Raw genomic sequence first — 288358 nt, 5'->3', positions numbered from 1 at the left:
AGCAAACAGTATAGGGCTGCTGTATTTATTTCAAAATGCAGCTTCTGCAGGGGTATTCTTTTCCCATTAGCTTTGTCTAAGAAGAACTTACAAAGCTTTTTAAAATTTACACATACACAGTCACATGCCTGACACTTTGGATGTAAGCAGAGAAAACAGAAATGAGAGGGGTATGGATAGCAATGAGTGCTTAGAACAGACCTGTCTGAAACACCAATTCTCCCTGGTGCAGAACAAGAACAGAAAGACACCAAAAATCATGACAAGAAAATTGCCCTACTTCTGCTCTCAGTTTTTACTAGCATCTGATAATAACTGAGAAGTAAACGGAGATGCTCTGGATATTAATGTGGGTTAATGGAATTAAAGTAGCACAAAGGAAATATCTTGTTGCCTTTTATAATTAACCTGGAGATCCACTGCTGCCACAGGTCACAGAGTGACGAAGCCCTGAAGGAAGAGATTGAGACACTTGATACACACATGGTTGTGAGTGGGTTTGCAGGCTCAGGTTAGGTCAGGCAGAATGGTGAGCTGGCATGAAATCAGTCTGAGTTATCAGCCAGATTTACCTGAGAGAGACTGACAGTAGTCTCTGACACAACTGATATGGGGAAGGAAAGGAGGGGATCTGCCTTCCTGTGGGAATTGGCTGCTCTTGAAAACAGGATGTTAGACCATCAGTCTGCCCCTGGAAATTTCTACATTCCTGCCTTTTAGAGAAACATTTACCCAATGATTAATGTAGTAACACAAGATCCAATCCTCCTCCCTCTACAATCAATAGCCAAATTCCCAGTAATTTCTACTTCTGTAGAACGGAGGCTATAATATATTAATAGCATGCACTGGATACATTGAAAACACCTGATGGTTGTTCATTTTCTAGCTTGTTTTTAATAAACCATTTGGAGTAACAAACACCTTCAAAATCTTAATCCACTGCCCTATGACAGTGTACTTTTGCTAGAGGATTAAAATGAAAAGTACACCAAAATATTCTGACAGCAGACAGGTTAGCAAGTTCTTATTGAGACATTTGGTTTCCCACTTCTCATATGACTGGAGTTACAGCATCTCTATGAATTTGGGGGTTGTCCTCTGTTAATACACATTTAGTATCTTGATGGATTAACAAGAGAAGAGAACACAGACAAAAAGATCCTATAGAATTTAACACTGGACAAAAAATGTTAAAGTGCCCTCCATAATTGTATTCCTGCTGAACATTTCCGTAGATTTCTCAATAGAATATTGTTTTCCTCTCTTTGGCTTATGCAAAGGACAGTGCCCAACGTGGGTGTAAATTGCAAAGGAAGATGAGTATAACTAGAACACCTTCTGCATCCTACCCATACAAACAAACCTTCCTGTTTAATAGGATGCCTTTTCTGCATAAATCTCCTGTAACCACAATTAGTATTTCATCATCATTTGGAATAATTCCAGTTTAAAGGTGATTTTCTGACAACAATGGAAGCATCCATAAAAACAATGACTTAAAACATATTTGACTGAAATTTTGACCCTGATGGGAACCTGACATAAACTTCCTCATGTTTATCATGCTGGATATCTGCAGTGCAGGAAAGGCACACCAGCACACGTACAGATGGTATGGTTAGACTGATCTTTGTCTGGCATAACTCCAGTCATCATGTTTCCATGAATGGGTGTTCTTACTAGCTGTGAACTTCTGGTTTTTGAAATTATCACCATCAACACCAGTGTGTCTAATCATGCTGTATTTAAAAAAAAAAAAAAAAAAAAAAAAAAAAAAAAAAAAAAAAAAAAAAAGAAGTACCAATTTTTATTTTCCTTGCTCTGTTCTGGAGACTGCCACCTTGTTACAGTGTCACTGAACAGTCAAGACTAGATACTCTGAGCTTTTTCTATCCTTCATAAATTAATTTCTTCAGACTCAGAACCACTCATTTTTCTGTTTTCTTGCAGAGTCATGCAATAGTATCTGAGTACTTACAGCACCAACATTTTTATAGGAAAGCACCATCCTCCTGCTCACATCAGTCACTCCATGCACCTTAACATCTTGAATGCTACTCTGACTGTGGTTCTACACTGAACAGGATTTTTGTGGAGCAGCATGTCACCTTCTGAGCAGACCACTTCCCGAAGGGAAACCTGGCTGTTCTGTCTTGTATTTCCACAGAGAATGGATTTCCACGGAGGGGGCACCGGGGATGCCCCGCACCGCTCGGGCCGCGGGGCTGCCCCGCTCTGCTGCCCCCTGCGGGCCGCGCTCCCCCGCCGCCTATCCGAGACATCCCTGTCTCCACCGCAGTCCCCAAGTTTAAGGTTTCCAAAAGTTTTCAGTCGAAAACCAATATTTTGTTCCTCAAAAGCCAGAAATGCCAAGCTCTGCTAAGCACAAAATAGTTTCAGAGAAGCAGCAAAGTTAATTGGGTGCTAATGCCCCATTTACCCCCTACATTACTTCTAATTTGTAAAAATAGTAAAGGTGGTAAGAAAAATTGCACTGACAAGATAAAGTGCCAATCAAAGTTAAAGCGTGTTGCTTTTATCTGACTCAATCTCCACTGAACTCATACTCAGAGCATCCTCTCAGGGCTCACAGCTGGATGGGCACACTCACAACTGTGGTAAGAGGCACAGTTCCTCCGAGCCTGGCTGGTATTTTTATATACTTGAGAAGAAAAGCTAACATGACAAGACTTTACAAAAGTTTGTGGAATCAGAGCTCAATTACCTGATATCTAGTGCTCTAGGCTCGGCAGGCACGGGAGGTACAGGACTGTTTAATCACTCAGTGCAGGAATTACGCTGTGCACTGGTGCTGACACCCCACAGAACAGACCTGAGCTGCTGCATCACCAACTGAGCTTCCCAGTATGGAGTTTCCTCCCTGCACCTGCACCGCCCTTCAGCTGCTGATGTCATTTAATGGCAGAGTGACGAGAGGGATGCTGCAGTTTAGACACAGCCCCCTGAGGCTTGGGCAAACCGCCTTTGAGCCAGAAGCACCTGCATTCCCTGGAAAAGCAGTGAGGCTCTACAGTAAAGAGCCACCAGGTGAACACAAACATGCACCAAGAGGCGAGGTAAGCAGCTATTGCACAAGTAAAAAAAGCTTATTTTACTCAAATAAAGCTGAAAGACAGGTGTTTAATGTCATGGCCACAGCGTGTCCTGACATTTCCTGTGCTACCACCCTGGCAATGCCATCACAGCAGACTGCAGCTACTGCCTGCCTCTCCCTGTACCTCTGGATACAAGGTGTACCTGTGGTCAGCAGGAAGTGAAGTAAAATAAAATCCCAGGGATATAGTACAGATTTCACTCACAAGAAAGAGAAGACCCAGCAGACACCCAGAGAGTACCACCAGGACAGGGGTGTTTTTTTCTTTTCTGTCCTCTGACCAAAACACTGCAAAACTCGTAAGTTTGCCAAAAAAAGCAGAAGGTCCCAATAGCCACACCTTTCTGTCAGCCTGGGAACCTGTAATTGCTGTGAATAAGCAAATGTTAACTCTGTTTCCCAGACATCTGGTGGTCAGGCCTCTTCACTTCCTCGCTGGCCTGATGCACCTAAGCCACGCATTTGGGTCTTCCAACAGAGTCTGCATTTGTCACTGATGAAGAACCACAACTGGGAAGGGCGAGAGACCATCAGCCTGGTCTGGGTTAGAAAGCACACCTCAGCACAGCACAGACTGGCAGTCCTGAGACACTTACCTGCACCTCCACAGGGCTGCTGTGTTGTAAGCAGCTGGCCCAGCAGGGTCTCTAAATGGAACCTGTTTCCTTTAGAAAACTAAGATTCCAAGTTTGTGAGCATTTTGAGTTGGTTTGTTATGTCCACACAGATCATAGTTTTCCATTGTGACTCGGTAATGCTTAAGAAGTTCACATTTGTGAGGGACATTTTTATCTAAATTACAAATTTGATCTTATCTTTAAAATAGCTGGACACCATGCACAATATGTACTGAAATAGCAAGGCACAGTGGGCTGTGTTTAAAGTACACATAGCCTAATTCAGGAAGCTTCCTTTCTTTGGTTGGCTGATTTACTGCTTTTACATAGTTTTATTGGACTCTATTCTCCTTTCCTTTCCACTTTTCATAGCCATCGTACCTGTTACACAATAAACCATTTTCTTGTTTGAAGAAAACCAAATTTGAAACTCTCATAAAGCAAGGAAATCTATACTTAAGACTGTTGACAGAAAAGACACTCCACAGAGCCTGCTGGTTACTGCAGAGGCAGACCTTCAATCTCAGATGTGTGCCAGGATCCTTAAGAATGAAGGGAAGGTCAAAATCAAATTAATCAGAACTGGATCCTGAGTTGAATCTTTCCTGCTGTCTGTATTTCTTCTTTATTTCCCATTATGCCTTTTGGTAGGGTCCATCCTAGCCAGCCTGCATGCAACCAAGATGAAAGGAGTCCTTGAAACTAGTGAAAATAGCTTTGTAACCTAACACACAAAGCATTGTCCAGAAAGCCCATTCTGCTGCTGAAGTAGAAGCACACAGAAGGCAAAGCAAAACTCAGGTTACCTGTGGTAGTAGAGCAGTTCCTCCTCTGCACTCACATTAAAGTGTTCCTATAGTTTTCTTACTGACAACTTGGAGAGCTTAAACTTTCATCCTCCACCTGTGCTCTGAATTTATGTAATTTTTTTAATTGCCTGTTCTTCTGCTAATGAATCTTCAGGATCTAAATAAAGCAGTAAATTGTTATTAGAAGTGGAGAAAAGATCAAATTGTTCCAGCTTAGATAAAACAGTTCCTGCTGACCTCACATAATGTTCACTGGTACCAACCATTAAAGGGCTGTCATGCTGCCACTGAGGTAGGTGAGGCAAACTCACTACTGCACTTGGCCTTGCCTGCTGAGCTTCACTCCCCTTCTTCTGAAGTCTTTCCTTTCTTACATGTTAAAAAGAAAAACCTGTAATACAAAAAACCCTTTCTATTAATTTCTGTACTTTTTTCTCAATAACCCAGAGCTCATGAGTAAATTTTGAGATGACAGTGAAATTTCCCTCAGTATAACACAGTAGGATCAGGGGGTTAAACATGTGACCTAGTCATAACCTTATGCAAAAAAAGAAGAAATTAAATGTGTTAGAAACACTGGCAATTTCTAAAGAATGTTGCTCTTTCAGCAAAGTCTTTGAACATTTTGCAATGTTACTTGATAAGTGCAGTTGGTAGAAATTAAGCAGCTGAAATGTGTAGCTCTACTCACAGGATATGAAGCTCCAGCAAGCTAAAAGAATCAACATTTAATTACTAAAATATGCTGTGTGATCCAGAAAAGGCTTAAAAGCTGAAGCTATTGCACTGTGTAGCTCACTCAGCAAAGCACACAGCTGGTCTGTAAAAAATGAGAAAAACACATGGCTTCTGGAACAGTTTAGAAAACCATTTATAAATCAGAACAGATTATTTAATCAGGAAAAGGGAATTAAGTTGAGAAGAAAGAGGATAAATCAGAGGAATACACAAATTAATCAACAAGTTACAGTCTCATCACCAGGAGCTGTGGGGGGAAAACGTGCCTGGTGATTGAACAGTAAAAGGCACAGTGACAAATTAAAGTGTTTGCATAGTACAGGAGCTTCCTTAAATAAAGTGCAGTGCAGGGAAACAGGTACAGGGGACAGCAAGAAGATGACAACTTCTCCTTTTTATTTCTTCAGGCACTAACAAAAGATAGGATGTCTGAAAGATCTTAATGCTTTTGTGAAAAGGGATGCCTTCCAAACTCAAAGGCATTAAAATACATTACTGTGACAAATATCTTTAATTTCATTACTTAGTAAGGAGTCTATGGACAATAGGAGGATTTTCTTCACTTGTTTAACATTTCCATATTTTGCACTGTATAGAAGCTGCCATGTAAAGATCTTGGAGCATTTGCCAAGTGTTGGTGATTTAACACATAAAAAACCTCTTGTAGATGTAATTTGTCTTCTCCTATCTACAAAAACAGACTCAGAAAACCAAGGCCATTAATCCCAGAAAGGACAAGAAGTTCACTGTTCACTACAGATTACTTACACCAAGAGACAAGCATCCACTATAAAAGTCATCAGTTTAGGCTTAGAGAAAACATGATTTAGCTTGGGTCTGTTTGTTTAGGAGATATTATAGTACCTTGGAAGAAAACTGAAGGTCTCTACAGCTCAGAATTCAAGCCATGTCTCTGTAATACTCCAGAAACTCTGATGTTTATGCAAACTTCTAGGCACCGAATGTCTTGTAACCATGTTTCTTTACATACACCCCCCTCATGTTTCTTTTTATGGGGCAAGAGCTTCTTCTGAAATTCATTTAAAAATAGATTACATTAAAAAAACCAGGAAAATTTTTCTAAACTAAACTTTGACTTAAGATGAGCTTTGATCAGAGCAAACAGGAGGTGGAGTGAACAAATAAGATAATTGTAAACTATAAATTTTGTTTGAGGCAATGAAGATGATTCTACCTTCACTATAGTTAGCATGTATCAAGAAACAGAGCTACCAACCACTAGGTGAATGAACTGAAATATCCTTTTCAGTGTCTTAAGACTTTTAGTCATATTATTTGTAAACTCGAAAGAGGAAATGCCACTGGCAAGTCAAATGAACAAACTAAAGACAAGTCCCATTTTTGAAAACACAAGTGGAGAGGGAGGTTTACTAAGAAGGACTGCTGCCAGTAGGAGTCTGCATCAATATTGTCTTCCTCCTTCTAAGATCAAATGAGGAGTCCTCTAGATGTTACCACTCCACCTGATTTACAAGTTACAAAGAAAGTAGCTATCCAAAGAGAAGAAAACGCAGAAATTTGTTTACAGCATCAGTATTTCCCAGATAATTATTTTCTTGTTATGTTTTAAACATGTCTTCTATATGAAATTCAATTGTTATATCAAGCTATATGCACAAAGTAGAACTGAGAGCACTGACTTTATTTTAAGTGATTTTTTCTTTTACAGTTTAGTGTAACTGGAGGTAGATGCAATCTTAAGTGATTTTTTTCCAGTGGTTTGAAATAAGTCATCTAGGAACATTATAAGATAGAGTACTGGGCATTGGAATCAGTTGCTTGAAGTTAAGTCTACATAAACATGCAAATGAAACAACAAACAAATTACAGCAGTTTCTGTGATGATTGTCAGTACAGTGTAGCACAGGTCTTCTTGGATGAAAGGCTGCTTCTGTGATGTCAAAATAGTAATTTGTCAATACTGCAAAAAATTCCATGTGTATGCTACTGGAAAAGATACAAGATTCAAGAGACAAAATATTACAACTATGCCATTCCTATTATTTCCCATATAACTCAAATGATCAAAAGCAAGTTGAAGGGAATTACATGGCAAAGAGTCTGTGATCTGCTAGGCAGGAATGTATCTCTGACCTCGCAGGCAGGAGTTTCATTTCATGTAACTGTATGAAAATGGATACTGCCATTGTCAGGGCTTTTGCCTAAATCACATCTGCCAGCCTCACTGTCAGAGCTGTTAAATCTGTTCTCTGCAGCAGATTCCTCTGTGGGAATAATGGAAGCTCCCAGCAACTTCGGTTCAAATTCCATGATTACTTGATCAAATCAATGAACAAGTGCTCGCTAACCTGTAACTGAGGACAAATACTGATAAATAGACAGGACCTAACTATGGTTTATTAACAACATTTTGTAGTAATGCCCTTTCCTTAGAATTCTAGATTTGCAAAGGAGCAAAACCAGTCTGGTGTAATATAAATGGCAAAAAAATATTTCTAACAACAAAATAGAAAATGCTTTTAAAATAAAATCTTCATTGTTTTCTTTTAAATTTCCCACAATGTTTGTTGAATAGATGGATAACCCAAAATACAGATACTTCTGTAAACTGAAATACTAATATATGTCTGCAGATATGAGCATGCACTGCAATATATCACAAGCAGATAGTCAAGAAGGACTTAGAAAGAAAAATCAGATTACATGCTTTCTGCTTCCCTGGTGCAATTTCTCGCCAGCAGCATAAAATTTTCATATCAATTAACAGATTTAAGCACGTGCTTAATTAAAAAAAAACACAAGTAATTTCACTGGAACAAATGGGACTCTTCAGAAACTTGCAAGGTAAGACTGTCCCAATATCCTCAAATCAGCAGGCCTGTAACATTCTGCCTCTGGCAGAACTGAATTCCTTTCAGGAAATGAAAGATACCAAGTAATAACTGACATCACTCTCACCCTTCCCTGCTAAGAACAGAAAGCTTCTCAAATGAAGTTTACAAGAAGTTGAAGCCAAGACTCTCTCATCATGCAGATGTGATGGTCCTTTAAAGTCAACAGGCAGGATTAACATTTGACCTCTAATATACAGAACACATACAATAAAACCTACACTGGTTTTAAAATGTATTTCCTGGCTCAGGAACTATGAATCTGCTCTGTAATGCATGAAAGGTATCCATTTTCATTTGTTTTCTTCTTAGTGAAAAGCCAAACATAGCATTCAATATAAACTTAAAGATTTTACATATCAAACTGATTTATATAATATTTGAAACTTTACAAAATAGTACTAAAGTAGTTAATAAAAAGATCAAATTTAAAATATTTACATTTTATACATAATTTCCCCTTAGTTACAATTATTAAATAATCCTCCATAGTTTCCTAAATTTTAGGGAAAAGCTTTTAATAACTAAAAACTAATTTTGAATTACTATCTGATGGCTTTTTACTTGAACAGAATTTTAACAAAACCCCATTTCCAATGTGAAACCCTATCCTCACATTTTCAGTAGCAGTTATATATATATACACATATATTCATATAGTTTTATAGCTGTTTTATAATGAAATCCTGTTTTCTATAATAAACAGTAGAGATGTAAGTAAGAAAATGGCACAGTGTGGATGGAAACATTATATTCCCAACTCTTAAATCCCTTTATGTCATTTGGCTTCTAGAATATCCAGTTTCTTGATAATTTATGTTATTCTTCCAGTACTTTCAAGGAATTGCATCCCTACTTATTTAGATTTTTGTATCATCATCTTTTGAGAAATTATTTCCTGGAGGTACTTCACAGAGACTGTCACCATCCGTGCTGAAATCATCATCGTCGTCGTCATCATCATCAGAATCAGCCAAGACTTTACTTGGTGACTTCTTCAGTCTACTAAAACAAAAACACACAGATTTGCTATCAAAGCAGCACATCTACACACAGAACACTCACATAAGGCTTTAAACATTGACAGGCAGGATGCACTTTTTGAAGGCTGTCGGCAGGGGTAGTTTATCATAGACTGCACCTTACGTGCAGGAAGCATGCACAAGATAGAACAATCACATTGTCAAGCACCTCTGATTAAAGTGGCAGAGAGAGGAAACTGTAAACTTTGCACACCAGAAGGAAAACTGACACAGGATGACTGTACCTCTCAGCCATTAGGGAAATTTTTACAGCTACAAATGGTAAGAGTGTCAAGTCCTAGCACTTTTTTCCATTTTATGGAAGCCTCAATGACTTTATTCAGTAGGGAGATCTTGGAAAGAATGCTGGGACACCTAGAGAGTTTCACAGGTCTGTGGCAAATGGTGTGCGCTGATGACAAACTTGTGGAGGAAGCATTCAGCTCATAGACTACAGGAGCAAGCGGTCAAATGTGTGAGGAGCAGTGTGATACAGAACTGGAAGGCCTGACAACTCATCCTACCTCAATTCTTTTTTTGCAGTGTTAAGCTGTCCTTGCAATTGTTCATTTATGTCTAGTTGCTCTTCAAGTTCTCTCTGAAGTTTCTTTTTAGCATTTTCCAGTCTGTCTATTTCTTCTTCAGCTTCTTCAACTTGACGTTTCATTGCTTTCAAACGCAAACTCAACTGCAATATTTACATGTCATCTGATTAGAGGACTATTTTAATAAAGGAATTTTATTCTTCCAGTATCTATGAGAGGGAGAATAAAGACAAAACTTTGCCAGTGTAGTGACACTGTAATCCTCTATTTCAGAAATATCTGAAAGTCGGCATTAGACTTTAAGAAAAAAATTTTGATATGATTTTTTAACAAACAAAAACCAGCAACAAGCAAAGAGAGCTTTGGTAGACTAAGACAGTATTATGTGACAGCAAGAGCTGGTTATCAGTCACAATAGAGTAGAGTTATAAATGTGTCTAACTTAAGCAACTTCAACAGACAGACAAAATACTATAAAATACATTTCAAGAACCATTCCTGTAATGGATGTCTCCAACCTGACACACACTGTTCATTCTCCAGGCAGAATATTAACTGTTGGCTCACGTGCTGAAACAAATCATGTTTTAATCAACACAGACCACAATAATGGTAGAGCACATTGCTATTAGAACATCAGTGTGTGTTTAGACTTACAGCCTATATTTAATAGTAAAGAGCTTTTTTCTTTACGCAAAATTTTATGGTGGCAGAACAGAATATATTACTTGTTGGTGTATTTATAGGATCAGTTACTGTCTGTTATTTGCTTTATTTCTTAAATTAGAAGTGCTTTATTTTCATAATTTTCAAATTTAATAACAATTTAGTACTAGACAAAAGGACATGATGGAACGGCAGCTGCAAATATCACTAAATGGGAGTTAATAAACAACAGAGTAATCAGAATCCACCTCTATTCATCTTGTATCTTTTATACATGATAGTTTATGCTAGCAGGATTAATATCAGATATTTGCATGTTAGTCTTTCCCCCTACCTGGTCCTTCTGATCAGTCAGTGACAGATGTTCATCATCTACTTGCAACATTAACTCCTTCACTTTTCTCTCAAGTCTGCGGTTACTTAGTTGCAAATTGGCTCTATCCCTAGGAAAAAAAAAACAAAACCAACAAAAGACAGGTTTGTAAGAAAGAAACTGAAATACTCCCAATCCTGATAATTTAATTCCTTAACAATCTCCTAAGAATTAAATAAATACTTAGGCTCCCTGCTTGGATTTACTGATTCCATGCAACACATCGAGAAATTTGTTCATAAGCAGAAATGACTAAGGAGAATTTCTTCTGTCACTACAGTAACATTTAGCAACAAAAATACACTCCTCCAAGATTCAACAAAAAGCAAACATGAAAGTGAATGTCTCATAGTACAATTAATATTTCTAAGCCTGTTCCTGATATTAGACTTTTGTAAAATAAGGAGCTATGGAATCATGTTAGCATTGTGCCCAGTTTTAAATTTTAAGACAAACTTCTACTGTGCTTGCAGTCAAAAGGAAAATTTGAAATACTTGTATGAAACAGTAACCATTTTAATTGGGGGAAAAAAAACCCATGTTAATTGTAATAGAGATTCAATAATAGCAAGAGGCCATAATTACAAACATACACATGCATGTTTTGATCTTGACAGGACTGGTTTTACCTTTCTTCATTTGCCAGTCGTTCTTCCAGCTCTGTGATCCTTGCCTCCATCTGAGCAACAAGTCCCTCCTTGCTGGATCGGTAGGAACCCTCCAGGTGAAGGATTCGGCTCTTCAAGTCCTTGTTCTGCAGTTGGAACACACTTGGGTAATGCACACTTACTCAGACTGACAGATACCACCTTAACACCAAATTCATGCCTCCAGGAAAACGTACATCAGTATGTACAGTGATCAGTATAGTATTTAGTGAATATGGAAAGTCATTGAGATTTTACAGTTTACTACAAACAAATTTTCTACTACTGTGACTTATTGAAAAGGATTTACTGCTTAGCTCCAGTTAAAAATTCTAGGATTAAATGGACCCTTAAACCTCAGATAGTTGCAAGCTCCTTCCAGCAGTACTTTTTAATATGTCAATTTTTTTCCAAATACTCTGTCAGATCTGTCTCATGCACCACTCAATTCTTTAGTGAAATTCTGTGTTCTTGCCCTGTAAATCACTGGTGTATAGCTAGAACAAGTAGACAAAGAGATTATTTACATCCAATACCACTTTATTAAAGCTATTTCTGGGGTGTCCCCCTGCCTTTCTTAACTCTCCAATGCTACTCCTACTAGAAAAAAAGTTGAAAAAAGATTTGTAAAAGGAGACTTTTTGCTAAGATTTACACTTACATTTTTCTGAGGTTAGGTTTTTAATGGGGACCTAGTCAAAGAGTTGACAGAAAAAAAAACCCCAACAAATAAAGAGTTACATGATGAACAGAAAAATAAAGCTCTTTGTTACAGAAATTCAAAGCATGATCTCAGGTCTCAAACACAGAAAAAAGGTCTGTGACAGGAAGATCAGAACTAAAGTGCAAGAATGTACATAGTCTGTACCAGTAGGTGGCATTCTTTTTTTCAAACAATTAAGATGAGATCAATGTCACATAATTGAATGCACCTAATTCGGTGTGTTGTACTAACATGCTCTCTAAATTCTCATTACAAGCTGTTTTGTGTCCTTGAGTTTTAAATAATACCATGACTTGTTGAGATAGCTTTCCTCTGGATCTCACCTAAGGGCTATGATACGTAATCTAGCTTTCAAAGACCACTGAACTGCGGGAGAATTGTTTACTGCTACTGAAGAAAACACTCATCTAAAATCACAATTACTTGAAATGATATCTTCACCAGTGTTCCTGAGGTACTGCTAAGCCTTGGCAGAACAGCTCCTCCCAAAGTGGAATTTACAACCAGACATGATTACCTGTCTTTCCAATGAAATTTTGTCACACTCCAAGTCTTGCTTTAGAGCTCTTTCCTGAAGTAGCTCTGTCCTCATTTGTTCAATCTATTAGAGAAAGAAGACAGGAAGTTTAATAAGAGACTTAAATAACATTTATCTATATGATACTGTGTGTATGTATATATATATAAACTACATATACCTATGCAATAAGCAATCTGCTCTTTCTCAGAACTCAAGACATACACATGATTTCAGATGAGCTTTACAGCTACAATCTTGGACAGAAATTTCTGCTTCAGGAAGTCCATGTTATTCCCATGACTCATTCTAGGCATTCCATACCCACACTGGATATTGCTGATGTTTACCATATACTTTCTGCAGCAAGGAACTGAACTCTAAGCTGTTGTAGGGGAGACACATCATGTAGCAGGACACTGAGTTCTGGAACATCACACCCATCTTCAAACATCTTTTCCAGTTGTTTTCTTCATACTTAAATCTGAACAGCACCTTACTTTTAAGCTGCTGACTAGTCTAAGTAAAGTTTCTCTTTATTACAAACAAGCTGGTACCTGCAGATAAATGCCAGGAACTCAGTGAAAGACGCCATGGAGAATTGCAGTTTTCTGTATGTATGGGAGTAGTAAAAGCTCCTTTTCAACAGGCTCTGCTGCATGATGGATATAAACATTGCTCCCCTCCTGCAGTCAATTTTATGTCTACTGCACTGGAGGGGCACTAACTTCTACACTTGGACAGGGGGTGGGTTCTGCTTGTTTTGTTAGAAGACAACTTTTTCTACAGTTTCTGTTAATATTTCTGCTCCATATTCAACAACCACAAGGAATATATATTCTCCATATGTAAAGATGTTAAAAAGCTACCTAATCAATATAGACTCAAGATAAGAATGCAGAATTAGTTTGTTTTACCTCACTATTGGACTTGTTTGGAAAAAGAATTGAGCTCAAAGAAAAACTCTAAGCTGCCTAACAGCTGCTACTGAAACTTTGGTGCTAAAGAACAAAGTTTGTAGGGCTATTGAAAGACTTATCTTGCTCCAGTCTTTCTGAGACTCCCTGCAAATCTCTAAAAATGCTTTTACAGGCACAGCCTTTGTGGTTTACACTGCACAGGACTTATTATGATAGATATCATCTGAGGAACACAGTGAATAAATATCTGTATCAATTACTGTACCTGCAAAAAAGAGACTGCTAAAGATTTCAGTGGCCACAGCATTCTTCCCTGCTTTGCATCAGTTACATAAGGACTTGCATAAACACACCACCCCAGTTAAGCAACTCTCAGTTACAGATTTATCTCAGTAGAGGTCTTTCAAAAGTCCTTGGAAATTCTTGCATAAAAAAATTCAAAAGCAATGCTAAGAATGTGAAGGTTAAACAAGTACAGCAGATGAAAACTTACCCTAGGCCTTATTTTTTAACCACATCATAATATTAAAAAATACATTTTTAATTAATCATGGTTAAAGGGAGTAATTTGCACTGTTTTTGCAGCTTGGAAATTGATATATGAATACAAATAATGGCAGCAACACATGCAGTTGCATATGTTATGTCACAGGATGGGGACAGAGGAGTAGATGACATTCCTGAAAACTAAGGTCATAACAGCTCCTAGAATACCAATGGCAGCACGTGGCTGTGTTCTCAACAGCTGGGTAATTTCTTAAAAGCTCTCATTGTCACATGGAAGCCCAATAATAATAATGTTTTATATGTTATATAGTAAAATATTATATAGCAAAGAATTATTTTATAGACACAAATTGGAATCATATGTGTACCATAGCTGTATTTATTAACGAAATATATGAAAAAAAGTTATAATGTGAGGGATTACATAGAATATATTCTGCTGTAATTGCTTTAGCAAGACAGACACAGGAAAAAATGCAGCTAAATTTGTGGTAAAATGAATGACTAATTAAAAACATAGCTGTTAACTGAAGAAAGGCGTTTTGTTTTATGTAGGAACTTGCTTAATGGACCACTCTGAGGTTCCACTGTGCTCTTACTGTGCTCAGAGGCTGTAACAAATTTGTGCAGCCTTCCCAAGATTCAAATTAAGGAATTATTTAGAGGACAATTAGTATATTTCTAAGATGACTGCTACAGTTGTTGGACACCTCTTGGTAAAAGCAAGCTCACAGAAAGGTAGTGGGAGAGAGAAAAAGAGCTGTATCTGATTAGGATCAGAAAGCTACATGCAAATATATACAAGAGCTTGTTAAAAGAAAAGGGCAGCAGAAACAATTCTTGCTGGGGGAGATATAAACTGTTTTATCTTCTTATATTTTTCAACAGTAAATACATAATTAACATGCACAAAGGAGAAAAACAGTTGGCTGCCAAAATGTGCTTGAAGCTCCACTTATTTCAGAGCAGTAAGAGGTACCAGTTTCATGGCCATACTCTGTGTATGTACCATGTGCGGCTTCATGTTCCAAGCTCTACCTTTCCTATGTCTAATACATTATAATTCTGTTAAAAGAACAAACTACTTCTGCAGCTTAAGGCAACACTTATCACAGCTGGATTTGAAGAATGCTAACAACAAAGAATTGAGAAAAGCAACTGTATCAAATTTCACAAAGCTTTATCATTTTGTGCCAGCTTTAGGATTAAAAGCAGCTGTTGAGTTCATTACAGTGAAAACAATTTGATTTTTAATAATAATTTAGATGCCATCAGTATTGTTCACTATCTCACAGGTTTGCAGCCTATGTTGCTTGTTAATTCCCAAGTAATGTGTGTGTGTGTGTGTGTATATATATATATATATGCCTTAGACAATTTCCAAGTATGTGACCTAAAAACCCAATGATTAATCAAGAAGAAAGCTAAAGCTAAACAAAATTGAGAAACAACCTTCACATCCAGATTTTCATTTGCTTCCTACAGCCAGTGCCAGCTAAATAGCAGGTATACAGCTCTTCACAGGGAACACTTTACTAAAAGGAAGCCAATTGTGCAGGTCAGTGCAAATTTATCCTTATCTATTTATTCTAAAATGGTCATGAAAACTAATAAATCCATTTTTCACACTTATTGGAAACAAATCTGAAGTCAATAGACTCTTGCTCACATTTTCACAGAACACAAGAATTGATGAGGGCATCATGAGGATTTTTCAATTAAGTTTGCAAAGTCAATATGGCAAGAGATGCATCATTGCACTTGTTCATAGAAAAAAATAATTTATTAAAATATAACCTGTCCCTGCTCACTCAAAGAGCAGCTGAGTGCTCTTTGAGTGCTCTTTGAGTGCTCTTTCCATGTGTGTCTGTGTTAGTGTGGGTTGAGCATTTTTGTCTTTCTAGAGATCATTTTTTTTCTTACTAATACATTGTCATATAAAAACTAATAGGATACGACCCGTTTTCCCCAAATTCTTTTTCTGTTTCCACTCTGCTGTGATACTTCTTGAGAACAAGGCAAGAGGAGATGAGAACAGTGTGTCATGCAGCCATTCAGATTCAAAAGGGTGTTTAAATTTAAAAAGACTAACATTTCATGGTAAGTGACATGTGAACCATTAGTCTTGCCAATGTTTATTCAAACATTCAGCTTTATGTAAATTAGAACCAGTTGTATAAATTTGTTTTTACTGGAAATTTCAGTATTATAGTTCATTATCAGTATGTTAAAATAACATATTTATAATAAGAGTATTAAAAATATAGAGGAATACAGATATTACCAAAATAAATCCATTATAATTTCTCATGTCATTATAAATGCTTAGCAGACCCTGAAATACTCTTTAGTAATTTGACTACTTAGTCATTCTGGCATAAAATCAAAACAAAGCAACCTTTATAACTCATGTGTGAAATGAGAAATTCCAGACCTCAAAATAAACACGTCTTTCACCCATTATGTAACATTTTAGTCACCAAACTGTATTTTAGGTTTCCATTCAGTTTGCAAATTAACTTCCATAGCAGCTATGACTGAAGTACTTTTATCCCAGATTTACAACACAGGCACAGACTCAGTATTAAAGGCTTCCTGATTTGACAGCAGCATGACTCCACATTTTTATAGGTGCTTTACATTGTATTTCTAGGAATCTGTACAATATCAATGGAACAATAGCAGAAAGTCTTTATTACAATCAAACAGAATCTCAGTAACCTGAGTTCAAACAAAGTACTAATGGTGCCTTGGTGCCTCAAGGATGCGTGAGAGAAAGCTGAGCTCTCCCTCACTTTAAACTCTCCAGCTGTCTCAGTAAAACACACCATTTCATTGAAAAGACACAGAAACTAAGGTTTTACTTTCTGTTCTCCCTCTGAATCTGCAACCATTCAAAAGAATGTCAGTAGTTCTTTTTTTTTTCTGGAGAAAGTGAAATGAAAATGGAACAGATTGAGGGGGGTACCTCAATGCTAATTGTCCCCTGGGCTTCTAGGAAATTACTATGAGCTGTGGTACTTCATGCAGAGTTACAGCAGCAGATGTGCTGTAATGAGTTATGAATCAGTTTCACATCTTTCAGAAAGCAAAAATAAGGCAAAGAACATTATCTAGGCCATGATATTCCAAGACAGCCACAACACTGTATTTCTTTGCATGAACTACTATAACATTTGCATGATCCTGATTACTCAGCCATGGATGTCTGGCTACTTTTGCTGTAATCAGGCCCTATACTCTACTTTACTGGTCTATTCTAGAACTTTGTTATCAGAACTATAATTTCTTATGTCAGTTTTTCAGAAATTGTGAATAATATTATTAAAGTCTCTGTCTTCAAACCAATGAACACCTAATTCTCCTAAGACCTGGTAATTTCCAACTCAATGGTCTCATTTCTGATTTACTCACTCCAATTCCCCCCATCTGCACATTGATGGGCTTTACTGAAGGCAGAGGCAAGATGTGCCTTTATTTGAGAGGGCATACCTGGATTACTTTTTATCTTGACTGAGGCCTCATCATACAGTCTCCACAACTTTTTCCCTCTACTTATACAGATAAAACCCTTTTTCTTACTTGTTTGAGTTACTATGATAGGTTGGTCTCAATTAGCTTGGCAAGTATTACTTTATCTTTACATTTTCTGCCCCATGAGACACAACCTCATTAATAAATCCTTCTTCCCATCTTTCTGCACTATTAACTTACATTACACCTCTGGAACAAAAGACTGATGTTTTTATGTGGAAAATACTTTCCAATTGTCTCGCCTTTGATATATCTTAATCATTTTTTACACTTGTAATGAAAATAAAGCTTCCTCTCTTTTGAAACTGGCTAGCATCCTTGCTTCAGCTGATTTCACTAAATAATTCCACAATTTCCCAAAGCTCCTCCTCTTCCTTCTTGGAAATTAACAGTCTATTATGCTGAATTACTTTTCAGTATGATTAAAATTGTGATCTTTCAATGTAAGAGACTCTTTACATCAGGCTTACTGGTCTTCAGTCTTTACATACATCCTGTGTCTATTTTCTAGTCAGAACAACAGGAAAAAATGGTCTGTGATGATGTGGAGGGAGCACATTTAATCATGTTTGTAAACCTTGGGTTTTTTGGATTTACAAACTACTGCTAATCATTCTTTAGTTGATCAATATTGATTGTGATCATAATAACACTTTTTCACAGAATCAATAAAAAAAAGCTGGAAAACTTATTCAAGTACCTGTTCTCTGCACCTGCTGATCCTCTCAGACAATAAATCTGAATTATTCTTTTCTTCATCAAGCTCAAGTTCCAGGTGAGACAACTTGTCCTAAGTGGAAGAAAGAAAAGCAGCCTCAACATACTACTTTCCATCCTCTTCAGACTGCTATCAGGGCATTCCTCTTTAAACTTCAAGGACCCAAATTGTCTGAAAGACTAAGCCTGAAATTTGAAATGCCTCTTAAAACACACAGCAAAAGAGATGGCAGATAGATAAGGCTTTAGAGTGAATTTGTTTGACAGAAGTAAAATAAACGTTTTGTTTCCTTTTTTTAATCACTTCCAACAATTTCAAGAATATAAGAGAAATTCTGTAATATTTCTGGACTTTTTTAGAGTGTCTGTATTACATTAGACATTTGGAAGACAAATTTCTTTTCATCTCAGTACAATCACATAGAGATGTTTGTTTATGAGAGTCAAATGACAGCCTAGTTGAACTGAACAGTTACGATACCCGGTAACAAGTTAAGAGTCACAATGTTATTCAGATTCCTGAAATGAACTGATATTAAAGGCTAAACACAACTTACACCTCTAAATACTTTTGAAGTTCTGAATGATGGGCCTAGAAATTAAAATCATGCAAATTTGCATGATAAGCTCTAGATAAAATTAATTAAAAATCAGTTAATTAAAATTATGAGAGAAAATACTAATTTAGAACATATCATGTTACAATAGATACGCTAACAACTCACCTTTAAAATATACCACATTAATTCCTGCAGTAATGCTACAAGGATTTTCAACAATGTGAAGCTATTTCAATTCCTTCCAAGCAGAATCCACATGAAACACCAAAATTATTTTCATCTCTTCAAAAAAGAAACAAACCCTTAAGAATGTGTCTTACCTCCATTAGTTTGATTTGTCTTGCCCGATCATCCTTTAAGTGGTTTTTGGCTTCCAGTTCGTACTCCAAGCTTTTCACAGTCTGTTCCAGTAACTGAGTTTTTGTTATTGCCTCATCCTGAGCTCTCTGGTGGTCCCTCAGGTTTTCCTCCATCAGCCGCATCTGAAGCAAGAAGATCATGGGAATACACTTGACACTGCACTTCCTATAAACAAGGGATGGCAGCAAAGGGACTCACTGCAAACACGACAGATCTGGAAGCATGACAGGAATTCCATTGAGTTACTGGCTTTTCACAGTAATTTTTGTTTTATCCACAAGATGGCACCAAGAAAATAAACTTGGATTATGACCTATAATGAGATGCTTCATGGTACACGTTTTACATTGATAATCATCCAGGTGTGGTTCTTAAAATTTGTTTCTTTTTACTAAGTCACAGTAAGACAAAATTTTGATAATTTTCTAAATGGTTTTTATCTTTGGAACTTTTCCTTTCCTTTTCAGACTCCCAATACTTTAGCTTTTAAATAACAATGTAGTTTATATGTCTGCTGCACTTTTATGACAGCATGTTACCAATGACACGATTACATATATACACACACACATATGTATATAAAACTATTAGATACTGTGGGGCTACCTGCCAAGGTCAAAAGTAACCTATTCAACAGCTGCACATCCTCAATAATGTTATCCAAAAAACCTTCATGGTACTTTAAATATATATATATAATAGGTGAAAAGGGTTTAGGAGAAATCATGACCATTCCTTGTGCGTGTAACTGAACATGTAACACATATATAATACAGGATGAGAGGTGTTTTTCTTAAACAGTTTTCCACATTCCTCCTCTGTTTCAAGTGCTTATTTTAGTAATGAAGCTCAGATAATGTATTAGTGAATGTTCACAGAGTTTGCCACCTACTGCTAAGTGCTGACACCTGCCTGACTTGGTGAACAGCTTTAAGAGCAGGGATGTGCACATTAATATCCTTCCATATGCATTTAATGTTTTAGAATGACCTTGAATTGTCAGATTTCAACACAGGTATCCTCTGTGAATCCACACAGAACCAGAAGAGATGCAGCAGTGAAGAATTCCCCCATTGCCTCGCAAGACTGTTTCATTGCTTTCCCACTGGACCAAGACAATTCTCCTGTTGCCATGATCATGACAATCCTTGGCTTTTGATGAGACCCTCAAAAAGGAAGTTTTGTGCACTGTGACACCTAGCCAGGAGAATTTTGATAGACAACAGACTTCCATGTTGAATGGAAGGACTATTTATACTTCTTGTTAAACACAAAGGAGGAAGTGGTAATAAAGACTTTCAATTGTACTGAATATTTAGTTTCCCAGAGAGTCAGCTGTTTAACTTTATTTTGTTTCCTCTTTTGCAGCTAGTTGCCACATTACATTTTAAAGCCCTAGAATATTATCTCATGGAGATGTGGAATTCCACAACTACTGCTACTTTGCCCTTTATATACTGTTTGGATTATCTTTTTGTTAAATAATGGTTTATTTTTTCTTTAATTTTTTCTCTGTATTTATTTTGTAATTGTAATAGATGACACAGTATTTTTCATAACTGCAAACACAGTGTGTTTACACTGTGTAAAGATACATTTACATATTTGATGTATGTTTTAGTGTAGATATCTACATACAATTTCATTCAACTCAAGAGCTATGTTCTCAAAATCACCATTTTTTCATTCTTCATCTGCATCTTTACAAAGGCTCTCCATTCCTGAATAAATATTATATATGGAATAAATATAGAAGGAAGACACAACAATATACAGGTACTATTCTTCCTTCTATTGCTGTTCTTATAAATGTAATTTAAAACAAGTTTTCTAAGGGGAGAGGGCAATATAAGAGTTCTAAACTGATTCTAACTGTTCTAAAAATCCCACTGTTAGAATGCTCCATACAGAGAAAATCTCTGTCACCAATGTATTCTCATATTTTTTTCAACTGGAGAGCAGGTATATGCAGATTTTTAAAAGACTGGATTGTCTTTATGGCAAAATTTATGTACTACAAGGCAGACACTCAAGACTGGTTGATTCTGGGTTGCACAGAAACCTTTGTCATTTAAAGCTGCACCTTCGCTCATACGAAAGAAGAGGAGAATGTATGTTTCTGTGTTTGTATGTTTTTCCTAAATAACTGGTAGGTTTTTTCTAATCAAAAATATTTTTAAATTCTCAATTCCTTCAATAGCAGGTATTAAAGAGCAGCAGATCATCAATGGAATCCTTGTCATACCACTTAAGGTGCAATTATTTGTCAAACACTGCATTTATCTGTGCTAAAGAGGAACCCCTATTTCCCCAGCAGAAATAGCAGGCTGATCACTACCATGAAAAATCAAACTCAAAAGCAGAGATCAGCCTCTCATGATGTACACGAGAGTACACAGAAGCATGACAGCAAGCATTCATCATCTTGAAAACCACCTGCACCTGAATTCTAGGTCAAAGTTGAGACTTTCTCACTGAGCTTATGAGTCATTACCTCATCTTGCATTCTTATGTTCATCAGGCGTGATTTCTCTACCTCAATGTTTTTCTCCTTTAATTGCCTCTGCAGATCTACAAATTCCCTGCGATTTTTCTCCTTGTATTCATCAAGCTGGCTCTGAAGCTCCAGAGTTGATGTTCTTGAGATCTCCACCATTTCAGACATCTGGGCAAAAGTACATATACAAAAGATTCTATTGTCCTTAATACAACAAAATTTTTTTTCCTCCAGCTTCAGTATTCAGTTCAGTATTTTCAAAGAGAAAATTTATCAAATGTTCCCAAGTAAATTAATTTCTATGCAAAGTGGGAAGACATAAAACAGTAAAGTTAATTTCTAATAGCACGTGTGGCAAGACGTGCACGTGTGGCAAAACTCTTTCTGTCTGTCAGCAGTTCTTCCAGCTGAGTGACACAATGAACTGCAGAGTCACACTCTGGTATGTCAGTATTAGCTGTACAGTTTACACACAGATGGCACAATAAATCTTATGCAGAAATTTTGAGAAGCAGTTTAAAACTCTGAAATATCATTGTACTGTACATGAGAACTGAACTGAGATCTGGGATCTGGTTTATACAGAACTGGTTTACAAAGCCATTTTGTGATAGTGGTGTTCCAAGCATTGTTCCAGCCCTGAAAGCTTTCAATAAGAGCCTCTAAGTTAAAGAAATTAATACTAAACTTTGCATTTTGCTTTCTTTTACACATTTAAAAATACAGAATTCTTTACAATTTGCCCGTTCATTTAGTTCTATCTGTTAAATATTCACATCCCTCCAGCCTCTTGAGGTGAACTCATACCTCCTCCTGTAACTTCTCAACAGTCTCATTCAGTTGCAATCGTTCATTCTCCATTTCATTCTTTATCTGCTTTAACTGCTCCTTCTGCTGAGTTTCATCTTTTAATTGCTGACTTAACTGCTGTCGTTCCTGTGAAATGCAACGGATGTTCTCCTGCAGTAGATTAAAAAATACACACAATAAAATGTAGACCATCATTTCTGATGCCTTAAAGGTATGTTACCTAACACAGAAATACCAGCAGCTGCTGTAAAATTAAGACAAATTGCAGGTTTTACAGTTTGCTAGCTCGTATAGGACAAACACTGATATGTCCTGCTAGAAACAACTGAATGTCCATTTATACCTCTTTCCTTAACTCAAGTATTAAAACCATGGTGCAATGGAAATGTTGCTACCAGCTAAATGCTGCCATTTCCTCAGTGTCTGCTTGTTCAGTACACTATACGGAATTTCAGTATTTGAAATCTGGATGCCCTACAGGACAGCTTCAATGGTCAGTTTAGGTATGATCTCTAATTTAAGCGCCCTTCCTGCACAAAAATCCTTGAGCACTTTTGTGTGGAATTGGCTGGCCTGTCACAGTGTAACTGCAAGTCAGGCAAACAGCCTGTCAGTTGCCAATTTAAAGCCAATCGTTAGTGGCAATTAATTACTTTGTGAAGAAGCTAAAGTGTTATTATATGAAAAGAGAACAAAATGGGGGAAATGAAAAGGAGTCATTTGTTTTCACACTAACCTAAAAGATTATTCTGATATTTCTCTATTTTTTCCAAACAATACTAGTTGAATGTTCTCTTTACAAAATGAGTCATTCATCTCAGCTGATAACTGAAAATTAAGAATGTATTTCAACTTACAATGCTCTGCAATGCTAATTCTAGATGCCTACCATTATCTACCACAACAAAAAGATAAACTTCCTATTTTTCCACCCATTGAAAGGACCCCATGTTCTGATTGTTTAATTTAAAAAGCACAGATTACTTGACACTGCCATCCATAATGTTGGTATAATTGTTCATTTTTAGGATATCACAGTACTAAATATGCTATGGTTAAAGGGCATAATAATTAGGCCATTTCCCTTCTCAATGGTACAAAAATGTTGAGATGTATTTCTTTTCCTGAAACACTGCCCTACATAGAGGTGGCTACCCTAAAACAGAGGTTAGAACACAACACTTAACTCTACAAAAATACTTTTCACTTGAGCATCCATAAACAAAATTTCAGTACAGAGGATGGCTTTAGATAAAAGCACTAACGCAAACTGTCTATTACAGTCAAGTGCATACCAGCTTTAACTTTTCTAACTAGAAATCCAGAATGGAGGAGGAATAGACTTGGCTGTTTCCAGTAACTGTTACAGTTCTATTGGTATTGTCATTGTCTTTCTTGTACTAGACCACCATTACAAGTAATTTGTGTTATGTAAAAAAGCAAGATGGGACAGTCAGGAATTACATTTCCACTGGGATACACATTATTACAGTGCCAGGGTTTGTCGTCTAAATTGTCAATGGTAACACAAGGCCAAATCAACCTACTGCACAACATTATTCATTAGAACAACTCTAAAGACAGAAAGGCTGAATTGTTCTAAACAAAAGGGCTGCTGATTGCATCCTGAGCTCTTTAGCGCTCATATCCGGTGGACAAGAGTGTAGAATCAGAAAGAGGATTAAATTTAGTGTGCCAGAATTTAGACATAAGTTGTGAATAAAATGTCAAGACAGACTCTCCTGTCACCTTCCCTAGAATGCTTTCATTTGGAGACCCTGCTTGGAGGCAGCATTATTTGGCACGATGCCCTGAAGGATGCATAAACAGAAAAAAACAACGCACTTTTCAAGCGTCTTGACCCAAAGCTAATCAAGATGCAGGAGATGTGCATGCTTGCATTGATCCATGTTACACAGCAAGGTCGAGTCAGACTGAGACAGAAGGGAGCTCTTAGGGGATTGTGCTAAATGCAAGCCAGTGATGAGAAATGTGCCCCTACAGTGCTTGTGCAGGCTATCAGTGATACAGGCAAGCAAACGAGGAGAATCAGTGAGGGACAGCAGATAAAGATTTAAAATGAGAAAAAAAAAAAAGACAACAAAAAACCAAGCCTGACCAAAAGCCTCAGATCTAACACTTATTCATAAAGTTACAAGAAATATCAGCTTAAAAACATAATTTTGTGGAAACAAAAAACTCACCCATATTGTTAAAACCTTATATTCTTGAAGCACATTCAATCTTAAAGACATAGAAGTATTTTCTTGCTGTCATTATTTTTTCTTTTTACCATAATTAACTGAACCATGAGAACATGCTGGTTAACACAGTCTTTTCTTGGCTTTTAATACACTTAGAGACAAGTTTCATTCTCAGATTTTCAGAACAGAAATATGAAATTTATGTTGAAGACAACAGGGGAAAGCATCTATTCAATTAAAAAAGTGGTACTAGCAATTTACATATACCTCACTTTTGTGCCTGACTTGTTTGATAGGATCCCTTGAAACTTTAGCTTCTAGAAGCAAAACTCTGAGAATTCTAAACTGATACTGTTGAAATCAATCCTTCTTTGGTTCATGTAAAAGGTGAGTCATAGAGAAGAAAAATTAGGTTTGTAGCTTTTGCAGACACAAAATATGAGGTCAATAAGAACAGTTTCAAGATTTATACACATTCCTCTGGTTACTAAACCGATCTGAATTTTCATGCCATCTGAACCACCCAATCTTGACTCATACACAACACTGCCAACATCTCTCTCCACTGCTCTCAAGTAGATGCATTCTCCACATGTTTAATTTCTGGGCTAATCAGAGAGAAAGCATTACTTCTACTGGACACTGGTGGACTAAGGAGCAAGGTGGAAAGAGGACTTCATTCAGAATTTAAGAGGCTGCAAATCCTAGTGATACACATTAAACATCTCTGGTTTTGTGATTAAATGTTCCAGCTCAAACTTCAAAACAAAGTGTACTTCAAAAAGAATGAGACATAACACTATAGAAAACAATAGTGACTCAGGTAAACAGAAAATTTAAAATTTAAGGTATTCAAATTCTTCCTGTTCTTACCTGCATATCTTCTAGCTGGCTTTCCAAAGCTGCTTTTAACACTAACAATTCTTTTCCCTCCTTTTCAGCATGTTTCAAAGCTTCTTCCAATTGTTGCTTCTCTTGCTGCAATGATGCAATTTGATACATTCAGAAACAGTAGCCAAGCCTTTAATCTGACAAGTAAACTGAGCTGTAAAGTCTTCTCACTCTGGCCGGTCACTGATTTCCCCAGTCCCAAGGTGTGACTCAGTTTTATCCTGGTTTTCCATGGGAAGATCTTTCCTACACGTCAGCAAACTGCATCCTGCTTCTTGGCAACCTGCTGGTTCTCCTTACCCTTTCTATGGCATTGTCCATCCCCCTCCTGGTCAGTTTTTATTGTATAATGAATACTGAAGGGGCTTGTTTTCTTAACTTACCTCATATGTCTTTAATTTTTCCTTCACTAAATTTTCTTCTCCTTTCATATTATCAATTTGTTTGTGCAGCTCCTCAATTTTTCTCTCTAGCTCAGCAAGTGTTCTCTTCAATCGTTCATTTTCCTCAATCAGCTCTTTCACTTGATTTTCTACACTATTTCGCTCTTCTTGTGCAGCATTTTTTTCACTTGCAAGGACAGCAGCATTCTAGTGAAAACAAATTATGTCATGTTAAAAAAAATAATAATTGATGCTGTTTCCAACAGGAGTTCCATAAGGCATGACAGGAAATACAGCTAGGATATAACATTAAAGTATCAACAGAGAATTTTTAGTATTTAGCATTTTGTCTCCTTGGGCATATCAACAGATAAAGTAATATATGATACCTGAACAGTCTCATGTTTATCATCTCATATTTTCTCCTTAACATCTTCCTCTTTATTGCTCTAAAATATTTCATTACCAAATCCCATTGTTAGATAATTCCAAGTAAACTAAAAAAAATAACAGATAGGAAAAGCCATATGGACCTTTAAAGAAGAAGGTATTTATGAAGAGTGTCTTCCACAGCAACAAAATTTAGGCAGCCTCGCCCCCCTGATGATTCCAAGCACTAACATGCAACTACTACATCCATGCAACTATTGCTGGGGCTGCAGGATAAATGACAGATAATATACAGAGATCTTGACACTAAAACAGTGGTGGTTCAACTTGTATTGAATACTGAGTTCAACTTATATTCAGATACTTTTTTTCTAGAAACTCAATACATAGCATAAACACAAATTATAATAATGAACAATGCATCACAACTTGTGGCACTGGATTTTTGACTTTTTTTTTTTGCAGGGCAGCTGACTGCAGCATGTCACTTTTCAGAGCTAGTCATCACCTTGCCACTGACCCTCTAAAACATGCTTCCATTTGCTGTGGAAACCATGAGTGGAAATATCTGTCTATACGGTTATACTATCTGTACTCTTGTTACACAGAGCAGGTACGCACCCATAAACATTTAATTCCATAAAGAGCAGGAAGGGTTTAATCTTTGCTCTTCATTGACTTCTCATTCAGAAACCCCTATAAAGAACATAAAAGAACTCAGGATATAATGGGTGGTTCTTGCTTCTGGGCATTCAAGGGCTGATACCAAACAATACTCTGTACAAAGATCTGGTTCTCAAGTGCAGCCTCACAGTCTTCTACACCAAGATCTTAAACAACAGCAAGAACATCAGAACCAACAGGAATCAATCTAGACCAGGATTCTCTCTCATGGCCATGGCTGATGCTTACAGGCAAAAAGAGGAAGAACTATGGGGTAAGGCTTTCACCATTATACTCTCCCAGCTCTCACTGGTTTTCTTGCATGAATGTATCATCCATTAATTTCTCTAATCCTTCTCAAATCTATTTACACTGTTGGCCTGTACATTATCTGGTAACAATAAGTAATTACACATTCATTACTGAAGCGCAACATTTTTTGCATGTGAAATTGTGTTTATCTGGGTGAAAACAAAAGAAAGCCTATCAAACTACTCAGAAACTATTTTGTGAAATATTTTATGACAGCATGAAAATCACTTTTCACTTATGCTATTTTTGATTGTTGCTCCTGATCTTCCCCTCTCCTTACCCAAAAGGAATAAGCAAAGTTATATAAAAGGGTGTTTACAAAGAGTGCCCTCACTAGACTGTTTTCTAGCAAGCAACAGCTTTAAAATCATGCAAATTAGATAAAGCGGTAACTCAGAAAACACTCAGACTGTCTACAGGGTCAATGAACTTATTATACAAAAACTGGCAGCATAAGCAGGCTGACAAGTTCTGGTCTTTTGAAAATCCTGAAAAAACTTGTTCTTCTAAGTACATGACTAGTTAAAAGCTCTGAAATAAATCTCTGTTGAGGCTTTAGGTTTTCACGTACTGAAATTTCAATAGCATTTATATATTCCTTTAATTTTTGCTTTCTGCATGCAGTAAAGTTTTACTAATTAGCAAGCACTCCACCAGTGGCTCCTTTTAGTCTCATTTCTCCTTTCTGGAGCTGAGTGAAAGCAGCTGAGGCATGCTGGGGAGTTCAGGGAAAGGAATGTTGATGTGTCTGTTCTTTTTCATCCAACTGCCTACATGGAGCTGCACAGAAAGAGAGGACTGCAGTGGACCCCCATCAGACCAGGAGATTCCACTGCACCCACCATGGTTTGCTCTACTTTCCCAACACAGGAAACAGGATTTACTTCAACATGGATGCACACGTGCACAAAAGCAAACAACCCAACAACCACCCCCTCCCCAGAGATCCATATACAGAAATAAACACAGAGTTATATCTATATATTTATATGATTTAACCAAAGAGGTTCAAAATTAAGTTCAGATTACACTGATGATGTAATATCTAGACATCTGTTCCAGCCTGCTTTTTGTTGTAAGTATCTTAGGATACAGACCCTAACATTAAAGTAAACTATCATTAGCTCTCCTTTTTCACTATATATTTCAGTATGTTAGCAAGAAGTTAGTTTAATACATGTAAAATGTAGATAAGCATAAAGGGCAAGTTGTGAGTATTGTCTTTATTAACCTAATTTGAAATCTTGGAAATAAATCAGATATATAAATAAAACCTTCCTAAAGTTTCAGCTGATTAAGTGACCAGCACATAGCCAGCAGATCTTCACAGGTCTCTAACGACCTTGGCATCATTACAAGGGTTACACTTTCTAACATGTTAAGGACAAAATTCCTTTCTTTCACACACACATACTTTTTCAAGGTGGTAGAAAACTCTCTTGGTATATATATATAGGGAGTATATAGGGATCTGCACTGTATTTTAGCTGGAGAGTGAACATTTTCCTTACTTATATTCTGGGGAGAGTACAAGGAATTTTCTTCACAATGTGGTTTCACTGTACACATTGTTTCAACATCTTTTCAACTAGTTTCAGACAAGACTGAGAAGAAACACAGGAGTGTCTACCTTATCAGTTTACACAACTAGACTACACATATAAGGCATGGAAGGCCACCCTGAGGATATTGTTCAGGGGGATACTAGACAAAACAATTCAAAAATATCTTCAATTTGATAGTGAAGTTTAAACAAAGTCAAGCCATACAAATACAGTTTAGATGTTTCTTGTGTAAGAAAACGCACACATAGCATCACTTCTCCAAGAGTCAAATTACACAGCTGGGTTTAGACAGAAAAAAAGCTTATATTTATTTTTTCCTGGAGTACTGAGAATTTCATGCAGAACTTCTTCACTGGCACAGATGAAGTTTCTGGATTACAAGAACTTTTGGCAATGTGTGCCATATCCTACAGCATATTACCACAGAAAGTTAAGGTATCAAAAGTCTCCACAGCTCTTGCCTTGTATTCTCCACTGTTGGTCCTTCCGGCACCCCACATGACCCTGTACCTCCCCTCCGGGCCTGCTCGTGGGAAGACAAGTGAACATGACAGCAAAAAGCCTGGGGACCACTGGAGAGCATACACAAAACATTCAAGCACTGAAATGCAGCTCTGACAGACCTTGTAGCAACACCATTAGGGGAGAACCTGGTGGAGAGAGAGATCCCTATCCATATATTGAACACTTACATAAGGTTCAGGCCAGCAGCTATCAGAGCACCCATGGCCACTGCTGACGCACAGGATTGCTGTGTCCTCTGCCTATGGGAGCCCTGCACAGGCAGTGCTCCAGCAGCCCCACACAGAGAGCAGGCAGATGACTCACGGACAGACCATAGGGACAATTTACCACTGTCATTAGAGATGGCTCACGACACGCTGCAGAGAATTTCCCTAACAAAACACAGAAGTAGAAGCTATGAAAACCACTGCATTGAAATGACAGTGAAGTTACTATATATGTTGATAAAGTCTGAATGGCAATTGCTGTGTTTCATAGGCTAAAAGTGAAAGTGGCACCAACAAGGACTGTTTAAACTGTTCAACAGCATTTGCCAAGAGCCAGGAGTAATCTCTGGGGTTCTGGCTGCATGAGCAGGGACACATTTTCACTGAAAATTCAGGGACTGGATTACACACTCAAAAAAGAAGTTGAAGGCTGTTTACAAAAGCATTCAATTAGAGGGTTAGAGTGATGAGGATGAAAGAAGAAGGAAAACTGAACATTGCAGGTGTAATAAGTACAAATAAGGAAAATGCCAGACAGGAAGGGATTGTCCTGTGGATCCACTTCCCTCAGTCCACAAGTGACTTGTTTGTAATGCTGCTGCACATAAACAGTGTGAGTTAACTAATGGTCCTCAAGGTTTAATGACACGACATCAATTAATGACTGCTGTTGGTGCCCATCCATAAATCCTTTAGATTTATTTATTAGGGGATGTTGGGAAAGTTTTGGCAATTATTTTACCTAAGTTTATATAATTTAACCCATGGTAACAGAACTAGGTAAAGGTCACAAAGTAATGATTTAAGCTGAATATAAAACATTAACAGACATTGTTAATAAGAGCTTTAGTTCAAAGAACTGTGGATCAGTCTCTTCAAAAACTTTAAAGGAGATTATGCATATAAACATACAGAGCACAAAACAGACAAAACTGGTTAAACAAGATTCTTGTCAACAAAACCTGGAATGAAACACTGAATATTCAGACATATCTGCCATACAAAGGAAAAATAAAACCCTAAAACACCTCTTCAAAAATTCAAGCCCAAATTCAAGAATTGAAGTGGGCTCTTTTGGATCTTAAAATTAACAGATGTCAATTCCAATTTTGCAGTTTCTTCCCTAAGATATAGAAAATGTTAATTTCTTTTTAGTCCCACTAACTAGTTGTGGGAGCAGGTTTCAATGAACCAACTTCTTACTGTTACTATTTACTGCATTGTGTTACAGAATTATATTTTTGTAAGTAAATACCCTATACCATTTTGCTTATTACACTTATGAACTTGCATTTGTTTTGTCTTTCCTTTCAACCTGCCTGTCCTCGTTCTGTCTTCCAAGGCATTCAGTGCCTTCTAGTTCCTACATTTGGACTGTTTTACATTCAGATATTCATCTCCTCAATCAATAAAGGAACAATACCTTTCTCTTAATAACCACATCATTCAAAAGACTTCTTAACCACACTCATATCACCTTCTTATTTATATGCTTTGAATCCACTGAATATTTTATTATACTTTCTCAAATTTCATCTTGTTTAAACTCCTGATTAAGACTGAGTAAGCCTTATCAGCAAAATTAAGCTACAGAGATTAGGGAAAAGAGCTGGAAATGGATTGCGAATTTCTGGAAAAAGCTGAGAATAAAGAAAGAGAAGCTTGTCTAGAAGAAAGAAAACACAGGTGTACAGAGAAGTTCCCACAATACAAAGTCTTCTATGACTGACTGAAGATAAGCTTCTGCATTCTGATGTTGTCATTGTGCCACAGTACACATGCAGTAACTTTGCTTATTAGTCCAGCAGTGGACTCAAACCAATTAAAACAAGTTATCAAATCCCAAAAGAAAGATACACTGAAAAAAATCAGTTTCTGACCACAAAAGTCGATCATATATGGCAGAAAATAATCCACAGTGTTCAATAACCACTGACTTTTTAATAGTTCTCATACATTTTAATACTAAAGCTTAAAGGATTAGTCAAATAGCTTGAGAAGTTAAGATTTTACAGCAGAAATGAGTAAGGTAATAAAGAGAAAGAACAGTTTCACAGCTAAGGTGAAACAAGCCCTACAGAATCTGGAGTCTGTTGTTGTCTCTGCCAAAGACGTCCTGAGGCAAATCACTCAGCCAAATCTTTCCAGAGGATCAATAACTACATGCTCCTTAACCTCCCTGGTGTTTGAGACACTGAGGCTTGGTTTCCCTACATTTGAGTGCATAGTTGCAATTAAAGTCAGCAAAAATTGTACTCAGTTATATCAAGGACTTTATAATGACTAACAATGTTAACCTAGGTACTTTAGTTTGGACATGCACAACTGAAGGATCTTTTCAACACTGATCTCTCTACCTCTTATTTTCCTACATTTAACACAGGGAATAACATGAATTAGAAGATGGCAGCTTTGTTGAGAAAAGGAAGTTTGTGAAAAAATGCCTACAACTCTTTCTCCAGAGGATGTTTTTAATAGTATGTACAAGCTCCATTTACCTCCTAACAGATGAGAATAAAGTGAGCAAATGCATGCACATGCACACATGTATTTACATACATGTGTGTGTATATTGTTTGGTTTGGTATGTACCCCTGGTCTATAAAGTGTTACCTAGCATAAATCTGCTATCTATGCCACAGTCACAGCTGCTGGAGTTTATATGCATGTGGCATTTGGTTTTCAGATCTCGGCCTATGGAACATAAGGGAGCATCAGCAGTAAAATACATTTCCCTCACCTTCCATCCTGCTCCTTCCAGGTGTTTTGCCAGCAAGAAATTAATCTAACAAAGCTTGGGTTTGTGTCCTTGTATATAGTTATATATGTGCCCGGAAGTATTTTTAAACATATTAAATTTAGTCACATATGTTAAAATAAAACAATAAATATCATTCCAACACCTTTGTTGCAGAAATCTTAGCAAAGCAAATATATTTATACACTATTCTACTCTGAACTTTGTTGCAAGCAGTAAACAGATAGTATAAAAGGCATCAAAATCATTCCCACCACTCATTATTGTGCAAACCCAAAGAAACTGGACAGAACACCCATCAGGTCCTTGATATGCAAATGAAATGTCCAGTTTCAACCTGAATACAGAAAAAAATACTTTTGGATAGGAATGCAGAAAATATTCTGTGCCTCCACACCTTTTTTTTTACCACACCCTCATCACTGGCAAAAACATGAGAGGAGTTGTGTAACTGATCATTAAAAAATAGTTTTGGCTGACTTCAGTGTTTTAGCTGGTGAAACTCCCCTTTGGCAGTGACTACACTCTGTGGGATCCTTAGAGTCCTTTTACAAAATAAAGGAAGACTTAAAGTATGTGGAAGTGAAGTATCTCATTTGCCACGTATTAGAATCATTAAATTTTGGCTAAATTCAATGTTTTTCACACAAAAGTCATCAAATTCTTCAAGAAACCTTTACATTTCTTCAGAATCCAGTTCAACTGAGTATCAGGAACTGCATGTCCAGTTCTGGGCTTCTCTATCCAGGAAGGACACGGAGGGGCTGGAGCAGGTCCAGAGAAGGGCAGCGGAGCTGGGGAAGGCTCTGGACCATAAATCTGATGAGGAGTGGCTGAGGGCGCTCAGCCTGGAGAGGAGCAGGCTCAGGGGTGACCTTATCACTCCCTACAGTTCCCTGACAGGAGGGTGTAGCCGGTGGGGGTCGGTCTCTTCTCCCAGAAACAGCCACTGGACAGGAGGACATGGCCTCAAGCTGTACCGGGGGAGGTTTTGGTTTGACATTAGGAAGAGTTTTTTTCACAGGAAATGTGATTAGGTGCTGGAACCAGGTGCCCAAGGAGTGGTGAAGTCACTGTCCTTGAAGGTGTTTAGGGAAGGCTGGACGTGGCCCTTGGTGCCATGGTCCAGCTGACATCGTGGTGTTTGGTCATAGGGTGGACTCAATAATCTCAGAATCCTTTTCCAACCTAATTGATTCTCTTATTCTGTGAAAACTATTTCAACCAATTAACTGTTTGTTCTTTAACAGCCATACTTGAAGAATAAATCTCCATTCCAAATGAGCTGGGGCACAAACTGGAGCTTTTTAATAGAAGCAACAGATTTTAAAATATTTTTTCATATTCATAATTGTGCAATCTAAGTAAATTACAGGATGATATTCCAAAATCTTCTGAAAAAGGGAGATGGTGTTGCTGCTCACTTCATTCCATTCCTGGTATAGAACACCTCAGATATCAAAATACTGGCTGTTGAAACCAGCTCTGAAGACTCATGGGCCACCTTTTTAAGTTGATGGTTTAACTTCTGGAATTACATGTAAGAAGTTTCATATGGCGTCAGGGATTCATATCAACCCAGCTCCCTCAGATGATCCAGAGGGGGTAGCAGTGACAGAGACATCAAATATCTTTCTCTTTTCTTCTTCTTTTTGTATATAAACAAAACAGTTTAAATAAAACTAGACACTGATTTTCTTAGGTAACATGCAGGTGATTTCCAAAGAAAGAAAAAACCCCAAACTATTCTACACCCAAAGACTGACACCAAGGGAAAAAAACACAAACATAGTGAGTCTCCACATGGGCACAACACTTTAATTGTAATCATTATTAGCTCTTCTGCAAGGGGAGCTTCTGAAATCAGTATTATTCAGCTACAGTCATCTAGTTTTCAAAGTTCATGAATGCAAATAATAGGTCTTTATTTCTGCTTGTAGTCCCGGCATTTTTACCCATTGTTTACCTTTAGGCAATTCTTCTAACCCCAGACACTATTTCTTAACGCAGTTGGAAGCCTTGGGATGAATAATAAAGTAACCATAGGATAGCACAGATAATTAAATCTCACATCTCTACAAAAGCAGTATGAAAATTCCTCTAAAAATGGAATTTTAGGCTACCAACCCACCCAATCCATCCTACCTACTCTCCAAAAAAAGGTGACAACAAAAACAACAAAACTTTGAGGGAAAAAAGCCTAAATGGTTGCACTTCCTGTATTTCTACCTGACACTGATTATATTAATTCTTCCCATCATCTCAAACTGAGGCCTTGCCAACTTTAACACATGGCTATGTCTTTGGAAGTTAACTACTTTTAGTTACCTATTAAAAGGGTCAGTGTTCTTTTCCTCTCTTAGCAAGGTACACTGCAACCAGCTTAGGTTCTCTGCTGTACTTCAGGAGATTATTCAGTAAGCAAGTGCACAAATCTACAAGCGAGTCAGACTGGTCTCTCATTTCATTTCAGCTAGAGCCACTCTACTAACTCGTTAAAAGTTCACTGGTGACAGTTTAGAGAAAAGATTTGTTTTCTTACAAGGTCATTTTCACTGCTTGAAACGGTACCATGTCCTTAATATTAGTCCCAGAACTATTTAGATTTTCATTTATGAGATGTAATGAAAGATTTAAATACTTACATTTGAAGACTGAGAATGCAGCCCTCTTTTACACACAGCAAGTTAAACAAAATTTTCCAGTTTGGGCATGACCTAACGTTTATATAAGTTATAAAATCCAGGGCCAGGAAAGTATTAACCTCTTAACCAGTACCTGCATCAATGTTATATTATCCCCCTGGCTATGTATCATGACATACTCAGATTGGCTTATGCTAACAGTCTTTTGAAGGTCAGAAGTTGCTGGATAGACTGGAGTAAAATATTAACTAACTGTGTGCTCACATTGCTCCCTCCTGTTTGACAGAGTCAAACACTTCCCATACATACACAAACAGACATACACTGTCATGAGACCAATCACCTGAACACATAAACTGGCTTCTGCTAACAAGGGTTAGAGACCCTCCTGATGGCATTAAAGAACTACCTGGCTGTACAAACCCTTGGCAAGCCTCAGAAACAAAGAAAATGAAAGATCACACAAACAACCCCCCTTCCAACCCAGACTTACTGAAATAGTCCTAGCAGAGGGAGGTCCACAATAGTTAAATGACTTTTACAGATAAACAGGATTATTTTTTTAATATCCTGTAGATCTGGTCCAAGCCAGTTCAAACACAACTCTGCAGGACAGCTTTGCTGAGAGGCTTTCTTGACTCTACATAGAGCATAAAACCCACTCAGCTGTAGTTTCATGGTACTGTCTGCACCCAAACCCACGCATGTACCCACCAAATAAATGGAGGGGTAAACTGCATGGAAATGAAGGACTAGGGGAGGTGGACCTTAAAGACACGGTCACCAAGTTACATATTCAGAGTGCTTCAGAGGCACACTTTATATTCTTGTTGACAACACTAATATTCCATAATTTGTTTGGTACTTCATTAAATGGGTCCTGAAAACATGCATGATGCTATTAACAACTTCCTTTCCACACCCAGAACAGACACGTTGGGCAAAACAAATCAAATCTACCTCCCAAATTTTTCATATACCATTCTAAAAAAGGTGTTTCCAATAATGATAAGTTGTTACTTAAGACACTTAAGGAGTGCCTGCAGCTTTCCTTCCACCATCACACTTCTGTCTGCATACCCTCCCTCTCTTTCCCCCACTCCATCTGTGTTTGTACCATACTGAAAGTCCATCAGAATCTTACCAGGCTTTTAGAAGGTTGGTAAAAGAGGGCAGAAAATGAAAGGGGGGAGGGGTTAGGTCATGAAATATGAAACACTGACTTGGACCAGTCACTCCACCATTTGACTCAGTTTAGATCAATTACCAACCAGCTTTAGTTCAGAACTGAAACAAAGTGTTATTTCAACATGGCAAAAGCTGCCTCAGGCAGGCAGAGGAAAGAAAATACCCACCAGTTGCATTTCAAATCCTAGATCACCTTCTCCAAATCTTTTTCAATTGTTGTGTATGTTGTTTGAGGTGACCATAACAGCCTCAGACACAGCATTCAGGATGCAGATTCAGATGAGTTATGGATGTATGGATAAGAGCACATAATGATGTTTTCATGCCCAAGTAATTCTTATTATTTGTTTCTTTTACTGCTATCAAGACCATGGGGTTTTAGTATGATTTATTATAGCCCTGAGATGTCACCTCAGAGCAGAACAAGGTAGCAGGATCCTATTGGATTTTGTAATTCTCCACACTTAAATCTTCACTTTTCCCTGAGTAACTTGGGCAACCACTGTTCACTGTACAGTACTATTCCAAAATAGGTTCTCAGAATATACTAGATTTCATTATGTTTCATTTTACATTTCAACTATAAATTCCAAGCCATTTCTACAAAAAGGTATACAGAGTATATCTCAGTATCATTTGGAATGCTTTAGCCAGTTTTTAAGTTTCTGCTCTATATGGGAGATTTTAATAAGCTTTGAGGAAGACACATCATATTATCAGGTTAAGTAGAAAAAGATTCAATATTTACTTTGCTTTTCAAGGGCCTTTACTGTTTGTGCTAGATTCACCTAAATTAACAAGATGGGAAAAAACCAAAACCATAGCATCTTCTCAGGTATAATATCCAGAGATTTATATTTTTTTCTTATCTTAAAGGAGGATCATTTTAGTTCAGAACATGTGCAGAAGGCAACCACTGTCTTTTGCTGCTCCTACATTTGCTGTGATAAAATTCCTTCCTCTCTTTAATCATAACATAATCATATGTAACACATACACGTGTTAATGGTAACGTGATCACCAGCTTCACTGCATTCTTAAATGTGCTGATAAATTAATCAGCTCTAAACTCGAGTGTCTGTTTTATGGAGAACAAGGTCAGACATATGACATGCCAAATAAATCAGTCAAGGTCATGCTTAGATAAGCCTCTTCCTAACATGATGATAACAGCTTTTTCTGAACAACATCATTTGTTCACACAGTTTCTCTAAATACAGATGTAAATGTGAAGTGCTGTGCAGTTTGCAACCGCCCTCCTGAGCTGATACAATTTCAGTGGAATTTGAGCAGTAGTAGTTGCAATATGCTACAACCTTTTACCTGCAGCATTACATTCTAAAAGCTATTTCCAAATTTTACTGAAACACTGGCACTTCATCTACAGTGACAGAGCACTCATTGTTAAAACAGTACAATTCTGGACTGTTGTGTTGTAGAGTCAGATTAAATAATAGAAATTTTTCTATGACATTAAAAACTGGAGTAGAACTTAGATTAATCTCTGTTTTGGCCCTTGCAGTTATGGAGAAATCTATTTTTAATCAGAAAGACATTAATTTTTAAATTTATTATTAAATTAAAAGGAATTATTGTCCTACAGAGGTATGTTATGGAAGAGTAAAATTTTCCTATCATTAAATGGAAAAGGTCTGGTCTCAGTCTCAATAAACAGGTAACAAGGTCAAAAACAGTCAGTCACAGCCATCTCAACACCACCACAAACAAAAGACATAACACAAAAATAAGTTAAAAAGGTAAACTGTAGCAAAGAAAAATATCTTAATATCAGTGATTTTATTTAAAATTCTCTATTAAAAAAAACAGAAACCAGATAATGACAACAATAAAAACCCAAACCCCCAAACTAGCACCACATTTGTGAGCATGAGAACAGAATCATAATGACAAACCCTGCTTTGCTCTATCAGACAACCTTGAGTATGTTTCTAACATTTGCAAACAGGTCTATGTGACATTCTAATCACACAGACTAAACACACTCACATCACTCGCCCACCTACCTGATGCCTCCAGCAGGTGAAAATTTTGTTGATTTAACACTGGTATAAAAACTGCTTCCTTTCTCCATGCAAAAACTCCCTTAACAGCCTATATATAACAAAAAACCTTTATTCATTGTCCCTATCTGGATGATTTAGAAGCAACATAAGTACAAATACTCTTGTACATACAGGTCCTAATACAACCTGATCTGTCAAACATATCCACATTTTTTGTATGACAAACCACTCTTACAGCATTTACACTCCTGTTCTGCTCATCAAATACAACAGAATGGCCCTTCCCACTAATATTTGATGTACGTTTCTTGTTTCCTGCCATCAGGTATGAATTTTTCCAGCTTGCAGTAATATTAAAAATTAATAGGCCAAGTAGCTACAATTGTATATGTCTCCTGGGTATTTCACATTAATTATAAACCAAATAATTAACAATATATATAAGATCACAGCAGATCAGTCAGGAAACTTCCTGCAGAGCATGGTTGTACTTTCCTGATAAATGATATATCAAACTGAACAACTGATTTCAGTCAGCAGGCATAAAGATAATGCTGTGCTTCAAGAAATAGTTGAGTTCAAATAGTAGCAAGATTAAAAAAACAAGCAACAACAAGAAAAGGGAAGAAAACACCATCTTCCAATTAAACATGTTAAGTTTTACTTCAAACAGAAACAAAAATTTCAACTCAAATGAGGAGAGAACTGGTACTTAGACCAAAGAAATAAATTTCACTTTTGAACATCTTATTAAATTTACCATTAGATAGACTATGTCATGCAAGTAAATAAATGCTATTTATAAATATCTCTAAGCCACAGCAACACAGTCATAGAGCCATTTCCCAGACTGTGTTATTGTTATGCCAAACAGACTACTCTTTCATTTCTTGTCAGTCGTAATTACAGTCCCATAATTGAAATACAGTAAATTACCATGCACTAACTTTGAAAGATGGTTCATTGAGGTTGAGCTGTCACTACAATTACTGTGTAATAAAAAAATGATAATTTAAATGTTCTACTTTTCTCTCAAAGAAAAAAATCAATTCAGTTCATGCAGCTCAGACAAGTCAAATATCTTCATGATGATGTAAAATCAAGAGAAACAACACATTTAAGCAAAGCCAAACAACCTCAAGTACAAGTCCTAGGCTGCATAAACAAATCAGCATTTATAAAATTTTCTAACCTCTGAAGAAAATTGCACATTTAAAACAAACCTTTAAAAGGATAATCTTTTATCAGAATCAATCATACAATATCTATTCAGCACCTTCCACATGAGCTCCTACTTTGCTCACAGAGCATAAAAAGCTTTGGAAACTTCTTTACAGCTTCAAGCTTAATTTTCCCTCAGTTCTGTGTTATGTTTTAGGTCACGACCATCAGGATAACTACAACCCACCTAAGACCAGTGTAGGTAACAGACATAAGTTAGCATGGATATTTCTAAGCACAAAACTGAGCCTACGGTTCTGACATATTGGTCAAGCGCAGTTTGCCTGGAGAAATTTTCTCAAACATTTGAGAAATAAAATGAGGGAATACAGAAAAGACACAAAAAGCTGTCACTGTAAAAAGAATGCTCAAAACTTTAAGAGAACTGTCCCCACACCGAAAAAAAAATCCCTCAATACATTCCTACCTGCTGTCTCTACAAAGAACATTTCACAAAGGACATCTTTTGGAAAATAATAACAAATACCCACATCTGAAACCTGTTCCATTCTCCTCTCACAAAGACTTCCTGCTGATGCTGGAAGAGGCAACTCCTTCAGTTCTGTTTTCTTCCTGTCTGATTCAAAACACCCAAACCCCTGCTGTGTCCTTGTGCTCACACTCCCTTGACCATTCAGTAAACAAGGTTAAGTTCAATAAATGAAAAGGACACAAACTAAAACACAAAACCCCGCACTTATATTGAGAAGTTGAATGAACTAGGTGGAACAATGCAACCAGGGAACAGGATATGACATAAGAAGCTGGATTAGGAACAGTGGTCTCCAAAGAACTGCAGAGAACTGCTAGCAGTCATTTCAACAGCATGACTGGCAAAGCACTCAAGGGCATCCTCAAGGTTTTGGTGATTCTATTTAACCCAGGACAAGCAAATGGTTCTCTACACTATACACCCATCTATTCTCCCTCAAAGTTTGCAAATGCAGTAAATAAGTGATGAAGAAAAGACCACAACTGCAGCTGTGACAATCAAAACTTTAGATGTGTATGACATAAAACATATTCTCAGCAGCCAAGAATCTCCTGGCCTAAATCTTTGCCTATTTGCTAAGAGAACAGTAGTATCTGAAAGCATCTGGTATACAGAAGATAGCAGTATCTGAAAGCATCTGGGAGAGGTAGGATCTTTCCTTGTAGAGGAAATTGTTGGCATTTACATACCTCTGTTGCTTTCTCGAGGCTCTGTCGTAGATCCAGCAATTCTTTATCATGTTGCTCTTTAAGTTTATCCATCTCTGTGTCATGGCTGGATACCTCTTCTTTAAGTGCTCCTTTCAAAGCTGTGAGCTCTCTCTCTCTCTTTCTCAAAATCTCTTCTTGTTGATCTTTTGCTATTAATACTTCTTGCAGATCCTGCTTCATTTGCATCAGCTCCTAAAGGCCAAAATTAAACACAGCTGTGTGTCAAATAGCTTTTGTGGATGTTCTGTTTATGTCTCACACAAAGCAAGCACATAAGCTCCCCAAAGACAACTTTGTTTCGTATCACTGACATATTTTTTACAGCTTTTATAGTAAGCTAAGAAATTGCTCAAAGTATAACATATAGGTGATGTTTTACATAATATGTCAACATATCTGATGCTGCAAAAGTATCAAAATATTTTAATGGTTTATGTTATGCCATCTGCAAATAATGCAGGAGTCACTCCTACTTTCAGTAGCAATGCTATTGAAGCTTGCTATTGAATGATTTCAACAGCAATGAGGTGGGTAAGAACAAAGACAAAGCACTTTTTCCCCAGTTGCAAGAGAAACAAACTCAGTGATAATTCTTTGCTTTCTTTTCTTCTGGAAAGAATAAATAAAGTTGCTTCTTCAAGTACTGAAGACAAAACAAGTGCTTCCCAACCAAGTCCATGTCTTCACACCCTTCCTCCTCTCACCAGGGTAACTCTAGAAGTCATTTCCCCCCTCCAAATCGCTGGGAATGAACTGGAGATTGAGTGGATCTGAAGACTAAAGATGCATACAAAAACACAGAATAACAGAGACAATCACAAATGTACTACTCCACAAATTCTCTAATTTGGTATTTCTCCAGCTGTGGATAATTGTACTTTCAAGAGAATGCAGGCTTCCCTGCACTGAAGGAGGACCAGTACACCTAAACCACTCCTGACCACATCACCTACTCTGCCATTGAAAGTCTACAATGGAAGGGATCCTACCATCCCAGACAGCACCTTCCTCTGTTTAAATATCAGTATTAATAGAAACTTTTCCTAATACTTTCTTTGAATTTCTGGAGCTAAGTCTCTCATTTCTTACTCTATCTCCACATGACATTGAAAAATTGATCACTAACACCTTTACAGCAACATTCTGTAAGATGTGGTTTTGACTCTTCCCTTACTTCTCCATTCAGATTGAAGTCCTTCTTCAAAGGTAATATTTTTCAGTACTATCATCATTTGTGATATTCCCCCACTTATGTTCAACTTCCAATTACAGTGCCTGAGATTTAAGACAGTCATTTAAGAGTAATCAAATCTCTCCCATACAAAACAAGGTAGTTATTCTACTCAGCAGATCTTGTGTGCAAACATCTTTAATATTTCTGCACTGATACTCTTACACATCCTTATCAACGAATTTAATAAGCTGTGTTCTCTATTTCATCATCAGTGTATTAGTATAACCAGGGCTACAGCTAATTCCTCTTTCATCCCAAGGTGACAGAAATCCTGTTACTCTTGTTCCTCTCCAGACTCATCCCTTCTCTCCCTGGCCCCACCAACAGAAAGAGACTTTGTTGAGTTATTTTAATTTTCTTAGCTGAATCTCATCAGGCTTTGGTAATACATACATCTTCTTTAAACTGATCTTCCCTGCTCTGACCCCAGCTCCCAATTGCCTGAGATTATTACCTGATAATAGTGGATAACTCACGTGTCTGTCACCCATTAGGATATCTGTTCTGCTCCATAGGACAATGGTACTTACACTCTGTTCCTCTTAGGGTTAATATTGCTATCATGACATGCTTTCTTAGGTCACCGAATAATGGTACATTGGTTTTGATCAACAGCAGAGGAAATGCAAAGGCATGTACTTCTTCCACCAGTATCTCAGTCTCCTCTTCTCGTGCAATTTTTCTGATCCTCCTGCTGATACTGCGTAACTAACCTCAATCAGAATCTCTTTCTCCCCTTCATCAGTGTGTTTTGCGTTATCCAGTTCATCATGCATCTCAGAGAGCTGGTCTTGAAGATCTCTGATCTCAGTCTGGTGTTTTTCCTGCTCCATCTTCACTTGAAAAAGCCTCATCAGTAAAAATCAGACAGGATTTTTTAATTTGCAGAAATACTAATTTGTTCATTCCAGTACTAAAAAGACATACATTCCATGTTGCCCACAAGAGAATGGGATATAATGAGGCAGAAAAATTAAATGTCAGGGTAAAAATGAGAAATCTTCTAACTAGGTATTTAAGTGGGGATTTGTATTTTATTTCAGACATGGTATTCTAGTCCTTTAAGTGTTTCCACATTTCAAAGACTTGTACTATATATTTTGACTGTGAAATATTAAATGCTATTTGCACTAAGAGGAAGATTATAAATTCACCAATCTTTCTCTTCCTTCCAGATATTCTAAAGACAAGACTTTTCTAAACGGTAGAATTATTTCCTACAGTAAAAAATGTCACTTGTCTGGTTCCATCAACATACTCTGGAGACACAGGTACTTTTAATCTGAAAGGTTAAAGAAAAGGTACAAATTTCAAGGATAACTTTGTTAGAATTAACTCACTCCTCCAGGTTTTGCCTGAGTTCCTTCTCGTTTTCTTCCAGCTGCTTTTTTAAGGCTTCCTTTTCACATAGACTTTGATCAAGCTGCAACTGAAGATCTTTCAGACTTGCTCGTGTAGCATCTCTCTCTTCTTTGGAATTTTGCTGATTCTGAATTTTGTACACCAAAAGTTAAGCAAAATAACAGACAGCAGCTACATGATTAAAACAATTTTTCTCTCAGGCCATGTCTGCCTCACTGCAATCAACAGATTAACATTTACCTCAGTGGATATCTAAGGAGTGCTTTGTGAATGTGAAATAAATTCACTGCTCTGAACTCCTTCTCAAATACCAAGAAGAGATTTGTTACAAAAGGCAACAATGCTATGACCAACTACCCTTTAAATAAAGTGTCAAAAAGCTCAGGTATGTCTGGATTAAGAAGAATATGAAGCAAAAGGGATTCAGCTGGAGGATCAGTTGTCAGATATGTTAAAATACACTTATTTTAAAGTGTATTTGAAATAACCAGAAGCTTTATAACAATGAAGTGCTGTACCCTAATTTCCAGATCCAGTTTTTTCTCTAACTCTTCCACTTTCCTTTCAAGTTCTGCTTTTTGTTCCACCAATGCTTTTACTTCAGCCGAAGAATCCGAAACCTGCAATTAAATAGAGACATTTATTCCCACAAAGCCAAGATGTTCTTTGAGAATAGTTTCTTTTTTTTCATCTAAAGCAAAGCTACAAGCAAGACTAACAAAGCATAGCATCAACTGCCTGAGCTCACCAGGGATTTTTCAAATGGATCAGGCCAAGCTAAGATTTTCAAAGAAACCATGATTTGGTTTTCATAAAGCTTCTTGGTAATTGCTCAAGGCACGTTGACAATAAAAGAGAAAATATACAAACATAAAGAAAAATTCAGATTAGACAACATATGAATCAAATCATGTGTACTTTGGGCCAATTTTACTGAGGTATCACTGATTATGCAAAATGCACATCAAAGGACAGCATGCCCATATGTTAAAACAGGTTTTCAAATACCCTTTTCATGTAATTTCCAAGGATATATTTTACAAATAAATAATGCCATCATCAATAACAAAAGCTACATGAGTCTCTCATGCTATGTCTGTCTCACTGCAATCAAAAAACTAACATTTATCTCTGCAGTTTAATTTTATCTTTACCCAAGAAATTTTATGTGAATGTACCTAACATTTTTCTTCATTGCTCTAAACTCCTCCTCAAATACTAAGAGACTTCTTTAAAAGATTAACTGTGCTGTGAGCAACTACACTTAAAACCTTCTGAAAAAGCACAGGTATATTTAGATTAAGAAGAATATGAAGAAAATAAAATTCCTTTTTACTAATGATAGCCAGGACAAAGTAATAAACAATAAGCATTTAATTCTTCTCATACCATCAAAATTAAGCCATATTCCTGAGGGACAACACGAATAGCCTAGTAAAAGTCAGTAAGGGAATTCAGATTCTTAAGGTCCTGTCTGAATACTGCATCACTTTGAAACAAGCCAAGACAAATTAAAAATTCTTTACCTGCGTCTTTCCAGCAGCTCTTGACTTTAAAGTCTGAATTTTCTCAAAAACCAAATTCACCTTCCTCTTTGTTGCATCGTCATTATCAGGACTTCTAAAACAGACAGTACAAATAAACAACAATATGATCCAAGTTACTATTTTGTTAATATCAAACCAAATTCAGACTGTCCAAACTAATAAAAATCTCCACAAAACCCCCCAAAATAATACAAACAAATCAGAAATTATCTTAACTATGATTTACTAAAATCTTTAAAGAGAGGAGTTAAAAATTTGTATTCCAAACGTTTTCTAAAAAGCCAACCTAACAAAAAAGACCAGTGAACTCTTGAAGTGCAAATCTCTTCTGTAATACTGTGGCTGTGGAAAGACAGTTATTCAGCATGTATATTACTCAGACATATTGAAATAAGAAGTAGTTAGTTCTAGGTTTTAGAAGTCCTGACTACTGTACTATAAAATAATACTTGAACAGGTCCCAGAACCTGCTATATCAGGAATGAAAAGAAATTTAGATGCATCATGTATTTTTAATTAATTTAACTTTCCTTTAGCTTTCAAGAAGTTATCAGTAGAAAATATCAAGAGTTAGGTGCACAAAGTATTAAAAGCACAGCAACAAGAGGGTTCTGTCAAACCTTAGGAAATAACACCTCGTTGTTGTTTTTTAAAAACCCCAAAGGCTTAAACTTCCATGAGGTATTTGAATTCTCCAAATACAATACAATATTATTGTATTCTCCAAATACAGCTCTCCAATAGACAAAGTTTAATTCCAGATGCATTTAAAAGACAAACCATATTCTGATCCACAAGTTTCAAGTGCATTTAATCATATCCTGTACAATACCTTATGTAAGTCCTAACAGCCTGGGTATTTTGAGATCAAATAACGCCTTAGAGGACACAGCTGAGATACAGAATTGTGAAAGAGATGTTTCATTTAATTATAGCTTTCACTTTACTGTTTCACATTTCAAACGTAATAGAAGACAAATACTGAGACAATACAGTATGCTATACAAAAGTTACGTATGTTTACTGACCCTTCCTTAAGGTAATTGTAAAGTATCTGCTTAGCAGTCTCTTCATTAGTTTGCTGTGCAAGATCTTGCTGGCCTTTTAAGAGATCAGGAGTTGCCTAAAAGATAAAGATAAAATGTCAAAAGATACCAATCCTGTGAGAGTTGTAAATACAACTGGATTCTTCCATTCTATTCTATTAATGAAAACTTTTATGTACCATGGACCTGAAGTTCTGAAAGATCCACTGGAGCTTTGGCTTAGTGTAATAAGAAAACATACTCCACAGCAAAAGAAAAAAGAAAACAAGTTGAATTTGCATACATGTCTTTTCACATTCTACTTTTGTGCATCTATGCATCATTTACGAGAATCTGTTTGGCCTCACCATCTTCCTTTAACTATACAAAAATCAGCTGTTTTACAAAACAGGTTTCCTATACTTACAGCAACAAACATAAACTATATTTACATTTTTCCAGAACAATCCCATTTGGAAGTATTGTGTAATGGGACTTGCTCTACTGAAGACTAGAAGAATACACAATTAACAATATGGCAGCTTTCATATGCTAGAGTGCAAAGGACAGCTTAAAGAATAAATTCAAAATTACCTGTATATTAGGGACGGATGAACATGTTTTTACAGAAATCTTCTTGGCTCCTGATTCAGGTGTAATTGTAATTCGGTTTGGTAACAGTAAAGTAGAAGTTACTGTTTTAACTTCCTCTCTCTTACTCTGTCCTGGGAGTGTAGCTGACCTACCCATCAAGCTCTCTGTATCTGTTCCATTCTGTTTATGGTGTTGCAAAGAGCTGACACTGCTGCTCTGGGGGTCTTTACTGGGCATTTGCAGTTTTCCAACACTTCGAGCAGAAATCTTCGTCTCTTTGGAAGGTGACTTTTGATCTCTGGATAACTGCTTGTGAAGGCAAACCTTAGATGGTCTCAGCAAGTGCTCAGTTGATTTACCTAAGCTTTTACTGAATTCACCTAAATAATCTGAATTTACATCAAGTCCTAATGACAAGGCACTATCAACGCTTCTTGATCTTTTACGATCATCTGGATGAATTCTGTTCCTTTTTCCTGACCTGCCTCTTCTGTAAGCATCAACTTTCTTATCAAACTTTTCAATTAGTTGATCTACTCCTGGAAGTGAACCAGTGTCGATATCACGACCAGTTCCCGGCAAGAATGGAATGTATCTCCTGTTCTCATGCCGGTTGACGTTGTCCGCGTAGATGGCGTACTCCTGGTCATCCAGTAAAAACCTGTACAAGGAATTTGCAGAAGTGGGAGTAGCTGATGAGGACGAGGATCTTCGGGAGTCATTCAATACCGGCCCGGTTGAATCCTGCCTGCGGAAGGGAAGAACATCTGGTCTGGGTTTCTTTGTCTCGGGATAAGCAGTGGGACTAACACAGGGGGATTCTTCTGCAGGTGAAAATGACTCTGAAGCACACAGGTCACTGGGGCTGATTGTGCTACTGGGACAATCCTGCAGCTGCTTATTTGGATCTTCTATTGTCCTGTTCACATGCATTTTTTTTGAATTTGCTTTGGCTTGCTCTGCAAGGTAAGTATTTGTTTTCGGTAGGGACACTACTTTAGATGAGGAAATCCAAGGCTTTGCTTCAGTGTTTTCATCTGCAAAAGACTTAGATTTACTGTACACAGAAGACTGGTAATTATCCAAGTTCAAGTTATTTTTTTCAGGATCATAAGGCTGCAAAAGTTCAGGATGTCTCTGAAAATTCAACAAATTTGAGGATTTCATAGCTTCATCTTTAAAATCTGGCATTCCACTTTCCTTTTCATTCACATTGGTTATCTTCAGTTTTTTAGACATAGAAGGTTGCATGTGCTGTGTTCCAGCAAATTTTGTATGTTCACTGATTTTGTCCTCCAGCTTCAAAGCAGTATTGGAGTCTGTGGCTGGCTTGTTTACAGTCTGAGGAGTGACCTGCTGCTCTTTTCCAGGAGGAGGAGGATTTTCTGGCAAGCATCCTTCCGTGTTGTTCAGTACTATGTAAGGATGTCCATCAATTCCTTGGACTCTAATGCTGACACCATAAGACCCCGGCCTAGAATTCTGTGCACTTTTCGTTTTTTGAGTCTCTTCACTTGCAAGTTCAAGAGTGACTTCATAGTCCTGCTGCACGTGCTTAAAACCAGCAAAATATGATTCCATGTCTATCAGAAGATTATACCTAAATAGGAGAAAAATTACAAAATAGTCATTGTTTTAAGTAAGTTAGATTATTTCATTTATTACTTTATTCCACCATTCAGTGTGACTATGAAGACTAATGGCAATACCCAGGGAAATCAATATCCAAGCTCTACCAAGCCTAAAGCGAATACATTGTGATACAAAGACAAATGTCTGACTGACACATTCTGGATCAATGTAATGTTATTTTATGAATGTTACCTTCACAGAACTGGTGCTCGTTGCTTTGGAATCAAGTGACTTCAAATATAAGCAACACTGGTACAATTTTTTGAGTCAAAGCATGACTTTTGGGTATTTCCACTATATTTACTGAAGACTGTGCCCTTCACAAACCAATAATCATTTTAAAGCCAGCATTTAGTATCAGCCATATTAACATTTAAACATAAACCCAGGAGAGCAAAACACAACCAGGCAGTTTTAGGTTTTATGAGTTTCAGGTAACTAAAGCATTGCAAGGAAGGTCAATATCCTCATTCCTTTGAGTTGTGGTTTTTACATAATTGGGTTTCAACATTTGTTGAAATGACATCTGAAAAATAAATGACCGTTTTCATTTATTATCTCATTGTCACCCCTAAGAATAAACTTTCCTACAGATTATTTTAAGAATCTCCCAAACGCAAGCTTGCTCCAAAAAACTCCAGTTGCTATTTTAAAACAAGATACTTTGCTGAGCAACAAAAATGAAAAAACACTGATAGTACTTTCAAGGCTGACAGTGCCTTTTCCAGATCCAATGGGAATGCCAACTCCAGCCGATATGTGCCAAAACTGTCTCAATCTAGAAAGCAATAAATTCAACCCTACCTCTGTTTTGAATGTTAAGTGCCATTCTTTCTTTCTCTAACAGCTGGGTCTGCAGGCAGATTTACTTTACTGTCTGTTGCAGATTATGAGCCAACTGTCTAAAGGCAGAGGCAGTGCAGTGACACTACGAGCTGTGTCTATAAAAGAATGGAACACAAGACTGAGACTGATACAAAACCTGGAGGGAATAAACTTTTGAACTGAGCTGGGGAGTTGAGTCATCACTGAGGCCTGACAAACCCAAGATCACTAAGCGATGGTAATCAGCAAGAGGAAACCAAAACAACAGGATGTCTCCTGGAAAAACAACCCTCTGCAGCCAGTTTCACTCTCCTGTCTATCTCAGCATGAACCACCTCCCTCAGATATTCTAGTCAAGAGCACAGTTCTCATTTTTTCCTGACAGTAAAGGAAAATGTATGACTCAATATTAATTGTATACTAATTTCCATCCAATTCTTCCTCCTAGCAGGAAAGCTCCTCACAAAAACCTCTTCCTCTCTAACGACCAACTCCAGCTCCTCTCAGCAGCAGGCTGGTAAGTTGACTTCACATGTTTGCATGTGAATATTTGAGGGAAATCCCTGATTTACACAGGGTTGGTAGCACTCATCTGTAGTGGATGAGTGTGTGAACACCTTCACAAAAAGCTCTCCCCTCAGCAACCCCTACCAGATTAGAAAAGTCACTAAAACAAACTAAGGAGTATATGAAACTTTATACTACACCTTCAAGATGTATTAGCAGACCTATAAAAAGTGAAAAGTTTATCTGAATTTGTCAGTAATGGTAACAACTAAAACATATAAAAAGGAGTCAATTAAAAAAACCCTAAAAGCCAAAAAATAAAAAGCATTTACATCAATCAGCATAAGGAACGGAAAAGCAATACATAACAGCATGTCTGTTTGGGGTGACTGCAAAAGCAGTGCTTTCAAACTTATTGCTGCTAAGTTACTAAAAATTTTAAATAACCCCCCAAAAAAAACAAAAACAAAAACAAAAACCCCACCAAAAAAACCCACCCCAAACAACCCTCATCCCCTCAAAAATAACCACAAAACACCAACCTCCATACAAGATAGAGGAAATAATATTTAGGTTAATAATCTACAATAAATTAATATATTTAATTTGTCTCTAAAACAAGAAAGAAGTATATTTATTTGTCTTCTTCACATGCTTTGTACTAATAACACTTAATTTTACTGTACAAAAGGATAAAACCTTGTAGAAATAAAAGAGCTAAACAAACAATTTTTTAAATAACACATCTTATCTTTCTGGAACTGTGAAAAAAATTACATTTATAAATTCCCATTACATCAAGAAGAAAACAAGACACATAACCCTACTATTCAAATATTTGAAGATTTGATGTAGGATTTCTAATTTATAGGATATCAAGCTGCATTAGGTAATACTCACATGAACTACATAATATCAAATAGTTGTTTTACAATAGACAATATTGCAATTTTGTAAGCATTTTTACATTAAAGAAGAAGCATTACTGGCTTTCATCACACACAGCCTTTCTGAGGAAAGCCTGAAACTATGCTAATTGATTAATTACATCTACAGTCATTCTCCTGCACACACACTGTACAGTCACATCTCAGGCTCTGGCAGCGTTACAGCAGCAGAGGAGGATGAGAGGACTGAAGCTGTTCCTCTCCCATCTGTCTGCCCCACTGCTCTGACAGATGTCAGCATGTCAGAAATGAGAACATCTGAAAGCTCTGCGGGCTGAGTACATAGCTCAGTCATGACAAAGTGCAGATTGGCACACTCGGGTAAATGAAATCAGCCTTGTGCTCCATGCTGTGACCGACTGAAATCCTGACATCTGATCCAGTGCAGGAGCTGACAGCTGGGGGCCCTGACAGCTACAACTGCCCGGGTTTAATCTCCATCTTCTGTAAGGCTGCTGAAGCCCTCAGTGTTATGACAAAACAGTCTGTTTACTCTTCAGCTTATGGAAAGAGGTTAGAGATTTAAATGGCAGCTGGGAAGGCAATTTCCCTGTTTGTGCGGCTCCTTGTTACACACTTGTAGTTACTTAAAAAAATAAAGAAGCTTTTTTTTTTAGTAGAGAGTGATATAATTCCTAATTCCAGGTTTTCTACCAAAGTAATTGTTTAAATATTAAACAATACAGTCTTGCTAATAATTTTATTTGCTATCTCAGAGTTTTAAAATACAAATTTCAGAAAACAGAAGCAATGACTCGATAAAAGTTTTAATTACGTGAAAGACTATCATCCTATTATAAAACCAGTTCCTATCTCCTATCTTGAAGCAAGTGTCACTACAACATCACCTACAAATTAATCAGGACATAAGAAAAGACTACCTCAATAAATTATTTTCTTTTGAAAATATTCTACTTGCTAATGCAGATAATGTAGCCAAGGACACACAGTCACGAGCATCTTGCTGTCAGGTCAGCACGTAAGGTACCCCAGAATGATGGGATCACCTATTTTGTCAGCAACATGGCCTTGGACTGCTTGAGGTGAGCAGAAAATTTCACACTGAACTTGTGTTTTAACTTAATTGTTAGGGATAGCAACCTTTATAAACGTTCTGTGAACAAATAAAACTGGCACTCAGAGCTGCTCAAGCCTTTCAGTTTTAAGATTTCTTCCTAAAATAAGACTTCATAAAGGTGTTTAAACACTCATTTTAAATACTGACTTCAGAGGGTATGGAAGTCCCACATTTTATCATTACTCAAAAACAGTTTCATTTTTTCTGAACAACCTCTTTTTGCCAAAAATAGAAATGATGACATTTTTGTTTATAAAGAGAGCTTGTCAGCAGAGGTTTTCGTATCTGAAAATCCAATAGCCTGCATGTTGTTCTGTAGCAGTTTGTTGTTCAGTGGTGATGTGATACTCTACAAAGAATCACAGGAGACAAACACGAACGGTTTACCAGGTCAAAACCTTTTTTTTTTAATTCCTTAAAAACATTTCCTTTCACAGCTATTTTATAGCTAGCTAACAGGAGCTACGTGAGCCTGCCTTACAAAAAGAAAACCTCTGTCATGTGGAACCCTGGCTGCTCTCCCTGACAGCATGAGCAGAATAGAGTGCCTTTGAGAACCACCCTCCTGTGCCAGACATCTCTTCCCTTCTTAACATTACAGCATCACAAAGGCATGGAATTGTCTCCACCACCCATTTCAATTCTTCTTCAGCCAAATCTACAAGACAGTTTTATTCAGAAAAATTGCTTTCCCAATCCTGTTAAATGCCAAACTCTGCAGGAGAAGCTTCCTCTCCTGTATCCTGCCCACACACCCTCATTACAAAGCACATCCCTTGTGTTCCACCTGTGAGCCAAGCACCAGCCCTGGACAGACAGACAGACAGGACTGCTGGGACACACAGCCCAGGCAGAGATGGTGACCAGTGTGGGGGGACACACTATCCCCCAATGGATTTGTTCCCTGGCCTCCTGCAGGAGCACACAACCTTCAAAGCTATTGCCTCACATTACACATGTGCTCCTTCTGCATACATGTGGTGAGGGAATCAGGAGGAATAAAAGAGATCTGACTTTTCCTATGGTATCAGGACTCCTCCCTGCCTCTCTTAATGTCAAAAAACCAGGAACACCCCCACATCCAATATCACAATCCTGAGTCTCCTAAGACTGGATTACCTGAAGAGTTTTTGTTAAAGGAAGATGAGGGCATACCTCGTTATCTCCTCCTTGGAGAGAACTTCAAGAATTCTGAAAATTTTCAACTATTTCAGGCTAAATTACAAATGATATTTGGTTCCATGTAATTTATTTTCAAATTTTATTACCATAAGAAAAAAAAATCCTCATGGTCCATATTATCTCATGAGTGTCTTTTTTGAAAAAGTGGGATACAACAGTTTATGGATGTTTACTTCAAATATTTCACAGCAAAATGCCAGGAAGGAACTATAAAATTTGTTCTCCAGCCTTACATAACACTGAGCTTGCTCTCCAAGCTAAATAATGGATTCTCTGTGCAGCTGACTATTCAGAAAGTATCAGCAACATCACACAAAGTGGGTGTTAGGTCAATAATAAATGACAGTGTTACGGAAAAAGGACAGGAAGTAACTTTACGAGAGAAAAGGAAGGAAAACTTACATACTGTAAGGGTAAAGAAAAGGAAGCAGACAGGATAATTCATGGAAAGACCAAAAGTGTAATGTTTTTACACTTGATGGAAAACATTCTCACAAACATGCCTTGCAAGTATGAAGGGAAACTTCATCATTGTCAATCCTACCTACAGTTTGCTTCTGCCAAAGAAAAATGGGTCTGGGTTGCTGTCCCTTTTAGTCCAGGAGGAAGACAGCTCAGAAGCAGGGTAAGTTTATTTGATCTACTGCTTACACAGAGCAGAAGGGAGAAAAGTGCAATTTAAAATTCTAGATATGGCGCTGTAAAAAAAACCTCATTTAAGAGCAAACTGACAATATCCAGCAACAGAAAGACATCTGAAACAAGTCTGCCATATTTCCAACACATTCCTTATTCCCTTTTAAGATTTTTTTCCTACCGGAAGCTTCTTGTCTGTATAAAATTATATTTATAGCACATGTGGCAGTTACTCCCCCCAATTATTAGAAAGAAAATTACGACAGTTACAGTATTCAATGAAACTGTCACCATTTGTTTTCCCCCAGCACTGTCTGTAAACTGCCACTCCCTAGTGGTCTAGTGGTCAAAATTCAAAACTTTCAAAAGGTCTATAACAAAGGATTTTCTACAATATATCGTGTCATTCTATATCTGCAGGCATCAGTGAGGGAAAAAAACCTGCTCAGATTTATTTTGTAATTGCTGTCAGCGTTTCTGATGTCAGCATCAAAGACCTACACAAAATTTCAAGAAATTAAATAATAAACAAACCACTGGGTTTTCAGATATTCATTCCCTTTTAAAACAGCCCAAAAGCTTCATGTCCCATCTCTTCTTCCTATTTTTTGGAAGGAAAGATGCTGTGACAGTTCTATACTTGAAGGCAATCAGGAGTTCCTGTGAACCTAAGCCACATAGCATGTATTTTTCAAAACTCCGTATACCAGTGTTAGACTGCAAGGGCTTAGGCTTGGTATCACAGACACAAGACCAAATCAAGGCATCTCTTCAGCATCCAAGACAGAGCTGACCTATCACTGTAGGCAGAATTAGCCTTACATATTTAATAAAAAGCTAGCAAATTATATTCTGCCAAAATCACTCCATCTAAATGCACTTAGCACTAGATGTCACGCACCACCTTAGCTCCAGGCCCCCAATGGACGGAATTTAACACATTAGTGACTGGTGCAGTGCAAAGAGGAAAGGAGCAGGTTCGAGCTGCTGCATCCCCCTCTGGTGCCAGGACTGTCTATCCAACCCTGCAGTGCTCCTGCACTGAGATTCACCCACTGCCAGTCCAAGCTGTGCACAGCGCCCACGGAGAAACACAAATGCTGGAGGACCACACACCCACACTGCAAGTGGCTCTGAGAGCAGGAACTCCAGCTCCCACACCAGTGGGGTGTAGGTCTGTGCCTACCATAAATGCAACAAGAGTTGTTTTTTTTCTCCTTTGACCAAGCTGTGGTTAAATATGGGAGTCATATAGCTTCGGGTGTTTAATGAAAAATTAAGTCCAGCCAGGAACATTGACCCAGAAAAATACTTTTTTATAGGAAGTACTTCAACATTTCTGAATTAATTGCTTTAATTTTTGTTCTGTGAAAAATACCACTCTCTTTTCTGATTTCAGACAGCAGCCTATAGATGACAAGTTAGAACTTCCTGCAGGATGAAAATTCCAAGTCATACTTTTCTTCGTAGCTGTTAGTGAAAGCCAACAGCCGTGCTTTGGTTTAGTATGCATTGCAGATATTATTTTATCAATTTCTCCCAAAATGGATTAAAGCAAAGTGAATGATCTTTGGGTGTGCTGCCTTAGAAAGGAGAATTTCAGTTTCAATTCGACCCAAGTATTAAACAACCTTGTTCAGACAGTCAGCCAACAAAACAGAATATTAGTAGCCACCTTTCAAGGAGAAGAAGAGGCTGTATTTAATAAAGACTGCCAGTAGAAGGAACAATTAAAAGCAGAGCAAAAGACACTGTTCACTTGCTTACAACTGGGTTCATACTCCCTCTGGCTGAAAAATGTTGTGTATGAGGAAGTCTCAGTGTTTGAAATGTAAACCATCTTGTTAGTCCTATGAAAGTATGTGACAGATCAGCCAAATGCTTGAGCTGTGTGACAACTAGCAGGTTTTGTTGGCTTATTTGTTGGTTGGAGGTTTTTTTCCAAATGAAAATCTGCTTCAGTGGCTGTAAGTCAACAAAAATTTTGGCAGATTCTCAGGTCTCAAAAATTTTCAGAGTTTTATTCAAAACATGGACATAATATGTATATCCAATTTTCTTTATCTGCTGTGTATGAATTCATGCAGTCATAATTTTACAAGATTTATCCCCAGAGGAAATAATACATGACCTGCTAACTTCACTTACTGAGTGCAAAGTCTTAATTTTGTTTATGATGAAAATGCTAAGAAATCTCCAAATTCCTCATATAATATTCTAAACTATTACCACGCACCATGTGCTTTGTATCATTATTTAAGAGCACTCTTTTCTTTACTGAAGTAATGTTTCCAGATTTTCCCAAATCATACACGAAAGGGAGTCAGAAACAAACTCAAACATATTAAAAGTATACTAAAACAGAAGTCAACTGGTATCTGAATACAGTTCCAAGACACTAATTTGTGTGAGCTGTAGTGAGTAGTCCCAGGTCCTGCAGACGGTGACAGCAGTTGAGTCACTGGAGGGAGATGGGGATGCATTTGTTCATTCATGGTTACTGTGGTATAAGCTCTGTGTGGACACAAACACCTGCCTGAGTGCAGTTGTGCCACTCTACTCTTTCATCTCCCATACAGGTTCAGATAAATCTCCTGAACAAGTTGGGTTTTGCCACCAACAGCATCCAATTACTGGGGTTATCTTGTGAGTATCTGACACCATTGCTCTACAATTAATATTTATAAGCTTCAAATACAAAAAGCAAGCAAACAACAAAACCTTATAAATACTTATTTCAGAGTTGACTATATATACACAATACTCAAATTTCCCTCATTTTTCTTAAAAACTTGCAAAAGAGCTTAAAACAGGAAAAAAGTAATAAAGTCACTAAGAGGAAATATTATATATACTCTCTTCTACTTTATCAAATTCTTAATGTTCACATCTGTTATGTATTGACAGAAAAGATGGCTGAGAGACACGAGGATACTCACAGATTCTACAAGAGGTTTGTGACTTCAAATACAATAGCTGGTTTGCATCCAAACACCTGACATGATTACACTTACTACACAAGAGATTCTGTGTTGTTTCATTACATTTTCCTCCAATTGTCAGTGTTAGAAACCACATTTTGTTCCAAAGGAAATTATCTTAGTACATCCCAATGATATCATTACTGTTTAAATAGAAGAGAGTATCCTGTTCATATATTTGGAGGCTTGAGGGAAAATCTCAGGTTTGTTAAGAGTCTTTTAGAAAGCTCTTCTCAAAGGAATGGACACAGCTAGGGTAACCTTTGTTAAGAAGTTTTACAAGCGTTTCAGGAACATGTTCATTTATTAAATTCTCTAATTTAATTAAATAATAAAAGGTTCCTATACTCCAAACATTTTTCCTTCACTTTAAATGTGACATTTCAGTTATCATTATTCCCATGCAAAAACCATAATCTTGTCTACAGAAACTTCTTTAACAGCAGCCCAACAGATGCAGCTTGCATGACCTTGATTATATATAACTTATTCCTGAACAAAATTAATGATGAACTGTGAGTACAGCTGCATGCAAAGACCAAGGTCTCACCTATATACAGACACACAGAGCAGGGTTAATCTCTATGGAGATGCAAGTATTTAAGTACAAAAACTACATGTAAAATAGGCTGTAGGAGTCATATTTACACAGCCAGCATAAGGCCACAGCTTCATGTGTATTCAAGCTAGTTATGCCTCCCATTTTTCTACTGTTAAACTTTGCCTTAATTACATTGTATTCTTTAAACACTTGGCCTCACACCCATCTAGTTTCTTTCAACTAACTCAGCCATGCGTTTTCAAATTTAAATATGCAGTCAGAAGTGCAGGCCCTGAGCCCAGGCCCCACCAGACAACAGGATGATATCATCACACTCTGTCTGAGAGAGAGGTTAGAAAACTCCACAGAGGAAAGGAGCTTCATGGTGAGCTGGACTGAATCACTCAGAAAGGCTCACAGAGCCTCTGCAGCCAAAGTGACCTGGGGTGGGCCCTGTGAGCACAGGTTCAACCAGCTCCCCTAAGCTGCCACACTTCTCACCTTCACACTGGAATAGCATAATTACCAGGGAAATGAGAGACGTAGGGCTGCTTCTTCATGAAGCTTGAAGTGTTTGTGGAATTATAATGTAGCATTACGTGCCAATTGTTCTTGTAAATAAAGGCTGCTACTGCTGAACATTTGCTCCCTGTATATAACAGCTAATGGTGTGCAAATAAATCTATGAAGGCATACCCCTAACCAATTTCAACAAGGCCGACAAAATATACTGAGCTGGATTTACTCACTGAAAACAGTCTCCAATCTCTATACAAAAGTTAAAATTTTACCCTATTGCATTACACATATGTTGAAGTAGAATGCAAATTACTACCCCCTTTTGCACATCTTTATGTACATGAAATACATCTCCCATTCTAAAAACTCTAATAGTTCTTAGAGATATCTTTCAACAGAATTCAAAATAGGGTTAAAACATTCCTAAAGGCTGGTAATTACTTACCAGGTTTCTGCAAGTGTGTATGTGAATTTATATATACACCCACAGAAACACACAAACACATGTCAGTATGACCATGTAAGCATGGGCAGCCTAGACAATACATCTCCCTTTCACACTGTATTTTGTTTCCACGTCCAAATTTTAGCTACTTTTAAATGGTGCATGCAATGCACATGCAACTAAAGTACTATGAACTGCTGCAAATGCCTGGAGTCAAAATATGGTCACAGTCAGACTGCTGAGAGTCAAATCTGAATGGCCCTGACTCTTGGCAGGCCTGGGGACTGCAGACAGGGGCCACTGTGGTGATCACTGAAGCCTCTTCCAGCCTTACCAACCTCCCTGGTGGCTTTTGGCAGTCTAGGAGCTTTCTGGGACATTCCTCCAATCACATTTATTCCTCATTGCTCTCTGTTTTTAACAAAATCAAGAAGAATGTGAAAAGTTATTACAGAATATTAATTTTAAATCTCATACTGTCAGCCTGGTTAATGAACTCATAAATAAAAAAGATGGGCCAATAGAAATGAAAACATTTAATTTGGCTAAAAATTTAAAGGCATTCTTGGAAAAATGTAACTATATACCTTAACCGTCTGGTTATGAATTTTGTCATCCACTTTATTTCACATAAAATGAAAGGTTATAAGCCTACATTTGGATAAAGCCCTCCAAGGAGGCTGCCAGCTCTGTTGGCAGAGATGGTACAAGAACAGAAAAAATACAGTGAGCTCTAATCCCAAACAGTGGCGACTCCATGACTACCACTCCACTAAATCTTTAGCACGTGCATTCTTAACATGTTAATTTTTGGGGGTTTAAGATTAAGTTTTCATACTTGTCTATACTGAAAAATATCACCATTTTGATTTAACACCATTCAGAGTCAAGGTCAAAGCAGTTTCTGAAATGTGTTCATGTTTCCAGATAAACACGCCTGGAATAAACACTCCAGGGACACGTGAAACACCTTCCCTCATACAATAACCTGGTAACGTAGCATTGTCAGTGAGTGGATTCTCCATTCTTCTGCCAATTAAGAGCAGAAATAGCAAAAACAACTTATTTCTTGTGGTTTTGCACATCCTTCCAACACATTATTCAAGATGCATTTAAAACAGAATTACCAAACCTAAGTTCAAGATGTGTCAATTCTGTACCACCTTCCTCTGTTCACAGTTTGTTGAGACACAGCAACAAAACCAGAGAAATTCTAACACCTTCATCTCATCCTGGCCATTCAAAACATTTGTTAATCTCAATATTGTAAGGATGTAATTCTTTACAAAGCCTGCCTCTGAATGGTATCACTGAACTGATCAGGTAGAAGATAACCACCAACTACTTCTAAAAATAAAGAAGTGGGACAGATAGAAGAAACACAAATTTCTTAAGCCTGCTTTATCTGAACACATGGGCAGTAGGTAGCTGCAACATTTCTGATGCCATTCAGAGTTACGATGGTGCAGAAGTGAAAAAAGTGCCCCATTATTTTAGTGTTCACTGCCATTTCTCAGAAATGTATTAGTACCAGTGATCTAGACCAGACTCTTGCCAGTTCCATTCTATCAACATAGCTAGATGCTGCCATAGGCTGAATGTTATTTTGCAATATCAGGCTTGTGTGCTTGGTATTAATATACAGATTTCAGGTTACCTCCATAGTAAAAAGGCTCTAATAATAATGACATCATCATCACTATGACTTCAAAAAGCAGAAATGGTAAAACAGCAGACTATAGAATAAAACTGTGATGGTCTATTTTTGTTTAAATTTTTATATCTGCAGAATTATTTGGCTTCAAAATACTTCAGTAATTATTTTTAAATAACAACCTGCCCACTATGATCCAGGCTGAATAAACTCATAGTAAATATGTTTATCTCGCACTGCTCCATGACAAAAGATTTGAAAACTCACATTTGAGGTCATGTTGTTTCACCTGCACATTTCAGATGACACTGCAGAACCCAGACAAACCAGTTTCACCAATACTCCCAGAAAGATCAACTTCCTATTACACAATGTACACCAGAAGAAGGAATTGTCACCATTTCTTTTCTGCAACTTTATCATCCTTTTATTAAGGTAAAATTCCTTATACAGAACACACCGTAGACTTTTTCTGCATAAAATGAAATTCCATAAAAGCCCTGCCAGGGGAACCCAAGTGTGTTCTCAGACATTTTAGTAATGATAGTGAGATCTAATAATGCAATTAACAGAAATTAAAATAAGCTGGTTTGCTTGGAGGCAATTCAGGCAGCCTAAGCACTCCAGATTTAAAAGCAAAATGTAACTAAGTCAGATAATGAGAATAAAATAAAAAACCCCGAAACAGTTATGTGATACACTCAGGGAGTAGACAGGCTCTTGGAAATATCACCACAAATTCAGTAATCAAGGGGGTTAGCAATACAAGGCCTTTTCAGTACTGTCACAACATTAGTTACCTTTGTAGTGTGTATTTGCATCTAGGTAGCATTTAGAAACAGTTCATGGCAGTAGCAATTCAAGGTGTATGCAAACCAACCAGGATTACTTTTCCTATGATTAACATATTTCAGAAATACCTCTAAATTGTAAACACATGCATGTAAAAATATCAGTCCCTTTATAAGACACTTCACTTGAAGCACTGCATTTTTTAGTTTATCTCAGATTATTTTAAGAGAAACATGAATATTAAACAACTGTCTGGTAAAAACAACCATCTCCTCTTACATGAAAAATTATCTTAATATCCTAAGAGAATTTTAACTAAAAACTAGAAGCATTATTTTTCTATTTTACAGAGCTTTCTGTTTTAATTGTGGCTGTGTCTCAAAATTAATAACATAAAATAAAAAGCATTTTAATTGCCTTTCATAACATGACAAACTTCTAAAACATAATGCTTACTACACTGTTAATCACAGGCTTCAATACTGCATGAAAGTTTTCATTTCAATTTATTATCTTTTTCCAAAAGAAAAGACCCAAGTTCAAACTAATTATTAAAAAAACCCAACAAAACCAAAAAACTTATAGCAACTTATTACACTTTTACATTAATCATCAGTAACCACACCTGGCTTGGAACACAGAGTGAGCATAAGCAGACTTCTCCTGGGTCTAACATGAGAAAAAAACCCAACAATTGAACGACTATGACACTTCTAGAAATTATAATTGCCAGTCAAACAAGTTCTTACAAAGCACCTTTAAAAATAAAACAGTAGCTTGGTTTTGCCATTTGAATTATATTTTTATAGAAGTTTTAAAGGTCTGTTGAAACAAGCTCTATAAAGAGGTTCATAACTACAAGACATGTGACAGTTGTCAGCACAGGCATCAGACACTGAATCTGTCCAGTTCCCACGGGAGTACCAGAAGTCAGTCAGGATACACTTAGGGGATTTCTGATTCACCTATAGGATTCACTTCTAGAAGTCTGCACAAGATAAACACAGTGTAGACGTTGAGAAAAACAGAGCAACTTGCAAGAGGTTTCCACTATTTCTATCCTGATAATCAGTCAACTGGTACTGCATTAGTTTTTTAAAAATATCTGCATGTAAAAAAAAAGGGAAAGATAAAAGCTGCAACAACTGTTCTGTCAACTGCAAATCTAATGCAAACTCACCACAGAAGTTTTATCGCAGCACTGATCTCCCCATAAAGTTGTCATCAAATTGGAAGGATATAGATTATATCAGATGCAAAGTTAATTGGAAGAAGAACAAATGGCAGAACTGCCGTTCTAAACTTTTCCCATGAAAGAGAACACACACAACGCGGACACACCCTTTCGCAAAAGTACGCTAGTTCGCGGAATAAAAGGGAGAAGAAGTGAAGAGTGCCCTCTGCCCAGGAATGCCAGGAATCCCCGGAGGAATGTGTGCGAGCAAGGGGTCTCGGCGCCCCGCGGGGGCTCCGGGCCCCGCCCGCCCACCTGGAGCCCAAGGCCGGCAGCAGCACCTCCGGCTGCGCCACCGCAGCTCGGGGCAGCCGCGGCCGGCCCCGCTCGGGGGAAAGACCCCCGCTCCTGACAGCCGCAGAGAAAACGAAGGACTCCGGGAGCCTGTTCTCCCGGCAGCTCCCTCTCCGCTCGGCCGCTGAGCTCGCCCGCCCGGGGCGGCCCCGCTCCGCTCGCCAGCGCAGCCCCGAGGAGCGCCCGGGGGAAGCGCTGCCCCACACGGCCGGCGCCCCGCCACTCCCCGCGCCTCAGCCGCCGCTCTGCGGGGCGAGCCGCCGAGTTCTCGCCTCACGCCCGGGAGGGTGCCCCGGCCCTGGGAAAGGCGTGTGTTTAACGGAGCTGAGGAAAGCAGCGACCCAGGGCGCCTCGGCGCCGTGAGCCACCGCCACAGCCGCGGGCGGCAGCGCCTGCGGCACCGCACAGCGACGGCTCCCGTGCCCGCCGCGCTCCGCTCCGGTCGCGCCACAGTCCTGTGCCCGCCCGGCCGCGGACATCGCGGCAGGGAACAGCGGGCGACGCGGTGCCCCCCTCAGCTCCCAGACCGCCCGCCGCCGTTCTCCTCACCCGTCCCGAGCCGCCTCTCTCTCGCAGGGGGATCCCCGCCAACTCCGCGCCCCTCTCTCCGCCGCCCCGCCAGCCGCGCTCGCCGCCGGAGCCGAGCGCGCACTGCCCGCCCCCTCCAGCGGGGGAGGGGGCGCCGCGGCCGGGCCGGGCCGGGCCGGGGAGGAGCCAGGCGGGGGGCGCCGCCGCAGGTGAGCCCAGGGCTTCCCGCCGCTTTCCCGCCTTCCTGCGGCCTTTGGTCTCCCTGAGGGAGCGCGCGGCGCGCCCGGGGCCCCCCGACAGACGCCTGCGGCCGCGTCCTCAGCTAGATCCTCCTCAGCTAGGGCTGCGGCGGGACGGAACGGGGTGGCCACAACAGCCCTCTGAAGAAGAAACCCAGCCCCGGGCCCGGGTACTGTCGCTCGAGGCCGCCTGACAGTCGGGTTTGTTTTCGCTCGCCGTGTGGAGGCGGCTGGCGAGCCGCCCGCCCGGCGGGAAGGGCTGAGGCAGCACAGGACGGGACGGGGCAGGGCGGGCGCGCCTCTGGACGTGAGGGGGCGGTGAGGGAAGCGCAGGGAGCGGGGCCGCAGCGCTCGAACGGGGCAGCGCCACAAGCACCTCTGGGCACACCTTGGTGCCTCGGGCGCTTTGGGTAATATCCACACTGTCTTCAGCTAGACTGGAAGTATCACAACAAGGTGATTCCAGAATACTCTATAAATACGGTGCGAACTGAAGTGTTCCCATATTGCAGCATGTCTCTTTCCCTCATCCATCAGTGAAGGAAAGGTAGGTGGTACAGACTGGGGGTTCACAGGTGTTGGCCAAATAAAACCCAAAAAGCAGTGTCCGCAACCATGTCACAAGAAATGGGCCTCAGGCCATTTTTTTCCATGCTTATAAAGTTGTTTTCGAGATTTGAACAACATAAACCAAGGAGCATTATCAGAAGAAAGGTTGTAGTGAATCTTCAGGGAGGAAAAAAACCACAATACAATGTGATGTGCCCTTGTCTACAACAGAAAAATGCTGGGTGGTGAACATGAGAAGGAAAAATTTAGTATATGAGTCATGAAAGCTATGTCAAAGTTGTTCAACAGGAGGAGCATGGATAGGAACACATCCTCTTCAAATCCAACAGTGCTGGAGGTCACTGCTCAAATTTCTGTCAGAGCTGCTCTGATATATGTCTGTAAAAATAAGCCCAATTAGCAAAGACTACTGTGTAAATACATGGAATTTTATATAATTGTATGGATTTTCTGTAGAGAATGTTTTAATTAGAATGTATGAACAGAAGAAGTTCAACTGGAAGAGGCAGTGTTCCAAATACAACATCAGTATTAACACGGCTGGGATACTGTATCCAGCTTTGAGTTTTGCATTGGGAAAAAAAGGTAAAGTTCTCATAAACCTACACCAGAAAATTAAATGCATTCAGTGTGACAGGGTCTGTAAAGACTTCTGTTGCATGTCTACATAATGCACTGAGTTGGTTCTCCTTAAAAATGGTTATTGAGAAGAAAGTCAGATCTATGGAGATTTCTGCCCTTAGTATTAACAAAAATATGTTCATGAGACAGAACAACCCAAACTTGTGCTGCCATCTTGAACTTTTACATACTTTGCCACTTAAAATTTGCTTTTCATATGCATTTTTCCACGTAACCCCATAATCTTGGAACTGTTAAAGATGCGTAGAGTTTGCTTAGCTCTTTTCCCTGTAGTTTTTGAGAAAGCACATGAAGCTTATACCTTCACCCCATCTGAAAAAACTGGGAAACAATGAATAGAAAAGAAAGTAATTAAACTATTTTTTTCTCCTCAGTTACATGAGTTGTGTGGCAACATTTCAGTTGAACTCACAGATATTATACAGACATTTATAATGGTTGTATTTTAATACAATTAGGGTGTTAGGAAACATGCTGACAGTTTGTTCAGCCTCATGCTGTAGTTTGGTAAGATGTGAAGGAATTGCACTTAAAAGGAAACAAAATGCTTAATTAAAGAGGTGTATATACCTATAATTTTCATGTTGTTAAAGGTTAATGAAGACTGTTAATCAATGATGTTGTACAATAAGACATTTCCATTGAATTTAGGTGCAAACCAGAAAAAGAAAGAAATAATAATTTCTTGCTAAAACAACCAGGCTATGATGACTACTAGTCATTACTCTATAGCTATAATTAATTTTTTCATTATATACCTCTCAGGTAACAGCTTGGGAGACAATTCAGTTGCTATCTGCCATGCTCAGCATTAAACTGCTCAGAAAACCTTTCTTTTGTTCTGTATTAAGTTTCAGAAAAATATGCCAGGGGATTTTTCTCTTTTATTTCTTTCTTTCCTTTAACTTTATTTTTCTGTGTCAAAGATGGGGGGTGTGAAAAAAAAAGAAAAGGTGGAACAAGCACAATTGCTAAATCACTTGTATTGGCTGTGAGCATCCCAGACCAGAGAGTGTTGACTGGATTTTTACAACCTCTATCCTACACTTCCTTAAAGCTCTATCCTACACTTCTTGAGCCTTTGAGGAAAGTTTATTTTGAACCGTTGAGATTTCAATATTTCATTAAAACTGTAGTTTAAGTCAAAATTTTTGTCAGACAGTTTCTTACAGATCTTTGGCGTATTCTGAACATGAGTTTTACAAGTACTTAGTTACAGTAATGCTGCAAACATGAATTGTTCAGTAAGAGCCATAGTCCAGCTGGAATACTGCAAAAGTACAAGGTTATCCAGTGAGGAAAGAATTTTTTGAAGGAATGTATACAAACCCAGCAATAAGCTAAAATTGCACTGAGTACAGACTTAGGTCATATACAGAATATCATCTCTGTGCAGGCTGCCATTTCCTTTCCCACCCCTCATCCAGCTATTTTTCTTTTCCTTGCCTTTAGGTGAAGGTTTTGGTCCTTGTTTACAAAACTGGTTCGACGCTGTGATTGATGTCTCTCTGTTCAGGCACTGTATTATCAGGCACTTGTGAAAGACAATACAAAATGGAGTTTGCAGCTAAAGCAAAAACAAACAGTAATGGCCCAGCAGCCCGTGCTGTAGATGAATTCCAGCTGCTGGCTGCTCCAGCACACCTCAGGAGCTGAGCAGCGCTCCTGCACTCAGCTCTGCTCGTGCAGTGAGGCCTTCTGTGTGCAAAGCCTGGTGTATCCGTGCTGTGCTTGGCTCCTAGCAAGATGCACCTCTGTCTCTCTGCTCTTCCCCTTCACACTTAACTGAGTTGTGGCACTTCATTATAGTCCCCAATTTCCTTTCAGGAAAGGATCTAATCCAATAATCACAGTAGAAAGTAGTGGGGAAAAAGTCTGGTATATAATTCCATTGAAGCATTGCTTCTGAATTATCTTTTACAATACGTGTTGGAAATTTTCTTTATTATCAAAGATTAGATGTCTGTTCCTTAAGAAATGACAGTTATCCTTCTTATTACTATATTCAGTAAGCTACTAAAGAGGCATTTTTATCTATTTCTTATTTCAAAAAACACAATCTTAAAAATTCAGGTCTTTACTTTCAGAGAAGATGAGGCATTTGAAGAAATGTAATTATACACTCTTATCAGATGCTTTTTAATGTATGATCTCTGTTTTTTCCTTGAATATAACTAATCAAAAAAGGAGGCCTTCCATTTTGTACCTTTCTTGTATTTCCCCCACCCCTCTTTTCACAGTGCACCTTCTCTCTCCTGTTTCTTCCTCTTCTCTGTCTCTTCTCCATTTCCCCTCCTCTCCCCCTTTTCTGTTTGGGGTCTCCCATCTTTTACATTTCTCTCTTCTCCCACGCACAGCTGTCAAACACAGGGCACTGCTGACAGAACCCAGAGCACAGCGTTCTCTCTATCTCCAACCCTGGCGCTCCATGTGCTCTCAAACAGCCTGGATAGTCCATTAGGCCTAGCCATATATTCAACAACATATTTACACTGCAGGAGAAAAAGACTTATTGATCAAAATGTATAAAATGACAGATTAAATTGTAAAACAAAATTTATATTTTCAGATCACTTCAACACTGGAAAATATATTAGCCAATGCATGGTGAGGAAAAACTTAGGAGATAATTTAAATTGTAATTTGTCTTCTGTAGAATTTAATTTCATCTTAGCTCAAGTTTACAAATACTCTTCACATTGAATATAAGACTGTACAATTATTAACCTTCATTATGTACATAGAAATCAAGAGTGAGATGAAAAAAAAATACCGTTGACTTTAAAAGCTGTTGAGGGGAAAATACTCGCAACAGAAAGTTTGATCATAAATAATATGATAGTTTCAATATTCATTTAAGAAAAGATTACATAGTCAAGTAATTAAGTAAATAATTAATACTTTAATATGAATTTAAGTTGAAGATTTTGGATACTGTTCAACATTTAGCCACAATGAGGCTTTCTGATCTCCCATTCTTCTCCTTGGACAACTTTTGGCTAAATCCATGTTTCTTCCTTCACCTAAGTGACACAGTCTTGCTCCCACTAGTCTTATTTCAGTAATCCTAGCAATGAAAGAAGGTTTTTTTTTCAGAAGGAGCCTGCAAAAAGCCTAAGTACTACCCTATGCACCTACATTAAACTTCCAGAAGCCACTGTAGTCGTTACCTGCTCAGCTGTGGTCTGTGCAGCTCTCCTTGGCCAAGCCCAGGCTGCAGGAACAAACTGATTTTTTTAAGAATAGCATAGTCTGAGCCTCTATTGCCCCAAATACATAAAGTCAGAAATTTGTTGGCATTGTCAATGTATTTATTTGAAGAAAGCTTAAAGGGTGTATTGTTCCAGTCATTGCAGATGTAAACATTGATTCATTTATCACAGAAATAGTAATGTAATAAATGAAATGGCTTCTATGCTCTTTATGCATGTAGCTCTTATTTATTTCAATAGAGAGGTGAAATGTTTAATCTAAGCATCATTATCCCAATATCCCAATAAAAATAAACTCTTTTTTTTCTTATGGGCATGCATGGGTGTCTTAGCCGTTACGGTTTGGGATGGGTTTTCTCCTTTTGGACGAAGATAAGGAAGAGTTTGTGGCAGCCTGCAGCAGTACCTGATCCCAGCCCTGTCTCCTGGATTTGGGGCACGGCCACGGGCCCTCTGTGCTGTGGGGCAATGGCACCACCTGGTGGCCTCGGCAATGGTAACAGTTCGCTCCTTCCACACGTTCCCGAGCAACTTGGAAATAAAGACCGGGAAAAAAGGATTTATCTTTAATATTTTTACAGTTGTTTTTATTTCCAGCTACTTTTCTCTGCTGGGTGAAGTAGTACCATTTAAACAGTTTCGCGAAGCAATATTTTGGAAGAGATGTAAACATTTTAGTAATGTCGAATTACTTTAAGGATCAACTTAGAGGTATTAAACCTTCTCCTTGAAAGAAAAACATCACTCCTGATTCACCTGCAGTAATTTAGCTATTGATGCACTGAAGACTTAAGAAAATAACCGTATCTTTGCGATTCTAGGAAAAACAGACAACTTAAAGGCAGGTTTTAGAGAACTGGAGTTTTCAACGCTAGATTATACATGTATATAATAAGCATTTCATGGACAATTAATTTTTTTTGACATTTTTAAGTTCTGCTTATAAACTAAATACTCAATTTTCACAACTCTTATAAAAGAGTTGAACAAATTAAATTAACTCAGGGGAACTAGTTCATCATGGCCTTTACCGTGGTTTCTTTCTCGTTCTCCTTTGGAAATAACAGTGAATTTTATGTGTTTCCATTTCAGATCCCACAGCCATCCATTGCTTTAAGAGAGGAAGCTTACAGCCTAATTATGAGTCAGCACAGAATATATAAGGTACTTGAAATTCTCAAAGATGGAGGCTTTGGTGATGCAATAGATTCTATCTTTGGCATTTATGCAAAGTCTGCTCATTTTTACCAGGAGAGATATTGTCATATAGGTCTGGCACTATGCTAATGAATTGAACTGCTCCTCCAGTTTGGTTTTCAGTTAATACTATTTTCTTTAGAAAGAAGAACTCTTCCTGGTTAGTATTTTGTGACTGTAGAGGGTGCTCTTAAAATACTGGAGATGGTAATAATATGTGGCAATCAGTTTCTCCTTCTGTAAAGCTTATCAATGTTAGGATGTTTATATTTAGCAAAGAACATTGTAGAGCTAGTGTGTTTTATTTTTGATGTGGGCAAGAGTCACTATCCATGTTTGCATCCAAAAACGTCCCTGGAAACTTTTTCTAGATTTCGTTTATTTTTGCAAGTAGGTTTCTGCCAAACCGTGATAGTATCTTCTGAGAAAACTATTGATGTGCACTAAAACAAGTTGAAAGAAATACTAAATAGAGTGTATTTTTAGTTGCAAGGCCATTGAGAGTTGAATAAGAGCTTATTGTTCCAAATAAGCCATTTAAATATTAAAAAAAAAAAAAATCCTTAGTTACATGAAGTTGACGCTTCCACATTGTGCTATCTGGTATTCTGTTGGGAAGGATTTAGCTTTATTTTACTTTCATTTGTCTGTAGTTTTATGTATTGCCTCACTATACTCCCAAGGTATCTGTTTTCTTTTTAAATTGAATCAGCAAGTGAAAAAATCCTAGGTGCAATAGACTAAATCAAAATATATCCTGCTATACTTTTCCCTCAATGATACAATATTTTTTTGAAATATAACGTTTTATGTTCTGCTCAATACAGCCAAGAAACAATGAGTTAATTTTGTGTACTTAAGAAATGTTGCTTCTTTCCAGCGAGAATGGAGTCTATAAACCTCAGAAATATAAGAATTTTGTTTTAATAATCAAAACTGCCCATTTTAAAGCAGTGTAAGGAGGATTAATATTCCCTAGGTGAAGACCTTTAGTGAGAGCAAGATGAGGCCATGGAGTTGTGGCAGGCCTGCTGTGAGTCGGGGCTGTGGGAGGTGTGATCCCTGACTGCCAAAAACCCTCTGCTGGAACTGCACTGCAACAGCACAATGCCCTTTCTCCTGAGAGGTCACTAGACTGGCAGCAGATCAAACAGATACTGCACAAGCAGAGTTTTCCCAGTTCAAACTTCTCCTAGCAGCAGCCACTCTGCTTCTTACACTGCATTTATATACCTACCCTGAGATGGTGCTCTTAGATGTGAACTCAGTCTGTTTTCTGAGACTTCACCAGTGGTCACTCACTTGAGATTCAGTGGCACAAAGACTGACTCCTCACTTCTACAGCAGCTCTGCTGTAGGCTCAGCTTAGTGCACAGAAGTCAGTGCAGCTTGTTTTGCCTGGGGAAGCCCTCTGAGCATTTTCTGGCTGAATTCAGCAGCATCTATTCTAGGGAGACTTTGCCAAGACCACTACATGGGGAAACCTTTTAAGCATAGACCAAGCTTAATAGCTGTTTGCTGGCTTCCAGTGAGATGGATTTGTCCTGTTGCAGTCTCCAGCTTCCGCATCACTAGCAGCTTGCAGGTTAGAGCATGTCCCTGGCTCATACAAAAGGGACTTCATGTTACCTAGTACTGTGACTGCAGGCTTGCCATAGTCAAATTCTTTGTGAGAGCTGGCAAAAATTAACTATCCCCACTCATCAGGCAAGTCTCTTCAACAAAAGAAATGCCTGAAATCTGATGATGGAAAATATTTCTGTTGCAAGTCATGTAATAGGGGAACGCGGTGATCATCCAGAGATAAGGGTTTTGTCTCATAGGGCTTTTCCTCCTCACGATTAAGTACAGATTTGACCAAACAAAACCTAGGCCTCTTCCAACCTTAAGTACACAAACAATTAAGACAAACAGTCATACTTAGTTCTCTTTCCGTTTACAGTATTTCTGGTGGGAAGTGTTTTCACTTCCCTAGGAGAAACTAGAAGTGTTTCCCCTAAACATCCTTTATACTGAGGTTCTTAAAATGGAAAGTTAGAAATGCAAATTTTGTGTCCACAGTCAAGACTCGACCACAGACTTCCTCTGATCATAATCTTCTCTCCACTGAGCTTCTAGATAAAACAGATAATACTTTTCCTCCCATTTTGTAAGAACAGGTTGACATAAATTCCAACCCTAGGAGAGAGTTCAAGAATGTATTTTGTAGATTTTCACACCCCTACAACTCACATTAAAGGACCAGAATATCAGAAACAGATGGAACTCAAGACCCATCATCTTTTCTTTATAATGGCCAGTCAGGATGTAACTTATCAACTTTAGTCATTCCTGTAGTGGATTCTCTTTTCCTGAAGTGTGAAAAGACCAATGCACTTCATTTGGGGTTGGAGACTCCACTACACAGCAAACATCACAGTACCTCTAAGCTTCAGCCACTTACAAAAATTACCCAACACTTTCTACATTGAGTCTGCCTTTACTGGTTCACTTTTTACTGCACATTCTACAATTCTAGAAAATCTTAAAAGCTCAGAAAAAAAAAAATCTTGCAATGTACAGTACTTGCATATTTCAAGCAGTGAAAGCTGTAAATGATGCACGTACTGGAATGACAATAAGACAAATGGAAGTTTTCATTGGGAAAATGCAAACCAGAAGACAGATAGTTTGTTTTGCTTTAGGCAAAGCATGAATGCAAACATTTAAACTGGAGAAACTCCGCTTTCCTTCTGTGGCCCCTCTGAGTCATTACATTAATTACTTGGAACTATTTACCTACTTCCCTTCATTTAGGCCCCAGGTGCAGAAACTGGGTACAGAAAATGATTTTCATTCTTTTTTCTGGAGTGAAAAAACAATATATGGAAACATTCATCATTTCCTGCCTGAAATCCATGAAGGTGAGAAGGGGTGGCATCCTAATACACATACTGTGTTTTCCTGTTGTTTAATAACACTATAGCAAAACACAAGAGTGGTAGGGAGTATCAGTGATGTTTCTTTTCTGAGGTACAGTGGAAATATTTGTTTAGTTTTGTTGCATTAGCAAGGGCAGCTGGCAGTGTTTGCACTTCTAATACTTCACTAAAGGGATACCCCTAATTCTTGAAGAAAGACAAATATCTCGTTTTACAAATGTGCTGACCTGTGCTTATGCAGTGGCTTTGACAGCCTCCTTCTGTGATCAGTGTTACACTGTCTCTGAAAGGTGTCCTTATCCAGCCACATCCAGGCATACACTTTTCCATATGTGAAACTAGAGAATTAATGGAGGCATTAAATGTTTGGAAAATAAACAATGGATCACATTAGAAAAATTAAAAAAAAAAATCATAGAAGAGCCTCAAAACCTAAATTTCTAATTTGCTCGCAAAGAGGTTCAGTTTCAATATCTACAGTTCTTTTTGGCAAGATAGCCATGTCTCAGAGCTCTTGCTTGGAGTTTCATATCTAACTTCCCTCTGGGGAAAAAATGAATTAAACCTTTTCTTGTACTCTTACTGAGATGTTCTTCTGCTCTTCATGATTTTGTAATGCAAACAGCAGACTGTAGGACATGGACTGTATAGATATCTTTAAATAATACCTAACAAAATCTATGGCTATTTTCACAAAGTGTAGTCAACTTCTCCCTTCCTAATGAAGAGTATCAGTCAATCCCAGGGTAGCCCAGGTCATCAGGGGGTGGCTACTGAGTCTGGCTCTCCCTGTCACAGCTGCCTGGCAGTGGGCCCACCCTTGGGAACAGCCAGCTGGCTCTGCTGTGCGTTTCAGCTTCCTCCAAGTTTGCATGTGGACCTGTGAAGCAGCTGAGTGTATTTTGCCTGATCGGCTTATTTGTTGTCAATCCGGAGAGTTTTCCCATTGCCATGAGTGCTGATGATGCAGTTGCTCTGCAACATGGCCCCTCTGCTCTGTCACTGCTGCTGCTCTGCACTGGCTCTTCAAAAGATCAGATCTGTTTCACAGACTTTGCTCGTTCTCAAGTCAGTTCAGCACTTCTCTCTTCTGATATGGCTTGTCCAGATGCACAAGTTTCTTTTTGCAGCCTGCCAGCTTTTGGCCCCGAGCAGACTCAGACTGTGAGGAAGACGAGTCCTTCCTCTGCTTTCTCTTACATTCCAGCTGTGTACCTGTGGAACTCCACAAGCTATAGGGTGGCCCTTCATTTACAAGATCTTGTTAGAGCGTGGATGCGCATGTTCATCATTAATGGCACATCTCAAACTTTACTCAGAAATGCAACTCCCTCATGGAGCTGTGAGCAGCAACAATGCAAACAAAAGCACCCTCTTCCACGTTCATCCTCTGATGTCAAAAGAAGGGCATAAGTAGCATCTGCCATAGAAACAGAACTTTAAATTCTAGGGTACAAATCAATGTGTTCAAGGATTTTCAGAGGCAATTTTAGGATTAATTAAGGAGAGTACCTTCAGAATAAAAAAAATATTTTCTAGAACATTTTCTTTTAATTGAAAAGATTATGTATACCAAAAGTATGCAGCAGTTTCTATTCCCAACTAATAATCAAGTCTTTTTCTGAAAAATAAAGTTACTTGACCTAGTGAACATAAGATGATATTGGAATTCATTTAACTATTTAGTCATATTTCTAATCCTATCAGATTAATGTCCTGTTGTATTTAGCTACCTAGATGAGGGAAAGCAATATTTGTAAAACCATATTTTAATATCTGATCTTTTTTATGGTATTTTGTATTCAATAGGACAGCAATGGAAACATTAGTACAGATACTCATTGGTTTACATAACCTCTTGATCTTAGTTACTTTCTGTCTCAGCACAGTAGCATGAGTATTCACAAATCTGGCATTGCAAAAGTCTCTTCAGATATTTTTTTAATCATTCTCATTATCAATCAGTCTGGACTTTTTCTGTGATTGCAATATCCTTACTGAGATGTGAATTCAAATGAGGAAAAACAGTCCATTCCCAGATTTCAATATCCAATGGAGATGAGTCAGTGGTGGCCTTTCTAAGCTGGGTTCCTGCTAAGTGCAAGACAGATCATTGCTCCAGCTTCAAAACTCCTCTCACATTTAAACAGTGGTATTCACAGGCATAGAAGGAGACAGTCAGTTGTCAGAGCAGCTACTTCTGTTCACTTCTGAAGGAAGGGTATCAGATCAGGTGCAGCCACAGCCACTTAGACACAGGAGCCAGGGCCACAATCACATCTTCACCCTGCATAATTCCAGCAGGCACCGACACATTTCATCCAGTGCTCTTCCAAGCCACACTACTTGGAGTCATCTCCTTTAGTATGAATTACTTGGTTTTCAGCTGTACTCAGATTCATCTGCTTTAATTGATTGTTCTGACCTTCCAAATCTTGTTGCAGCTTGTCAAGAACCCCCATGAGCATAGTCCATGTCAGCAAATAGAACACTCAAATTTGCTGGCAGGTAAATTTATTACAGCAGACCTAGACAGGATGGTATCTGAGCATGTATCCAACCTAGGTGGACAGAACTACCCAGATACTTGAAATTACTGATACTATTCCTGCAGAAGTACCTTCTTCAAATGGGGCTTTTATCACCATAAGGAGGGGCAGCTGCTGAGTTAAAAAAACAAACAAAAACAAAAACAAACAAAAAAAAAAAAAAAAAAAAAAAAGACCAATACCAAAACAAAACATAAAAACTCCACCAAAGCAAAACAAAAAAAAAAATTCTCTGCTATGCAAATCTGTTTTACATTCCCTTCTCAATGTCCAATACTTAACTAATTCTACCTATACTGCATTCACACATTCAGATTCCAATTCCTGTTTAGTATGATGTGTAAAAACTCAGTTAGGGTTAATATGGAAGTGTAAAAGTAAATATATCTGGGAAAGAAAATTAATTTTAAATTGTAAAGTTGTGCTTGAAAGTGTTTACACTATGCATGAAGGCTGTGATTCATGATTATTCCTGCTATTTCTGATTTTTGCTTCAAATGAAATTGGGTTGATTATGAAGAATGTTACTGAATCCTTCTGCTTATTTATAAAGGAAGTTGGAATTTTTGGAGGATGTAGAGTGCAATCACTATCATGGTATTTGAGGGCAGGGAGCTAAAGAGTCTGAGAGATCTTTCCCATAAATGCAGTGTTCTTCAGGCACAAAGGCTTGGGAAGGAAACAATTCCTTCTAATTAGGAAAGTAATTTTAAGCAGAAAAAAAGATGTAAAAGCTTAGGGGCTGTTCTTGTCAGAGAGAGATGTTTCCGAGAAGAATTAGGGCAATAGAGGATTATTGTTTTGTTAAGCCTTTGATTGAGATCTCAGACTTTCATCAGTTTTGTAGCAATGCAAGCAAAGAGATCTAAGGCTCAAATGCATCTCAGAAAAGAGATCTTGGAGAAAGAAATTAAAATAAAATAAATTTTTTTTAGAAAAACAGCTCAGACTAGGGTTTAGCTTTTGGGTATTTATAACACCCAGTTTATAGCCAAAGGGAAGTTTTTCTGTCATCACCCCGTTACTTTTAAAAACAAAGGGGGAAAAGTGTTGCTTTTGATTTCTAAAAGCATTGTGTTAGTTACTTGAAAAATTCCAGACTAGAGCATGAAAGATCCTTCGGAGGAAAACTCTGAAGTTGTTGTTTAGGAGCTGCCCTGAGTATAGTCAAGATTAAAGCTCTTAATGAAGGCAAAGCTTACTTATCTGATCAGATTTTAGCATAATGGTCAAGCATGTGATATTATTTTGTAAAAGTTACATAACTTTTTGTTTGAGAGCACACTTTACTTTCAAGCAGCACAAACAACATTTTTAACCTGTTCAGATCCTTGAGAAATACAAGCAGATTTGAAGAGAAATTTTGAGTATTTGTTAACAAAAGAAAATAATTTCTTTCTGTGACTTGGTTAAGATGAAAGCAAGACAGGAAACTAATAAAAAGGATCAGAGAACCTGGAAATAAATGTTGGCAGGCTTGTGCACTGGCAGTTTAAAATCACATATTATTAAGCATTAGCTTTCTGCAAGTGTTTGCCCACAAGATTGCCTTTCCCTAGGAAAGTCTCGAGATTACCCACAACTCATTTGTGTTTGCAGGTTTTCTGTGAGTATGTGTGGGTACATCCTACCATTTATCAGCCACAATGCACTGAGGTCACAAGTCCCCTGCCTCATTAAAAGACAGTGAGCCAATTGAAAAACAACTCTGTTCTCCCGAGGAGCATCTGGACATCTGGTGCAGGAGTAGTCTGCTTAATTTTGAAACAGACTGATCTGGGAAGAAACTAGGCAGTTAGACAAAAAATAGGTAATAAAACCTTGGACATACAGAGTTTTCCTGTTTTGACAATAGAATTTGTGGATGACGGCTTAAAGCTTTTTAGGGTTTCTCACACACTAAGAAATAAAGTTTAAAGCTTAACAATATTAAATAGTGGGACAATAAAAACAGAAGCATGACCCTACACCTCTGTGGAAATATTTCAGGTCTTCATGAAATCATCAACTGAATATTGAGCACCCTGGCTGTAGGAGCATTTATCACCAGGGTGTTTGTTACTGTCAAAAAACAAAGGCCAAGAAGGAGAGAAGGTGGCTTGGCTGCAGCCTGCCACATGAAAGAGTTGTTCATAAGCCACAACACAGGCTTGGAACAGCTGCCAGGGCACTCCTACAGGCAGTGCGAGTGTGGCTGCTGGCTGCTCTCCTGCCATCCATCTCACCTTTTGCACTGCCATGAAAATACAGTGCTAATTCCTGCACTTCAGACTGCTCTTGGCTAAAATATTGACTTCATTAAGCTTTTCACTAATCTGTTCTTCCACTGGCTCGGGGAATCTGCTCTTGTATCTTGAGAAAATTGCCATTATGTACAGCCTTTTCCACACCAAGGAACTGCTTGCTATATTTTCACTCATTTTTAAAAGGGAAATAGTCACTAAAAATATTATATTTGAATGCAAACTTCAAGAGCTTTGTTTGAAATGGTCCTCCAGGGAGCACAGTGAAAGCAGTATCTTTTGGGGAAGCAATGGAGAAGCTTTTACCAGCACTGAGAATGCAAACATTCATTGCTTCTATAGCCAAATGAGTCACTATTTTGTGACACAATACACTCAATCAAAATAAAATTACTGTTAGTTTTCTTTGTTATTCCTTTTTCCTCCTCAAGATGTCACGTTCCCTGTTGAATATTAAATTTATTCTGGCTAACCAGAAAACAGTAGAGTTACCCAGCTGGGAAAAACACAGTATTGCCAAATAAAAGGACACTGTTCTGCTGCACCATGATCTCCTACTGATGTAAATAATAGAGCAGAATGGATAGCAGCCCTCTTCTGTCAGCTTAATGCTACAAACTTCAAACTTCTGCATGAGGAAAAGGCCAAAAGAATGTTTAAACAGTTTAAACTCCTTAAAACTAACTTTCCTTTCTGTGAGATATAAACTAATTAATTTTTTGTGATATTCTTAACTAATAAGTGGGATGAGGCTTTGTAAAGCTCCTCCTACCACATTTGTACAATAACAGAATAATGCCCAACAAAAAAGTGTTTCTGCTGTTGAAAGAAGGGAGGGAAAAAACTGAAACCAACATGGAGTAGAAGAAATTAAACGCATTTTTTCCTCCTTCTTTGCCAACTGTACAGAGCTCAGTGATGGAAAGACAGTGCCACATTCAGTCACTTCCTTCTATAACACACCAAGCAGCAGAGTAGCTGATTTTGTTGTCCAGTTCCAGGAACAGATGTGGTTTGAATTTCTGTGCACATGGGCCTGAGTGCCTACGCAGACTGAGGTAACATACCCTGCTTATTTCCACATGCTCACACTTGATTGAGAAGGACTACCTGTAACTTTTTCAGTCACCCACAGCCTGTAAGCTGTTCAAGCGTAGCTCCAGAGCCAGGGTTATGCTTTGTCACCAGCAGAAAGGCTGTGATAATGCACGATTAGTCCAAATCCCTGGGAAGAAGCAAGACAGCTGGGACTACTAAACCTGGCACCGCTGGTTTGTAGTGATCACGTTGTGCACTGGAGTAGGGAGACACCTGGAAGCCATTTCCTGCTTGTGAGCTGTTCTCCCTCCCCCTTCCTCTCAAAGATAAGTGCATGCCATGTGGCTTTTGGCCACAATGAGGTTTTTTTGAATTTGTAACATCAGGAAGGTTTGCTTTAAAGGCACAAATCCAGATCTTGCCTTGCATACAAAACTTCAAAAGACTGTTTTTTCCCCATCTAATGCTTCCTCTCCTCTCCCCCCAGTCTCTTCTGACCTCAAAATTCTCCAACTCTGAAAAAGTCCTTGCAATTTCATCTTGAAACTGGCAGATGAACTTTAGCAGACTAGAGACTGCTTAGGTACTGCCCTTGGTTTTTCCAGTGCCAGACACTGATTATTGCTTTCTAACCATACTTTGCTAACGTGCAGCAGGTTAAGATCTCCACACATGCACACACTCCCACCCTTAAGGGCTTGAAGTTTCCTTGGCCTCGCAAAGTAAGCACATATTTTGTCCATGAGAATGCCTTTGAGCAGTATCTCTTGTGTCAGTTAGGCTTCTCTTGTGCATTATAAATCTTTCCAAGAGCCATCTCCTAACTTTTTTTTTCTTATTATTATTAATTTTATTTTGTCTCTGGAAATGTTTCCTTCACCAGAATTGTCTCACTGTTTTAGCCATTGTGCAATGTGTTTCCCCTGAAATCAGCAAAAGCCACCAAATTCTAAGATGCCAGAAGTTTTCACCTCTTCTCTTTAAAACCACTGAAGTCCAGAAACACGCAACACTTCACCAGTGTGAGACTGCTCCAGCCTTCTCTTGGTATTTTCTATGGAACTGTTGGTCTTAGAAAAACTAATAGCAGAGGTGGAACACTCCTGTATTTTTGACACAGCTTTATAAACAACCTCCAAATAATTAGATTTTTTTTTGTTAAAAGAAATTCTAATTTTCATAACTGAAATCTAGAAGTTTTTGAGAACAAATTCAAAAGGAGAGAAGAATTTTAGTAGGCCAATAAAAATTATTTTTGTGAAATCTTTTATGAAATGTCACTTCAAGGTTTTGAGAAAATTATACGTAAATTTGTTTCAATATATAATTCATTAATGTTATGTTACCATACTGTTGCAGTGGTTGTAAAATATTCCTAACTGAATTTCATCTTTTAACAAGTAATCTGTAGCTGCAAAGTCTGAATGCAGACTTAGCGTTCAAGTCTTGCTGGAGAAATAGGAGTTTATAGGAAAGTCACACTTTCCCTCTTAAGAAATAGAAATGGTAAGATAAAATGGTAAAGATAACAGCAGGGTCTGGCTCCCACCAAAGAAGCCAAACATGATATCACAGCCAGCATGGCAGAGGCCTTATCAACCAGAGCTCCACCCCACAACAGCACAACGAGAGGGTGGGGAAGGCAGCAGGGGTTAAGCAGTGTCCAAGAACCAGGGGAGTTCACAGGGGCAAGGCAGGTGCAGCACCAAGGCAGGCAGTCTGCAGGGAGGGCCAGCCCAGGAGCCATCAGGCAGGACTGTACATGTGAGAAGAAGCTGGGAACTCAGCCCAGCTTGTGATCTGATCAGCAGGGTCCATGGCCAAGCACAGGCTCACCTAAGGTGTAGCTTGGGCAGAGATTAACATCCATGACAGTTAAATGAAGCCCCCGAGCCCATGGACAGAGGATTGGGTAGAGGTCCCAGTGAGGCTGGTCAGGGCTGTTAAATGCTATTGGTTCACTCACTGATGTAAGTCAGTGGAACATCCAGACTCATATGTTCATGCATAAGCAAGAAAAGAGGAGAATTATGATTGTGGTTTGACCTGTGCTGCGTTTTCTGACCCCTGAGTGCCTGATTGCTCAACCACGGTATTACAGTAATGCTGTGTCTACTCATAGTTTATATAAACACAGAGTATGTTAAACAACTGACTTATGATGTGATACTTTTGTTTCCACTGAATTCTAGGCCATCTGTGTACTAAAAAATCTCTAGACTTGGAAAGAAGATCTGATCTATTCAGTTTTTTCACTAAGTAGTTACAGATACTACCAGAGTATTCTGTAAGTATACTTTGACATTTATATTTCATTCCTTTTCTCATTGCAGTTAGGCATCTCTTGGGTCCTCAGACTTGGTTGATACTTCTGTACTTTCTAAATATCTTCTTTAACCATCTTAAGTCTTTTAAATTCTTTATTCTTGTGATATTCAAATTATGAAAATGAAGACTTAGAGTTGCTAGAGTTTCAGGTCACCTGATTTCTCAGAAACAGTTTCATCCATGTCTATTGACAAGCAATGTTTTCTTTTTCATCTTTCCTATGAGATATTACTATCTCATATTGTGGGACACAAAGCAGGATGTCAGCAGCATTGCAAGATACAATTCCAACAGGGAGTCTGTACTTCTTGGAATAACTCCTGATCAGTATTTGAAATGTCCAGTTGGTAAACTGTATGCCCCACTCTATAATTTAAAAAATGCATGATTCTCCTGTTGGCAGAGAGAAGATCCAAAGCATACGAACATCTACCAACTTCTCACTTGGCAGTGAGAATTCTGGCTGAAAGGATCTATGTCAGTGCTTCACACGAAGGGTTTGATCCCAGCAGACTCTTTCAGCAGTACGGTCATTCGCTTCCCTGGTTCTGTCTGGCCAGGACTAGAAGCAAAAGAGAACAACAGGCATTGTTCCAGGTGACAGGAAGGAGTAAAAGTTAAGGGCACCAGTGCTGGCTCAGCCCAAGAGCCCATCTAGCTCAGCATCCTGTTGTGAAGAGTGCTCGAGGGTGGGTGCCTTGCAAGAGGGAAATGCTTTTCAGGTTTTCCTTACAAATACCATTTCCTTCACACCTCTTCTTCAGAGAACCACAGTGGACAAGACAGCTGCATAAAAGCTAGTAATTCATGTTTTATGCAAGATAAAAGGGATCCAGATCTTGCTGATAAAAACAGTGTGGTTTCAGTGCCTGTTATCTCTGCTGAGGATATTACCTAAAAATTTTACACAGAAGAAATAGTCTAAATGAAGACATTACTCAGTAGCCGTATCAGACTTCGTAATCTCTATATTTAATGTCTTCTAGCAGATCATAGCACTGCTCTGTTTCTAGTCTGACACATTGTTTTGATTTTAATAAACCTAATACGAATTAAAATAGCAGGTGCATAACAACACCTCTTTAGAATGAGTGTTTGATGCTAATAACCATGTTAAGTAAGACTTTGCTGAGACATGGCTTTAATCTCAGTCTGTACAATATATAGATGATGAAAAGCCACTTAACCCCTTAGCTTCTGGCTTAAGGATTGTGAAAAGCATGTATAAAATCAATAGAAAAATTATAAATCCAAGAAGCTACGGCAGAGCATTTGGAAAATAGGAAAGATTCAATATGATCAGTTGACTAATGTACACTGTACTCTGTATTTATAATAATGATGCTGCCAACACTGGAAAAGCTGGACGTGGTCTGAGAATAGACTAATGCACGTAAAAGAAACCAAACACTACAGAGAAGGATTCTTGCTCAGCATAAAAATGAAACAAGAATCTGGGCACAAACACAAGCAAACTAGTTGTATCTGGTGGAAAATTAAGGGCTCACTAAATAAAAGGGTTAAGGGAGGGATTATAAGAGCGAACTCCAGGCAGTCAATGGATTCAATTCCTCTAGATTGTTGGGAGAAGGAAAAAGCTGCATATCTTTGTCTCTTGTGATTGTTTTGCTCATTACCCTCCTAAATCCCCAAACAAACAACAAACAGTCCAAGCATTTCCTTCACACAGATAGAGATATTACAAAGGTTCCACTTGTAAGAAGCACTTTTGTCTATTTCTGTGTTTTTTTAACATTTTATCCTCTTACCAGGCTGAAGGTCAACAGAACTCACAGAGAAAATACTGTAATTTGTTTTGCTAGCAAACTAGTACTTTACTGGAGACACATGCTGTATCAGACTGTGATAGTGCAGACTTCATATTTAACCTGAGTCCAGTTTAGAATTCTGAAAAGACGGCTTGGTTGGACCAATGATCCCAAAGGTCTTTTCCAGGTTAAATGATTCTATGATTCTGTTATGGGTGTCAACTACAAAAACTTCAATATATCATTTAATTTCTCTTCCCAGCTTCTGGGGCAAACCCTATACTCTCCATTATTATCTTAGATCAAGCAACACACAATATAAATTCCCTGCATTGCCAAAGTTCCCAATTTCTCCATGACTTCAGTACATTAAATGTCTCTCACTGAATTTAATATCTTGCACCTTCTGACAGGAAACACTAGCAAAATGGCAGATATTGAAGAGAAATCCATCACACATGGTAGAATAAGAGGGATTTCTAAAAGCTGCTTATGAAATTGTGGGTGTTTTTTTTAACATTGTTGGGTCTTGGTTATGACTTTGTGTTAGAGGCATAATTGCATTAACTCTCAGCAAGGAAACAGAATTTCTTTTTTCTTTATGTAGTCTCAATTCTGCAGAAATGTCTGTGATTTCAGTGAATCCAGACACAATAAATGCATATTTTACATGGTAAACCTGACTATTTGAAGTCAGTGAGCCTAAACTGTGTGGCATAATTAGAGGAATGATAATTAGAGGAATGAGCCTCAGGTTGCTTTGTCAAAACATTCTTTAATTGCTGGGGTTTAGGATTATTGGATTAGAAGATTAGATAGAATGCCTGGAAATCTTAAATTGGAGCATCCAGTAAAGTAAGACTTCTCATGAATCTGAGTTAAGATGTATCTATAAACCTCACAATTTGTATAGGTTGTTTTAGCAATTGTTCAAAATACGTTCATGGTAGGACAATATGGGCATATTAACTGTGTTCTCTCTGACCCTTCTTTATAAATTTTCAAGGAACTTGGTAACTTTTTTTCATGACAATCGGTTGCCAGCTTCCGTGTAGCCAGGGTGCTAGAGCTCAGTCTGTGAGCCACACTGCTTCCTTGTCCATAGGATCTAAAGGAATTCTGATACCAACCAGACACTGCATGGCATCCACTTTGTGCATATCACTTAATTACATCATGATCACTAAGCACAGCTATGGCTTTTTGTGGCATTCTTACAGGACTCACTCTGTTGTCAATTCATTCTGCATCGTACAAATAAGAGTCACAATATGGTGCACTACAGGTGCTCCTCTTTTCTTCTCAGAGCAATATCAAGTGTGGAATCTTCAAACATAGCACACAGAAACTGATTCCATCACTCCAGCTTATCTAATGTCCAGGCAACTCTTCGTACTTCACTCCTTAAAGTTTCTGTCATCAAGATTTCTGCAGCTGCTGGTGCTCCCCCTGCTTAGTCCCACATGCTGCATGTATCAGCTATGAAAACCACAAGCAGTGTATGTGTGTACAAGAACAAGAGTAATGGCTCAGGGTTAAATAGATGACCAGCACTCATTGCTGTGAGACAAAGCAGCAGAACTGACCCACAAAGCTACAACACACAGCCTGTAAACAGGGACAGGGGTGGGCATGAACCACTCCCAGCCCCTGCCCACCCTGTGCCCTCACGTCAACTACAAACTGGAGACCTTGAATCCCTGGCCTCTTCTGAACTGCTCTCATGGATAATATTATCCCCAAAGAGCATGATAGCAATCACACGTGATTCGGGGGTCACTAGAAGTGCTGCTAACCTTATGTTAGCTTTTTTGGCTTCTTTGCCTCTTAAAAGACACATCAGATACAGTCCTAAAGGTTTTCATATTCTCAGAAACTTAGAGAAAGAGAGAAAAGTGCAGAAAGTTCTATAGTAAGTGTGTGAATCCTGCCATTTGGATTACAGAAATACTTTTGTAATCAAAAATATCCTTGCCAGAAACAGCTTCAGGTTTCTTTGGTATTTAGAAATCTTTTGCTAAACAAAGTAAAAATGAATGATAAACAAAATCCAGTTTTCTTTGAGCCTGATGTTCTTGCAGCTGCACTCCACTTTTAAGAGTAACCTATTAGCAATTAATTTAGAGTGACACTAGCAAGCAGTCCCCAGGCTTTAATTAATATCTCTTTGACAAGCTCATAATCTTTCTAGTTAATAAAGTCTCCCTTAAATTAGTTTAACTCTGATTTCACTTACTGTTGTAAGCAATCGGCATCAAATCTAGGGCACTTAGCAGTACTTTCTCATTTCAAATGTCTTTAGGAGGAGAATTTATAGCTAGATTTGACAGCATAGAAAGAGTATTTGATGAAGGTCACCCTCAATCCAGTGGCAGTGCTGGAAAGAAAATCTAGGTTCCTGCATGCCCTTCTGTTGTGCAATTGATTAAGCAATGGTGCTGTCTCCTGTCTCAGTATCTTGCAAAGAAAGGATTAAACTCTGATTCCAAGTTACATAATTGATTCTTTTCCTTTATGCCAATACCAAGATCTTAGAAATGCTACGCTATAGTATTGTAAATAAAATATAGTGAGTTATTGTACAAGTTACTTAAATAATAAGTATCAGTATAGGACAGCATAGTGATCAACTTATTTAATTTTAAGCTCTTAATATACTTTTGAAAACATTGCCTCTAAAATTCTGTGTCACTTTTACCCATATGTCTGAAACACAGAACCAATCCACATGAGAACCTTAAGCAGCCACATTGCCATGTCCTGTGGAACAGGAGATAATACTGTGAACTGGGAAAGATGCTGAGATAAAATCTCCTTTGACCTCTTGGTAAGTCAACAACTTATAAAAGTGTAATGAAATGTGCTCTATATATGCCTGTTGCATATGTGTGTTACAAGGAAAACAAAATCTAGCTGTAATGAGGTAATTTTTGATACATAAGATCACATCAGCCCATCTTTCTTTCTACTTTGTCTGCAAAATAAACTGAGAGGTGCACAAATTGCTGTCCGGCTTTGAGTCCAATAGGATTTTTTCAGAACTGAGAAAATTCCAGCTTCTGGATTGTAAAGATTTAAACTGATTAAATCTACAAAGAAAGCAGATATTCTCGTTTTAAAGGTAGTCAATGTTTTGTATCTAACTAACAACTGTAAGAAATATCTGTGATTTTTTTAAGCATTAATGACTCTGCTATAATGTACTGCCAAGGGAGACTGAAGTAGGATCTTTTTTGAAGGTGATTTTTGCCAGATATTACAGCCTTAATATGCTGATTCACAGGAATGTCTTGTTTTAATGTCTATTTTTCTTGTAAGATGAAGCTTGAAGTGAAAATAGGGAATGAAAAAAACTTATTAGTCTCCTTCATCTTAAATAAATGTAAAAGCTTAATTTAACGATCTGTCTCATTAGCAAGGACTAAGATAATTAGGATGGCAGAGAATGGTCAGTTATATATGCAACTTAATTGGGATCCCAAGGCCAGGAGACATCTCACCATCTCTGGAAGTCATGAGCAGTCTATGCACTCCAGAAGTATTTCTGTAGAATACATAAAACCGAAAATAACATGTCCCAAACACTCTTTAGAACAGTTTTAGTAGCAAAAGGCACAAGCCTGTACCACTGCCTTAGAATACTAACATTGTACAAAGAACTTATTTTATGTTGCATCTTTGTTTTTTCCTCTTCTTAAGTCAACAGGGGGAAAACCAAAAGAGATGAAATAGATATTAGCTAGTGAGGAAAAATGCAAAAAATGTTTTTAGTCAGTAGCATACTCTTCAGCTGAATTTCTACAATTTTTCCTTAAGCACTTGCTGCCTCTGTCAGTGTTGACACGCTGAACCAGAAGCCTTACTGCTACTCTTATGTTTCTGTGGCAATGATAATTCCATCCCTGAAGTCACAAATCAGAAAATAGTTTCTTCCAATGAAACATGACAAGATCATTCTCCTTTCTCATGCGTGTTAACTGTAAAAGTTTCTTTGCTCGGAATGTGGCTCTGATTACATTTCTCTATCCCAAAATAAACATGGTGCAAAAGAAAAGGATATGGGGGGGGAAAGCCTGTCAATGGGCCACCCTCAGGAAACCTCACAAGATCTACTCTCTGTCTGTGCAAGCCATGGAAGAGCCAAGGAAGTGATCCCAGCTTGGTGGTCTTATTCTTAATTAAAACAAATGAGGCTCTTTCAGCTGTTGCAGATAAATATTTGATGAAAAGAGACAGGAACAGATGTCGAAAAATTGTAGTAAATAAAGAATAGGAACAGAAGTGCAAATGTTACAACAGTATTTTATATTTTAAAAAATCACTTTACAGATTTTTGTCAAATGTCTAATTTTACTAAGATCATTCTATAAGTGGGAAGACTAATTCCTCTCTTTTTTTCTACAAAGTAGACTTAAAATACAAATGCATATAGATAATGAAAAAATTTTAAGTCAACGTCTTGCACATTATATGGTTAAAAGAAGGATTAGCTCTTGGGCCATTGATGAGACAGAAGACTTCAAAGTAATTTGTACTCTTCCATGAGAGCTTATGTTGATTCTAGAGTCATTAGTAGAGTTTTGCTCCAAAATTTACGTTAAGGATGCACAGTGAGAAGAAGCCTAGCAAAATATAATAGCAACATCTTTGTTGCAATAATCTGTCATAATATTTGTAAGTCCCATCCTTTATTAATAAATAATTTTGTGAGGTGAATTCAACCTTTTCATGTAGTTGCAGTTCTACTTATGAGTACACTGGGATCTTACTTTAAAGTTCACCTTGGTCTCAGTTGGGCTTTATACAGGATGACCTCAAAAGTCCCTTTCCATTTCAGTTACTCCATACCTTGAGGGCATTGGGTTCAAATTAGTTTACCTTTTAGCAAATGAATTTATAGCATCTATCAAAAAACCTGATCTAATTGAAATAACTTAAAGGTAGGCCATAAAAGAAGGCTGAGTCATGACATGATGGTGGAGGTATGAGTGACATCAAAGGAGGCTTCAAGCACCAGCACCTCGTTATGTGAAAGCCCCTCATACCTTTCCATGCAGACTCACATGGGCAGCTCCACGCAGCTCTGGCTCTCCTTCTGCAGTTCCAGCTGGCACCTTCCTGTCCCTGGCACTGCCACCTAACCCTGTGTGTCCCTTGCACAGCTCCTGTCCCTTCCTCCTCCCAGCACGGCCAGCAGCCTCCAGCTGCCTCCCTGCCAGCGAAACCACTCTTACCACACCCATGGCTGGGAGGGCACGGCTGCTCCCACTCTCTGGTAGTCAATCCAGCTGCAGTGTATGGGGGAAGGCTCCTTCAGCACTACCTCTAGCTGTCCTCCCGCAATGAAACAGAGGAAATATCTCAGTAGCTGGCTCTGTCAACATTAGCATCTTCATTGTTAGCACCATATTGGCACTGCTAGTTTAAGGTCTGGTCTTGCCATTCCTGGGTAAAAAGGATTTTTCCATTGAGTGCAATATAAATCACACATCTGAGGGTGAAAGAACTGATTTTATAAGTAGGCCTTAAAAAACTGCTGAGAGAGTGTGAACATCAAGAGTTGCAATGAAAATATTTTAGAATAGTTTGGTGATTTGGGTCACCAGAAGCTGGATAAATTGGTATCATTTGAATTCTGAAAATGTAAATACAGGAGTTAGGAGTGAATGGAGTCCTGAAATATATACCTGACTGAAGATGGGTAACAAGAAAATGTAAAAAGTTGATTGACTGCAGTGCATCAGGGTCTACATGGGATACTGCAGAGCTGAAGTCCCACAGTAGGCACAGGTGAAAGCAGAGAAACATCCAGAGACATGAAATAAAAGTTAGCAGGTTCAGATGAGAGAAAAGGAAGAAGTTTTTAAAACAGAGGGAAAGAAACCTTAGACTGCAACAAACTTTCCATGACTGGAGGAAATTAAGACAACCTAGAATGTTAATGACTGGTTAAATTTGGTAAGTATGTCCTTTATAAAAACTACAGGAGGCACTTTGAAATTTTCAGAAAATCAAAATAAATTATGATAATTGTCTCTTCTGGCCACAGCACCTGCAAATTTGTAGTGTTCAGAAGAACATTGTATCCCAGGCCTCTAGAGGTTTTCTGAGGCTGACACAAAGCTCCGAATCCACAGGTAATGCAGAACACCTGCCCTTCCCATTGTTGCGAAACTCAGACAAACCCAGGTAGTCTCAAGTGCCCTTGTTAGTCTGGAGTGCACACCAGTGAGACAGGTAGCTTTTAATTTGAGGATCAAACATAAAGAACTCAATAGCAGCCTTGCTTGGTGCCAATTTACTTGTGATCTGATGGAACCAATCTGAACCCAACAAGCTCCCAGAGATAACAGTGTGTCAATTTTCCATTTCAAAGGCAGCATGATAACTGAAAGCTCACAGATGTATCACATGGAAATCAAACTTGCAGCAAGCAGCAAACTTTCTGATAAAGGCCTAAGCCTAATTCTATTGAAGTCAATGACAAACCCCAGCGGATTTCAATAGAAGTTGAGTGAGGCTCAAGGTGAGAAACAACTCTGAGAACAGTTAAAATCAACTCAATTCCCAGTTAGGACAGAAAATATGTGAGAGGATTTTTTTTTTTGTGGGCAGTGCCTGAGTTGAGAATTCAAAGAGTGAGTTGCAAGGATCTGTGACACAGAGCATTTTAAAGGACCCTTGCAGAATCTGACAGGGTTTGGCAAAGTCAGCATGTCCCCAGTTAGCCTGGTATTACCATGCCCAGTGAGAACTTAATGGAACCTGACAGCAGGTACCCTCTTTATTTAGCCCCAAGCAATCTCCAGACTGCCAACAGAAGCTGCAGCCAAACTGTTGTACTGGAGTATGAACACACAGTGGCTGATGAAGGAATAAATAAAATGAGTGGGCAGAGCAGGGGCAACAACTTTGCCTCTTTTTTCTAAGCAAGTGTTGTAAGGACTGCAAAATGGACAACGCCACGTCTATGGCATGGCCAGTGCAAGACATGAGAGAGGCAGGGAGCTGATACACATCTGCCTCTGCGTGTCTCTGACACTGACTGCTGCCAGAATGGGATTCAGTCTCAGGTCAACCAGAGCGGCTACTCTGTATTTCCATGTACCAGCTGCAAAAAAACACTCAAAATATCTGTACACCAGTTCTCTGCTACAGGAGCAATCTCCAAGCAGCATTGTCATTCACACAGGCAGAAATTGAGCAATTTCTCTAAGGAGCTTCTGTTTTTCAGAGTGCAAAGGAAATGGACGGGAGACATGTTTGGTGTTCCTAATCATAAGTGACGTTTTATAGAGTTCTGCTTCTGTAAAGACTTCTGTGGTAGAAGAGAAAGAAGCAAAGAAAAAAATCTCCAATTTCTTGTTAAAGAAAGGTAAGGAGAAGGCTCCAGAATAATACTCACTCCTTTGTCTCCATTACAGATCAGGGTAAGACAAAAATGAAAAGACTTTCAAAGATTATGCTACGCAGTCAGGATTTAAACTCAGAACTTCTGAATACAACCCCAGTGCCTGAGCCACACATTCATTTTCTTCTCTGTATTCCCCCACAATCTTAGGCCATGTGGCCACTGTTGGTGAAATGAAAAACAGGTGCAGATCCATGAACAGATGGGAGACCAGCCCTGGCTGATCTCTGGAGGATAATACAACTTTGTTTTCCAGCAAAGAGGATTCCAAAGAACCACAGAGGCAGCACCCCTGCCCTAAAACTAAAGCTGCTCTGTCTCACACTAAATGTTATCTCCACCAGCCCAGCAAGTGGGAGTTTTGAGGAATGGTCTGTTGTCTATCAGCAAAGGACACTGCCTCACTGACCTCTTGGATTTGCAATATTGACATCTCTGTTTTTCAGGCATGCCTACAAAGATTGTAGAAGACTAATTGCAATTCCATTCTTAGCAGTAACTGCAGCCAGTGTTTCTAAGTTGCTGGAACACGAAATTTCTTCCCTTGAGTAGACATCTTTGGAATGTCTAACTCTCAAAAAATGCCATTAGCCATATGCAGCGTCTTTCTCTGGGAAAATCACTACTGGTACGGGATAAATCTCCAGGTAAAGCAAATAATATATTTCTTCTGGATCTGTAAGGAGAGATCTACTATTCATTTCTAGTTCATGGGGAGCTGGTGGTTTATTCCTCACTAAGTGGTTAAACAAAGGACTTGGACTGCTTTCTTCATGGGGGAGCGATGGTAGGTTACTAAGAGGGCAATAGCCTGGGCCTAAGCACAGGATGGAGAGCAAAGTATTCCCTGCCTTGTGTGACCCACAGTTACTGTCTCTGCAAGACACATTTCCCCTCCCTGTGACACCTGACACAGCCAGGAGTGTCAGAGAAGGCAGGACAGTCCACACTTTGCACAGAGCACAAACCAAGAGGAAAGGACCTGCCAGAGAACAGGGGGTGTTTCTTGCAATCATAGAATAATTTGGATGGGACAGGACCTTGAAGTCCAACCCTCCCAGCTGTGAGACATCTTCATCTAGATAAGGTTGCTCCGTGTCCCATCCAACCTGACCTTGAAGATTCCCAGGGATGGAGCATCTATCACCTCTCTGAGCAACCTGTTCCAGTGTTTAACCACCCTCAATGTAAAAAAACTCTTGCTCATATCTAATCTGAATCTACCCTCTTTTAGTTTAAAACCTTCCCCTTGTCCTATCACAACAGGTCCTACAAGCGTTTCAGCTTAGATACTACTGGGTCCAGCCTTCTTATTGTTTTTTGGTTTTATTTTGTACAAAAACACTCCCATGGTGCTGTGTCAGAGAAATTATTTGTGCTTGCTAAAGCTGCTTTTATAGCAAAAATGCCTGTCCACTTGGGCCAAGACATTTGAAGACAACCTGTTTCCTTAGACTCTGTTTGGGGCACAAAACCTGATTTGAAAAAGTAGGCCAAAACCACACTGCTGACATGGGTGTATTCTGCTCAGCTGTAAATCAAATTCATTGGGAAAATCTATCTTGTCCAAGTGTTAGTCAGGTTTTGAAGGGAAGCATTCTCCACTGGTGACACAAACAGAATTAAACAAAAGACCACCCAGGACACTGGGAATTTCAAACTTCTTGGCCTCAGTTTCTCAGATTTGTTCTTCTCAGATTCATGTGTGCTCTTTGAGACAGAAAAGAGCATTTCCTTCATTTTGAACCAGTATTTGTCTTCCAATGAAACATTCGTGAAAGCAGCTGGTCCCAGAGGTGGGATGTTCCAAAATCCCATTTTGGAGCCAAGTATGTATGTTATGGAGTCAGTCATGACACCACTTTATAGAGAACAGACAATGAGTTTTGGATCTTGTGAGTACCTTTTCTCACTGCAAATAAGTTCCCCCATTCTTTGGAAACATCTCAGCCTGTATTGGAAACAGAGGATGTAATTTATTTTTATCTCCTTCCCTGTCAAACTGGCCAACTGCCACAGGGCTCTGCTTTCCGAGGTAGCAGGAGGCAGGAGAATCACAATGAAGAACCATTCATTTCAGTGGCTCCTCCTCTGTTTTCTTATCTTTTTTTGAGGCTACCTACTGTGCTGTCTTATCACTCTTTCTAATCCTGCAAAACTTCTCTGCAACTTGACCCCTCTGCAGGAAGAGCTGACCTGCTTAGACCTCTGTGCTTCTCCGCTGCTGCTCCCATCCCCACAGCGCGCGTTGCTCCTTCCTTGTTACTGTCGGGCTCTTTTTCCTGCCTCTCTCAGCCCTCACTCCTCTCTTCCCTAGCTCATTACACTGCCTTACATTTATTTCCTAGCTGAATGTACATACAGCTGCGGCCTCCTTGGGCTATGCGCAATTCCTCACTGTCCAGCCTGCCCTTTGATGTCTGCTGAAGAGGGATACATCTTCTTTTCCATCTCTTCACATGTGCCTATTAATTACTCTCTTCAGAGGAACTGTTTACTGACTATCACTCTGTTTACAGTTGAATACAGCTAAACATTTGTTCTTCACAGTCCCCTCTTCTACACCACCCACCCAGTTTCTTCTCAATTGTTACGAGATAGATGTCTCCAAATCTATGTAGAAGGGCACAGATACAATGTACTTATATTCCACACCCAGCCTCCCTCTCTAAAATACTGGGTTTGCTTCACTTGTGGGCAAGCAGGGAAGCTTGCAAGAAGCTGCATTGGTGTTTTTGTCTTCAGGCCTCTAACAGAAAAGATGCAGTGAAGCTTCTGCTGCACAGATTTCCTCCTTGGGTGCTGTAGAAAACCCAGAAAGATCTGCAAGTATCAGACTTATGACCTGGGAAGAAATAATACAAACCCAGTATGAGGTACAGAAGTGTGCCCACTGAAATGAGAAGGGTTATACTATGCATAAACTGTGCATATGTATTTGTGAGATCGAGGGACCATGGGCAGAGGGAATTTTAATAGGCTAGGGAGGAAAAAATGCTCAAGCAAATGTGCAGAAGAGAAGAATTGTATGGTTGAAGTGTAGCAGTTCAGATCTAAGATGAAAATTCCTTCAGATTTCCTCCTTATTCCATATGGAATATTACTAGATAATATGAAATAAATTAAAGACAAATGTGGGATAAATTATGTTTTTTTCCAATGAACAGATTATTATCAATCTTTGAATCACAGAATGGTTTTGTTGGAAGGGACTCCAACCTCCCTGCTATGGACAGGGACACCTTCCACCAGAGCAGGTGGCTCAGAGGCCCATCCAGCCTGGCCTAGAACACTTCCATGGATGGGGCATCCACAGTTTCTCTGGGCAACCTGTGCCAGTGTCACACCACCCTCACAGGGAAGAATTTCTTCCTTATATCTGATCTAAACCTGCTCTCTATTGGTTTAAACCCATTACCCCTTGTCTCATGACTCCAAGTCCTTGAAAATGTCCCTCTGCAGCTCTCCTGGAGCCCCTTTAGGCACTGGAAGGTGCTGCAAGGTCTCCCCAGAGCCTTCTCCAGGCTGCACAGCCCCAGCTCTCTCAGCCTGCCTGCACTGGAGGGCTGCTCCAGCCCTTGCTCTCTGTGGAAGAGCAGCTGCTGCTTCCCCTGATCGAGGCCTGGAAGGAACAGAATCTTTACACTTGCTTACAGCCCATGGTTTGAGACCAAATCTCCTGCAACAGAAATCAGGGACGGGGTGAGGCAGGGAAGGGCCAAGGAAGGAAGTTCAGGAAGGCCTGTGGAAGTAGGCATAGCCAGCTCAGTTTACAGAGCCTTCCAGCTGAAACGTCAAGGGGCACAGCAACATGGGAATGAGCCTGTGTGTGGTTATTTTTCATCAGTTACCCCAGACAGGAAAAGCAGCCACACCAGAAAAACAGACGGCAAAGCCTGACGTGTCAGTTTTGGTGTCATTCACACTCCTTTCCCTGATACTCCTGTAAATGCAGAATCTGCATTTATATCCAAAACACTTTTTAATGAGCGCTTTATTGACACATTCGTTCTACTTCTGTGTAACAGGATAATGACGAACAGCTGGCTGCAGATAATGACAGGCACTAATTTATATTGGGTTACTACCTTCAGATTCTCTAGGCTGTTACCTTTTTTGCTTTTAAATTTTAGCATTCTTGCCCTGTGTTGTAGTTGCATTTTCTGATGCTCACATTTACTATTCTTGTGTGCTAGGAAAGGAAAAAGCTTTATGTTTAATTACACTTTCAGCTATTAATTAGGCACATAAACAAATTAAATGTACATTTAATTAAATGTTACCCATTTAAACGGGTAAACTGGAAGCGGAGTTCATCAACTTTAAAACCAATATTGTGTGCATTTATCTTAATTAGTCAGGTAGTGTTAGGGATTAATGAACTTTAACTGTTATATTCATAATCAGATGCATTAGCATTTGTGTGTTTGTAGCACACGGAAGATGAGTTCAGATGGGAGCTCTCTCTGCTGTGGATTGTACAAACAGAGCAGGAGGTGCCTCTGCAGGACTTTCTTTGTCACCTTGAAAAGGAAATACTGATACTCTCTTTAGCTTTTGCAGGTGTGAACTGAACATTCAAAACATCACCCAAAACTTCCCCCTACCTTATCATTTCATATTTACACCCAGGAGATTTCCCTTCCACAGAGGGGCTAATTTGTTCTTGAGGAATGGATTCTCATTCTGGCACATCCAGGTTCTCATCATGAGCAAATAAAGCTCATGAGGAAATGTTAAGCCCACAAATGTCCTAAAGAACTCAGCTGATTGTGAAAGCAGTTATTTCAGCAGTCAGAGAAATCATCTGGGAGCAGTGTGGAGCACCTGACCTGGCTGTGCAGCAAACAATTGGCTATGTGCTGTCTTCCCAGCAAACTCACAACTAGGGCTGGTGGTTAGTTCTGCTTCTGGGATAAACTAATGCTTCTGAGCATGTCTGCTCATTTATTCCTGCTGGGAAGGAAAATGTGGTGCCATAACTCCTCAGGTATTTCATTCTATAGATGAGTTTATAATTTCAATTTTGGAGAATTTATTTTTGTAATTGATACACATTCATTCAAGTTCATGAAATTTCTTTATTTGTGTTGGACCATCACAAGTATTTCTTTTTCCTTTCTGCATCATGGATAGACAGACTTCATACAATGTTGTGTCAGAACTTCCATGAGCGTAAGGAACCACTTAACTTACTGGTATATAAAGAAGTAATCCAGCAAACTGGTAAATCAGCCTGTTCTGACATTTCCAAGTCACTTCTTTTGACTTCAAGATGCAGTGAAAAAGCATCAGCACAAAAATAAAGTAGAGCAAAAAATCCACATTACTGAGTTATCAAGACACTGCTGTGTCCATTTTGTACAAGAGTTTGATTCCATGTACTTTGAGTGATTTCCTCCTGGATTCTTTTTAGGAGCTGAAATGGAGAATTTTCCAAAACAAATAAAAGCTGGTATGGTATTCAGTGCTTTGATGGAAAGAAATTGCTCCAGCTTTAGGATTTGCATTTTGTATGCTTTTCTGAAATCTAGGACTAGCAGAGCTCTACATCTAACACAGACTGAACTTTGAGTTGTATTTTAAGTTATTTTCTCATCCGTTCAATCACAGTCAGCAGCCGTTGCTGCTTGGGCTGATATAGGTTACATTTAACTCCTTTTGTCTCTATATGTTTAGGTGATACTATCAAAACAACAGTGGATCTTTCCTGAAAATGAAACAGCCTTGGTATTCCTGTTTTTCTAGTTCACCTGAAATAAGCAGAATTCCAAGTATTTAGTCCAGCCACTGACTTTCTAACAGATCTGCCCTCCAGGACCAGTTGCAGTCACTATTTTGGGAAAGATTTTTATTCAGCTGGTATCGTTTTGTGTAAGATTTAAAAAAAAGAAAAAACCGCCACGTTCTATTTAACAGATGTTATTAATTGCATAAAACATTTTAAAAGTCAGGATTAGGAGAGAATTGAAAGGGATTCTGTTTACAGCCCAGACAATTTGCTGTTTCGGAGCCTGGTCTGGACAGTTTCTGACTGACACAGACAACCTGAGGTGACTGCGGTGAGCAGCTGAAGCGCTGAACGTGCACACGCAGTGCCTGTGGCAGCAGTGGAGCAGTGTTTGCATCTTAACCAGGAAATAAACTCTCCCTGCTTTGCCAAGGCATCCAGGCTGACAGGGATTAACTTCAGTAAAACAAATGAAGGTTAAACAGTACAAAACCACCCCCAAATGGTGCCTGACCTGTGTGCTCTGCGGCAGTGCAGACCTGAGGGGAGGAGCGGGAAGGATTGCAGCAGTCTCCTCCTCGCACCCTCCTCCCCAGCCTGGGAGACTTTCCCTCCTTGCGCGGGGCAGAGGAGCAGCAGGGAGGGGCTGGGCCCTGCCCCAGGGACTGCCCTCCCCGCACTCCGGGGCTGGGATCCCCGGGGCAGGGAGCCACAGCCCCGGGCAGGAGCAGCCAGTGCCAGCCTGCTCCTTCCTCCCTGCCGGAGCCCCGCGTTTGATGCACTGCCAGGCTTTGAAGTGCTTTAAAGTTTCTTCCTTTTACAGGACATTTTAGGGTCCACAGGCGAGGGCTCTTAGGATGCAGACGTGTTACAAACAAACAGCAAACTTCAGCACCCACTTGTAATACAAATTTTGGTTGTCTTCTATAGATGGTTCCATTTTACTTTTGGTCTGCCATGATTTCCACATGCTGGGGGAAAATGTTTAATTCTTGGGGAAATGTTAATTAATGAAGGATCCAGAATCTTTTTAGCAGCAACTAATCAGTAGCTGGAGGAAAAAAAAGATGAAGTCCATTTTAAGCCTTTCTCAATGATTTAGATTTACAAGAGAGCTTTTCTACCATATTCCAGATGCTAATTCTAGAAGAACTGTATTTAACAAAGGTATCCCAAGATGCTTCTCTCACACAGAGATCAAATGGATAAAAAAGATGGACTAGTGATCAGAATGTTTGTGTGAACAGGACAGCAGAAGTGTGGTAAAAGACAAAGACACACAAATGAACATTTTTACTCTCTCTGGAAGAAGTGACGAACTTGTGAGTCTGATTCAGAAAAGGGAAGAGGAGTACTGATGGATGTTGAAAGGCTGGATTGGGAACTATCACTGGAGTAAGGTTCAGACAGGGAGTGTGTGCCGGGGAAGGCACTGGACACTGCCAGGCAGCCTGGCACGGCTGGCTCTGAGCTGCTGCTGGGCCAGGCCGTGGCAGGGCTCTGTGCCTGTGCCATCCACCGTGCCTGGATGTGCGCTGGGGCCGGAGCTCAGTGCCAGCCCAGCTGTTCTGGCGTTACCGGGGTCAGGCTCGGGGGGTGCTGAGCACAGCAGCTGGGCTGACACCCCCATGCAAACATCAGCACTGCACACACAGAGCTGCATCTGCCTCTGTCTTTGAGGTGCCTGAACTGCAGAGCCTCCCCCCCTATTTCCACAAAACCCACACAGATCAGTTCAGAAGTAACTTGGCACTGAACTCCCCTGCACAAGGGGGCTCAGATCTCAGCCCCTGATCTAACCTGTCCTCGGGACAGGCAAAGGGCAGGAGGGAGCTGTACGAGGCTGTGCCTGGGCATCAGCTGCTCCTGGGTTCTGTCTGCCTGTGCAATCCCCTTTCTGCTGTGCAGCAGCAAACGCAGCTCAGGCACTGCTGCTCCTCGGGCACTGCGCATTTCTGGCCTGGCCTCACACTTCTTGTGCCTGCAGCGTGCTCTGCTCCTTGAGAATGTGTCAGGCTTAGCTCCGGTAAAGGCAGGAGAGAGTTTTGCCACTTGTTTTTCAAGCAACACGTTGCCTATGAGGAGAGAGAAATGTAAAAAACTCACTGATTTACCATGTTAAAAAAAGATGGCACATTTATTGCTACATAAATGTTATATACATAGTGTTTTCTGTTACATTGACAGAAATTTTTTGAACTTCTTGCTGCTGGTTGGAAAGGTTTATCAGCAATACCTTGAAATTTGACACAGGGTACAAATCTGCAATAAACCAACAATGGAAACTGGAGAACAAGATGAGAAGCAATTCATCTCGGACAATTAGCTCTTACAATACTCCATAGGTACTACACGGTATGCTAGAACCCTACTATGGTCTTACAATGCTATTGTAAATTTCTGATATTAATGAACAGGTTATGGTAAATAACCCTACATTTTTACTACCTAATATAGTAAAATAAAGTAAGAAACTTTTTACTGAAAACTTTTTTTGATTTCAAAAATCTAGAAAGAGTAATATTTAGAATTCAAGAAATTTTCTTACAAGATTATTGTATAAAAGACTAGCTACAGTGAAAAATAAGCCAAATGTTTTTTTCTTTCTATTTTATGAAGGAAAGCTTCTGGGCATACTGCAAAGTCTAATATAGCCAAAAAGACAACAAGCTTAGAAGGAAAAAGGCCAGGCAGTGGCACGTGATCACTTTCACACGTCATAAGCAACAAATTCTGTTTAGCTGATAAACACTGAAATGAAGAACAAGGCCACAGATATAATCAGGTGTTATCTGATGATATATGCAAAATAAAGTAATAGAAATGAGTCCACTAATTCCACAAACTGTTTTGTTAGGAACCATCCAAAACATGAGCTTAAATGCATTAGTTTATTTTATCAATCCATCTTTTGTTCTTTCAAATTAAATGACTTCATAAAAATTATAGTTTTGTTCCTGTTTTGCGTGTGAACCAATTGCCAGTGATGAAAGATGCACTATAGAAACAATAGCTCAGACAACCTTGGCTTAGGAAATTTCCTCCCATGGTCATTGCAGTGGAAGACAGTTTCCATGGAAGTTCAAAGGGATTTTAACCATTTCAACACATCTGTGACAAAGGAATACTTATGGACACTATTCTGGTGGAGAAACATTTAAAGGTTTAATGCTAATATGGCTTGGGACAGGGTATTTGCATTTGATTCACACTATTTTTTCTCCACTGACAAGCCATACAACATGACATGATAGTTAACGTGTACAGGAAGGAAAAACTGGTGACCATTGCTCTTTAGATCCCATTACGTAATAAGCCCACCTTGCTGGCGGTTATATCATCACACTACCTGCCACGGTGAATTCAGGATTTTACCATTCACCAAAGTTACAGCCTGAAAAAAATCTCCTTTGTATTTTAATGCATTTTGTGCTTACATACAGCTAACACTTTACATGTACTATATGTAGTACTTACTGCTCGGAAAACAAAGCAACTCTAACAAAGTAGATTCTCCCCACCCAATTTACACTTCACATTACAAGCTTTACTATGAAGCCTAGAAGCCTAAAAAGGTTTTGTTTATAATTAGAAAAAAAAAATGTTTGAGGAAAGTCTGAGGGAAAATAAAAATCGCTTTTTAAATCCAAAAAATGTTATGGTCACAGTATTGCTCCAGCCTGCAGCCCTCACGACGCCTCTGAGTGGGCTTGAGGCACAGAGCTCAGTGTGGAAGGGGAACTGTGACCATAACTGTTCAGATTACCAGAGATCAAAAATAACATAAAAAAAGCTATACCAAGGAATAGTTTCCTATTGCATGGAAAACACTAGTCATATGGCAAAAGGAGAGGAAAGGACAACAAAAGACTTTTCCCTTCCTTTTTTAAGACACTAATAGGTATGCTGGGAATGCTACGGGTCGACGGTTGTCACTGCTTTGTTCTCTGAATGTGAACAGCTTTAGTAAATGCTGGCATTCAGTTGAAATTTTATCAGCTTTTAACATGTTAACTTTTCCCTTTATATGTAGACCTTAACAGTTCCATAACAATAAATAAAATTTGTAGTTACAATGCATTTGTCAATTCAGTTTAGGCACAAGGCAACTTCCACAATGAGTGGAGAGATCACAACAGTCTCTGATTGTGCAGAAGCGACACACTGCTTGCAACAATGATATGTTCAGAGTATCTCATGGGCTGAAATCCTGTCTGAAGATCTTGTATCTTCACTCCTGATGCAGGTGTTGACCAGTAGCTTTGATCATAAGATTGCATTTGGGTTTCTTGCTTCAAGTGTTTTCTCCTGTCAGGTTTGTGTCTTCATATAATGTTAGTTGTCTGTGTCCTTGTGAAGAAAGGTCACCTTCTGTGTATCCTACCAATAATTCTGGAATTCTAGAAAGAAATTCGGGAGAAGAAAGAGGTTATTAGGAAAAGAATAATTTAAAAACTTAGTATCAACACCAGAGACTGGATTTGGTGGCATTTTCAGTCATTTAGGTGCATAGGAAAATCACATTTGAGAGAGCCTGAAATCCCATTCCAGAGAGAGCCACCTTGAACATGATTTACTGAAGAGATTACTCTAAAGAACCTTCTGTTGGGCTTCTCTGGATGGGGGAGAAAAAGGGATCTGCACATCTCAGACCTTCAATCTGTGTCTGACTTTGTCTCCAAACCAAGCAGGGACAGTGCCAATTTCACTCCCTCCTGAGGCTGAATTGCCACATCCCTGCACAGCCTTGTCTGTCATCCTCACCCTTCAGTCAGCCCTCAAAGTTACTGCTATTACAAAAGCAACGACACCAAACTTTTGAAAGTGCTTCTTTATATTTGTATGGCAGGAAAAGACTGAGTTGGCTGTAAATCAAAAATTATCTGACAACTCCAAAGTAGCCAATTGCTCTTGTAGGAAATAAAACAATTTAAAGAAATTCAAAGCATTAAAAATTATAACATACACAACAAGAAACCTCCCAAAACATAAAATTTAATAAAGTTCTATATTAAAACAAGGGCACTGAACCCAGTTTTTATTCTTTTTGAAAATGGCAACAGTTCTACTGGAATACTCTTTTTTTTTCTTTCAAAATCAAGGTTTCCCAACTATTTAGAAAACCAACAACATAAATAAATCTAAAAGATTGATATTCCTGTAGGGCCTCCCCCTCAGTGTGTTTAAATGAGATGTTACATACTGGGCTACCTTGCAAAGCTTTTGCAAACATTACTTTTAAATTTGAACTATCTTCACCAATACAGACAGTGACTTGTGACAGTTCCCAGTCTCTGCTGGGCAAATGACAGGAGTTAGAACGAGTGGCCTTGAGCCAGAGAACAAAACTCTCTGGGATGAGGAGTCCCTGAAATTGTATCAGCACTGGGAAACAATACATGGATTTTTAAATGAACCAATGTGATATTTAGACCATTTAAAGATGTGTAATTCATCTCTATTAAGCTTGGCTTATCTAGCAAGCTGCTCACTGTTCCTCTGATGTCATGCCAAGAAGGCCACCTGAGCCAAGAGATGTAGCCATTGGCAACAAGGCATGAAAATAACGAGACTGACGACAATTTCTTGGGGTTTTATTATAAACCCAAACAAATCTGCAGCCGTCTGCTGAGAGAAGTGAAAGCACAGAGGAGTTTGGTGCTGCTGCAGCCCAGGTGTTCCCCCAGTTCAGCCAGCACGAGGCAGCGAGGCCGTCCCCACGTACCTGGCTGGTGTTCACATATGACCCATAGGGTTGGTAGTTTCACTCAGGCCAGGGTGGCTTCCTGGGTGTGCTGTTGGTGGCTCTGCCGATACGGCAGAAACTTTTTCTTCTTCCCTTCTCTTAAGGCAGGCTGCTTTAGGGTTTAGGTTTCGCTCTGTAACAGAAAAATCAGAGTTTTTAATATCCCACACGCCGACACCACGGGCAGTATCGATACAAACCCTGGAGTAAGAATAGCTCTGCAGCTTCCCCCTTCAGCTGCTGACACCCCTGTCCACCTGCAGGTGTCCAAACTGCAACAATCACCACTGCAAGTCCTGCACACAGCTCCTAAACTGGTATTAAAAAACAGAGACAAAAAGCCAAACCCAAACCCTTTCAGCAGCCCACATACACCTTCAGGAACTTTTAAAAAGCATCTCCTTCACCAGCATAAGACACTGAAGTGCTAAATGAGAACTTTCTGTAATTTACAATATAATAAAATGGAATTTATCCATTTTGTTGGTAGGCTGAAGTCTTACCAACCTTGCTGACATCACACCCTGAATGCACAGTTCCCATCAGCCTGCATCTGTGAAATCACCTTGTGCCCATCTTCGTTCAATCAAAAGACTGATGACAGTCACATACAGAAGGAGCATTATTTTTTTTCCAAACCCTAGTTCCTCTCACATTAAAGTCAATACTTTATAATAACCAGCTGTGGACCAGCTACCAACGTATTTTCATCAGTGTATTTCCACTTCCCCACTCAGCTTCAATAGATGTAGATTTGGATCTCATTTCCAAATAATGACAGTTTCTAAAAGTCAACTGTTTCTGTTCTTCAAATTGGCTTTTTGTGAATCAAATACAGAAAATGTAAATCACAGGGGTCCAAAAGACACAAAAAACATGCTATATATTCCACTGTGGAATTTAATCAATATTTTAAGGTATTTTCTAGCTGTCAGTGCATTCTGCTGTGCAGTTGGAGATGGCAGATACAATTATAACTGCAAAAGTTTGCCAAAACTGAACAGACAGCACAAGCCCTTCTCTTGCACTGCACAGGCACCCCTCTAGTAACTGCAGTTTACTGACCCCTGAGCATTTTAGCTCATCTGACAGAGACTATTTTGGATGGACTTGATAGTTCTGCTGTCACCAAAGTCATTATCAGCAGCCTCCTACTGCATTTCCTGAAGGATGAGCACTCCTAAAGAGTCTACTGGAAAAAAAACCCAAAACTGCTAACTTCCCATAATCACAGTTTTCTTTGTCTAAGTGTGGCTTGCCTTGAAGTTTTAAAGATTTAATTACATGGAAACTTTGAAAGGAAGTTAATTTACAGTGCTTTAGGAAATGGAGATAAAATCCCTGGCCTACACTGAGAGCTTAAATCTGAAATGGTTCATTTTGAATAGCCCCAATCACAAAATGAGAAGCCTCATTACCAGCAGCAAGAGGAAATTGTTTGTGCCATTCCATCAGCGCTGTGCAGGCTCCTGTGGGTGTCCCACAGAGCTCTGGCCACTCACTGCAGGGACAGGGGCACAGGGGACAAACGGAGCCAGGGCCTCTCCTGTGTGTGCCCCAGCGCCGGGCACGGAGCACAGGGAGGGAGGGAGGGAGGGGAGCTCTCCGTGCACTGTGCCTGTGCCATGGGGCCACTTCAGCCTTTAGCACACGGGAAAAACACATTTCTACCACAGACACCAGGGCTGGAGGCCCTCTGACCAAGGCAGAGTGGTTTTATTAACATGGAGCTTCCTGTGAATTATAGAGTCTGTGAGAGCAGGGAGATGGACTTGATGCTTTTTAAACACCAAAATCCATGCTTGATTAACGTCCCTCTGACTTCATAATACTCAACCTGATCTTCTAGACCACGGCAAGCATTGTCAGACCAGAACAGTGCCTGAGATCTAAGTCTGAGAGATGCTAAACTGGGTTTTACACTGTCCCCAGCTGCTGTCTCATCTGCAGAACAGTTGCTGTGTGCCTTGGAAGAGCTCTGGCTGCACACAGTGCATTTCTTTACTGACAACTGGATCAGTAAAAGTGCCTGAAAACACAGCATCTCATCCTTACTGCATGGAGCACACAAGTTTGTGTTCAGTTAGTTATTTAGTCACTTTCAATAAACTTCTTACTGTTGCTTGGATCTTCTGTGCAAAATGCAAGCAACAAATGAGAAAAAGCAAGTCAAACTGAGGTACATGAAAGTAAAACATTGCTGTCACCCAGTGACATCAGTGATTCAAAGATGTAGTGCACTGAGCAAATACAACCCCTGACATATCCACATCTGACTTTTCACCTGACACCTTCTGTCAGTGAGACCCTAAGGAAGAGATGGCTGCTAGTGAGTCCCAAAGAGCAAAACAGGGGGACACTCATGTGGGAAGTGCCACCTCCACAGAACGAGACTGCCTCTGTTGGAAAGGACTCCCAGACACCATCCAGTCTGACTCAGGGATGACCAAAAGTCAGAGCAAGGTGCCCCAGAACTTCAACAAGTCTTTGACAAAAGCAGACAGGTTAAAAGTCAACCATGGCTTCAGCAACTCACAGGAACAGAACGGCTGAAGAACCAAACACGGTTCCTAGAACCATCTCTCCTTTGGGAATGACTGGCACAAAGCAGGTTTCCCTTCTGCACCTACCAGCAGGCCTATTGTTTCTTGGAAAAACTTAAAGGAATCAGAGAAAGAATATTCATGTAAATACAGCTCTGATTCAATTAGAGTAAAAGTTTCCTCCCTCCCCAGGACATGTTTAATACAAAAACTTAAGAAAACACAAATAAATTCACTGCATTTTAATATTTCAATTATGTGGAGTTTGTCGTAAAACAGATCTCTTTTTGTTGCTAAAGCTTTCTACTACTGAACAAGTGCTTGTTACAATTTAAGGCAAGATGTATCACTGTATTAATTAATGAATTTACCATAAAAACTTTGGTGAAGAGATGACTAATTGACCAGGAAAAAGAAAGGTCAAAGTATAAACCTTATCCTTACTCTGTTCTCCCCCTTTTTCTTTTCCAAGTGATTCTTTGCTTTTTCTAAAGAACTTCAGCATCATTACAGAACAACAAACACACTTTAAGTAGCACATGCATCTGGCTGAGCAGGTTTTAAGAGCCCCACGCTGCTCCGTGGACAAAGCTGTCACAGGGCTGCCCCTGCCGAGGCCACAGGGCTGTCCCTGCCGAGGCCACAGGGCTGTCCCTGCCGAGGCCACAGGGCTGTCCCTGCCGAGGCCACTCTCTGCCACTGACCTCTCACTTGCTGCTCCAGGCTGAGGATCACGGCCACGGCCTGGTGGAGGATCAGCAGCTTCGTCTGCGGCTTCTCGCTCTTGAGGTGCAGCTGGCACATGCGGCCCAGCTCCTTGAACGCCTCGTTGATGTCTCGCACGCGCAAACGCTCCCGGGCGTTGTTGGCCATTCTCCTCTCCTTTTCTCTTTCTATTTTCTGCTCTGGGTTTAAATCCTCATCTTCGTTAGTACTGCTGCAAGAAAGCAAATGTAAAGGATATTGAACTATCACTGGTAATTCTAACAAGTGATCCTGGTGCTGATTCCAAATAGGTAAAAATAAAATAATTTCCAGCAAAGTTTTTGCTGTTTTCCAATACATCTTACACAAAAATGCATTCAATTTCATGTGCTTATTTAAGAGTTTTATTTTTGTTAAAGATCACACTGGCCAAGTTTAGAATGATTTTTTCTACTACTCAGTGTAGAGTTAAACAGCTACATTTGGAATTCTTGAACTGCCTCAAATGATATCGAGTTGCGTAGCCTTTTTTAATATAGATTCATCCCGTTTAGTCTAAAACTGTGGAAAACCTCAGTCTTTTGCTGCTTGTATGTGCAGGCAGACACTGGGCATGGCACTCTCACAAGGGAATGCACCCTTGCCACATGATTTCCCCAGCAAATCCTCTATCTTGTATTGAAATATATACAGATACTATCAACTTTTTCTCCCTTTCATCTGCCTGTTGGTGTGTGCATTGCAGTAACACTAAAGCCTTGCCATAAATTTATCAAACGTAAGGACAACGTGTACTGAGCACTATCAAAGCACAGATTCTGCAGGCTATGTCAGCAACGCACCTTGTTCTGCCTCTGGATGAGACCTTGATATCCTTCTGGGAGGACTCATCATCTGATTTCATGTCGTCTGATGAGGGGGGCTCGTGGATATTTTCATCCTTCTCCTTGTGTTCAGACTTGATTTCTGTTGGACCTATAGCCACAGACTGGCTCTGTAAGCCACCCGACAGTGCTGCAAGCAACCAGAGAGCAGAGTGAGTGTCCCAGCCCCAGAACAGCCAAACAACCTTGGCAGGTAACGGCAGCGAGGGCCGGAGCCCAGCACCGCTCTGGGAGACAACAGGAACAACTAACAGAAACAAGAAATCCTGCTAACACTGCTGCACTTGGACATGTGTCATGGGTTATAAAGCAATCACAGCTCACAGGGCAGCTTGATTGCTAACAGCTCAATCTAAGGAAAACACTGTTTAAGACAAAAGGACATTGAGGGAAGTACGGAAATTTGCACCTGATGTCTGGGCTGCAGATTTAAGGGCAGAGCTGCACTGACATCAAGGCTGGGGTTTAGGCTGAATGTGCAACACCTCCTAAATGGTGCTAGCATGCTAATATAGGAGCTGACTTCTGTTTTCTGCAGTTTACTTCTTCAGCTAAAAATGGAAGGAACTGTAAACATGGGTGTGGAATGACCTCCTTCCAGTGCCTGTGCTGAACTCTGCTCTCAGCCCACTCCACAGCTTTCCGGCCGACTGGGAAATGGCTGCAGCTCTGCACGTGGATCACGGCCCCTGAAGCTGGAGGGACACGGCTGTAATGCAGCCTCCTCTCGAAATTACGCTGGGATAATTGAGGGGTGCCCTCAGAATTGTTGCAGGAGTCCCTAGCAGGGGTTGTATATCAGACTGGATAATAATTTTTATTTTTCAACATTATCTGTGCCCCTATCCCTTGCACTGATGCCCTTTTACCAAAATCTACAGCCTCACAGGCTCTGAACTACTGCAGATCCTGTCCAGCATTTAAGCCTGGAAAGTTACCTCTGTAGCTGTCTTGTGTTTTATGGTTTAGTTCTGTGCTCTGAGCAGAAACTGTACTGGGAAGAACTGAATGGTTGCTGTTGAGGCTGACACCTTCTTCCCGATGAGTCCCAACCTAAAGCAAGGCAAAGCAAAGATTTCTATTAAAGATGTGATTCAAAAAATTGTCCAAAAATAGAAGTTTAAAACACTGAAAGTATTTGCCAGATGAGAGACTCAAGTTAAAATTCTCACTGAGTAAAGGAAAGATTTAGTTGATAGCTGCTGTTACACTGAAACACACGATTACACCTTACTGGACTGGGCCATGACTTAAGCAGTGACTAACCCCATTTGGAATAAAATAATCCAAGTATCTGACTATTCTTACCACCTATTTTCTCATCTATTCCTTCATAATACATCATGATTAAATTTCTAAGCAGCAAGCATTGAGATGAAGAGTCTTGAAAAATTCTAATTTTGCATAAACTTGAATTAATGATACTTATGTGAGACAGCTTTGAGTGTGCATACCTAACTTGAAGAGGCAACTTGTTAAAAAACTGCTGCTCAATACAGAATACTGTCATCAACTTCTATTAAAAAATATTTGTTTAAGAAAAAAGTGGTAAAGATACACTGCCTCTATTTAAATAGTTTGGAACACCGACCATTTAAAGCTTTTGATTTCTAAAGGCACAAAAGTCCTTAAACATTTATAATATAACCAACATAATACAATTAAATAGTTAAAAAATGAACAAAGAGGAGGGATTCTACTATTATTTGTATAGTTACAAAAACTGGCTACAGATGAAGCTTTTTATTGGAACAGTAGCAAACATGTCAACTAGAAGATTAAGCCTTTAATTAAATAGGTTTATTGCCTGGAGTTACACATGAGAACCACTGTTTTTCAATAAATCCTTCAATCCTAGTAAACTGCTGAGCTTTGAATCCCTCTTGAGTAATTAATGCAGCTTTTACCTTTCATGTCTTAGTATGGGTTTTACCCAGAGAGAGATAAATACCCTTATGCAAGTTTATCCTTTGTTTAATATACACTTGTTCCTGTAAGCTAATGCAAAGGAACAAAAAAAGAAAGGGGGAACCCCCCCTCCCCAACAACCCACAACTAATATCAGGTCATTCCGGGCTGCTATTTGTATCCATTGTTCTGCAGAAAATCTCCTCTTGTATACTGTGGAATATCTGTTGCTATTTCAAGTATATTTTATCTTGCTCTGCGTGTAATAGGCTTTGTTTGTGAGTTCTACTCTGGATAGCTCAGCCCAGCCCCTGCAAGAGTCATGAACTCGCTGGGAGGAAAGAGCTGAGCCCGGGTCTTTCAGCCTGAGAGACAAAACTCTGTACAACTGGAACATGAAGCTCATTCTCACTCTCAACTTTTCAAAACTGAGTCTTTCCCTAATTCTGCCTTGCAGGTTGTGTGTTTTCTTTTCTTCTTCTGGTCATGCTTAGTCCTAACACTTGAGGGTGCTTTTATTCAAGCTACAGACTATTAATTGTTTCAGGGCCAGGTTTGTTCCAAAATCTACTTCTTAAAAAAGGCAAAAATTTCTTAAAGCTGTGTACAAACATAGCAGCTGCTAGAACCCTGGCAACTTTAAAATCAAGAGCTAATCTAAAGGCAATAGATTAGCAAATCAGTTCTGATAAAGGCAGAGCACAGATGAGAAATAAAACCTACATTCAAGTCCACGTTCCAAACCTTTGAAACCAAGATGCACAAATTAAAAGCATACAATTTAGATTAACAGGATTTACAGAGAAATCTTAAGAGCTAAAATGTTAGAAAACTGGCCATAACACTGATTTTTATCTGTGATCTATGATATACCAGAAAATCCAGTCTGGCAAAGAAAAAAATCCCAAACAAAATTTGCTGACTGCATCCCATGCGGAGGCCAGCAGCTCTGTTTGCTACAGTTACAACTGATCGGTGGCTACTCAAGCTACCAAAGATTCAAGTATCTTAAACACTGGGTTCGGAAAGTCTGGTTTGCTCTCCTTTCCCTTGACTCGCACTGCACAGAGAAAGGGCTCTGCCCATCTGCATTTCAATGGAGCACAACCTCGGGCTGCCTTTAAGTCTTCTGAAAGGCGTCCGGGGCCATCAGCTCCGCGGCGCTCGGAACAAACGAGCTCTGGACGTGTTTTATCGCTGTTATTTAGGAGCGATTCGCAGTGAGGCTCTCCTAGCGCCAAGGGCCGGGGGGGAGTTGCCGGCGCTGCCGCGGCTCCCGAGCGCTCCCATCTCCGGCAGCGGCCCCGGCCCTCGGAGCGCGGCCTGCGCGACTCGCGGCAGCTCCAAAGCGAACTAACTCGGAGTGAATTCATTCTCTCCGGCACTAAGCCCGCCTCGTTTCCATGGCCTCTCCTCCCAGGCAAAGCTCGAAGCTTCCCAGGCACACAAAATGGGAGGCAGAGGGAAGGCCGGGTGTGCCACGCCGCAGGCAGAGCGCAGCGGTGAGGAGCGAGCAGCGCACACCGCGCCCGGCACCGCGGCGGGCACAGCACCGCCCCTCGCTCGCTCCCTCCACACCATGCCAACCCAGCACAGGGCTGGCATCCAGGGCCAGCACAAAAAATTCACCCCTCCGTAAGCCCAGGCTGACAAAAACAGCAGTCCTGTTACAAGACCGTTGTTTAATTCACCAGGTCAGCTGTACTCATTTTTATGCATTTCAAGAAACACTTGTACGCAGGACAAATTTCAAATTTTTTTAAAAAACCAAACCAAATCTGAGTGCAGAACATATTTCGGTTGATTTAAGTGGTAACATTTGGGATCTGAAACCAGAAAACCAGTTAAGTATTTTAGGCAACTAAATAAAACCTAGACAAATCATGGGCAGTGATGACACAAAACTGCATGTAGGAGAACCAAGAGTGACACGTGGCGAAAGGACATCCCTGCCTTGTTAATATTGGTTCTGCATCTCACACTTTAGTTTGATCATTCATTCTGAGCACTTAGCACTGGAAGCTTTTGAGAACTGGAAAATCAAAATACGCCCTTGGTCTGAGTGGTTGAACTTTTCAAGCCCTACTAGCTGGTCAGTTTGGCTCTGGTCATTAAAACCATTTTAGCCAAGGTGTGCACAATTAAGGCACTGATTACAAAAATCCTTTGTAATCAAGGATTTTACACTTCAGCTCGAGTTGTTCAGTGGGAGCACAATCTCTGCAGGGAACCAGCAGCCCTGGAAGGGTTTGAGCAAGGGCAGAGGTTGGTGTTGGCAAAGCTGCTCAGCTGCCCTTTCCTGCTTCTACTGGAGCAGGCACAGCACACAAAGATGGAGATCACCAGTTTTCTTAGTCCTGTTATACCTGAAAAAACCCTCTAACTTAAGGATTGAGTTTCATTCTTAACTGAGTTTCCAGGCCTTCTATTTATTTATTTATTTTTAATCAGTTCAGGCTGTTCTTTTTCCATTGTATTACAATGACAAATAAAAAGCAGCTTGAATAAGAACAAAAAGTATTACTTCTTAACTTTTCAATAATACATGAAATAAAATACAAATCAACTTCAAAGGCCAGTTAGCAAATATTTGATGAGTTTGAGATATTAAAAATCTATTTGAATAAGTCTAATGGCCAGCCCAGCTAAAAAGAAAACAAGACCATTCAGAGCAAGCAGGAAATGAAGTCAACTAGAGTTGTAAAATAAATCTGGCTCAAAAATTAAGCAAATGTTAAAATAAAACCATGCCTGGTTACACTAATTACATAAAAAGGAGTTAAATTACTCATTTCCTAGCTCCTTCTGCCAAGATCATCATCTTCAAGGGAAATTAAATTTATTTATTTTCCTTTTTTTTTTTTAAAGAGCAAAAATGTTTTGTGTAAAGATCCCACCCTCCTTCAACAAGGAAGTTTCATTTAGTGCTGAATTCCAATGAACATTTCTTGACCCTACGTCAAACAAAACCTCAAAAATAGGTAATCACCCTTATCAATGTTGACATTTCTCACTATGTTAGCCCAATATTCATTATTTTCTTAAAATTTCCTGGATGTCATCTCAAGCAAAGCAGTATTTAAATCCAGAATGAGGGCTGGATCTTACAGTTCAGGTCGTGTGTCAAATCCTCTTACTATTTAAAATGGTCGCCAACCCAATAGTAAATAATTTTGAAATTAATTAGTTATTGAAGAATTACCCCTTATACTTGGGGGCATTATTGCACTGCAGTCATCACTAACAGAGCCCTCAGCCTGCACACAGCCCCTGCTCTGTACCTGTGTCAGGGCTCCAGCCCACGCCACACCGAGCCCCTGCAATTGCAGCTGATGTCAAAGGGCGCTCTTTGGGGACTGGGCAAGGCCTCGACAGGATGCCTGCTGTTGGAGCCAATTATTCTGATGTAACAGAATTTAGGTAAGCCAAGAAATTCTTTAGCTGACTCACTTTTCAAGCCAAAACTGATCTGCAAGCTTGTTTCACCAAGTGAGGATGAAATGTGAAGTTTTTTTCTTTCTTTCTTAATTTATTTCTAACAGATAAGCATCTGTCAGTCAAGTAATTAGATGATAAATTAGGTCTGTATTACATTTAAGTTACACAACTACATTAAACTAGAGAAGATCAATGAATTTCTGTCCACTTTAGAGAGTAATTTTCCACTATCCCTTGTTTTAATAAAAAATGAATTGATAAAATATTTATGATAGCTTATTTAAAAGAGAAACTGATGTTTTTATGTACATTTTGGCACTACCTGTATTTATGCGACTGTGTCTGGCTTAGCAGTATCAGAAAGTTCCCCAAGTCACAGAAAAAATTTGTCACTACAGTTTCAGTCACTCACTTTACAATACCGGAGGGGGAAAAGTTTTCTTTTGTATGACTAAATTTCAGTCTAACCCAGAACATGGTAGAACTTTAACAACATTCTTTAAATATTAAATCTCAGTAGGTACTACAAAAAAATTCAAAAGTACTTAATGCATCACTTCTTTCTTCAGTAAAAGTAACTGTGAACTTGTATAGAAAGCTGAAGTTGGATGTGTGTTTGGAAAGTGCCCCCTCCCCAAAGCCCCCAAACACACGCAGCTTAGAGAAAGCAACCAGATCTTTTTGATGTTTACTGCAGTGGTCCTGAAATTAATATAAATGGATGTGTGATGTGCGAATGGGAGAGCCTGGAACTAATTCTGTTTTATAGAATACAAACCCTTCAGCAATTGGGGTACCTAATTATTTTGATGATAGGTGAAATTTTGCCTTGATCACATAGTACCCAGCTGTGAATCTGTTTTATAACAGAAAATTTCACAGCATGTAACTGGTCTTTAAAATTACGCTGTAAACATGCAAACACATGGCACCACTAAAACAAGCATGTTTTTAAAAGCTCTTTCTCCTTTAAGCATTTTTGAGAAGGGTGGAATGAAAAGGAAGAAAAAGGGAGGTAAGCAATGCTACAAATAGATTCGTTTACTGTGTAATGCTTTTAGCATATTTCTGATCTATAAAAAGCTCGACTACATTTTTTCAGAACAGTTCACATTTTTAAAGAAACTCAAAGAGATGGATTGAATTATTTCACCCTTCTTGGGGATTAATCTGAAAGTAGTTTCCTTTTCATTGTTACTTACACTACAGCTGTGCTCAAACTCCTTTTCGTTTAGAAAAAAAGTTTAAATTTTGAGCCTGCGCACACTATGGTTCCACATTCCAACAGCTTCCTCCCAGTCCTCTGCCAGCATCTGCTATTGAAGACTAGTTCCAATTTACAATAAACAGCTTTTCCAGACCAGAACACTTGAAATTCAGTCCTTCTCGACTGCTTTTCCCATTCAATCTCCCTATTCACCATTTCAAGGAGAAAACGGTTCTGCCAATTATTACACATCTGGAAAAAATGCATGTATAAGCTGAAACGCTCTCAGCAGAAAGTTTCAGCTTTCTGCATATGGTCACAGCAGGATTTTATGGGCCACTGACCAGGCCAAAGTCTAAGTTTTCCCATCTTTTTCCTCCCCCTCATTTCTGCCCACCCCCACCCCAACGTTCTAATTGGAAACCCATAGCAGGTGCAAGCTGTCTGCCATCTTTTCCTGCACAAGAATCTCAAGTGGTTTCTTCCTGATAAATATTAGTCCTCCAGCCCCGTTCCCCCTCAGCGGGCTCTACAGCTGCTGTGCACGAACACGGCCGTGCTGTAGGCGGCCATTACCATGGGTGCTTGTCTGCTGGCCGTCACCAGGCCGGAGGCCCCGTAGCTGGAGCCGAGGCTGCCGATGGGCCCGTTGTGGGATGGTCCCAGCAGGCTGTGGATGTCGGCGTGGCCGGCGGACAGGCTGGTGGAGGGCCCCACCGCGTGGTTCCGCAGCACGTGGATGGCATCGTCCAGCCTGTCCAGGCGATCCTCCATCCGCGACTGCTGCGGGACAGGGACAGGGACACGTCACTGAGACCCCTCACAGCACAGTCTGCCTCACAGGCACTGAACAGACAACACCAACTGTGCTATCCAACAGCACCAAAAGACACCAAAGCACCTACCAGCACTACAGACAAACAGGAAAAAGGAAATATTATCTGGAGATTCTGTTCAAGATAGCATTCATTCCACAAATAGGTGGCAGCTTTGAAAGTGAAGCTTATTATAAGGTTAATGTTACTCAGCTGCTATTATATGGCATGAAAAGAAAAAAGGAATTGCTACAAAATAAGCTAATGCAGGACAAGAAAGAATGATCATAAAATCAGCCTCACCATGCTGGAAACAATTAAGAGAGGCAGTGGTTTTTTGAGAATCTGTATTACAAAAAAACTGGACAAAACTTTAAGTTATCATTTTTTTAAATGGACCTTCAAACAGATCAGGTATTTCAGAAATAAAAGCGAGTTATTTGTGTTACTGTTGAAGTCTGTCTTAAAATTACTTTCTTTTAATCACTTTCTTTTAAACGGAATACCAAAAAAAAACCCAAAGCAAAACCAATTCTGACATTGCAGCTCTAGAAACTGAAACAGCAGGATGTTGGAGCCAAAAGTTGGGTCATACACTACACTAATTTAAGTTTTTAATGGGGAATCCGAAGGAAGCGTTAATTGAAACAAAAAAAGGCACCATCTAAAGTGAAATAGTACCTCACAGACATCCTTTAAGAAGGACATTGCATCTTGCAAATGCTCGTGAAGTTGCTGTTCAACTCGATTTTTCTGGCAAAGTCAAGACAGAACAGGAAGCAAAGCACAGGTTAAGATTAATTCAAAAAAGAGGTGAGGAAACAGCTGATGTGCATGTCAGCAATAAATTGTTAGTCAAGTTAATGCAACAGAGATCTGATAATATTAAGATAAGAAAAGGCTAATATTTACACTGCAGTTATGTTAGGATTCTAAGATGTACATAACAATTACATTTAATTGCAAAAATATCGAAGAAAAGAAATCTGATTTAACTTATAATTTATTCTTGTTAGACAGAAAAAAACCCAGAAATTACATCTGTGGAAACTAGAAATATTAAGCAAGTAATCAAAACCTTCCCTCAAATTTTCCCTGTTTCCTTCCCAATATTGTATCGGAAATGTAAGAAGGAAGTCAGTAACAGAAATCCTCTGCTGAATCCTCAAAAGAAGAAAATTTACAATGCTGTAGATTACTGCCTGTGTGTTTTTCTGTGTAATGTTTAATTAATAAATGAACATTCCCCACAACAAATAATAATTACAAATAAAATGTATTAATACTTTAATAAGAGTATAATGCAAACAAGCCCTAGAGACTGCCATTTGAGGGAGAGAGGGGGAAGGACAAGTAAATGCGGAGGCATGAAGTCTTTATCTTTCTCCAGACTGAACTTTAGATAAGAATTAGCTATGGATTTGTGAAAAGGTACCAGAATCTCATAACAGCGCTTTAGCACCAGCTGTCCTCAGCACAGAAGCCTGATGCCCAAGGAACAGATGGTGAAAGACACACCCTGCACGTCTTATATTGTTCAACTGAACAGGCCATTTGTTAGCAAAGAATTCATTTGTAATGCTATCCTACTGTTTCCTTTAATGATATGCAGGATTTATACAAAACCAAGCCTTCAGCTCCTAAGTCAAAAGTACTGTGTAGCTTTCACCGATTCTTACCAAGGAGTGTAGAGAGTTTTCATAGCTGGGAGATGAGGGAGCCTGTCCTCCACTCCTCGACCACTGACTGGCACCTGTCAAAATTGTCTAGGTTAGTGCACAGATTTACACAGCAGAAGTGGGAAGCAGAGACTGTTTCTCGACATAATTAAACGCAACATATTCTACATAAAGGTAAGCTAACATATGGGTATACAAAGGAGGACAAATTCCTTCATTCAGCCTTACTGAGGGATAATTTTCATATCCTGGCATCTGCAGGGTTAGATCACTGTCAGTGACAAAGGCAGTGACATCTCCGAAGTAGTTCAACATTAAAAAGTGAACTAAGTACACATACACCATATTTGAAATACCTGCTTCTGCCTGTGTCACCATAAAAGACCTGCTGAATTCTTCTTCAGATTCTGTTCAGTATATGAAGGTGTATTTTTAATATTGTTACAATACACAACAAAAATATTTAAAGTAATCAAATAGACACCAAGTTAAGAATAATCAGAGAACCATTTTTACGACACCCTCTACTAAACATTAAAACTTAAAACTGGATCTAAAAGCCTTAGCTTGTCTAGTTGTACAGGACACCATTTCAGATTACAATGCACTCCAAATTTAGAACAGTAAAAATCCACGTAAGTCATTCCCATTTGGTATTTCAGGGATACTTAGGGTAAACCAGCAGAAGAATCATTGCTTATGCAACAAATTGACAATTAAATTCATATTACCTATACACTGCAAATTCAAATACATAGCCATTCTAATCTGACATAAATATACCTAATTATCATGTAAATTTTAAAAATAATTAGATGTGAAATGCAATAACTAATAAAGCAGTACTTTTAACACAAAGCCTGAAGTAGTACAACATGCATTTTTCTCACCAACTAATAATGCATCTTTTATAAAGATACTACATGAAATTCTATGGCCATTAGAGACAGCTTCCTTTCAGCCATACAAATGTAATAATAAAGCAATTACATTAATAAATTATGGATATACAATCCAACGCAGCTCATTAAAGGAAGAGCCTGTGGGCTTGTTCTTTCAATAACAGCCAGAGCTGTACGTCTGGAAAACTGGGAAAAGGTTTAATAACATTACAGTTCCTTTGTTCGGAGATCTGCAAGTAGTTACCTTTTAAAGACAAGGTTTTATTTAACAAAAAGAGTACAGCTTGCATAGCCATTAAAATTATTAAAATACCTAAATATTTCCTTTCTAATTAAAAAATAATAAAAATCTCCTATTTCATGAAAGTCCAGAGCTGCCATAATTGTGCTGGAATTCTCTTTTAAAATATAAAGAATTCAGTGAGTAAGTTTATAATTAGCAATTTTCACTTCGCACAGCTATTCTGGGTCTGGACCTGTAGTCTCCGTCTGCATTGCTGTCATTCCTGAACTTGGGAATAATGCTTGGAGTCCCACTTATTTTTGCACAGCCATTAATGTAAAAACTATGGAGCATTTTGGTTGCACACAATGTTCAGACTTTTCCCTGCTCAGAACTCCGTTTGTAGAGACGGGACGGTGCCAGGAGCACTCCTGGTATCAGAGCTGGGAGCAGCAGTCCCTGCAGCACAGCACAGCTCGGGATTCAGCAGGGAGGTGCCCAGGTGAGCAGCAAACACAGTGACAGCCTGTGCCCCTCTGCTGACACGTTTGTCTGGGGGGCTCGTCTGAAGAAGGTCCTGTTTGTACAGTGTAAGCCCAGAACAAAACTGAGAGTGGACATCTCACAAAGGAGACCAAAAAGGAAAGAAGGGAGGGAATGACCAACTGCTCCTGTGCAATGCCCAGCCCAAGTGCAACCTGCAGCTTTCAGGCACAGCGCGGCCCCGCCGGGCTCCTCCCAAGTGGTGGCACTCTGCCTCCATGGCTGCAGGTTGCCAGATGGCACCGATTTCCTGCTTGCCTCATTCCACTCCCCCTCCTAGAACTTTGTGCATGAAATCCACCAATTATGTTAAAAAGCATCCTGGCACCACAAGCCCTGCAATTAACAACTGCAGCTTTTAGTGCAGCACCAACACAGCAGCATTAAAAAAACAAATAGGCCAGGCAAGTGTTAGGATTTACAGGGGTCACCGACAGCAATCACTGCAGCATTGTTCTTACCCCGAGTCTCCCCAACACTAATCCTCTGGCTCCCTTTTCAAACACACTCAGAGCTGCAGAGGGCTGGCTTTGCATCCTCAGAACCCAGCAAACCTCCTGAATGCCTCTGATCCTGCAGAAGATTCTTAAAATACCGAGGCTCCCACCATTCAGATCCCTATATAAACTTCACATGCGTGTACACAATCATTAAAACTATGCAAGATGCTCGGCTCTGGGCATGTTTGTGTAAAATTAGAAATTAAATGAGGGCAGGGCAGGCGAGACACGCACTATTGTCTCATAATACTTGGGGGTTTTCATCAAGTTGTTCTCCAAGCTTTTACTTAAGTGAATTAAAAAACGTCATTAATCCTCATTCAGCAACACAAGAGTCAGCCATGAGCTCCTGGACCCCAAGGTCTCGTGACGTTGGTATCTGCCAGTGCTTTCCTGGTAAACAGAGCACTCCTACCCGAATTCACAACTAAAGGATGGGCAAATTATGACTTCAGCAATCTGTAACATTATGAATGCTAACTAAACAAATACCTAACTGCAAAAGGGGAAAATGACAATGAAGGCTAAAATGCTCCAAAATATATTATTTCAGTATACATAAAACATTTGTTTTATCTGCAATAACTTTTTGGGTCAAGACAGAAAATGGCTACCAGGAGTATAAATAGCAATAAATGCAGTAGTAATTACTTCACATTGTGCTTCACCGTGTTCTTAGTGACTCATCTGGGAATAAAGATAAAAGTCCAGATTCATAAATGAAGGTAATTAACTACTGGAGTAATTTACCAAAGGCTTGATAAATTCTGTATCACTGAAATTAAAGGGGGTGGGAGGGTACAAATGTGAAGCAGATGCTAAGTTTGAGCCTGAAAAGGATTTCAGTATTATTTTGTTTATGTCTACTACTGTCTTAACCATCAGAATCCAGAATAAGGAACACGAAGTGCAAATTTTGTAGATTTCATACGGGTTGCAACAAGCAAAGACAACAACAGCAAAAGGAAAACACAAATTTTAGTGACCTCAAATTTGTATTCTAAACTCAGAAATTAGCTTACAAAATGAGGTGCAGTATCTCATTAGGCAACTCTTAAAAAAAACCTCTTTGGGATCTTTAAAATTTTAAATACTTTGAAATGTCAGAACTTCTTTCTTCCAGCCACAGAATATTTTCAATACTAGCTTTGATGTTAAAAAGAAAATAACAATAATTTTCTGGTCCGATCTGCCTTTTCAGTACAACAGAATACACAAAACATTTTGTATCAACTGTAATCACTAAATCAAAAATCCCATTAATCCCATCATTACTCAATTCAACATGGATTATTCAGTAATAGAAAAGAAATGCCCAAAGCAGCTGCTCAGGTAAGCCATGTCAGATATTCATTAATCCATTACATCCACAAAAAACCAGAGCAGTGTCCATTAAACAGGAGTGAAGCATGGATGATGGAGGTTTTGAGTGACACTGCATATAGAGATATGCATATTCACATCCATATGATTATGACTGAATTTTGCATGCAATACCTTTACTAATTTATTCATCTAGATTACAGAAGTGTTCAGCTAAGCTCGTTCTGTACCTTTTTCACTTTAAGGTAATTTTATTGTTTTATAAAAAGCACAACACTTACAAAAAAGTGACCAGAGGCCAGGAGCCTGCAGGGATATATTAAACAACAGAGAATAGGGAAACAGACTGTTGTATAAATGTTAAATAATTTAACAAATCGCACTATTGGAAAGAACAGGGTTAAAGTTACATCATCTTACTTGTAATTCTAGTTCTTTGTTAAACAACAAATTTAAGTCAATGGAGCTTTCACAGTCCTCTCTATATGGAGAACAGCTGTTCAACTTTTACTAGACAGCTGAGGCCACAGTGTCTGTGAAAGCTGCACTACCACTAATAGCTGCAGGCAGCTGCCCACAGTTCATCTCCACACTGGAATGCTTCTTCCCACATTCACACTGCAAACACACAAAGCACAGGTGACAGAGGTGGCTGCAATACACAGCATTGATTTTGAAAAATGCCAGAAATTCTTCTCCCATAGAATGAAAACATTTATGAAATATATGAATGAAAAGCTATCTTGTGTAAAAATTGGATAGTCTCATAGCCTACTATATTTTCATTAGAGGGAACACACATCTGCTGCATTTGTCACTGAAAGCTGCCGTAGAGCTGTAACATATAGCTTTAAAAAAACCTCAAATCAAATCCAAGCGCTCTTCTTTCTCTTAAACAGTGTAAATCTTACAGATATCTTTATAGCCCTGATAATGTATGGTCAATTAATGCTTCCAAAAATTATTTTAATTAGCTAATTTTCGATGCAAGTTGCAAGTGAATGCCCCTAACAAAATGTCTCAGAATCTGGATTTTATTCTTTGTTTTGTACAACAGAAAAACAAACAAAATGCCCAAGCAGTTATGCAAGGAAGTTAATGCTGATTTCACTGTGATTCCAAGCAGGACATTTCAAAACAAACAAGGTATTGACAAATGGCCAGTCTGTACCTGTAAGAGGCGATGGTGACCCAACTGGTGTTGATGGATTCGATGGAAAACTACTGCTGGTATGATCAGGAGAATAAATCTGAGAACAGACAAAGAGATTATATATCAATATATGTTATGATACACAGGAAGAAGAAGCTATTAGGATTCTTTTTCATGTTTTAATTGTCACTCTTGATTCTGGATTGATAAAAAATGCCATTTGATCCTCCAATCACAGCTCTGCTTTATTACACTCAAGGCTCTAAAAATGTCCAAAGAACTTTAATTTTCAAGCAGCTGTCCAAATAAGCACAGCCTGTATTTCATAGTGACACAAGTATAACTGACCTTCCTGCTCATTTAAGAGGAGCAGAAATTACAGCCTTTCTGACTCTGCAGGGGAACGATTCATGTAAGAGTTCACAGTACACAGCTAATTATATCAAATAAAACTTCAGGAAAATGCCATTGAATAATGACTTTCCAAACTTTAGAGAGGGATTTTAGCATTCAATACATGTTACCTGCTAAAAATTAATCCTTCAGAAAATACCAAGAAAGCATTCAGGCTCTCTTATTATTGGTACCTACCAAACACAAAACACTTGAAATTTTGTTCCTCATGCAATGTATTGCAGCACATAACATGTTTCTCTCTTATTTCAGTATCAATTGGCCTCTTGAGATACTGAACTTCAACTTACAACAATTCTTTCCTTGCTATTAATGAAATTAAAAACCATTGGTAAAAATAGAAGACATAATACTTAAAGCTTTAATTAAAAATTAAATCCTCAAGACACTGGGAAAATTCATTTTATGAAGGGAATTGAATAGATCTAGAGGCTGCCTATGGACTTCAGAACATATTTTTATAGGTCATCAGTTCAAGCCTGTTTTACTTGAGCAGAGACCAGGATTTGTTAGTCATCAGATGGCCGTTAAAAAAATCTTCTCTGGCAGTGTGGTTGATGTCTCTTCACACAGACAATATGACATTTCAGCATTTAGCTGACAATAACTTCATTAAATTCCATATTGTATTTTCTGAACTGACAAAACCAGGACCTGATAGACCACATGCTCCTTCCTGGTACATCATACTTTTCCATTAGAAAAGACCATCAGTTCCCTAATGGAAATGCTTCCTCCTTTTCATACATGCTAGAAAGAAAATATATTTAGAACAAACTACCTCATACTACCGCAGGAAATTCATGCATTGTACATCAGCATAAAAATAAATCTTGGCTGTCAGTATAAGAACTGTAGAGAGTTTCAGACAGATAAGATACAGAAAATTAAAATAAAGTCAAAGGCCACAAAGTTTTCTTTGAAACTGCTTGTTCTCCACAGGTCTACCTGCCAATTTTATTTTGCTGTATTTTATAACAGGGAAAAATCTACAGTACAGCAAAGCCCCAACTAAAACACGAGGTCAGAATTCATTCTGCATGCAGTCCCTGGCTGCTGTGCTGTTAAATGACCAATGATGAACAACCCTGACACCTTCTGCCAGGCTTAAACGGTAACATGACTCATTTTACTGCAACAAATGAGACTCCTCCTCCTATCAGTCATGGTCCATTCCAATCAGTGGGGTGCCAATATGCCAGGGTCTAATGAAAAGGCTCTTAGACAAAAGCTGCACAATTGAGAGCCTGCAGAGCCAAACCTCGGAGCTGTTAGTCCAATTTTTTAAACACTACAGTGTACATTTCAGTTAGGCTTTGTTATGTTAATGTTATTGAGTCTAAAGCAACAAAGAAACTTAATTCATGAATTACTTTTAGAAGTCAACTTCCCTACATTTTCTTTTCTTTTGTGAAGGGACCAGTGGCTATTTAACTACCGAGACGGTACAAAGGCCTTTACCCGAGTGCTGAGGTAGGAATCAAAACATAAGTTATCACAAAGAGGTCTGATATAATCAACAAAGTTAAACAGTCCTCCTGTTTGATCTCCTCTAAATTAAAGACCAAGTGTTTTGATTTGGCATTAGGCAATGAAATAAACCAGATGTTTCTCCTGCCACATAACCCTCCATGGGCACAATCTTAAAGGGTTATTGTTTGGCAAATGTTCAGGGAAACACATTAGAAATGGCACGAATACCCAGATTTTCTTTTCTTTCTATCTATACTAGTTCATTATCCAAACTAATGCATAATCCACAGGGCTTTGGGAACTTTGTGTAAATACTTTCATGTACAATTCTCTTTCTTGCCTACCCTGAGATTAAGACCACAATTATCCAGGCTTAAACCTAAAATAAAAGAACCTTTGCAAATGTATTATCTGGCCTTACATGTTTAATCACATACTATTCTGTATGGTCTTTAATACCTAAACTGAAGAACAAATGTCGTATCCTCTGATGTTTCACACATGAAAGGCCTATTGTGAGATGTACATCAACAGAATTTTAGAACTAGAAATTCCTCTCAACAGTTGCAGCAGCAGCATTTAAAATCAAAACAGAAAGGAATACAGTGGCATCTTAGGGAAAAAAAAAGGCACGACGATCGCAGTATTTAAAGAAAACTTTGTTCAAACAGAGAAACATTCTTGATTGCCTAGCTGTCAAAATTCATGCGTGTCAGCTTCACCTGCAGAGAGCCCAGCTCCCTCCCGGGCCGGGCGCGAGCCGCGCTCTCGCCGGAGGAGCGCAGGAGAGCGCTGGGTGCGCGTGGTGCGGGGTGCGGGGGAAGCAGATGGATGAGGCGAGGGATTTGAAGTGTGCAGACTATGGCATGCACTGATAGAGCAGATGGAATGCATCACCATCAGCTATGACAGAAATGATTTATGGAATGACCTGGCTGCTCCTGCCAAGCAACAACACGGGATGACAGAAACAAGTTTCTATGACAACCAGAGCCCACCCACCAGTTAGATTAAACATTTCTGCCCTGACTTCCACTCGCAATATATTTAGTTTTTCCTCAAAACATCAGCCTGGCTTTCTCAGCTAGTGACTTGGACAAAAATACCTGAAAGGATGAGAAAATCATTTAGAGAAAGAGAGCAGTGGAAAATGTCACGAAGTCCCGCAGGTCTAACTGGCCAGCGTGTCAGACTTAACAACGAAATTTTGTTCCGGCTGCAGAACAGCAGAACACCCAAATACATCTGCAGAGCACTGAACAGCCTGGAGGACGTGAGCACTGCTCTTTCTAGGAGCCGAAACGATCCCCCTTCTTTTCTGACAGGTCTCAAACAGACCAAAGGAGAGCGTTAACTGCCCTCTGGACTCCCAAATTGTTATCTGCTTGCTGAATCCCCGAAAGCTGCAGGGACATTTTTCTCCTTAAAGCCAGTAGGTCAGAGTTCTCCTTCCCAGTATGGACATTACAGACATTATCAGATCCGGTAATCTTTTAACATGTGACCCTCTGAGGGATGCAAGGGGAACAGCATCTGCATGAACATGCACATTTGCATTCACTGGTATGAGGTGAAGGATGCAGAACCCAACACAGGGATGGTCATTTAGGGCTGCAAAGTTTGCTCCATACAAGAAATACAAAATACTTCCCCAGACACTATTCCCAACTCTGAAATTTCTCCTGCTGTGTATCAATTACTCTTTTATAAAAAGTATATCTGATTGTACTAATGAAAAAATAAGTAATGTACTTAAAAAATGTACTAATGCATATGGAAACAGAGCTTACAGTATATTGAAGATACTTGCTGTGTTTTACATTATTCCAACAGAAGTTAAAAGTTTAAATTTATGCATATACAACATTCTAAAGGCTGTTCCATAGATTATAATTATACAACACAGCATTCAAAACCTCTCCGTTTTATAAGGCCACTGAGAAAACATTTTAAATCTTGAGATAGGATCTGCTCTAAGACTAATGTTAAAAACATTTGACTTTACCTAAAACACTACAAAAAAAATTTAAATCAATTTTAAATTATTATCTTTTACTTTATTTAACCAGCTTTTTAAACCAGATCTGCCTTAAATCTTTTGATCACCTGAAAAAAGGGAATTCAGAATGAGTCTTCTCCAAATAAAAGCATTTTTCACTTGCATTTAAAAAGGACATTTTTCTAGCATAGTAAATTGCATCATAGTACATTGTTTTGACATCATATGTGAAAATTCCCAATTTGATATTATAAAATGAATGACACATAAATAATGGATTAAAATATGTGTTTCAGATCTGAATATTCTAACTGCTACTTACAGACGCCAATGCCTTTCCAAGTGCATCACCTGTCTGTGAGCTTCCAGCACCATTTCCTCTGTTTCCTGTAATGTGGAAAGTAAACCAAACACTTATTTTTAAAGCTGAAATTTTATTTACTTTTATTATTTTATTCATCACATAGAGTTGAGCAACCACTTTTTAAATGGATTTTCTGAGGAAGTCAGTGTCAATAGAATCAGTTCTCATTAGACTTAAAAATTTAATTAAAACAATTAGATTTACATTTAGATGCTCTCCTCTTAAAAGTCAAACACAGTATCACTGTGATAACTTAAGGACCAACAAGTGAAAGTAGCTAGAAAAAGACAATTTATTTTCTAGGATCATGGTCTAATTTTAATGAAATACGAAAAGAAAAATCAAAATCAGAAAATTACATTATTGCAGCTTATTTTTAAACCACTACCACTACCATGCTGCATGTTTAATTAATTCTTAAGGCCAAATTCACAGAATAGTTCCTTGTGTGTCTCCTTGCTCCCCCTGCTCTAATTCCCTGGGCTGTACTCTCATCTTCAGTTTAAGAAGTCCCTGAAAAGCTCTGATGCACCAAGCTCTCTGTCACCCCTGCTCTCAGTTGCATGTCAGCAGCTTTGCGTGCCCTTTTGCTCCACACACCATTAAGCCAAGAGGAAGTCTGAAGCCCTGCCAATTGGAAACACAGAGAGGAACTGAATCCTCCAAAATATCTGCTCTGCTGTAGAAGACAGACCCTTTAAAAGGAATTATTCTTTCTCCAATTATCAACTTCCAAAGCCAAAAAATGTATTGAATGTGAATGTAAGTCATTCACATCAGAAATCCAAAAAATGCAACGCTCGCTGTTTCCAAGTTTGTGACAAAATTGGATTTTCCAGCCTGAATTTCCCATGCAGATTCACTAACTGGGTTCTGTTAAAAGATCTTGGTGTAAAACATGCTCCCAAATCAAAGCTAACATAGTCACCCTAACTAAATTCCACTTCCTTAAAATGAAGGTAAGTGCAAATCCTATTGAAGCGACAAGGGCATCTACAAGCATTTCATTTCTCCAGCTGTAGCTTGAGACGAGCAAATGTGTGCAAGGAACAGACGACCATCCTGGATTTCCTAGGTGAGCAGAGCAACTAAACCAGCCACCATACTGGCTGCTCTGTAATCTCTAAAACAGTTAAGAGAGGAATTTACGATGCACTTTATCAACCTCCCCTAAGAAACAGCCTTCCTGCCTTTCTCCAGAGCAGTGCTTTGGTGACACGGCAGCTCTGAAAGCTTCAGCGCCAGAACTGCCTGTATGGACAGAACATACTGAGCTACAGAGGGACAGTGGCCATTAAGTCAGACACATCGAGTCCCTGAGCACAGGCTTCACTGTGAGAGCAAGTAAACAGCTAAGTCCTGAGCTGACTGAAAAATCATTTGCCTCATCTCAGCCATACTGAGGACAGAAATGTCACAGTGGTTAATTTTTCCTGATCTACAAGCATGCTATAAATTAAATCTTATTAATTTTGTGCGTCATGCAGCCCTAAATTTCATTTTCTTGTAAAATGAAAAAAAAAAAAGGCAGGAAGGACTTTTTACCCAGAATATTATCTGATCCATTGACAGGTGGAGTGTGTGAGGCAGCTACATAAGGTGAACTGCTGGTGCTGCCACGATGGAAGCTGGACATTGGAGGAAGACTGGCATTTATATCTGTAGGTGAGACTGAATGCGGGGGATAGCTCTGGAGAGAAGAGAAGCAGACGTAAGACATTAAGTAGTCCTTAAATAAATGTTGATATTTTAAAATACTAAACACGTAACACCCAGCTCCTTATTACAGCAGAAAAGGACTCACCCATCCTCTGAACAGACCACCACAATGCCACAGGTTTTTATTTATACGACAGACATAACTAGAAGGACATAAATCTAATACACCAAGTTTGTGATTTCTAACAACTGGGTTTTTAACTGACAGACACGAGCAGCAAACGAGAAGTTAATTTTCCTAAGTTAGCTCTCCATACACGACTATAAACAGATGAACGTGTGCTGAGTCTTACCAAACGGTCGTGTGTGTGCAGGCTGCCGTAACTGCCGGACTGGGACATGTGAGAAGAGGAGCCTCCAAGCATCCCACCATAGCCAGGCTGGCTCATGCCATTGGATGAACTCCAGAGGTCAGAAGAATTGTGGGTCCCATCTTTTTTTGTAGTATTTTTTCAGTAGAAAGGAAAACAAGAAAAATACATTCAATGAAGAATATTAATTTCTCTGTTCCTTTACAAGATTATTTTAAACAAATACAGAATTCAGTTACTGAGACTAACATCAGTGGGGAAATGGTGACCAGTTTATACTGCATCTTCTATTTTCATGCCACCACACTGTTGCTATATTTATTAAAAAAAAAACCCAAAGAAACAACAGAGGCTTTATAGCTGAAATATAATCCAACCACAGCTGAGAAAATACCAAGCACTTCTGCTAATTACACAGACCTTCAGTAAGGCCAAATTTAAGTCAAGAGTGTTGATAAAAAGTCCAGACTGAAAGAAATAATAAGAAAGGAGGTGGAGGGGGAAGAAGTTTGGCCAAACAGAATTCATCACAAACATACACTGCAAAACATCTATTTACCTAAAACAAGCAATTTATAGTCTAAGAGATCCTAGCACCACAAAAATATTAAAACATTTGAAATTAGCAGATTTAAGTAGCTGAAATGACAACATTACATAAGCCTCAGCCTGTATGTCAGTGCAGTTTCCCTTCTGTAGCACAGACTGAAGTGCTCTGTGAATCCCCGTACTGAGACACTGAGCTCTCAACGTGCTCCAAACCCTCCCCAGACTGCAGCACGAGCTAATTGTGTGACGTGAGGCTGAGGAAATGGATTCTGCTCTTGTTTCGTTCAGTGCAACCCCCTTTTTTCTGGCATGCTGGATACACAAGCATTTGAGAACATAAGACTGTTAGCTGATATTGTACAGTCAAATTCCACAAGAGTCAATAAGCCCCCACCTCATTTTTCTCTATCACTCCAGTGTGCTGCTCTGAAGCCCCTACAAATCAAAGGATGGGAATTCTGTCCATCTGGCCTGGTGTGTAATCCCTTTAAATTTCAGTCAGCAATTAATGTCATGAGAAAAACTTTACATCAACAGACAGTTCCCTTCATCTAACTGTTTCAAAAGTATATAAAACTTAACCATAGGCTCTAGCACAATGTGCTCTCTTTACTTCATTCACCCAGTAAAACAGTGCCTGACTGCAGATTTCTGCCTAAAGGACAAGTGACATTTTACCCACCTTGCATAAAGAAAGTGCTAGCAAACATACTGCTTGGTGGCTTAGGAGATGGGTAACTTGGAGATTCTCTGTTGAAATCATCAGAACTCGGGGATGGTGCATACACCTACATATGGGAGAGCAATAAAAGCAGGTTAGCAATAACTGGGTGTCATGCATTAAAAAAGCCACAACAGCATACAGATACAGAGAGAACACAAATAAAAAAAGAACAGTGTAGCAAGCCGCAGCATTTGTTGCCCTTGTTTTATTTGCTTTTTAGCAAGTTGCCACAGTACAGAAGAACTACAGTAGAATGATCCTAACAACACACTTTCTGGTGTGCCAACTCAGCCAGGTGGCCTGATAAAAGCCTGAATGCTGATTTTGCTTTCTAAGTACACGACTCGCACAGACTTGTTGCTCAAGATAAAAAAGAAGATAAAACAACTGGGCCCCAAACAAATTTTATTTTAAAACAACTGTATGCCTGTTTGAATATTTAATTAGCTGGCATGCCAACAATCAGAAAGAAAAAGAACATCCAGTGACAAATGGAAAGGTTTTAATGCAACCGTTTTATCATCCATTCAGAAACTCGCACGCCTTTGGAGAGTCATCAGAAACACACGCATGCAAGTCCTCAGGAAAAATCTTAAAACTGCAACAGCGAGCACATCATTTTCACACTGGCCTAGCATTAAAGAAAAACAGTATTATTGTTTTTTCAGTGTTAACACACCAGTGGAATGTCCATTCTCAACTTGCAAGCAACAAATTTTCTTTTCAAGTTAAAAATGTAAGACACCAAATAAACATAATGACTCAAAGTCTTTCACTGCAGTAACTCTGAGAAGAAATATCAAGTGCATTCAAGAATAAGTAAAACGAACAAGGCCCAGTATTCACAGAATTGAGGACTCTGCCCATAACTAGTTGTTCTATACTGAATATTGCAATGATTACTGTATGTTAGAAAGAAGATAAATCAATTAAAAAGCAAATCAACATATACAACAGCAAAAATTATAAAAATGTAATGTTGAAACTGGAGCATCTTTTTGCTATGAAGCAAAAAATGCGTTATTTTGAACTGTTTATCTTGTTAAATACAGATGACTTCATAAATATATATATGAAGAATAATTTCACAACTTTGAAGATTATATAATGCAACTTTAAAAGTGCACTATACTCTAACATTCAAAAGTGATTATTTTGATCCCCTCCTCTGCACGTACAGTCACACACACGTTTCTACGGCATTCACAACTCTCCCTGGTCTTTCTGAGATGTTGTTTACCAAGCAAGAGAAGGGCCAGGGAAACCAAGCCAGCCAACAAAAAAGCCTAAGTTCCCCTAAAAAAGAGCCATTGTGCTCCCAGAGGGTGACTGTTCTGATAGGGACATTGAGGATGGTGAAGTGGGCAAGGCCCGCCGCATTTGCATGCCAATCCCCCTCCTCCCGCCGCCGAACGCTTTTGCAGCCCTGCTGTTGTGGGAACAAATGGCCGGGGTGTGCCGGAGCCAGCGCCTCTGACATCACCCGCACCCAGCACCGCTCCGGCTCCTCTGCAGCACCCTTCAGTAAAATCTCCGCAGTCCCCCGAGCGTGGAACCGGGACAAGGCACCGAGCACGGCCCGGGCACAGCGGCGGGATCAGCCGTGTAATGACACGGGCACACACCTGGGGACAAGGAGCCAAGCGGAAAACTCAAAACTTTAACTTACGTGCTTGTTTACCATTGGTTTTTATTGAAAACAAATGAATTTTTTTTTCAAAAGAAAGCTTTTCGGAAAGCTTCTGCTCAATATTTTACTCGAAAATTTTCAGTTTATAGAATAAATATAAAATAATAGAGATGCTTACCAGACCTGAGTGACAGAATGACAATACATTCTGAGCAATGTTCGCAGTACATATGTATTTACTCTATATGAATGCATGTATATTCCATGCCTGAGACATATTTTAACAGAAATGTCACTCTGTCAAATTGTAAATACTTGCACTCATAAGACTGCAAACATATTAGGTAAAACTGGGCTTAGTTTACAAGTTCTCTGTTGTGCAGAATAACACAGCATATGCTATAGCTGATGGATAATCTATCACTGTCACAGGACAGCAGTGGAAACAAAGCTTTATGACATTTAGCACTGCCACGGAGATGTACACTGATTAATGCAAAGTCACCTACAGTGAATTATACTTCTTTTAAACTGCAACGTTATCGATGAGATTTGTAAATACAAGCTTCAGACTGAAATTTTAGCATTTTATATAATTGGGTCACACATAAAAACTGATTAAACACTATCTCAAAAGGGGAATTAAACTCAAAAACTCACACAAATGTATAATTTACAAATACATATGTACAAGCCATTAACATAATAAAAACGTTATGAATTATATAAATGTAAAAGAGGTCTTTCCAAACAGCTACATCAAAGTCCTAGCACAGACACATAACTTCATATAGTTTCTGCTTGTTTTGGTATCTTAACTATAGCTTGCAAAAACATAGCTGCAATGTTATGAAGCTGCACTTGTGCCAGTCTAGATTTTTCAGATCAAAGGGTTCTTGCGGCAAAACACAACTGATGTGGTCTCAAAGACTTCATTAACTCCAGATGTGGGGAAATAGCCAGCCAATTCCACAAAAGGAGCGAGTCTCTTTTAGTTACAATCAGAACTACCCACAAATTAAAACCAGGCCTCTGATGTCATCTGATCACCTGCAGATGAGCGCCGGGTTTTTTCTGGTTAATGACCTAATCATAATTTTTGTGTTGCGTTACTACAAACAAAACTGAAAAGCAAAAGAGAAATTTTACTAAAATTAACCCGAAGTCTATGAGATGCAAAACGCAAAGGTTTTAAATAAGAAGTTGACAAAAAGGATGGAATTTTATTTTGAAGCGGGGAAGCAACGCACGAGGGCAAGCGGTCTGTTCACTCTGAAAGGCCCACAGGCACTGGGACCCCTGCCCAGGCAAACGTGCCCCTGTGGTGCTGGCATGGCTGCGCAGCGGCTCCCCAGCACGACTCGGTGTCCTTCTTACAGGCCTTTCTCTTCTGCAACAGCTGAGTAAGGCAGTTAAAAATATGACGTGGCTGCCCAAGACGGCCTCTTTTAGCTATTAAACTGATAACACTGACATCCAGGAGGCATCAAACCAGTTTTTCCTGGCTGACATTCCCACTAAGACAAGGAAGGAATACTGTTAAAAGGTCAGCCTGTTTGCAGTCTCCTTGAAGAGGGCTGTCTCCAGCAGGTAGAAAGAGGAGCCCATCTTTAATCCCCTCAAAATCACTGTGCCCAAAGGCACCGAACATGCCTCCATGCTGACAAGCAAAACACTCTCCCATTATGAATGGGAAATTCCCTTCCGATAAACGCAAGCCAAAATCAGGTTTTTTATATGACTTATCAAGTCTTGGACTCGACTTTTTTGGAGCTGTGCTAATATATACATCAATCCTAATGCTGCAGTGCTCCTGAAGGGTTGATAGCCTCCGCTGAGGCAAGTAGGACAAATGAGCTGCAGAAGACGTGAAGTCAGAGACCCACATCAGTCTCTCTTGCACCCTGAATTGGTTTACGTCTCTCCAGCAGGAAAGGCAGGGTGACAGCTCTGATTTCTTTCTGAGGGGTGGTGGTGGGGGCTGACTTCAGATCTGAGCAGACATTAGCTGTATGACATCAGATTTAATCAAAACAAAAGCTTCATCCCAGTTCTGAAATCTGCCTTGGTCATTACCACAGGTAATGAACACTATTGTGAAACTTATACGGACCTAATATACCTAAAACATTTCAAATATTACTCACTGTTGTTTTCTTTACTAATACAAGTGCCAATAACTTCAACAGTAATTTGAAGATCTGGGTTTACCAAATTTTATGCTACATAAAACTTCCAAGTCTCATTCTATAAATGCATTTAATAAATATAACACTTGGAGTTCTCCTGTTGGCATCCATCCTCTCAGGCAATTTTCCTGTTTCAAATTCTTAAATATTTATCAATGTTTAATATTAATGTTAAAAGCAGATTAAAAAAACAGCAGTGAAGCAACCAAACTTACTTCCGATGAGCTCATGCTATCTCAAGACCAAGGCTCCCATCACACACACTGTTTATGAAATTATGAATTATGTTACTCATTTAAGCACAGTTATTAGCAATTCTTGGAAGTTCAGGAAAATATTTGTCAAGCTGCTTGAGACAGAATTTTTTGAAGCCAGTAAAGATGAATAACCTATTCTGTAGCTTGTAAACTCTGCTAAGTAGCCTATCTGCATTCCATCAGCATCAGTCATGCAAGTGCGCACTGATGAATGATTTGTACATGTGGCAAAACTTTACAGAGTATTATCTGCAGGTTTTGTAGCAAAAGCTAATTTTGCTGAAAGGCGGTTCTAGGAAAAGGAAACTTGTTTTCATGTTTATTGTATTTCTGACAAAATCATATGCTAAAACTTCAGGAATGTAGAATATTAACTGCAGTTTTCCATACTCCTCTTTACAGCAAGACAGAAGCTTCAAAAAAAACCCCAAAACCCCACCCAACCAAATCCAAGATCCAGTCTAAATTCTTGTGTAACTGATATTTAAGCAAGATGATAAAATGAAGAGCCCTAGTGTACTAAGTCAATATAATCACATCCTCAACCATACTTTGGTTTCCAATATCAGGTGTAAAGGTTCATGTATTTAAAAAACTCTTCTCTCACCATCCAAAATGAAAACAAAAGGCTCCTTTACAAGAAAAGTCCTGCCTGCATATTGAACCATATTTTTTAAGGATGGAATAAAATTCAAACTTCTTAGAGTAGCTAAACTGAATTCCATCTTAGATAAATGTTTATGCAGTTTAGGCATGCTGTACATGCCTATTTGGGTATTTCTGAAAAGCAGAATCCCACTGTAAAGATAGATAGCACAAGTACTTCCTAGCTTCTTCCCTAGGGAATGACAATTTTAAAGTCATGTTGAAAAGAGAGAGGCAAACTTAGCAAAAATATCGAATTCAGTACAGAGAAACCTTTTGGCCTGGTTTGTTGTTTTATCATTAGTAGTAGTAGTTTTTATTTTTATTGTAGTGTGAACTATAGAGGGGAAGAAAAAGAAGCTAATGCAGCAAAATCAACATTAGAAATATCTATTTATATAATGTTTGAAGATTCTTTTTATATTTTATTTCCTAAGCAAAATCTCTTCACCACACTCTTCAAATCATGCTGTCACTAAGGGACACATGCAACTATGTCTTCAAAAATGCCTGATTAAAGTCAGATTTTCAGGAAACAAAAACCAGAAGAGTTGAAACTACTCCGCCTGTTTCTTAGCGTGTTTCCCGTACTGCGGGGGCTGCTCGAGCTGTGGGAGGAATCCCCAGCAGCAGCAGTGGACACAGGCCATCTTCTCCGTTTGTCCCTCTCTTCTCTGAAGCCACTCTCTGGTTCTGCTCCTCCAGCACAGACTGCTGTATTTCTCCAGACAGGGCTTGCAGTGCACGTGCTAACGGGAGCCAAGGCACGGAGCAAACGGGGCACGTTCCTCGCTGGTGCGCGCGTCCTGAGAAACACAGAGCTGCCCACACAGCACCTGAGCCCATCCCGGGCTGCTGCCACGGGCCAAGGAAATGGACACAACCTTCACTGTAAAGCATTCATAAAGCTTGTTGCAGACAAGACGCCCTTCTGGCAGGGGAGCACTGCTCAGCAGATTGGCACTTCAGCCCAATGGAGTGGAGCAGGGAAAACTCTCTTGGGCTGGGGCTGATGAGTCGTAACTCATCGTTTTTCAGTGTGATGGGGAGGGCAAAGAAAAGAGCGAGAAACAGAAAGAAAATAAAAATCCAGCTGACCAGTGTTTACTGCCTCTCTTTATCCGGTGTCCACAGCCGTGTACCCCTAGAGATTTCCTAGATGAGCTTATATTTGTCCTGACTCACAAATGTTAGCTTTGACCTTGTGTAAGTTGCTGTGGGCAGCATATGGTACAGAACAGCTTTAATTGTACCTTCCTCCCTGTGTAGTAGCTGGCCCAGTACTAATAAAAGCAAAATTGAATCTTAGCACCTGGTTGCTCCAAAATTTACAAACTGGAAACATTTTGCGTGGCCGTTAGAAGCCTAAGTACATTATTTATTGCATAAGAGGCACAGCCAGGCACGCTGTCGTGTCCCCTGCGCATCACGCAGGATTAGGAACGCTTCGCTCTGCTCCAGCGCTGAGTGACGCCTGCGAGACGGGCAATTGCTGCACTAAAACATGCCCCCGTCAGTCCCCAGCCCTCCCCACGCCTCGGTGGGTTTCCTCATCTACACACATGTGCTCATCAGCAACGTGTTTATAGAAAGCTTCTTACACTCCCAAAATTCTCAAGGAAAAGAGTATTTTCTCCAAAAAATCCCAACATAAGCTACTTCGCCAAAAAGCAAATCACAAAATACTACACATGTGCAAAATACCTATATCTCCTGACTTTTTTTTCATCCTTTTTAAATAGGCATTGCAGAACTCTACCGTAAAAGATGCAGCTTCTCCACCTTGGAGAAGGGCTCAATCTCAGCCTATGATGAGAAAAATCAATATTTATTCAATAATAAAATATACTTGTACACAGACTGGTACATTAAATCAACCCATAAAATGCCCAAAATAAAACAATAAAGTGAATATACTCACAAACCTATTCTCACATGAAATAGTAGTAATAGGTGATACAAATATCAAATAGGTGATACAAAATATCTTTTTTTCAAAAATTATTTTGGTGATAACTGCATTGCCATCTGTATTAAAATAATTCTACAGTACATTTAGAAAATAACTATCTTATTTACATACTTGTAGGTGACCTGAAAACAGCAGAAATCATGCAAGTCTATTTTACTTTTAAACACAAAGATGGTATCAGACTTCTATTAAATATTATTTTGGTACTGTTGCACTCCCTAAAATCTAAATGAAAAGGCCACAGTGAAGGAAGGAGTTTGCTTAATTATGCATTAATTTAAAAAATATTAAAAACCACAAAAAGGGATTATTTACATTTGTGCTATTATCTCCACCTAAACATTTCTGCAGTTTTATTTTAATGGAGATTAGGTATTTTGATGATTTGGGGGACTGAGGTCTGCAGCATGGCTCTTGAATGAAAGAGAAGATATAATTTTATTGATAGAAACAATTAAGTGTAGTTTTAAATTTTCTTCCTAAAACCTCTATAGGCAAATGTTGTAAGCTTTCCTTGAACTGAGTATTTTCTGTATGTCAACAGGTGAAGGGCAAAAAAACCACAACCAACCAACAACAAAAAACCCCAGGTTACATCTAGTGCAGTGCAAGTACTTTATTTTCTTTATGAAACAGATAAAGTCTTACTTCTTTTTGATTTGAAGGGGATTCTTGAAATACATATTTTTTCCTATAGCACCTATCACACATAACAGCAAAATTTTACTCCTCAGCAAGGGATTTGTATTAAATCACTACTTTTCACTTAGATAGGTCTTTCCTAAAACATAAAGAAAATACAAAAACTGAACTACTTCTAACAGTAAAAGCCCCTCATTTATATTTCAGGCTTTAATATATGTGTAGTCCCCACGGAATCATCTATTGGGGTGCTCATATGCATGGTTTTTAGCATACTACTAAGCTTTGTTTTGGCTTACAAATTAAAGAAATTGAAAAGAACAAAACATTTTTAACAAAAAGTTTACACATTTTCTACATGTGATTTCTCACTTGTTTTGTGATTAAATAAATCAGATTTTATATACATCAGCAGGTACTGAGGAATGCCAGCATCCAAAATCTAATACGATGATCTAAATAAAAATCTCCAACTTGAACAATGAGGTTCATGCTGACAACTACTAATTTATCAAACAATACAAATAAAAGCACTAAGACATGAAAATTAGGGTATGCACTGTTCTCTAACTGTAGAAAGGTTCATACAAAGATTTGGCATACACACCAAGAGGCGTGCTTCAAAAACTAACAAAAAAACCAAGCCCACAACTCCACATAACCTCCTTATGTATATTTAAATTAGTAATTTAGGCCAACTTGCAGTATGCCTAGGAGAAACTGTGGTAAAAGTTACTAAGATTTTTTTTTTAATTAAATAAAACCATGGGCAACATGATATAGGATGATCATATGATTTGTCATCTATTTACTAAGTTTTCAAGCTCATAAAGGTCACCTCTGACCCATAACAGGCACATGCTATCAATTTTCAAGCCATGCCCTCCTACAGTACCAGCACTTACATCTACTATATGCCTGGAAATACTTAATAAGATCAAAGCCTTTTTTCCTGCTACAAGAACAAAGAGAAATGTTGTAATAGAGTGATCTGTGCTCTAGAAAGAATAAAATCAAAACTCCATGCAAGTTATACTCCCTTTGCTTCAGGGGTATTGTATAGTTAATTTTACTTAAGTCTTATATATATCTTCACATAAAACTTCAAACAGATTGTTTTAGCCTAGGAGCAGACATGAAAGAAAAATCATTTCATATTTGAAAGACAGCTGGCATTTATACCAAAGGAAATGAAATAGAGACCAAGCGATTTTACTGATTCCCCAACCTCTCCTCCGGTGTCTTTGCTGTTATTCAAGAAGCTCCTACACAGCGTCTTTTATGAATATAAAGATCCACAATTTAATTACCATTGAACAAAAATCTTGGCAAAAAAAAAGTTTACTAATGAAAGCAAAACTCACACAGGCCCACGGGAGGAGGACCAGCAATAAAGAAACAAAACAAAACAAAAGCCACAAAAAAAGATCAGTATCAGCATCTTCCCTTTTCCTACTTAATACTATTTTTATAACAGAAGAAAGCCAAAACCACATACAATATAAACAGACTGGAAGAAACACACCGTTGTTAATTTACCATCGTATCCTAATTTTTACACACAAAAATCAGAACTGGTGTTCTAACTTAAAAATTACAAGTATCTACCACGAAACAGAAATACCCCGTTCAATTTCCACAAAGTTAAATCCACAGAGAATTTTCCCCGCTCGGGGATCTGCTTTCCCCCGGCCCCTCCCGCGTTCGCAGACATTTGATGGTTCCGAGCTCCCGCGGCGAGCGCCCGGCGCGGGCAGGGCAGCGCTGGCGGCCGGCCCGGTGCGCGGCGCTGCCCGGGGCTGGGGCCGCCGGAGCCGCGGCCGCGGAGCGCTGCACAGGGCAGCCCGGCAGCGCTCGGGGACGGCACTGCTTAAAAACAAACCGAAACAACCCCCGCCAAACCTGCAACGCCCAAGGAAAAGCCGCGGGCACGCAGGAACACAAACTTCGGTGGGTCTTGCGCGGCCGCCCGGCCCCCGTCACACAAAGCAGCCCCCCGGCCCAGCGCGGTCCCCTCAGAGCCCGCTCCCCTCAGAGCCCGACCCGCCGTGCACCCCCGGGGAGCTCCTGCCCCAGCGCAGCCGGGCTGGCGGGGCCCCGGAGCGGAGAACTTGCGTGAGCCCGGCCCGGCGGCCCCGGACAAAGGCGGCCCCTCACCGTCTTGCCGTTGTAGTAGTACATGAGGGAGCTGCTGCCCACGCCGGGCACGGGGTAGGCGCAGTACATGGCGCGGCTGGCGCGGGCCGGGCTCAGCGCGCCGCCTCCCGCTCCCCACGGCATCCACCCGCCGCCGCGCACATGGAGCGCTCAAAGGCGGCTTATGCAAAGCAGGACTGAACCATCTCCGGCCGGCGCGGGGGTTGGGCGCGGGGGGCGCGCCAGTCCCCGCTCCGCGCCCCGGCCCCGGCCCCGGCCCCGGGAGGAGGCGCGCACGGGCCCGCGGGCGCCGAGGGCTCGGCACACGCAGCCCTACGCGCCGGGAGCCGCAGGGAACCCGCACATGGGCACGTCCTGAGCCCTGAGATAATCGTCTGCTTTTTGTTTTAATTAAATTAGAGCACTTGTGGCCGTGCAGACGCTGCTCGATGCAGCTCCAGCCACACGGCCATCTGGCTCTGTCTAAAGTTGCTTCCAACTTTGGCAAACGCTTCCCAAAGGCGCGGGGAGCTGCTGGGAGCGAGCCCCGGGGGAGAGCCCGAGCACCCAGCGCTGCCGGGCAGGGAGTGACCCCGACACAGACAACACCTGCACAAGGTGCTCGGGTTTTAAATAATAATAATAAAAATCATGTAAATATTTTCACTTGGTGCAATCATCCAAAATCCATCTTTAAAGATGGGGTATACAAACTGTAAGGAAGGATTCTCTTGGAAACACAAGTCCAGGTTCCCTTTATACTGTATAATACGTTTTTGTATGAATAAGGCACACATACGTGCCCATACAAGACAGGGCAGAGGAGGGGAGACGGCCTCAGCAACTTTGTCACATCACAAAAACGTGAATTATTCAACACAGCAAGCAGTCTGCAACTTCCAGCACAGAGATCCCTCAATATTTGCACACTATCGATGCCTGGTAGGCCTTTTTGCTTTCTTCACCGAGCAGTGGCATTAACTAACATTAACTCTTAATGAGGCGTACATTTTTTTATTTTCTACAAGTGAACACAGCTGGCTATTATGAGCTTCTGCTAAGTCAGATACCAACTTCAATCCAGGGAAAAAATGGTTAACACACAGCCACGTTTCCCCACCTCTAGTTGTGTCTACTGCCAATGCTGTGAATTCTCCCTGCCTTCCTCCTGACAAAAGCAGGAAAATATTTCAGGATAAGGAAAAAAATGGGTAAAGTTCAATTCAGCCATTTACAGGGAGAGAAAGCAAGTTGCAGAAGTCTGGTTCATTCTGCCAAGCACCTCGTGTGTCAGGGAAACCCTCTGAACTAAAAAGATCCACAATGTTGATAAACTGACTGCAGCTGAATACTACAATCAGATAAAAATCTCTGCGTAATGTCCATTATCTCAGGACGTAACTACTGTAGTGTCTATAAATATACAGAATACATACACACTGACAAAAAATATTCCCATCTCAAGCTTCTAATGCTGTTTCAGTGAACTCTTCCAGTCAATTAGACTATCGTGCTCAGAGCATGTTGGCAAATACATCCTGAAGTTTCCATCTGCTGAAGAACACTTGCATTTTTACTGCAAGTCAAACTACGCATCCAGAACTGTTTAACTATGCAGCAAAGCTAATGATATCTGAACCAAACTCCTCTCCAATACAAAAGGCGTAGCAGCAGCAGCTGCAAAAAAGAACATCACTATACTGCAGACTATTAAATTGCCAGGCCTGCAGAGTGACTGGCGGCTTCCTTCTTCCCTAGGGACCACAAAGACCCATTTTAGTCCCCAGAGAGTCCGTAAGAACCTTTGATTTGCAGCTAACAATGCCATTCCTTAAAGCTTCTCGCTAATGTTCAGGACTCTACAGATGAGACATGCTAAAAGATCTTCAGATGTTTGCATGTGCTACTTCTTATAGTGCACTAGATTAAAAGCAGTACTTCAGAATAATGTACAACTTAGAAAAGTTGGAAAAGGCACTTTCAGCTTACAGACTTGAAGTAGTAAGAGAACCCTTTAAAATATATATAATTTTAGCATGCAAACTCTTGAAACATTAGAAGTATTTCCAGGGTAACCGCAATCAGTTCTTTGAAGTAAAGACTATCACCAACATAGCTGTAATTGCTACTGCACCTCCATGCACACATGCCCAATTTTCAAAATAGTTGTATTAAGAAATGAAGAGCATGATCAAACCCTCTTCAAATAATAACCATTATCCACCTATACAAGCAATTGGGAAAATGTTAAAAACATCAAGCAGAAAAACCTAACTTGACTGCGTAGCATTGGTGAGAGGCTGCTCTGTGTAGAGCTGCCCTATACTTGTACAGAGCAATGTAGCAAAAAATACATAGGTAATATTAACTAGTAATGTTTACTAACACCATTAACATTTATCAGTAGGAGTAAATCATTAACCTTGTTCACCAGCACATGGGTAAGACAAAAGCAACAATATGATCAATAAAACTGAGGAACGCCATTGCAAACGTCTGTTTGTAGACAAACTGGTCCCTCCATAATGAGTCACTAAATTAATTTGCTCCTGACTTACTTCCCCACAAATCAAAAGGATAACAATTGCATTTTACCGAAAAGGAAATTATTTGTCCTACACTCAGTTACGTCACTGAGTGCCCAACGCTTGAAACACATCACTTTATCTGCTGTACATTTACTGTACAAAGACATTGTTTCTCACATTTGGTACACTGATTCACCATACAGGATCAGGCCATAGTGCCATCAGCATATCAAAACCACGTAAGTTTACTCTCACCAGGATAAAATATGAACCTAAAATGGAAGAATTTGAAAGACTGCTGAAAAAAATGCTATGTTGTTAGCAATAACTCTGTATTTGCAGGAACTGCTACCATGTAACTATTCCAAAAGCTCCTGAAGTCCAAAGTAAGTTTTTGTTTTGTGGTTGCAATTTTTCTAATCCTCATTTAAGCCAAGCAACAGCTGCTCTGAAATTTGTTTTCTTAAGAGAGTCATGTTACAGTGAAATGAATCATAGCTGGATCAGTGATACTGTACAGGGTACAGTTGTTTACTCCATTTTTCCTTGGTGACAAGTCAAGGGTTAATCTTATGACTCAGCCTGACAAAACAAGTCAGCTGGAGACAGGGCCAATTTTTTAAACTTGATTTCAGACAGACATGCCGTCAGCAGAGGAGCACTGAACTGACATGCACTTTGTAGCTCGAATTGTTTCCACTCATGACCCTGTAGTGTGTGTCAAAAACAATAAACTGCCTGTTCCTAAAGTATGTAAAGAGATTATGAAAGCTGATGCAGAGTGAAATACTGACCTAAAAATAAACGAAGCTACCTGTAAGAGAATATTTTCAAAGATGATTTTAACACTAGATTTTGTGAATGAACCACATGTTCTCCCTGAAAACAAACTTTTATGTGAAATACATTTTTGTTCCATTTGTCATAGCCACAAAGAAAATACACAATAGAGCATATGTAATTCATCACTTGAATTTATAAAAAATAAACATAATTTCTACAGATTACTGAATGTTATACCATATGAAAGATAGTTATGTAAATATCTCAACAGAAGAACCATTCTCTAGTCAAACATATTAGACAAAACTGAAATATCAAAACACTTTAAAAAGGTTAATGCCTTTTATCAGTTTTGTTATTTTAGATACGACTGTTCTAAGACAAAAAGCACCAAATCTTTTTAAATTATGTGCTACCAGGAATTAAAGCTCCTGACAAAAACAACTGACAAAAGCAACTGTGATGTGTAAACGCAAGCATCAAGTATCTCCTTGTGGAGAGTTAGCTTCAGTCTTGTTGATAAAAACCAGTAACCGGGTGAAAGCCCAAGCCTGCTATCAATGGGGAAACCAGATCTTGTGTTCTTACCAACTTCCATTAATTTCTTAGGGACTAGGCTAACCTTCTAGCTTTGGAAATAAGGCAAAGACAACTGCCCTAGAACTCTCTCCTTTCCAGCCCACACTGTCCAAGGCTGGAACTTCTTATCAATTTCAAACACGTTCAACAGAGGAACAGAAGTTTCACAAGTGATAAAGTTCTTATCAGTTCTAAGAAAACTGGAACCTGAACAGGAGAGACAGACTCCAACTGATACACAACAACCTGTTGCTATCTAAAATATATGTAGTAATTTTGAGCTGCTTGTCCAGCAAAAATTCAGAAAAAAAAAATCTATACACCTTAGGATTCCAAATATAACTTATTTTAAAGCCCAACATTTATGATGATTAACTACAGCAATGCCAGAGTTAGGACCATTGCTGTGCCATGCGTTGAATATGCGGCATAATGCAACTGTCAGAATAAACAAGATTTCAAGCTGGTTGTTTTCAGGGGAAAACACAATGCTTATTATTCTGTCCTCTATGTAATTCATCAGCTAAGTAAATGTTAATTTATTTTAAAATCCTGGAAGGATAGCCTTCTGTGTTAACCAACCACTAAGCATGCTGCTCAGCAGAGATGGAGCAGATGAGCTGTATGGAAGGCAATTTAAAATAACCCAGTAGACTAAATTTTATAGGCAATCCCTCCTGCCAATATCCAAAGGATGATGTTTTATGCAAATTAATTTACTAATCTGCACAAGAGCTAAAATAATTTGGTGGTTTTCCTTTTCAAAGGGTTTGTCTTTAACTGTAAATTTAACAATCATGTTACTATAACTAGGGAAAAAGAAAGTTTGAATGGATATTGAACATAAATAGTAATAAATGTACATAGTACGTAATAGAATGTAAATAGTAATCAAATGGATATTAATTACTATCCACTACTTTTACCTTGCTGTATTTACAAGGTTGACGGATGGTTGTTGGGGATTTTGTTGTTGATTTGGGCTCTTTTTATTTTTTCTGCAAGAAACTCCAGTTAGCTCTGGCAGATATGGGTTTAAAAAAAAAGATTATTTTTAAATAGGAAACTGCAGCTAGGACTTTTCTGTTTCAGTAGTTCTCTGAATAATAATGGATTTATTTAATGTTCAAGTTGAATTTATCCAATTTTATGAGATATCTAAGTTGTTAAACAAATATTTTCTTGGAATGGGAAGAATGAGGAGAAAAGTGCTGTATATCCCATTCTTCAGAATCAATCACAAAATAAATTCTTAAAGGAAGTTTTAAAAATGGTTTCAAAATCATTGTTTCAAATGTAACTTTGATAGGATATTGCTCAAGTTCAGAAAGTTCTATTATTTTGCTGGAAACACAAAGCACTCACAGTTTGAAAGCTTCCATAGGAAGGTCTTAACTACCCATATCTACATTAAGAAGTAAACAAACGGGTTTATTATCCTGAGGCAATAAACGATCGTATCAGAAGCCAGCAAATCACCACAAAATGAGCTAGAAAACCTACCCAATCTAGAAACTTGTACAGACCTTAAAAGAGTTTTAAGATAGATAAACGAGAAGACTGTGACTGGAACTGGCAGAAGGCTCCCTGAAGGCCAGCTCTCCGCACATCCTCTGGAGCTGGCCGGGGCGGTGGCAGCGAGCGCTGCGCGGTGTCAATGGAGCCCTGCGCGGTGTCAAGGGAGTCCTGCGCGGTGTCAGGGAGGGAGCCCTGCGCGGTGTCAGGGAGGGAGCCCTGCGCAGTGTCGAGGGAGCCCTGCGGGGTGTCAGGGAGGGAGCCCTGCGCGGTGCCAGTGGAGCCCTGCGCGGTGTCAAGGGAGCCCTGCGCGGTGTCAGGGAGGGAGCCCTGCGCGGTGTCAGGGAGGGAGCCCTGCGCGGTGTCAGGGAGGGAGCCCTGCGCGGTGTCAGGGAGGGAGCCCTGCGCGGTGTCAGGGAGGGAGCCCTGCGCGGTGTCAGTGGAGCCCTGCGTGGTGTCAGGGAGGGAGCCCTGCGCGGTGTCAGTGGAGCCCTGCGCGGTGTCAGTGGAGGGAGCCCTGCGCGGTGTCAGTGGAGCCCTGCGCGGTGTCAGTGGAGCCCTGCGCGGTGTCAGTGGAGGGAGCCCTGCGCGGTGTCAGGGAGGGAGCCCTGCGCCGTGTCAGGGAGGGAGCCCTGCGCGGTGTCAGGGAGGGAGCCCTGCGCGGTGTCAGGGAGGGAGCCCTGCGCGGTGTCAGTGGAGCCCTGCGCGGTGTCAGTGGAGCCCTGCGCGGTGTCAAGGGAGCCCTGCGCGGTGTCAGTGGAGCCCTGCGCGGTGTCAGGGAGGGAGCCCTGCGCGGTGTCAGGGAGGGAGCCCTGCGCGGTGTCAGGGAGGGAGCCCTGCGCGGTGTCAGGGAGGGAGCCCTGCGCGGTGTCAGGGAGGGAGCGCCGCGGTGCTGCGGGGTCCCTCTGCCGGCCCGGCCCGGCTCCCCTCGCAGCCGGCGGCCTGCAGGGGGCTCCAGAGGCACGACCTGCGCCCGGCCCGGCCCGGCCCGGCTCGCACGGCCGAGATGCAGCAGAAAACGTGAGGGGAGCTCCGGAACATGGCGAGGCACAATGCTGAGAGCTAACTGTGCCTCGGCACGGAGCGCCTGGCATCCCTCCCCTCCTGTGTACTCCGGCTCGCTGCTCTGCTAAACTGCTCGGCAAACGAAGCCGAGAGCTACCGCAAGCCACGGGCAATCCCTCTGCCAGCCACAATCGGGAATCCGCCTGTACCTTACAGAAAGGAGGAACTCACAACCAATCCTAGCTGTCAGTGCAAATGGAATGAAATCCCACAACCACGTCTCCAAGACTGAACAACTTGCTTGCTTTATAAAACCTGATGTCACAAGCAATTGTGGCACTAAATGAGGAGGTAATTTAATTCAATTTCTTTGCTTCATTGTGTGAAGACACATCTACATCTGAAATTTTACTTAAGGATTACACAATGCTTTAATGTCAGTACCATTCTTTTCAAAAAACATTTGTTTTGTTTTTGCATTGCCCATTTCTGACAAATGGCCAGGTCACAGGCAAAGCAACCTGCCCCACTTCAGGGCTGAGCAGGCGAGCCAAGGAAACCACTCACTTCAACAGCCCTGCAACACAACATTCCTCACTACTTCCCAAGTATTAGGAAAATCTTCCCACCAAAGCCACAAGTATTATCAAGCAAAAGATAGTAAGAAATAGTCTTCAGAAAAGCTTGTATCCTTATCTATTGTTATAAAACATTACACCAATTTGTGGTAATGGACATATTCATCTTTGAGGAAAAGCAGAGTTGCAGAAATTCCATGTAACTTCTCCCTAAATAACATGATCTGCAATTCAGTATTTTTAATAACATTTTTTTCTAATTATGCACAAAATTTATCATTCTGTTATGCAAATCTACACTCTAATTTAAGAGCATCTAATACACTTGTTTTGATACGTTATGAAAACTTCAAAAATAAAGTATCTCCAGTAAATCCAAACACAGAGGAATTATTTGACATCTTTATATATCCATCATGGATGTGTGTATATGCAGGATTTTCAAAGATCTCTCAGTTAAGGAACCTGACATTAGTTCCCCACAGTCAGACGACAGGACAGTTAGTTTGGAAAAACGATCTGATTGCAATTTTTGAAAAAAGCTTTTAAGAGAGCCTTGCTCAAGTACCTTCAGCCTAATTCAGTGAGAACTCGAGCTGAACTCTCACAGTAGGACTTTGCAATGGGCTGCCTGGTTGTTTAATGACAGCTAAATGTTCTCATGTAGCAAAGAGCAGGTGGGATGCTATCATCTGAGGTTACTGTGGTTTTCAGATAGATTTCAAATAAAGGCCATGTTAAAAAAAAGTACAATAATCTAACCAGAAAAACAGACCTTTTCCTTCTTAAACATAAAATCTCAAACATTTTTACTTGGTTGGTAACGTGATTTTGGGGTTGGATGTTTTATACACTTGCATTTTGTTCAGGTTCATAGATGAACACAGTGCTTAAAAAGCAGTATTTAGCAAGTCCCTAAAAACTTTATCCCATAAATCAAATGACAAAGAACAAGCATAAAGCAGAAGATGGAAGACTGTGATGAGGAAAAAATCATAATTTCTGTTTTGCATTACCCATAAAGATTTATTTACTCAGTTTTGTTATTTAGAATTGCTTTCTAAAATGCAGCAGAGCAGCAGAGGAGAGGGGTCAGGAGAGTTCTGCTGTCTCTGAGAGCTCTGGCTGTTAAAGACAGGTGGCAGGTGAATGTATCATGCAAGGCGATTGAGAACAGATCTGAACAAACTAAATCCTGCTTCTCACATCTGGGGCACCATTTGTGGACAGTGGGAAAAAAATCTTGTCTCCCTAGAAAGTCAGGTTAACACAACATCACAGTTCAACATGACGCACAGCATCTACCCAGGATGCTCCAAGGTTTTGATTCAGAGCCACACACTTCATAAACTGTTCCACTGGAGTTGCTTCACACCAGGCTACCTCAATACACACGGGAATTGCTAATACTGAGAGTCCACTCTGTGTGGTGAACATTATATTATTTCTAATACAGTCTAAACTTTAATCTCTCAAAAACTGGGTTTCAGATAATCATTCAGAAGATACTTCCAGTCCCACCATTTCAAATAATCTTCTTTTATCCTTTAGGAAGGGTGGAGGAAAAAAAGAACACAGAAGGGAGTAATATCTATTATTTTTCTTCTTGTACCATTAGTCTCTTTATGAGACATGTTTTGAAACATCTCTAGAAGCTCAGTCTTAAAAGACTGGCAGGAAAGCAGAAAGAAAAGTGCCTTGAATGGGAGGTAGTTCTATGCATGCAAACCAAGTTTGTTGTGTCTTTGCACCATAAATTATTCCTGTAAGAAATTAGCACCCATGGACTATACACATATTATAGAGGGTGATGTATGAGGAACCCCTATAATAAAATGATAAATTGCCTTCCATGTACTGAAAGATATGAGTTTGAGTTTAGAAAGAAATCCCTGGTATCAGAAAATACTAATTTGACAATCTCTTATTAAATAAGTGCAGTCCAAACTTTAATATTAACTCATCATCTCATGTACAATGGAAAGCCTAAAATACTCAAAATACTTATTAGAAACTACACAGAAAACAAGCAGACATTTATGTCTGTATGTCACAGCTCATTTTCTGTAACAAAAATCAACAGATACAATGTATTCCAGTTATTTCTCTGATATGACACTAATTAAATAGCAAAAGAATGATGATAGATATTCACACTATTTTTCTTAGAATTATGACCTCATGAGAGCCGCTGATTACGGTACTGGTAATAAATGTTGGTTTGGAATTGTTCTGACTGCACGTGTAACTAGGAGGTTTCTGCTCACAGTCTGCCTGTTTTTGGGTGATCTCCCTGGGCATTTCTGTCCCCTGCTGCAGCCTGAGCAGCTCTCCAGAAGCCCTGGCACTCTGCTCCTCCTGGCCCAGCAGCTACACTGGTTTCGAGTCACATGGTGTTATTAGTGTCTGGCTTAAACTCCTACAATCACAAAAATTCTCAGAAATACAACTGTTGTCAATCTCTGAAGATAATGTAACTCACTGAACAGTATTTCCCCTCCTACAATATAAACAGAACAGCAATCTTGCTGGTCACTAACCTGGCTTGGAAAAAAATTATGGTTTTTAATTTCTATCCTCCTCGGAATGCTTTAAATTTAGAAATTGTAGTTTAAAGTAAATGCTTGCATTTCAACATTCAAAATGTTTTGGGCAGTGAGTCATCACTTAACAAATTACAACACAAAAACTTAAAAATGCATTTGCCTGGAACATTTAATTTTTACAGTAAGAGGACAAAATCATATTGAGTTGCATTCCAGAAAAAAGCCGAACAATTCACCAGCACTTTTCTCTGTAACTGTTTTTACTTTGGGTCCTGATAAGAACACATTAAAAAAGATAATGCTCAAAACAAATAATTTCAGAAAGTACCATACAAAACCAAAGAAAAAAGAAACAAACTAGAGGAAGGGTTGTTTGGGGGTTTTGAATCATTATTACTTAAAAGGCTGTTATTAAATTACAGTTATCTAGGAAATTAAATTACTGCTGAGTATCCGTTGACATGGCAGCCTTATACTAACACAAACATTGCAGAAACCAGTATTTTAGAAACTGAAAAATTAAAAAATACAGATTTGTATAATAAAATTAAGTATCATCTTTCCTCTGACTTTTCATGCTATAATTAAACTTCTCTGCACTAAAGCAACTTTTTCCCACAATACATTCTGACTTCTTACTAAGGTATATTTCAAATAAAGACTACACTTACATAATGACCTACTCAATTTAAATTTCTCATGATGCTAAGTGAAATTTAGTTTTGTGTCATCTTCCACATACGCAGGCAGTATCTCATATAATTTTTTGGATTTTTTTGTAACGTGTCATTTTACTTCAGGGCTCTATTCAGCAGTGAAAGCATTGAAACACAGAGAAATAGTGCTTAAAACTGCAGCATCACAATCATTGATTATTCACAGTAACTGCACTTAATTGCACAGATTGGTACAATGTTAATACAAATAAAATCTATCAGCATTTTATTGTCTCCACTCTTACAGAAGAAGAATTAAATGAAAACCATTTGAAAAATACTGCTTGTTAAAATTAAACCCTGGTAAGAGAAATGAGAGAAATCTTTCATTCTCCAAAATGATCTCTTTACCTGGCTGATGCTACTAAATATTAAACATGTAGCGTAAGCTCTATTACTGCCTAAAATTACTGTAATAAATTTCGTGAAAATTGCACTGCTATGTGTTTTAGCTTCTCTGACATTTAAAATATATTTTTGTTAAACTAGCAGAAATCATCTGCTAGACTGTAAAGCCACCCTACATAACACGCAACTGTTAAAATGTAAATTGCCAAACTATTTTTAGCTGCTGCTGAAGGGGAAAAAAAAAAAAAAAAAAAAAAAAAAAAGAGGGAGGGGGGGAAAGAAGAATATTCCTGGCCTCGGGAATAATGATTTGAGGCATTGTGTTCATTTTGTTTATCAAGCAGCTATTCAGCCTCTAGTGGGGCCCAAGTGCTTATGCAAGCAAAAGCCTTTAAGAGTGCCTGCAGCTGCAATCCTGGCTTCCAGGTAGGCTGCAGGTTCAGAGCACAGCTGCCCCAGGCTACCCACACTATCTCAGCTCCATCTGGAAGTACTGTTAAAATAGGATTTCAGATCCCGGCTTCTGTCTGCATCATCGCGAGCAGGGCGAGCAAGAAGGGAAAGAGAGGGAGGAGAGAACAGGGGAGCTGCGGGGACTGGAAGACACCATCCGTAGTTGAGGCTCGGTACAGAATGAAAAGCTCAGCCCCATTTTGCTCTGTATTACTGTTGCCTGTGCAGTGTGTTCTATTCAGCCTATCCGGCTTTGAGTTATGACTCATCCAAGTGCACCTGCGACCATGTGTTAAGTACTGCCAAATAAAAGCCCAACATCCATTTACACAACAAAGAGATGTATCCCGCAAGGCAGCGGAGCTTCCCCCTCCCCTCCTGTTTGTTCCGAGCAGGGGAAAAAATAATTCCGTCCTTCACTTCACTGGGGATTTTTCACTTCACGTGGATTTTTAAATGCAGATTCATTTATAAACAATTTTCTTCCTTTTAAGAATAAAGCATATTTAATACCACAAAACACCCCTATAGCATTAGATTATCACAGCCATTAATGATTTTTCCACCAAAACCCTTCCAACCTTTTTTATCAAAGCCCTTTATTCTCGAAGGATAAATTTTCAAGCAAAGAGGGATCAACAAACTAGTTGCTTGAAAGCTTTCCTGATGCTAGGCTGAAGTTAGGAAAGGCTTAATGAAGGCTTTAAAATCCACCAGGGCTTCACAATGAACATCTGACTCGGTGATTTATGCATATTAATAACCTCAGTCCTACTGAGGCAAGCTGAGCTGTACATGTCCTCCGAATCTTAATGTCTTCAGCTCCACTGGGATTATTACAAATGTAAATTTCTAAGATTCTCAGCTATTAATCTCTGTCTGTCCTCCTGTTCAGCAACATAATGACTAATTAAACATCAAAAGACCTGTACAGGAGATCTTCTTTGACAGCTCCTGGCCCAGCTCTCTTCCCAAGAGAGGAATTCAAATGACAGGGACAAGTGGGTAGGAGCATATGAGCGAGCTACAAATCACTGCTATGAAATCTAAAAATTCCACATCAAATGTGTATTTAGTCCTGCAGAACCACTCCCAATTACCTAGCCTAGCTGTTCATGTCCAGCACACAGCCCTTCTAGTGCTGAAGTTAAGTAATTTGTATGTGTGGCGGGTAAAGAGAATGCAATTTGAACCAAATTTTTATCAATACAAGTAAAAAATGTAGTACTTACAGAAGAAGGCAAACCAGGGGGCACCTTTCTTACTTTCTTTGTCTGTAGAGGATCTGTACACAGAAAAACAGCATTTAATCAAATATCTACATTATAGGTGAAAAAGAATAAACAGCTACACTGCTCATTTTTTTTCCTTCCATGATGAATTTCTTATTTTCCAATTTCATCCATTTTTTATTCCCTAGCAAAGGGATTTGTCTTTCACATCAACAGAAAAATGTAGAATACTGATGTTCTCCTCTAAAATAAAGCTTTGCTAAATAGTTACTTTCAATTTTTTTCCTAAGGAAAACAGTTATTCCTAGGAACAGTTACTCTGAAGGGTATACTGATGACCTGATACACTTGCAAGAAACAAAGTAAGGTTTTGAGACATATGAGGAGGAAGATGGGACTTACTAGCAAGAGAAATGCTTTCTTTTCTGCACATCAAAGACAGAACTCTCCAAAAGGAATTTGACATATTAAGGTAAAATTTATACCCTAAGAATACTAACACAATGTAAATTTTGTAGTTTTTAGACTCTACCAAGGTTGTAAATAAACAGCAAATTTAATGACCTAATTACTTTCCTTGAGTAATAAAGTCAATACATCTCAAATTTGAATGTAATAGTAAAGTTGGAGGTATGATGCCTGCTTTTTTTCTCTAATAGGTATTCTATTATAACAAAAGTACCCAGCAATTTCACTACCTAAATCTGAAAACTCTGCATGCAAATTCCAAATTAACAGATGTTTTGAAGATGACTATCTGGTGAGGTTACCTGTTCTACAGTTAACCAATGAAGTCTTTAATTAAACCACAAAATTCCTATTTTTTTGTTTTCATTGAGAACATTTATGATGATATGACAAGAGAAAGGTGAGATAAGGTGAAATATCTGCTGGATATCTTTAATCTCATCATTTCCCATAGGGCACACTCACAAAGAAAAGAAAAGAAAAGGACTTTTAGAAGAGATATTTACATTGGATTCAGAGTGTCACCTGGAAGAGACCACTGGTTGGTTTCAATGTAATTTAATATGGAATTTAACAAGAGCTTGTTATAATCCTGGTCAGACAACTCCTTCTCAGGGATAAAATGGGTATAATTTGACTCTGTTAGAAATTCTCAGGCAGCAGATTTGTAGTACTTAACAAGTCCATTCGAAAAAAAAAAAAAAAAAAAAAACCAAAAAAAAACCACCAAAAAACTCAGACATACTTTCTCAAGCCATTGGAAAAGACTTGAGATAAAGGTGTACTTCCTCCTCTGACATTCCTGGAAAAACATTTCCATAAATTTGTAACCACCACCTGCCACATCCCAGGTTACAAGCCCTGGATTCAACCATGACAGAAAGAGGAATATCACCAGTTTGAACACGTTTATACCCCCTGAATTTCTCTTTCAAAGAAAAAGCAAAATATACTCTGAAAATTCCACACTTCACTTCCATTTGTTTAATTTAATAATATCAGGAACCGCCCAAACTCTCCATAGTTTGCACAGGAAACAAGAATCTCAATGACTGCTGCACACAGTGACCTTCCTGCACCCTGTGCCCAGCTCCAACCCCCTGCTACTCAAACCCAGAGCAGGTTACTACTGGAAGCAGCCTCTCACTAAAACCCATTCAGTGTGGGCTAAAACACCATCATCGTCATCTTAAAACACAATTCTTTTCCACTGAAGTTCAACCACCCTTCCAAGCTGTAAAGAATTTCACTGAACTTTTGTAAGAGAGTTCCTTTTCTGAAACAGGTGTGAGGAACAGGCGTTTGTTCTGATATTCTGAGCAACAGGAATACTTAGAACAATCTTTATAAAGACAGCCAACCCCAAGTTAAGTGGCAGTTGGCTCTACAAGAAGGTAAAAAGGTTATACAAAGATGTTATTTTAAAACACATATAGACACACATACATTAGGAGAAGAGAAAATGTCCTTAAGATGCACCAAGGGAGATTTTGGTTCGATGTCAGGAAAAATTTCTTCACTGAAAAGGCTGTCAGGCATTGGAACAAACTGCCCAGGAAGTGCTGAACACCATCCCTGAAGGGACTGAAGAGAAGTGTGGATGTGGCACCTGGGGACATGGGTTGGTGGTGGACTGGGCAGTACTGGAGTAAAGGTTGGACTCAATGGTCTTAGAGGGCTTCTTCAAATTAAACGATTCCATGATATATAAGATTAAATTCCAAAGAAATATTTTTTATAAAAAAAGATTTTGAAAATACTTTCAAGCATGTTCAAGACTATTTCAGTGCCCAAGAAGTTTGCAGTTATAGTTAATATTAAAGCTACTTCACAAAGCAATTGGCACTTGAAAATTTTTTGGGGGGGTAAAGTATGGTTAGAGTTACACTGTTCCAACAAACAAGATTTTTACTATGGAATAGAGGTGCTACACAGAATGAGGGGCATTAAAAACTCAAGCATATAATTAGAGAAAGTCTAATGACCCATCATACTAATACTGAAATATATGGTAACTAGAATATAAGGTTATATAACTAGAATATAAGGGTACAGTCTCTCTTTTTATACCAAAAAGTGGGGTTTTTTTCATTTGCACACCCAATTATTCACAAGCCTTATAGCAGATATTATAGAACAGCTGGCTCATTCTTGATTCTCTGGTTCAACAGAATTAGAGAGCTATAAATATTACCACTGTCTATGACCAGGTATAAAAATTCCATTCACCTCCAACTATCCCCAGATTAAAATACTAATGCTGTCACAGAATTATAACAATTTTTAAGCAAGTTCCTGCCTGTGTATTTTGCAAGGTAGTTTGATTTTAGGATAAACTATTAGCCTCCAGTTGCTGAGATCTTTAAAGGCATGTTGAACCAATTACAATGAACTATATATTGCCCTGAATAAAGTTACTTTTAGCATATAAAAGGATAATTGTTTCCCCTTTGTGTCCTTCCCCTACTAAATAATGGTAATGACCTCGAGGTCAGGCATTTCCAGGAGTTAATGATGGCACGGGTTAAGGGCACTCAGCTGGTCATCAGCTCCTATCCATCTGTCATTATTGCTTTTGCAATTAAGGGTTTTATTAGAGTTTCTTGTTTGTTTTGTAAGCCAGACTGACCAGTGTTGAATCCAAGCTGGCACCTCAGAGAAAATGCTAATAATTCCAGCTTTTCTCTTATACAGCAGTTTGGTGTAATTTCAACTGCTCAGCACAGAGCAATCTCCCATATATTAAATTAACTGTAAAAAAAAGAAAAGTCTGCAGAGAAGCATCATGAACGAAAGTTGAAAAGTGTCTGCATTACTTACCAAGAGCTGGTGAGTCATGAAGTGGCCGTCGGCGCTGGTTTGTGCCAGAAAATGGGTAGTAGGGAGTTCCAGGCTTTCCAGAGGATGACAGCTGACCTGGACTTCCAAGGCCCATATCAGACCGAAGCAGACTAGACTGCAAAGGTACACAGAGAAAAGTCAAATTAAGCTCTATAACAATGCAGCTGTTCATATGCCAGGCTGACAAATTATTAACCATGCTTACTGCTGTTGGCATTTATAGGAATTTACTGGGATTTAGTAAAGGTTCTAGAGTTCAAAAAATGTAGACTTTTTAAAATCAGTGTTCAGAATATGTACTATAGCATAACTCAGACAGGCAGAGCAAGTTTGCCTGTGAGCTTCCAGATAGCCATAACCATTTCAGCTGAAAACATCTGAAAGAATCAATTCATATTTAAATTTTAAAGAAAAATCGTAATCTTTTGTTTAGTTTGCAATATAACACCTCTTCTATTACACAATATAAACATAATTGATAAAAACTGCTAAGAGTTTATAGTGTGACATTAAGTTTTATCACATACTTAGAAATCAAGACTTAGATTACATTCATAAAAACATGGAATAAAATGGTCCAAAAAAATCAAAGGCAGACAAGAGATAACAGAGTAGATTAATGAACAGAACATGAAAAATTGACATTTTAAAAACTTCAAACTAACAAGGTAGTTGAACTCTACCCTTTTGGTTCCCTTTTCACACAGTAAAAACAGAAACATTCAAAACACCTAACAAGTGCATTGTATATTGTTTGACCCCACATTATCTGGATTTCCTCTGTAAAACTGAAATGAATGCTGGTGATTTAGAACAACATCGCTTTTCCACGGGTGATGCTATATTTAGCTTTATTTTAGTCTGAAAATCCTGACTTGGAGTGAAACCCACAGCACTGTCTGTACAGGAAATGTGCTTGTACCGGGTGGTAAAAACTCCCTGTGTTTCTCTCTCCTGGCTGGTGCATGCAGCTTTCCTCATGGAGCAGCATCCACTCTACATGCACACAGCTAAAGACACTGCTTTTAATGTCTGCCAGTGTTTAAGGTCATGTGGAAGCAGCAGTCTCAGAAGGATTTTACTTCTTCAGTGTGGCCAGTACGTGGTGCAGCCTTGCCAGTACAAGGGGGTAAAGCACAGCTGGCAGGACAACAGCGATGTTTTGCTCAGACTCCTCTGCACTGACATTTCCTGGTCAGGTGATGCTAGGACAGAAACTGCTAACTGGAGGGCCTTTTATATCAAAACTCTGCCTGATTTCTCCTTCAGCCTTGCTGCTCCCAAGCCAGCACTCCTGGTCCCCTCCAGCTGCTCTCCAGGAGGGGCCCCGGTGCCCCCGCAGGTTCCGGAGCTTTCTCCAAACCCGCTGGTGGCTGGATCAGGCAGGAGCTGCTCCAGTGGTGCTGCCTGCTCGGGACACATCAGCCCAGAGGCCACCCACGGCTCCTGCCTCTCCTCACCTCCCCTTCTGAGCCCCAGATACCTCAATAATAAAGAAATGGATATTTGGATTATACTAGATCATCAAAACTGACTGGTCTGGTGTGAGGAGTTGTGAAAGGTGAGGTTCACTCACACAGCTCACAGTAAGGCACTAAATGCCTTCTACCTTGCAGTGCACTGGGGTTAGCAGAAAATTAAGACTTCAGACAGAGTTACAGAGCATATATATAAAATAAGCTCTTTTTTTGCATTGTATCGCCACTGAAATTTCTCTCTTTTCTTGTTTGATGACTAATTTGAGCATGAAAATCTTATATTTTAATTGAATAGAGTGGGATGTGAAAGAATCTCCCCATCAAAAACCAAAGGAAGGCCCAAAAGTGTGAAATATTTTATACAAAAGTGTGAAGATCAAAATTTCTTAAAAATATTACTGCATAGAAATAGCTTCCTCTCTTAACTTCTTCATTGTTATTCTTACAGTAGTCTTTGAAACAGAATTCTGAACATGAAACTCATTTTAAAATGAGATACTCTGACAGGGTATCTGACAAAAGTATATAGCAAATACATGCAGGGGGAAATCTGCTGGTGGGCTGTTCAAAGGTCTTCTAATTTTTACTTGGTGAAATAGCTAAGATTTTATTGTTTTGCAGACAACATGAACATCAGAATATCTGGCTTACTCAGTATAAATCTGAATTTAGCAAAAATTCTATTCTAAACATTTATTACAATTTTAGAGGTGAACACTGTGCAGGAAACCTCAGGAAAATTTTGAAGCATTGAAAAGCAGCTCCTCCAAACCAACACTGGCCAGAAGTAGAAATGAAACCAGTTCCCACTTAGGCCAACACTTGACCTTCTTGACCAGGAATACCCAGGACTGAAGGAAATTCTAGGTAGCCTGTGGGGAAGGAGGAAGCACTGTGCTGTTGTCATTTCAAGCAGCAGAGCGGGGTCCCCTCCCAGGGAGGCAGAGGCTGGCAGGAGCCCTGGAGGTCAGCGAGCGCAGCCCTGCTCGCTCAGAGCACAGCCAGGAACCACAGCCCGATCACGTTAGCGACAACCCTACCCCAGCATCCCCCCACCACTGCAGGGATCGGGAAATGCAACGGGATCCAGAGGATGCTTCAAAGAAAAAAAAAAAGGGTGGGAGGGTTCCTGGTTCCACTACTTATTAAGAGATGAGGCTGGAAAAAAAGGAAAAAATAAAACCAACCAGTAAAAAACTCTCAAATTCATTTCTACAGTGTCATTCCTAAAGGTATGAGTCTGTATCTTTTCCAGGCTTAACCTCCAACCTTTACTTTATGACATTTGCCACTCTTGCTCTTGTCCTAAGTATTCCAGTATTTGACATTTTCACCAGACCCCGAATTTCAAAGCACCCTGGCCTGTACAATAATATAGAGTGTAAGCACTAGAGTAGATACACAGTAAATCTCAAGCTGTGCAACACACTGAAGAAGTTTTCTGATCTATACTTTGTTTGGGTAAGAATATTTTATTTATAAAAAAGGATTAGAAAGCCAAAACAACACAACACCACAACCCTCTTCTAACATTGGCCCAATCAAATGAAACATCTGTTTAGAATTTTATAATTGTTCCTCAGTCTTCCAAAAGAAAATAAAAATAGATGTCATTAGTTCAGCCCATTGATTTTTCTGCCTGTTTGAACCAATTGAGAAAAAATATTGATTAGGACTGATCCTTTCCTAAGGGCATCTGATAAAGAAAGGAATACAGAAATACCACTGAGGATAGCAAAAAAGCTTTGTGTTACCAGCATCAAGCTTCTCGTGCCGAGGTGCCCGAGGTCCTGCGCAGAGGCAGATCACTCCCACACAGTGAGGGGCACAGAGAACCTGCACCCTCACTCTGAACCTCATCTGCCAAGCACGCCTCCAATTACCAAAGGATAATCAATGACTGCTGCTTCTCCTGAGTGCTCGTGCAAGGCCTTGGCTGTATTAACATTCTAAAGAAGCAGGCATCACCCCTAAAAATTTGCCTCCTTGGACTTTATAATGGAAAAGATAAAAAGATGCAAACACAACTGCTTTATTTCTGAGATTTGTCCCTTTCAGAGAAACCAAGAAACAGTTGTGACAGCCTCAGGGGAAATGGCATGGCCTGACCCAAATAGGAAAGACTTTCACAAGGGCTACTATCTCCAAAAATCCTTTAAAGGGGTCACTTTTCTAGAGTATTCTCATAAAAATAAAATGCAAGGGAGTCATCTATTCAAGCATTGCAAGGATGAGGTGGGGGAAAAAGAACCCCATCTACATGTGGATTATGCACCTTTGTCACAGGAAACAACTTTGCATTGCAGCTGCACTTTTCATGGTGCAGGCAAAGTTCGCCTCCATTCTAACTAACAATGCCAATCAATTGTATGCTTATATCAAAATGATATGCCTGAGATAAGAACAAGCTTCTTAGTCAACTTATTTTAAAATGGTTTTAAAATTGATTCTTTTCAAGAATTTAAGCATGAAAGTAAAAAAAGAGTTTGACTAATTCCTAAGTTTTCTTCTCTGCAGCCCAACTCCATGACTCTTTAGATAGAATTTGATGCCAAAACACTGCTCTGCCTTCAATGAACTTTTAGGACACCAGCCAGAAGAATTCTAATATCTTGGTTAACATTTCTTTGATTTTACTTTGATATATATTAATTAAAAAAAAAGAAAAAGAAAAAAAAGTGGACAAGTAAAGGCCTATGGATGTCCTTACATAATATTCCTTGCAGCTCTCTAATACTTGGGCTCTATGCAAACAGGAAAGCCAAGCTGTCCAGAAAAGCTCACAGTTTTAACAAACACACTCCATACACTACCTATATAAAGTTTTACCTGTTCAAAAATGTATTTACCATAGGCAGATAGCCTCGTGCTTCTTGATCTAAATCTTGTTCACATTTTTTTCTTAAATGCTAACATTGGCAAACACTCTTAAGAATTCAAATTTTTCCAGCGTAGCTATAGCCAAACTATGTGAGAGTTTCGTCCAAATACAACTGTGTGCCTTTACATTATTCATTATTTTCTATCAAAAGAATAATATGGTTGAGAATAAAAGCATTAGCCCATTATATGCAACTGATTATGACAGGCCTATTATGCTGGCATAATAAGGCAGTCTGCTTTGGCAGTGAAATGAGAGCTGCAACTCACCAACTGCAAACTTCCATCTTGAAAAGCTCCCCAACAGTCAACTAGATTTTGTTTTTCCCCTTTTTTTGCATTAGCTTTCTTTCCATAAAGCTTATGCTTTCAGTCCTAGTTGTCAGGCTGTACTTATTTAAAGCAAAAAAAATCTCTAGAAGTTAAAAAAAAAAGGCACTTGATTCTTGATTGTTTAGTTAAAAATTGGGAGCTTGGATACTTTAATTTTACAAAATAATGTAATGCAACACCATTCATCTCAGTCAAATCCCTCCATTATCCCACCACAGTCGCTGACAAACTCACTTGGCATCTCTGTATTTCTCAGAATTACACAGAGCAGATGGCAAGTGCATTCCTTGCCTTACTGTAAACTTGAAATGTTGCCCTGGGTAGAGCACAAGTTTCATGTGCATGTCCTTTTTACTCAGTGAGCTATTTGGATGACTTAGAGCATGGATATAATGTGTCTCAGTATTGCATGTCTTGCCTTACAGATAAACCTGACAATTTGCATAAGCTGGCTTAAAAGAACACAACAAACCAGAGAAGTCTAACTCTGGTAAACTTGCAAAATTCCCCAGCAAAGTTGTGTATTTTGTTATGGTGTTTCCAAAGGAAAACGCAGTACAATCCTAAAATATTAACTAATAATTGCTCTGAAATCCTAGTCCAGTTGAGAGGTTAGGGCTGCAAAAAGACCATTCCCTCGAGTTCCACGTCACGCAGTTTAAGCCAAAAATATAACTAAGATATAAAGTGTTGAATTTCACTTTACTCAAGTCTCCAGTCTTTGGAAACTGTAATGAATATGCACTCCAAAATAGGAGCTGAATTCGGAAAAAACACTGACATATGATGTAAATTCATTTTAAATTTAAATTTTAGAGATATGTTTGCAATTATCAGCATGTTGTTAAAGAATCTCATCCTGAGAATATCATCAAATAGTAATGTGAAATACAGTGTTACCATTTTGAGAACAAAGGGACTCTGAATGAGTAATCAATAGCAACTGGCAGAAAATGAGGCATTAATTATGATCCTCTCTAGTGTTTTGTCTCAAACAACGTTTCATTAAATATATTGTGCTAACCTGTACATCTTCAAGCCATTACCAATAGATTTGATCAGATACAATTTTTGGTCTGTTTCAGGAGGAGGAAAATATCAGAATTAGAAAACCAAAACATCCTCCAAAGTGTTATATGATAACTTGAGCTTTTTTTTCCTTGATCAATTTAAAGGAAATCAGGAGTTGCTAATAAAACATCTCAGGAGAGGATCCTCTAACAACACGTTGATAATTGCAAACATATTCCTCATTTTTAAAAAATACTTAGGTCTTATAATCTCAGTGTAGTCTCTTGAAAATTTAATTATCATCTCCTATACCTAAAGTATCATGCAGGTTTGAGAAGATAATGACAGTCATCCATCAACTGCATCCTGCCAATGTAATCAGGCTAATCTAGCTCACTGGATTAAAAACCAGCTACCTAGGGTACTAAATACTGAAGTGATGCAACATCATAAACAAAATTACGTTTAGCTTTACTGCCTTTCCAATTAATGTTAACACCGATGAAGAGCAGGTTATCAATACATTCTCTTTTTACACCAAAGCTTTTCCAGATCACCGTGAGCTGCTTATTCATGTGTGTACCTAAGCAGAGGCTGCTCCTGTGGCAGACTGTTCATGTGTAAATGTACTGGGACTGAGCACAGGGACAGAGGAGAGAGAAGAAAGGAGTTTATTCAGAATTACATATATGGGTTTTTTTTAGCAGTGAGAATAGCAAAGATTAAATACAAAGGGAAGGAATAATTTTGTATTATTTTGCATCTAAATGTCTTTAAAGATCCTGATTAATACAAATATTTTGAAGAGTCTCTTCCTTTTCTTTTGCAATATTGTCTTCCCTGCACTGATGCTGCATATTGGCAAGACTACAAATTCAGTTTTACGCTTCTAAAGCAGCACCCTGCTGATGTTGCTGTCCAATCCCGGAGGTTATGCTGGCTCAGCTTGTCTTCCTTCATCCCCCCGGGCAAGGTATTTCTGCCTTGCTGACTGAATTCTAGGAAGGCATTACTAAGCATTGTGATTACAGGTCAGGCACTCCTCCCTTTGCCTTTGAATCTTTTTGCTACATTATGAAAACAGTAATTTGAACAGCATCTCTACTGTGATTATACAAAAGCAACCTTCTGGAAAAATCCAAAATTTGACAAGAGACATTGCTGAGTGGTTATTCATCTATTTTTTAATTTTTATGGTACCACCCTCCTTGCTTTCCTTTATGATTACAAGACACCAGCATGAGGAGTCAATATTATACTAAAAGATTTTATGCTGAGTCTTACTTACAGAAGTCAGACTATAAAGGATACCATAAAGCTCAAACTATCTTCACATCTGTTCCTCCCTCTGCATCTTCAGCAAAATGATTTAAAAATATTTCAGACCATTAGTAGATCACTGCATGTATATAGTATGGAAGCTGTACATCTCCTCTTCCACACTAAAAATCCCTCTCGCTCTAAGCATCAAGTCAGAAAATTATTAACATGATGAGGGTACGTTAATAAAGCAACCAGTTAATTGTTAGGACTTAACATGGAGAAACCACATATTCACATATGATCAAGGGAGAGCTCAGTGCAATGCTAGGGTGCCAGGAAATATCTTAGGCTACAATCCCCTCTTCTGAATAAATGTCATCCTTCTCTCTCTCTGATCTTCAGAAACCTGTGCCAGCAGGAGCACCAGCGTTTCGAAAAGCCCTCCAGAACACAGCTGAAACCAATACAAGTTGGATGGTTTAGTTCCATGAAAAAGGAATGTAAATGACAAACCTTTTCCTTCTTTCCATCAGTGACGGAGAGCCCCAGCTCTGCTGTCCCAGCACCCCAGGGAGCAGTGCTCAGGCTGCCTGCACCCTCAGCTCCCCTGCCCCAGTCCTACTCAGGGCCTCTGCTCTTCTGGACACCAGTTATTTATGCATGTGTGAAGTTTGGGAAGGGACTTTCTCTACCTATTAATTTTAAAAGGAAGGTAAATGGGGGTTAACATACTAGAGGAATTACAGACAAAAGGAATGCACACTTCAGGAGAATCCGAAGGGCAATCCAGCTCAATCAGACAAACGGGCATGGCTGGGAACACAGAGCTGAGCTAATATTTCCCCCATCCTCCACTAATACCATAAATTTGTAACTGAGAAGCACCCAGCTCCAAGGCAGTCAGAATAGCTGGACACAAATAGTAATTCACCAAAGAGGTTTTATCTACATTTCGTGCTGTAGCATTATTTTTACTTCCTTATGTAACAATATGCAAGATAATATGTATATTAGTTTACAGAATATTCATAACCTTAAATACAATCAGAAATAAACAAAAAAATAAAGGTGGCAAGAAAATTTGCCAACCCTAAATAGTGTGAGAAAGAGAAGGGCAAAGACAAGAAACTGTTTGCCTGGTAAAGGCATTGAAAATGATTCCTTACAGAACTGCTCCCCCTTTATAAATAGCATCTCTCCTCCAACTCTAACGAATTCCTAACACCTGCTACCCACTTCATTCCAGGGGGAATGTCTTCCCTGATTAACTTCAGGTGGTCACCTCCAGCGCTGGAAAAAGAAATCCAGCCTGTGCCCCATACATTTTTACTTTCGAAAAAGGTTCTGCAGACTCCTTATCTGCTGAGTGACAGGAGATATTTTCCCACTAGCACAATAAGTAATTCACTTCTAATAAATCATGATGAAAAGAAAGTTAATATTGCTTGATTCTACTTGAGAAGTAAAATGAAGCAAAATAAACTAAAGTTCAGGCATTCCATCTGCCCTTAAACTATATATCCCTCTCCCCATCCCAATCTTTTAGGATGGTATCAGCTGGCAGAATCCAGAGTCACTGCTTCAGTTAACATCGTGTCAGCCTTTCCTTCAGCAGCTGCATTTCTTAGAGATTGATAGCTCAGCTGTAAAATTCTGCTTCAGGGAGACACCTGATATCAAAAGTGTCAGAGAAAGGGAGATTAAAAAAGAGAAAATTTACAAAATAAAATCAGTTTTCCAGCTTTAAAGTTATACTGGTATTAAAAACCCCACACATGTACAAGGCTTAAATTTTTTTATACTTCCATAACTCAGTATTACTTGGATTTAAGGAGACATCATGTTCTCTATACTGCTTCTAAAACTATGTGAGGAAGGAAGAAAGGCAACTGGTGCCTCTGCTTGTAGCCCTTCTCAGGCCCCACTCATCAGAAAGGTCCAGAAACTGATGTCATTTCCTGCCTCATTGGAAAGATCCATCTAAAGTGTCCTCAGACATCCAGCAGCAGTGAGGAGGGAGAGCTCTCTGCTCGTTTAATAGACCCTGGTCAGCAGAAAGCCTGGCAGGGCACCCAGGAGCAACTGCAGGGCCAGGATTTATCTGTGTGCCCTCACACCCATGTGAGCAACAGACACCTTGGAAAATACAATGTGCTACAAATACCTTTTTCTAGTCTAACTCTTACACTGTAAGTAACATCTCAGCTGTCAAATGCCACTAAAATCCTGCTCTACCCCACTATTCACAATCACTCATTTCTTTCACTGTTGTCACTTCTGAGATTCTGTTCTCACAAAACTTGTATTTCCAATTGTATTTTCCATTTTTGTCAGTAAATCTCATTTCTGCTTCCCACATACATTTGGCACATTCTTATCTCCTAACATTCACATTTTTGACTGTATACTTAATCTTACAGCTGTTTAATGTTACCTGATGCTTTATTAAAAACAATAAAGTCAATCTTCTCCATTACACTAAGTACACATCTTACAATTATATAGTTTAGGTTCATATTAAAAATCCTTTGTAGCTGGTGCTATTTTCTGCTGTCTATATTCTTGTTTTAACTTTTGCTTGCTTAATCCTCATCACTCAGCCAGTAATACAAAAACGTTGCCATTTTTGCTTATGCACAATACAAATGAGCTATTATGTTCTCCCTAGATAGCTCAAATTTCTGGAGTTGTACCCTTATTACACTTCCTCAGCTATTAGAGAGTGAGCTCTGAGATGCTACTTGCCCCAACATTGCAGGATTGTTCTTTAGGTTTTGCTCAAGCTGCTTTAAAGTCTCTTTAAATTTTAAAGAGGCAAATTACTGACTATGCAAAGACAAAGTAACATACACTTGCAGTCATTTCTTTTGCTGAAGTGATCATCTGTTAAATTGCCCAAGAAATTGGTGCTAAAGGCATTTTTTGGTTTATTTCAGAAGTTCTTATAGTGTTTGCTAAGAAACAAATTTTTTGTACAAAAATAAAATAAACCTTTTAATCCATTAAGGATGTAACCGCTAACAAATACAGTCTAACATGCTGCCATTTTATTCTTTAATAAATAGCTACATTTGCAGGCAACAAGATGCAAACCTTTAAACTTCCACGTTAAATTGTGAAGAAAAAAGAAATTGGTAAATTCTGAAAAGTTGTCTGAAATCATGTCTTAATATGTTTATATGACGTATATCCCCATAAGGAGCACTAAGTGTGGTGCTAATGTGCATAAAATGTTACTGTCATCCTGCAAAATTCAGGCTAATTTAATAAAGCCTGATGTGCCTTACATCATGTTGCAATGATGCAATAATATGCTGCTAAATGAGTCACCCCGCATTAGCTTCATGGCAACAGCAGAGTTGATGGCTATTGCAGGGAAAATGGGGCAGCAATGCTACTGCAAATATTGATGGGCCAGCTTTCCACTGGATTTTTTTATCCAAAAAAAAGCTGCCTTGTTTATTGTGTGTTGCCAGCATACACAAAATTTTTATAATAATAGCAGCAAAAATGAGTTAAAAATCCATCTGCCACTAAATAAAATATATGTAGTGTATGCAGTATCATATAGATTATCCATATGTTCTCTGTGTAGTGCTATATATTTCAAGCAGTACGGATACACATCATGTACTATAGTGTATATTTTATAAATTATTATATATTATTGTATATAGTCTAAGTAATTTTTTAATATTATTGCATATAGTCTAAGAAATTATTTAGTAAATCCATCCATAGCTGCTTCCAGCACTCATATATTCTAGTTTTATCAGCAGCATTTTTTTCTACATGGGTTTTATAATTTCTGAAGTGTCCCATCATCATGTAGCCCAGAGAGATTAACGAGTAACAAAAATGGAGTAAATTAAGATACAATTCTTTATAAAAGGCTACACTTTGAACCACAGGTGGTGAATGCCTCTTGAGTTCCTGCCTGGCATCCATTACATTCAGCACTGGATTCTGTCTCCTTTCCCACACAGGATACTGTGCAGACTTCAAATTATTATGAAGGGAGGATAAATGTGTTATCTCCACATGTCAAAAAATCCATCACGTCTATTTTTCATGCACGATTGTTTAGAGTGAAAATAGAACGTTAAGGGGATAGTCAGCTACAATTTACAGTCTTGAGCCCAGTGATGCCAGTGGGGAGAGGCTGTGCCAGGCACATGGAACAGGCACTGAGGCTGAAGGAGCATCCCCTGCCCATTACCCAGGGCACTCAGGGGCTCCTGGGGACAAAGTTACCTTCTGGGAAGACACACTAACAATTAGAAGAATTAGTCCAACAGCTACACAAGTACTGCACATTTATCTCAATTTCACTTTAAAAATAGTGCAGACCCCTGGCTTTATTTGAGCTCAGACCTGTCAAACCAGTGTGCAGTGACAGCTGGGCACCTTTTTGATGATACTGGAAATGGGAGTAGTGAATTCAATATCTGAAGTCTAATCTTGCTTCTTTCACATAAGCTACTGTTTTCAGTACTAAATCACACAAATGTGAAGAAACCCCTTTTTGTTACAGGAAACTTCCTGAAAATTTAACCTTCACCTGATTTATAATTTGTGAAAAGGTGCCCTTCCCAAAACTGCAATTACATGGCCAACAGGAATGGTGGAGTTCCCCACAAAAACCACAAACCACTACCCCTGCCTCCAATTCAAAGATACAAAAAGAGATTTTGTGTCAATTCATGTAGAACTGCATTTTATTCTGGCAGCAAAATAGAGGCTTTAGTATTTCTTCTAAAAGCTGTCAATTCTTCCTCCAGGTAAAAACTTCTGACATTCATATAAATCAGCTCTGCATAAGTCTCAATTTGTCATTTTACCCATCCACTTAGAGTCTAAATATTTTTGGACGCTCCTTTTTCTCTTGTTTAAAACACCTGGTGGAAAGAAAACCTGAGAACCTGCACTTCCTGCTAATAAAATATTTGTAAATTAGTCACATTTACATTCCTGTGACTAAATGTTACAGCTGAATCAGATTCTATTACCTAAGTCACTCAGGTTCTTAAGCTACATTGAAAATCAATCACACTTCAACTCCTACAGCCTAAATATAAAGCCTGTAGGTAGCAAACAGTCCCTACAAATGACTGCTTAAATTATTTTCAGTAAAAGGTGAGAATGATACGAAGAGTCTGAAACATTGCAGTTTACAGTAGTCTTGAAAATTTTCATTGCAGCCTTCTGTAAACTCAACAGAAAGTAAAAATTAAAACTCTTCACACTTCCATGCTAGGTTATTAACACCCTTTACACCAGTAACATAAGGAAAGGAGGTAGGACAAGGATGGATTCAGGAGTATTTGGAGAAGTTAGGTATTTTCATTTCATCAGTACCCAATAACAAACTCAGGAAACTGACTGGCTCTTGCCATTTTACCATTTCAGAGACCTTAGAGCCACTGTCCTTGAAGAAGTCATGGTTCAGAGCAGAGACTGGAAAAGAGTGGGGTTGGTTGGTTTCAGAGCAAGAAATGTAGTGGCTCAACAACCTCAATTTCCTTTTTTTTTTTTTTTTTTTTTTTTTTTTTTTTTAAGAATATTGGAAGAAATAGTCTGCAAATGTCAGAAGATAATGAAGAAGTGATACTGATGTAGCTGGAATACACCATATAAAATTAATTTCCTTCTCAGATTGCATAATAGATGTTTTAATAAGGCTTTTACCACTTCCACATTTCACAGGTGAACTAAGGAACCAAGGACAACTAAAACTAGTGCTGAATACAGAGCAAAGCTGAATAAAAACAGCTAAGAGTTTATGATCAACAGTGGGTGAATGTATTAACTGAGACTTTGCAGGCGTCTGTTTTGGGCATCATTCCACCTCTTAATTAGTGACTTGGATGAAAAATGAAGACTACATTTACTAAACTCACAAAGCAAATAGCCCATAAGGATCTACACATGCAAAGCAAGCCTGGAATTCAAAATTGCACTGACAAATTTAGAGATGGTAGAAGCAATGTGTTAAACAAGTAAATACATTTTTGTACATGGAACCTGTAAACTGAAAAACACGGTGCGAGGAATAGCAAGCTAGCTAGCACTACCATTAAAAGGTATTGGGAAATTTTAGATCACCACCATTTAAATACATATCAGAAACTGGGTACTTGTTAGAAAAACAGGCAGGTACCACCCAGCAAAAATTCACATTATTGTCTGAAAGATCCAGGAAATTTCTTTTTGCCATGGTGGTAAGGCCCTAGGTGAGGTACTTGACCTCATTTAAAGCACTGGAATTCACGAGGGTTGTGAACATAGTGGAGACATTCAGAGCACAGCATAAGCTTTTCTACTAATATTTCAGTCTGAGACAGATCCTGTTACACAGCCACTGTTAAAATATACCTGCACTATGCACGCCCAGGTAAAAATGAACTCCAGTTATGTCTTAACTTTTCTAAGGACTCCTCATCATCTTAATCAGCTGATGGTTTTCCAGCCTCTACAGACTTAAAAGAGAGTAGATCCTTCTCCATGTCCACTGTCTGTAAGAGTCAGCTGCTTTATTCACAATGATGTTTAGATAAGGGACCAGGGAAGCTTTCTTAATGTAATTACACTGAAGTAGCTGAAAACACAACCCGGGGTGGTCGTGCAGTCTCTTCATCTCTAGGCTTTGTTGAGAGGTGAGCACATGAAGCCTCTGTCAGGGACAGTGCAGCTGATCCTTCCTTTGGATTGCAATGACCTCTCATGATCACTTTGGGACACATTTCAAACCCTGTAGCTGCAGTGAGAGCTGCATTTCAACCACTACCATGCATTTACAAAAACCAAGCAAACAAACAGATATTTAAAAAGAATCAGAAATCCCACCACAGTCCAAGTTAAATGAATTCAAGTGCTGTCAGATTTACCTGACAAAGACCAAAACAAAGTACAAATTGTAACTTATCAAATTAATTTCAATGGACTAAAAATTTAATTGAAAGATAACTTCTTTGTTCATTTTTTATTATCCTGAATATAAAACTAATACAGAATTACCTACAGTAATGTTTTCCCCATATACTAAAAAGTTTAAGGAAAAAGAAAACTGAGAGAGATTAAGTAGTCAGAAATTTATCAAAGAGATAAACAGAACCAGAAGTGATGTTAATGGAAACAAACATGTATTAGATTGTAGGGTTAAATAGCTATATGTAAAAATTATTATTAAATGGTACTAGATAGAAACAATCTTAAATATACAGAGATAAAAGGATTCTCCTCATGGTGAAATGGAACAACAGAAATTACTCTCATTACTGCAAAGCAGAATGGAACCTTATGCAAATTTCACATAAAACCATTTTCCAATACAAAACATTAACTTAATGAAAGAGTAATGTGGAAATTAATTTGCTCCCAAACTAATGTCAAATTTAAGTTATTATATTTAAGCAGAGTACATACAGAGTTGTTTCAACAATAGTAACTACACTAATACAATGTTTTACTGTCTAGACTGGCAATAATGTGAAGCCCATAACTCTCAGGTAAGGAGCTATACTGCTTTTTGGAAGAATGTTGCTGAAAGCTCACCCATACAGCTACAAATGGGTCTTTGTTTGCCACATCTGCATTGCAGAGAAGTAGTAAAGGCTGTGAGAATGATCCTTTCTTAATAGGGGAAGCACTGCCACATGGTGCTGCCCATTCACACTTCCCAAGCTACTAGTTAAAAGACTAAAATCCAAGATGTCAAACTCATATGCTAGATGTTGTCCTTCGGAAGAAAGACACTCCTGAAAATATCAGTTCATAGGAAACAGTCAGCCTACAGTAAAATTAAAACAGATTCCTCTTTGAGAAAATAAACATAAATTAATTTCTTAGAATTATAAACATATTAGTTATTTAAATCTTTATCAACAGACACTGAATGTAATCCCATGCTAATTATACTTTTTAGACAGTCAAACTTCCTGTGCCTTCAAAACAAACTTTTAAACAATGATCAAAGTATTCTTAGTCTGGCTCATTAGAAATAACAAGAAGGAAATCATCACTCTAAAATGAAGAAACTCTGTACTTACTTGACAGCCTGGTAAGCCTGTGTCTCTACCATACAGTGGAAATGGACCTCTGTCAGAGGTTTTTCCTGTAAAAGAAAGAAATTTAAAATCTGGTTATTTTTAAAATCCCCTGGACATCCACGTCAGTTGTCTTTTTATTTGCAATTCCAAAAATCTATTAACGTCATAATAAATTTACAAACATCAATGTACACAAATAAAATCAGGTTTTTATATGTCTGTGTTCAACACACTCAAGCAACACTATGTAATGGATGGCATATTTACCTAATTAAATTCCTTTTGTAACCAGTCAGATACTATAAAATATTCCTGCTCAGTATGTTTAAATACAAAAGGCAAAAGTCCATTTTCATTTCCATCAGCAAGCAAAGGTAGAGACACTTTTAGACATTTCTCCTTCCTACATGAAACTAACACTTAGCTGGGATCCATCCTAGACAATTAATATACCAAATAATAAAATAAAACCACATGAAATGTAAACAAAAACTTCACTCAAAACAGTAAAACTCATGCCAACCTTAAACCATGGCTGATTTATTCAGCTCTTGACAGTCACCCCTAAATCCTTAAAACCCTTTTTGTTTAACGTATGGATCAGCAGGTACAAAACTCAAGCAATACAACTGGGCAAGGCAGCAAACCAGACTTTTCTGCCATAAATGCAATTTTTGCATGTAGGTAGCACATAGAGAGCACGGTGCCTTCTGATGTTGCTGCCTGAGGTCACAAGACATTAGCAATGGGTTTGCCAGCTCCAGAAAAGTGGCTTGGTGCTGTATTTGTTAGGTATGCCATCAAAATGGCATGTTTGTATATGAAAACTCAGGGTGCAAGTTCTCCAGTAGAGCTCAGAAGTTTAGCAATCAACACTTGGAAAAAAATCTTGAACAGAAGCCTGCTGAACAATGCCAAGCATCAGACACTCATCGAGTTTGTGTGTAACACAAAACACCAAGTGCATGTGCCTGCCCTAATTACAACACAGGACTCAGAAAAACCGTGTCCCACCACTCAGAATCTGACCCAAAGGCAAGCATTAATTAACCAGATCTACCCATTTGAAAATGAATGCTACCTCACCCAGCTAGGCACTCCCTTTGCAAATGATGTGTGTGTTATCCTGTCCCAAGAAGAAGAAAAAGTAGCCTTTCTTTCACATTCCCATTTCAGTGATAAACAGCTCCATGTTATTGCAATTCCACTTCAAGAACAGGACTTCCTCTGCTTTTTCTGATTTTTCTCTCTTCCAATCAAAAGGCCCTAAATATAATTTCATAAGAGGAAAATCTAAAGTATCCTTTTTGTTCATTTTAAAAGTGGATCATTGGTAAACAGGGAGGAGGAGGAAGTCTGAATCTCTTGGAACAACATCTCTGCAAGATTATCATCGTGATAACAACCAGTGCTATGGTCAACAATAGTTTGCTTGAAAAATGGCAGCTCTGCTGTAACAAAGGGAGGAAAAAAGTTAACATTTTTCTGCTGAAGCAATTTGCCTCTAACAACTATCAAGCACCAAGCAAATAAAATACCTAGCATGCAAAATTATAAGTAGTAGGATGAATCATGCTGTTCATATTAAACCAGACTCAGCATTTTCTTTCCAGAAAATGAGAATCTCATATCACATGATAAACAACTTTGACTGAAGTATGCAGTATTCCAGGCAGGCTTTAAAACAAATATTTGTACAAGAGTCAATTACAGAGGCTAGAAAAATTATGATTTAAATTATGGTTTGTGTAGCAAGCAAGAAATTGTTAGATAAGAATGCATAAAATCATGTTATTTAAATGTTATAATTTTTAAAGTATGGCAGATTCATCTTAAATGAGAAAAGCTTACTCCAACAGCCCAATCGATAGTAAATTTGGGTTCCAAGAAGTGACCAGGAAAAGCCAAAGCTTTCTGTTGCTGCAGTGCCTAAATATTTATCAAAAATTAGCTGGAGCAGATTAACATTTAACCTGTGTTCAAATGGCTCAGCTTTTCAATGACGGGCTTGGAAAACAACCAGGATCAGCTATGAGAGGGTGCCTTTCACAGTCTCCCAAACACATCCCCAGTGCAAGACAGGACTCTCAAACCTGCAATGGAGTCTCAATTTAAAGGTACACTTTTTTTAAACCCCAAACATTAACAGGCACACACTAGAGCACACCCATTGACCCCACTCAAGTCCTGCTCCTGGTTCCCTCTCAGACTGTGGAGCTGCACCCTGTGGTCCCTCGGTGGGACTGGAGCAGTGCCAGCAGCTGATCTCCACATCAGCACAGGGATGGGACAGGGCTGAGCCATCCTGGGCACCACTACAGCACTGCACTGCAGTCCAGTGAAGCCTCTGAAGCTCCAGTGAACACAGACCAAGGTTTCCCAGCATCGTTCTGCCTGGCCATGCCACGGGACAGCTTCACTACCAACACAATGCAAAGGTGACAGAGAACAGACTTCAAACTGCCCCTTGTCATCTCAACAGCTTCAGCTGCTCCAGTCTGGGCACAATGCTACTCTCACTATTTAAACCTTTCAAAGCTAATGCCACAGGTAATGTTTACTTATCAATAGAGACGGAAAATACTTAGCAGTGCTTCACAAGCACTTGAAAGATGGGTAATGTCAAGTTTGAGAAGATGACTATTCCTTGATGGTTCACAAACAGGTAGGTCTCATATTCACTCTCTGATCAATGCATGGCCGGTCTCTAGCATCCAATAAAGTTCATACATATGGCCAAATATATCAAAGCATCAAAGCATAACCCTTTGGTGGTTTTTAGCTTATGAAATACTTGTCTTATTTATTCATACTATTTACGGATTGACAGAAGAGCATAAAAATGTAGAGGTTACATTAAATCCAAAATTACTGGAGTCCTAGTGCTTAGGAGAATGCAAACTTCAAAAATACAAAGAGACTGAGAGCCAAAGCAGACCTGAAGTGACTTGCAGGCTTACCCCACAAGATCTGCAGCTGAGCCTGTTACGCCCTCTCTCAGGTCTCGTCTCAGTCAGTGCCCACTACACAGACAGCAATAGTCTCTCCTCTGCACTGCAGCTGCAAATTCAGAAATACTGATGCTCAGCATTTCGGGGACATAAGGAAACTCACTGTGGCACCCGACATTAATTAGAAGAAGGAGAGCAAAAAACACTAAATGACAAAATCCTTATTGAACACTTTCATTTGCACAGGTTTGTGTAGAGATGGAGGTCAGGCAGTGTGCAGATATGTCAGCTGGGAAGGTTAAGGAGATGCCCAGATGAAGTTTAATTCCTCTTCAGATCTGATTTTATTTTCACACAACAAAACAGTTAGATGTTGTCATTTTAGAAGCAAAATCTATGCCTTGCTTACAAAGTAGCATCATGGTAAACTCTTCTTCAGGTTGCATCCTAGTGGCTCTATATACCAGAGTTTTGAATTCCAAGCAAATTTGGAATAAAGCAATAGACATTTAAAACAACTGAGCTGGTTACATGCAAAAAATTTACATTTGCACAGGTCAATTCACAAGGCATTTGAATCTTTTAATAATTTGGAATGAACGTGTTTTATTGGGCCTTGGGGTTGGCTGTTTTGTTTTTGTTGTGGTTTTTGTTTTGTTTTGGTTTTTTGGTTTTTTTTGTTTTGTTGGTTGTTGTGGGGTTTAATTGTTTGTTTTTGTGGGTTTTTGGGGGGTTTTGGTTTGGTGGGTTTGTTTGTTCGGTTGTTGTTGTTGTTGTTTTTTATGTTTCATGTGTTTTTATCAGAAAAAATTTCAAGGACCTAGTCACTACCTAACAGGCTTAAAGTTCAGGGACTATGGAGTTAACAGAAACCCAACTAAAAAAATCCCACTAGGCATTTTGAACCACAAATATTTCCCAACTGCACACATTTAAAACCTTGACACATTCTCTACCAACTCAAACATTAGTAGGCATTTAGTAAATAATTTTTTCTCTTGCAATCACTTGTCTAAATGTAATATGCTCACAACTTAATATAGCCTTTGAATACCACATGAGGAATTGTCTTCCACAATACGTGTATACGTACAGCAGCTGTGCAGCCTAAATACTCTGAACACAGAAGGAACTGAAACAGCAAGATGCAAAGTGATAGTGAGCTGAAAACAGCACTGCATTAACTCAGCTGAGGACTACTTCAGTGAATGTGCTATAAATGCCTGCCAGTATAAAACAGCCTTTCCCCACTGCTTCCACATAATGCTTGGCTTAGGAGAAGATGACAGAACTCTCTCAAAATTATTTCGATTCCCACAGAATTAACCCTTTACAGACTGAAGATCTTTCTGCGCATTGCTCAGAATTTGTTTGGTTTGCAATATGGAAAGCAACAACATCTTTTAATGAAGCAATGTTTATCATCCAGTATGAATGCTATAGTGACCACAGCTGGCAGCTGCTCTGTTTGTCAGACATGAAGTATGTCTGCCCTACTTGTACAGAGAATCTGCTTTAAGTGAATACTGATGCGTGTTTTTACAGTTCCTAAACATCATTTCTTCAATGGTAACACTTTAAACTCGTCCCTACAGAGAACCTACCCAAAAATCAGTTTATAAACATTGTTGACCAGTCTGAGAATTTATTTTTCCTTTCAAGTTATTAAACTGGTGTTGGTACTTCAGCTAGAAATCAATTATCAGACTGCTTCCTCCCCCTCCACATCCAGCACAGTATGTGTCTTTGTTACCCACAGAATGAATACATTCAAATAATTTTTCATATGCAGATCCAATGTAACAAGAAACAAGCTGCACAAGCTACACTGACAAGAGCATACAAAAGATGCAAGAAAAGCCTTCAACAAAGTAGACATTTTTCTACTAATCAATACTGCTTTCCAAATTACCATGAGGTAGAAAGTACACAAAGTTTATAGAATAAGATTCTTGTAGGTCCACTCTTTATTTTTTAAAAATTTTGTTTGCATTAAAAATTCTTATTCAGTAATTATTCAGTACAGTCAAAAAGTATTATGCTTGATTCAAACATAAATCCATCTCTGCTCCTAGGACTTGGTGTGTTGCCTTCTTTGAGGCAAGACTGACACATGCAGCTATAAAAAATTTTACTATATAACTGTGCATTTCCCACAGCAGAAGAAAAATAAGTTCTTCCTTTTCTCTGCTATATAGCCTACTCATTAATGGAGGCTGTCACAGTTTTAGTATCTTCTCTCTAGCATTTTAAAGATCTGTAATGTGCACATGCATATATTGTGAATACGTATAAAAATACAACGTACATTTTTCCTTATGATACTTGAGACCAGAACTCTTGGAAATGAAACAGAGATCTGGAGCAACACAGTTTGAAGAAATGGCTTAAAACAAATGACCTCCTATTCTCCTCATGACAATGTTTAAGTATTATTGGCTGATGTGTGCCAAGCATGCTGCTGGCTGCACTAAGGATGTTTAACAAGCCAGTGCCAACAAGTGCAGCTGCTGGATTTGCAGCACCCTCCTCCTGTTCATTCCAAGCCAAATTACTCACTCAGCTATGAACAATGAAGCAGCAACACAGAAAAATGCCAAGTGCGAGTGAGATTAGTGATAAACTACAGGATCCCTACAGAGGTCAGTGATTAGCAGGTCCCCAGTCATAATCACTTTCCTAACCTAACCTTTATCTCATCACTGCTCCATCTTAGCTCAGTCCTCTGACTGCAAGCAGCTTCTCCAATCAATATCTCTGCAAGGCTTGCAAACTCATCCCCACTCTCACACCTTTTGATAAAGCAGTCAAACCTACGCAATATGGAATGTCTGCTAACTTGCAGGACATATTTTTAGCCTTAAATTTAATGAGTAATTAATACACAATAAAATCCTATTACTGGAAAAATTTTAATAAAGTAACAGAAGAAAAACTACAAACATACTTAGCCAGAAATGCCATGCCCAAGTGTTGATCAGCAATGCAGTCTATACAGCTCATCATTAAAATTGTATGTACAGACTGTGACTAGTGAAAAAATGTTGGGAGTTTTTTTTCCCCATACTGAGACACCTTGTAAGACCAATTTTCCCAGGCAGCAGAAGTAAATGCTTTAGCAAAACTTGGGTTTAACACTACAGATTTGCTCCCTCTTCCTTTTTTTTTTTTTTTTTTGGCCAAAATTTTGAAAGACTGGGATCCTACAAAACTAATGATTGTCAAGAAGTAAAAAACATGATTCTGAATGAGATTTATGGGATTTAACAGTCCAATCTCAGGTCTGCCAGGATCCTCATAGGATTCTCCATGCCATAAATCCTCATTTGTAAGAAGACAGCATCATACTTCTGTTATCTAGTCCAATTACTTATTTGGAGCAAGAACTGCTTTTCACATCCAAATAATCCAAAATGTGAAAATTCTGAAGATGGAATTATCTGTAATCAACTTCCCATTATAACTTTTGCAATTTAGGAACAAATACTGAATTACTGCTTTTGTTAACATTAGCACAAGGTGATCTGGAAAAAAAAAATCAGTTTGCTGTCCAAAGACTAAAAATTTTTTATACTTACAGTTGTGTCAGCATTTGCAGATGTCTTTCACTGTGAAAATTCTACTGATTGAACCAACAAGGCAATAAATCTCAGAGTATATTTATAAAGATGTTAAACACAGAAGTCAAGGGATTTCTCACAACTTCTTTAACACAATATTTTTTTAAGAAATAATGTCAGTGTGTGAAGAGGTATAAAAGAACCTGCTTCTCAAAGACATGCCTTTGACACTTCCATCCCATTGATTTGTAAGTACATCTAAGAAAAGATGGAGTATTTTGTCAGTTTGCAGATCACTGCACAGATCTTGTGCTATAAAAACAATTTATTAATGTTCTTATGTACTTCATATACACAGGAGGTAAGGGTGGACTAAATTCTGCATTATATTTGGATTGACCCTATGAACTTGTAATTTATATGCTCATGTCAAACTCAGAACATTTCTATTCCAACAGAGCTGATCCATGAGGGCTCCTTCCTCAGTACTATTCCTGTCCCTCTACTTAGCAGGCTTACACTGAGCTGAATAACAAATCAAATGTTTGCAAGGCTAAAAGGCACTGAAGTCGCTGGCAGGAAGAATGCACAGCAGTAACTGAGGGAAGAGGGAGGACAAACCTGAAGAAAGAACTTTCTTCTCTTCCTCCCCCAAGCATATGTGGGCAAGTATCTGCCAACCAAATAATTCCTGAATAGCTGGTTCATGTAGTTTCAAATCCTCCACTACTATGGCTACCCCAGGCTAACCTTACCATTAACAACCTGAACACTCTGTTAATTCATTATGTGTGCTGCACAGAGAGAACACCCGCTGGGAAACAGATTAAAAATATACTAAAAATGAGAGAAATCAGGGATATCGAATATCCAAAAAACAATAACCAAAGTGAGTTTGCGTATGAACACATAACTATTCCACACTGGTGGCATTTATCATATACATTTACCTACCTCCCCTATCCACTCCATGCTTTTCTAGAGTATCAAAATGTCTTCACTTTGTCAATTAAAATATTTCTCCTTTTGCCATCTTCCCCTCCTCATCCCCAAGGGATTTAGCTCAAATTCTTAAGTAACTAACAAAGCTGCTACTTCTGGTTAACTTGAAAAGCATCCCTTGCTCTCCTGGTGTGGAATTTGTCCCAGATCTAAGGACAAAAATTACTTTGAACATCAATTACATTCTTAAGTCTAAAGTCAAGAGGATTTTTTAATTGGAAATGAATAGAGAATCCACACTTTACAACAAAATGCTACACCTGTTTCCAATTAAAAGGTTATTTTGGTGACACTACTCACTACAAATTACTAGATTACTTCACATAGATATATATGTACACACACATATATATAAGTTCTGCAGGTATCTACAGCTTCTCTTACTATCCAAGATCTATTGATTCTCATTAAATGTGAAAAGTCAGCTTGTCAACAAAGCAAGATTCTCCCCTTGACCACCTTGTGTATAAACACACTCACAAATACAACATTTATATCCATCTTCCACAAGGCAACTGGCAAATGCACACAATGCTCCTCTGTTGTACAACACTTCTAACAGATCTTATCTGAATGACTTGCATAACTTTTTCTAACTTCACCTTTCACAGCCATCTCAATTGCAGAGACAGAGGTTTGCAAAACAGGAATTCTCAGACTGTGGGCTCCACTAGCAGTAGCTGTTAGACTGAAGGAAAAAAAAACCCAGCAACAGAAAAAAAATCCAAACAAAAAACCTGATCAAACCACCCAAAGAACCAAACAACACAGAAAAACAACATAGAAAACCAAACCCCAAACACACACTAGATGCTAAAACACATTTTGGAACAAAACAAGATGTTAAGTGTTTTCTGAGTATTCCTTCTTCTAGAAACAATTCCCACAGGTACCACACAATAATCAGGTTACCTGTTAAAACAGGAGGGGAAATCCTCAGGAGATGGTGCCTGAAAGGAGCCATCTCCTACTTAGGGGCTGCTGACTATTCACATGCATTACATGAAGGCACATCGAGCCAAAAGAATGTGAAACAAAAACCCCAGAAGGAATAATTAGATAGTCTAGATTAATGCAATGTACTTAAAGTGCTAAGAGCTTAAAATAGGTGTTCTTATTTTAGTGCAAAAGCAGCAATTACAGTAGGGGACTTTAGAATGTCCAAAGATTGAAAGCAATCCTCCCAAGCCCTGAACCACTGATGATAACTGCACAGGAGAATATCACTGTCTGCAGAAATGTAAACTGGGATTGGAGCTACACAGAGAACGAACTTTGAACTGTCCACCAAAAGAACACTCAAAAATAAAGATCCCTCTAACCATCCCTCATCTGTAGGCACCTCACATCTCCATTTATTTATGAAAACACCAATACCTTACTGCCAAGGCACCTCAAGGATGAATACTGGAGTTTTAAATCACAGAGTATTTATAAAAGATGATAACAGATGTGGGAACTGAGGAAACATTAAGAATAATAACCCAAGTCCAGACATAGCCAAGGTGATCATAGCTCTCAGGATTAAAAACATCATGGAACATGAGGAGCTGCTCAATGAACTAAAGACTAAAATTTCATATATCAATAAATACTACCTCTCTGCTTGGCTGCACGTGCTTTACAAAGGCTTTAAATGACCTAAAGCAGATAAGAAAAACACTTTTTCTCAGCATGTTAAGAACAAAAGGAACGCTCATTGCAATATTGGCAATTATTTTATAGAAATGGTGACATGAATAAGAATGATGAAATACTTTCTATTTCAACAGCAAGGAGAATGTAAAAGCAATTGGTAATGCACTGCACATCTGAATCAGCAGGTTGAGGTAACTTGACTCCAAAAAGATTAATTTTTTTTTCAAATATATGTAAACCAAGGGTTTGTCTCAGATATTAAGGCTGGTTTTTACTAAGTCTTAGCATATTTATAAAGTGCGAGATCTCTGGAAGAAAGTTCATTTTGTACAATATTTAAAATAAGTAAATAGGATTACACAAACAATTTATTCCTCTGATAGCAAATCATAAATAATGACATCACCAAAATGGATTTTTATTAATAAAGGATTAGTAGGCTAATGGTAATGTTCTTCAATCTGATTTTGTGGGAAAGGTGTACGTTTTTCACTGTAAGCTGGCACAGTACACTATCAATGTACCTGAGTTTTGTAAGCTATGTAGAATGATGATAAACTGTTTGACAATAAAAGGATACATTTTAAAAGAATTCTTAAAAGAAATAACCTTATTACTCTATTAAAATAATAATAATAATGCATTAAGGGAGTGAAAGCTCCAGAAGGCACCAGAAAAATGTTTTAAATGCAACTGGAAACATCAACATGACTCAAACCTTGCCCCTAGATTTAGGGATTTTTTGGCGCCTTTTTTTTTTTTTTTTAAGCATCAACTTGTCAATCCAAATGTGTTACTGGAAATTCAAAGCTTGTTGGCAGATTGAAACAAATGAAGACAGGTCAGTGGAGTGCTCTGAACTGCACTCAAGGAAGCAAAGTGCTTCTTATTCAGCCACGTGCAGAGGATGCCTGCAGGAGTGAGACCAGGACCCGCAGCCTGGAACGGGATTTACCCTTCAGGAAGAGGGTAGGAGCTATAGAAACTTTCCATGTTCTTCCACTATCCCAGCCTTTCCTGTTGGCCTGCCTCAGGACCTCTGCAAAAGGCATTCTGGCCCTGGCAAATCCCACAGGGAACCTCCTGACTAGAAAAGGCCAAATGTCCCCCTTGGAGTTAAGGATACGTGGTTATGGTACCTGAAAGTACTGCAGAGTGAAAATCTTCCTTCTAAGCCTAAACAATACTAATGAGTCCAAGTAAAACCACATGGGCTTTGTATCTTTTTATCTATTTTTCCTGCTTGTACTTCAACTCCCTGTGCTATAGAACCGGTACTGTGGAGCTTGCATATTATTGTGGAAGCCTTTGATACACAAACAATGATTAATTTCAAAGACATTTCCCATTTCATACCTAGCTGTTATTTCTGCTGTAAGCTTTCAACTACACATTAGCTCTTGCTATCAAACAGTCATAAACACTTATAAAACACTTTTCTTGATCCTGTTCTGAGTAACTCATCTAAGTCTTGGCATCTGAAGCACCTATTTTACTTCTCATGAAGTTTTTTCAACTTCCATTTATCTTTTTACCATTCTTCCTGCATCTGTAATTCTGTTATTACCAACTATACAGTGTATATGGAACTTTTCTTGCTTAATGTCTTTATCAGCCTGGAGGAAAACACAGAGCACATCCTAAAAGCATTTGCAGAGACCCCAATTTTGGAGTTGTGTATACTTGCATATACTTTTCATTGGTATACTTGAAGGCAGGACCACCATTCAGAGGAACAGAAACAATCTAGAGGATTGGGCCAACAGGAACCTCATAAAATTCAACCATAACAAATGTAAAGTTGTGCAGCCAGCAGGGAGCAGCCCCTTGCACCAGTGCAGGCTGGGCTCTGGAGGGGCAGCTGCAGGTGAGAGCATGGGCAGGGCAGTGCCCATCCACCTCTGCTCAGCACGCCTTACACCAGAGCAAAAATATTGCACCTAATTTCCAAACCCTCAACTAAACAAAACCAAACCCCACCAGCCCACGAACACCAACCAACTAACCCTAAGCGAAAGAGCAAGAAACAGAAAGAATCCCACTGCTTTCGCTGGATGCAAAGGTTCCTTTCTTCTAACTAGTATCACGTCCATTTCAGAGTCCTGGATTCTGAAATCCTGCAACTGGCAATTCTCCCCCAACTTCCATCAGGTCTAATTACTTCCAATTTCTTCAGTTTCCTTTTGCAATGATTTCGTATATCTACTTTTCTGTATTGTTTGTATAGGTTTCTGTTTATCTCTTACATTTACTTTTTTCTCAACACCAAAATTTAGTGAAATAAGTTTAAGCTTCCCAATTCAACTGAATTAAGTCCCTTTGTTATTTATTACATACTGGCTCTGCAAAAATGCTCATGCATTTAGAAACCCACACAACACCGTTCTGTACCTCTTTCCTTCTTTGCCCATGAGAGCACTCTCTTGGATATCTGGTCTCTGCAATGAGTTTATGATTTTCACTCTGCTGTACAAAACGGTAAATGATACTGAATGTTGACCAAAACTGTCCTTCTTTGAGCAAACCATTTGAAGAAGAGTCATAAAAAGGATTAAGACTGATATTGAAATATCTGGGTTTCTCCATTTGTTTAAATTAAAAATTGCATAGTAAAGTAAAACATGGAATCATCATAGGAGTTCCATGCCACAGCTGTATCTTGAAACTTTCACTATCACTGTGTTTATTTAATTCACACATATATTCTAATTTTAAAAAACCAAAGTAGTACCGAGGTCATTTAAATTGCTGCACTTTTACTTCTAGGGTTATATTCACAAAGTCTATTTTAAGAACTGCTTTGGAAGCAACTGATGTTTTATGCAGTGAACTGCTATTTTCCCAGATGAATAGAATATCCATTCTTTGGCTCACAGTTTCCATGACACTAAAAACAAAACATTCATCGGCACCAGCTCAGTGTTTGATGGTAAATGCAGCTGCAGCTCACAACAGCTTGCAGTGTACCTCAGCCCGCCCCAGCTGAACAGAGGCACTGTATTTCCCCAACGCAATTTCATTGTTTTACAGACAAGCCTTTTCTTGCCAAACTCAAACAGTTCAGATCCTGCTGCTGTTCTGTCTTGAAATGAAAAGTTATTCAATTCTGTAAGTAATGATACTAATGTTAAGTCTTCCAAATTACTGAACAAAGTACATAACCAGAAACACAGCTTCGGTAACAGTAGCATCTGCCCCTACAGTTAAAAAGAAATTTTTGGCCAGAGAGTTTAAAAGTTTGCTCCTTGATACAGTTCCAACTCACTTGCTTCAAGTGAGCTGTTGAAAAAAAATTATGGGGACAATTTTATATCTGGTAAATGGAGAAAGTCACATGGCAGTCTAGAGACAAGGAATGGCACTGAGCTTTCAGAACTGCTTCCTCCCCAAAGAGCAGCATTAAAGTATGTCTGCATGTCTCCTTAGAACAAAGCCTTCTGTTTTAGAGCAAGATGCAAGACTTCCACTTGCTAATAATTTAATCCTACTCCGTATTAGCTAACTTTTCATCTGTTTGAGATTCTGTTTAGGCATATGGTCACTCTCCTTTTCACACTGGTCAGCACACCACTGTTAAACAAACATTGAGACTTAATCACATTGGTTTGATTCTAAAGGTCCCATTGAAAACAGGACCTAATCAATACTCCACATTCATTAGGAGTAGGTTTAGGTGTGAATTCTGCAAAGCAACTACGCACATATGTACTTCCAACATACAAATGGACTAAATTGAGCAGGGACTGCTCATATGAACTGCACACTCAGGAAACTGATAGGGGACTGCAGGCAGATCCCAGAGAAATCTGACAAAGGAAAACGCATCACCTCAGCCAACTCTGTGTCGTTCTTATGAAATTCAGTCAAAAGTACTGGAAATACTGAAAAAGTACTAAGTTAATAATAACCCATTTGCAACTTAACGGAAGCGCTATTTTAAGCAAGAAATTAATTTCTGGTTTTGCCATAAAATACAGTCCCACCTTCCCTAAGGGAAGAAACAAAGTGGTGGCTCAAAGCACTGGTGGCTCGGCACTCGAAGCGCCGTGTTTGGAGCACAGGGGAGCCAGCAGGGCCGTGGTCCCAGGGGTGACAATGCCGGGTCCCGGGGGTGACGGGGCCGGGGTCCCGGGGGTGACAATGCCGGGTCCCGCGGTCACAGCGCCGTCCCGCTCGGCGCTGCGCGTTCCCGCTCCCCGCGGCGCCGCCGTGCGCAGAGCGCCCCCTGGCGGCCGCGGCCCGCAGCGCCTCAGGAGCGGCGCGGGGCAATGTCCCCCACAGGCACGGCCTTGCACCGGCCCGGCCGAGAGCCCCTTCCAGAGAGTGAGTCCCTTTAAAGTACAGCGCAGGAAAGAAAAACAGTAATCCAAGGGCTGCAGCAATATTTAGTAATAAATCATGAGCGAAACAAAAATTAAATCATTGCTCTTTATACCCAAACTACTGACTTCAACTTGAGATTCAGCAGACCCCTCAGGATCAAAGAGTGCTACAGCAGCTTACTGTCAGAGGCCAGTGGAATTCACTTTCAAGCATTACTCTTAATAAATTTCCATTGATGGCCTTTCTACTGACAACTTACTGGACTTTTATCACATCCTTGCACTAAGCCATTAACAAGACTGGAGCATCGGTGCACTCTCCACAGATTACAAGATCATAAAAAAAGTGAAGTTTGCTTTTGTAGCTTTTCAAGGACCCGAATGAGAAACATACACACAGAGAGCAACATTCTTATGGCCAACACAGCACCTACACCTTCACAGAACTCCAGTGACTGCAGTATAATCTATGCTGCAGGTTGTCATCACTGCAGCCTAGGAAGAACATTCATGTTCTTTTGCAAATAGAGCTCTGCAGAAGTTCTTTGGTGGGTCAGTAAATGCTGATACAGGACACAAATGCTATTTCAAAATTTTGGTTTTATTAAGTGTCTGCTGAGGGTTTGACTCCTTTTTTTCTTTTGAAGCTTAAAAGGAGACAAGAAGTCCAGAAGCTGGCAGAAACAGTCAACTCCCCTTACAGTTCCTGGAAAGAATTTTCTTATCTATACATTTAAATTCTTCAAGTTTATTGCAACACTGGTGTACATTTCCCTATCCTAGTGTTTCCCAAACAGCAGACAATAAATTGAAGATCCACCATCTGACTGGTATATTAGAGATGATGGTTTTGCTCCTTTAAATCAAATACGGTGCCACTTTTATTGAAAATGTTAAAGATAAATCCATGTGTTTTCCTGAGACTGTCTTTTTGTAACTGCAGTGGCAGTAGAAAATAAGAGACTTCATAGGAAGAATACAAGCAACAATATCCAAGTCCACAGTAAAATCCCACCTGTTTGTGATTATCTCACACACAGCCAGGCATGCAGGGGGAAGATGAATGAACATAGAGAAGCTTTTTCAAATATAATTTGCAGCATGAAAACCTGAAAGAAACCCCACATCTTAAGCTAACACAGATTCTTCATAGGTCAATAGTTAGTGATCCCTTTTATTGTTCCCTTCTCAAATGCAGATTCTTTATAGCTGTTTACTTTCTGAAACTTTGGATAATGACTAAAGATGCTAAATTGTAATATCAACCTATTAGGTCAGTAACAGGGGAGGAAGACTGGACAGACAAACAGTATCTATTATAATCACTACCAGCATCCCTCTTGCCCAACCATGAACCATGTCTTATCCATCTGCTCAGGTACTTACCTCTTTTTCAAGAGATAATTGAAAAAAATTAATAAATTCTTACCCATGTGAAAGTGGTTCAAAAAAAAAAATTACAGCAGCTATATTGGATGCAGAAGGTCAAAATTCATAGTCTCAAAAAAATAGTGTTTCAAAAGTATCTCCAAAACTGATAGCTAAAAGATGTCTGTTTTTCAGATAGCAAAGTGCCCAATTTTATTTGAAATATAACTCAATCACAAGTGCACAGGAATGCTGAAGCCATGTCATGTAGCTCTATTTGAAAACCTAAATATGGATTTATGACCCTGATCCTTCAAACAGCTACATACGTGCTTAACGGGATTATGTGTGCTTAAAGTCTCTTAGATGCAGAAGTATTTGTAAAATTACGACTTACCTTGGGCATGCAGATCAGTAGGACACATTAGATATATGGTGACTTTTGTTATATTCGTAAGACATTTGGACACTTATTATTATATCAGGCAAACACTGAAGTAAAATGATTTCACCACTATTTTCTTTGCATGTATCACAAAAAGCTTAGAAGGATTCTTGTTTTCTTAAAAGAAAACAAGGTACCATCAGAGCATTACCAAAGCACCAGAATGCTAATTAAGTGGTCACTGCTTATGACAAAAACAGCCTTTAAGTAAAAATCAGAGATATGTTTTAAATAGCTTTTTTTCACACTATCCTAGAGCATTACGTTATTTCTAGAATTGGAGCTATATTAAAATATTCTGAAAAGGGAAAGCACTTGAGATATTATTTCAACAATTGTGTGTGTGTAGGTAACAACACTTCACCTATGCACATTTCAGTGTATCCAAAACACTTCAGCTACATACACACTAAGATTTTTCTTCCCTGAATAAGACCCATTCTTTACTACTTTTTAATTCTTTTTTTAAAGGTCTTTTTTTTTTTCCAATTACAGGCAGGAAATAAAAAGAAAGGCAACTCTTTTATGTAAAGTAAATCCATCTGGATGTTTGCTGCATCCTATATTATAAACTTGTGATCCCCAACCAGAATGAGTTATAGTGAAGCTGCAGGCAAAATTGTCTCCATATACCACAATCCATTATCCCTGTCAAGTTAATGTTCCATGTTGAGCCATATGGCGTGGGTACACACTCAACAAAGGAAATTCCTTAAACTTGTTATAATCAGCACTTACAGTCATCCAAAAAAACTGACATAAACAGCTTTATTGTGTTTTGTGCATTTCAGTTGATATCCATGACAAAAAGAGGAAGCTTCAGGGGGAGGAAAAAAAAAAAAGAAAAAAAAAAGAGGGAGGAGGCAGTAAAGTTGCAATAATAAAAAGGGAGGGGAAGAGACAGAGACCATACATTTCATAATTACACAACACTTTCCTCAGCAAGTGATTTTCAATTACAATAAAGCTCAAGACTCCTGACACTGATACAGTGTGCCAGATTAAAATTAGACAAAAAATCCAAAAACCCTACCTCATTTTCAATACCTCATTTTCAATGCAAATAATATATTCTATAGTTTTGAAATGCCCAACCTCATGCAAAAGATTATCAATTTAAAAAAAAAAGTAAATAATTTTTAGTTTTCCTGACTTTGGAAAGAAGGTTTGCCTTCAGTTGTTACACAATTATCAAGAATTTAACAATCCTTCATTAGCAATATGGCAATTTAAGTAAATATCTTTCTATGCATTAAGTGCAGGTCACAGATGAATTAAGGACTCCCAGAAGCCTCTGCTACCTGGCACAACCCATCACATCAAGCCTAAGTCAAGGTACAAGTAGAGCAGAACTTCATTCCAGCCCCCGCAGTGACAACAATAAAACGCTGAGAAAACACACTATCAAATACTGAACTCAGCATCAATTTCTGTTAATTACAGCCTTGTCAGCAACGTGATTATTCAAACAGCTCATGCAAATGTTAATGAGTCCTTATTTGCATATTTATTTTTTCCTTTGTTGAAATGTCATTGATTATTACATTCTACAATGATGAATGCTGCTGATGATGTGCTCTGATATGTAATTAGTCATTAAGTGGAATGAATAGATCAATTATGAAAAAGGAGTGAGATTAAGAAATATCAAACAAGACCGCCCAATGTAACCATAGAATTTTTTTTAAAGGAACTAAAATAATTTCTTGGCATTTAAAGTGCAACATCAGTAGTTTTCAATAAATAAACTACTACTTTCCTGAGGTTAAATAAGATCTTCCACATGCACTGCTACTTGGGTAATCTAATTACAATAGCGGAGCGCTTTTGTACAATCAGTAAGAAATCTGCAGTGACATGTAGGTTTTGGGGCTCAGTTGTTGTACCCCGTCCCTCCTCCAGTTTGTTTTTTTAGAAAAGCTGCTCCTGATCCCCCCCAGAGTATCTGATCTCTGAGCAGGACCGAGAGCAGCGCTTGCAGCAGCCCCACTTTGTTCACAAGGCAAAGCCGAGCGCTGCCTTTTGCGACTGCCTGCTCCGAGTCCCCAGCCAGCACTCGCGGCTTGCGATGAAGGGGAAATGGGAGAGAAGAGGAAGGAAGGAAAAAAAAACCCTAACAAAAAAAACACATTACTGCAGACCAGATGGGAACATTCCACATGACCAAACCAATCAATCACCTCGGTGGGGCGCAGGTGCAACACAGCCGTGTAGCAACACACCATTTCACAGTCTATCGGGCACAAACACATGGTCACCAATCAATGGCACCCCCAGGACCTGGGGGGGAGGCTCTCTCGAGCCTTACTGGTCCATGCCTGATGACTTCATAATCACACATCATTTCATTCACTGGAGGATACAAACCAGCATTCTAATAACCTTCCCCCGAAACCGGTCATGTTGTGCATATTAATAGAGTGCCGGGTAGAGCTCAACCACCGGCTCCGCGCCGCAATCCGAGCAGAGCCTGCAAGAAGGAAACAACCTGAAGCTAAGAACTTCTGCCCGAGGAAGGAGTCGGCTCAGACCCAGATCAATGGCAACATTATTCATTTTGCCAAAATAAACTCCGCACGACGCTCGCACCTTTCTCCAAGCGACCCTTGAACAATAGCAAGCAAGCAGAGATAAAGGACAAAGCAGGATGAAAAATCAATGAAAGAATGTGCTGCTGGACCTGGTGATACGCAAGACAAAATTCTGAAACAAACAGGAACACCGGTAACAACATCAGAAAAAGAAAAACTATTAAGAAAATTATTGATGTACTTAACCATGCTCTCAGGGAAAGAAATCATTTTATTTCTTTTAGGCCAAATATCACAGATTAGTTTTAGAACAAGCAGATAGAAAAAGTACACAATGCAATGTGATCTCGACACACCAAGACTTGGATCAGATCACTAGCTGCATTTGACTAGTTTGCAAAAAAGGTCAATTACAAATGTTAATGTATGTTTGTGTTATTGATGACTCAGGAGTATAATAAACATTACCAACATCAGGATATGGTGACATTTTTGCCGGAGCATATCACACTATACTGTTAAGTATCTGCACTGTTTAAAAGGTACTCGGGAAACAAATGTGATAAGGAGCACACCTTCTCTTGGAATTACTCTATGCCTTGGGGCCAAAAGTCCAATGAGATGTAACTGAAATGTAAAAGACTAAACAAACTACTAATATACACATAAAATGTTTAGAATGCTGTAAGTGCCCGGGTAGGTAGGACTCCACCAAAGCAAAGAGCTTAGTTTTATTTATGTATTTCTTAAACTGATTATATGAAGAGCAGACACCTTTAAATTTTACAGTTAAAAATTATGCAAATGTAGTATCTACTGAACCAACTCCATTTTGCTTTTGGGCATAAATTGCTGAGGATTTAGAAAAATAAGTATGTAGACATAAGACTACTGTTCTTAGGTTGCACTCTGAAGCACTACGTGTTGCTTTAGGTCGATGGCAATTCCTCCTAGCCTGTCTGGGAGGCTACACAAAGGAGCTACAGCATAATTTAACTCATTGATGCAAGGAGGGGGAAAAATAATGTCAGAAGCAAAAAGCACACTTTTTTACAGTTAGCACGCAGGTAACTTTGGTGATTTGTGGTGCTACAGGCCTTATAATCTTCTTTCCTTGTCTTTCTCCTTTCCTTATTTCAAAGATCTCAAGGAAATGCACAGAAGTATTTATATTTCGCTAACAATTCAGAGTCTGGGTATGATTCACAGAACCACAGGGCCAAATCCGAGTCCAGTAATCCAAAACCGACACACAATAAAAAAGGTGGCACACTTGGTGTTAGACAGAAGAGCATGGAAGGGTTAAAGAACAAACAGGAGTATTATCAAAGGAATATTCACATCCCTTTGCAGGATTATGTTGACCGGCAGCAAAGGAAGTGTTCTCCCTCATTAGAATACAAAAATCATTAATCAATAAATTATTAAATTAAGGGCCTGATGACTAGTTCTATTCTGGGCACTTACAGAATGCTAATTAGTGCACTGTTTGGGGAACCTATAGTGTTAAAATCAGAATTTCTCCTTTAATAAAATCCATTTTTAAGATTAAATTCAGCTCCTTTTATTTTGAAAGCTCTTGAAAAGAAATGAAAATGTCATATAATGAATTAAGTACTAATATTCACTACACTTCATAAGCAACACAGGGCAAGTTGATGGCTATGCTACAGACTTGACATCTCTTAAGAGCCAAAAAACTAACAGCTGATGACATTCCCAATGGAAAGTGCTGGGAGGAGTTTGACAAAGAATCTTGTCCAAAATCAAAGTGCCTCAGTAGAGCTCACCCTTACCTGGAAACGTTAAGCAAGATGGAGAACAAGGGGCACCAGGTCCATATGAGCATCTCTCTTCCCTAAAATGTGCTGAAATTCTGTCTGGGTGAAGCCAAAAACACAGAGAACTCTGGTGGGCAGCATGAACCAGCACCAAACCTCTTCTGGAACTCAGACAAAACCCAGCCTCTCACTGACCAGCAAGGGAAAAGCAATGGGGCTCTGCTTGAGCTTGCTTGTGACAACTACACCTTAAAAAGGCTCAGCTCAGCACGTGGGAACTAGAGCACAACAGGATTAAGATTTATCAAAGAAACTTCAAAAGAAAGGGTATTCCAGGATGGCAAAAGGTGCTACTGCTCATGAGCAGGGGATATCCACAAAGCCAGGATGAAATGCACCAGACACACATTTTAGTGAACCTCTGAGAAGAGTTTTTAAACAGTGTATGGCACAGGTATCAGGGATCTAATTGTTATATAAATTATATAGGTAAGGACATCAAGATGAACATTAACAGATTTTAAAGTTTGTTGAAATCAGTGAAGGAAACATGACAACAGCAACAAAAATTTAAATCCATAAAGATGACAATAAATAACTCCTGCTGCATTTTCTGCAGCAAAGGACTCCACTGAAGATTTACTTATATTACAATTCTTATCCCCAAAATATACAGCAGCAAAGTTATCAATAAAACATTATATATAAATCACAAGTATATAGTGTATAAATTAGCAAATTTATCTGGCAAAAAGTAGCTTTGATTAATTCATTCACTAAAAATTAGACAAGCACTACTGTTGGGAAAGAGGGAGCTCAAAGTTAATGAACAAAACAGTTATAAAAAACTCCAAACAACCTCATTTTATCAGTGCAGGATCCTGAAATGGATTTCTGTAAGAGCTACTCACGGCATGAAAAACAAAGCAAAAATAATATTCTCAATAAACATAAGCAGGAATGTGTTGAAGTTTGACAGTTGATAGCTAAGACTGAAAGAGTTTTGCAATTTCTTGAGTGAAAATGGTTAAATGACAGGGAGGCAATGCAAATGTTACCCCAACAAGAGTCACATATTTGCCCAATATTAAAAGAAACCTTAAAAAATTCATTCAGTGAATGAAACTTAACACTGAAAGTACAGCTCAGATTAGGAATATACTTCCCTCCATGAAAGCAATTCTTATAAGCATTCAAATCCAAAGAAAATCTTCAGTGCTACTAAGAATTTTCTTTAACTACTACAGAAACTTTCAAACCCAGCTACACTGAATGCTTTAAAATTTAGATACAGCCTAACTGCTCCCTTCTATCTAATCAGCTATACTGATGCTACTCAGCTTTATCCAGGGCCAACAAAAATGATTCATTTTGCGTTTTGCCTAACTGGACTCCTTATGATCAGCTGTTAGCGTCAAGCTGTCTGATTTCCATTCAGGCTTCACAGCTGGATTCACCATAAAAAAAGCAATATTAAACCTTGGGCAAGCATAGCTGGCTTTGACTTCCAAATAAGCATTTTTCTAACTAATCATGATATACTTTCAGGTATTAAATAAGGCATTCATACCAGAACATTTTTTTCAATGTGACTCCATCTATTGAAGAGGTGCAAATGTAAAGAAGCTAACAAAACCAAAATCTTTCGTGAGAAAAAAAGAATCAGGAGAAGGATCAAGAAATTATCTTCTATAGGTAAAAATCTCCTTGCAAAGAAGTGTTGGAATAACATGGAGGATGAGGGTGGGATTGTTTCCACTTTTTTAGAAAAAGCTATGAGGCATATTTTAGGAACTTTTTCCAGTAGTTACTGAGCTGGTTTCTTAAAGAGTTCATATCTTTTACATTTTCAACAAAACAGATTTCTAAGTTATGATAGAGAGAACATATACACTGCTCAGAGCTATTCTGTATTTAAAGGACGTTCTTGGTAGTGAAAATATCCTCTGCAAGATTGATAGTTATTAAAAAAAAATAAATCAATATCCACAGAGGAAAAAAAGGGAAGTCCGTGGAATTTTTTTTAATTTATATTTGTCTTCCAAAAAAGAATATAGATGAGCAGTTCTCCCATCAATGCTTATTTAAGCAAATATTTGAAAAGGGTCAACAGGACAGAGAGGAGAAATGCACAAGTTAGAAAAGGTGGTTCTTTGTACAACTGCAGAAGATGAAATATGGCATCTAATAGTTGGTAGTTACATTGCCACCCCTTTTTAAATCACTGCTCATGGATTTTCTCAGGGGGAAGGAATACAGCAGGTGAAGGGCCACGTCCTCCTCCTCACAACAGACCCTGAACAGGCTACAAAGGGACTTCGGGACTGCACTGATCACACGGGAAGGGGACAGCACAGGAACACACATTACCGTAAAGACACCAAAGGCAAAAAGGCAGGAAGGGTAACAACATAAATAATTAATAATTAATTTTTTAAAAGAAAGCTAAAAATAAAATTTACTTGCTGTAATTTGTTTCTTCCTATGTCTTATCATTGATATATTACTTCTACAGATTTGTCACAACAAAGTGTTCAATGCGTGTTGTTTTACCCACTGAATATGAAAAATGAATAACCAGACATGAATTTATGTTTACCTGCCACAAATTTTGAACTATTTGGAAAACATGAATTGCTTTTTAAATCCTAAAAACATTTAAAACATATTTATTTTAAATGTTTTTCCTGGAGTGGTTCCCCAAGCTTCCCACAAAAAATTTATGGACCTCTGAAAGGAAACTGTCAATCAGATACCTGTTCATTATCTTGAAACTTGAGGTTTTATTACCAGCTGCCACTAATCCTGTCTCACAGGCCAGTACAACCAAAGAACATATCCAAAGAGGGACACAATAAGGAAAGCCATGAAACTCATTACACATACTGGTTTATTGGCAAAATTTTTAAAAAATTATAATAAGAGAAAATCTAGGCAAACATTTTGGACAGTATCCTGCAGTTACAATCACTTCACATGATTCTTGTGACAAATTAAATTAAAAAAAAAAATTCAAACAAAAGTTCAAGACAATAGTGTCTTTTTAAAGCTAAACTACTTCTCTGCATATGACCTCTTTCATTATGTACTGACAGAAATAAAATGTGAAAAAGTTTGGATTTAGTACTTTACAAACTGGTCACAGCACAGTAAGCTCAGATGGCCAGCTGAACAGAACATCCTTAGGGAGACAGAGCCACCCCAGAGGCTTTGTGGGCAGAAAATCTTTAGGCAAAGTGATTCATCATGTGTGGCAAGACGACTGTGACATCTAAAGATTCTTGCCTTGAGCAGCATGGTACACGCTACAAGGGATCAAGCGCTCTGAAAAACATCCACACACATCTCAGAAGCTTCAGTAAAAAGGACACGTTTCAAACAACAAAATACTGGGCACTAAGAATGTGTATGTGAATTTGCTTTTTGCAGTGGAAAACTTCAAAGTTTCCCTTCAAGCCATGCTGTTAACCTAACACTGAAATAAGCAAATTTTTACTAATTTTGCATTCTAACTATTTCAGGTCTAATTTTATCATCTGGATCATATTACTTCCTCCAGTGTAACTAAGCCTTAGTCCTGCTTTGATGTCCTTTAGAAGTTGGCCGTCAGTAAATTATTATTTTTCTACTTTGAAATGTATTTTCCGATATTGGTTTTTGTTATTCTATTGTCCAGTCACCACAACTTCTAGCATTTCTAGCAGAGTATCAGTGAATGCATTACTATAGCTCATTGCAATATGAAGTTTTCATCTTCCAAATCTATTGCCCAGTAACCTGTCCTGTGAAGGGGAAAATTTACACTACTACACAGCACCCCTGTTCAGAATCTGAACTTAAAGACCTCCTAGAAAATGCCATTTTTGAGTCTACAAATGTCTCACAGACAAAGAAAGAGACCCATGTTGGAGAAAGACTCCTCGACCATGGTGTCCTACCAATAGCACTGGCCACTAAGAGGTGCACAGAGAAGGAACCACAAAAACCAGGAGAGAATGTGAAAAAATGGTACGGCCTGGACTGCAGCAGTCAGGCACTACAGCCAAACACCTACCACATGGCAAGTAACAGAGCATCAGCAGCTCTAGAAATTCCCTTGTCTTTATATGTACGATGAAGGAAACAAAAAGGAGATAAATCTTGACAAAGAGCAACACATCTGCACAAAACCACATAAAAATGATCTTTTCTTAAGAGAGCCAAGTCAACAGACTGAGGCAGACATCCAAGCCAGGTAAAGGCAGGAAAAATCCCAAAGTGCAGGTGGGCACAAGCCTTATGAAAGTGCTCAGGTGGAACAGTGTACTCATCCAGATGGGTGCATTCAAGGGACAAAAATACAAGTTTAACCACAAAGCAAGACTACAGTAAATATATACTCTACAGATTTGAGGACAGATGATTCTATTAATGATTTTAGTGTAAATTAAAGTTTACTTTATTTCCTACTACTGAGGCTTTCGCATTTTTTGAAGAAAATAAACTAGACCAATGACACAATTGCATTGCGTTAACAAATAAGAAAGCAACACAAAAGTACCATCAAGAAAGTAGGAAAGATCAGTAGAAGGGCAATGGCAACTTTAAAAACACAGTTTTCAGTTCAATAACAGTGCTGAAACTGATTATCAAGGGAATAACAATGCTTGAGAGCACAGGTTAAAAGAAGAAAAAAAGTTACTGGGGCCTGGATAACATTTTCTCCTGATGAATCACTGCCTCTCCATTTGGTGTTTTATTTCACATCGGTTTACTGGCATTTGCACTATGTCTCTATCATGAGACCAAGCTGTGTCTGAGCTGGGGAGAGAGGAGGAGGCACACAAAACACAAACTCCGAGGCACACAGTAACAGGGAAGCATTCCTCCTTCACATTGGAGAATGTCAACCGAGCCAACTAAATGCAGTACCTTGAGTTCAAGACATTTGGGTTCTAAATTCTCTTCTGTGTAGGTAAAATGAGATAAATCAATACAGAAAATATTCTGTATTTTAAAAGTAGTATTTAGCTTTACTCCGTTCTAAATAAATAGCTGAAAGCCCATTGTTTATTGTCTATACATACACAAACTATCCTAGATTAAATGGTTACCAACTGAAGAAACACATGGGCTTTTTCCTCCTGCCAACAAACTATTCTTTTTCGTAGTTTGTAACTGTGCAACTGAACCAACTAAAACCAGCAGTATTTTTTCTACTGGCCCCTCTTTGTTTACCCTGCTGCCCCCCCCCCTCAACTCCAAAATACTGATGGAACACATTTATACTCAATTCCTTCATCAGATTTTAAAAGGGATTTTTTGGTTTTTTTACCAGGTGTCTTTTGCACCACATTTTTAGGAAGATACATTTCTAAAGTAATAGTAAAAAACGTAATTGAAATACAGAACATACAAGTATGCTGGACAAAACTATTTGTTATAATTGTGCCCAGGGCCGAGTGCCAGATAGCTGTCAAACAAAGGAACAAAATCATACAGTTGTTTGGCACTCAAGGCTGAAATCATTGTGAAACATGCACTGTTTATAAATTGTCACTGATGAATAAAAGCAGTGAACAAAAAAATTTTAAAAATGCAGCCAAGCCTCAGAAAGACAAGGCAGTCATCGCTCCTCCTCCCACCACTCTGTAATCAAACAAAACAAAATAACCCTCAGGCCCCCACCGTGCTGGGCAGGACAAGGTGGCGGCGCAGGGCAAGCAGAGCATCGCAACAACAGGGGACTGCAGGCTCAACCCGCACAGTACCCGGCAAAGTGGCAAGGTCAGAAACACAAAAACCATGGCATGTCGATTTCTCAGCTTTCTTAGATCTAAAAGAACTTTTAAACGCTAGCAATGCTAGCAACGTTTATCTTAAGCTTAAAATACTAATCCCAGATGATGTAAAGAAAAATTGTTTCAGTGATGGTAAAATGTATTAGCCAATCTTTAACCATAGAACACAGCACTGCTGGAAAAAAATCACCTCACCTATCATTGAGAAGAAAGACCTAATTCATGCTAGGTGAAAGCATTCTCTAAGTTTAATTTAGCCATTTCTCTAAACATAAGGTAAAAACTCTATCCTGGAAAATAAGCAAGAGCTCAGTTTCTGATCTAGCATATCTATAGCAATTCCAGTACCTTTCAAACTTGAAGCTGTATAATAATGCAGCACGTCCATGAGGAAATAAAATCTTTTCTAAAATTAAGGCAAACAGAACTAACAAATATGGGAGAGAAGTTCTCATTTTTGGACCGATAGGTAGAGTATTAAGGTGTGCTAAATGCTTTCTATAGTATAACACACAGAAGCTTCTGCAAACTCCTTTGGAGCTAGAATTACATGATCAGAAGAATCTCTACAGTATTTCATGATCAATGCAGCTTTTAAGACAGGTAAGGCATACTTTAAGAAATATGGTTCTGTATGGAGTTTAGTTTTGTAAATCTGGATTCTAGCAGGTCAATCACTAAGCTGGGAAGTACCTCAAGGCTTCAAATAAATGTATAAATAAATTAAATCTGAGGTGACAGCTTGTAATGGACCAGTAATATGTGAAATAAATAAATGATGTAAGAGGAAAGAAAGAAATTCCATCAGAAACTGAAGTGTTATTTATCACATCAAAATAGTAAGACGAACTTCTTTTTGCTCCTACCATAGAGCAAACATACTTAAAACTGCACTATCCTGATAAAGAGCATACAAGTACACCTCTTCCTATCACTGCAGAACATTTTTAAACATGATACAAGTTTATTTATGATACAGTCATGCACTTAGGTATTCAATGCAGACCCCGGGGATCAGCCTTGAAGCTTACAAGACTGTTAACAAGTCACACATTACTCTCCAGGCTTCTGCTTTCTATGTCCCATTGGATAAGAGGAAGATATTGCAAGAGGCCTTATTTATATTGCACATATCCAAAGTGCCAGGATTATTTCAGAGGTTCCTATTACAATGGGGAGTAAATTAAAATTTCACTGCTGTTATTGAGATGACAGCACTAGTTTTGCCCACGGTCTGTACAATTCCTGTTTGACTTTACACATTGCACATTTATACATTACATATTTTATTTCCTTTGGTTCCCAACTACCTTTAAGTCTCACAGCCAGACCTTGCCAGTTGTACAAAAACCAGTAAAATCAATCAACCCATCTCAATAGTAACCACCCTGCTTCTTCCTCATTCCCACTTCAATGAACCTTTTTTATTCCATCTCTCAATTTAAGGCTACTGCTTTCTTTAAAAGAATCAGTAACAGTGAATGCAAACAGTGTGGGCTTCTTTAATCACATACATAACACATCATCACATAAAATGATGCATCAACTCTCCCTCACATTTCATCTTCAAACGGAGGACCCGTGTGAGAATCTTCCCAAAAGCAACAACAATGTTCCCAACCAAGCAACACCATCCCTCCACCAAATGCCATCCTGGTGAAGCTTCCACACACGCTATTTCTCCTACTGACCCTCCATGCAGATGCCAAGGAAATAACTCTGCAGAATTTCCATCTGACTTCCTGAGTTACACACGTGCATCAGAGCCACGGAAGCTGCACACGTATGTGAAAGCTACAATGCTGAGAGTCTCCAGGGAAAAACATGACAAGCCAGCAACCAGGAAAGCCTCTCAAATAGGCAAGATATAACCATCTCTTAACAGAATGAGCTGCAGTTCCTCTGGCCTCTGCACATTTCTGTTACACAAAAGTCTTTAATCCACTTTTCCAAAACAAAACTTTGGTGCAATATTGGATTGAAGTGTCCAAAGGTTATCACCAAAATCAAATTTAAAATTTTTGTTTTCTTTTGGTGATACTGGCCCCATTCATCCATTATGTAGCTGAAGCACCACATACCCACTGCATCTTACAGCTCTATTGAAAACGCAGCAGCTGCTCAGGCAACTCATAAAAACCATAGTATTAGAGGTCCAACAGCCCCATGCACCTGAAAAATAAAACTACATCTTTTATTTTCATCTGGTTTGTTTTCATCTGTTATCTAAATAAAGTCAGGTTTCCAGCAGCAACAAACATTTGACTCACTAAAACCCAATCTCTAAAGAAAATTATTAGCAACTTCAAATCATATTAATGCAAATACTATAATGCTCCAAATCAAAAGCCACTTGTTTTGGCATGAGCAGCCTAGTTAGAACATTTGGTTGATCAGTTCAGAATTTAATCACTGGATACAGGCTGCTGCATTTATTAAAAACTGGACTGCTAGCAACTCACCGGCTACAGCTACATGCGTGGAAGAATGAAAAAAAATTAATGGAATGAAATAGAGATTAAGTAAATGATTTTTATGCACCTGGCGATAAGCAAACATCTTTATTACAAAACAAAGACAAGCCATGAAAAATTACAAAATTATCTTTTAATCACCAGTGAGCTTTCTACAGCCTCCTATTTGAACAGGATAATAGTTATTATGTAGATCCCTAAGCAACTGCCTCATGGGGAAGTTACATCACCAGGATGGGAAAGAATCACCCCCTCCTCCCTAGAAGGGAGCTTGGCGCCTTCAGACAGACTCAAATTTAAAATCTTACAGCTTCACCCAGCTGATCCCATCCACTGGAACACATCTACAAGTGCCCAGGGATGGCAGGAACCACAGGAGAGAAATATGCCCTTTCAGCATTTCATGCACTGATGAGCCTTGTAACAGATAAACATACCCTGCAGCAGCTAAACTGACATGTTATAACAAAGAGGAAATACAAGACTTAAAAATTTCATCAGATTACTATTTATTCCCCTTTTCAGAGGCAGAGTACACTGTGAATAAATCAACACTCGAATGTATCAGACTGCATTAACTAAAACCCAAGCTTGGCAGAACAAATTTTATCAGAACTAAAATATTTCAAAACGTAAAAGCCACAGACTTTGCATATTTATTCCCAGACTGGCAGTTCAAAAGTACTTAGTACGACAAAAAATCTGGGTTCAAGTGTGAGACCATTTTGAAGAAGGCAACATTTCAGCTCCCTCCAACACAACTAGCACCAGGTCCCATTTTTCTCTCCCGTTAGTGCACAGTGCAAACACCACCACTGTCCATGGACCACAGGAGCTGCAGGTTCTGCCAGTGGGACACACTGTGGATTGTAAGATACCTGTGGCACTGATGGTATCCAGTGAAAAGGAATCATCACCTCTTCCTAGCACAATGTTTAATGGCATAGCTGGATGGGTTTTCAAGAGCAAATTTATTCACTTGTTTACTTGACAGAAAGAAAACCTTTCTGATTTTATTTTTGAACCACAGCACTGCAGCCTAAGCCCACTACCAGCTCCAGCACTGATGGGGAGATACAGAAGCAGTGTGAAGGCGCAGGGTGCTGTGGAATGGGTAAGGATGGAGCGCCTCAGCACTGCAGCACACTCCTGCAGCGAGCACATCAGCAAAGGAGGGGAAGGAGCCACCGTGCACCTGCTCACCCCCCCCGAGCCCCGGCGCTGCCGAGGGCAGGGAGCGCCGCGCGGGCCGAGGAGAGGAGCGGGCAGGCAGCTGTGCCCACGCACCTACCTGGCACTGCCACACCTGAGCACCACCTGAGGAGCCTGCCAGGCCCTCTGCCACAGCTGCTCACCGCGAGAGAGATCAAAGTCTCAGGGGCAGGGAGCACGGGCGGACACCTGCTACAGCATCGCGTTACAGGGGACACGAGCCCCCCGCCGCGTGGGGAGAAAGGCTCCATGTATCACCGTAGGTAAAGAAATGCTAGGAAAGCCATTTGATTGAAATATTACCATAAACAGAAGGGAAAACTAAGCTTAACACACGCTCTTGTGAGCAAAAACCCAGGGGTAAAAGTGCCCTGCACTTAGCACTTTCACTAAATGACTGTGTAATTTAATTTCCCAGAAACCCATTAGCTTTCACAAAAGGAAAATTAAGAGCAGATGAGAGCAATTCTTTGGTGTGAGTGGAATTTATTTAATGTAATACCTGGGGAAAAAAAAAAGATAAACCTGAAACTGTATGAACAGATAGAAAACACTGCAGCTCTAGAAAGCTCCAGCCCACAGAGCGGCGGCTGTGTGCTGGCAGTAAGCAGCGTGTCAGAGCCCAGGTCTGAGAGCTGCCTCTGCCCAGCACACCACGCCAGAGCTGGGACACAGCCAGATGCACAAACACTCCAGAACAAAAGGACTGCTAGCATTCAAACCAGAAACAAACAAACAAAAAGGAGCCTCCATTTATGTATGGTGCTTTTGTATATTCATATGTGAAGTAAATTATTTAAATAATTATATGGAAGAGAAGAAGAAATAAATTTAACTTAAACCCCTTACTCTGGGTTTGAAATTTCATTATAAAACCCAAAATACTATGAAAGTCACAATAGGCTTTTAGCCAATCTATATCATATAAAACCTGCATCAATCCAACAGAGTGACATACTCCAAAACAAAAAGAAAAAATCTTAGAAGGGAGCCTGAACGGAAATCTTCCATTTTCCAGATTCATTATATGGAATGATTTGGAAAATGCTACTTATTAAAAAAACATAAGCCTATCAGAAGCAAGAAGACAAGAAGCATTACTGAGGTGAAGCAACGACAACACTTTGGGAAAAGTAGCCATGATGTATTACGTAGAGGTGAGCCAGCATCTTGGTATTTTTAGCTTTAATAACCAAAACAGAAGGTGATTCAATGAAATGTAAACATAATACTGTGGAACTGCACAATACAGTTATGTAAAGTGAATGTTAAGGAACTTTTTCAGCATGGAAGTTTACATTCTACGGCTTGTGGTGGACTCAGTACCAGTACCTCTAAGTATTTACTTAACTCTGAATAATCTTATACTCGTGGGTTTTTAACTAGGGAATGTTTTTTTCAAAACTCAGTAATATTTGACAGATAACTATACAGAATGTGAAGCTTATCAGGTATCCTTGTACCACTTTCTTTCAACTTACTGCCCTGTGAAATAAGATGGACTAAAGCACTTCTCATAATCTTTGTTATATAACTGTTTTGTCATTTTCTTCTTTTAACATTTTCCTCTTTCTTCCTAATGAATTCTACAAAGGATATAAAATACTCTGTCCCCACCATTCTCCAAGTTAATAACAATGTAACTGCATATAAATTATTTCAAATCAATCTTGCTATTACTCATATCTCTGGAGATAATTTCCATTGTGATGCCTGGGTTTTTTTCATGTGTTGAAATATTAATGACTACAGAAAGCAATTCAAGGAAATCTAACTATTATTTTGGACAAATAGAGGGTCTGCCAACTCCCTACTTGCATCTGCCCTCTCCCCTCCTAAAAGGTAATTAAGATAAGATTCCTAGCAAAAACTATAATGGCATCATTCTTAATGTGTGCCATTTTAATAACTATTTACCCTTGCTGGTTTCCTACTATTGCCTTCACCATTATAAAGTCATTTGATAACAAGATCTCTCTCTTCAGTTCCAAAATTCTTTTATTGAAGGTTACTGAGGAAGAAAACTAGCTATTTTCCTGAAGATTAGTTAGATTCTTAACTGAGTACCAGTTCAGATGCACGCCTTCTTATAATTGTATTTTAAAGTTCAAAAGCCTCTCCTTTTACTGAGAATAACCTTTTACAAATTATGGTTTTAAAGGCTTACATCAGCTGTTCAAGAACTGTATCAGTACTAGAAGGCTTACAGAGGCTTCAACTATTTCTATTTACCATGTTGCTTAAAAAATGCTCCTCTAATGTTCATCTTTGAAAATACCTACTACTCTATCCAAGCCAACTGGGGTGCTTAAATTACAAGTCAAATAATAGATTTTAGAATAAAAATTAAGACAATAATTTCAGTTTGAAAGATGCACTGGCAGAAGCCCAGCCATTCCTAAAAACCTGCACAATCAGGCAATCAAGTCAATTAAATGAATAGTAACTCTAAAACCAGAAGGCATCCCAATCCAGATATTGATCTCTCATTCATATGATTGATACACAAAATCCATTGTGAGTTTCACGGTAACCTGAAGACTTGCTTTGAAAATTCTTAAAATCTGGCTTCCCCCATGAAGCAGCTCTCTGCTCCTGCCACCCCTCACACAGTGGTTTCTACCCAGCACACACCTATTAAGCCCTGTTACACTGGAACAAGACTCCTAAACAGTAAGAAAAGGTAAAATTCATGGTGTATGTAGGTGTAATTTACTCAGAAACCCTATTCTGTGATGTCTGATGACAAACCACCCAAGTGACCCAAGTGCATCAAATACAACCAGCAGGAAAAGAAGCTACACTGCAAAAACCCCAACATATTACTCTGCTTCCCTTTGCCAGTACTACCTTTGGTTCTTTCACCTATTTATTTCAAACAGAACAATCAGACTTCCCCTTTATATTCACCTTACAAACAGTAAAAGAAGCTATATTTTTATTAACAAGGTGATTCATTTATAGCTCTAATTACTGTAACAAGTTTCTACTCCCACCTTGTAAATACCAACAGTTGTGTCTTGACTTCTCTGCGTGGTCAGGCCCTCCATCTCCTCATGCTGGCCATAAGAAAGCATCATAGCTTTACCCAGCAGAAGCTTGTTAGGAGGAGGAGCAAAGCCACCAGGATGCCAACAGAGGTGAGTGTTACAAAATCACCAGACAGTATGAAATGAACCTGTAACTACAATCTGCAGCTGATCTGTTGGAGTTAGTGAGTAAATGAGGCACATAATCTAAAATCCTCCATTTTCATACATTCAGAATCTCTGATTTCATTCACAGGCCTTCACATCCTGCTGCTAGTTCAGAAATACCTAGAGTTCTAAAATGTAACCCAATTAAACTTTAAAGAAACTAGTTAAAGAAATAATGAGAAAACAAGAAAATATATTACAAAGAAAACTTTCAACAAGGAAACAAAGAAAAATTAGAACACTGATATTCAACCACTGTCTTTTCACTCACTATTGATTAAATTTTTTAATGACTTTTTGTCACATACAACCTTGTGGAACTGTTCAGTACAAACGATGAACATGGAGCACAAAGTTTGGCTGTTATCCTACCTCTTGTGGAAAGACAGGCACACAAAAGAAAGTAATTCACCCACTTCAAATTTTCAAGACAGACCAACAAAACCCCTTTTAAGCTATATTCAAGAATAATCTGCCTTCTTTCTTCCCCGTAAGTAGTAGTAAAAAAGCCCAGGAGAATAAAGTCCAGGGAGCAGTACAACAGAGCGTACAATACCACATGCTTGAGGGGTCCTAGCAAAAACTGACCTCTCCTTGCAAGTGCAGAGTACTAAAAGGCAGCATAATTACAGAGAAAAGAATCTCATATCCTTGTGAATAGTTTTCTAGAATGTAATTAAAAGAGAAGTGTTGAATAAGCAAAGATTATCAAGTCTAAATGGAGCTACAATACCGCCAATATATCTTAGCCTCATTTCCTACATATCTCTATGGATACCAACAGACTATGCTGGTCCCAAGAGGATTCAGTGGTTTTACTCAAAATATAAGTAATAGCCCTTCTTTTTTTACATTACCAAATCAACACGATAATTCTGGAATTCATTAGTGAAGAACACTAACCAATCCAGCATAATAGCTTTACTTCCTCTGCAAAACACTTCAAAAAATATCTAAATGAATATGGAAATGCATCTTTCTGTGGTAAATTGTTCATTATTGAATCATTATCAACTCTTGTTAGACAAAATTTCTCTCTTTTGCAATGTACAAGATCATTAAAATGTTTGAGAGCTCCATCATGAAAGACAGTGGCACTTTATAATCCACTATCTCTTCAGGCAAATATGCTTACGGCTGAACATAATACACAAACCAACAACATCCCCTTGACACACAATTCTTTCTTTTAATGGTACTCTTAAGTGTTGACAGCAATGGTGAAATATGTTGTCGCTCTCTCCTCTTCTTTTTTAATAGTTTTTAACTATTTCAGAAATGTATTTCAGTCATGATAAAATTTTGGGAAGGAATGTATTTCTTAGATCTTGGTTGTGCAACCCCAGATGCTCAAGCACTGCTATTAGCTGCTGAGATATTTCCTAGAAGCTCATCAAGTTCATGCTCTTAGCCTCCCTCCATCTCCTTTTAAACTCCAAAGATCACAAAATAATGAATCAATGCCTTAAATATTGTATGCTTACATCAACCAACAAAATAATTGTGTTCATTCTGTTTATGGGAACATGTCAGAATTTGACATTAAAAAACTGTATATTTCTTTGTCTAAAAAAAACTTCAGAAGAATTATAATTTTTCTTTTCTATAATAGAGAAACTATAAACAGGGATAGTAGTACTACACAGAAAAGTACTAATCTATGTTTTCATGTAGCTTTTATCATTCTTCTCTCCAAACTTTCCCCATCAATTAAAATACAATGCAAAACTTATGATGTGATGTTGTAATATACAAAGTTGCATCCTATAAAGTAACATAGGTAAAATAAACACGATTTTTTGTTATGACCAGCCAAAACCCACAAGTGCAATACTGCTTTTAAAGGCATGCTTTTGGAGTTCTGATGTGAACACATTTTAGAGATATATACTGAAAAGTTTCTGTAATTCTCGGCTGCATATAGAAGGAAATTAAGTCCTTTTGCTTCGAGAAAATAAAATCCCTAAGAACTCTTAGCCACAAAGCTTTACAAAACTATTCCAGTTCTCAGCTGCTTTGGGTGACTGACACATACATATCTTGCAGTTTGTTAATCCTCTCTACAAAACCATCTAAATGGAGGCTTCTTCTCAAATCTCTATTAATGATGTAATTTGATTATGTCTAATAGAATCATCTGTTCAATAAAAATGAAAAGTCAAGAAGATATAGTTGCACCAATTATTTTTGTCTTTTATATTTAAAGGCATATATTGTTTAGAAATTGGATGGCTTAAATTAAAAACATGAGCAATTAATTTGCCTTTGATAATACAAATTTTTTAAAAATTGCTATGTATTTCTGTAAAATAAAATCAGTATCAGCTACAAAGCCCATTCCATACACGCTACTGATCAAAATACTGGAGGAGCAATTGAAGTAACTTGTCTTTTTAGCTTTCTGCTAAGGAAGAAAGAAGACAATGTTTGAAAGAGTATTTGGAAAAAGTCTACTTTGCTTTATCAAAATAACTGCTACATTTTAGCTCTGCTGTCTTCAGCTAGAAGTGTCACTGACCAATTGACATGTCATCTCTCTAATCAAAGTCTACAGAGATGGGCAGTTTAAAATTCCCTGTTCTCAACTTCATATATCAAGTTTAAACAAAATTCTGTTTTCAGCAATAGCTGAGCTTTGTCTGTTTCTGTTTCAGAGAAAATTAAAGTAGTAAACAAAGACTGAGCAAAGTAGAAAGATTTCCAAAAGAAATTGCAGACCACCAGGATTTGGATTTAGGTAATCCACTTAGATTACCATGGCTGTGTCTTAAAAGGACAATACTGAGATCACAAAATAGGTCATGTCTACAAGATGGGGAATATAGAAGTGAAACAATGTGAAATGTACAAATTCAGAGCAAATATTCAGTCATCCTGAAATCTAAGATACAAAACAAAAATAGTCTCAAGCCCACGTACTGCCAAATGAAATATTTTGAAATCAACAAATTCCAAACTGCAATACACAAAAGGAGATTCTTCAACCAATGCCATCAATACAATAATATGTTCCAGGTAACATGAAGTGCAAGGAATGAAAAAAAGCTTTCAATACCTAAGGCCACAATATAATACACCATTTTCTTGCTTTTTTTCCAGTTTCAAAAGCAGAAAATGTTAAACAGGTCTGCAAGCAGGAGTCTCCATCTACTTCTTAGAAGTGACAGAGTTTCTAATATAAAAAAGATCAAAGAAATTAGAAAATTAAAAATAAGAAGCAAGCCCTCAAATTATTACCTGCAGGGAAGACTACAGTAAATTGGTAGGTAGTTCAAGAAATGAATGTTAGAAAAAAAATTAAACACACAAATTAAAAATTTCTCAAACAAAATTAAGGAAAAATAATCTTTGAAATCATTTAGAATTTACATCAAATCAAAATATATCCGTTTTCTAGATCAACTTAAGAAAATCTTGGTATTTCCTTCTTCTAAAAAGAATAATGGATAATGGCTTTTATGAGGAACTCATCCAACGTAAAAAGATTTGAATAGGAAAGTCAGTGTTGCTATGAGAAACAGAGCAACTTCCAGATGCTTGACATGTCAGGCCTAGACAAGGAATGAAAAATGTCTCTTTCTGACCAAAGAGGCTTTGAGGGGATACTCGTAAAGAATTACCTACTTACCCATCAGATTTGAGTTCATGAAAGGTGTCGGGGACAATCCTTCATGAGGCCCTAATCGACTGTCATTCAAGTGATCACTGTAATGAGGACTGTCTGCAAAACCCTAGAGAAAAAAAGACCAGAGTATTAAACAGATTATTTGGCAGCCCTGCTAATTGAGTGTAATGACACTTTCCTAATTAAATGTGCAGAGTCACAATTGGTCATTAATCACAAAAGTTGGCTTTCAGGTCTATCTCACAGAAATTACTCTCTGCCCACATATTACTTTCTTCCCATCAAAAAGAAACCACATAGTTTCTTAATAAGCTGTGTCCTAATGGACAAGATTTCTAAAAAATTAATAATACAGAGATATTTTGATATTTGAATCCTCTTAGTGTTAAGTCACTAACCACAGAGAGTAAAATTAGTCTGAAGAACTTGCAACTGATTTTTTTTCCTAAGCTTTCTGTTTGCATTATTAAAGGACAGCAAAAAGTTCAGGAAGAGTCACTGATGTTAAGAGAAAAATGTTGGTGCAGATGAGAACAAATTCCATTTCTCCTTGCAGCCTGCTATTAATGGTACAGATTAATAGACATTTTGACACTATCACATTACTAGCCAGCATAGCTCACTGAAAAAAGGTTTACTTTCATATAGTGATTAAATAAACAACTTTGTCATCTCATTTGCAAACCAGTCCTGAAACTGAAACACTTTTTTGCATTTTTCTACCATTAGCACAGCCAGTTTACCAGACTTGGAGCGACCCCTACACAGTCAGGAAACACTTATTGAAAGCTTACACCAAAGGCAGAGGAGATGGGAAACAAAGACGTCCTTGGATGTACATATTCTTTAATTAACCCAGTTACATAAAGCTCTCCTCAAGACATTTTGAAATCCCGTCAGTTTTTCCATATAAAGGTATGAATACACCATTTGCCCTTCGGACTTACCAAACGCACACTGAATCACTTACTCTGTACCAAAACATGAAAGACCTGGCACTCCAAATTGACTTCCTTTGTAGCCAAAGTTTTGAAAAACACTGTGTAAACCTTATCCTACAATTCACACTTAGTCACTTCTCATTCAGAAACTGAGAGCTCAGGCCTAATTAAGGGAGGAGGGAAAATTGTTCACAGCTCCCAGAAACCATCCCAAGTGCCCTGGGACTATAAAATCATCAATCACTGAACATTTATCATTTCTCCAGACCGCAGGCTCACATTCAAGACAACATTAATGGGGCTGAAACAGGCCTCCCTATCTTTGCAGGCTGCTGTCAGCTCTACCAAAGGGCTGCTAAGTGAGGGCTGGGGAACTGTCACGCTGCTTGTGGATGCGTGTCGCACAGCCATCCTCCGCCAGCCCTGCTCCCCACTGAACCTCTGGCTGACTCTATCTGCCTCAGAATCGGCGATACACTTGTGATAGGCATTCAGAAACAATCTCAGTGACATTTACAACTTGGTTATGACCACAAGGGTGTCCTCTGGAAACCGTGACCCAGCCCCGCCTGTCAGACAAGCAGTGTGGAACAGCAGCTGCTGAGGAAACGGAGTGGCTCCTAGCTAAGGTCACCACATGTGGTTTATTTTTATGCTGAATTGAAACAAGAAAGAATTAAATCTGCTGAATAAAGAAACAAAAATTTGCAAATACAGGACCAAAAACGAAGCTCCTAGGTAGGTAGCTTTATATTTGTGTCTCTGCTTGTACTCCTTATCGCGATTGTTTTTTTAAAACTGTATTCCCTAAGACTTTAGCTGGACTTTATTTTTTTAAATAAAGAAACTATAGAGGACACAGTCAATGATAAAAGAGGTTCCATATCTCAGACGCTCAGCAAGTAGTGCCCAAACAAGGCCCAGAAACTGAAATCTTTAAGACATCTTTATTTACAGAGCAAATAAGGTAATTACTGAAATATAACATGGCTAAGACTCATTTCATATACAGCTGCACATCATGCAACACAATCTGCCTAAGGCACAGGATTCTCAATGGAATGGTCCTCCCCATCTTAATATTGCATATCCCCCTCACAAAATAAAGGAACTGGAGAACTGGGCAGGTGGTTTACACAAAAAGGAATATTCTTCTTTCTATCATGAAAATTCTTCCAAAGAATACTTGACATCATGTTCTTTTCATATACCATGCCAGTTTCCCAAAATGCACTTGCAGCCAATTACCACAGCATCCAAGCTGTACTTCTACCAGACAAATCAACTATTTCATCTCCCTGGAAAACACTCGGGGTTATCCTTCACAACACCAAAGCCATTGAAAACAAAACATTTGTTATACAGGGTGAAAATGTACTAAGGGATACACAAGCCCTTTAAGTAGAATTGGTCTTGTCTGGACTTTAATGCAATTCCTAAAATTAATTGCATCAGGCATTTCACTACTTGCCCCTAGAGAATTCACACTTGTGCAAATTGTGACTGATGCCTTCACCTATAGTAAACTAACATAAAGAGGTCGTACCTTGACCACCATGCCTGACACCAGATATTCAGAGTCTCAGTATTCAGTTATGGATTATCAGCTCAGGCCACAGAGTTTTGTTTGGGATTAGAAACCCTGGACTGAGTCCTACATATAACTCATACACATCACATGAATATAAAATAACCACAAACACGTGCAGTTTTGGTTTAACAACTTTTGTACTTCACAAAAGCAAATTAAGAAAAATGAGAAGAGCTCTAAGGACAGTGATTTAAATTACACTGAGTTTTTTCAGACGATTCTTCTCATTTAAGCTGTACTTCAAATAAAATTGCATTCCTGATACTATTCCTTGCTTTTGCATCTGTATTGTTAACCTACAGAGTAAACAGCAAAGTACTACTACTGGGAGGAGTTGTAACCAATCACAGATGAAACTTTAGAAGCTTCCAGTAGCTTCTGAAAAGCTAGTGGAAGTTTCCGGTCATACAGTCAAAGTTCCAAAAATGTATTTAACAAACACAATAGTGCAAATTGACAACATATGCTTATTGCTGAAAGAAGAACACAGTTGAGAGCCTTAAAACGTCTGGAATACCAATGAAGGAGAGTGGTTTTTAAGACATACCCTGTTTGTGTGACTGAGTAATGAAGAGAAGACACAATTGGCTGGCACATGAACTCATCCTTCATGGCAAAAACAGCAGAAGATGGGGGGGAGGGATTTACACAAAATTCTATCAGAGCCCCTTTTCAAATCCATGCTTTGAGCAAGACTCAATAATACATACTGCCAAATTTCGTTCTTCCTTTCTGAGAAAGGCAGGAAATCTCAGTTCTGACAATTTTGAAGACTACTGAAGCCCACCTAAATGTAGCTGGACTGATACAGATTCCAAGCAGAAAAAGGAACTAATCAGTCATGCCACAAGTTCCTCTCCCCTCTTGGGAAGAGCTCTTTGTTGGTACATATTCTGGCTGGTGATGCCATTCTTTGGACCACAGGTGGGCTTCAAAAGCCCATTGGAGCATTTCTACCTCCTGTGACCTGCAGGGCACGTTTAACACAGAAAGGCTGGAAAGAGCATCCCGTGCTGAATACACATTCCCAGTTCTGCCTCTGTGGCTCCTCAGCAAACCCAGCAATGGATTAGCACACGCCAGAGTGCACAGTTGGAGTGTTCAGCAAATAACTGGCAAACAGTCCACAAAACAGGAGTTACTGGACAAATTTATTTCCTGCTCTAAGCACCTTGCTCTGAAACGACTGCAGATAGCTCAGGGCATTTCTCTGCTTGCAGAAAGCAAACTGGTTTTGAATATGATTAGATGACATAGCTGTAAACTCAAAACTGTCTTGCTTGTTCCAACCTCTTACATAGCTATTACAAAAGCAAGTTTTAACTTTCCCAAAGGAAGACAAAACTTCTCTTTCTGTACTGTTATAGCCCAAATAAAGTGCAATTGGGGTTAAGTGTTCCCTTACAGCATTTTGTAATGTTGACACTGTTCACTTCACACAAGCCACTCCCTGGATTTCAGTCCGACTGAATGTTTGTGAACAGAAAAACCGGGTCAGATATATCTACAAATAAGAGCAACAAGTATTGTCTACTAATAATATCTGTTATGAAATGCAGCAGAAATACTACTACTAATTAGCGCTGCAATTCGTAGTGAGGGCACTCTCAACATTGAATGCTCTAACTTTATTCGTTTTTCAGGGATTTCACTGGATTAGAGTGATGTTCTCTAATCATTCCAATAAATAAAGTCCACCAATTTAAAAATTTCACAGTTGTAACATGCATTCCTACCTCTTCTGGGTAACATGCCTCAAGCACCCAAGTGATTTAGGCTCTATCTCATTCAGAATTTTCCAAGCACAGGGATGCAAACACAGCCAAACCAATTGAAAATCTGACACTATTTACAAAATTATAAATACCTGTACACAGGACACCTGAAAAGTCTTATATAACGTATTATTCTTGAAGACACAGAAGACAAAATGGAAAAAGATCCCCAACCCATACACCCAGAGTAAACACATTCCTTACTAGGCATGTTTATCCTACCAAAATCATGAGAGAAGACCTGACACAATGAGTCTATGCCCCATTTTACAAACGAAGTAGTAATTAGCCTCCTAAAACTCAATGTCTTTCAATGACCAATAATGTTCTGTCATTTTGTCATTTTCCTTTTTCATTTTACTGGTTCCAGGCTTTCTGTGGGATTAATCCTCTCCCATTTACTTCCCCTTTAAAAACACAAAACTACTGTCCCTTAGCAATTATTTCCTGAAGTCACACCGGCATTTGTCCATGCATAAGCAAAACTGCACTGACCCTAAGTCAAGTTGTGGGGTTTTTGGTTTTGTTTTTAAATAAGCACAACATCTTCTTTCCACTTCAGGGTAAAATGTGAAAAATGGACAAGCCATGGCCTCTACATTGCATACCATTTTCCTGTGCATTTACTGAGTTCATACTCAACTCACTGAGTTGTCCTCCCTGTACAAGTTATTACTCCACAGCATTTCATTTGCTCAAGCCCACTAGACTAGAGATAACAGGGGTTTTGTTTGTTTCTCCTCCCTTAGCCCCAAGCCCTCTCCTACGCGAGTCCCTGGGAACAGACCAAAATCTAAGGCTCGTAACCAAGCTGCCAGATCACTAAGCACGTATTTGCATTTTACCGATTTACAATATAGCTCAATTACTGCCTTTAAACTTAAGACATTAAAATTCCACTAAAATGAATGGTTGAGTTCACAGTTTGACGTGGCTGCAGACCAAAAGATTAAACTTAATGAATGCTGCTTTCAATTCCTTGAGTTTTATAGTTTGGCTGACTTTAAATAACAAATATTAATTGTTTAAAGCTCAGGAATACTGAGGTCCCTTGCAAGCTAAATTTGGCAATGAACTTATGAATCAGGCAACAGTCATCCAAATGACTAATGTGTAAATGAACGAGTGAAGCTACTGCTAAAATCCACTTTATTTTGGATTATCTAGCTCTCCAAACTAATCTGAAAGTTCTAAAGACAAACAAGAAGGGAAAAAACACAAGGAAAGGGGAGGAGTGAGGAAAGAAAGCAAGAGGCAGAGGTGGTGAGAGACAGACGGACAGACCAGAGAGACTGACTACATCCAGGAACACTGTGCTGAGTCACTGACTGAAGGTTAGACAAGAGGCTCTGTACAACAGCCGTACCAACATGTCCTAGTGAATTAAAAGATTATGGATTATATGATCCTGACTGCTTCCAGAAATACACTACCTTAAAAAAAAAAAAAGCAGACAGAGAAAAAGTGTATTTTTAGTCATTGAAGCTATGTATCTGTCAATGGCTCTTAGAGGAAAGGCTAGAGAGCCAAAAACCTGGCTTGGTCTACTGAACACATAGATCAGGAAGAATTTGCAAAAATTAAGGTAAGCTAAAAATAAATCCAGAAAAGAGTACTCTTCCTTTTTGCCTAGAGGATAATATGCACAATATTCACTGATCTTAATGGAACATTGAGAAACATCACATGGTCACAGGTGGTGGCCATATCTCCATTTAAATCACGAACAACCTCGCAGCAAACTATCAGTGGGAACAATGTTGTTTCCAAGCAATGACCAAAATCATCTCACAAAGTCTGGAGCAGATGGATGATGATGGGAGTCCCCCCACACTCCTTCCACTGCTCCATCCATGCTGCTGTCATTTGCCTGCTACAGTCCAAAGCTCAGGGACCAAGCGGAGCCTGTGTGATGTGCCAGGGAACAAACACATCTCCCACTGCAGGCTCCATGTCTGCACCTCCCGGGCCCCTGAGCACAGCCAGTGCTTCAACCCATCTCCCTCTGCTGCACAAGGAGCTTGTCCAGTACTCCTCAAAGAGAGGAATGAATGCAGTTTGCTGATGGAGACCACCCAGCTGCACCACAAACAAGGAGCTTTCCAGCTCCACGGCCCAGCTTTAATTACGATTCCCTTTTCATAACCATCAGCAAGCGTCAACATTCAGCTACAATATCCTAAAGACACAAATGCAGCTTTTGGTGTTATTGGGCCCCTGGTACGTGGTGGGGTGAAAGCAGGTATTGCTCCCTCAGATCTCACATATTATTGGGAAAAGCCATAGACCTTTCACAAGCATCCTCTAAGTGCCACCCCAAGTAACACGCTTTGTAACAGAGTTCTAAAACTACTCATCAGCTTCTTTTCCCATATCAAGCTGAAACACATGAAAACTGTGTGAAGGAATGGAAAACAATTGAAAACACAGTTTATTTCTTTTTTCAAATTTATTTCGAATGTTATTTATTTTTTAATAAACATTATTTTCCTCAGCTCTAAATCCACTTCCAAGAAGTTAAGTTACTGAGTGACAAATCTGATTTTAAACAGCTAAACCCAATAGCCAGTTACACCTCTCTAAACTCCTGTGAGACAAATATCAACATGATATGGAACAGGACAATTCCCTGGCCACATGGAAAACTAATTTGTGAACAGATTTCAATGCTAATTTCCATGTGGTAGGTAGTTGCAATAAAAACAAAACAAAAACCACAACCAAAAGATCCACTTCTCCAATATAGCTGAAATGAAAAATTCATATGATGGAAACCACATTTTTCTAGCTTTTATCTAAGCTATAAACCAGGAGATAAAATGATACAAGTACAGCCAACAGACTAACAACGAATGCTTAAAGAAAATATTCGAAAACCTAACTAAAGCATTCATAATTTTAAAAAAAAGAACTTGCTTTGAAAAAAATGCTGCTCATGAATCAAATTATTAAGTAGGCTACATTTGCAAGTGTCCTGAGCACTGAATATGGAATATTTAATTTGGGCTTTAATTCCACAGTGAATCATCTGCTACCTTGTAGAATACGTCAGGAAAAGCAAATATCCAGCAGCAGAACCACCAAACAACCTCCCTCCCCCGCAAAAAAAAATTAAAAAAAAATCAGAGGACAAAAAGGACACAAATACAACAGACTTGATAACACTTACTGTGTTTCTGTGTCCCTCTTGTCTTGTTTTGCTATTTAACAGCTTCCCTTCTTGTTATGTACCTGAGATTAAGAGGTATAAAATACTATTTCAAAACCTGCTGTCTTATTACTATTTTTTGACTTCTTTGCAAATTAAAACTACTACTTGGGGTGAGGGGAATATAGTTTGGGCATAAAGTATTTCAGATTCCAATTCATGTCTGAGTATTTTACATACAGTAGAGGGGACAACCTGTTGCCTGATGCTACAAAACCATCTAATCTAACAGTGCTATCTTGATCAGTTCCACTCTGGCTTCAATTAAATACATAGAGTTATGTAAAGGAACAGGAGGATAAACTGCATCCTCAGTCCTGAAGCTAGATTCATGTTAAATCAGGTCAAAATGTACACTCACAGCTTTCAGTGCAATGCACGTGTTGCAAATTATTTGAAACACCCGCAGTTCAGGTTTTGGAAGAAAAATGCCTCAGCTAATTTATGCTAAATTTTTAACAGCTACAATTATTATGTGTGTATATATAAAAATAAAATCCATCAAGGAAATGTCTTATGAAAAACATTTCAGATATGCTTGATTTGGAGACAGCAATCTCAACAGATCAAAAACTGACTTGCTCCTTTTATGTTACGACAAAACCAAAATAATGAAAGAAAACCTCGCAGCACATTATTCTTCATGAAACAGCAATCATTAGCCACACCACAAGAACAACTATAACTGAAAAAATGTTTAATTACAATACAATGCTTACTCCAAAGAAAGTGATTATACCAATCTGCTGCTACGTTATGAGTATAAATTACACTCGCAAATACAGGAGGAAAGCTCGAAAGTTCAGTATCATCTCACAACAGGAAGGCAAAACTTTCAAGTGCAGTAGGGCAATGAATTATTGTGCAGAGAAGACATGGTACTCGAGTGAAGTACCTCAGAATTTGCTTCAAAGAGCTCAGGAGAGCAAGACTTTCAAAAAGGAGCTTTATCATCATCCCCTACAAAACTCACTAAGAGCTCCTCTTCTGGTGCAAGGCATTATGAACACATGCAAAAATATCTGTAGCTCTGTATCACTCAAATAAGGAGAGACTTGCATACATCAACAAAGATATTCACTGAAAACCCACCACTGCTGCATGTAGAAAGGCAAAAACAAGACTGGAGACTAGGAAAACAAACCCCACAAGAGACAAAGTTGGTACACAGTATTGTATATGGACTTCAGTACAAGCATTCAAGAATGATGGAGGCCATCAGCACATCACAGAACTCCAGTGACTGCTAACTACCATTCCTGAACTATTTCTCTAAACAATAAAGCTTTCCTACTTTTTTCTTCACCCCCCGCAATAGGTATCCTTTCATATTACTCATTTTTCTAACAGCAAAAAGAGACTTTGCTCACAGAAGTCATTAATGTCTCAATTTGTATCTTTTCACAAATCTAAGATCATCACAGCAAATTCAAACAGAAATCCCTGCTGTTATTTCAGTGCTAGAACCCTATCACCATCAGGTAATGAAAAGACAAGGCTCCTGGAGGAGGTTTTCTCAAGCCTGCTGTGATTCCTAGCCTTTCATGTTACTTCAAAACACTACTGAATTAAGAACGGCTTGGCTTTCAATAAGGTATCACCAGAGACTCTTTAAAAGAAAATAAACTGCTACTACATATGAGAGAAGGTTCTTGTCTGAATTAATTATTGATGAAAAGATTAAAACACATGACAAACACCCAACCCCAAGCACAGGAACATACATCTTGTTTTCACAGTGAAAAGAAGTTACCAATATATTTTCCCCAATTCCCAAAAAAACCATACCCATACCAACACTGTTCAATAATTCCATGAATAAATGAAAGAGTGGGTAAACAAATACAGCAAAGTTTGCTGATAGCAATTCTTTAAAAAGAAATCCTAACTAAAAGTTAGTGCAGACTTACAAAGCAAGTGTTCCATGAAATTGGTAATAAAAGAGCAGATAAAATATGGTGTAAATAAATACAAAATAAACATGCTCAAAAATAACTTAATGTCATAACAATGTGGTAACTATGGTGCAATGTAAGAGAAAATATTACTTTTCTACACAGTTTTTAAAACAGTATCACTTCACAGCTCAGTGGCAATCAAAAAATGCATGACTTAGCAACAAGTAAGAAAGGACCAGAGAATGAATCTATCATTATGTGAGGCAGAAATTGATGGCATCCCCTCCTCTTGCCTAGTGCATGCAGTCATAACCACCCTAACTCTGAAGTTATCCAGAAGCAGAAAGGTTCAGGGAAGGGCACCAAGAACTCAGCACAGGTTAGGAGCAGTTACTGTACAAGCAGATCCCAATAAATTACAACACTTCAGCTTGGCTGAACACAGGAGTGGCATGTAAAATAAACGTGTTGGCTGAGAAAAGAATAAAAACTATGAAGTACATCAGTAATTGTTTGAAACACGTGAACATGGTGGAAATCAATCACTGGGCAGCATATATAAGACAAAAACATTCGTATGTTTTAGCACTAAATCCTTGTAATTGTTGCCAAAACTGTAACCAAAGGCAGAGAAATTCACAAACAGCAGAGAGCAAGCGCATCAATAGCTGTAAGAATCATGTCCAAAAGGTTGGCTCTGTCCAGGAAATCTAAGCCAAGAGCTGGGGTTTTTCTAGGACAGTACACAGTAAAGGTGGCAAAATACTTGCCCTATACTTATACTCTTTCCTTATGCATCATTACGGGCCACAGTCAGACCATTTACACTGAACTGAACAGAACTTCAGCAGGATTTGGGAAAGAAATCTCCTTCAGCCAGTATTCCATCATCTTTTTTTTCATTAGCCTTCAACAGGTATGCACTAAACTACCACCCAATTCCAATTCTGTTGAGCTGAAAACTGCTTATCTTCCCATGTCTTCAGAAATTCCAGCCAATAGTGAGCCAACACTCTAAATTCTTAATAATTTTAACACTACACTGTGACCTTTAACAGAAAATTCCAGTAGTAGGCTGCACATGGACTTAAAAATGGAAAATCACACACAATATAAAAGGAATAAGTGGTACCTCTTGAGATTTCAACTTTTCTATGTCTGTGGAGAGGTCTGAGCTTTTTCCATGAAGACTGCCATTTTCCTGTAAACAGACAAACAAGCAGTAAGAACAATTAGGACAAGAATAACATTCTATATTGAAATAATAGGGGAAAGACTGGATTAGAAAGTTGAACATGTAAGACAATTACATCTTACTTAAACTCTGTGTTAATCAACACTAGGAATAACCTAGAAATGTAAAAGGCTGTGTATGATTTGCCCTGCCTTCCGAGAAACCAATCTTCACTCTCGCAATACAGACCCACACACTCATTTTAGCTCTTTCTGAGAGACATCTGGTCTAGCAGCACATGTAGGAGTAGACAGAAGTTATCGTTATTCAAAATCCTGAATCAGTAATCTGCCTCATTAGTTGAAAGAAAACCAAAAACTGAAGACCATACATCATAGCCAAAATTTATGCATGTAAGCTTGATTTAAAGTGGTAAATCAAGTCCAGTGCTTTTTCAGTGAATTCAGAAGAGAAATTCCTGCATTCTACTTTTTTTTTACAGAAGACACCAGTCACAGGACAAATTAATTTGTGGCTCTTAATCTTTACCAATTCTACATACAGAGAATATATATTTCTAGTGTTCCCTTTTCTGGGGAGAACACAGGAATGAAGTTTTCCTGTGAAAATTAATTGAGTCTTCTTTAAAAGAAAACTCTTGTCACCTAAATGACATTCCAGATTACCATTCTTTATTGTCTCATTAAAAAAAAAAAAAGAAAAGAAAAGAAAAAAGAAAAGGTTAACACACAAGGCTCACTGACTTTGTACTATTCAAATATTAGCTGGCTGATCTTCCACCATATAAAAAATTGTGATTAATACAGCTACACAGCCAATGAATCACAAGCTCAAATTCCAGTTAGGTCAGCTTAACTCATAACTGATTAAAATTGATCAGTAACATAAAAAAATGAGAGTCAAAACACCAAACACATGACAAAAATATAAGTTACATAAAGCTGCATAGTAAGCTTCCATTTCAAATGTAGAGGAGGCATTTGAAGGTTCAGCCCCATGCCCCAAGTTATGCAGGAAGTTTTAAAAGAATGCCTGATTTCCATGTTGCACAGAAATATTTCTTCAACACATAAAGTACTTCTATATTTATTCTGATTTATTTACTAATGACCAATGGAAAAATCAGGACTTCATCAGAAAGCTTTCTACTGTTGTCTTTTAAAGGAAGGCAGAGGCCATAATAACACCTAGTGAGCTGAACAAGGGCTTGCAGCCTCCCCACTTCATTCCACAGCACAAGAAAGCTGCAAAGGTACAAGTGCTAACACAGTCCTGACTCAAAGGCACTGAAATCAGGATATCAGGTATGCTGTGTATATCTAGTTTAGGTACTTAGCTCATTGTCCTTTTAGGGAGGAAATATTCATAACAAGAAAATGGAGTAAATGAAAGGGAATGTGAGTAACTAGGGGGAAGGCTTGCTTTGACCACTGAGTTGAGTTTGAAAAGGGTCACGTTATTTTAGGATATCACATACTATCAAGAACATTCAGCTCAGTAAGTGGGATGGATGAAGCTGGAATGAGAACAGGAGGAAGGTATTTAAAAAGGAAAGCCTCTCTTCAACATCATGACACAGCACATACTATAGCTGGTTAATGTTAACAGGGAGGCAAGTGTTCCCTGCACTTTGCCAATAAATCTGCTCCTAAGTAACATGACTTCTACTTTCATTTTCTGACTACATATTAAATAAAATACATGGTCATCATTCAAGCAAACAGTTACATATGGTTTATTTTCATGAATTCTTAGCCTACGTGTTTTTAGTCTTAGAAATCTAAATTGCTGCTGTAGCTCCTCAAAGTCATTAAAGTATCTAGAAGATGATAATCTGTATATTAAAAGGAGTTTCCCTTCAAAAACTTTGCCAAATCATCTGCTGATTTATGCTTTCATTATGAATTATTACGTAGGTATCTTACCCTTGAAGATTCATATGAAGGACTTGGCTGACCACTTGTTCCCCAGGATGTGGCACCTGTTCGCTCATCCATACCTAGCAACAGAAAGAAAAGTACAAACCTATGAGAAATGACAGCAAAAACAATCTTCTCTGATGCAACCTGAAAAAATATCCACCCATTCCAAAATTGATCTGCTTTCATATACTTAAAGCAGTGTTTCTAAAAGCAAAACTTCAGATGAACAGCTTTCTTATTAATTACGCTGGCTACAGAGGAACCTGTTCATTTGGACACCTGCAGCTGCTGAAAACAGGAGCATAAAAAGCCAAGAAATTTGCCAATCTGCTGTGTGCCCAACCCAATCCATAAGAAATTAGCATGAGTAACAAAACAAGCACAACAATGTGAACATCATGGCTTTTTGAGCAGCCCAATTTATCTGCATCTCAAGCAAGCACTGAAATATTGCAGCACATACTGTGAAACACATACTTGTTATCTACTCTTTGCTCTTGTGTCTTGCTTAAGTATTGTAAAATGTGCAAAATTATTTCCCCTACTTGGCCTTTACGTGACACGCAAGATATTTTAGCATAAGGGTGGAAAAAAGGCAAGACAGACTGGTTATATTTCAATGGCTTAAAAAACCCACAGAGAATCATGGTCTTTGCCCTGCTAAAACAGTAATATTTTTTACACTCTGTAACGGTTCTCTTAGAATCAGTTCCCTTTATGCAAATCCAGGCTACAGCTCACAGGAGAAAGGGGAAGGAAAAGATAGGGAGATCTTTAAACACTGTATCAGAATATATATCCCGTGTATTATCCGATTTCTATCCAAATTTTATTGGTCAAATTACCTTTAAACCACATTCCCAAACAGCTAATTGCAAAAGCACCTGAATTCCTATAACAAATTCCTCCATACAGAATAAGGCTGCTACTATTCTAACAATTAGGTCCCTGATTATCTGCTTCACAAGACATTTTTTGTCACATGTGGAACACTTCCATCCTCAATTGCAGGCTTCAAAGTATTCTGGCCTACAAAATGCAACTCATTGCTTCCTTGTCATATGAACTTTTCTCATAAAGAGCTTTGATATAAAGCATAAATTCTTTATGTAATACATACTATAAACTATTTATGAAGTTTCATAATGTCATAATTTATAAATAAGGACTAAGTATCTCAATTTATAAATAAGAGTAGAGTGCAAGCTTCTCCATACAATCATCTCTAAACCCTAACTTTATATTGCAACGATAAAATTTTCATACATATTTCTCAGACTGGCCATACTGCAAAATCAAATGTAAGCTAATACTGTAAATAACTACCTGTGGACTATTACTATTCTATTCATTATTTCCTTAAGAAATGTGCTTTATGAAGCTATAAAATAATGTTTTGAAAAAGACAGCCTGCAAAAAGGAACACTCAACTGAAAGAACAATAAATCACTCAAATAAACACTGCAGACACTTTTTGTGTACTGCAGGAAAGATCCTCAAGGTTGAAGAATGCTCTTTAAAAATGCAAACCCATCACTATATAGAGCCAGCAGTTTGGGGAAGTTTACTGCATTTTGCAGCTGACAGTATTGTTGTTTCATTGTAACTGGTCCAGGAGCTGAGTAAAGAGTCGTGGCTGGCACTGACAAAGGCAAAAGTAATCTTTTGGCACAATTGACTCCTTTCTGCCAGAAACAACAGTGCGAGTAATCCCGTCATTATCATAACAACTCTTCCATTGCCTTAGTTTCAAAAGAGACATATGTGGGGGGAGAAAAGAAAAATATCCCACTGCAAGACAAAGTCCTTGGGAAAGTTTAAGATACAGTAGGTTATATCAACCCATTTCAGGAAATGTGTCACTAGATAATGGTTATGCATAGAGCGTTCAGATTCATGACCCCTAATCAGTACAACATGCTACTCATTTAAAAACTTGAGTCAGTGGGACATAAGGACTTATGTTATGGCTCTGCTTAATCAGCACATGTACAGCGAAAAATTCAAGTATTTTAATTCTACCATTTGAATTATGCAAATACATTGTTTAAAGAAACTGCTCTAAACCAAAATGTAACTGTTTCAGATTGGGAAGAAAACGAATTTCTGACTAGTTCCCAGAATTCTTTTTTTCTAAAAAAGCCCAGTACAGTTAGCTAGAATAGTAAACTTCCTTTTTTCTGCCAGGTGTCTTTTTCCTCCTTTTCATGCAGCAATTTTTATGCTTACAAGACCCAAACAGGCTTACATGTAGACCTATCTCTTGCACAAAATTTTCACACAAGGAAGACGCTTTCACATTTTCACATCTGTAAAGGCTAGAAGAAAAAAGAAATCAAATATTGCACATAGAACACCAACACTCTGACCTACTGCTGCTTGACATCTGGATTTGATTTGCAATGATACCCCTGCTGCCCTTGGTCTCCAGCAACACAAGACACCAAACAAGTGCTGGCTCGGGAAGCCAGCAATACTCAGCCAGGAAATCAGATGTGTGTCTACCATGGCGCCCAAGGAATCTGTTCTGCTTTGTACACGAATGTGTTCTCCATGGATGACAGATGAAAACCACCAAGTGCTGGATGAGACAAAGACCCAGACCATTTCTAGCAGGATGGGCACAAAGAAACAATGTGTACTTTAACACGGCCAAAAGTAACTCCACATGACTGAGCCAGGACTGTCAGATTCACTTTTAAATGTAAAGCCCCTGAAGTGGGGAACACTTGGTAAGAAAGAACATGGGAGTCACCTGTGGTGATAAATTCAATGAAGTCTCAAAGCAAAAGTGTCATGAAAAGAGTTCTGGCGTTTTCTTGGGAAACACAAAAGGGAACAGAGGAACTAAGTGGATCACCACCTTTGTATAACCCCTTCCACAAGGAAATGCAGAGACCAATTCCAGTATCCATTAATTCATCATGGACGTTAAAGGGCACAGAAAAGCTGGGACAGTTAACAGAGCACTGAAAAACCTGCAGGGCAGGGCTGCAGTACCTCAGCCTCTGCAGGTAAAGCAGAACAGGAGGAAATCGAACTGTGTTGTTACAAAGGTCCAGTAACACAGTAACACATGCATTCAGGCAGACAGGAGTATAACAAGCTTCTACCCTCACTTCCTTTTTTTTTTTAGTTGGCATTGAGAATGGAAAGTAATTGAAATGACTCATGAATGCATAGTTCTCAATCAAAACTGACTACTTCTACAGCACATATGCTGCAGTTTAATTAGGGAGTAATTCTCCAAGTGTGATGTTTGTTCAAGCAGGTTGAGCTGGCAGTCTGGGGCTGGGCTGGCTCACAGGGCACCTCCACAGCCCTCCCTGCTGCTGCCCCAGCGAGCACATCCTGACCTGCCCAGCCCGCAGGAGGGGCTGCCCAGCCCGCAGGAGGGGCTGCCCAGCCCGCAGGAGGGGCTGCCCAGCCCGCAGGAGGGGCTGCCCAGCCCGCAGGAGGGGCTGCCCAGCCCGCAGGAGGGGCTGCCCAGCCCGCAGGAGGGGCTGCCCAGCCCGCAGGAGGGGCTGCCCAGCCCGCAGGAGGGGCTGCCCAGCCCGCAGGAGGGGCTGCCCAGCCCGCAGGAGGGGCTGCCCAGCCCGCAGGAGGGGCTGCCCAGCCCGCAGGAGGGGCTGCGTGCCCCTCACTCACCGCGGGGACACACGGCCAGGTCTGAGGCTGCTTTCTGGCCTGATGCATTGCATTCTAAACAGGCTTTGCTTAACATCACTTTTATGATGCTGCTGTGAGCATTTCGAGCTATTCTAGAAGAAAACCTGAAGAAACCTGTTGCCTCATTATTTCAACATATGTGTTCATTCTGAAGAAGCAGATCCAAACATTCACCTAATAAAAAAAAATTGGATCTTACAATCAAACTGAAATGAAGGTTGTTCTTGCAGGCATAAGACAAAGAAGACTATATTTAAAACTTATTTCAAGAGACACAGGCTCTAATGTTCGTGTAAACACGATAATATACTTTATAGGGTTACCATCTGCTATGATGTTGATCAAATAAATGATTTGACAAAAAAAAATCACATTGTAGATTGTTATACTAGGTACTCAAGGTATGAGTTTCTATCTTTTATAGCTTCTTTATCCAATTTTGTTTCAGAGTAATGATATTCCTCCAGATAAGATTCAACATCTGAAATCAATTACAAAAAACCTACAGCACAAACCATAACGGCGCTGATTGTGTTTTGCATGTCAGACACACAAACAAATCAATCCACCATTAGGCCATATATTGCAAAAGTCTATTGTGAAGTATGACTCCAATTATTACCCAAAATGATATTTTAGGTCTAGACTTTCTAGTAAGGGAATGAAAAGAGTAATAATATTTGATGGAGTAATACTACACTCAAGTATTTTAACTTTCAGTAGGTTAAGACTAGTCCTCAGCCTCTTCAATTAAAACTATTTCTCTTTTTATACTAGACATAGTATTTTCAATAGCATAATAAAGCCATTTATATTCTAACAAAGAACTCAAAATTCACAAGTCAGATAAATAAATAAAGACAAGATAAAGTTCCACACATTTATTAGTCAGGGAGTGGGAGAAAACACAGATGACAAGAGGACCAGAATGAGGCTCAAAACCAAAAGGAGCTTTGACAATAGATACAATATGGTAACTTAAAATATCCAAAGCTGAGAGCATTAATCAAATTGAGAAGAGAAATGAAAGGCAGGCAACCTATCAATAGTCTAACCACTCAAGTGACATTGGGATAAATTCAGATGCAACATTATAATTAAGTAAAAGACAAACTACTTTCATTTCAGACTACATAAACAGAAAACTTGCTCTCCATCCACCTTCCACGATAAAGGAAAAGCAGGGGGAAGTGCAAGCATGGAGGGGAAAAAAAATCAAATCTCAATGCATACTGCTTCTTGGAGAATGTACTAATGTACCAAGTTCCTCCCCATCCCTCCAGATCAAAAAGCAAAGTTCCTCCCCAATAACAGAATCGTTTATCAGAGGCACCAGTGGGAGCAGCACAGCAGTACCTTTTCTGTACCTTTGCTCCAGACAAAATGAATGGAGGAGCTGTGGATATGTCACAGAAACACCACTCTGAGTCTGTCATCTGGTACCAACTCTGGACTGTACAATTACTTCAGGGAACTTCCCAAGATAATTTGATTACGTTGCACAACGCTGCTCACTCTCCTCCCTGTATTGAGCCATGGTGTCACAGACTGAACCCTTAATCCATTGCACAGTGTAAAAGTGAGATTTCTCCCGGGCTTACCATTAGTTTTCATATCTCTCCCCACCTGCCCAGCCAGGTTCGTAACCATGAGGGCTGAGACTGTTAAATACCAGCCTCTAATGGCACGGATTTAAAAGTGCAAGGAAGCCCTGCAGGGACTGAGGGCCCCCTGAGGGGCCATTGGTTACCTCAATTAGTACACATACAACACTGCCTTCCATTTGATTATTAATCTTTGCAAAGATCAGTTTGTAAGATCTGTTTGAAATACCAATAGTGATTATTAATAGTAGTAAATAAATTCATTTTCTTTTTAAAAACATTGTTTATCCTGGAGATTCCCAGAGCATGATTATCTGACATAGCAAAGAATAAATATCCACTATGCTGGTCATTGTGGAAACTATTTGAATAATAGCCAGAAGATATGCTATACAAAGTGATTTCCAACTATAGAACAGATAATCACAATCAAAAGTTCAGGAGAATAAAATTATTCAAATTGGAGGAAGGTACAGCAAGTACACAGTTTGCCTGGGCAGTAACCAAACCTTGGACCAATATTGGCATTGTCAGGTATTAAAAATTAGTTGTAACTTAATATATCAGCAAATGAATTCTCCCTGTATGCAAAGCTGTTTAAAATCTATGCGCTCGTACACAAAGTAATTTGCAAGAACAGTATTTTCTACAGACAGAATAAAACTTTGGGGTGTATGCTCAAAGAACTTTTTCTAAAGCAACAAAAAACGCATAAATTCAGAAGAAAATGGAAAAAACCATACTGGTTCAGGAAAACTGAAGAAAAGCTTGAATTTGTTTTTAAAGTGCCTATTAGCATCAAAAGTCAGTACTGGTAATACAGTTCCTGTGTAACTATCAAGTATGTTTTAGATTTGTTTCAACTCATTACCTAAATACAATTTGCTATTAAAAAAAAGGCAATTACTACTTTTAACTTGATTTCACAAATAATCCTATTCATTTCTTGCAATAAGACCTATGTTTTCCCTAAGAACAACATTGTGTTATTAATTCCTGTAAGAGCAGTGCCCTTACAGAAGTATCAGAAATTTTCTGCTTCTCTTCCCTCATATTCTCTGCTTTTTAGACTCCAAATCATGTCACCGAACACACCAAGTGACCTGGCATGACCTGGACACTTTAAATACAATACAACCCACTCAAAATAAAATTGGAACTGTCATTTCCCACACAAAATGTACTAAACTGGAAAACTGCACATTGCTACACATATCTTTCCAGAAAAATTACATCAGGTACTGTTCAAAGAGAAGAGCATATTTATAATACTGTATGTAACATGCATTTGTTAGTTGTGTACAGTTATTCAGACAGTTCAAGCATAAGTTAATGACAAAAACTATAAAAATTAGCGTTTATACTATTAAAAATGGAATTTTCTTATAAACCCACTGAGGTGCTCAGAGCACTACAGTAAAGCTATTCTTCACACACACACACCCTCCAAACTCCATACATTGATACAAGTTTTAATATTATTTTGATCCAATTTAAGGTTAAAATTTAAAAAATTAAAATGCCAATATTCATAAATTATCCTGTATACAAAGTCCTCTAACAAATAATTTGTATTACAAGTACCAATTTGTACATTTGTATACCAATGTATTTGTATACAAATAATATTCACATGTGTACCCACAGAGTATAATTTGAAGCCTCCCTGGTTACAACTGTGATAAAGTACACCAGCTCAGAGATCAAGCCTTTAGCAGGGGTACAACCCAGAGCTTTTATTCACATGCAAACACACAGTTAAACTGCAATTAAATTGCATCATGCTGCTTATTCCCCTCCCTGTGTTGGGCCATGAAGGACCAGGCTGAACAGCTCTAACATGCAAGTCTCAGCCCTACAGGGCCAGCTATCATAATAATCCTTTCTACTGGCAGATTTTCCTGTGGTTACTTCAGTTATGACTCAACTGCTTTATATAACCACACACTTTAAAATATATATACATATATATTTATATATGCACACCAAATCAAGGCCAGTGTCACAAGACTGCACACACCAGGCCAAAAATATTCTAATATAGCCTGACAGGCAACAGCTACTGTTACCAACTGTATTACAACACAATTGCACAGAAAACTGCCAATTCAGGCACCAGAACACAATTAATGGGAGTTACACAGTGAGTAACTGCAGTGCTAACTCTCATAAGCAAATAAAATACGAGTGTGAGAGTTTTCATAAGAACATATCTAAAAACGTTAATAAAAAGTATTTTAATAATTTACTGTATCACAAGGTGTCCAGCAAATTTTGACCCTCTTGAAAACAAATTCCAAGATCAACCCGACATCAGTATCCTTTCATGGTGTTGATGATTTTCGTGTATCTTTATACACATACAATTAAGATAACCAAATTGCAACAAATCAAAATTACTTTGTTGATATTTACAAGATAATTAATACCTTAACACTAAGATCTTTCAAGGGAAAAGAGACCCTCTGACATATCAAGCAGAGTAGGTGGAAAAACAACAAATGAATAAGTTTTTGAGAAAGAGCATATATTTTGACTTTTCAAGTTCATGAAGGTGAACTAGTGGAGAAATCAAGCATCAGACAAAAACCTTGGAATTCAGTGAGGCAGAATTTTGAGCCTTAAGAACAATGGCAAATATGCTATACCATACGGCCAAGAAAATGCCAGTGTAACTCCACAGTTACAGTAATGTGACTGGACACAAAGACACTTACAGATAGACTTTCAAGATCACAGAAGCCTGAGTCTTCTCAGGCTTGAGAACTTGAGAAGATCTAGATCAAGCCATTCATACAAGCATGTGGAAGAAAACCTACACTTTGCCAAGGTACACAGAATCTCTGTATCTGATTTTTGGCAACCCTACAGTACTGAAATCAAAAGTCTATTACCTGCAGCATGGCATCTCAGCCTCTCACTCTAAAACAACAACACACTAACATCTTACATTTTTCATAAAACAAAGCATGTAGAATACAAAGAAGTCTGAAAGGTTTTTAAGTTTGTTTCTAGACAAGCACATCCTCAATGAGAACATGATTTCTTACACTCCCTTGTCCTAAAGAGCACATCCTAAGTCTGCTGCAGGAATTAACCCTCATAACTAAGCAAGACAGAAATGACATCAGGATTGTGTGAACTTAAGTTTGTCATGAGAGAATTCTGGTTCTTTCAATACAGCTGGGGGAAAGTGTCTATTGTATGAAAATTTCAGCATTAAACACCTCCTTCTAACTCTGAAAACAAAGTTTATTTGCTCACTATTTAAACAGGGAAGAATGTTTAATGGATAAATGCAACCAGTGCACATCTGCTCACCTAAGCCAGAGCTGTGGTAGGATAGCTCTGAGTTGGATGTGGAAAAAACAGAATAAATATAGCCAATGTTGACTTATTGCAACCTGGCTCACTTATTTCTCTCCTCTTTTGCCAGCAATCAAGAAGAAATCCTCCATACTTCTTCATCTCCAATCAAGAAAGGAGCTTTTGCAAGATTGGGGCTCCACTATTTGCCCTGCATCACAATGAAGTTTGTCCAAGGCAAAGGTATCATCTTCTTGCCTCAGTAAAAGAGCTGCCTAGGGCAAAATGTGTTTTCTTCTATTATTTTAAACATGGAGGGGAAAAAAAGCTTAAAGTAAACTACTAAAATTTTCTAGAAGCATCTCTACTTGCATTTATATGATGGATAATTGGAGCTGATGGAAGTTAGCATCAGCCTGCAGTGTCAAGGACTATTTTTCCAGTATGCATTTAGTACCAACAAGTGCTTCCCCCTCCATAAGCAAGCTGGAATGCAGTATGGCTCTTGCCAGATGTTCTCCTTCTGCAGAGATCCAAAACCAACAGTTCTCAGTAATTCCATTACTTCCAAAAGTCAAAGCCAGAATCCAGTCTGAACAAACAGAGATCTGGCACAGCCTGTGCTGCTAGCAGTGCCCTGAGACACCTTAAAACAAGTGAAAGAAAACCCCACCCCAAGAAACCTTTATTTTCTCAACACAGAGACATTTCTTCCAACAGCTTATTACAGAGAGATTTTACTGGTATTGTTAAATCTCATTCTCAAATTAAGAAAGAATTATGTTCTCTGACAAAGGAGAGAAATCTGTCTTTAAATGTGCCAGGTATCATTACATCTGCTCAAATATTTGCTGAATCCAGCTCCTTGCTGCCTGGGCTGTTAGCTGCCTCCTGAGGCAGGCAGGCAGGCAGGCAGGCAGGCTTTGTGTTGACAGCTCCTTTAGCGTGAGTGGCAGTAAATGATGGTGTGCCTACAATGCTGGAAAGCTGATATGATACAGTTCAGTCGCCTGCATCAACAAACCAAGTGGAAGAACGACTGGGGCCTGATGTTAATGGGCCTTGCACTAATTCACAGCAGCACTGCAGCAACTGAGATGTCTGAGGGAGCCTGATTCACCTTTCCTGCCCAAAAACATTTGTTTTTCTTCTCTCCACTCTTTCCCTTTGTTTAAAAGAAGGGCTGTTCTTCCCCTTGAACTAAGACATGTCACCACAGCTCATGGCAGAACTAAGCTCTATGACACCCGTGTTCACTGGTTTCTCCCCTCATAACCAAAAGGTATCAGCTGATCTACTGACTGCTGCTGCCCTTCAGGACAAGCCACATTTCAACATTCTCCTGGTAGTATATCCATGTTGTTAGAGCTTTAAGTCTGGAAATATTACCCTTAAACTACAAAATTACACCGTGACAGGATCAGCAGCACAGAAGTAACAACTTCTAGAGTAGCCAAGACTCCGTGTTCAGCATTGTGGTCTCTAAATGCTAAAGAGTAATTAAAATAGTTTCACTTTGCTAGTTTAACAGAAACATGCAACTATTATGAAAATAATTTAAAGTAGTATCCCACTAAAAAAAACACACTTTTCTATTCTAGAAAATAACTACTAAATCTGACAGAGTCTGGCTCTGGTGGAAGTGAATCCAGAAATATCTCCATCTGCTAGTGAAAATGTTGAGAACTCTCCAACTTTACTTCTTAACCAAAGACTTTTTTTCCTATTTAAATACTTTACTGATCTTCCTTTTATTTCTTCTGTTACCTTTTTGTTTAATACTCCATAGTCTGGTTCAATTGAGTAACACTTCTCCTTGGCTTAAATCCTAAATATCACACTTTTTACAGAAATCTGAGTTTTCAATGATTTTCTTGTAACAAGTGTTACGTGAGTTAAAACACTCTTAATAAAATGCACTTAGAAACCATGCACGCTTCAGAAGCAAAACTTTGACAAAAAGTCAGCATTGGAATTTATAGTCAAGTAACTCCATTTTAAATTGCCTTCATACTCTAACAACCGGAACAGACATACCTGTTCCTGTTAAAGTGCACTCACGCCTTTGGGGTTTTTTTTGTTTGTTTGTTTTTATGAGGACAAGTTGCATTTTGAATACAAAATAAATCTGCTGTTGCTGTTTCTCCAAGTGTGCTGTTACAGCAGTTCTGTAGGTTATAGCTAGAATATGCTGAAAGCCAATAAAATACAGTAGACAGTCTTTCTGCGGATAAAAGCACCCTCACCTAGTAATTATCCTTCTTACAATAATAATATGGTATTAAAGACTTTAAAACATTTACTTAAGTAGTCAGAAAGCAAGTAGCAATCAATAACTAATTATTTTTCTTTAATTCCTCCTCCCAGGATGTTTTAAAAGTCTCTCCTTTTACAAAAGCACTAAATAGTCTCCTAATGTCATTGCTATAAAAATTACACCTTAGTTTTAGGAACTAATTTCTAGGGATATTTAACCACAATGCTAGAGGGAATGATTTTACATTAAAAATAGGACAGATACTCTAACTTTAATATTACAGGTGAGCAAGAATAAGGAGCAGAAGGTTCAAGTCCCAGCAGTGCTGGTCCCCAGCAGCGCTGCCAGCACAGCGCCCATCAGACCTGTCCCATGAGCCAACCTGCGAGAAGAGCCCCACAAAACCTCCCTGCAAAGGGAGGCTTCACAGCACCTCCCAGCTCAGCAAGGGATTCTGCTGCAGGAACCACTGCCAAACAGCAGCCTACAGGCCAAGGTTTGTGTGTGCAAACACAGCCGAGCTCCCCAACAGCTAAGGGCTGTCTGCCACCCAAAGGAGCCAGCCCGCTTCCCTTAACACCTCACTGTCCCCGCTGCCCACACCCTGGCTCAGATCATCTTCCCTCACAGGGACCCGCAGTAAATCCATTCAGGAAGAATCTAGTAGAAAACAGACCCATAAAAGTAGCAGACCCTCACTGGTTTCTGGCCAGGCTTGCTCACACAAGTATTTCACTACAGGGCCGGAACAGAACCAGTGCTGGCAGAAAGGAAAGGGGGAGCACGAGAATCAGACAAGGCCAAAGTCAGGGTTGTGTGAGGGCGCAGGGAAGCCAGCCCATCACCTCTGAAGCATTTACTACCTCTGAGACTGGCTGTAGTTAAAAGAAAAGAAAAAACAGCAGTGATTTTTCTGAGGCAAAGAATAACAAAAGAAAAAACCCCGCCATCACTATGTGGTGATGCATAAAATCCTGCAGTTCACTTTGGGACTACTGGCTTTATTGAACCATTGGTAGGTACTATGCCAGTATGTGAGAAAAATAACTGAATAAATGCATGTTTTAATTACATTAAACACTAATAATCTCATTTAAAAATCCTTAAAATATTGAATCTGCTCCATGTTAGGGTAGAAACAGGTTACCAGAAAGTTCAACACTTCCAGAAAACTCCTACACATTTCATTGTTCACTTACTAGAATTTTAGCCAAAAGTTAGAAGAGTAAACTATTTCAAAGTAAATGGCAACAAAACCCAAGCATTTTCCTTCCCTGTTTCTTCTGTAATTAAAAACAAACAAAAAAAAGAATGAATATTTAATTTTAAAATTTCAAACTATATTTTGAAATTTAGCCAAAATGAGCCTTGGTTTCCACATGCCAAATAAGTTGCCTCTACAAATTATGATATCAGATTTTTTCCTCTTGCCTTTTAGAATCTTATGCATTTCCAAAACAAGTCAGTTAAACCATATTGCCTCTTTGGTTGGCAACTTTGTTTGTCTTAGATCCTGTATTCAGCTCTCTATAGATGCTTTTAGCTCTGACAACAGCTTTCAGACATTTTGTATTTTTCTTGTTCATACTGCAACACTCCAATACAATGAAATTTGTCTAAGTGCCCAGATTTGCTCAACCACTAAAAATAAAAACGTTACCATTTATAAGGGTTATCAAATAATTTTAACACAAGACAGACTCTTCCCATTCTGTTAAACATATAAAATAACAAAAATGAGAACAGAGCTCCTACCTTTTTGAAAAAGACAACTGTGACTTGGCACTTTGGAAAGAATTTCTCATATTCCAGTCACAAAGAATATTATTACTCTTCAGCATACTGTAATTTAAGTATTTTGCAGATCACACTTTGTGGAAGGGTAATAAGGCATCAAATATCTTCACATCCTAGTTTATAGGGGAAGGATTACTGAAGGATTCTTCTGAACCTTCTTCTAGTGAAGAAGGTTCAGGAGAAAAATAGAAGCTCTCCCTCCCAGATGCACAAGAGCATTCTGAAGAGCTGAAGATTCACACATGTAACAGCAACTCAGAATAAACATCACATACAGCTCCACAACATATGTTCACGTGAACTAAAAATGCAAAACTTATTCCTTTGACAAAGCTGGCCCACATACTTCTAAGAAAATTAAGAAAATCCTGCAAACTGAAGTGAATTCATACCTTAACACTCTTCACCTGAAGTCAAACAAATATAATATGCTCACAGAACTGAAAGGCCAAACAAGATGAAATTTGTGTCCTTTTGTGCCCATTCCACAGACACACATGGGATTTCCCTGGCAGTCAAGCCAACACAAGCTCTTGACCATATTTCCACAAGTGATATGAAAGCCCAGTGAATTAAACACATTTTAAGGCACCTGGCAAGAATAACGTGAAACAAATGTAGAAATTCAAGTACAAGAGCTCCAGCAGCAATTTTGTTCTACTCCATTTACTTAACGTGTAAAGCTTCTATTTAAAAGGTCACACAAAGGAAACAAACATGTGCATCACTCAGGTGTATATCTGCAATTTGGCCTTTAAAAAAACTCCGTGTCTATTGCCAACTACATCATCAAATTTACTTTCAGGAATAAAATTTTTGTTCAGATTTTATTTCTTGCCTTTTAAAAGAAAAGCCAAACAACGAATGCATCTGAAGCCACTTCCTTCTACATTTTAAAGTTTACTGTTGAATTTTTAAACATCAGAGCAGAACTCGCCCTAAGATATATCATCTTAACTAATTATCAAGAAACTACAACATTGTATACACTTTAGCCCCTAAAATCTCTTTAGTTTTTATTCTCCTAAAGGACTCAGAGCAATCATTATTTTAATGCTGAGTGTATTATGGGACAAGAGAAAAAATAGCTTTAAAATCCTATGAAATATTACACTAAAAGAGAACAAATAACAGAGTAAGAAGAGCATAGAAAAACAATCAATACCTGCTTTTATTAAAAAAGGTTCAAAGTGAACAAGAACTTCACACATGGTGAAACCTCTTAAGACCTGTGAAGCCTCTAAGTCATCCAAAGACTAATTAGATTTTCAACAAGTCTTAAAATCTAATACACCCTATTCCTACAGAATTTCAATTGAATATAGATTCGTAACTCTTTCAGAGTCTAGCAGTTTATAAGAGAGTGCAAAAATACAGATGAAGCTAAGCCACTTCATCGTATTTTCCATTAAGAATGGAATGAAGTACAGTTGAAATCAAAATTCTGTATTTGCTGTACTTGATTTAATCCAGAGTAATGCCATCTATAATGCTACTTACAGAGAAGTAATAGAAGATTCTGCTGTGGTGCCTGTATTGATCTAGTGTTGTACTGAACACTTTTTCTATTGAGAGTCAATTACATCTCCTCCACACCCGCATCTCTAATTCTAACACAAAGTTTACAACTTTTTGCATCACAAGAAATTTTCTGCTAAACAGAAAATACAGAAATTATATGAGGGAACATCTGTATTTTAAAAAGATTTTTCAGTCTTAATATTAGCCCTAAGAAAAATATTGACTAGAATTACAACAGTGTCATTCTTATGTGTATGCCATCTTTCACACAAGAAAATCCACTCAAAACCATTTTTAAAACAGATTCAAAATCAGAAGTCTGTAACTGCAGCAATCTTAAGGCTGTTAAGCTTCCAGACCACGGGCAGTCCATAGCAGGGCTGATTAGCTCAGTCACAGCATCCTGCTAATGGCAGCTGAGAGCCCCAAACAATCTAAATCACACCAAGCAACTAAAAACACAGGCAAAACTATTTTATCTTTTTATCCTATATCGAGTATACTAACAGAAAAAGAATGGATAACCCACAGAAGTTCATGAGTTAACTAAAACCCTATGATACAAGTTTCCACAAATAGCATATATTTCAACCAAAAAAAAAAGTACAGAAAATCCCAAATTAACTTCACTAAACACTAAACACTCCTAAATGATGGAATACTGTCTGGAGTTAGAGACTGAGAATATGGTTACAGCACCAAAATGTTATTGGGGTGGAAGACAATGTGCTATTGAGGAGAGATAAGGGGAAATAAGAGCTAACTGCTCCAGCAAGGTTTTACCAGCTTTTCCTTTGTCCCTTGATATTGTCAGCCTCACTGGAAAGGACAAATGTCTCTGTAGGATTTATTTTGTTTTCTTTTCAAAGAAACTGAAGTAATTCAAAGCCACCAACAGCTTGAAGAAGAATGAACCACCTGTAGAGGTCAGCATTCTAAAAGTGTATCAGTAAAAATGTAACAAATTGTCAAATTCTCTGTTTAGGAGAAACTTGATACTATGTGTTTTGAATAATGATAATCCAATGCATCTACACACACACATGTATCCACTGTCCTTTAAACAGATAGCAAGGAAATAATTTTGGTCTTATTAATACAGTGTGGAAGAAGATGAAAACAAAATTCCTGACCCAAAGTGAAGTTTTGCTCAGCTCATATCATAAAATAATAAGGTATAGTAAATGGTCTTTCTGGAAGACAGAGATATACATGTTCAAACAATTCAAAAATTTAAAATACTGTACAACAACTCAAGTATATTTTACTAGATCATAAAAATCCATTAGATATAAAAGAATATTGTTTTATTAATATGCTATAAGGTGAAAAGAATCATAAGAATTCTGATCATTGCATTTTTTTTCCTCTGAGTGTGTGGCAAGATACCAGGTTTAATCTAAATTTCCTGTTGATTTCAGCAGGAAAGCAGAAAAAACCACCAGGCACAGAAAAATCTCTGCTTTGTTTCTTTTGGTTACATGTAATTCCTCTGTGTTGTCCCAGGCATTTCAGGTCAGGTTGCTCCTTGCATGAAGAGAGAAGCAACTTGACTTTGAGTTATAAAATTAAAGAGGAAAGGCTCATAAAAAAAGTAGTTAGTCTTTTTCACAGGAAAAAAAAAATAAAATGTGTGTGTATATGTATAAAGTAACAAACAAATAAAAATAATGAGCCTCCAGCAATAAAACCAAGGCAATTCAAAGGTCTTTTCAAAAAATAGTCAGACATCAACGCTATGAAGGAGAAGAAGGTTTTTCTGTTTGAAATGGGTCGATATGAACAGAGAGGATTTAAACAAAATTGTGGAGCACTAACTTGCTGTTTTTTAAATACTTTAATCTCATTCTCTTATGTTTGCTTTCCATTTTATTTGGTCTTTAGGACATGCTACAGATGATTATTTATTTTCTGACTGCCAATTCTTCCCTTTGGGAAATAGTTTCTGTCCAAGGCTCTCCAAGTTTCCATCCTCCTTAATTCACTTCCAGTTGCAGTATTTGGCTCTGGCTGTGAATTGTCCAAACAATCCCATCTCCAGACAATCCCTGACGAGGCTGAGCCTGGCTGCAATGGTCAATGGCTGGATCTGACAAGGCCTCCTGGTTTAGGAGCCTCCCTCTGACAAGTCATCGTTTTGGCTGTTCCCAACTTTTTGCATTAAAAACAATCCAGAACACTCATGTTAGCCAAGTATGCAGACAAAGCAAGCCAAAAGGTCTTTGAATAACACGACCTTTGAGAAATCCTAGCAGCAGAACTCCCTGCATCAAGGAGCTCTGCACTCTTCAGCCTATTTAAGCAGCCTGAGTGTGAAGGAATTACTTGAGTGCATGACCAGAATATTGAATATCTCACACTGTCCAGATTCACAGCGAGCCTCTCAAGTAACACAGTCACTTCAGAGGAAAACTTTTTTGCTAATTATACACCATCAGTAGTACCAACAACAGCAGCATCCACACATTTACATTCCCAGTTACACACTACTCTCAGTTTGGAGAAAACACTGCCATAGCTGGCAAACACGATCTTCCATTATCACTGCCAGAAGCACTGGATGCAGTGACAGACACTGTCCCCTTACCACTTCACCTAATTTTAGGAAGCACTCAAGTACTCAGCCATTTCTGAAAGCCTTAAGTAGATTAGCATTTATTTAAAAATTCACTTGAAATCCTGTCTTATAAAGGATGTCCTCTCTAAGTCTGCAAACAAAAAATACCTGCAGTCACTGTGCTAGAAAAATTGCAAACCTCAAACAACAGGTGCAACTTCCCTGTCAATAGATTTACACTGCATACCCACATCTGTAATATGTGGTAGCAAAAACAGACAAGAAAAAGCAATTAAATGGTTCCAAGGAAAGAAAACAAGTATGCATTTATATATGTATACCTATATACATATATACCTATACACAAACATGTAAAAACTATATACTTATAAAAGTCTCCTTTATGCATTCCAGATCAAGACTCCAGATTAAAAACAAAAAGCAATAAAAATAAAAGAAAAAAAATCTTTGACATTTACACATCATCTTAAAATGCAGAGGAAGGTATTATTTCTACTGCTATTACATAGTAAAAATTCACAAAAATATGAGCCAGAGAGTTTCGGCAAATTTTACGTCCCTGGTTGCTAACTTGCAGTTAACCATGGAGCCTCACCTTCAAAGTGACTTAGTTTAAAATCACTAATTTCTCTGAAAATACTCTGGATTCCAGCAAAGTCCCAACAGGGAGTGAAACGGGCTGGGAGGGAGAGTAAATAAGTAAAAGGCAAGGAAAAAGAAGAGACACATATAAACAAAATTGCAAAGCACCAAAGGAAGTATTTGCTAATAACAGCACATGTGCTGTCCTGGCCCCTCCCAGCGGGCCGGGGCTCTGTGACAGCGGCGGCTCCAGCGGGGCCTCGTCCCACACCCAGCACCGCCACGCTCCTTGGGCTCACCCAAGCAAGGCCACTTTCTTTGGGTGACAAAAAGGTACGGCAATCTGCATTACTACCTCAATTAGATCTGCTTTTGGAAAGAAATAAAATAACACTTTATAAGCTCAAACACAAAAGCCCACACACAACCTATTGCCTACATTTTAATCAAGAACAGAAAGAAAAGAAAATGAGAGCAGATTTTACTTGGCTGGATTTAAAGGAAGGGGACAATCCTTTTCAATAGCAGGCTCCATTTCTCAATATGACCGTGTTCCAAAAGATTAGATAACAGTATCAGGCAACATCAGACTATTAATGACACAACCTCACAGAATGGAGAAAAGTATTTAAGCATGATATTGACTTTGTAAGATTTAAGATACCAGCACACAAACAGCCCATCCTTTTCTAACACATTAACATATTGGTATTAAATGCTTGGATTAATGGATTATAAAGGAGTAATACCATAAATTAATTCTGATACATCTCAGCAAAGTTGCTGAAAAAGAAAAGAGGAAGGAAGAAAAAAAAAAGAGAGGGAAAAAGAAGATATCAGCATTCCAGAAGTATCCCCAGGGGAAAGCAGCAGCCGATCATGGCACACATTACCTCTGCCCCTGGTTCATCCATCTGCTGCACCTCAAGGAATGCCACAGGGGAAGCAAACATGTGGAGCACAGCTAATAACAGCAATTCTGTCCATATTAGAAACTAATTATCACCCTTTCCTATCAGGATCAGTGCTTCCAGAATTATAAGCAATTTACCCTACTAAATGCAGTCTAGAATTTAACACTCAATAACTCAATAGCTTATTTTTTAAAAGAATTGCCAATGCGGACTTAGATATAAGACAAACTATATTTCTTTTCCTCTCAACACCGCCCACATTCTTGCATCTGAAGATTTCAATTTTTGGTGGGGTTTTTTTTTTTTTTTTTTTTCAGTGAAGGGGTGAAGGGAAAAAAACTGCTTAAACACAATTCTGTGCATTTAACTCTCAGCTCAAAACTGCACAATTACTGTGATTAAGTCTATGTAAATCTAACAAAAAAGACAAACATTGATTTTGCATTGTATTAGCCGTCTTCTGGAAATAACAGCACGAAATCTCATTGCTCCCTACCATTACTTTTCATTAAATACATAGACCATAAAACTACAAAATGAGATTTAAAAGCTGTGAATAGCATTTCATGTACTGACCTCACAAAAACAGTTTCTCCTTGGTCTGTTGTCATTCTATGAAACTAAAAATTAAGAACCTGTTGAGATCCCCTCAGCATTAGGCTGGTCTATAAGAACCTAATTATTTATATTGAAATGACCAAGTAAACATTTTGTTTTAATTTTGATGGGGTTTTTTTGTTTGTTTTAATTAACACCACATATTTGAGACACTACTTCTGGACATTTTGTAGCACAGTTCAAGACACAGTGAACAAGGAAAACCATATTATGAGTGAGTGCAAAGATCTGAATCAAGAGCACCAGATATGGATCAAAACAGTGTTTCTCTCACAAGAATCTCAATTTCTCTTTGTTTTCCTCTTTGTTTTCTATCCATCCATTCCTCAAGCCAAGTACTTCTTTAGCCCTGAACCAAGTTTTGTCTCACAGCAACTCCAAATTCCCTGAAAGCCTGTCCTGCTTAGCCAGCAGGTGCCACTTTTTTGAGAAAGGGAAGGTCACCATTCCCTTAAGGATTTGAGCAAAACGCCTCCTCGAGCGAGCAGTCTGGGGCTGGTACTCGGGTCTGCTCCCTTGGGACCGCACATGCTGGCTCTGCGCCTTGAGGAACCAATGTCAAGAACGGTTAAGGATTTACTGAGAAGTCTCATGGATTTAAGTGAAAAGCATTCTAATGGAAATCACTAAACTACTTGGTTTGCACCTCTGAAGAGCGTTGATATTACAACTTAATGGATATTACACTTAAAACATTTTAAGATGAAAATAAAACATTCCCCAAAATATTTGGCTCAAAAGCAAATAGAATTCAGCACCAAATGCTAAAGAGCTGTAATAACAAAGCAGAGCTACTGCTTTTTTTAGTACACAGACAAATGTAATGCCAGTATACATTCATAGCACTTATAAAGCTATTTTTTTTGCTAAATCGGGAATAGTCAAGGCTGTATTTATGATCAACTGCATCCTTCAGCATGAAGGGATACAAAGCACAAACCTAATGCAAAACATCAGCAACTTGGCTTAATAAGATTACAGTACAGTAAAAGGTGCTCATAAGCATTTTCTATAAATGAAATGTAAAGCCTGATGACTACATACGAGCCGGAAGACCAACCTAAGCTCATAATGAAGGTATTGTGACAAAGCCTAGTATTTGAAACACCAACAGAATGGTGTATTTTTGATGTGGTTGAAAATGTCACACCGATTATACAGCAGCCATGTTCCAGTGGCTACTTTTAGGGCAGTAGTATTTTAGTTTCTATGATCCACGTAACAGTTATAAGGCAGATAATACTGAGTTTACCTAGGATATTATTCCTTCCTGCAAATCTCACTTCTTAAAATAACTGTGTATTTACAGTGTAATGGCACATGGTTGGAAAACTTAAACCACTTGTCCAACACCCTTAAAGAAATCAGTAAAAATATATGTGCATTTAACTTAGTACACAACAGTTTCTTTTTCAAATGCAGAGAAAAAGGGATATTATGATCTTCTGTGGGAAAGGCAAGCTGGCAGACTGAATAAGTATCAAGAACTATAACCATTAACTCATTAAGTACAAACAGGCAGGAAATCAAAACCCATCACCCCTGCACTCAATCACATCTGCCCTCTACCAGTACACAGAAATAAGAACTACAGTGAATCAAACAGCATCCCTGGATGTGTTTAAAAAAAGACTGGATGTGGCACTCGGTGCCATGGTCTAGTTGAGGTGTTAGGGCACAGGTTGGACTCGATCTTGAAGTTCTCTTCCAGCCTAGTGATTCTGTGATCAGGCAAACTTGGTTTTGTTTCCTCACATTTGCAGTTTTGAGGATGCTTAACCCCATGTCCACCTCACACAGCTATTCTTACTTCATCTGTGTGCCTTCAGAAAACACTCCTACAGTCCTAGACTAGTAATGACAGAAATTTGCCTAAACAGATTTGTCAACAGCAATGGTAAACAGCATATAAACTGTTCTACTAATAACCTACTTATTTATCACCCTTACTAGATTCAGTAACTAAATTTACATTAAAATACTTGTACAATGGTACTTCAGCATTCAATAAACCATGTTCCTTAGTAAATCACCATGAGCTATTCTCAGGATTAGGGGAAAAAAACAGTGAAGTATAAAACACAGAAGTCAACACCCTTCAATTTCATACCTGGTTGTCTCTCCAGTCAAAACCTCAGTTAAATCAATGCCAGTCAAGGTCTTTATTTCTGTAAATGACATCTCAAACCATAGACACACAGATAAATTCCATTTTATTTCTAAGAGCTACCAGGAGCTCATTGTGCATGCACAATGCATAGAGTGTGCTGAGGAGGAAGAACTAAAATAAGGATACTCTTACACAAGCCAGTCACCCATTCTTGCCATCATTTACTAAAAATAATTTTTTAAAAAATCCCTTCTGTTAACTGAAGTACCTAAAAGTTTTTTTCTTTTTGTTACAAGGAAAACTCAGTTCTGAAAAAATAAATATTAGTTCTTTTAATTTGAATCAAAATACATGCAAGCCTTTGAGCAGATATAAGCCTACAGCCACATGTCTATTTCTAATAATCCTCATAATAAAAGCAGAGCTTTTAGTAGATCTCTGTTCTGAGAGAGGATTTCTTTTCCTTAAAAACTAACTTGGTTACAAGCCACAATATAAAACCAAAGGACAAACTTCTTAATCCATTTGCCACTCCTAAAGAATCTGGATTTAATAACAGACATCCAGATATATCCAGCCGAATCAGAAGATGTGTAAGAAAATAGGAGGGGTTGTTGCTGTTGCTTTTTAATAATATGAAACAACTGGGCACCTGTCAGTACTTCCACTGTCAGCACTGGCAATAGGAAAGGGAATTCACATAGGCACACTCAGCAAGCTTCTGCTTCTCAATATCAACACTTACTGGCACTTCCTTCACTGCAGTGCACCCTGTGTTACCATGACATTTACTTCAGAAGTTTTCCATTCCCAGTTCCAGACACATATTACAGGAAATATTTTTTAAGGATGAGCAATATCATCAAATTTTATTTGAAACAAATGAGCATATAACCCTTCTTAGGACTACTTTCTCTAACTCTAATACCAAGGAGAACAAGAGGAGAGTGCTAAGACAAGTCATCAAAATCCATAAAGAGAAAGTCAAATTAGAAAAGCCAAAATGTGTCATATCCAGAAGAGAAATACTTGAACAGTCATATTAAAACAGAGCTCCAGCCTGAAGTAGCAAGTTACAGGCATATTGAGAAGAGCCTACTTTGAGTGCAGAGCCAGCTCTCTCCTCTGCAGGGCACTTCCAGTATCAGGCCACATTCACATCCAAAAACCAACAGAGATTTACAGGCTATGAACACACATCCGATTTGGACTTCCATTTCCCTACAAATCATCTTGTAAAGGAGTGAATAACTACTTAACAAACACAAAAAGGTCAGAGACAACTTCCAAATGGCTGGCATTGCCCCAAGCTGTTACAACAGAGTTGTGGATAGGCAGATAAGAGTTCCTGAACCTAACTTTCCACACCCCAGAAGACTTTAGCATCTTGGTTGAGCTCTTTCCCTCCAGACAAACCCTAGCAGCCTCTTTCTGCTCTTCAGCACAGGCTGACAGTAAGCACAGAATGAATTTCACTGCAGAACATAAACCACAACCAAACCCCACCACATGTGCAGTGCTGGCTGTGTGCACAAGTGGCTCCCAGCCAGCTTGACTCCTGTCACTCAGAGGCAGGAAGAAAACCAGACAGGCCACTTCAGCAAAGGCTTGTTCACTGTGGGACAGCAACAGAAGAATTATTTGCACAATTGGAGCCATTATGCCAATAACTTCTGTTCCCTGACACCCTTCACCGAAATCCTGAAAGGGAAAAGTTACAGCACAAAGACAACCCGAATTCACAACAACAGTCCCAAAATGTCTGAGACTCTGTGAATTTATATACAAAGTGAAGAGTAAAAACTACCAGCATGCAAGTGGCTTCAATAGCACAGGATTATTAAGTCAGCATCCAAACCACATTTCAATAGCAAAATACTGTCATAATAAAGGTAAAGACACAACTTTATTATACCAGGTATAAAACACTTAGTCTTGCAGGAACTTGACAATAGCAATATTTCCTCTGCAGTCTATATAGGACTCAAATGAACTCCCCCAACTAAACCAGTATAAGTGCTTGATCTACAACACAGCCAATATCACTGACATTCACTGATAGAAAGCTATATCTTTAACTGAACTGAGAGAAATGCAAATTATCTAAAATTTGGGATAACTAACAAAGAAAGTGCCAACTGAACATACTCCATCCATTCCTTAACGTCAAAGAAAGAAGTAATTAAGGATAGAGAATTCAAAAAGATGGCCAGATATTCCAGTGCTGATAGATGTAGAATACCAGATAGTTCTAGTGCTTTTTCACAGAATCACAGAATATACTGAGTTGGAAGGGACCCAAAAGGATCATCAAGCCCATCTTTTATGTGAATGGCCCATATGGGGATCAAACCTGCATTATTGGCATTATTAGCACCACGTTCATTACTACTACTACATTATTACAACATGGAATTTCACATGTGTAAGCATGCTTTACAGTAAAAGCTGGTTGTTAGCTTTGCTTTTTCAAAGGAAAACAGAAAATGCGTAAAGGAAACCGACAAAGTCTTCACTGTGGTACAGATATCACAGAGGTACAGATATTAAATTTCTATTTCAGCATAATAGTGGCCCATATTTCCAAAGAAGTTATCAGACTGCTGAGAAATTAAGTCCTTCCCTGTAGTCCTAAATTTTATCTGAATAAGTCCAACAAACTTCCTATGAAGAAATATTAATGTAATTCTCAATAGTATCATTTCAGATGCACACCAATTAGTCCTATATATTGTATATTTCAAAGATCATTTCCAAAAGGATATGAAACAAAAATGACCTTTTTTTCTAATCTATCTGCATTCAAATTTAATCCATCATGAGGTTTCAGAGGAAAAAGCAGCTCAAAAAAACAACTCAAAAGCCTATTCCCAGCCCCATGGGAATGCAAAGTCTCAAAACTAAATCTGTCGCTGGTTCAGGGGTGACTGCAGACACTGCTGTGCCTCCCACTTACATTGTCAGTTGTACATTTCCAGAAATACGTGTGTGAGAAGAAACTAAGAAAGCTATTTTTTATTTAAAACTGCTCAAAGGTGATTACGACAATCTTGAGGCATTCTTGAAGAATATTCTTACAGTAAAAGTGAATCAAACTGTACTCTAGAACACAGTCACTATTCTTAATATCTATGTCCACACACTTCCTTTTTCCCTGCCCACTTTCTTTTCTTGTTCAAGACATCTCCACTAAAAAAAAAATTAAAAATCACACAACCAGGAACAGTAACGAAAAAGAAAGTTACTGAATTGTCCCTGGGCATTTTGTCCATCAACAGATGTTAGCCTAACTGGAAAACACAACACAGAATACAGCATTCGGGACTGGCATTCGTTTTGTTCATACTGTACAAGTGCCTGCAGGAACCACACACACCTAGAAGCAGCTAACTGTATTATCCAAAAGGATCAAACTAAGCCTAGGATAATGCAAATGACCAAATAAAATATAAAAATTAATAAACTTCAGATCAACATCCAAATTCAAATCTACCCCAACCAAGTAAAACAAGTTTACTGTTTTCCTTGCTACCCAACAGCAATTACATGAGCAAAGTTTTATTGATGCCATTAGTACTGACTAGTAGAAGCAAAACCACTAACAAACTGCTATAAAACTCAGCAACTCTTTCACACCTCCTCTTTGTTTTTGCCTTGGAATTGAAAACTAAGTTTGTTTTAAAAATAACTAATTCAGAAATTAAGAAGTACTCACATCAAGTCCAGAAGAAAGACATCCTCAACTACCTTAACCAGTAACAAAATCTGGTAGTGAACAAAAGTAATCACATGGGAGTGGACGTGGCCATCTGCACGAGGAACCCAAGAGCACAGCAGTTCTTTATTCCCCAGCTTCAAGGGTGGACACTCCTCTTTACAAATGCTGATGCTCTTAAGATTTGGTTTAAGTTTTTTGACAACACAATCATATCAAAATAAACATGAAAGTTGCCTTCATATTCTGTTTCATTACGATTAAAGACATATATGCTTCAAAAACAAGATGGAGAAAACCACCTATCTACAATAATACAGCACTCAAGGATCAAATGTATACTTTGCACATTAAGAAGAAACTAAAAGATAAGAATCTCCCAAGTTTCTTGCACATCAGGCACAAAGCAAATAGCCTTCCCACACTAACAGTTTCAACCAGATAATCTTATGGACTTGCCTGGAAAATACCTCTGCTTCCTGACTTCCTCAGCTTTCTGTGTCTCCCTAAATATTTGCTTCAGTGTAAACATCCTACTTCTCATAAAAGCTACTGTAAAGTTTAAAAATATGTACCTCAAATCTCTTAAATTATAAAGAGATAGGAAACTAGACATGAATTACAAAAAAAACCCAAAACCCCAAAAAACCCAAACAAATTTTTAAAAAAGCCAAAACCAAAAAATCTCACAGTAAGTATCACATTCAGAAGCTGCTGAAATGTCATCAATAAATTGATATATAAGTTAGTTCACCTTCCTAAAGAAATTTTTAATTCCTTAAATTCATTTGCACTCTCTCCCCTTCAAGTGTTTTCTAAAATACTGTTCTCACTAGCTATATCAGAAATTCCATTTAAAAATAAAAAGAAGGGATAACAAAGCTACATTGTTTGGATTACTTGCTTTTATCCCAACCTGGTTGATTTTCATGAGGTTTACAGGATGTAAAGCAGCTTTTTTTCCCCCAAAAGCTAGAACTAGCTTTAAAGCAGGAGTCAGAACAGGATGGTTTGGCAAAACATGGTCGATTAATTTTGAGTTTCAAAGATTTGTTTTAGGGTCAAGACAATATTTTTCTCTTAAATAATATTTACTTACAAAATAGGTTTCACTAATCAAATGGAACAGAGACCAAAGCACATTGTTAATATGTGAAGTATTTGTTTTCAAAATATCTGTAGTGCTTGAACTCTTCCCATGTAACATGTATTTACTGACCTCTTAAACTTACCCTCACATCCCAGAATTACGATATAAAAGTCATCTATTTCCCAAAAGGCTCTATTTTATGACATACAGCCATTTTTATGACAGAAGAAAGTTAAAAAGCACTTCAGGGGAAGTAGAAATTATTGTTTTGAAACTAAGTTCTTCATGATCATTAGGTTAAAACAAATTTGTTTCCTAACTTTAATACCCACTCTGTTGTAGCACAATTAGCTTTTCCATTGCTATTAGAGAGTAGGTTCTGTCTATAACAACACAAACAATATTTTTTAAGTACTCAGAACACAGCTACAGTAGCAAATGCAGCCACAATTAACACAGCCTCATCTCTTGTTTCAGTCAGAGTAGGTTTTGTCAAAAAACTCACTTGATTACTGAATCTTTTTAGACGACTTGTTACCATATCCATGATTATTAGATCATGGCCATAGGCTAGACACTGGTACATATATCCAGCTGTCAAAGTGAATTTAATCCATTAAATACAAAGGATAGCTATGGACAGGGCTGTTTTCTGTTTATGTATCAGGAAACCTTTTCAAACGAGAAATTTTCTTCCTTGAAGAAATTTAGGCAAATGTATCTGTGTTTTCTTATCTGGATAAGATTCAAATAAAATTTACAGAAATGAGATGCATATGTAATCTGTGAAGGTGAAACCGTTTCCATAATGCTGATGTGAGTCCCAGACTGAAATTTGCATTTCCACATATTTAAATAACAGAGTCTACATTTAAGAAGCTGTATAGTAGACACAGCAAGAATTGAATTGAAAAAAACCCCAAAACTTAATCAACATAAGTAAAAGATTGAATTGAAGAAGCAGAAGCATCAAACTAAATACAAAAGGAGGGAGTGAATATTGGCTCTGAAAACAGTATTTAACTCTGCTTAGGTCATATGAGGTTATTGATATTAACCCATTCCAAGACCACCATTTACATGAACTGAGCAAGTTCAAAAACACTCCTTGTCTTTCTACAGTGTAAACACTAGCCTTCATTTTAGAGCTCAGGAAACCAGAAAACAGAAAAGGAAAAAAGAAAGGCAGTTCCTCAACAATGTAGCAAAACAGGAACAGAAATTTTGCCTCTTTGCTACGTCCTTTAAAACTCAGTATCCTCTCTTCACTATGCAATGATACAATCTTGACAAAAGCTTTTAACGGAGATAAAAAGCCTGCTTTGACCTTTTACAAAATTTTACAATTTTACAAAAATAACAGCACCAAGTAGAAAGAGAGTAATAATATTTTCTAGGACTTTGCTATTCCTGGTGAATTTTTAGATATTAATTAAGAGTCACCTAGACAAAAAAAAAAAAAAAAAAAAAAAAAAAAAAAAAAAAAAAAAAAAAAAAAAATCACATTTCAAGATTTGTGTATTTTCCTCATTATTCAGTATTACATGTTCCTATAATTTAACAGACTGAATAAAACAATAGCAGAGAATATAAAACCACAGAACATTGAAAAGCATTTAAAATTTCAATATGGAAGCTTGTTATATGAATTAAATGATCTCTGCCTTTTATTTAAGGATTAGTCATACAAGTATAAAATTATTTCAGAATTTGAATTTAAAAAGATAAATATCTAACTTCTCATAGTAAACTAATTTAAAATGCTCTCTTTGTTAAGCCTGACAAAATCAGGCCAGTATTTATACACACTTACATATCCAGAAGACAATGAGCTTATCTCAATGTATGTCAGTGACCCTACTGCCACAATCCCAAAAACAGTGCCTACTCAATGGGTACTGACTCAAAGGCTAAAAGGACACATAAATAGAACATTTGTTGGAGCTGTGAAAGACCTTTTATTCCCAAACGTGACTTGAGACCAACTGGCACAACAGTCAGAGGATACTCGGGTTATTAATGCCTTCATTCCCAAGGATAGCTCAAGAGCTTCAGGACACGTCCGCTGAGGCAGCATTAAATTTGCTTAAAAGGGGAAAATAACAACAAGCAGACACCTTGCAGAGTCTGATTCTTCAGTTCATACTCTCCTTGTGCTGTCCTCTCCTTGGGACAGGATCTGGTGCCCATGCCAAGGCCACTCACTGCACAACTTGTCTGTGCAGGTTAGGCCAATGCTTGTAGAGACTGTAAGTAAGGAGTGTAAAAGTAACGAGTGCTGTGTGAAGTGCTCAGAGCAGCAGCTCAGCAACACCTCCCAAGGCCAACCAAGCTGGAGCTCTGCTGCTTCCCTGCTCGGAGAGAGGGGCAAGGACAGGCAGGCACTGAGAACAAAACCCAACTCTACTATCGCCCATGCACACTCTGCTGCAGCAGGCAGAAAGCTCTTTATAAGTACAAATAAAGTATTCATTATTTCATTCTTAATTTCACTTGGAAGGAGACAGAAGAAGGAAGTGTTTGCTTCATTCTCACTTTGAGCTGTTTTGGAGAAAGTGATAGAGCTAAAGACTATGTTACATAAACAGATGTAAAGGATGGAGCAAGCTACATGGGTAACTTCAGAACTCATCTCATCTAGAGGCTCTTTCAGTAAAGAAAAAATACTTACACATGGAAGTCCCAGTCCACGTAAAAGAATATGCTGTACAGTATTAATCACATTGTCTCCAAACTTTAAAAAATCCACTTATTTTAAGTTCTTCACATTCAAGATTTTTTGATCTTCTTAAATAAGGAAAAAAATTAATCAACTTCATCCTGACAGCACATGTAGGAATGAATATTACAGCTGCCTAGAGTGTCTGTGCTCTAAAAATTCTCTGATTTTCCATATTTCATCTCGATGAAAAACCTCACATATAAAAAAACCCCCCAAAACTATATTATCTGATGTGACACAAGAAATTCATAGACTTTTCTTAATTTGAAAATAATTAACATTTGGTAACTACAGTCTGAGGAGGAAGTATTTATATACAAAGACATAGCCAAGTTCGCTAAAAAAGGAATCTTATGTAAAGTATATTTTCCAAATACATACAGAACTTTACATCTCTGTAAGTGATTTTCCCCCATTAGTGTCACATTTATAAATAACATGGTAGCAAGACAACCATTTTACTTATAAAAAACTAAAACATGAATGAGAAAAGGATGATGAGCAAAGCAGTGTATTTTCCCAACTGTTTTGGTCTAACCAAAATTATGGAGGAAATCCTCAAAAAATATTTCTTCCAGGTACAAAAAGGAACAAGGACTGCGGGAAACTCAGTGCTGCTTGTGCAATAAACACTGGTTAGCTGTTAGAACCATTCATTCTCTAGGTGCATTCAAGCTAAGGATGTTAAATACACAAAAAGTTCACAGAGTAAGATTTTTAAAAGCTGTAGCTTTATGAACATTGGGTTCAACCAACCAAAGAAGCAAGAAATGTATTTCAAGGCAATCTCTGCTTCCCGCTCTTTTTACTCCAGCCATGTGCCAACACTGACAAGGTACTTTCAGATCAATGCACGGAGCACTTCAGGAGCTGCAAGAGCTCAGCCAGGAATCCTGCCTGCAGAAGGACGTCCATTGCTATGGCAACAGCATGTTCTCCAGGATGCAGCTGGGGACAACCTGTGACACACTCAGGAGACAGGGCCAAACTCCGCCGGAGCCTCGCTGCAGCACCAGTGGCACTGGCACACACATGCCAGCTAGCACTTGCACAAATGCAAGGTACACAGAAGGGGGGTTATGATAGCTCACAGGGCACTTAGGGTCCCTGCTTATAAACTGCTGTACCTGGGAGAAAAAATACCATTCACCTTGTTAAACAAATTTAGACTATTCAAAGGACAAAAAGTATATTATCATTAGCATAGAATACAAAATGAATTAGACACCATCTCCTGTATTCAGGCATTTAACCCTTTTCTGATCCAAATTTCCCCTAATAAAATGAGGATAAAGGAAAAGGGAAGGGTTAGTACACAACAAAGAAGCAAATTATTGAAACTATTCTTCGGTATTCAACAAGTACCTTGAAATAAAGTGAGTTTGATGAGTATAACAGACACACGTGGCTACAAACTCTACTTCTACTACATCACTCAACAAAAAAATCCAAATAATATCTTACAGTGCTTCACCTTCTACCCAGAAACGTATTCACAAAAACACCCCTGACATCTTGAGATTTAATCACCAAACACACCAAGTTTTACACATCCCACCTACATCACTCTTACACTTGTAAAAATTTGTATTCTACTCCATAGGGACCAGCCAGTAATTCAAGCCATTAATAACCACCAGAAGGAAATTCAAGTTATTCACCCTTTTCTGCACTTCTGTTACATTCGTTTTCAACATTAATGTACCAGCAGACAAAGCCCTGCCTTGCTCCTCTAAGTTCATTCACCCCAGATGATCAGATCACCCTTTCCTGTACACAGTGAAGACTAAAACTATAACATGGCTGCATTCTCTGTGTTTCTGACAATGCCTAAAATAGTTTAGCCCTTTTAAAGTTCCTTCTGGTTGTACTGTACAGCACTTACATCCTGAAGGCCTGGTAAGACTGTTGGGTGCATGTGCTGGGGAAGATATGGTCTTGCGTTCTTTAAAGCCTCCCTCTTCTTCCTTTGGAAGTATCAGGCATTATCTACTTGCTTTGCAAGTGGCAATATTGCAGATTGTTTAAAAAAATACTGCAAATAAACTAATAAAATTAACAACTGAAAGAGGAAGAAATATGGCAGGGTTGTGTTCTATTTGGGTTTGCATTTTTGGGAGGTTTTTTGGGCTTTGTATTGGGGTTTTTGGTTTGTATTTTTTTGTGTTGTTTTGGTTTTGTATGGGTGTTTTTGGGGGGAGTTTTTCAGTTAAAGAGCTTTTAAATTCAACATCTTACAAATACTCACAAGTGTTTAATTCAGATGTTCCTGTCATAAGTAGTATTGACCAAGTTTATGCTCTATTTTATTTGTATGCTTATTACTGTCCTTTGACAAGGGAACGTGATATCAGAGATATTTTCAAGGTTACCAAAATAAAAGTATTGCACAGAGCACAGAACACATGCCAGACATGACATGCATTTATGCACAAACTGGCAGAAATGTGCATTTGCTTTATAAAATCCAGCTAAGGGAAAAATTTTTGCATTACCATTCCTCAATTCCCTTGCATCTAAGCATCACAAGCACTAACCTTGCAAAGATGTACTACAAAACACAGCCATTTGAGCTCTACAGCAGTAAGCACCAGACATCATTTTCAGAAATACACAAAAGCTTTTCTTACTCCAAAACTCAGTCATCTTCATTAAATCACCATCTCTTCATAAAAGCCTTGGCTTCATTTAGCATTCAGGAAGATGAAAGAGCAGCTACCCTCCTTATGGATTACTTCTCTATTACAAGAGAGTGCTTTGCACGTCAAAAACAAACAGTAAAGGATTAAATGATATTGTAGTTTCTGCTCTTATTTATTTGCAATGGGCAGTGAATAGAATTGCAAAGAAACAATCAGTGCTTATTTTAAGCCGTGTTCTTTTGCAAGGATTATGACTCATGAAGTTGCTGCATAAAGAACTGGAACGGGAAAGGTGTCGCATTGGAAATGGGCAAAACACCACAATAGGAAAAATGTTTTTCCTACAAGCAAAGCTGTCTGATTTAATCATTTCATAGGGTAGCCCCAATAGCTCTTGGGATAACACCAAGACAATAGTATCCTGTGTTAAAGTAAACAAAAAAAAATATACACAGTAAATTCCATTCTCCAACAGAAGACTAAAAATACATCTGGATTTTTTGTTTATACTGAATTAAGGATTAAATGCATTTTAAACTCAGTTTAATTTAACACACAGAACTTGCACATTTATGATCTGATACTCATTTGCATTTTACCTGCAAAATGTATACAATTAGAAATAGCCAAATTTGGATTTTGATTAACTAAGTACGTTTTCCCAACAATTGGTTCAACCTATTCATCTTTATATTTAAAAAGGAGGAAAAGAATACACCATCTAAAATATAATTGTCACAAAATATGCCCATCCTAGTGTTACCATTGCTTCAGCAACAGCAAAGATCTCTTCTAGAGACAAGCGAAACACAAAATGCCTCCTACAGTTTTGTTCATGAAAAGCAAAGTAGAAAGCAAATGGCTCAGCTTCTTACTAGAAGTCCACACAACCAACAACCTGACCAAGACATGGAGACACCACCGTCTCTGTAAGTACGAAATTATTTCTGGCACAGAAATAAACCCAACAAAATCTGCTACCAAAAAAAAGCCAACTTGAGAAGTGTAACAAATACCTCCCATGCTTACAAAAACCAATATAGGCAACCTCTGCAGAAGATCAGGAGCAAGAAATCAGGACCATTGCAAATAAACAAAATTTACTTTGGAAAAAGTAAATACAAAGCTATCAGCACTACATAAAAAAAAAAAAATCTACCTATTTCCCACTTAGCAATAAATTGCTACCATAACAAAAGTGTACACTTTTGGACCATCTTTTAAATGCAATTCCATAGCCCTAATGTGAAAGTGTCAACTTGTCTGTCCAAGATAAACTTCACTTAGTTTTATGCTAAGTTTTTACTACCATTCACAAAGAGCATTACTGTACTGCCAGTGATGCAAAGTAAACAGTTTTGTCAAGTCTTTTTCACCACCCTCCACTCCAAATACTACTTTAACACACCAGCAACAATTATTCCTGTGTGCTCAAGCAAGATTTCTCTGCATTACACTGGTAAGAACATGAAGTTGATGCATTTTAAAGCAATTTCAGCCCTTTACTTGAAAAAAAAATAAGAAATCACATCTCTAGTATACAAGAATCTAACTAAGTCCTGAAGATTGATTGGGTACTTTTTAGCCTGATTATCCTCTGAAAACAGTGAGATATTATAAATATAACAAAAGCTACTTTTTCTGATCATTCTTGGTATTCAGTTAACATCTTCACCAAAGAAGTACGTCCTTTATGTTTTTGCATGTTGTGTTTACAAACACAGTTTTGTTTTACAGATGAAAAAACAAAGCATTCATTCAAGACATTAAAAAAAATTATCATTATCTCATCTTAGACTCATAATAGAAAAAACCCCAAAAAACAAACAACTCTACCCCTACAATCACTAGTAAGTAATGCATTGTAGTATTTAAAAAAGTCCATCAAGTGCCACAAAGTACCTCCAAATCAGCAGTTTGAGGTATGCAATAGAACTGAGGACTTCTGCATTTTCAAATTAATTTAAAAATAAACAAAAAGCAAACAAAACCCACAAAATGTAGGAGGAGTCTTGACAATTTAATATAGGGAAAAAAGCCTCAGATATTAAAAATAAAATTCCTATCCTTAGAATTATTTAGAATTAATAGAATTAATTTTTAACTGAAGTAATATTTCCCCCCTTTTCCTATAATGTTTAATAACCAAAAGTGATTAAGGTGAATACACTATTTAAAACTAGTTATGTATATTCAATAACAATCTCCAAATAACTGACATGCAAAAAAAAAATACTGCCTTTGCTTATTTCTTTATTTAAAATCTTGTAACCTCCTCACAGGAGAACGTACAAAACCAATCAAGATTTGCTATATATTTCTGAAGTGCTAACACATTGAACTAGACAATGACTATAAAAACAGGGTTTTAGAGAATGTATTTTATTTCATGTGGTCATTTATTGAAAATGAATTTTCAAATATGAAAATTAGTATTTATTTTTAAATGAATTTAAGACAGAAGACTTGGTTTTATTCTATCTCATAGATCACATCTAGCTCTGTGAGTACTTCAGTAAGTTTTATATAGTTCTGAAAATGCTCAATTTGCCCAAAAACATAATGCTCCCACATCAGAGTAGCAAAAAGAACTCCATCCCCATGGTCAAGAGAGGGCAGCTCAAGAAGCCCAGCAAACTGTGTCCTTTATGTGCAGCTTCCCACTTTGAAAACAGGCTCCACAAACCTTAGTCTTACTAACAGGTATGGTATTATATTACTGCCTTAAACAACCCTCTCTTCATAAATACAATGTTCAACAATGAAAAAATTACACTAAGATTTTAGCAATTTCAGGAATATACAGTTTACCAAGTTAATAGTAGAGTATAGGTATATTAACAGAAACTCATGTAATGGTATCTGCGGGCTCAGCTATGGATAAAGTAGAATTACCTGAAACAAACAGCTGTCATAGCAACTTAATAGCAAAACAACTAAGGGGTTAAATCCTCTTTGTGTGACAGCTGGAAAGAAGTTGGGGGAAGGGGAACTTTGGCAAGCATGCAGGAATGACAAGCTTTTAACATGTAATTCCTTTGCTAAAGATCAAAAAGAGACCATAAACAAATAAACCCAAAAAAAGCTAAAACTTAGCAAAAGCTGCAGACATAAAAGTTTACAGGGAGAGATTACAAGTTCAGCTGACATTAAAGGACACACAAATACAGAAGAATCCCATTCATACTTCTCTTCCTCCTCTGCCCAAACCTTTAGTCCTTACATTTACATTTGTATCAACATTGCTTTCTGGATAAATACAAAATTTCAAATCACATTCCTTCCCACATGCCATTAAGAACACTCTCCAAAGCATCTGAATACTCTTCATCACCTACAGTAGATCAGAAAAATTTGGCAGAACAGAGTTACTGGCTGAGGGGAGGCTGATGGTGGAAGGTTCCCCATACTAGGTAGATCCACATCAGGAAAGGACAAGGCACTTCTGCAAACCCAGATCCTCTGAAGCCATCCAGAAATAACATTGCAAAGATCTTCCTTGCCTCCCAAACCAGTAACATTTAAATGGTGGTTGGAGGCTGGATGCTGTGCCTCTAACACAGTGACCACACTGCTGCTCTTATCCAAGGAAAAAGTCGCTGGAAATACAGGATTAGCTTTTTGAAAGAATGCTTTCTACATGCCAACACAGCAAAAGTCAGTTTCCTTTATTAATGGTGTCAAATGTATCTCTAAACAGAAGACAGGCCAGCACTACTAAAAATTCTCAAACCTTCTATTTAGAAAATAGCAAAGAATTTCTAACCAAGTGTCATGAGGTTCACACCATCATCTTTCAAAATCAAAGTCAACAGCAATGAACAACGGGCTAACACCTATTTCTCTGCTCACCAAATTAGATTCAGAATACTGAGCTGTTTTAGTAACTCTCACTTTTTCCTCAACATCCATATGACCACAAACACCTTGCAATATACTGCTTTAAAGCTAGGTTGTCAGTTCTCTCTATTTATCCAACACTTTTCCCCCTTCTCTTTCTTAAACAGGAATATGGAAGCTGTATTACACAGAAATATGTGCTACACTTTTCATGGCTTGCCTGGTAATTTATCTTTCCAAAGGCAAGGAATGGAAGGAGGTGAAGAGACAGCAACAGTGAGGCAGGGGCTGCCACAGGCAAGCTGCAGAGTCATGGATTTCCTGGCTCTGCCTCACCCTGCAGGTTTCTAAATGCAACAGGTGAGGGATCCAGACTGAAATCTTGCTCTCACTTGCACTTGGCCCATTTGAAGAGTAATCCATGGCTCTCCCCTACAAAAAGAAGGTAAAGAAGCCACGCACACCCTTCTGTTTTCAAGCACGAGGCTTCTTCAACTGTCCCTGGGCTCTTCAGAAGAGGACAGACAGAATTTAGCACCCCTCAGACCAAAGATGAAATACCAGGTTACCAGGTCTGCTGGTTCACCTTTACTGAAAATAGAGGACAAACTAGATATTAAAAAATTTAAAAAAATAAAAAAATCTACACTGCTGCATGACCTAATGTTTAACAGGAAACTCCAGATTTCCGGCATTTAACACACAATAAGACTGTGCCTGTTCTCTTCAGTAATTGCACAGAGCAATGGACATAGTACCTAAATCATTGCCCATCCAGGTAACTCTCCCAACTTCTTTTTTTATTATTATTTTGGGGGTTTTTTTGATTCTTTTACAAGGAACTGCTGCTGGAAAATTGAAAAGGAAATAAGACTTTACAGGATTGACAAAGACAGGTTTTGTTAATTTTGGAAACTCTGTTTGGTAACTTAACAGACCTCCTCAAAGAATTGCCATTGTGTCCATTCTCAAGACACGTGGCCCTAATTTAGGGACACTCAGATTAATGGCAGGCTATCAACTTAACAAGTCTTTGCATTGAGCCACCAATTAGTGGCCTATCCCAATCTAACGCACCCCTTACAAAGTCAGTACATAAGCAGAGAGGCTGGAAAGCGCAGCCAGTCTCCTGAATTTGTATAAAAGGTACAAACCAATACCAACAGCTATCTAAACAGATAGATTCAGAAGTTTTTGCATAAATGAGGAATGTCTGGGTACACACAAGATTTGTGTCCAAAGCTGGTCACACCCAAATGCGCGTACTTTTCATGAAATTCAGAAGAATCTTACAGGCACGAGATGTCATATTTTGACAATTTAGCTCCTAAATGGTATCTCTTACTAAACTCTTATCTCTCTTTCCTGCTATACATCCACATTATCTTACCTCATCTCTTTGATTGACAACTCACAGAAGCACATGCAAAAATAATAAATAATGCTATTAGTACACTGAAAAAGCTACTGAATTGAAAATGGTAGGTCAGTGAGAAAAATATTGCCTCAGATTTAGTCTTCTTTGCAAAAGATTAAAAAAAAAAAAAAAAGGATTTATTTTAGGGTACTAAACCTGAGATTAAAAATATTCAGTTGCCAGAAAAACTGAGATTGAGATCAAATCTACTAAAAACCATAGGAAAATTGCACTATCATTGCCTATGGCAGGCACCTGCATATTGAGAGTGTTTGCTAATGGAATTACAGTAACAAAGGGTATTGGGCAAAATCAGTAACCATCCAAGTTTTTATTGGCATCTGTGTTGTAGCTTAAACAAAAGCAAAACAAGCCGAAATGCCACTGTAAATCACAAACGCTACCATTAGCCAAAGTAGCAACAGAAGATTTTGATTTTAAATAAAATCTGAAAAAAAAGCCTGATTAAAAAGCCAAATGGAACAAATCTCTGACCTTTGCCACTTTCTGCTAAAATTTCTAAGACAGAAATGGCTTCATCCTCAGAAGGTGGTTTTGGAGGAGAAAAGTTCTGTTTTAAACAAGAATTAAGTACAACAGGTATGACAAGGAATATTTTGTGGCTTAACTCACTGGCTTCCATATCAGGTTACTTTTCCAATATGTTTATTTTCACCAGTAGTCTGACCAAGTTATTTGACTTTATCAGCAGCTTACACGACTTACTGTCATTATATACTACGATATATCAGATTAGTTCACTCATTTTATCTGCAGCTTTCATTCATAACTGATTGACCTGAAGAAAGCAAGCCTGCCCCAGCTATCTTTTAATCAAAACACAATGTTCATCTGTTAATCCATGACAGCAATTTCTTACAAATTATAGATCAGTTGTATTAGCTGTTTTATTCAAGCAACCCAACTACACATAGATTTTTAAAATATAGTCAACAGAAGTCTTGCAGAATTTTAGCAAATCAAGCTTGTTACATCAGAATCAATAATATAAACCTCAGTATTTCCAACACTTCACAAAGCCACACCTGAAAAACAAACAAAACTTCACCATTCTTTAACAGCAACTCATTTGTCCTTTAAAACTAGGGACCTGGTGGTGGTGAGGAAAAAGCACCATGAGCATTCCTTCCTTCTAAATCAGATTTCCCAGAAATACAGTCTTAAGAGCCATGTAGACACACGATTGATCTTCACCTACTTAATGGGGCCCATTAGGCTGAATCTCAAATCACTGACAGGTTGGAGGGGGAGGGGAGGTGTTTGCAGATGTTTAAGTTTAAATGAGAAAGAGGGGGCTCCAACATAAAAAACAATGAACACGGTCTTACTCCAGCTAAGAAAAAGAAAGCACTTTCCTTTAGTATGCTTGTAAAAATATCACAAAAATAAAACTGAGCTTAATGGGAAAGATGTTAAAGCAAGCTTCACTTCTCTAAGTGCCATCAAAACCACTGAAAGTCCCTGTAAGAGGCAGCAACATCCAAAGAAAAGAAGAAGTACTTTTTAGGAATTTGCGCTTAGTGTGATTTTCAGTCCTAGATAGCTCAAAGGAATAAAAACCTCCTTTTCATGTTTTCTCTTTAAAAAGTGATCTCTAGTCAGTTAAAAAAAAGCTTTCAAGTATTGTTTGTCCTAGAAGTTACAAAACACTCGAAATTATAGCAAGACCACAATTAAATCAAAGTACTTAGAAATAAAATGCCTGTATTTCATCACTGATCTTGACATAGTTTTTCTACAACACTGTCTCAGAACACAACTATTAAAGAACTTTGTCACCTCTCATTCCTGCAGAGTAATCCCCCTAGGTCAAGGCTTAGATCATAACATGAGCAGAATTAGGGGATATAATCCCACTAACCAGTAAATCTCTACAACTAGAAATGTTTTTAATGAAAATCCACAAATATATACTGCCATCATTCCAAGGGGAACCCAGCTGAGGCTGTAGCTCGTTTGACAGTTGCAGTGTTGTACTGAGGATTGGTATTTATAGGAGGATACTCCATATTGGTAAAGAAATTCAAGGAGTCGCTTACACTGTTTCTCTTAAAGAAGTAACTATTCTGGTATTCTTTCCTTTTATAACAAAGGGAAGCATTACCTACAAATAGGACATGCCACATTATTTAGCAGTGGTCTAGGATCTAAAGTAAAAATGAAAGCTCTGTTATTCAACAGAGCTTCATTCTACTCATTCAGGAAAAGTAAGGATAAAGTGGGATGAGATGTTCAGGTTGTGCTCCCCATAATTAAGTTTTAGGTGCCTGAACGTCTTTTAAAACAAGCTTCAGAGAAACAATTCTCTTTAATATTTGTATTTTAAAAGAATTTAATATTAACTATATTGTAAGATGGATTTGTTGTCTTACTATTGCCATTAATTAAACTTGATGTACTTTTAAAGAGGAAGAGAAAGTCAGTCATTTATTTTAGGAGAAAATCTAACAGACTTCTTCAAGTATGTTACAATTACATTTGCTATATAGTTTCATGAAATTAAATGTGAGAAACAGTCGCTGGAAAGTTTGAAAAATTACTCAATGGAGACGTTTTAAGATGCTTTTAAAACCAAAAATCCTTGAGTGTCACCAAAATGCAGTGTCATTTGGACTCTCAAAGTAACAGCCCTGACAACCTCAGAGGTTAACAGGGGGATGTTACTGCCAAACTTCAAGCCACTGCTTCACTTCTCTACTGGCATTCTAAACATTTACTTTCATTAACTACAACATAAACATTACTTTGTTGTATCCCTAAGAGCAAAAATATCATTTCACTATGTTCAAGTAAGATGAACCTACATAAAAAGTTTTATCAAAAGTTACTTTGGTTTCTCCTTTATAATAAATAATAAATATTCCCTTTAGGAAATGACACAAAGCATCGGTTTTAAAATTGCACTTATTTCCTATTACAGTCTTAGCTTAAAGGTCTCTGACTCAGCTGTTAGGTGGACCCTGCGATAATATATGGAAGCCACAAAACACATGCAACGTGTAAATACAGTTACTTGTTTTCCAGCTGCATGGATAAAGTTTCAACACAAGAAAATTCCAGTTGTCAAATCTTTGAGAGCTACACAGTACTAGAAAATTATATTAAATTCACATTTTCCTTAAGTACTGCATTTAAAAAGAACATGTCCTTGAGTCAGGATTATTTGACTATTTGGCATTTTACAGAAGTTTTCACCCTTCATACAGGGGAGGCTCGGAAATTCTTCCATTGAACAGGTAGGTTTGATTTTCTCAAACAAAAAAAATCACAGTAGTTAATTTTTAATATAACAAATATACAACTTCCATGTCAGTGTGGCTAGAGATGCTCAACACTTCACTAAACTGCAATAGTCTAGGACATGGAGAGGAACACCACGATTAAAGTCAGCAAAATGCACTATTAGAGATCAGAACAGCACATCTCCAACTGATCTGAATATCTTATGAGAATACGCACAAATGAAAGATTAAATACTCTCAGAACATGAAGACTATGCTGAAACATCATGACCCAGTGAGATGAACATTATGTATCTCAGATGCATCCTACCTGATCCACTGAACTGGCTGCTTCCTAGCGTAGTTGGTCTGGTTTTTCCACTATTTACAGGTGGGGAAAACATCTGCAAAACAGGAAAAAAGACATGCTTTAGTTGGCTTTGAAAGTCTGTGCTGAATTATTAATATAAACAGAAAAAAGGTTAATAGGAAACAATTTTTTATCTATTTTCTGCTTAAAATAAACAGAATGCAAGATGCATGTTTAGACACACAATACCAGTAAGCTGAAGTACTCCTTGCAATTTATTAATAGCACCAAAACCTCATTTCTACATGGACACAAAATTAAAAGGACACCTAATACTACTGTGTACTACTGTGACAATTTCAAATAGTTATACAACTTACATTTCTTACTCGAATTATATTTCTTACTGATATGAAAGTATAAAGTCACTGCAAGTATAAAGACAGCATTTGAGAGGCAGTAGTTTTCTATTATATTTAAAATCAAGAACCTTTTTGATAGGTTAAATGTATCATGCAGAAAATACCTACAATTTTCTTAGCCAAGACCATCAATGAATAACTTCTTTTATTTGTGGGCAATAATTTTTCTTTTGTTTAAATAAGAAAAAAAAAACCAAAACAAAACCAAACCACCCAAGAGCCAAGGTACCAGTGCCACACACCAGCTTAACCAACGTTAATTATTAGATTATGCCATCACTGGGTCAGCCTGATTTTAACCAGTTAAACCAATTGACCCAGCTGGTATTACAGTATTAAATCTGGAAGTCTAGACATTACATCAAAGTTCAGGTGTCCAACTTGGCTGAGGCAGACCCAGCCGAGCCCTGCACGCTGCTGCCCCTGCTCCTCAGTTCGCATGACCAGGGAGAAGTCATGAGAAGACCTCGGAGAATATCCTACCGCACTGAAGTCCAGCAAGTCGCTCAATTCCTTGTCAGTTCCTATAGCGGCCATCCTCTGCTGCTGGGAATTCATCTTCCTCCGCTCCTCCGATCACCTTTCTAGGGCACAGGGAGAGGCACAGGCAGCACTTCACGGCCCCCGCGAGACGGGCCTCCGGTACCTGCGCCCCCGGGGCGGGGTGGAGGCTCCCGGGGGAGCCGCGCTCGGCCGGGCGGGCTGAGGGAATCGGCGGCAGCAGCTTCCCCAACTAACCAACTCTCCTCAAGTTTCCGCAGGCTCCCTCTTCTCCCTCATTCCACTTCTCCCCCAACCTCGAGCAAGGCACGGTCACGCCGCAGAAGGGCCGCAGCCAGGAATTAAGTCCCCCCCAGGCAAGCGAAAGCAAATAAACAGCCGCGGCCCGGCGAGGTCCGGAGAATTAGCGAGAGATTAAGTGACTCACTGTCCCCGCAACAATGGGGCTGGCGAGCGGGGCCGGACAAGCCTCAGCAGAGCCATCTCTGCCCCGGCATTATCGCCCACCGCCGGTGCCGGCTCCCCCTCCCCCTCTCTCCCGACCCACCCACCGGGGCCCGCGGCCGCCGCTCCGCGCTCGGGACCGCGGCGGGCCGGGAGCCGCCCCCGCGCGCCGCACGCGCACACGCGGGACCGGGCGCGCGCGCCACCGGCGGCGGGGGGGTGGGGGGTGGCTGGAATGCGCGTGCGGCGGCGGGGCCGGGAGGGGCCCGCGCCTTCCCTTGTGCCGGCGGGCGCCGCGGGGGAGCCACCGCGGCCCCGCGCCCCGGCAAGTTTCGGAGCCGCCCGCTCCTTTATGAGCGCGGGCGGCCGCCGAGCGCCGCCCGCGGGGACTCGCTCCTGCCCGCGGTCCGAGGCCCGGAGACCCCCGCACGCCTCACGCCCGCCCCGCCACCCGCGCGGCCGGCCCCGGCTGCCGCCCCTCGAGTTTCCCAGCGGAGCCTCCGCCTCCCCCGCAGTCTCTCCGCCGCCACCGCGGGCAGCCCCGCTCCCGCCCGCGAGTCCGCGGCCCCGTCCCCTCGCCGCCGCCTCTGCCCCTGCGAGCGCCCGGCCGCCGCTTCCCTCCCCCCGCCGCTCTCTCCCAACTTCTCGCAGCCGCCCGCACTTACCCGCTGCCCCCGTACGCTCCGGTGACCAGGGCCGGGCCGGCGGCGGCGCGCGGGCCGCGGGCTGGGTGGGAGGTGACGAGCCGAGCGCTCCCCCCCCGCTGGAAGGAACTTGTGGGTTCCCTCAGGCGGACATTTTTTTGCTTACAGAGCCTCAGCACCACGTTCGCGGCTCCGGCTCCGTATCCCTCCGCGCCGAGCGCCGCCGCCTTAACCCTTGTCGCGCCGCGCCGCTCCCGGCCGGGGCGGGCGAGGATCCACGGGCACCCCCGGCAGCCGCCCCGCCGCCGGATGCAGAGCCGGGACGGCCCAGCAGAGGGAGAGAAGCGGGTCCCCTCGGGGCGCTCAGGGAAACACGCACCCCACCGTAACAGACCCCTCCCCACCGCTCCCCAACTCAGCCGAACCCACAGCAAACCTCGACATGCAGCACTGCCGGCAACGCACGTGCCCTAAAACACATTATCGCACTCACTCTGAATTCACAGACCCTAAAATATGCCTGAATACTTTTAATATATCAATACACGGTCTTACTGCTCAAAATAAAATGGCACATAGATTACATAAATCTTTAAGCATTCATTAGTAGCTTCCTCTTAAATACATACCCTTAAAACCCTAACGTGTCAAAGCACAAGAACATGGCTGTTACTACAAGAACACTCATTCAAATAAACTCTGCAGCTCTCGGAAACAGGTGATGCTTAAGGTGAACCAGCCCAAAGGCTTCCGTGCAGGAATGGGAAGCAGCATGCAAAGAACCTGAGCCCTCATTTGGCTCCTGCCACTGCTAAAGACGAATCACTCTTTTGTGCTCCGTCTCCTCACAAAACCGCACGGCCAGCCTGTCCTGCTGGGAAGTTTATTTCGTGTCTGTGAATCCACCGCACACGGCAGCGTCCCGGCCCACGGCAGGCGCACGCCTCCCCCGGCGCGGTGCCGGTGCCGGTGCGGTGCCGCCGCTCGCCGCACACCCGTCTCCGAGCCTGCAGAGCCCCCAGGTGGCACCTACTTGCCACCACCTGGGGCTGGGCCTGCTCTTCTCTGACCCCGGCTACCGAGGGCCAGCTACCATTCTCTCCGAAAGTGAGAATTAGAAAGCAATAATCTATGCAGCTACTGGCATATTATTCGTTTGGAGTAAGGGTGTTTACGAAACACAAGGACAATGGAAAACGATACCAAAATCCCGGAGAACCTAAAAGGCACCGGGGAGCCGGTAAGGGCAGTGAGGAAGGGCAGTGTGGAGGAGCGTGCATCCCTCCCAGGCTGCTGCTTGGCAGTTCCCCAGCTCTGGAGAGCAGCAGGCTGTACCGAGGGCTCTCCAGCCACGCACTCTTCCCTTCCAAACCAACTCTTCCCACCCCAGGCCCCGACTGGGACATCTTCCGCAGGAACGGGAATGTGGTAACAAACTTACCACCCCTAGGCACAGGCAAACTGGATTCTGGAGATTCTCCTCCATTTTTCTGCCTTACATGCCTTGTGCTGGATGATCATTTGGCCTCGTGATTCTATGAATATTCATATATTTGCCACTTAGAAATGCAAGAAGCAATTTGTATTAAAATACAACACAATGACTTCCATTCTCTGTGCCCCTGAGGGATATAAGTATGTACTTTTTCTCTTTGAAGTATAAATAATACTACACTTTAGAGGGAAGTACCCATTGACAGAGATTATTATACATTTCATGTACAACATTTTTTAGCATATTTTTGTTACAAGATCCCCTATACACCTACTGAGAAGAGATTGTTTTTCTGGAAGCGCTACTTTTTAACCAGAAGTGGCACTCAGTACCAGTTAGTACAGCTGCAACCCCGATAAGCATTGATCAGAAAGCTGGCTAAATGTAAAGAAAGTGGAAGCAATAATGCTAACAATTATTTGTACTGATGTGTAATTGGATTAAAATTATAACTTATTTTTGTTAAGACTGATAATTATAGATTCTTCGTTAATACAAATACTTTGCCCTCTGACATCAGATTTTAAGGTTCATATTTATAGGCTTTCATTTGCAGCTAGAAGCTTTGAGTGGAGGATGACATAGCCACATAATCCATGGCACGGGGTTTAAAGTTATGCAAAATACCATGAAATGTTTTATTTGCTCCACAATGACACATCATTTTCTCGTGCAGATGCTGAGTAATGCATGCTCATTGCCAAAAGTCCCATTGTAGCAGCCATTCTTCTGTGTTACATCTCCATGCCTTGGTGGTCCTCTCAGAAAAACTTGAAGGCACTTTGAGAAAAATCATCAGAACATAAATGTACTTTCCAGAAATTATGCCAGGGAGCTTATCAAGTACACAAGGTCTCAGGGAAGGTATGCTTCGACCCAAAATACACTGTGAGTCTGCCTTAAGGAAGATTGCTGGGGGACAACAAATGGTAGTGAGCTGGCCAAGGCAGAAATTTCAGAACATCCCCCTGTAGGTAGCTCGACTAAAACAGTTGTGAAAGATCAGTAACTAACACATCCTTTGTTACAGTAAAATTCAAAAGATAATTAACTTAATTAGCTGTTTCCTGGATACTGAACATATTCTTCCACATTTGTGAGATTTGGAATCTTTAACGTATGAAGTTTTTAATCCCTTATCATGTAACACCGCCCAGAACTAACACGTACACTCAAAACATTAAGCATGATGTTCTATGTCTATGCAATACTATCTTTCACTTCACAGATTCTCAGAATCTCCAACCCCATGCTCAAGGTGTTACTTAGAATCCTTTCAGCTCTGCCACGTCCTATAAATTATTCCAGTTCACTGCAAAGATAAAAGTTTTTTAAAAATGCATTTCATATTCTTATTCTGTCATAGCCATACAGAAAATGAAACAATACCTAATGTTGTCAACATTAAAAAGAAAAAACCCAACCCCAAAGCAGTATACAATGTAAACATTTTAAAAGATCTGAAGAAATCAGTGTCTGACACCTGGTTCAAACAGGTACTATGATTTCCCACTTGCAACAAAGAAAATACTTTGTCTCATTCCTGCTGCAACTCCTAGATACAGTTCTTCCCTTGCACGTGTGCTAAAAAAACATAGTATATGAATCATTCAAAAATCAAAAACTTCCAACCATTCCATGACACAACTGTACCCTTCCTGTACATTATGTAGCAGGCTAAAATGCTACCCCCTTCTATTACTGTTACACCCTCTTTTCTTTCACTTTATTAAAAATAACAGGTCTTCTATGTAGGGAACAACGATTCAGATGGAAAGAAGGAAAATACAGGAGCAATCATAAGCACTAATAATTTTGCTAGTGATTTCACAAGCCAGGATTCCAGCAATCAGGACAGTATTCCTGTAGATGCTTTCCCAAAAATATTATCATCCATGAATTTTCTGCCAAGAAAAGCATCAGAGTTGTAGATAAATACCCTTCCCTTAGAGAAGTCTTCGGTCTGTCATGGAGTAGTGCAAGTAAGAGGCAGGTAAACCTCTGCACACAAAGTCATCAGTGAATCCAGACGCTGACAGAACACACAATACAACTGTAAATCTTTATGGTAACTGCCCTGACAGCTGAGCTACCAACATCAATATGGTCAGCGACCAACCAGAGCAATCAGGGAATTGCAGCGTGCCAGATGGCGATGGTAGCATTCTTCCACATGCTTCAACGTGACCATGAAAATGAAGAATTACATACAGAGCATAATAAAAAAATTAAGAGGAATATAAAACCCAAATCACTTGAGCACAACTCCCTGAAAATAATCACACTCATACGCAGTTTTCACAGCCTTCATGAATTGCTTTCCACCCACTCCTTAAAGGAAAAATATTTGATACAGCAGACAGCTGTTGTGCATTCAGGGATGTGAGAAAATGTATTCCATATTACTATTTAATGTATCATGCCTGTGTGAATAGAATCATTAAGCTTGCATGTCTCCTTTTGGGTTATTTATTCTTAAATTTACAGATGCTGAATTAATTCACCATCACTATCCAAACTGTACAAACTCCTAGGGTGATCCCCGACAGAGCACTTGACCAACAATGGAATTTTCACTGGAATGGCTCCTTTAAATCAACATATATGTGCTCAGCTTGCATCCACAGCCAACAATTTATTAATGATAAATGCTATTGCTCAGCAAATCCATAGCCCTGGAGAAAAGTCAGCAAACCCTCTTCCTTGCTCAGTTTGTTGTTGTTCTTGTTTGGTTTCTTACAAGTTCCCACCCTCACCTAAACCACTGAATCCTTTCTACTGCTTCCAGTAAACTTCCCTGTGCAGAGAGCAATGCTCAGTGTCAGCAATAAGGAGAAAACAATATTGTTTCCTGCACTAGGATGGACAAAGCAATTCCATTTTCTCACTGATGTGTTCCTTCACCTGGAACCTGACTTGAGCCAATAAAAAATTAAAATATTTTTGTTGTAACACATGAAACTTTTGGATGAAGTTGTTGGAGAGGCATTCTGTTCTTCCTACAGCTTTTCCTTACAAAACAGACTGGACAAGTATCCTGCAAAAGAGCACAGAGCTCTGCTCCTATGCCCAAGCCTCATGATTACGCAGTGCTTGCTGTTATCAGTACAGCCCATCTTACAGATAACCGAATTTGCTGTCTGCTATATTTACCTCGCGGTAATTAAAATTATATAACATATATATTATGTAACATATTCTACAATCGGAAAGATTTAGAACATTTGCAGGAGGCTACAATGGTGAAACCTGTCACCAAAGAGCATTACTTAGGAGGTGACCAGAGAGAGCACATGCAGAGTGACTATTGTTAAGCCAAAATCTGTTTCTGTGGGGCACTGACAGCTACACTTCACTTGTTTTCTGCCGCTGACGAAGTGCTTGCCAAGTGCTTGTGGTTGAGCAGGGGGTGAGTAAAAGCTTTAGCTCGCCATAAAGGACCTCCTCTCAAGGGGAATTCCTACAAAAGTTGTCTGGGGGAAGGAGGTAAAAAAAAAAAGAAGGCGCCTGAAAGGAGAAATCGCGGCGGGAGGGCCCCATCAGAGATGGTTCGTCCTGGTCCCGGTCCCCGCAGCAGACTGGGCCGGACACAGCGGGGCCACCTGCCAACCGCGACCAGAGCCCGGGGGCGGGCGGCGGCACCGAGGCCGGCGGGGCTGCCCCGCCAGCGGCCCCTCGGGCTGCGGAACCCCGCGGCAGAGCCCCGGGGCGTCCGAACGCGGTCTGCCCCAGCGCCGCTGCCCCAGGGCGGCCGCCGCGAGGGACCGGAGGGACCGTGCCCGCCCGGCCGCGGCCGCTCCGCGGGGCCGCCCCTCCACCGCCGGCCCAGCGCGGCCCCAAGTTGTGCGGGGCCGAACAATGCGGAGAGGACTATTTGTCCTTCCGCCGGCCGGGGGAGGGGAGCGGCGGCCGCGGGGGAGGGTCGGGGGCCGCTCCTCGCCGCAGGTCCCGGGGCGGGGCGGGGCGGCTGAGCCCTCCCCGGGCCCGGTTACGAAATCGCAGGGAGCCCAGCCCCGTCCCATCCCGCCCAGGCCGGGGGCAGGCCGGGTGCGACTGTGGCACGCTGCGCCGCCGCGGGCCTCTGCGAGAGCCGCGCTTGGAGCAGCGCCGCGTTCTGCCCTGTTCTGTCCCGTCCCGTCCTGTCCCGTCCCCGCCGCCCTGTGCCTGCCGGCTTGTTTACACTGAGAGGCTGGCGGGGCAGCAGCACTCGGAAGGGTTCGGCAGGCGAAGGTCTGATCTCCTGTTCTCCCCGCTGCCGCTCCAAGCCCCGCGCTTCCTGCGGGAGTTCCACACCAGCACCGGGGCTCCTGCGAGCGCGGCGCTGCTCGTGGCCATGTGCGCCCGGAACACTTCGCATCTTCCACCTAGCTCAAGAAACGAACCTGAACACCACCAGTGAAGAAGAAAGCATTTAAATAAATAAATGACGTTAAATTAAATTCACACAGGAGCCGGCTTGGGTACTCATTTTGTTTAAGCCCATATTTCTTAAATTACCTAAAAACAATCAAAAAGTTTATGCTAAAAGCAACATAATGTTTTCTTGCTTTTACAGTACTTTGCTACTTACAGAGAAGTAAGTAGTCACGAGAGATTTACACAAGCTTAATAAAATTAATCTAAATTACGCTGTCTTTAAAGGTGGCTTTAAAAATCAGTATGATCTAAAGCTTAATAGAAACGTGTTTAGATGTTTAATTAAAGCATTCATTACATTGAAAGCAGATTGATATCCCTGGAGAAAGTTGGGTTTTTTCAGCATGTCCCAACCTTTCTGCTCGGGAGCTCTCAGCACGGCCGTGCCGCCGCTCCTCGGAGGCGGCCGAGGCACCGCGGCCGCAGCCGGGCGGCCCGGCCCCACCGAGCGGCCGCAGCCGGGCGGCCCCACCGAGCGGCCGAAGCCGGGCGGCCCGGCCCCACCGAGCGGCCGCAGCCGGGCAGTCCGGCCCCACCCAGCGGCCGAAGCCGGGCGGTCCGGCCCCACCGAGCGGCCGCAGCCCGGCCCCACCGAGCGGCCGCAGCCGGGCGGCCCGGCCCCACCGAGCGGCCGCAGCCGGGCGGCCCGGCCCCACCGAGCGGCCGCAGCCGGGCGGTCCGGCCCCACCGAGCGGCCGCAGCCGGGGCGGGAGGCAGCACGGCCCCGCTGCCACAGGGACAGGCTGCGGGCAAAACAGTCCAGGGGCTGTGCAGCTGCAGCACCTCGAACTACTTCATTTTAAGAGAACCCATTTATAAACTCAGAAAACACAGATTACAACAAAGAATCATGTAACTGAGGTTAAAAAAGGACTTATCTTCAGTGAGGAAATAATACAATATTCTAAGTTTCCTATGTGAACTATATGCCTTTCACTACTATTTTTTATGATGATCACATCACACAGTTCAATGTGAGCAGTTTTGAAATATCCTTGGGACAATCATTACCGGTGAAAGTAATTGGGACAGTAACTGAGAAATTGCTTTATCCCATTGGGACAAAGCATCTTTCACCATTAAGTTCTCCCACTGAAGGATGTTGGCTAGGCGGTCAGAATAGAGCTGATTCGCAAAAAGGATAAAACATGAGTATCACCACTTTCAGCCTGGTTTCCTAGGGAAATCACTTGCAGACAACCACACATGGGGATGGATGAGTTTTCTTAATAAATCACAATTTACTTGTTAATTTCAGCCAAAGAAAATTAGATCACATTCATGCCATGCAATGGAAACAATGATTAAAGGAGAGGAAAACAGGAGGCTCTTAGTGCATCTACTGAAGAAAGGAGTAGTTAAGGTCAATCCTTGTCAGTGACCAAAGAACCCAGGGACACCAAGCCAGGGGAAGGTAACTTTAGGTGGTTCCCTTCTGGCAGACAAAATTCTGCCTGCCACGGGAACTGGAATCAGCCGTCTGTTTTACACAGAGCTTTCTGAACATTTCCTCATCTCCAAAGTTTCACAGTAGCCAGGAAATAATTGCTTTAATATAATCAAAAGCCACATAACCCATAGATGATGTTTTACATTCTCAAATTGCTTGATTCAACTGAAGGCTGACTACAGCCATTCATCAGCCAGTCCCACACGGGTGCCTCACGCACAAGACTCGTACCCAGCACTAATTCCCCACTTGGCACCGACAGGAACAGTTCTGTCCTTCACACAGCTGATGGACCAGCAGATGATGCACTTTGGGAACCAACGGGTAACAGAGAGGACCACATTTACAGAGGAAAATCACAGCTTTGAAGAATAGTAGGAACTCGTTACACCAAGCACATATAGAGTTATACTTTGAACCATACTCAAAGAAGCTTAATTTCTTAAATCAGTAGGGTGATAATATGGAGTTTTTAAGGCTTTAGGAAGAAAAATAAAGCTTAGAGTTGAAGTTCTATTTTGACTATTGTTGCAGCCACATCATAGGTGTACTCTTGTATGATGACAATGGTTAATACTAAACTATTTCCCTCCTCATATATAATTAATATTATTGTTTCCAACAATAATATCTGCGGAATACACCAGATTAATTTTCATTTGGGAACTCAGTTGTACGCAGTCTCCTTGTCATACATATTTATAATTTTCTTGTAATTAACATAAATATTTCTGTTAGAAATGAGACAGTATTGCAAGTGCTCTGCCCAGAGAACTATTGATTGGGTACATTTAATATTCCTTTTACATGAATCATTTAAGATTAAGCTTCATAAAATAAATCTTGTCCCCCATAATTTGCCATTATATGGCTCTTAACATAGGAAAATCTGGGGGAGTTGTTTCAGTTACTGAACATGCTTGATTATCTTGGTTATTCATTCTCAGAGAAAAAAACTCCAAACAACCAAAATCAGTGTCAGAAATAATAATATGATAGGATTACTGTACATATCATATTGCTATTTTGACCATAAAATGTTCCCAATGCAGACGTGCAAATACACAAGGCCAGTGTAAAGAATGGTACCCATTCTTTTGATGAACTAGCTTGCCTTACCTCATCTGAACCCCTCTTTTATCATATGCAGATGAACTCTTATGCACTCACATGATTTTGACATTGTCACATTCACATACTTCTTGCAACTACCTCGTTTCAAGATGCTACAGAACAGTACAGCATCCCATCCAAGATCATGTCCATCAGAAATTTCACGAGTCTGCTCTTAAACAAGAAACTAACATGGAAAATGTGAATGTTATATCATGCAGAGGGTTGTTCTGTACAGGTCTCAAGTCTAGAGCTAGAGGACATTTCAAAGAAAGTAAATTTTTGAGATTTAAATGTTAACTTTCTTTTTTGAAGAGCAGTTTACTTTCTAAACAGCATATTTATGCCTTCAGTCCTTCTGTGCTTATACAGTAGTAGTTACGATCTGCAGAGCCATAATTCTACCACAGCTGCAGGTCCTGGGGACCTGGCTTATGGCAAAGAGGATTCTGAATGAAATACAACCTTAAATCAGGTTTCAACAGCTTATGGGGATAGGGAATATAAGAAACCATGCTGCTCAGACCAAAGGCCCACCTATCCCAGTAGCCTATTTCCAAAATAACAGCCCAGTACAGCGTTTGTTCTTTTCACTTTAGTCTCTCATATATTCTCAATGTGGTGACTATTCAGTGGGATTCTGGAGAGTAGAAATGGCTTTGGCCCTGTGCCTGCTCCTAGTATTGCATCATTTCCAGACTAATGAGAAAGATCAATCATTAGCCAGTGCAGGAGGCTCAGGGAAGTATGTAAGAACCAGGCACAAGCAGGGTAATCCTGTACCTGACATATTCTCCTTTCTGCCAATAAGAAAATTACTAATTTCTCAAGCAAGAAGTTGCATTTGATTATTGTTTTTAGTGGCTATTGAGAGCTCATCCTTCATTAATTTCTTTGGTTCATATTGAATTATTTTAACTATGTAGCAGCTGCATTTGTAGAAATCATGACTAAAGGGTCATCAGGTAGTGAAACTTTTTAATGCTGTCAATGGGGTAAATATGCTCCATAAGGGTGACTCTTTGAAAGTCAATAAAGGAGATCCAAGTCTTGATGGAGAAGACTTGTGATTGTTCTCCATCAAATACAGGATAAACATATTGCCTTTGAAAGCTGTAAGGGCCAAGCTAAAATAGGAGCTTTTAGCCAGCCATTTTACATTCCCTACATCACTTTCTCTTTAGTTGTAAAGTTGAGGGTTTACAATATGAACATACCATGATTAGCCCAGGGTACCACGGTTAGTTTGCTACTATATGCAAGCTGTTGCCTCTTGGTTGCTGGGCAGACCAAGACAAATAGTTAAAGGTCAGTGTCTCTCTGCATTTGCCTTAGCAGGGCTCTGGGTCTTCTACCCAAATTCTTATGTTCATGAAACTTACAGAGATTTACCACCTTGGAGACATGTACCCTCTGTTAAATTGAATTAAAATTGGAAAATACATTTAAAAGTTATTGGGAAGACAAACAGATGAACTGGTAGTACAACTGCAGAAACTTATCTTCTGTAAACAAAAACCAGAATAAGGCAGTTATAAAAGATACTTGCCATAATAGTGTTCTGATTGAAGTCGATGGATGTGAAGCAATTGCATTCAAAGGAGGACCAAAGTATAGCCCATCCAGTGTCCCTTCAGAACTATTTCCAGCAGAAATGTCACAGCCTGTCAAAATAATTCATATTACATGTGGAAATTTTTCATTATGTTCTCTAAGAAAAATGGTTATTTCAAAGTCAAGAGATTTTTCTTCTAACATTGTTTTGTATTAATCCCCTCTTTTTCAAGCTGAACAAAAAATTTAAATTGATCATATAGCTCCAGGCAATTCCAAAGTTTACATTCATTGCTGATGGTGATTGAAGTGATGGTTATTAGAGACCTAAGCAGCTGCATTGCCATCAGGGTCCTGGCTCAGAACTGAAAATTGAGGGGTTGCTGAGCCCAAGCTGAAGTTCAGAACATACTTTTATCTCTGGAAGGCAAGAATTATTGTAGAGTTTGCAATTTTTTTTCAATGTCAGACTCAGTTTAAGGTTTCTGAAAAGCTACTGTTGTATAAATAATTTTGAATATTGCCTTCCACTTCACAGTTTTAAATATTACGATCTTTGTTCTTATTTTTAATGTTAAGGGAAACATTTAGCAGCACAAATAGAAGACTTGCAGCAGAATCTTGCCCTCCTGAACCATCTCAAAGTTTTAGGTTTCTCTTCAGGGAAGCTATGATTTTCTTTCTGGGCTTTCAACCCAGCCAATAAGTAACTTCATACAGGTCTGTTTAATTTTCTCTATCTCAGTTGCCTCACATGCAACATAAGAGTAGACAATAACCTTGCTTAAAGGCTTGCCAAGAAGAACTAAACTATAAGATCTTCAAATGAAACACATAATAAAAAGATATTAAGTAATTTGACATTTAAACTAGAACTGGGTAACCTTTTACATACCTGTAAGACTGTATTTTAATTTTGGATTATAGGGTAGGTATACATCAAGCAAAATCTTAGATAATTTATACATTTTACCATTAGGGATACACTACCTTCATTTAGAAAAGCTAATAATGTTAATCTAAAACCCCCTCATTATTGCTATCTGATACACAAATATTTAAAGAGATTCTGTCCTATACCTTATTTAAATATATTTTCAAACTTTATGAGAAATATATTTTAAAATTACTGCCTTTAGATGTATTATTAGAATTTATACATATGATCTGCATTTCCTAATCTGTGCAATACCTAAAGAATACCTTAAGTTTCTATTACCTGTGAAAGCAATTAATTTCTAAATACTTTCAATGCAGAGATCATGAATTTAACTTTTTTTGTATCTAAATTTCCACTCACCCAATTTCACTCATTGCATTTTAAAATATGTATTCATTTCAATAGGAAACAGTTTCTGTGTTTCCACCTTCTATCTGATATGATAAAAACACTGTAAAACATGTTGCAACTCTATATCAATACAGCTATAAACTGTCCTTAAATCAAATAACAAACCAGAAATGATTAGAGTATAACTTGAGTGAGACCTGCTCACTGGGAAAAGGTGGTGTTTGTTAGGTATTTTTGGTTTTATGCTGCAGCTATCTAAGTTTATAATGCATTTATGGTGGTTAAACTGAAATGATAAAATAGCATGAGGTCTATATATCTAAAAATAAAAATGTTTTACTCTTTAGTCTGTGAGACAAGGCCATTCCTTGAGCAACTCCAAACAAGCAGGAATTCTTTTTTGTAGTACATTTTACAGCTATTTGGGCAATTGTAGCTTATAAATAAAATAAAACTTAGCTCTTTGAGTTATTACTTATTTGCATTTCACATTTTCAGAGCATATTTTTCACTTCTCCACTACAGAACATATAATACCTAAATAGCTGTTATTTGCTAAAAAGAGCTGATTTTTTTTTCCCATGGGAGAGGCTTAATTTTGATCAATAAGAAAACAGTTTGAAGAAGTCTAAAGAGATTTAATGAGACAAGAACCATTTCCAGTGGCATTGCTTTTCAGACTTCCAGTGAATGATAAGCAGCAATAGTTGGTGTATAAGGAACTACAACTGCAATGAGACAAGGTAATAACAGTGCTGTTACATTTATGTCATGGTACTCATGACACTGCTCTTGTGACGCTCAGTGCCACTTTTTGGTCTGATTTAGCTCTGCTGTCTCTGGTCATCCCCACACACCGTTTGATTCATTGACCTTCTGAGCCCCCTTCCAATGTGAATTGCCCTATGATCTTGTGATCCCAAGATTCTTCATATTTATTGGTTTAACATTTCTGTTAGGAACTCATACCAGCAGAGAAACTGCACAAGAAAACCTTCTATAGGTAATAGAGAACTTCATCATGGAGGATGCACTGATGTCTCTGACCTACAGTCAGCCTCTAGAAAGGTCAGCAATGAAATATCAGATCATTTGTTTTGAGGTTTTTTCTACGTTTGAGAGGCTGTTTAGTATGATGTAAAGCCAAATTAAAAGTAGGACACAAAGCTTTTGGGGGAATAGACACATGCTAAATAAAAGTGGCTGCTGCCACTGCCACCCTGCAGGGCCTTACAAGATATCATGGAATGTGTCAATGTGATTTATTTTTATGAATTATTCCTATGGGCATGGTGTATGCATTCTGTGAAGATTAAAAGGAGTTGTTTCTTTATAGATACTACATTAAGAATCACCATAATGTTATAGTTTAATTTTGCAGAACAGAAGATCCCACTCACTGAACTTTTATCAGTGTTAACAGAATAAATATTGTATACAAATTTCATCACGGAACAATTCACGAGGCTGAATACATTTTACAAAGTCAATGAAGTTTGACATGAAACAGATGAGGTACTGAGCAAAAATATTTTCCAATTTCGAAGCAATGCATTCAGAGACATATTTCCTGTACTGTAGGATTTAATTTTTTAATGATATCTGTTAGCTCTTCAAGAACTGACAAACTAGCTCCCACTGTTGCCCACTTTATTTAAGGTTACCTGTCTGTCAATTGCTTCTAGAGGCACTGGTTCCAGAAGAATTTGTAATTTCAACTCACATTGAGCAAGACTATGATTATCTCACAAACGTTCTTTCCAGAGGGTTTTTGCATTTTTCCAATAATCTGTACAGAAAGGCACACTACACTTGATACAGGTCTACTAACTATGTAAGTTTCTACAGTAATCACCTCAGAGTATTTTTCTTTGCAGTGAGACTCTTCAAGAAGCACAAGGCCAAGCTGTCTCAGCATCAGCAAGCATTTCATGAAGGCTCTGTAGAGCTGCACTGGCTGCCATCTGATTGCAGTTTGCCCTCTGAATACACAGTTAGCATTTCTAACAGGTGACATTTTGATGCAGACAGGAGTCCCCCTGCTTTCAGCCACTGCCGGACACAAGAGCTATCACTGTGCAGGAAGGCTGTCAGAATTCACAACTTCAATTTGTTTAAAGTTTTTGGCACTACAGAAGGTTTTACATGTGTGCATGAGAGGATGTGAAAATAATCCATATTTTGTGTATACAGAGATAACTATTGTCATCTTCTCATACTTCTACAGTAGGGTTTTTATTTCCTTCTTCTTTCATATTGTGTTGTGATTAGGATAGACTTTTAGTTCCTAGAATTGTTTCTTCATAATTAAATGAAAATTTTTATTGCAGACCACTTATACATGAGAATGTAGCTGCACTTGTCAATTATTTAAATACATATTTATCTACATATACATACGTTAACTACAACACAAGGAAATTGAAAAGATATATTATAAAATAATTGCTAAAATATTATTCATTAAACCAATACTTGTTTTTGGCAGATATCTCAAGTATTTATTTGAGAATAGTCTCTTTACTATAGATTTAGATACAGCTCTAATTTAATGAGCTTTCTGAAGACATCCACAGACACAAAAGCAGGAGAAATCAAGGAAATTGATTCTGTCACATTCTGGAGGCAGCTATAAGACAATTTATCACTTATGAAGGGTCTTCAAAAGCTTATGAGCATTTGGGGAACTATATATCAGAAAGTTCATTAATTACTCACCAAATGTTACAAAAGGAGGAGAATGATCCTGGGTATCTTAAAGAACAGTGAAATATATCCAAAGGCTGTTCTGGAGTAACAATGAAACTGGGGGATGGAAATTGCATGTAAATATTCCCCTGTAAATGCATGTAAATATTCTTCTACACATACCTTCATATCACATACCTTCTTTTTATATCATATAATGGTAAAATAAAGCTATGGCTTAAAAATCACATCTCACTGAGTTTAGGTAACAAGTTCAAAGGGACAGATTTTCTGTGTTTTCGAATTTTGTGCTCCTCAGTCAGTAAGGAAAGTGCAGACACAGGGCTGGCAGTGAGGACAGAATAAGGGAAACAGAATGCAACAGCTCACCAACTACAGCTGCCAGTCTTAATGGGGGAAGCAACTACAGCACCCTTGGGCACAGTGGTGAGGGTGACCCCAGTCCTACAGGTAAGTAGGAAGGACTAGAACATTTCCCAAGCTGCTGGCATCTGTTATAGCCAAAACATAACAACAACAGCAGAAAATTTGCATTAGTCTTCCAATTCCTCTTGCCTCTCCACCGAGCAGCAATTTGCTACAGCAAAGAATTATGTACCTATTGAACAAGAGTTCTTGCAGCTCTTGCACTAAGGAGTGTCTCTATCCTGGCCACGAGAAGGTTCCTCTCAGGGCTCATGCTGTCTTTCATGCTGCTCTTTATGAGTTGTTGATATACTATAGACACTGCTAAACAGTGCTCAGGATGGTGAGCATGGAGGTGTTCCCTGTAATCATGACCAAAGGCTTACCACATCATTTGATACCTATGTTTATGCCATTTTGGAGGTAGATTGGATTCCCAGCTGCTACTAAACAATTATACTTTAAAAGGATTAGGAATAGATTTTCCCTTTTTTTCCAAGCAGAGCATGACCAGACTCTCCTCAGTGGTGCTTATGACAAGAGGCAATAAGCACAAAACTGCAACACATTAAATTCTATCTAAACATAAGAAAACCTTGCAGGTGACTGAATGCTGGAATAGGTTGTTGAGAGTGGTTGTGGAGTCTCCTGTCTTGGAGACATGGCCCTGAACAACCTGCTCCAGCTGCTACCCCTTGAGCAGAGATGTTTGACTCTGGAATTTAAGTCTAACTCACTACACTATCTAGATGTAACCTCAACTATTCTGTGATTCTGTAATTAGACTACCTTCCTTAATGCAGTCATTATGATTTATGCCTTTTACTTTGAAACTGGAATACTGTAATTGATTGAACAAGGCAAGGGCTCATGACCACTGAGAGAATGGAACTGTTAGAGCTGTTAATCACTAACAGTGCAAATGAGAAACTGAAAATCAAACCAATCACATTAGTGTTTCACGTTTATCCTGACTTGGTTGTGTTTGAGGAGTCTTAAAAGAATAGGGCTGACTACAGGTTCCCATCCTGGATTTGCCCTAAATGAGAGGCTGCATCTCTCCCTCTCTGTTCCACAGTGAGCAGTGGAGGTGGCAGAGGGGGCTGCTCTGCACTGGCAGGATTGACTGCCAGCATCTCCCACTGGCACTTCCTCCCCTCTGGTCTTTAACTGGCAGGTGTTGCTAACTCAAGCAAGTCAAGGAAGCTGCAGGAATTTCACAGCAGAGAGAGGTTGCTGAGCAGATTCTCTTTGGAATTAGAAGTGGATTCACTCTTTCAAATGTTCTGAGGACACTGTCTGCTGTTTGCTGCACAGAGGTTGTAGGCATTACTGGTTTATGAAAGGTTAATTTTAAAGAATGAGAAAGATCATGAGTATTTTGGGTGAAAACATTCTTTGTCTGTGTTCCAAAGAAACAGTTTAAACTTCAGCTTCTTTAGACTCTGTTTTCTCCCCCCAACTGTTACGCATTAAGTGCCATTCAAATGTGTTGGAATATTTGCCCCCTTTTCAAAAGCCCCCCCTATAGAAATGTTTGACTTCCTTTCAAATGGAACAGTTCAAAAAGGAAGAACTGCTGAGCACAGGGGTTAGCAACAGTTGCAATTGAAAATGATTGATGCTTTAAAATGACTGGGGAACTACATCTATACTTGTGAAAATGGAACAGGTACAGCAGAAAGGCTGGACTCGTGAAATATGATTACATGATTAGCAAGAAAACTTGCACACATGGAGTTAAACATATTTGTATTTGTAGAGAGACCTCAGCTGTACTGGCTTGGAGGACTGCACTTGTTTAACAAAAAATTTTGCCATTAAAATGGCTTACTCAAAAAGATTGATGAATAAAATTAGAGATTTTGATGTTATGCTTCACCAGGTGAACAGATTTTTTTTTTGTAGTTTTTTTTCTAAATGTTAATTATGCCTTTCAAACCTCTTTCAGATTACAGTAATTTTAAAAAACAAACAAACAAACAAAACCCTGCACAAAACACCCAAGACCCAAACAAACAAACAAATCATTAGTAATTTTAAATATTGTTTCTGTATCACTGGAACTAATGGTAGGTATTGTCTATTTCAAATGTTAAAGCCTTCATAAAAGCTGTGTATATATTTAGCCAGCCCTTTCAGTATAACGTGACTGAGGCAATTAATATACCAAGACCTAGCTTCCCTAGGTTTCCCTTCACCAGAAAAATGATCCCATTTGATATCTTTCCAGCATAGCAAGCTTTTTCATCCATTTCTTTTACAAGCTGCTGTTGCCACTATTCTCCTTGAGGAGCCTTGACAGTTGACTCAAGCTGATGGCCACATTTCCACAAACTGCTGTAGATGGATGCCAAAAGTGTATTCTACTGTAAGTCTGGTGCTTTCTCTAACTCCTCATGAACTTGTTCTTAATATATATATATCATTTCATTATGCATACGTTATTGTGGAAATGATGTGTCAAAAAAAGCTGTTTTATTTTTTGCTCTTTTGCTGAAGAAGACAAATATTGGAGTTAATGCACAATAGAATTCCTTTGCACAATAGGGCTAAAACAGGTGAAAAAACCTGTGGTTTAGAAGTAAACTTTTATAATTAAAAAAAAAAAAAGGAAAACAAATGAGTTGAGGATGCTAAATAAAATAGTAGAAAAAGCCCGTAAGGAAGTATGAAGGTGCTGAATGTGTGACAGAGGCCAGTTTTGAACGGAGGGAAGAATGGTGGTGTTAGTTAAAACACACAAGACACAGGCCCAGAAGCGGAGATTATTGGCAGTGGTTCTTGTGTTTTGCAGACAATAGGAAGCAGGGGTGTGACTGGCCATCTGGTCTGCACGCTCCAGCTCCAGCTGTGCTAGCAAGCTTAAAGGAGGAGCTGCAGCTGTGTAATGAATATTTACAGCAGACGAGGGTGTGATTTATGGCGGAGATAAGAATTGATGAAAAAGTAGGACTGGACGTGCTTGAGGTTTAAGATGGCATTTCAAATCCTGCTGTCTCTGATTCAATACTGGACATTTCCTTAAAATATTCAGAGACCTGAAAGAAGAGATTTGATAAATAAACTTGCTTTAGTGTTGAGGGATTGTATACAATGCTGGGGATTAGTATACAATTGCCCAGGTCCAATTCTTATAAACATAGTTACACAAGCACAAGAGTTTTCCTGATAAGTAGAATGATCAGAAGGTTTTCATAATTTAGTATCTAAGAATTAGAAATTTATTTTAGATAGCTCAGAACTGTGAACACCTTGAGTACAATTAATTTATATTATTCATGCCAACAGATCAGACTCAGAGATGGTCTGGGTGGAATAACAAATTATCATCACAAAATATCTTCACTGATGTAACTTGTTAGTGTTTAAAGTTTTGTTTTAAAATTAGGATTTTAATAATTGGGATTACTTTATGCTTATGTAAATATATATATCTGTATAGCAGATGTTAAATAGCTCTACCGACTGTCCCTTCTAAAGAGATGGTGAATAAATAATTATAATAGAATTTTCTAAAGATATACCTTGTTATTTAGCTGCCACAGGTAAAGCTCTTTGTGATGGCCCTTATAGTGGTGGAGAAGCACCAACCTGCCCAGCAGTTACAGGCAGGCAGGAGGTCACCTGCAGTTGTCACAGCACACAGTACCAGCAAGAAGTTAACATGTAACTGCATGGGAAAAGAATTGCCAGGATGGTTTCCTCATTTTTGCCTTGCTAAAGAAACACATCTTGGATGGTAAGTACTGCCTTGAAAAAAAATATTCATCTAGAAGCCTTCGAGTGGGAATTAGTAACATTCCTGGTTGCTTTTCCCATGCCCCAGAGAGTTTGTGACAAGCACAGAGAAGTGTGAAAAGCTTTGATATTAAATCTAGAGATAACATTGATCTGAAGAGTTGGTGCCCCTGGAGAATGGAGGGAAAGTGTTATTCTCTAACATTCCTTAAAACACTCCAAGCAAGTGTTTTTATTGTGTCCATGAAGACATTCTCAGAAATCTAATTCTATTAAGTGCTACTGCCTTAAGAAGCATTCGTTCTGTAAAAAAGACATGCCACAGGAAATCCTTAGATATAAGGGTGGAGGTAAGTAGCTGGCATTTGTTTCTAATTCATGTTTATTTTATTTCATTGCAAATTCTAGTTCATCTCTTCCAAATGAATATGGAACATTTCATTTGCTGATCTTCTGCATTAATGTGGTCAATATAATTGGAGCTGAAGTGAGCTGTTTGCCAGACTTTCTAACTGCTGCCAAGAAAAACTTGGGTGTCATTTTAGAAAAATCCATGGGTGGAGGAGGACGAGATCATGACCATCTGTCTATGCATCAAAGGCTAAATCATTATAGGGGAAAAATAACTTCTCTGTTGTGTTTGCCAGCCTTGTTCCCCTTCAAAGTAAATTCAGTTAGTAAGTTTTGAAGACAAACATCTCCAAAATTGTCCTGCGGGCTCAAACATTTCTTGGAAGGAAGTTACGGAAAAATTTGAAGGTCAAAACTGCACAATTTGGAAGTGAATGAGATAGCATGAGAATAACATTTGAGAAAAATTATACGGTCTCCTTCAAAATGCTTTCTGTTGCATCCTTTTCAGTTCCAGAACCTACCAGGTAACATATAGGAAGTACATAATGTCTTTCTGGTCCTGAAGACAATTTACACACATATTCCATGGCCCATGGCATTTACAGACTTCTTGACTTCACATTTAACAAAGGGACAATAGACTAACAGCTTTTGAGAGATGTGACAGTAAATATGCATCTAAACCTACCTGAAACTTAGAAATTCTCCTGTTAGTCAAGATAACAGTCTGAAAAGTAAACATTCTGCCAAAATATTGCATAGAGAAGAGGTGCCTTATCTGTACTATAGTTAATACTGTGCTCTTTTTATTTAGTTGGGTTTTGATTTAATGCAATGCAAAATTAAAGTCTTGGCATCACGCCACAATCCATCACAAGGAGCTAAACTAGGAATGTCTCAGAAAAGCCATCAGCCCTTCAAACCTGGAGTCAGCACTGCGGGCGTGCTGCGGACTCCTTTAGCAGTAGTCACTGTGACATAAATGTCTCTCTGACGAGAGTGAAATGACAACAAATGGAAAATGCTGGTAACCATGGGAGCTCTGTTTCGGCTGCCACTTCCAGGATGCTACTGCTCCAGTTCAGTCTGCTATGTACCCATTGCAGTTCCTATAAGTTCCAACTTCTAGCTTGCTCTCTCCTCAAAACGTTTGCATTTTGCAGTGTACGACATCTAAGTCCAGGCATTATTACTTCAAGATATCACTCGGGTTTCTCTGAACAGGAATCCTTCATAGTGTCAGCCTTCAAAGGAAACAGTTACAGCTCTTATCAGGAGTATGGAGGTTTCCTTTCTATTGAGATTCTGAATTCTCTCCTTCTTTGAAGATAAAAAATCCCTGCTATCACAATCTTTATCTGAATATGAATAGATCCCTGGATTTGTTTAGGACTACCAGGATCAAATCTTAAATATGTGTACATTGAGAGTTCAAAAGGTGAATTAATTTTACCATTGTACACTTGTATTCTTAATTTTTATCTTTCCTAATAATAAACAGTAAAATTTCAAAATGTACTTTAAAAGCAGCTATGGCTTTTTGGAGATACACTTCCCATTTCAATATTTTAAAATTAAAAAAGAAAATATTTTACAGGCAGATCTGGGTGTAACTTTTGGAAAAATAGTCCGTGCTTTGTTTTTCATAAATGCAAAACTAAGCACAAGTGAATTTTTAAAAAGAAGTCAAATGTCATAGCATGTTTCATACATTGAAATGTAACAAGTACAGTGTTAATTTGCAGTGCGTTCTGAATAGAGAGCCACAGCATTCCACCACATCTGGACTCTTTGAAGATAGAAATATTACACATTTCTTTCTAATAATAACTACAAAGTATTACTTCAGCCTCATGTAATAAAATGCTGTCTTGAAAATAAATGTAAAAAAATCTAACCACTGAATGAAGATGTTCAAGAGGTATTGACAATTTAGAAAAATTATATTTTTACATTATCCAAGTTGAATGATATCCTGAAAAAGTTCTCAAAATACGCAAGTTTTCCACAAAATTAAAATGTTTACTGCAATGATATGGCTGAGTTTGCTGAAATATTAGCTTGCATCAGGCTTCTTGAATTATGATCTTTCTCAACTTGTAGCCTTGAATTTTAACAGGAGTTGTGTATGCAAGGAAAAAGTTTAAAAGAGTAAAACCTAGTAATCAAGTACTTCTGTGCCACTTGCAGAAATCTTGTGTTAAAGAATGAATTTGGTTCATTAGAGTGAAAAGTGTATATACACACACTGTTCCAGAGCATTCTTTTAGGCTTTTATGAAAAACAAGAGTAGAAGCCTTTCTGCCCTGCCACTCTCTCACTGTCTACGTGGTCAACAAATAGTTGACCTTGACGAGTAAAATTTACTGTCTGAGATGAATAATAGGATATCCTGTAAAGCAGGAGAGTTAGAAATCTGCGTGGAGGATTGAATTAGAAAACTGCCAGAAGTTCAAGGGCCACATCCATTTTGCATAAAATGAAGCAGATGGTAGCTGACTTAAGCTTTGATACCCTGGTACGGTCCACAGAGATTATAAATCCCAGCATGAAACACGCCATTTCTTTCTTGCATTGAGCAGGTGATAAAGGAAGATATAACATCTTGCAGATATTTTGAAATACCTACTTTAAAAAAAGGCTCTATGATGCATTCTTGTTTCTTATCTACATTTTTCTAGCAAAGGTTCTGGTTTTAGCACCTACAGCTAATATCATACAGTTGATTAGCAACCACAACTAATTGGCAGTTTCTTGGCCATGCTATTGGAGCTTTGCCTATGCTGGCCCAGAGAGTCCCTGTTTCTCAGAAGCCTTTTTTCCTATGTTACACAAGTATTTATAAATCTTCCATCATTATATTTGATTTATCTGAAGCCATTCACAAGCATAACCAGATCAACCAATAGAACAAATGCTCAGAGTCCATATTTGAAATTCCTACACTACTGAGGAGCTGGTAACATGAACGTATTGCTAAGAAGAGGAGTCCTGGGTTGTCCCTGAGGATCATCATCTAAGAGGTATTTTACATGATATGAGCAACTAAGACTATTGGCACTTTTGGTTGAGAGTGTGAGAGATTTAGAGCCTTATTCAGCAAATCTCAAATTCAAAATGTTTCCATTCATATGAAGCAAAGCAAGTAAGCATCTTGAAAATTACTCTAAATCAAACTCCTAATGTGTACATCAAAATTTCAGGAAATCCATACCATCTACATACACAGGAAACTTATGATAAAACCATGTATTATAAATAGTACTGAGTAAGCCACTCCCTATAGACCTCTCTGTGCTGCACCACATCAACTTAATGTTGGGTATGATTCGTGATGTAATTTAAAGGATCTTAACTGGTTTTAGTTCTATTGCTCATGTTCTGATACAAAATACTAATCTTAAAACACTGGTATTCCAGATGGAAGAAGGCTAAAGTCTGAAGTCAAAGAATAGAATAATCTTGTTAACTGTCCACAACTTGCTAATACAGTGTGAAATCCTTTGGATATCTGGTAATAAAAATTGTGTTGTCCTTTGGAAATACACATTTTCTGTAATAAGATTAAAAATGTAAGTGCTAGAATATTCTTAAACTTTTAGAATATCCAACTACTATATTTGGAGATATTTTACTTTTATTTAATTTGTAGCCTCCTGCAAAGGCATAGATGGACCATGACAGATTTTGGTGTAACTACTTTGTAAGGAAATAGTTCAAATGTGATTACTGAAGACTGCTCTTTTAATGGAAAGATGACTGGAAAGCATCTATAATGTGAAATTGTGGCTGTTTCTCTATGTTTTCCCTAAAAGAAAAATGGGCAATGTTTTGTCATCAAAGCTATAGCCAGCATTCCTCAGTGCTTGTGGAGCCCAGGCTCAGCCCCTCTGCTCTGCTCTGGGTGCACAGAGCAAACACCAGTCTGGGTGGGTCACAGGAAGCAGAAATCCCTGGCACTGCTGCAGGAGTCTGGGGCCCTGCTGCCCTTCTCCCACGCAGCTGCTGCCAAAGAGTGGATGCAGCTTTGTAACTCTGTACTGCTTGTCAGAGTCTCTGCCTAAACCTTCAAAAACTGTCTGAGAGCTGAGGGAAGCTCAAATACTTTCTTTGTTGGAACCTGCTGAGGCTGCAGCTCTACCTGTTCACACTTTCCAATGTTTCATTAGTAGTTCCAATCTCATGATGTGGCAACAGCTACGGAGCCAAAGACTTGTACCCATTGCTTCAGCTGGAACAGCGTTAGAGCTGACACGATTTGTGTCAGGGTCTGAGCCGGGGCACAGCGTCAGGGCCATCTCTGCAAACTAAGATTTCCCTTTCTCATGAGAACTGCCCTGAGCCTATACAAACCATAATATTTCAATTTTATAGGTAAGAGAGATGAAATTATTTCTTTTGATATTACAGGTATATCCAAGATATCCAGAAATTTATGTTCTTGCCCTAATACTGCAACAGGAAAACAAAAAATCAAGGGGAGAAAACATATAGAAATTATTGTAACTAGATCTTTTTTGCCATTGAAGATTTTGTTTTCAAGCAATGGCTTCCTCTAACAGATTTTAATACTTAACTAGTCATTTTCACCAGCATGGAGTTGTTCTAATTTGTTACTTCTATGCTCCAATTATGAAATATGACAGAATTCTAAATATTTAATGGGAATGGGATTATTAGCAATGTGCCCTTGTTGCATGCTGCATTGTTATCCTCTTTAGTATTGTAAAATATATGATGTACCTGTAGAAAAGAGACCTTAGTAGAGCATACAGATGGAATTGAATTCCTAAAGCAGTCATAAGTTTGCAAGTGTTATTCTCAAGGTCTCAATACAGGTTTTTCAGATTATTATATATGAACACTGGTGAAAAAAAGCTTTGCCCATCTTCTTTTAATACAGTAAGTCCACATATTTTTCAAAGATACACTGGTACAAAATTATCAGTTTTACACACTAAAATTGATGTTTTGTTGGTGTGCAACATAAGGTAAGTTTATAATTTAATATTTTACTGTATTGGATATATTTCTTGCAGATTATAATGACCCTCAGGTTATTTTGGTTCTTGCTCACACTTTAAATGAATTCTTCTAATATTCTTTGAGAAAGGTCAGATTCAGACAAAGGCGTATAGAGAAATAATATCATTTAAATTGGAATAGTACAAAACATTATGGTTTTACACTGAGAATCATGTAGTGAGACCTTTGGTTCATGTGTTAACCCACTGAATGAAGATTATGATAATATCTGGTAGTCAGTGCAAGAACTTGCAGGTGAAAAGTGGATTATTCACTTGGTATTGGTGCTTTTTGTAAGAAAAATCTATGATGTTAGAAAAACGTGTATTTTGGTTTAAAGGTGATCTAGAAAAAACAAGGAAAAATGCTTTATGGCTCCTAAGGTAAGCTTTTCCCACTAAAAGAACTAATTCTAGGTTGGCAATGTATCTGCAATGGTTGAAATTAAAATCTTAGGTCCCTTCAAAATGTAGCAAATTGGTATCAGATTTTGATATAAGCAAGACATGAAAATAGAACAGCAGCCCAAAACATTCAGTGCTTGTAGGAAGATATAGAGACAAGCTGGCAAAGTACTTTGGGCTGTGTTACAGGTCAAGCTCCACCAATGTTAAATCAGTTGTGGGAAGAGGAAAATCATGACAAAGTCAGATTTCCTTTACAGATCACCTGATGAGACCAACAGTTACTCATACAGCAGAGAAATTGCAGCAACCCTAGACATAGGCTGCATTAAGAATAACAAATTTATTATATAGTGGCCAAGAGGAACACCAAATGACATTATTTCTGAGTTCAACTACTGGGAATTAGGAAATGGAATTAAGTTGCAATATTATGCATATGGATGTTAGACTTTTTAATGATTCAAGAAAAGAACATAAGTAATCAGGCACAAAGAGTATCAAATAAATTTGGGGATTTTTTTCTATGAACAAACTCTGAAGATGCTGTGTCCTATATCTGTATGGGATAGGTCATACAAGAAAAGTACAACTTAAAACTGATGTCATCACAATTATTGCTATTTTGCATCTGCCTAATTTCTAGTTGCTTAGTTTAGCTGTTTGACTCTTCTTCAGACAGGATTTTAATTTATGATGTATCCTTTTCTTGGTATTCTCCAAAACTCATAAGAAATGGAAACAAAACAATAAATATCTGAGTAAAGACTCTGCAAGAACCTTTCTAACTTAAAAACATTTTAACAAGCTACAGTAGAAATCAGTAAAATTAAGTAATTTTTATGCAAATCAGCCCAATATTGTGTTTCTAGATGTTGAGGAATCTATGTTGTGGACACAAGAATATCTGATGTTTAAAATGTGGGTACATGTTATTCCTCTCCAAAATAATGCCACATTGAAAGGACCTTTGAAGAATTCGACAACTGTATGATTCCAGGAGAACAGTGTCTCTTCCCCTATTATAGATCATTAGGTGGTTAACAATGTGAATGAATGTGGCTGCTCCTGCAAATCGTTTTCAATTAGCTGTTGAAATAGAAAGCTCATCTGGAAACTGCTCTAAAACACAAGTTTCCCAAGTGAGCCTTTTGCTACTGAACAAGAGCAGTCCTGTAGTTTAAGCCACTAGAGACAGTTTATAATTAATGCCCAATTCTTCACAGGTGCATTTTTTAATATATTTTGTCAGGGTATTGGCATTTTGTCTGAAAGTTGCAGCTTTAGTCCACACAGCATATATTGATAGAAGCAAGATGTGATGTTAAATCTGTAAGTGAATTCCACTTGGTTAAATTCCAAAAAGATTATTTTATTTAGAAATTAAGTTTTTGCCAATGTAAATAAGTCTTCTCTATAGTAACAACTCTGAACAGAAAGCTAGGTATCCCTGCTTCATATATACCACTTCTTGGTATTCTTCTCAGTAACTTGTACTTCTCTTTCCTGAAAGGTAAAATATTGCCCTGTCTTGAACCACCAAAGTGATGAGCTGTTTTTCACAAACTTGTACATGGCCTTTTAAAACAGATTCTGGGGACTGGCAGACCTGGTGGGTAATTCTGGCTTATAGAAAGGATATGTGCAGTGTTCACAGTGGTTTAGAAAACATGCCAAAATACAGTTTTTTTAAATTCTGTCAAATTCACATAGGTATCTTGTTTATTGTAGAAGTTTAATATCTGTACTCCACCTGTCTAAATAGAAGCAGAGCAGTTGACTGATTCATTGTTAATGCTTCCCAAGGAACCCATATACTAGAAGTGGGACACTAGAGAAAACTACTAGTCTGACATCTTTTGTTTGTGACAGCAAAATTAACTGCAAGACACAAATTGTTTAGGGCTTCAGTGTGTTGATAGATATTTAAGGTCTAGAAAAAATATTTTTTACTGCACACAGACTTGTACTAATATCGTAGCATAATTAAGGAAATCACCCTGCAAATGTCTGGTGCAGGCACATAAAAAACATTTGTTAGAAATCTGTGGCATGCAGAATGTTATGATCAAGATCCCTTGAATTCCATGCAGCGTCTGTTCACCTGTATTTTTTTGTCAGGATGGATTTTATTGCCATGCATTGTTGTGATTTAATGCTGCTTGTTCATAAAATCTAAAGTTAATCTTTGGCTGTTTTAACACCAGAATGGCATTTCTGCTGTCCTCAGCCACAGGAATCTTCAGCCAGTCCCTATGCAATACTAACAATTGCAATGTCATATGAAATTCCAGTTTCTCTCTGTGAATCCTCACTCAGAGATCAAACAAGCATCTGTCAAACTTTGTTCTCCTGTGACTCTACTGTTTAAGATGTAGCTCTACAATCTTTTATTGCTACAGGCTCTGATGCTGTGTTGGCCTCTATAGCTACCAGCCCATTATGTGAGTCTAGAACACACAACTTTACTGTAGCTGGGCTGAAAAGTTAAAGGCTGAAAATTGGCCAGCCATCCACAGAATCTGAAGACAGAAATTAAAGGATATTTTTACTAATTTTATGCATTTATGCAACCCTGGAAACAGGGATAATAATAGGATGTACTGAGCGGAAATGGAGCACTGTGGAGTGTTGAGATAAAGAAAACAGAGCAGATACTGAACTTGAAGTGAGGTTAGCACAGAAATTCTCAGAAAAAGAAAAAAAAAGCTGTAAGGTCTGGTTTGAGACTTAAGACTATTATTATTTTAAGAATACCTGTAGGACTCAGAAAAGTAATATACAGATATTCAGCAAAATAGTTCTGTTTGTGAAAACCAGCTAAGAAATGTTAGGGTGACAGAATGACACACAGAGTGTCATTTGGACTTCAGCTTCACTGGGGAGCCAACTCAGACTCTGATCACTCCTGTGCCATCTGTGCCCTCAGAGTTCAGGAGTTACTGGGATGAAACAGTGCTTTCCTTTTCTTACCTCAGGTCTGTGAGAATCACAACAAATGGAACTTGACTCTTGCTTACAAACTGATGGAAGCCACAGTTGTAGCACTTCTCAGACTTCTCCTGGAGAGAACGAGCATCTCTTCATTTTAAGTCTCATCCTGGGTATTTTCTTTAACAAAAAATAGAAGTTCTTATTTACTTTAATGGAGTATCTACTCTTTCATCAAATTTATCTCAAATCAGCCTATGTGCTCAAAACCTATTAACAGGTCATGTGTGCTATGGTTGCACAAATCTCCCTTCCTTAGTAAACTAGGCCAAATGACTCTAAGAAGCTAAATGAAAGTTTAATCTTTTAGAAATGACATTAAAAAACAATTTCTCATAGACAATCCTACCAAATTTAGTATAATGTTAATCCTGCCATTCAAATGTACAGGAATAAAAAAGAAATTATATTATTTTCATTACTTTTTGACTCTTCCTCTATGCTTCTATATGACAAGTAAGATTTTCAATCAAGCTGTTTAGAACACCTGAGATATTCCCCAGCAAATGACTGCCTTGTCTGCCTCAGAGCCAAGTCAATATTGACACCAGGGAGGCATGCATCACCGTGACATTCAGATGCATTTTGCATTTTGATGGAAGTACAAACCACTCCAGGCTGTCAGACACATGTAGCCCAGGTAGGATGCATGCATTCTGCTCTGTACTTTGGCAAGGGAACTATAAAGTGGCTACATTTTAGTCACGGACCAAATTGTCAAGAATCTGGAGATGAAGGAGAGCCTTGATAATATCAACGTTGTTATAGAGTTGCTGCTTACAACTTCATTTTGTAGGTTTTCTTGAAGAATACAAAAACTCCTCCTAAGAACACTGTATGCCCAAAGAAAGGAGCCCGAAGTAAAGATAAACAAGTTGACTGCTGAATACTGAGGCAAAAAGGAAATAGCTGTGTAGATATGAGGCCTATTGGACAGCTTTCTAAATAGAAGTCAGTGGATCACAAAAAAAACCCCAAACAAAACAGCACAACCTTTTCTTTTTGTTAATAAAGTTTTTAAAAATATATAATTCCACTTTTTAAAGTTATCATTCATGTGCTACAGAGGAAATTTCTAAAGCTCAAAACTGTTTATCTTCTAGAGACTGTTCTCTAGAAGTAGAGCCTGGCAAAAAAAGCTGTCCAAAGAAAGCCAATGATACAGTAGTGAAATGAAATAAGCAAAGTAATTAAGAGGGCAATAATTTCTTTTGTTGGTTCCTAAACTTCATAAAGCAGAATTAATGCAAAACCCCAGGACATGACTGGCTGGATTCATTAGCAAGAAAAGGAAACTGGAAGTGATGCCACCTTCCATCCCACAGTCCAGTCTCTAGTGCATTCACCTGGGAGGAAACACTAGGCAGAGAAGACCCTGTTTGAGGAGATTTTTAGAAGGGATTTTGAAATAAACCTCCTTGCTTTGTTTCATGTAAGTGTTCACTGAGTCAGAATGACTCAAGTCTGATATGTAAAGCACAAACTGGGGAGATGGAACAGCCTAGACATTTAACCCCTGTTCAGATAGACATTTAACATTCTTAAAGTGAAACAGCTAAATCAGAGAAGAGCAACCCAAACTGGAACTGACTGGCTAGTGGATAAGACAGCAATTCCTGTTGTTTTCTGTTTTGTTATCCTAATATTTTCTTTCAGTTTGGCAGCCCGTCTGATAAATAGAAATCATTTATTGGAGCAGACTTTCTCAGAATTCACGGACAAGTTTTACAGATGTAATGATAATGCCAAGAAATTAGCTTTAGTTCTAGTTTTCTTAACAGAAACTGCTAAGCAAATACATGATTACTTTTAAAGAACATAAAGAAATGTAACAATCTAAAGGTGTGTCACTTTCTTCTTGCAGTGATTGATCCAGAGTTGCTGACACCTCAGCAGAAATGTCTTTCTTTATTGTTTATTATAAGTTTGGGGGGTTTGGATGATGAGAAAATTCTGCTTAGAAGCTTAGTAATGTGTTTCTATGTTTATTCTTCAGGTATTTTCAAATTCATCCTAATGGTAACTCATTGCGAGGCAATGTGAGTTATTTTTATGATTTCAAAGTAGAAGCATCATTTATCACTTCCAGTACTATCTACAAATTCTCCTCCTCTCTCTGAGCAATGGTTAATATTTTGCATGAGCTAATTAATTTTTACAAATCACAACAAAAGGAAGCATCATAGAAGAAATGTTCACTTCCTGTTAACAAGGGCACATGCTGTTAAATATCTGTTCACCATATTTTAATGAACTACAGTATTGTGGCAAAATAACAGACAACACCCTTTCTTTCTCTGACAAGGCTTTTGAGAGAGGGAAACCGATCTAGCTCTGGGATTCTTGCAGTACAGCTGCTGTCAGTATGACAATTGCTGTCAATAAAACAACTGCTCCCTTAAAAATACATTACTTTTTTTAAAGCAGTAAATATGATTGTAAACTTTACCCAGTACTGTAATTTTTCAACAAGAAATTTATTGAATTGGTGTTTTATCACCTTTCTATTTAAGACCTTGTCACCTTGCTATTTAAGATTTCTGTCAATATAACGGAGTCTGGCACCAACTCAGTGGAACAATGTTCTTTACTACTGAATTACTTAATAGAGTAGAAGGGGATGCAGAAGCTAAATCGAACAGCTATTTGCTTGGATTTTCTTTACTATGTGGATTACATACAGCAGTTGACATTTTGGATTGAATTTCTTTGAACAGGAAGGATAAAAGTCTGATAGACAAGGTGTACGCCCCGTGTGTCTGCTCTGAGAACTGGGTGAGCAGTTGCAGTAAGTGGATGTACATAATATAATTTTTCCAAGATCAATTTCTTAAATAAAAACTAAATTATCACAAGGCTTATTTCTTTCTGTTAATCTACTGAACTTCTTTTAACCTGAAGCTACCATGAAAAACTGCTTGGAAAGAAATTAAGAAATATTTTTCTTTTGCTTCCAAATGAACAAACTGGATTTGTAATAGTGATGGCTCTGTAGCCATTTTCACTCTGATACAGCTCATCCAATTCACACATTTCTTGTAATTTCAAGCAGTTTAGACTGTGTTTTCATCTGGTGAGTTAGGGTAGCGTTGACAGGAGAAATACATACACACTGATGAGACACTGGCTCTCCTAGATGCTAATTTTTTATTATTATTCTGCATAATGATATGTTGGAAGTATTTAAAAAGGCAAATTATGGTTTGGGTTGGGGTTTTTTTCTTCATCTACAGAAGCATACTTTTAAAGACTGGAGGCTTATGTTTTCTTCAGGGTTGCATACTCGAGACTTTTCATATTGTCTTGAAAAGGACACTATAAACATGTTACATGTGCCTAACAAGCATTACAAAATAACTTTATAAACACATTAGATCACCCCTCAGTGTTTATACTTGTGCCAAATTCCTGAAGGTATGATACTGTAAGAACAAACCACTGCAGACTAAATGCAATCCATTTTACAAGTGTACCTTATGGAATAAATGAGTAAACCATACATGTGTTGAATAATGTTTGTGTTGCAGATGTTCATTTAGTATCTGTTTGTGCATTCCTAGTTACAGGCTTCCCATCTGAACATATCTATTCTAATGAAGCTTTGGCAGCAGCTCTAGTTGCAATGTCATACGGGTTGGTACTTGCTGTCTGTGCTCAGTGCCTCAAAGAATAACAAACAATATGAAACAACCCCAAATTTCAGTGCTAATGAGCAAGACCTCCCCACTCTGCTCCAGGTGTTTTACTGACATACAAAACCAGGACTAGACAATTGTCCTCTGATTCCCAGATCACATTCAAATACTGACTAGACACAACATGGAGTTTAGTAGAGTTTAAAATAAAAATAATAATAAAATCATCATTAGGTGTATTTGTCACAGTAATTTAGTAGTGCTTCCCCCAGGTTTTTTTAACCTGAACAAGCAATAGAAGCAGTTTGGACCATTGAGGGATAGAGCAATCAATCATTTCTCTGGCACAGATTGTGCTTTTTAAAGCAAACCCCAGAAACTGATGAGAGATTGCTGTCAATACCTCTCCACAGGAGCAGGAATGTCTCTTCAGCACTGAGTCCCAGGCCAGCAGACTGCAATAACAGATGAAGTAATTCAGACTAGTTAACTTTCAAGCTTAGCTGTACTGCTACAGTCAAATGTGTATGAATGCTGCCCAACTGCATAAAACTCAATTGTTCTCTCTTTCAGCTTCTGCTCAGCTTTTCTTTAGAGTGTATCATTTGCTTGCAGACTTCCCTGTAATTCTTTTGTAATTATGGGCACTATTTCCTATCCTTTTTTGATTTGTGTTTTGGAGTTATGAATGCTTAATAATTCTCACTTGATAAACTCTGGTTAGCTCCTATGCCTTTGTGGGATGGTGTGAGACATTCACACAAATTTATCCGAGGACTTAGGGCTTTGCAGAACAGACACTATTCAATTGTGCACCACTGGAATGCACAAATTTAATTACAAAAGTGTACAGAGTAGATTGTGGTTTTGTTATTTTTCAATTTTTCAATGTTTCACCTTGTAATCTTAATATTCTCTTTACGTTTATCTTGCTTTAGAAGGAACATAAACACATACAATGATTTCTCACTAGGTCAATTAGTAGTTGAAAATAAGTGTTTCAAGTAAATGGACTATTTCCCAGTCACTTCTGCTTAGAATAAGTTCCACTCTGGTTTCCATCCTTTTGCTCCATTTTCTGCCTAATATTAAGAATATTTCTTTCTCTCATTTTTCATCTTTCTTTGGCAGAAAGGCACGGTTTAGTAATTAACTACTAAACTGTAATAACCAAATGATTTAATGACATAACCACTAAGCAGCAATTATTTAATTACTAATGAGTTTTTTTCTTCACTTCTCTAAGGTTTCAAACTACTCTGGAAGCATCTCAAGGCTGAAGATACTAGTTAAAATGAATAGAATATTTTCCATAAGCTCACAAGGAGAGGGGCACTTCACACATTCATCTGAAAAAATACCTATATTTGAGAGAGAATTTACACTAAATAAACTGTGTATTTCTGAAGGCAGCTATGTAGCTTGTAGCTATACTACAACAATAACTTGTGAGAAGTATGGGCTGAAAAAAGTTGAGGTATAGATTACATGGTTAAGTATTTTCCTATTCTTTATCTTCAAAAATCACCAGAAATATTTTCCTATTTTAGTAAAGGATCACACTTTGGTGTGGGTTTTTTTTTTGTTTGTTTTGTTTTGTTTTATGGGTGGTCTTTTGGGGTTTGGTTTGTTTTTTTTTTTGGAGGGGGGTAGTTTTGGTTGTTTGGTTTTTGTTGGTTTGGTTTTGTTCCAGTATTTTGGTGGGTTGGTTTGTTTGTTTTTAACTTTTGGTTGCTTGGGGGTTTGTTGGTTTTTCGTTGGTTTGTTGGTTAGGTTTTTTCTGTTCTTTTTGGAGTTTTTGAAATTAGTATATAATGGACAGAAAAACTAAAAAAAAAAAATAATAATAAAAATCCAAATTCAAACTCAGGAGCACTCAGTTGTTGGCCAGGGTGAGACCGCACTACAGACAAAAAGGCACGAGGAAACTGCATTACTTCATCACCTTTGACTCAGAGATTCTCATATGCAAATTCTGAGGCGAGTGAAACCGCAGCTCTTGGAGGTGCTGTGCTCCAGGGCTCTTTTCTCCAGCAACTGTGACTCCATCGCCCAGGTAAGAGTGTCCAGCAGTTCT

At 38.9% G+C, this 288358-nt stretch overlaps 2 protein-coding genes and 1 long non-coding RNA gene across 14 annotated transcripts; 1 reads left to right on the top strand and 2 right to left on the bottom strand.

The window, feature by feature from the left end:
• Positions 1–6930: 6930 nt before the first annotated feature.
• CGNL1 (cingulin like 1) lies at positions 6931–62816 on the bottom strand. Of its 2 annotated transcripts, none has more exons than XM_063412784.1 (19): positions 62311–62816; positions 46495–48094; positions 45904–45998; positions 44855–44948; positions 43847–43948; positions 43307–43455; positions 42680–42815; positions 40712–40924; positions 26033–26239; positions 25632–25736; positions 22552–22704; positions 21742–21912; positions 19208–19369; positions 18311–18400; positions 12650–12733; positions 11391–11515; positions 10723–10831; positions 9702–9865; positions 6931–9160 (listed from the first exon to the last, which is right to left on the bottom strand). In XM_063412784.1, the coding sequence occupies exons 2-19, from the start codon at positions 48073–48075 to the stop codon at positions 9016–9018; spliced, it is 3885 nt and encodes a 1294-aa protein (XP_063268854.1). In that variant the 5' UTR covers positions 48076–48094; positions 62311–62816; the 3' UTR covers positions 6931–9015. The 2 variants fall into 2 exon arrangements, with proteins under 2 accessions (XP_063268854.1, XP_063268853.1); XM_063412783.1 differs by having other exon boundaries at positions 6931–9157; positions 62311–62814.
• Positions 62817–68042: 5226 nt separating this feature from the next.
• Positions 68043–83829, top strand: LOC134558557 (uncharacterized). The gene is made up of 3 exons (XR_010082371.1): positions 68043–68116; positions 79093–79187; positions 83715–83829. It is a non-coding gene; the product is annotated as an uncharacterized LOC134558557 (long non-coding RNA).
• A 12419-nt stretch (positions 83830–96248) lies between these two features.
• On the bottom strand, positions 96249–255894 carry TCF12 (transcription factor 12). 11 transcript variants are annotated; one of them, XM_063412899.1, is made up of 22 exons: positions 255720–255894; positions 254593–254693; positions 253709–253781; positions 213757–213830; positions 211769–211837; positions 201227–201329; positions 165338–165402; positions 150304–150439; positions 147016–147068; positions 125220–125325; positions 123971–124110; positions 123504–123648; positions 121917–121981; positions 117727–117805; positions 113065–113138; positions 112067–112138; positions 111147–111353; positions 104956–105070; positions 103976–104147; positions 103133–103362; positions 99865–100018; positions 96249–98539 (listed from the first exon to the last, which is right to left on the bottom strand). In XM_063412899.1, exons 2-21 carry the CDS (start codon positions 254665–254667, stop codon positions 99876–99878), a joined length of 2196 nt encoding a protein of 731 aa, XP_063268969.1. In that variant the 5' UTR covers positions 254668–254693; positions 255720–255894; the 3' UTR covers positions 96249–98539; positions 99865–99875. The 11 variants fall into 11 exon arrangements, with proteins under 11 accessions (XP_063268969.1, XP_063268968.1, XP_063268964.1 ...); XM_063412898.1 differs by having other exon boundaries at positions 103133–103365; positions 111147–111350; XM_063412894.1 differs by having other exon boundaries at positions 103133–103365; positions 255720–255893.
• Between the last annotated feature and the right edge of the window lie 32464 nt (positions 255895–288358).

The sequence above is a fragment of the Prinia subflava genome, chromosome 15, assembly GCF_021018805.1.
Source record: "Prinia subflava isolate CZ2003 ecotype Zambia chromosome 15, Cam_Psub_1.2, whole genome shotgun sequence".
NCBI lineage: Eukaryota > Metazoa > Chordata > Aves > Passeriformes > Cisticolidae > Prinia > Prinia subflava.
This window is presented reverse-complemented; position numbering and strand designations above follow the sequence as displayed.

Excerpts from the sequence above, each read along its gene's own strand:
- CGNL1 (XM_063412784.1), bottom strand. The coding sequence starts at position 48,075 with ATGGAATCATATTTTGCTGGTTTTAAGCACGTGCAGCAGGACTATGAA. Across the intron at positions 43,949-44,854 it reads GAGCTGCTGGAAAGACGCAG|GTTTCGGATTCTTCGGCTGA; the intron begins GTAAAGAATTTT and ends ATTTAATTGCAG. Across the intron at positions 9,161-9,701 it reads ACTGCAAAAAAAGAATTGAG|TAGACTGAAGAAGTCACCAA; the intron begins GTAGGATGAGTT and ends TTTTTGTTTTAG.
- TCF12 (XM_063412894.1), bottom strand. The coding sequence starts at position 254,667 with ATGAATTCCCAGCAGCAGAGGATGGCCGCTATAGGAACTGACAAGGAA. Across the intron at positions 201,330-211,768 it reads AAAAGTTGAAATCTCAAGAG|GGTTTTGCAGACAGTCCTCA; the intron begins GTACCACTTATT and ends TTTTTTCTCTAG. Across the intron at positions 113,139-117,726 it reads GTCACCATCGCCTCTTACAG|GTGCCAGTCAGTGGTCGAGG; the intron begins GTACAGACTGGC and ends CAATTTTGACAG.